At 35.3% G+C, this 266,657-nt stretch overlaps 14 protein-coding genes and 1 non-coding gene across 17 annotated transcripts; 7 read left to right on the top strand and 8 right to left on the bottom strand.

The window, feature by feature from the left end:
• The first annotated feature begins 6,980 nt into the window (after positions 1–6,980).
• LOC106715658 (nose resistant to fluoxetine protein 6) lies at positions 6,981–35,681 on the top strand. The gene is made up of 12 exons (XM_045677856.1): positions 6,981–7,350; positions 11,225–11,436; positions 23,832–24,025; positions 25,647–25,911; positions 27,072–27,232; positions 29,190–29,358; positions 30,611–30,804; positions 31,790–31,919; positions 32,283–32,472; positions 33,956–34,098; positions 35,092–35,188; positions 35,550–35,681. The coding sequence occupies exons 1-12, from the start codon at positions 7,056–7,058 to the stop codon at positions 35,579–35,581; spliced, it is 2,082 nt and encodes a 693-aa protein (XP_045533812.1). The 5' UTR covers positions 6,981–7,055; the 3' UTR covers positions 35,582–35,681.
• An 11,045-nt stretch (positions 35,682–46,726) lies between these two features.
• On the bottom strand, positions 46,727–56,998 carry LOC106715657. The gene is made up of 8 exons (XM_045677978.1): positions 56,841–56,998; positions 53,256–53,641; positions 49,633–49,826; positions 48,884–49,040; positions 48,435–48,600; positions 47,955–48,142; positions 47,498–47,680; positions 46,727–46,946 (listed from the first exon to the last, which is right to left on the bottom strand). Exons 2-8 carry the CDS (start codon positions 53,415–53,417, stop codon positions 46,773–46,775), a joined length of 1,224 nt encoding a protein of 407 aa, XP_045533934.1. The 5' UTR covers positions 53,418–53,641; positions 56,841–56,998; the 3' UTR covers positions 46,727–46,772.
• A 5,476-nt stretch (positions 56,999–62,474) lies between these two features.
• Positions 62,475–68,171, top strand: LOC106715656 (TNF receptor-associated factor 6). Its single transcript, XM_045677977.1, has 7 exons — positions 62,475–62,623; positions 62,981–63,132; positions 64,009–64,130; positions 64,660–64,850; positions 65,142–65,299; positions 67,050–67,304; positions 67,756–68,171. Exons 1-7 carry the CDS (start codon positions 62,582–62,584, stop codon positions 68,081–68,083), a joined length of 1,248 nt encoding a protein of 415 aa, XP_045533933.1. The 5' UTR covers positions 62,475–62,581; the 3' UTR covers positions 68,084–68,171.
• A 6,981-nt stretch (positions 68,172–75,152) lies between these two features.
• Positions 75,153–88,145, bottom strand: LOC106715655. The gene is made up of 14 exons (XM_045677862.1): positions 87,852–88,145; positions 86,754–86,933; positions 86,365–86,668; positions 84,938–85,196; positions 83,489–83,670; positions 83,026–83,274; positions 82,497–82,694; positions 81,857–82,016; positions 80,973–81,182; positions 80,378–80,529; positions 79,746–79,876; positions 79,265–79,398; positions 78,752–78,874; positions 75,153–77,957 (listed from the first exon to the last, which is right to left on the bottom strand). Exons 2-14 carry the CDS (start codon positions 86,918–86,920, stop codon positions 75,391–75,393), a joined length of 4,836 nt encoding a protein of 1,611 aa, XP_045533818.1. The 5' UTR covers positions 86,921–86,933; positions 87,852–88,145; the 3' UTR covers positions 75,153–75,390.
• On the bottom strand, positions 84,059–84,251 carry LOC123721045. The gene has a single exon (XR_006756134.1). It is a non-coding gene; the product is annotated as a U2 spliceosomal RNA (small nuclear RNA).
• A 380-nt stretch (positions 88,146–88,525) lies between the features above and the next one.
• Positions 88,526–90,446, top strand: LOC106715653 (iduronate 2-sulfatase). Its single transcript, XM_014508985.2, has 4 exons — positions 88,526–88,778; positions 88,921–89,395; positions 89,472–89,747; positions 89,881–90,446. The coding sequence occupies exons 1-4, from the start codon at positions 88,569–88,571 to the stop codon at positions 90,444–90,446; spliced, it is 1,527 nt and encodes a 508-aa protein (XP_014364471.2). The 5' UTR covers positions 88,526–88,568.
• A 599-nt stretch (positions 90,447–91,045) lies between these two features.
• Positions 91,046–96,401, bottom strand: LOC106715674 (GDP-fucose transporter 1). Its single transcript, XM_014509006.2, has 5 exons — positions 96,126–96,401; positions 95,504–95,705; positions 94,472–94,697; positions 92,792–93,084; positions 91,046–91,562 (listed from the first exon to the last, which is right to left on the bottom strand). The coding sequence occupies exons 1-5, from the start codon at positions 96,191–96,193 to the stop codon at positions 91,344–91,346; spliced, it is 1,008 nt and encodes a 335-aa protein (XP_014364492.2). The 5' UTR covers positions 96,194–96,401; the 3' UTR covers positions 91,046–91,343.
• Positions 96,402–97,655: 1,254 nt separating this feature from the next.
• On the top strand, positions 97,656–102,306 carry LOC106715675 (membrane-associated progesterone receptor component 1). Its single transcript, XM_014509007.2, has 3 exons — positions 97,656–98,128; positions 98,671–98,820; positions 101,942–102,306. Exons 1-3 carry the CDS (start codon positions 97,819–97,821, stop codon positions 102,046–102,048), a joined length of 567 nt encoding a protein of 188 aa, XP_014364493.1. The 5' UTR covers positions 97,656–97,818; the 3' UTR covers positions 102,049–102,306.
• Positions 102,307–104,289: 1,983 nt separating this feature from the next.
• LOC106715652 (CREB-binding protein) lies at positions 104,290–114,077 on the bottom strand. The gene is made up of 16 exons (XM_045678117.1): positions 113,916–114,077; positions 113,649–113,767; positions 113,263–113,428; positions 112,688–113,056; positions 111,631–112,575; positions 111,365–111,522; positions 109,595–109,705; positions 109,031–109,349; positions 108,801–108,944; positions 108,249–108,722; positions 107,810–108,043; positions 106,812–107,618; positions 106,387–106,608; positions 106,001–106,180; positions 105,643–105,846; positions 104,290–105,105 (listed from the first exon to the last, which is right to left on the bottom strand). Exons 1-16 carry the CDS (start codon positions 114,060–114,062, stop codon positions 104,683–104,685), a joined length of 5,022 nt encoding a protein of 1,673 aa, XP_045534073.1. The 5' UTR covers positions 114,063–114,077; the 3' UTR covers positions 104,290–104,682.
• Positions 114,078–114,140: 63 nt separating this feature from the next.
• On the bottom strand, positions 114,141–120,163 carry LOC123721011 (histone acetyltransferase p300-like; the record flags this gene model as incomplete). Its single annotated transcript, XM_045678001.1, has 8 exons — positions 119,610–120,163; positions 117,630–117,847; positions 117,121–117,316; positions 116,417–116,580; positions 115,765–116,067; positions 115,484–115,678; positions 115,105–115,240; positions 114,141–114,271 (listed from the first exon to the last, which is right to left on the bottom strand). Coding segments are annotated over exons 1-8 (1,428 nt in total), but the record flags the coding sequence as incomplete, so codon positions are not given.
• An 844-nt stretch (positions 120,164–121,007) lies between these two features.
• Positions 121,008–123,092, top strand: LOC106715673 (probable arginine--tRNA ligase, mitochondrial). Of its 2 annotated transcripts, none has more exons than XM_014509004.2 (3): positions 121,008–121,159; positions 121,236–122,340; positions 122,550–123,092. In XM_014509004.2, exons 1-3 carry the CDS (start codon positions 121,130–121,132, stop codon positions 123,047–123,049), a joined length of 1,635 nt encoding a protein of 544 aa, XP_014364490.2. In that variant the 5' UTR covers positions 121,008–121,129; the 3' UTR covers positions 123,050–123,092. The 2 variants fall into 2 exon arrangements, with proteins under 2 accessions (XP_014364490.2, XP_014364491.2); XM_014509005.2 differs by lacking the exon at positions 121,008–121,159 and having other exon boundaries at positions 121,347–121,415; positions 121,630–122,340.
• Positions 123,093–123,899: 807 nt separating this feature from the next.
• On the top strand, positions 123,900–133,004 carry LOC106715672 (WD repeat-containing protein 19). Its single transcript, XM_014509003.2, has 21 exons — positions 123,900–124,097; positions 124,273–124,430; positions 124,752–124,976; positions 125,316–125,526; positions 125,998–126,278; positions 126,720–126,976; positions 127,374–127,594; positions 127,677–127,799; positions 127,904–128,103; positions 128,526–128,726; positions 128,960–129,171; positions 129,293–129,380; positions 129,464–129,685; positions 129,801–130,682; positions 130,834–130,942; positions 131,115–131,264; positions 131,670–131,763; positions 131,843–131,952; positions 132,279–132,446; positions 132,705–132,781; positions 132,887–133,004. Exons 1-21 carry the CDS (start codon positions 124,083–124,085, stop codon positions 132,990–132,992), a joined length of 4,110 nt encoding a protein of 1,369 aa, XP_014364489.2. The 5' UTR covers positions 123,900–124,082; the 3' UTR covers positions 132,993–133,004.
• A 1,355-nt stretch (positions 133,005–134,359) lies between these two features.
• On the bottom strand, positions 134,360–136,973 carry LOC106715651. Its single transcript, XM_014508983.2, has 6 exons — positions 136,807–136,973; positions 136,424–136,585; positions 135,721–136,083; positions 135,459–135,647; positions 135,231–135,369; positions 134,360–135,032 (listed from the first exon to the last, which is right to left on the bottom strand). Exons 2-6 carry the CDS (start codon positions 136,580–136,582, stop codon positions 135,019–135,021), a joined length of 864 nt encoding a protein of 287 aa, XP_014364469.1. The 5' UTR covers positions 136,583–136,585; positions 136,807–136,973; the 3' UTR covers positions 134,360–135,018.
• A 3,279-nt stretch (positions 136,974–140,252) lies between these two features.
• On the bottom strand, positions 140,253–265,249 carry LOC106715650 (SH3 and multiple ankyrin repeat domains protein 3). The gene is made up of 24 exons (XM_045677975.1): positions 265,071–265,249; positions 198,733–198,892; positions 194,388–194,405; positions 151,653–151,778; positions 151,203–151,383; positions 150,083–150,402; positions 149,712–149,906; positions 149,409–149,475; positions 148,487–148,738; positions 147,636–147,815; positions 146,926–147,050; positions 146,512–146,612; positions 145,626–145,830; positions 145,212–145,328; positions 145,002–145,098; positions 144,822–144,914; positions 144,320–144,415; positions 144,036–144,225; positions 143,812–143,938; positions 143,600–143,708; positions 143,118–143,272; positions 142,892–142,999; positions 142,587–142,714; positions 140,253–142,139 (listed from the first exon to the last, which is right to left on the bottom strand). The coding sequence occupies exons 2-24, from the start codon at positions 198,877–198,879 to the stop codon at positions 141,557–141,559; spliced, it is 3,720 nt and encodes a 1,239-aa protein (XP_045533931.1). The 5' UTR covers positions 198,880–198,892; positions 265,071–265,249; the 3' UTR covers positions 140,253–141,556.
• Positions 187,227–191,258, top strand: LOC123721001. 2 transcript variants are annotated; one of them, XM_045677974.1, is made up of 2 exons: positions 187,227–190,207; positions 190,845–191,258. In XM_045677974.1, the coding sequence occupies exons 1-2, from the start codon at positions 189,461–189,463 to the stop codon at positions 191,019–191,021; spliced, it is 924 nt and encodes a 307-aa protein (XP_045533930.1). In that variant the 5' UTR covers positions 187,227–189,460; the 3' UTR covers positions 191,022–191,258. Both variants share the same exon structure in this region; 1 of them encodes a protein (XP_045533930.1).
• Positions 265,250–266,657: the final 1,408 nt, after the last annotated feature.

Below are 266,657 nucleotides of genomic sequence, written 5' to 3'. Positions count from 1 at the left end.
ACTTCAAATAAGGTCAAACACTGTGCTATGATATAGTTCACGGCAATAGTCGAATGCCGGTATTCGAACCCATGACCCATGACACATGTACATTTTGTTGAATTTAAAATGAGGTATTTTTTAATTGAATGCCTAACGTATTCGTACCATCAGGCCAACAAAGGTGAACAGTCAGATGTGTTGCGTGCTTGTTTGACGCCCTTGTCCACTGTTGCAATCTCACTACTGAATGTTAATTTACTATTTGAACAAAACTGCAATACCTACTTGACTTCGGGGGTGTAGAGTAAATGTCTATCAATTATTTTATTTGCTTATTAAATCATTGGAGTATGGAACATTTGTATCCAAGAATATATGCTTTATATAGCATACCTCAGCTTTCAAGGGTATTTGTGTTTATTGTTCAACATTGATTTATTTATATATTTATGTATTTACATACGTTGTTGTTGTTTATACATATAAAGTTAGGATCATATAATATATCTTTGTTTAAATACATTTAAACAAACTTATTCCCGCGCATTCCGGCCTGACAACCACGAGTGGAAGCTTGAACTCCGCCGTGGCAGAAAATCTGTCAGCCAAATCCCAAGGCTGTCCCTTGCCGGCCTGCAAATCGACGATCCTTTCCATCAACAAACTAATATGTACAGATATAATAATTTCAATGTTTATCACACACAGGTATTACATACTTAAGATAAAAAATACATATATATTTTTTTATTTATCAAATTTAAAATGTCAAAATGTTATTTTCTCTTTCTTATATAGCCTAAATATATAAAAAAAGTATTCATGAGCGCTTTACCCTAAGGGCGTGGACCTATTTCCGAACACTGGACACGACATGGCGGAAAATAAGCGGAAAATTCTTCTTTACTTTATATCTTACGTATTCTCAAATATATTATGAAAGCTAGTTTAGAAAATAGAGATTTTTTTATTACAAAAATAACCTCCAATAAATATTGCACTAACCACCTGTTTTTATTAAATTAGATAAAAGAAAAACCTTTCAGATCCGTAATTGTTACCCTGGGGTAAGTTTGCTTTACTTTTTAATTACTTTGAATTATCACGTTCGCTCGTTACACGTTAACAGACATAAACAAGCGCCTATATATTTTCTTACAAAACTGAGGTTCCCGGCTATCCTAATTACTTCATACTTTATACCGAGTTATGTGCTTTCTGTAGAAAAGCGGGTTGTTAATATTTTATGTTTGTCGACTTAGCGAGGCTAAGTAAACCAGCTCGCCGCGCCGCGCCGCTCCTAAAATATTAAAACTTTACTACCGAGCCATTTTCAAACTGGGCTTAGGTTATCATTATTATTTAAAAAAGCTTATTTTGTTACAACACAGGATGAAAAAAGCAATATCCTACCTATCACTATAGGAGTGTCAACCTTAATATAACTATACAATTCCACTGCCTTGACACTTGTATAACGTCATCCCTTCCGTTCCCTTTGCCAAAAAAGTGTATGGTACAGCAAAACTGTTGTAACTCCACTTTTTCTCAACATGTTTACTGGAACTACGCGCACAGACACTGTTTCCACAGTGCATCGTTCGTGTCGGTCAGATGCCAGTCACATAATCAGAAACCGTGGAAACGCGACTTAAGTTAATACAATACATTCAACTGTGTTCTACTTTCACGCCGATCCCAACCTTGACTTGCTCGGAGGCTTGTCTCAACCTAAGTATGTATAAACTTGTTTAACATTTTAAGAACATGAGAAAATACAAGTGACCATAACATTTTATATAATAGTTACAGGTTTGAAAATAAATGTAATATATGACCATAACCCCCTTATAACCTTTATCACGATTTTATAATATTTTTTTTATATTTCACGGACAGCTATTCGTAATATCAAAAAGTTGTTTTTTATGATATGTGTTTCAAATTGAAGATATTGCTTGATCACGTCTTTTATTATTTTTAAATAATTAATTAAACATTGATTTTAACTTGTACTCATGTACCTTAAATATATTTAAAAATGTTTATGTTTAGTTTTTGTATAAAAATAACAAATGTTAAACCCTGCCAAATTTGTATTACATCACGAATCTGCGACAATCATCATCATCATCAGCTCACTATACGTCCCCACCGAGGGGCTCGGAGCCTACCCCAAGTTAGGGGTGACTAGGCCATAGTCAACCACGCTGGCCCAGTGCGGGTTGGTTGACTTCACACATATCATTGAATTTCTTCTCAGATATGTGCAGGTTGCATCACGATGCTTTCCTTCACCGTAAGAACGTCGGATAAATGTACATATGTAAATCGAAAATCGAAAAACTCATTGGTACATGGCGGGATTCGAACCCAGGACCTGCAGATTGCAAGTCAAGTGCTTAACCCCTGAGCCACCGACGCTCTTCGACATCGACGAATCTGCGACAATAATTTCCTTCAATTATCAGCTTTGATTTGTATGTTTCTTTTTTCACAAATTTATCTTATATATAAAATTCTCGTGTCACGGGGTTCGAACTTGAACTCCTCCGAAACGGCTTGACCGATTCTCATGAAATTTTGTGAGCATATTCAGTAGGTCTGAGAATCGGCCAACATCTATTTTTCATAACCCCCCCCCCCGCAATTTAGTTTATTTTTTTTTAAATGCGCGCGGACGGAGTCGCGGGCGACAGCTAGTTATTCGATAAAATGGCTTTTCATTGATAGCCACTCATATTTTCTACGTAACACCAGAAAAACGTTACAGCATATGTTGTCTTTCAACATACAAAAACATGGTATCACTCTAATTTGCTTAGTAAATACACAGATTTTAATAAAAGTGTTTCGGCAGTGGAAACGGTACGGTTTGTATAAAATGAATGATAACAAAGATGAATTCTTAAGCTGCGTAGAGAACACCCTATGCCACTTGATTGGTGTCGCATTACAATTTTTATTGCGAATTTAAATCTAAGATTTAATTAAAAAAATATTTAAATCAAATTTGCCAATACGAGTATAGGTCACTGCTTTTCACGCAGATTTTTCGGCGTTGAAGTGCAAACGACCTTAGTAATATTATTAATGCGAATGTTTAGATGTATGGATGGATGTTTGTTAGAAGGTATCTGCAGAAGGGCTCAACGGATCTTGATTAAATTTGGCATAGATGTAGAATAAAGTCTGAAAGAAAACATAGGTTACTTATTAAGTTATTTTTAATTTCACGCGGACGGAGTCGCGGGCGACATCTAGTAATTAATAAAATTAAGCAAATCTCATAACGAACGCACCGCGAACAGTCAAATGCCTACTTTACTTTCTACGAATCAATTATTTCGTCAGACGTGTTGGAGGTCAATGTACCGAAGGTCCTTTTTATTAATTGCGTATCGGATTTTAGTTTAAAAGAGCGAGGGCGTTGACCTATATTGATACTTCAGTGTTTTTTCACTAAAGAACAAGTGCCTGGAAAAAAGATGATTCCGAATTACAATATTAAATTATTCAATTGCTATAAGATATTCCGAAAATCAATGCTTGCTGCATTTAATTTGCAAAAATAAATATTTTTCACCATATTAATAGAAGGGATATGCATACAACCATAACTATTTTTATGAACAAAATTAAATATGTATTACTTTGTAAAAATAGATTAAATATAAATAAAATTTTAAAAAAATGTTTAAGGTACTTAACGCTCCAATGGTTCTAATAACAAAACCAGCTAGGAACCAAGGACTCATGTAGACCAAGGTTTATTGAACCTTTCGTGGCATGTCTACACGTACTAGTTCCAGTATTATGTATTTATTAGTACGTATATAAGTTATATTTTATTATATAAATTCAATCCAACAGTAGCTAATATTTTCTTTTATATAAATCCGTATATTCTTTCTGTTTTAAATTAAGAGAATTGATTTACATATTATATGCTGCAACTACACATCATCTTTGATGACTGCAATCCAACTGAAGACCATAAATGTCAGCTCAAAAATGTCAAGCGCATCATTTGCTTTTGACATTTGTGGACTTGATCTCGTGTAAATCATGGCTTACAAAAACAAATACAACGTTTGTCGTATGTCCAAAGGAACCTCGATATTTTAACCAAACTTTACAAAGGGGTTGGCAAAGATTACGAATTTTATGTGTATATTTGTCCCAATTCTGACACATCTTTGTATAATAATAAGAGGGAATAATCAAACTTTCCTAAGACGTCCCTGATAATATTAGTGTTAAGATTCATTTAGACATAAGCCGGAATCGTACATACAGTTCGAACTGTCCGGCGATGACGTCAGTAGCGGTATAGCGCTCTCTAGTATTGCTATACGTTTATCTCTCTCCGATGCGACTGCCGAACGTCGTTCGTACGATTCCAGCTTATGTGTAGATGAACCTTTATTCTGTTTCATATCTCAGTTTTACAACATATATTTCTTGCCTAGCCAACTTCATACACCCTTTCAACATGTACGAACCGCTGAAGCGTATCTATCTCAATCAATTTTTATCTTAGGTGTATATTCAGGATTACACGAACAACATTTGTAGATACATCTATGTAGCTCAGCACGTCTATTCCATTAGATAATGACTGCAGCTAGTTACTATCTACATTTGATAATGGATACTGACTAGCAGTAAAACGGATCAGCATTCTATTAAATTTTACTCAAACTCGTTACTATACAAGCCTTAGAATGGGAATTAATCACATTAAGTGACTCGCAATACAAAAATTAATGCAAAAAACAAATATGGTGAAATCATTAAAATGCACGTATTTCATTATTTAACATTCTCAATAGATTGCATATGCATTTCTCAAGGATTGCTTTTTAATTCGTTTTTTTACATGATGACCCAAACTATATAGATAGATACATATAACATATAAGCAATTAACACTATTATGGTTAATGTTCGTTTAATCATCCACATTATTTCCGGAATAGTTTGTGAGCGGTTTCCAATCTGCACGTTAACGACGCATTCGACTTATGTTAACGCACCCTAATGTGAGCGCATTTATTGCCCTTTTTCAAACAGCACCTACGATATTATTCGACTACTGGAATTATCAAAATTACCAAAGATATGATTAATGATTGAAATATAATTAAATCGGCCATCAATCGGTAAACGTCAGTGCGCTGTCATTATCATTAAAGACAATACATTACCGCTCGAAAGAAACATGATTTTATGCAGATATTATAACGTTACGATTAACCCTCCGCGGAAAAATACAAATTGAGAAAACTCACAGTTCAAAATCCGTTATTCCGCACTGTCACAATCAAACGGACATATATACAAACCTACAAACGTAACTACATCCCCGCAAAATCATTAACATCCTCCTGTAAGCCAGGTTATACAATGAAAGACGCAGATATTACGGATATCCGTTAGACATGGTCCTGACATACCTCAATGCTACACCATCTGTTACGAATAAAAAAATAATACACCATTACTAATATAAAGTCACCATAAAACATATAGAATTGACAGCTATTAGTACACATTTATTCGTACAAGTAAACACACTTTATTTTATCACAAGACACCAAGTATTATGTTCAATTTACTTCATTCATTGATTTATCAGCAGTTTTTTTAGATCCAAGACAAATGACTGTGTTTTTACGATATCCTCCATTAGGATATATCCGAGCTATTTATCATCAGACATTTACGAAAATTAAAGTTTATTTCCTTATTTATTATAGCCTTGGTTGTATTGTCTTGTTATTTTCTTCGCAGAAAAACATATTCGTCAATTTATTGGAAAAAAAAAATTCGTTATTAAAGAAACAATCATACGTTGTTACTTTTAGACACTATTACTTAAAATCATTTGGAGCGAATGGCGCACTTTTATTACTAAACCAAGTGTCAGACAGACGTAGTGAGGGGACGTAAGCATTGAGATTTTTGTAGGTCTAGTGTTGCGCCGATACACCGACACAGTATCGGTTTTCTTCCTAACATCACTTTTTTCTTTAAAAAGTTATTCATTCAGTGAACTCAGAATGATGGAAGAGAAATACGCCAAAACCTTATAGTAAGTAGTTGTTACCATTGTGTTCCAGAACAAATCAGACCAGATGAAACAAAAGTGATTGTTAGAAAACTGTAAAAGATAAAGATATGCCATTGCTGACTTTTTTGTAGAACCTTTTGAGATCTACAATTATCTCAGACATCATTTTATATAACTCTAACTGTTTAGCCTACGTTAGCCAAAAATTGGCAAATTTTAAGGAGTTCAAAAATATGCTGTTTATTCAAGTATACTAAACTTTACTTATTTTATAATAAATATAGGTTATGTTATTCAGTAATAATGTAGCTGTCTAATGGCAAAAGGATTTTTTAAATCGACGCAGTAGTTTTTGAGTTTATTCCTTATATACAAAAATATAAACTCTTCCTCGATTATGTGCGTTTCAACTTCTTAATCTTCGAGAAGTCTATAAATTTTTCGATAGCTTATAAATTAACTATTATTGACATAGTCAAGTAATTATCTGGATATTAAGAACATGAGTCAGATGAAAAATATTGAGCAATTAATATCAAATCATTAAACGGTTGGATTTTACCAAATGTTATTGAATCATAATTGTTAACTGTTTTACTATTTTAAGTCATTGTATTATTGTGTTTTACAAAAGTTCTCCTTATGCTGTGTCCACAAAATAAAGTAGAAAAATTATTCAATGAAATTTTTACAATACGAAATATTTCATCATAGTAAAACATCATCCAAATTATATACGAACACGAACATATACACATAATATTCGTAATTCTATATTAAACGATTAAAAAAAATCAAGATTTAAAATAAATAAGTATCGATATTGTAATTAATTGAGATTATGCACATAAATTGAGAAAACAATTAGAAGCGAAGGATACGCGTTACAAAATTCAATTGTACGCGCATACGTAGGGTTATTGTTCAAGTGCGGACAGAGTCGCGAGATAGGTTTATACCCCAGGCTTGAGATCGCGGAGTCATTACGTGAGTTATCATGGCGGCGCGCGCTTGCCTCCTGCTCCTCTTTGCCGGCGCCTGCGCAGCCCGCGAGTGTATCGAACTCACCCTATCCGAAAGGAGTTTAACTGATAGCCTTTTGAATGGGACCATATTAAAATTCGCCGCGAAAAACGAAAGCAATGTTGACAGTGCAAGAACGAATGTCCTGGAACTATGGGATAGGTTTCCACGGATCATGGTGCCGATGAACGGGACCACAGAGCAGTGCCGAAGAGAAAGCAGATTGTTCAGAGACAGCCTGGACAGGTTGGAGCTGTGGGCATTGAAAAGTAATTATATTTGATTTTTTAAATTAATTTCTGGATGAAGGACAATCTAGACTATCATAATTACATAATATTATTATTCCGTTATTTTTTCCGTAACAAACCCTTTCTTAACAGACGAAAAGTAAATAAAAATAGACAAAACAATTCGATTAAATTATAGTTAGCGGGTAGACGCAATATTAAAGAATCATTCAATAAACAATGAATCTAACATTATAGACCATATAAGATTATCATAATTTTTTTCTAAGCATTTTTAGTAGCCAGTATAACAAGCCCGGTAAAAAAATAAAACCATATTTCTGCTCACTGTATAATGTAGTAATTATTATTAATTCGGTTACGATCCGATAAAACTTAATAAATCTTATATTTATAAAACATTAAGATAACAAAAGTTTTCTTTTTACCGATTGCATATGCATGACTACATTGCAACACATAATATATCGCAATATAGTGTATTTATGAGCCAAATAACATGATTATATTAAGTGATTTTAAAACAAAATATTATAATATAAAGACTAGTTGTGTACTCGGTGCAAGACATTCACATTTGGGACATAATAATTTTCACATTGACCCCGTTTGTAGATACGCTTAAATATAAATATTTTATAAATAATTTATGACTATTTGCAAAGATTATTTGTACAATTTAAAATAATTAACACTGAGTTATTAGAGTTGTTATCTGATAGTTTGGTAATTCTCAAGTTCAAAAGAACTCAAAAATTTATTTTTTTAAATACAAATAGACAAGTATGAAACTATAGAATTCTAATAATAAAAAGTTTAGTGCATAATAACGTTGTCGAAATTATAACATACTTACCGTGGATTTCTGAGACTGAAATATCTGTTTAAAACATATTGCTATCATTGTTTTGTCAAAAATGACTGGGATAACGATATGTTTCATACAGAGATTTTGGTGTCGGAAACCAACGGTTAAACAAACAATCGTAATCATCGAAATAAATTATTATGTAGAGGAAAAGTTCTAACCAACTACCACTACATTATTAAAGATCTTTTTCAAAGTTTAGTTGTACTGTGCCACACTTAAGCCTATAAACATTGCAAGTTCACAACCCTAGCCTGAACCTTTTCCTTTCATAAGAAGGATCATCGATTGAATAAAAAATAAGAAGTCATTTTTTATTCAATCGATACTATGCCATTGAAAATGACTCAAGAAAATAATGTATTGAAGATTTATCCAACCGTAGTAGACTAACCGATCTTAATCAAATTCTAATAAAGATCCCCTTCAACAATCTCTGAGGACCTTCGATAGCAATTACTACAGAATACGAGACCCACTTAACCTTGTAGAAAATGTTATTCTTCGCTAAAGAAATGGCTTTTCCTTCACGAAATATTGATATTTATCGAGTAACTTCATTTCATCTTTTATAAAATTATATGTCTATACAATGAAATGAATAGACGAAGAAAATATTCACGAGCATTAGTACATAATATGTCTTGTTAGTTACTAAAGTCACCCCTAACTTGGGGTAGGCTCCGAGCCCCTCGGTGGGGACGTATAGTGAGCTGATGATGATGAGTTACTAAAGCAATATTATGTAATATTTCCACTACAGCGACTGTTCAATTGACTACAACGAAGCCTTTGCTTCTATAAAAAAAATTGTTGGTTTAATGAACACCTGCATAAAACAACGCGCTTGTGTCCTTTATACAAGTTGGCTAGTCCATTGAACCTTAAAATGCACTCCAATTATATGTATTTAACCTACATTTCTTGTCAGGTACTATCAATAAGTAACTAAATCTAAAATGTAACTAAACCTAGACTATAATTTAGTTAAAACAAAACCGAAACTTAGCCGAATAATATCTTCTCTTGAAAATTAAAAACAAATTAACATTCATTGTAATCTAGTATTAGATTTGCCTTGATGATCTAAAAACGCATTTAGTGTGTCCTTTCTCAATATCGACCTTAAAGAGGAATCCTTCGGATGTCAGTCAGTACTGAACCTTGTGAGATGGTGAAATGATTGTGAGTGAAGAATGCAAAATGCGGGCGAGGTGCTACAGCGAGTGGCGCGTGGCATTTTCGTGACTAGAATGTACGCATTTATCAAATCCGGTGCTCCGGTGCTAGGCGATAGACAGGCTACGTATGAAAGGCTTTTTTATGACGCATTTTCCTCCTGTAGTTTTGTAACAAGGTCCTTACTTGTTCTGTGTATAGAATAACTTTGTCACTCTAATGTACAGTTTAAATAAATATAGATAAATGCATTTTTAAAAATGATTGAATGTTCATATACTTTTCATATTCCTTTACGCAAAGAAATACTTAAATCAAAGAGAGTGAACCAAACATTTCATGTGAAAATATTAGCCCGTTCTCTGGATATTTAATCGCTACTTGTTACTAAAATTTTCAATTATATTTTAAAACACCGCAACAAAACCGCAACGTAAAATATTTTAACAATGGCAGCACTACCAATTCGCAGCATCAGATGCCTTGCATTTTCAGAGCACTTTCCCTGCCTCCTTTTTAATCCGCATAGTTGAGGGCTGGATTTCTCCGTCGAGCCTTTGTTTCCCGACCCATATAACTATGGTGTCTTTAAGGCATGAATAAGAGAGTTTTTTTCTAGGTTAGTGTGCTTAAGATTCTAGACCTTACAGACGTTTGCTTTGCTAAAAGATAAAGGGGAAATAAAATTTTAAAAACGACGTAAATAAAGTCTTTTGTAATTAACCTTAAAGGGTTATTAATTATATTCTGTAGCAGATATATCTTTTAGACATCTCTCTGGGAGAGAGATATCCTAAAAGCTTGCAACTCTTTACATTTAACTCTTTGAATATCGTTAACATTGAAGCAGAGTTGCAATTTGGTTTTAAAATAATTTGATTTATTCCAGCGCGTCTAGTCTCCTCCCGATCATTGCTTATCATTCAAAATACAACCCTAACTAATGGGAATAAAGTTGAAAAAAGTTTGAAAATCTGTGTCATTGAGTTAATACAATTAGACGGGATTTAGGGGATCTGTCGGTGTTTTACAGGTTGCGTTTCGGAAAACGTGCTGCGGAATTCCGTAATTAAATTACCTCATGCTCGTTGCTATCGGAAGTCTAGACAGGGAGGGAGGTTTCCTATTCATTGTGTGTTACTATGATCAATTTGCACTTTGCATAAAATAGTCTAAGTGAGCACTTGCTTAAAAAAAACATATTTTATTTTCAAATCATGAAATAACAATATAATGCTCAATTATATTTTTCAATGTTGTTAATTTTTTTTTCTTATGAAACTTTGAGTACCATAGACACTCGATTTGATAAAGATACTTAAGTTTTTATTTCATTACCATACTTTTATTTATACTTTATTTCTTCGTCCTTTTCATCTTTAACAGAAAGTGTAACCTTGTATAAATGTAATTTGTGAGATCAAAGATGTCTCTTCCACGACATCTTTCGGAACTTAAACTTGGAAATAATTTGTCTCGGATGCGGCAGGTACAGACGAGTACGTACGTATTTCATACAGCCTCCTTCCGGCGCTGATCAAAGCCGTTCCGGTGTACAATAACATTTGTACGAATCTCGCAAGTTTGATCTCAATCACTTAAATATGAACCACTTCATTTTATCTACGCACGTTTTATGTACTGTAAATAAATATAACCTTATGTCACATAAACCAATTATTTCTACTATATATTGAATAGTTTGGACAAAAATTATGAAATTAGGACTTTTTTTAATCTTAGAACAAACGTTCGATTTATAATTTTTTTGATATATCAACTAAAACTTAAAGTACTATGAGCACTTTATGTTTGTAAACTTATTGGTTCCAACATTTGTTCCAGTGTTTGACGCCACAGCAAAACCACCATCGGGCATATTGAGCGGCAACGGCAACCAATACGGCGACTTTGACGAATGTTTGGACATCGATGGGGCAGTGCGGGGCAAATACTGCCTTGCTTCCCTGCAGGTCACTATCAAGGGGGACGAGAAACTGGAACATTTAGACACTTTGATACACAGTGGACACTATTTGAGAAGCAATATTACTGACGTGAGTAAAATTAACAATTATTAAGATATATTAATGTCAATTATAATACTTCAATATTTTATTGAATTTATTCATCTTGAAAATTATTGTTACGTTAAATAGAAAAAAAATAAACGCGTAGGAAATTCTTAGCTTTAATAACGTTTAAAATCAAAATAAACTAATATTATTATACAAAAGTTGTAAAAGTAATGCAATTTTGAAATTTCATAGCAGTTTATATTGCACACAGACAACTTAGTCAACTCTTTATCGTACCTACTAACAATCTAAGTATCTTTTAAGTCTGTAGTTTTCAAGTAGACTTAAAGCGCCGGGAGCAATAGTAATTAGTTGAAAACTAAAGTCGTCAGTTCTAATCTGCTATTCGATGAATTTTCAAGCACTAATGTTTAGTTAAAATGGTAATTGTAAGCACAGTGCTGCATTACAACAACCTGCTTAAAATTAACAGTAATAATGTTTAAAAATAACCTATAATTATAAATACGCGTTTACGTAAAGATACGTTTGTGAGTGGACTAACTTTACGGCACATCTCTTGCAGAGCGATGACGGGGCACGGACCCATTACAAAATGATTTTTGGAGAATCATAACTCGAAAGATGTTTTTAAGCTATCGAATTATTTGAGGTTAACTAACGATAACTAGAAGTATTAAACCATTTGTTTAAACTAAATATAAAATGATAATAGTGTAAGAGTGTTCAAAAAGTATGTTTTATTGGAAATCATATAAAAAAATATTTAAAACTTATCCTTCAACCGTAGACTTTACTTTCGAGTGCACCTTTTATTTTATTTACCGACGAAGTGCATTCAGTTACCAAGCGTGCATAATATACGTTGGGTTGGGGATGTTACGAAATACGCGAAAACCGGCATCGATGTGGCCTCGGAAACGCGACCGTGACCTCTGAATGACGCGTTCTCATGAAATTAAGACACCTTTACATCTGACCCTGAGACTTGTTTACTAAATCCGACTCTGATAATTATATGAAAATTTAATGATTTAACTGACCGTATTACCATAATAAAAGTAGTCCGAGGTAAGACAAGTAAAAGGCATATGTTTGTACTTTTCATCAAAGCATAGATGAGACATCTGAGATTCATTGACATTTTAGTAAATCAGTAGTTGTTTGAAATTCTAAACTAAACTAGTTTAAATTAGTAAACTTTATAATCTATCTATATCTATATATATAAAAGAAAGTTGTGTTAGTTACACTATTTATAACTCAAGAACAGCCGAATCGATTTGACTGAAAATTGGTGGGCAAGTAGCTTAGAACCAGGAAACGGACATAGGATAATTTTTACCCTGTTTTCTATTTTTTATTCCGCGCGGACGGAGTCGCGGGTAAAAGCTAGTTTATATTAAAAACGAAAAGAAAAACACATTTTTCTCTAATGTTAATATTAAATAAATAGCTAAAGTTTATGTATATTCTTTGAGGTATAAATAACCCACGTATATTTACAAAACCTCGGGTATATAATTGGAATCAATAGACCTTTAACATAGGACTTTTTGCTTAGAATTTTGTGTGTAACATTAATATTAGTCTGTAAACTTAACTACGTATAGAATTTCGTTGAGAGCGAATAACGATACGTAAGTTTTTAACGTAAAATAAATCTTACCTCCTAGAGAATTAAGATTTAATTGACAAAATTTATTGAAAGCCATCTAGAGATGCAATATCGGTTTATTAAGGCATTTCATCACAGCTCACTAAACGTCCCGACTGAGGGTCTCGGAGCCTACCCTAAGTTAGGGGTGACTAGGTCATAGTAAACCACGCTGGCCCCGTGCGGGTTGGTTGACTTCACACATATCATTGAATTTCTTCACAGGTTGCATCACGATGTTTTCCTTCACCGTAAAAATGTCGAAGAAATGTAAATCGAAAAACACATTGGTATGGTACAAGGCGGGATTCGAACCCAGGACCTGCGGATTGCAAGTCAAGTGCTTAAGCCCCTTTTTTTTTTTGACCAGAGGGGAATGCTTGATGCATACTCCGTGCCTCGGGGCAGACACGCGAGTTATGTAAGATTCTCTCCCCGAATGGGAGCATACCCACTAAACCCCTCTGTTCCCTCAAGGCGATGATGTGGGGCGCCACGGGATCGCGTGAGCTTGCCACCGCGACGCCCCACTGACCGCCCCGGGAAGGGACCCTCTCTGCACCCCCAAAAGGGTGCGGCGCCCTTAGGCGCTCCTCTACGACGACACCGTGCAATGCAGGTTCGGAATCCCCGCCGCCCCCGCTGGTGCCGCCAGGGTTTATAGAGACCCACCTCATGGCCCCCGTCTTGATCAAGACTGGGGCCCGCGGTCCCGGTGATGGTGTTGAGCCACCGGGATTACGCGATGGGACGCAGGATCACACGCCATCGTATAACAGAGTGTTACCGAGGTCGTGCTCCCACGTCCCGGCCAACGGTCACGGCCCTAGTGGGCCGCGCCACCCTCCACCCTAGGCTTACCCTCACCTTTCGCTGCCCTGAAAAGGGCAGTTACTCAGCTCGGGTTCGCCGCCCTCTCTTATGCGGACCCACAAGTGGGCCCGCACCCTAACCTAACTTAGCTAACTTAAACCTAGGCTACTCTAAACTAACCTAAGTCCGGCGGCCGCGACCCTCGACCAAAGAGGTCGGGTCCTAGTGGTCGCGCCGTCCCGGACAAAAAGGCGCTCGCCTTGCGGCGAGACGCCGCCCTCTCTTCTGCGGGCTCACAAGGGGCCCGCAGCCTAACCTAATGTGCGGGCTTGCATGGGGCCCGCCTAACCTAGACCTTATTTTTTTTTATGAGGGGAAATGCAGTTACGCACCCCTACGCCGGGCTTATGTGCAATGGCGCAGGGAGTGTGGGACTCGCCAAAAGACTTTCGGCCATACCCACTAAAACCCCTCGGGCCCTCCACGTCGCCTTGCGGCTGGGACACGGGAACACTCGCGCAATCTTCCGCGACCCAGCCGGCGACCGTCCGCTACCGCAGACTCACATCCTCACGGGGGCAGGGAGTTCCCCCCACAACGCGCGTCATAAGGCGCACCCATAACGCCGGGAGCGCCTAGCACCTAAAAAGGTATGCGGCGGACGATGGGGCAATGGGCCGTCCATCGCCCGGAGCTCTCCACTAAGGAGGTAGACGGCGGGTGTGCGCCTGCCGCCTGCGTCCATCGCGACGTCGGCGAAGAGGGTCTGCGGCTGCGTCCTCCTCTCGCCGTCGTTCTGCCGCCTCCTTCAGCGCCATCACCTCCTCGCAAAAGGAGGCGACAGCGTTCCAGGAACTCTCGCTACCCACCATCGCGTTGACAACAGCGGGCAGCGAGAGATCCCTCCCTATTTCTGCCGCGAGTGCGGCGCGCTGGTCCGACCAGTGCTCACAGAACTCTAGCGTGTGCTGGGCCGTGTCCTCAGCATGGCCACATTCGTGGCACCTCGCACTGGGCTCTCGCCGCGCAATCCGGCATAGATACGCCCCGAAACAACCGTGCCCCGAGAGTACCTGCACCAGACGGAACGTGAGAGCCCCGTGCTTCCGACCCATCTAGAGCTCGAGGACGGGCCGGATCGCCTCAATCGTGCGTTGGCCTGCGGACGCCGTGAGCTGCGCCTCCGCCGCCCGCCGCCACGCACCCTCCTCGACCGCGGGAGGAGGCTCCCACCGGGATCGGGCTTCCGCCCTCCGCCAGTAGGCGCCGGAGAACACCTCCGCGACGAGGTCCCATGGCGACGTCCCCGCCAGCACACAGGCCGCGTCGCACGACACTGTGGAATATCCACGGGTCACTCTAACCGCCATGACCCTTTGCGGCTTGCGCAGCAGGGCCCGAGTCCGGGCGGTCAGAGTGTCTGCCCAGATGGGCGCACCGTACAGCGCCATGGATCGCACGACGCCTGTGTACAGGCGACGACACCGCGAGCCCGGGCCGCCAAGGTTCGGCAGGAGCCGGCTAATGCCCCCGGCCGCCCCCAGGAGCTTCGGTACCAGACGCCGGAAGTGCTCTTCAAATTTCCATCGGCTGTCAAGGACGAGTCCAAGGTACTTCATCGTACCTCCGACGCCGATGAAAGTCCCGCCCACCATAATCGCGGACTGGGTCGGAGGTGCTCGTCGAGGTCCGTAAAAATACATGGCCTCAGACTTGTGCAATGCAAACTCCAAACCCAGACGGCGGATTCTGGCCAACATAATGGCCAAGCCAACCGTAGCCCAGCAACGTAACCTAGCCTTAACTAACTAATCCTAACTAACCTAACTAATCTACCTAACCTAGCTTACCCTAACTAACCTACCAGTGTTTGGTTCGCGGGGCCGAAGCCCTACCCCGGCAGAAGGCCGGGGCGTTCCCCTATCCACCACCCGGGGACGCGCCACGTCGGAGTTCACCTCTCCGCCCACTCGGACAACCGAGCAGGTCCGTGGAAGTGCTTAAGCCCTGAGCCATCGACGGTCAAGGCATTTATTACCACAAAAATCATGAACAAAGTAATCAAGAAAAAGTATTTTTAGATCTTTTTCTTTTTTATATTTATGAAATGTATGCCGACTTTTTGCATTTAAGAATTCGCTTTTGTCTCAAACCAGTCGTAGGTCAGGGACATTACCGCTTTATTTTATTCGTAACGACATACCATATTGAGCTATTTTAGGGTAAGGTTGTAACCATTTAGCAAGTTATTTTACGTTGCACATCAAACCTATAAAGAAAAAAGTATTTTAAATATTATTTCCACTTTGAATCCAAAGTTTCTACTGCCTAAACACGTTTACAAAAACAGATAGTAATCACTTTAACTATATTTAAAAAAAAAAAACAGAGATAGTAACAGGTTTATATTAGGTGTTTCGGTAGTGGAAATTTATAATAATAGAGCAAATGAGCATCAAAGAAATTTTATTAAGTGATCCGCCGCCCATGAAGTTAAGAGGAAGAAAAGTTCGTTCTTCTCTTGACGTTTATGATAATTCGTTACGAGAAAACGGTTAAAATAAATCACTATTTTAGGTTGTATATGACATCTAAAGAGAATTAATATTTTCTGTCTAATGTATTTACTTTAGTACTAGCTGTCGGCGCGGAATTACAAAAACATAATAAGTAGCCTATGTGTTCTTCTAGACTATGATCTACATCTGTGTCAAATTTCATCAAGATCCGTTGAGCCGTTCCGGAGATATCTAAACATTCGCATTTATAATATTAGTAAGATTTAACTTTAAAGTTAATTAATCATTGACTAAGGATAACAATAGATCCGTTACAATGACGCATCACTGGCTTTTAGCCAGACATCGAGGTCCTTTTAAGATAACCGCAGAAGAGTTTTGGCAAAGAATGACAATTTGGTCTGTAACTAAACAGGCTTACCATGTAATAAATGTTAGACCATCCTATCGGCAGCCATTTTAATTCTTATCTATGACGTCAATAGCTTAATATTATACCTTGCAAGGGGATCTCTTAGTTATTTAGGCTGTAAAATGACGTCACATGCCTTATGTAATACATATAAATTATAAGTGATGCCATTGATTATAATGCTCAAGGATAAACTATGAGTACCAAAAACTATTTAGAGATTCCGCTCATGGTCTCCAACGGCCGAACAGTAAAACAAATGCTTGGTATTTCCGAGTTCATCACGAAGATCCGTGACTAATAGAAACACAGTTAGATGCCCGGTTTTATACCAATCGAGTTTGGTTTTATGTATTTCAACATTCGAACACATTTAAAAAACATATCTTTATCTGTGTTTGTAATAAAGGTAATGAGAAGGATGTTAATATATTTTTCTTTAGTAAATACACAAACATCGATATTCAACACAACCATTTAAACCACACTTCACCCTTCATGTGAGTGAACATGTTAACACTGCAAACTAAATCACTGATATATCTATTTGGAAAGGATAAAAGAGACGTAGGTTTATATATGTTTTTTTTGCAAACCAATAACACATTTGAGTACGGAGCTTCGTGGAATAGAGCCGGAGGGCGATGTTTGCGAAGGGGAATGTAAAACAGAATTTATATGAAGCAGTAGGAATAGTTTGTGATTTAGTACGACGCGGTGGTGGCGGCGGCGGACTCCCCTGTATTCCACTAACGTACGCTCCAACTCATATTACTTTTTAAAAGCGCAATTTTCATGTTCCATATCTAGCGAATATGTTTAACATTCTCGCATAACATCAGTAATCACTTATTATCTTACTAATATTATAAATACGAATGTTTAGATAGGTGTATGGATGGATGTTTGTTTGAAGGTATCTCCGGAACGGCTCAATGGATCTTGATGAAATTTGGCATAGATTTAGAACATAGTCTGGAAGAACACACAGGGTACTTAATATGGTTTTTTTTAACTCCGCGCGGAAGAAGTCGCGGGCGACAGCTAGTTTCACTTTAATAAGTGCCACAATAGTACGCACTAGAGTCATATTTTAGTTTCTAACAATTAGTAAGTCTACACTAAGGATGTTACTTAATGATCACTTAACCAAATTGAAATTGGTAATTCTGTTACGATATTTATTTACATAATTTCTGTTAACTTAGTATCTTAAAATTGTCTTCTGCATTCCTTAACTTAATTTGCTGCATTGCAAAGACTTTTTAGCTGGAAGTATTTTTACATAATAGTTACAACACTTAATTATCTAATTCTAACTCATTATAGAAATATAGTTCCGTGATAGAATATTTCTCCCACAGCTACAATGGTAATATACTTTTTGCGCATTAATGCTTGTTAAGTCGATCATGCAATACAGATGTCACCGTATATGAAATGCCTTTGATGTGAGACGAAATGAAGACGTCTTGTTATAGGAGTATGTTATATCGAATTACGAAACACTTAATTTTTGAAAAATATATAAGTAGTAATTAACACATGACACTTCGAGCAAAAAGAATGCAATAACACCTTACTAGCGCAAAAATGTTTTAAAAGCTTTAAGCCTTTTTGTGTGTTATGTTATTTTATTTCTTATCTGTAATATGGCTGTTCAGTACCTTAATAAAATAAAATAAAATAAAAGCTATGGGGAAATGCATAAGTACATTTTTGATCGTTTTTTCTAAGTCATAGATTCTTATATCAGATAAATACAAATTGGTTAAAAATGACAAATAAAAATACCTTAAATAATCTAAATAATAACTATATCGTATGTAAATCAAAGTCTTAAAACAATGTATCAGCATTTTTTGCAGTTGACTAAGTACTTAGACGTACATAAAGTCATCAGTGATTCGAAGGTGTACCGTAGTTATCAAGATAGGTGGCGACGCACAGTAAAAGCCTACCAACCACTGCGACGCGGCGACGTGAGCACGATTTTATCTACATACGGTTAGGGGATGACGAGGAATAGTTTTAAATATATAATAACTTAAGGTTCCGCATATACAAGTATTAGCAAAAATAAAAGATTTCAACGTACTACGCCTTTATAGCACTCCGAGGCAAAATATGAATCGTTTTAGGTCTTAAAAAAATCCACCTTGTTAGTCGTACTCAAAAACAATACAAAATAAACTGATTCTGATTACTCAATTAATTTTAGATTAAAATTATAATTTTTAGTACATAATTTGTTAACGTATTAAGTTTACTATTATTATTGTTCCCTTCATACTTACTTTGTTATCAATGGTTGAGTTTATCAATTACGATAAAAAATGCGTTTTCATCCAACTACTACGGTACCCTGTAGGGATAAAAAGGCGTAGCGCTCAAAAAAGATTCGCTACAGACCGCTGACGGGCTCGGAATAAGGGTGGGTGACCTCACGGAGTTCCAGCCTGCGTACCTCTAGACATGTAATCCAATAGATACGTGAGACGGTTCCCGAAAGAAATGGATAAATTGGAAGGCCACTAACACTTGATAAAATGTCGGGAGTTTTGTTCACTTACATAAGTCGGCAACACAAAGTTCTTATGAAATGGAAGTTAACATAGAGTTCAATAACTCTAACCTCTATCTATCACCTTCGTCAATAACTAAATTGTTAAGATAAATTTCAATTCTTGAATAAATCTTACTTATAAATGCGAAAATTAAGATTTTAGTTTGTATGAATCTATCTCAGGAACGACTGAACGTATCTTGATGAAATTTGGCACAGATGTAGAACATAGTCTGAAAGAACACATAGGCTACTTATTAACTTTTTTTTGTTTTTAATTCCGGACAAAGTGACGGGCAATAGCTAGTAATATATAAGGAGTGACTACAACCCCATATGTTGAGTAATAAATTGTAGGCAAAAATTCAAATTTATTCTTTTAATATTTTCCTTAATGTAAAGAGACGTTCCTATTATTATTCGTCTTATATTTGTTTTTTTTTTACAATAAAAATACTTAAGTTTTAGATAAGACATTTTTAAGACATTACAGATTATATTCAAAGTGTCTTTTTGTTCTTAAAAAATACATTTGTCGTTGACAATGGCTATTAATAAAGCCGAATACTGTAATAAATCTGTTGCAGAAAAAAAACAGTAACATTATGATAAGGAATATAAAATTAATAATGTTCGTGAATTAAACAAGAAGACATCACTTCAATATGAGTTAACGTTATTTTAAGAGCTTAATTACTTGAGTACAATTTGCATGCTTGCGTGCTGGCATTTTTAGAATATTATAAGAATACGGGAAAGATGGGATGGTTAGGGTCATAGCATCAGACATAAAGACAACTTTACGCGCTTAGTATGTCAGGTCAGGGTTCTACATGCTATAGAGCCTTTGCCTTTTATTAAAACGTTGATATACTATAAAAAAAAATTAAATGTTTGCACTTTAACTTTTCAAAACAAGGGGAGAAGCAGGAAAAAAAACTAAAAAAAAAACACAAATCGCGCCGCTCGTTAGAAAGGACTCGAAGTTTCAGCCGCGTTACTTGTCGGCTGCTCCTTTGAAAATTAAAGCGTGTTCATGCAACGTTTTCCTTTTAATTAAAATTTACATTTTCAACGATAAATCCGAAGCCGGTATATATTCGCACCAGTTGAAACTAGACGCGTTTTACCACGAAACAGACGCGCTTCACAAACTCGAATTTATATTATTTTTAAAATAAACTTTCAGTTCGTAACTCGAGTTAGAATTTCCGAGTTGCGCCGGACTACAAACTCAATTGTTTATTACATTTTTATTATTTATCTAAAATTCTGAATAATATTATTTATCAAAAACACAAAATAATTCTATACCCACTACAAAACTTTATAACGTCAAATTAAGACAAGACACCGATTAAATTATAGTTCCAACATATGTCTGACAAAGGTTAATAATTTTGACAAGTTAATACGAAGTCTCGCCTTCAGCTATTTACCCGAAGTCTGTTACGTTGCCGGAGTTACGTGACTTAATCCTGCCCGGCCACTTATCTCTGTTCATTAAGTCCATCAGGCTTATACATCTGATTCGGGTGCCCTTCGTTCGGGATAGCATTCCGTAAGCTCTCGTTGAATCAAGCCCGATCTATTGAGTTAATAGAAACTTTCCCTTAACTATCATGTACCTACACATTGATATTACGATTAAGCAATTTCAGTAGCATTGCTTCAAATATCTAATATGTCGGTTATGGTACCTGTAGATGTATATATTGCAATTAAGGTATCTAAAATACTTGAGGTGGTGGTGGAGGTGAAACTACGTGAGGTTATTTTCTTAGTTACAAAAAAAATATATATTACATCTTTCTTCACTGTAGTGTAACAAAATGTGTCGCAATACAACAGAAAGTCAGTAACGTCCCTTTGAAAAAGTATGGAAACTTCCTAAGCTTTTACCCTGGTGCATCACAACCTATCCTTTAGCCATCTAGAATAATTTAAAAATAAAAATAATTTATTAATATTAAAACTGTGGACGTCGTTGATTTATAATGAGCAAAACAACTATGTAATGACTAAATGACTTGGTATCATTCGGATCGAGATCACGCAAAAGACATCCAAGGTTCGCTTCCTTAGTTAATATTCTGCGGACCAACACCGGCCGTCCACATTGTCAGCTTATTTGGCCGCCATATTTGTTTTGAATGACAATTGTTATTTTGTAATACAATGGCACTTGACCAAGACGGTGTAAACAAATACAAAGAATTTGACTAAAGCGTTCCTTAGAAAACACAATGCTACAAAGAAACCAATTTCGGTTTTGTTGCAAATAAGTGTATTCAAGAGAAACGACGCAGGTACAAAAGCAACACACGAATAATGAGTCTAGATTCGGTTGCGATAGTAAAGTTTTCGGGCTCAACACAAAGTTGCCAGGAGCAATTTTATTTTACTTGCCGTTAATTTAAGAGCAAACGTAGTGATTTTATTTACCACTAGTAATACCCGGAGATTTTATAACAGTAGCAAGAAAGATATAAAGTTGTACTGGAACGTGTGGGTTCGAAATTTGACGGCGGTTACTTTGTGTTTTTATTGGCTACAGTCGTTAACAGATTAAGGTATAAGAACAAAACGTTTGTCATCGTAAGCTCAAATTTTAAATACCTGAAAATTTAGTTGATTGGTTAGAAGTCCTCTGCCAGGTCCTTTTATAATCAATGGTTTTTATTCTTTATTAATTCATAAGAAAAACCTTTTTTTGACTTAAATAAAATTCAATGTATTTTTAATATAACTTTTTCTATATAAGTAGCATCGTTTTAAAATTCTAATTTTGCTAAATTGCATTCCCATTATACTTCGTGAGCACGCGAAGCAATGAACGTCGATCTGATTAAGAAGCATTATTTGAAAGAAATTGCTTAAGACAAGTAATTCTTATACGTTGGGTGTGCAAGCAGCGTCCTCGGCGCATTCTGATCGCTGAAAATGAATCGCATCAATCTAACACTGCTCGGAGCTCGGCAACTAGTCCAAGGTTAACGCTAGATGAGAACATCGCTTAATGTTAAAAAAAAAGTTTAGGTTAAAGCTAAATTTTAAGTTAGGTAATGGTCAAAATAAAGTAGGATTTCTGCATGTTACTTTAATATGTAAGATGAGGAAAATATTTTTATACAACGTAGATTATTTTGGTCGTAAAAATACGTATATTTCATTTGCTAAAAGTGTCGAGTGCACGAGCTCATTTTGCATATTTTTCTTTCTATTCTATATTAAAATGCGAATATTTCGCTAAACTATGACTGTTATAAAAGTATCTTATTTGAGAACAAACGCTTGCATACATTTTGGCAATATTTACATTTTAAGCAATCTATCCCACAAAGCGGATGCTCAACAAGCTTCGCGAAACCCGATGCAGGTACTAGGCGCGCATAAAACTATGGAAGTAAGATCGTTTTACGTGGCCGTAGTAAAACTAAAGTAATACACCGCGAGGGAGTGAGAGAAGAGATATTAATCCGGGACTTAAGCGGCGTCGTGTGCAGCAAAGATTACGAGCACAATTTATCAGGCTAATTTCACCGCATCCCGGGACTAAATTATGACTAGGTCTAGTTGTAAGATAAATTGCAACTTTGCTCTGCTCCTCCACTCTCAGCGACGTTTTCGTGCTGTTTTAATACGCTTTAATTTTATGTTTTCAAAGTTTTAGCTTCTTAGTTTCCGAGGTATAGATAAATCTTGATTGGAAATTAGCTGTCTGATGGAAGTTTCTACCCATGTATAATATTTCGATAACATTCTCTACACCAAAAATCCAGAAAGGAAACCAGAGACTATGGATTTATATTACGCGTAATTCTAACACGCCTATTTCGCTGTTTAAACATTGATCTTTGGTAGACATAATTGTAAAGTACAAGATTAAAATTTAAATCTTTTCTTTACAAACAAAATGGTGCATTTGAATGATTTGATATTACAATATCAAGAACAAATTTGAAGGGCATCAAATGTTAATATATTTTCGATGTACGGCTCTGTCAATGCAAGTCTGGCTCTGCTCGGTAGTAATGGAATTGGTTGCCGCTCGATTTCTATCTTTGAATGCATCCCCCGCATCAAATCTAAATTCAAATCTTTGAAAGTAAAATACAACTCAGTCTCGGTGCAAACTACGGATTTCAATAAAATAAAACTATTCTATTTCGTATTGATGCTTGTAGCTACGATACGTATTAAGTCAAAATGGAATAGCCCAAACGCCTTTAGATTGAAGCTCCTGAATAAATTCCTCACAAATTACGGTCTCGTCATAACATAAGATAGTCATCAACGATTATGAATATAGCTTAAGATAGATCGCTAAGTTCTCCGAAAACTGAAAAGAATATTAAATTTGAAGAAAAGAACAAAAGTTCAATGATTTTTCTAGCTTTAAAATTGATGCAGTTCGTTCAATTCTGATAGTAAAATTACTTTCAGATGGGGCACCGTGTCCCGCGATACTCCAGCATCTTGTGGGGCGTCTGCATGCCGAGCTCCTGCAGCAGCTATGACTTGGAAGAGGAACTGTCTCAGAAATTGTCTGGACTGAACATCTCAGTGCGAGTATACAATACAATGTGTACGGTCAAGAATGTCAACAGACCTTATTCATTCGGAAAAACCTTATCCATGTAAGTAAAGACGAAGCACGTAAAGTTAATTTAGATAAAATATGGACATTAACAATGTATTAAAAATTAACAATAATAGAAAAATCGCTTGTCTCCAAGCCTCTAGAACTTTTTAAGCAATGACATAAATTACGGTAATAAGGATGTTGATAAGGTATTAAAAATGATCGTAACAAAAAATACATATAAAAACAGTTAGCTATAAAAATAGTTTTTTTTTATATTCAGATATCAAATTAAGTTTTTAGCAAAAATTGCGAATAATATCAATCACTTTAGAATATCCTCGATAAATGTGAATGTCTCATCTGATAACGTTTTTTTTTTGTTTTTTTGTTTACAATAATAAATGTTTTTTTTAATTGTAGTAAGTTTTCGGTCTTAGTGTCACACTTACAGTCCCTTATCCCCAAATCCCTTAATAAAAGTACAATAAGGGTGGAATATTCAAGACAGGCTAACATTCTGTTTTTAGAATTGCATAAAACTTCATTATCCAAGTATTACCTCTGTATCTATGCTCAAATTTATCTAAATCTTCAGCAGATCTATTTTGAATAAGAAACGAGATTAAAGTAATCTGTACCCTCAATAAGAATCGTGTTATCCCTTTCGTTAGGGTGTAGCAATCGATCGTGGGATTACAAGGCCTTAAAGGTTGCGGCAAAAAAAAACACCTTTCATCTGATGTTGGAATAAAAATCACGCTGTAAACATTGGTATTATATTGAAGAATCGGTAAAAGGGTCTTTCCGTTCTACGAATATTTATAAAGAAAAATAATTGCTTGCTAAACAGATGACCGGCCGAAAAATCCTTGAATCGCGGCCAGGTACAAGCCAATGAAGCGATGGTTCTTATGGGTGATTGGTAGGGTTGTCTTACATTCGGCGGTAGGCTCGATTCACTGCCAAAGCTGAAACGATATATCGTTATACCAAATTAATATAAAAAAGTGTCGCCAGGTAACGTTATTGTAATTTATGTACATACATAAACTATATATACGTGAGATGAGACGCGTGTTTGTGAGGAGCCGCATCTTGTGCAAAGACCATTGAGAAGCGTCTTGCATCTGTCAATACTACAGATTCCCCAGATGGGATACTGAACACTCCAGCTGGAACACTGGGACATTTAGTACATCTGCTCTGCGCTATTCAAATCAAATGCCCACGTCCTACCACTGTTCTAACTAGAATTACAATTCAAATCTTGAATAATATCGTATTCCGTACTATTACTACTATATACATCTTATGTACTAAGGATTAGTTGTTCTACTCAAATGTTGCCGTAAAGTTGGCAACATCGTTAGTTCACTACCGACACCATACCAATGTGAATACTATAAAACTGATATGTAACCGTAAATTCCTTAAGTGCTAACTTAAGTAAGTCAGTAGGAAACTAAATTAACATGAAGAATTTCTATTACTTTCTTATTTATTACTATCAGGTGTTTGAATATAAATATGTCGACATTTTGTTACATCTTGAGCATTTCTTGAAAGTATCATTACGTAAATTTAATAACAACAACCCCGCCTTAACGACACTGAAACACCTCAAGTGATATTATTTATGAAGGGAATTTAAACTTTATGCTTATGTTTTACAGAACATTTTTCCTTGCGATAATCCTGTTATTGAGCATGGGTACGATATTAGACGACGGCAAGGAAGGCGCAACTAACTTCGAGAAGCTTCTCAACGCGTTTTCCCTAAAACGTAATTTGAGGAAAGTGTTTGACTTGTCTGAGGCGGGCAGCCGGGTGAAAGGGGTGGATGCCTTCCGAGGAATGAATGCATTCGCGCTACTCATAGCCCACAAGTCTATGGCGATGGCACACAGCCCTTTTGTAAACAAGACTCACTTTTCAGCGGTGAGTATTAAAACTTTACTATTCGATCGCTTTTCAAAGTGAAACAAAATTGATTTTCCAATTTCGAACATAGAACTTTCATGTCTATAGATCGACAAGGAACGATATCTGAACCGATGGACATAAGTCAAACTAAATTATGACAGCTCACTACCGCCCCCCTGTCAACAACAAAATGTCTAGTTTGTCAGATTCTTTTTCTTTTATGGAATTTTCTATACTATGCTAGATTTAACGTATTTTCTGACTGAATTAACCAACATCAGCGTCTCTTTTACCGGCTCAGATATCCATGTTTGACGACACACGTTCATATTTACTAAAATTAGTATATACTGATAATGCGTTCTTAGTGAGGTAAGTTGCTCATAGAAAGATTGTATGATATTTACGAAATCTGATATATTATATTAATATGAGTTTTATCTTAATACTTCGTCTTGATAGAATGTAAACTTTTTTTTTTCTCAATTAACTTTATAGACGCTTAAGCGCTACATAATTCACTTCTTCGCAACTTTCAAGTTCCGTTAAGCGTCTAAAAGCCGTTAGTAAAAAGTAAAAACCTACTACTTTTATTACTTTAATGCATTTATCCACTCTCCTATATCGAAGTTATTAAAAGTTGTATAGACTGGCGAAGTTCGGCAATCAACAAGCGGATTACGGCATAACTTCGATCAAAGTTTATGTGATGCCAAAACTTTACGACGTCTCGACAAATATTTATATTGTACGCGTATTTTGACGTGTCCGTTTGTCGTTAATGTTTTATGTTTAAGTCATTCCTATATTGGATTTAATATTTAAATATTTGGAGCGTGTTAACATTATTTGCGATGATGCTCTTGAAAGTCAATTTTAAAGTGGATATTTAACACAGCTTCTGTTTCTAATTAGACAAACTCATTTTAATAACTTTAACAGCAAGTCTTTTATGCATACTTCTGACAGATCCTTTGGATCAAGGGCAGGAGTTGTAAAAAAAGCTACTTTCAGATTATAATTACCTAACTCAACTTATTTCTTTCTGACAAGTTCAAAATACCTGATGTTCATTGAGACTGTGTCAAATAAGACCAGGTTAAGCATTATGAATGTAGAAAAATGTATCAAGAATTCTTGTACTTCGTTATGCTATTAATCTTATTATTTTGCAGGTCTTTGGGATGCCATGGGCGGTGATTGGTCGGTCTGCCATTGTATACACTGACAGCTTTCTTTACTTGAGCGGCTTTTTGAACGCACACAATCTATTTCAAGAGCTGGAGAGGAAAGGGACTATCGATATGAAGGGCAGACTGCTCGCGAGGTGGTTCAGGTGAGCTAAACTTATTTTAATTCTTCCGTGTTTTTTTTAGTAACGAGATACCTTCATAGTGTCGCACAGCCCTTAAAACAAATTGTACCAGTGGCTTTCGACGTATTGTAGAGACGTATGAAACTTTGGGGTAACACGAATGGATAAGATAGATAATGATATTACAGGAAGACTGGAAATAGGACTAGTGGTAGAGATATTAAGAAGCAAGAGGTCAGCATCATGTGGGCTTTTTTATGTAGAAGTAAGAATCGCAAGAACTATACGAGTGTGGAGTATGGAAAGGCTTAGGAAGAAATGAATGTATTGCGTGAAAGGTGACATGACTAAGAAGGGAGTGACGACTGAGATGAAAGAAGAAAGATCTAGAGGACAAAAACCTGGTATGACCACCTTACATGAGTGGAATAAGGACAGGGAGATGATGTATTCCTTCTTTTGCCAAAGACAATGAAAGGGATGGCAGTATTTATCAATACAAATGTCAGAGCAGTCGAAATTCACTGTAAAAGGAATAATGTTTCAATTCTTAGTGAGCTATCACAATAATTGCAATAAAAGCTTCCACTTTTTTTTGTTATTAAATACAAATAAAACAAATTAATGAAATCGTCACCAATTCAAACCCGCCGCCGGAGTACTGTATACATACGAGTAGAATACACTTTCATTGCAGTTCGAATTTATTCGTTTTATTTGTATCCACTTTTATTATTTGCTTAATTGGAAACACAGATTCGTATTTTGTATATCGATGATATTGAATTTGATTGGATATTTATTTAATTTATATCTCTTGCTCTATTTAAAAATCGTTAGTCCTAAATTATCTATTTATCAAAGGTGCATATGGCACGTGTGTGTAATTCTTTATGACTTAAGAAATTATTATTAATGCTGTTATCACTTCTAAGCTCACATAAAAATTGTAATTTGTGTATACTCGTAAATTGAAAACATCAGCACGATAGACAAAAACGCTTTTATTTCGTTGTTAACACTTTCCGCTCGATTCTCTTTTTTCTCGTCTGTATTTTATTCTTTTTCGAAAAAGGCAAAGATCTTAGAGGGCAATATGCCACCTCTTTGGCAGAATGTTTATTCTGTACTCAACAATTGGTTCTTCTGCTTTTTCTTTTTGTAGTGATTTGTCGCTATAATACAAAACTATCGTATCCAAGTCAAATATAAGTCCAATTATTTATATAAATTTTTGGGTTTTGCATTGACCTTATAATATGTCATTCATCAAAATAAATTACGTATTCTATATACAATGTTTTACATACTAATATTTGAATGTGTATGTGTGTTCTAAACATTAATTTTGGCCCAACTTAACAACTATGAATAAAAAATATAAATGCAAGTAAAATAAAATGCAATATTAAATAAAGCAATACCGAAAAAGAAATAAAACGTCTAACACTTATGTGTTAATACATAATGAGGTAATTTTTAAATTATCTATTGACATTAGTCTCTTAATTATTAAATACTAGCGGTTGTCCGCGACTCCGTCCGCGCTGAATTAAATTAAAACTTAATAAATAGCCTATGTGTTCGTCCAGACTATGTTTTACATCTGTACCAAATTTCATCAAGGTCTGTTGAGCTATTCCGGAGATACCTTCAAACAAACATCCATCCATCCATCAAAACATTCGCATTTATTATATTAGTAAGATGAAATATTAAAATATACTTATTCAAGCATATATTAGTTGGTTATGCCCAGCATCGCCTGACTGATGATCAATACTTCACGTTACGGCGAGTCTCCAATGTTTTAAGACCTGTATTACAACAATTATCTTTGAAGAAACAAAGTTATATACATCTGTGTAACTATACTATAAGAAATTCATAGTTAGCCAAAAGTTAATACTAGCCAAAAGATAACATAACCTAAAATCCGTTTATTCCGTTTAATTTTAATTGAAACGACTCTTTCCAGATTATTTCCATTGTTCCTGAGCTTAATGTTATTCTGTACGTACATTCTGCCTGATGTTAACAACGGGCCCCAATGGAACCTCGTCGTGGAAGAGCACAGCAGGGTCTGTGAAAAAAATATGTGGAAGAGCTTCCTCTTCATACATAATTACTTCGGCTTTGAGGAAATGGTATGTAGGCACTTGGGTATGTCATATTTATTTTATAACTAACTTTTGCTCACGACTCCGTCCGCGCGGATTTAAAAAAACTTAAAAAGTAGCATATGTGTTCTCCCAGACTATGTTCTACATCTGTGTCAAATTACATCAAGATCCGTTCAGCCGTTCCAGAGATACCTTCAAGCAAACATCCATATTTCTAAACTTTCGCATTTATAATATAAGTAAGATTAGTAAGATAACTTTAGACATTCTGAGCTGAATGTATTTGGAGACATATTTGATTTTGAGTACAACGTTTTACTCGTATAATTGATTTTTGACATGTTTTTACTATATTGTTCTTTGCTAAAGAAACTGCAAAAAAATATCATGATTACAATTACTTCAAAAAATTAAAGCTACATTTGATGTTGAGTATCTACAGAAGTTTAAAATCGGACTATCTACCAATTAGAAAATAGCACTGGGTTTGTTATTGGGAAAAGTATATTATAGTAAAATTATCGTGACCTAAAACTCCAATGATAGCGATGATGAATTGCGACCCAAATATCCTCGGGAAAATTTTCAAGCGAAAATCGCGGAACGATTACGAAATTAAAGTCTTTGTTTTCGCTTCCCATCTATCTTCCTTTAATAATTCAAACGAAAATAAGGCGAGAATTCCCCGACACGTAAGACGTTTCAATATCGGGTTAGTTGTAACAATGGATACTGTGGCAGGGCCCCCGGAGGCTGCGACAATGGTGCTCGAGATACGTTGCCTTGTTCTCAGGTGCTTACGTAACTCATTTCCTGTGTCACCTACATATTAAAGGCGATGTTTTGCGTATCTTTGTAATGTGATAAACCGCTTTTACGTCGTTAATGAAAGCACAAAGTGTTAGCGAGTTACTTAAAATGTTTAACTTTCTAAAACATTATTCTTTGTACCTGGAATGTCTTGTTATATTTGGAAATATTTTTGCAATTTTTTGATATGAATTGCAATTGGATATGACAAGTTGAAAATGGTAAAAAATCACCAGAAACCAACTAATCTCAACACGGATCTTAGAAACCTTCAACACCAACAACAATAATAAACCAGACATCTTTAGAATTTATACGTTTCAAAGTAAGCTACAATAAAAAATCTCCCAAATTATAAATTGTCTCGTGGAATTAGTCGCAAAGCATTACCAATCTTCCTTCGACATATACGCCACTGTCTATTTAATCAATCCTATATTTATTAAACATTGAACATTATTTCTAGTGCCTAACCCACACACACCAGATCGGCATGGACATGCAACTGTACGTAGCCACGTTACCACTGATGCTGGTCCTGTGGAGGTTCAGAAGGCTGGGCTGGGTGCTGCTCGTCGGCATAGCTGCGGCCTCCACCGTGCTCCGGTACCTCGCCATACACTGGTACGACATCAGCATGTTCGTCTACTACGGAATATCGTAAGTTTTATATTGTTGTGCTCTTTTAAAAACTTTGCAGATAAAATTTACTACGGTACTAAAAGTCTTAAGGTGGATGTGAGGACGCGATACGAAGTCACCAAATAACGAGATGACACTGAGCACATTTCGCTACAGATTATCTATTAGTTTCCTATCGAATATTCGCTCCGCTTTTCTACGAGAATCTGGCTTAGCTTTTGCCGCCTTTTTGAAAACTATTACTACATTTATGGAATTAGGTAAACCACTCCTTTAAAATATTCTTTTTCAATATGCCATCATCCCTTTGCCTGTGGAAGCATAAGTATAGTTTGCTAAGGTTAACACTGGCACGTATAAAGCAAATACATTAAGTAGTAAATGTGAATCTAATCTATTTAACAATTAGCCGATAAATTAGCGCCAGTTCAAACGACATCAAGGTAATCGATCGATGCGTCCACTTCTAACTAATTAAGCTAATTTTCGACGGGATTCACGTCGTATTAACGCCGCCGTGTCGATAAATTGCACTAACCTAATTACTTGTGAGATGCCCCAAACATTTACTGACTCACGATATTTATTGTTAGTCTCAAATCGGTTCAATGTAGGTAGCTTTAAACTTATTTTGTCAAGAGCGCCTAACATATAGTTTTAGCAAATAAACATTGTCAAATCGGACGGAGTTTAAGTACTATTTTATATTAGGGGAGTGCTATTTTAGACTTAAAGCTTTTTGTTAAGCAATTTTTTGCACGTCTCTTTCATTATATTTTACCTGCTATTTTGTTTTCTCGGTATATCTAAGTTAATTGGCAGAGAACACACATGAAAGGTTTTAAATCCTACTTAAAATAAATAAGCTTTCTTCGACATCGTACAGGAATAACATAATAAAATTAAAGGACAGGATATTTGAATAAAACAAAGGATTTTTATTGATATGTTTTAACATAAAAGATATCGGCAATCCATATTATTTTATTCGATTTACTTTCAGAGTGCAAAAACTGCTGGACGCTGCGAGATACTCGTATATATTGCCGACCCACCGCGCCACCATATATCTTATTGGAGTTGTGATGGCATACGTTATGAGATCGAAAAAGTTCCACTTCAACCTTACCGATGTAAGTACTCTGAACTTTGGTTATATGTAAAATAAATCACGCCGAACGCAAGAATCTTTCAAGATATCTTTTATATTATTATCATCATTTATTTGCAAGAAGACCTTGTTCTTACGATGGGTTTTGAAACTGTTTGAAGTTAAGATGCCACGAGCTCACAGTATCGCTTTTTCGTCAATCAGTGTTCGAAAATTTAAGCAGAAGAAATTAAGTTCTTAGTTTTCGGCAGAGTAAACCTAAGTTCCCATCTATCTCTCCTCCGTTTTTAATTAATGTACTATTTCATCTAATTACGAAAGTCGATGACAGTTAACATTAGTATCTATTATTCGCCTATTCGTTAAAAAAATAATATTCCTTTAGACTCAAGTGCGTCTTCTATGGGCGGCAACATTCGGCGTGGCGGCATTCACGATAGTAAGCCCATACCGCATGGGGCTGGAGGGCTACCAGTACGAGCACTTCCCTGCTGCTATGTTCGCAGCGCTCTCGCCTATACTTTGGGGACTATTCATGTGCTTGTCTCACTGGGCGATATGCAACGATTACACAGGTTCGTATACTTCATAGGGAGAATGGCACATGTAGAGTTGAACTATCACTGTCCGATCTATGGTAGGTCGTGAGATGAATCTGCACCTACATACGTCTTGAATGGTAATAGGTCTATGGTATTGTATAGCCATTCTTTACCATCTAAAATGAGGTAGCTCAAATGATAGCAGACTTGCTCCTTAAAGTTTCCGAAATAAAAATATAAGTTATTAATAGTCTCACACTTTCTAAACAGAGTATGTTTTAGTATGAATGTTTTGTTAGTGAAAACACACGGGTATAAATTGAAATTAAATTTGTGTATGTCTACGATATAAGAGCCTGTCTCTTTTGGGACTGGTCTCAACTAGGGTTGCCAATTCCATTGCAATTTTCACGTATGATTTCCTGATCACAGCATCCTTATTAATGTATTACAATTTAACGTATGCATACGAAGATAATTTCTCTTACAAAATTAACCCTACCTTGACAATTAGAAGACGCTGCTTTTCATTTTCAGCAACCACTAAAATTACTTTACTTATATTTGTTTGTGCCTAATTTCATTATAATGCTCCTTAGTCTGTAGTAACCACTTCAAAGACACGGACTTTAACTCCATCTTTCTATGTTGGAAATAAAGATTCCGTCTAATCATTTATTCATGCACTAGTAGTGGCAACCCAGCCTATAACTATTTAGTATTGGTGTCGAATGTTGTAGAGTTTATTCTGGAACGTTCCATTTTTCCGAGGCTTTATGGCGCGTCCATGCGATGCTCGGCACTGTATCGTCGTATCGGCTGCCTGGATATTCCACTTTTGTTTTCGATCAAATGAACCGTTTTTTTTTTAATATCTTCCGCTATGATTTTCTTTAAAGAAATCAAATCTCAGTTTTTTACGATACCATCATCATTATTTTCGTTCGTGACTTTCAATAAATTCAATGCTGAATTCGTTTCGGCGACTTTTGTAAAATATAAAGAATAAAATGTTAATAGAAATATTTCAGTTCTTTTTAGCCGACTTCAAAAAGGAGGTTATCAATTCGACTGTATTTTTTTATGTGTTACCGCGAAGCTCCGCCCCTGTTGCTTCGATTTTGATAAAAATTATTTTAATCGAAAGGTAGTGCTTGCAGATGGGTCCTATTTTTTTGATTATTTATTTCTGAATATACTTTACAAGTAAACACCTATATTCGATTCAATTCTACTACATGGGATATACAAAATTTGAACTTTAAATTGCAATACATTAAAAGCCTCTATGTAGGTATATACAAATGTTAAATGTCTTTGATTATGTGTTAAGAAATAAAACGTGTTTTTATGAGATTATAATTATAGCATTGTTAAGAAGCATTGTAGTTGAATTGTGTAACTGTAGTTAAATATTGTTATCTCTGCTTTTTTTTAAAAAAAAAGAGGGAGTTGCCGATATGTTTTTATACAAATGTTTAAACAATGAAAACTCAAAGTATTGAATATCCCGCAGGCGTGGGCACGGCGTTTGTGGAGTCTCGCACTTTCAAATTTTTCAATAAGATCGCGTATGCGGTTTACCTTACGCAGTTTCCGATATTCTTCTACAACGTTGGCGTACAGAGGCATGCTGAGTTCTACACGCCATTGTTACTTGTAAGTATAATATTTTTAAATATAAAGCGATTATACATTCTAGTACTTTAACAACGAAAACACGGGTAACCTGGTACTACCAAGAAACTCAAAAACATTTGTTTGCAGGAAGTGTTTAAGGATGTTACAATATGGAATGTAAGGTACAAGACTTAGTACCTTTCCCAGGCGTTGCAAAGTACTTATTATCTATTTTCTAAGTAATATTACAAAGTAGTAGTAATGTTTATTTTATATCATGGGTATTATAAATATATAAATGTAATAACTGATATATCCTTTTTATAATTTTTGGATAGAAGATTAGCATTTGTTACTCTTAAACGCATTTGTAACATAACCATCAATATTTATTAAATGCTAAATATCGTCTAAAAATACAGACTTGTCTGTGTCTGTCGCTTTTCTTTTATAACAATATATTCAAAAAATTCTTCAAAGGATCTTGAGAAACTTCATTATTCTGAACCATTTGTATGTTGGATTACATCTATAAGAATATGTATTAACTTAATACGTGCTAGACAGTACATTGAACTTTTAAAACTTCAAGCAAATTTATTCCCAACTCATTGAACTCTCCCCACTTTATCAACGAAACGATAACAAGGGATATTGCCTTAATTTCTTTGAAAACATTCTTCACCTCTCTTCAATACACGTGGTATTAAAAAATGCTATATAGACAATTGCCAATCAATGTTTATACAGAACTAGCTTTTACCTGCGACTCCGTCCGCGCGGAATAAAAAATAGAAAACGTGGTAAAAATTATCCTATGTCCGTTTCCTGGTTCTAAGCTACCTGCCCACCAATTTTCAGTCAAATCGATTCAGCCGTTCTTGAGTTATAAATAGTGTAACTAACACGACTTTCTTTTATATACATAGATTTAAAAAGCATGCATAACTTGATTAAGTTTATTCCAATGCATATTTACAATCAAAAGATTAAATCTCTTCAATATTAAGATTTAATAAAATCATGTTCCAGATGCACGTACCAGAGATGCTGGTCATCTTATTGATGTCGATACTCGCGACTGTCACAATCGAAATGCCCTTCAATCAGGTTTATAGGATATATTTTGGTAAGTATAACATCGTTATTTAACCCTACTATCAACCATTGCCACGCAAGTTTAGATAAAAAGTGAACTGTTCAAGACAGAATCGAGAGAACTGTAAGAAATATCTTTGATTTCTTTAAATTTTACTATTACATTTTAACCTCTTTATCCAACATTCAATGACCAATGTTACCTATTACAAAATTGACTAAGGTTATGATTTTTAGAGTTGGGTGGTAAAGGCCAAGTTGATAGTTGATTTTTTACGTAATAGTCATATTGATGTCATAAGTTTTTCTGATGTCAAAATAGGGGAGATAATAACAATAATTATAAGTCATGTTTTAGTTTTCTTCTAATACGACAACGGTATTATTTTCAGGTAAATCACAGACGAAGTTAAAGGACAAGTGAGAAAAATATCAAAGACTAGACATGTATTATTAGAATAAGTTAATCATATAAGTAATTAGTTTTATTAGTATATTTTGACATTTTTATACCATATCAGAATAAGAAGGAAATAATTAAGTTTCTAAAATAAAACATAAATAACAAGTCGTTTTCTTTTATTTAAAATGTAATTGATTACACTAGTTAGATCTTACTAAGTCATAAGTTCTAGATTCTAGTCTAGGTCAGGAGTTATTCCTCTGGAGATCGCGAGACTCTTACCAGTTGCGCTTGAGGATGGCCACCGAGGTGGTTTTAGTGAGTTAAATCTCGCATAACCTTTCCCCCTTTTCCCGCCTTTCCCCCAGAAGGCAGGGCATCTTTTGCAGATTTCCCCCCGAAAAAAAAAGGTCAAGAGTTAAAGAAGCGAAAAAAAGCGTTTCAAAATACATACGATAGTCCAGGATATTTATCGTAACAATATAATGTTGTTTAGGTGAAAGGCAAGATAAAAAGGCTAAGCTATGAACTCCTTACAATGTATTTTTCCGGCTGCTCGCGTTAGCCTGTCTAATTTTAAGAAAGAAATGACGTCATAAACGATCTCGCTGACAAAAAAATGAAAAGGTTTGTGTCGACGCTACCTATAAAGCCACTGAAAAATGTATTTCCATATATGATGTTACAACTTGTCGTATTAATGTAAAGTAATTAACGTATTATGTAATTAGACTACGACACTATACAATGTACAATCAGTGGTATATCACGGATTGTCTCTTTTTTTATATTATGAGGTGGCAAACGAGAAAGCGACCACATGAACCCGCCTAAAAAGTGAAGCGACCGCTGCCCATAGACGGAGAAGGAGACGCACAGAAAGTGAATATTTCCCCTTATTTCATCCAGTCCTCTCTCACATGTCTATTTTTTCTTTCATAAGAAAAAGGTGAGAAGGGGAAGAGGAATAAAATTAGAATTCCGTCACCATACAGTCCGACGCAACGCCAAAATTGCTTCCACTGCACGGCTGTCTTCTGTCTTGGTCGTGGTATTGCACCGAGAAGCCGACCCATTCGTGCAACAGATGTTGTTGCTGACCTCTTCCAATGTTAACTGCTGGCAACTGTCTCTGTATGTACACGAGTGTCTCTCATTGCAAAATTTATTGTGATACGATAATTAGTGTAGCGTTATTATCGTTGTAAGAACCGGTACATGTGTAAATAATTACTATTTATTCAAGGACAGAAATTTATCCTTACATTAGGTTAACGTCCCTTTGGTAATATTTAATCTTACATTTGTTTTTTTTATCTTAATATTTGTGCCTATTGTTATGACCATGCTTTAAGCAAATGGCACTTAACCACTCAGACACACTTCAATTCAGAAACCTTTTATCTCTTTCGTTTTTTTTTCGGGAGGCCATTGCGCATTTCAAGAATCTGAATTGTGAATTAAAATGTTTGAACATTACTTTGATTGTTTGTCTATTTATTTAAATAACAGCTTTGTTCTTTTTATGTTATTTTTGTCTTCTGATTTTTCACAAGATACAATCGGGAGCGGAGTAGTATTTAAGTGAACATCGCATCGCCCTCTGTTAGCTAAATTCGTGCCCGCAGCCTTAATCGTATCACTAATAACGCATTTCCTCACCAATAATTCTATCCATAATAATTCTTAAGTGTATTTACTCAGTTGTTAAGTATAGATACAAAGTCACAAAGAAAACCTTATTGTAGACTAGCTTTTACCCGCGACTCCGTCCGCGCGGAATAAAAAATAGAAAACGGGGTAAAAATTGTCCTATGTCCTTTTCCTGGTTCTAAGCTACCCGCCCACCAATTTTCAGTCAAATCGATTCAGCCGTTCTTGAGTTATAAATAGTGTAACTAACACGACTTTCTTTTATATATATAGATTATTATATATATATTATATATATTTATATATATATATTATATATATAGTCTATAATGAACGCTTGGTGCCTTAATGACTCTGGGTGCTGGTGTCTTGTCATACTTGTTTTACAATTAATTCTTCTCTACTCATGCCACTTCAATTGTGGTTTTGCTTTAAAATAATCATAATTTAAATTACAAAGGTAAGAGAGCTTTTATATTTAGTTTTATTAATGTAAATTGAACAAGCTATATTTATGCAGGCCCGGTAACACGTGCCACCGGTTCGTTTGCATACAATCAGCATATCTCCGCTGGCTGCTAGGACATGCACAAAGCGTGCTACTAAAATACAGTCCTCCAAGGAGACTCGCCTGCACAATACTGTGTCATGTCCCACAGCACCACTATGTTGCATAAGTAACACCCTGTATAATGTCTAGTATTAGTATACCATGTTTGAAAGGCAAATTTGAAAATATTGTACAAACTATTGCATGTTAAATCGTTTTTAACTTTTCTATTAGGTCATTGATCTAAATAATCATAAATTTTGATGTGAAACATCTATAGGATCACTTGTAAACCGAATTGTTGGCGTGGCGACGCTTGCCGTGGCGACAGGTCGCCAAGCTATACGCCAAGGTATATATTTTATTTTAATAATATTTAATATTATTTATTATTAATATTCATTCATTCATTCATTCATTCATTCATTCCTTCATTCATTCATTCCTTCATTCATTCATTCCTTCCTTCCTTCCTTCCTTCCTTCCTTCCTTCATTCATTCATTCATTCCTTCATTCATTCATTCCTTCCTTCCTTCCTGCCTTCCTTCATTCATTCATTCACTCATTCATTCATTCACCCATTCATTCATTCACTCATTCATTCATTTATTTATTTAATATTTTATGCATATTACTTGTACACACACGATGTTTCACATCTGCCAGGCGTCCCATGACGGCTCACAACTTTTTTTTGTACTATCAAGTAAAATATATTAGTAAGTGATACCTCAAACCGTTCACAAAATAATGCTTATCTATTCTGTGATTCTTGAACTTTACAAAGAATAAGACATCAAATTCTAGCGCGAGATTTGGCATAAATTGACTTTTTTATTCGTTAAATTAGTCAAATTATCGCTGACATCGAAAAGCTGAATCTGTCGATAATAGCTGACTGGAAACTTTTTTATTGAAATAAGGTCAAAGAACAAACGTCTGATATCTTATATAATAGTTATTCGATATTCTTTTTTTTTCTTTTACGAGAAAAGAAAAAATACAATACGGATTGTTGGAAAATGCTGCAGAATTAACTTATTGTAAAATTTAACTGTACTTAAAATGTTTTACCTTTAAATTAACTTTTACTGTCACGAGTGTCACCACTTAGCATTTGTAGTTTATTCGCAGTCTACATTTGTGAATATATTATTAATATCTAATTCCCTAATTTGTAATATTCTTATCTTACAAGACTAAGCTGCATAGAATAAAATTAAAAATAATATTTTTGTCTAAGATATTTTTTTCAAGTCGTAATACAATAATCTGACAATGTTTAATCTGCTATAGTTTTTTAATCTATGTTTCAACAAACTCCTTTAATATATACTAAACTAAATGTCGCCTGTGACTGCGTCCGCGCCGAATGAAAAAAAAACATAGTAAGTAACCTATGAGCTGTTCCTGAGATACATCCATCCATCTAAACTTTCGCATTTATAATATTAGTAACATTCTTTCAATACAATAGACTGTTGAGAATAATACTGTACAGAAGAAAAAAAAAACAATTTCTATACAAAAGTGTAGCCATAAAATACGAGCCCGGTCCATTAGCAAACGCCTTACGTTAAACATTTTCTCTCTCGAGTGTTTGTGCGCTCGAGTACTTAATACTTCGAACTATTTACTATATTAGAGTCCGATACATTTTGCAGACGCTACTCTTGCACTTGACATCGATATAAAACGTATATTTTACGTCTTTTTATCAATAAAATGGCAAAATGATAAAATATTTGTGACATTAAACTAACTGCAGAGATTATCAACTTATTCCTTTTCATAGTTTACATTAAGTGTGCACAATTTACAGTTAAACTTTTTTTTGTTCTAAGGATTTCACTCCTATTTTACAAGATAAATTATGGTGTAAATAATGTTTTCTGTGTCCACCCCAAAAAGGTGAATAACCAGTTACATCTTACTAATATTATAAATACGAAAGTTTAGTTTGATGGATGGATGTTTGTTAAACAGTATCTCCGGAATGGCTCAACGGATTTTGAAAAAAATTGGCACAGATGTAGAACATAGTCTGGCATAACATATAGCCTACTTGTTAAGTTATTTATTATTCCGCGCAAACGGATTCGTGGATGACAGTTAGTTTATACATAATTTATCGAAAACAATCACTTGGAATACAACTATAATGTTTCACTGGTTTATTGCTTTTATTTATAAAAAATAAAACTTCGAATATACTAGTTGTAAGTTAAAACCCCGCTATCGTATTAAAAGCACGCGCAATAAATCCTCTGAAAAATTAAAGCACGGATATTGCGCCACCTGGCGACATTAATATCAGTTACACCGCTAATCTTGGAAGTGGCGGGAAAATGCACCCGATAGTGCGCGCACTCCACTTCTTTGAGCTTAAACAAAGTAAAGAATATTATAAATGTTCAAACAAAAACTTTGATAAAGATTTAATTGAAAACAATTTTAACCTTTCTAAATCGACTTTTCTCCACCGCTCGTTAGTTTAATTTGGCAGAAAGTGGCAATTGTCGTTGATAACATAATGTAACATATAATCAAATATGAACACCTCAAGCGATCCTTGTAATCATTTATATGTTACAATTAACTCGTTAGTGTAAATCCTTTAAAAAATGTAGATCTATGTCCATCAGCAAATCTCGTTAACTTTTTCAGTCACTATTCCAGTAGTTACCTTGTTTTTTTGCTATAGATTGACTTTTTATTTTGATTTTTAAACAACCAAAGGATAACTAGGTACTATTTTTACCATCACAATTTAAATAATATAAATGGTGCAATATTTCACTTTTAAATTTAGTTTTGGCAGTTTATTACTTACAGAAACGCAACCCATTTACTTGGCACGACCAGTTACGTTGAAATAAAAATGTAAAACGTAACCTTGACGCTAAATTCTGAAAACTCGCAAAAGAAATTCTATAAAAGTGTTATTCTATGTTAAGAACATCAAAATTGAAATTGAATCAAAACAATTGAATTGAATTAAAAAGTAAATAAACAAAATAAAATAAAAATTATTTATTGCAACAAAACAATTATTTAGAAATTCAGAAGGGCTCTGTCTTGAACTAGTGTTGTAGCTGTATTTTAAGAGAGGAGTCTTTTCTCTAAATTAAAACTTGTTTTAAACTGTGCTATAAAACAATATAAAAATTATCCTCACATACATTGTGGTAGATTTATTACTCAAGTAAGAACACACATTGACCGTAATTACAGTATTCAATATTAAACTTGCTACTTTATTGGTCCGAATTGTTTACCCGATTTGGGGTAAAAGTGAACGTGATCTGGTAAAAGACGTAGATCAAAACAGTTCTTCAATATTAATGAGTCGAGTTTTAACACATTTACCGCTCAGCTCACAAGTTAGTTTCAAACAATCAACAAACATAAGTTTCCTTTGTTCTTTTGCTGTAGATGTCGAAAACATCCAATCTTGTTACATAACACTATTATTGTTACTTATTAGTGTATTAATACGAAAAGCTAATGAAAGGATGAAAAGAATTCTTCTGCTGCCATTTCTTTTCAAGATGTCTTTTCAATTTTTACTTGCGAAGGTTTTTTTACATCATAAGATGGCAAACGAGCAAGTTGCCACCTGAATACGCCTAATTGACGAATCGACGCCTGCCAATCGACATCCGCAATTAAAAGAACTTACTGCATCGTAGAATCGAAATTATATTGAAACTGTTCCATTTTTTATGTGCAAACACGAATTACTAAATGGTTTGAGCATGACTACGCTGATGTCTTTTATGAAGTATATAAATTGGGAATAGAATCCATGCTACGTCAGGTATATATACAGCACGCGGGCACCGGGGTCGTGACATTAGTAACCTTATTAATGCTCCTAAAAGTATTGAAGTTATTGATATGATACATTTTAAAATCCTAATAATTATTTCGGTTACGTTTTTACAAAGCACAAAAAAAATAATTAGAATAGGCTCTTTACTTCAATCTTTAATAGATTTAAATGTATTTAAATTCATTGTGAATACTAGTCGCTTCGGAGGGAATAAGAACAATTTGCCGTGCCGTTGTTGTATTAAGGTCACGCGCCTTAAATCCCCTGACAGATGATTGCAGGAAAATTGCTGCACTCGCCGACATTAATATCAGTTGCAAAGCGGCCTTGGAAAGAGGAACAGTTGAAGGGATCCTGAGAAATTATCACTACGATAAAAGATAATACCTTTAACATCGTACTTTTAGATATTCTATGAATAAAATGGATAACGACTGTTTTGTTTAAATAGCGTTAGTTGACTTGATGTTAATTGGTTTAGACAAAATAGATTAAAATCGTTGAAGCTAATTTGACGTATTATAGATTGGTAGATTTTTTAAATTCGTAATAAAAATTTCTTAAAGCAAAACGGACAGTTTGAATGGACTCTGACTTGTTAAGAAACTTTTTAATAAGTTCAAAGCGAAATTCTTTCAGCCAGTTATATTTTTCACGGTATTAAGGAGTACCATTATATTAATTTACTCAGGAAATAAAGTTTATTTTTTTAAAGTTTGCTTTCCTCATGAACAACAACAAACTTTACTTAGAAGTCAAAATGTCGAAAATTTTATGCGAACATTTTGCAGGTTTTATTTTGGAATGGTTTAAAAATATCTCACATTTCCTAACCAAACAAATGTAAGCCGTGATAGTAATAAAAATATTCGATTCCATTTGCATCGAGCAAATTTAGCTAGATATTTTTTTTTTTGTTTAAAATCGTTGTATAAAAGGTACATATTCATTACCAGCTAAAATACATCCATTGATGGACGAAGAAGGTACTCTAATGGTGGAAAGCAAGGTAAATTTCAATTTCTTAAGAAACCTCCAAAGAATAAACCTCCTTCTATTATACGTAAACGTCTTTCTATTATGTTCTTAAATCATCATCTACTACCTATTTATTTATCATCTATCTGTCTATCTTAGTATATTTATTAATATTATAGATACGAAAGTTTGTATGTATGACTGGATGGATGTTTGTTAGAAGGTATGTCCAGAACGATTCAACGGATCTCAACAAAATTTGGCACAGATGTAGAACATAGTCAGGAAGAATATATACACAGATAACACATAGGCTACTTACTAATTTATTTACAGTGCGTTTTAGTCGCAGGTGAAAACTAGTTCACTCATATTATAGTTACTTAATTTAACGATTCTTTATTTTAAAAACTATTGTTTTATTATATTCATTTGGCAACTGTAAAATGCAATTTGTCAGAACATGTGAACAATTTTGCGTTTATATTTAAAAAACAGATATAGTGTAAAAACTTTACCTGAAAACAAAAACAAAAACAGAAAATCCCACCGGTCGTTATTGCATGAACGGACATGTTCCCGATGACTTTATTCACGTTTATTGAATTGTGAACGTGAAAGTTGTGTCGGAATTCGACTGAGTGTTATGAGACTTTCTATAGTGAAAATATATCCTAGACTTAATATAAAATATTATATTTAAATTATGCAATATTAGAGAACCTTTCATAATATTTCTAAAGTTGCCAATCAGTCATTACGGAGGGGCAATATTGGGACAGGGCAAATTGTTTAAAATATTACCGAGTAAGTAAATCATGACAACCTAACCCAGTGGTCGGCAAACTTATTAGCCAAAGAGCCAAATACGCAGCTACAGAGCAAAATTTGTTCCAGAGCCACACTCAAGAATTCAAAGTTCCGCATGCGGCTCCGGAGCCGCACTTTGCCGACCTCTGACATAACCTAACCCAAACAAATGGAATAGAAAGAAAAATAAATCGCTTGTACTTGGATTGTACTTAATAAATCACCTAAAAGTTTAGAACTTCGCCACAAATTAAATTAACATCGCTGTGACAAATAACTTTAAACAAATTAATTTTGTTTTAAGTATTCTCGAGCAGACCTGATATTAAATTCTAGACTTGTAATAACAACAAACAAACGATAGATTTTTTTTTATAAATGGCAAGGTCATTTTTTACTTAACATTTGTTGCACACAGTTACAGTTTTAGTAAAATAATACAGACATCGGAAGTACAATTTTCATTCGCCATCATTGTTCTGAAAAGAAAGAATTGAAAGCTGACAATACACTGTCCAATGGAAATTCATTCACAATCAAATTGTCAAAGAGTTTTGTATTTTTTCTAACGATAGAACCTAAATAATTCAACTAACATTTGAATTATTTTGATAAATTACTCTATAATACGCCTATACTTGGCAATTATGGCTAATTTTGTATCCGGTATGTGTATCCAAACTTATTTTAATCCATTTCAATGTTAGCTCAAAAAATTGTTATCCGACTCGAAGGACCAAAAATGACTATGAATTTACCTTATATGCCTAGCTTTATTCAACTCACGCAAGGTCGTCGCACAAGTTTTTATAAACCCTAATGGTTTGGTAAGTATATAACGGCTAATTAATCGTAAATTATTTACTCTTTTCACTTGTAGTATCTCGTCTGGCAATCTAAAGTCTCTAGCGTACCTCCCCCCAGTACAGTTACAATAAATGTTGCAGCTACAATTTCACACAGATTAGTCCCAGAGGTGTGCTAAGTTGTTGTATGCAATACGTTCCCTCTCTCTCTCTTGTGTCTTGGACATTTCAACAATATAATAGTAAGTTTAAAGTACTTCCTAACACGAGAGTATGTATCAATCAATGTTTTATTTAAGATATTCCTGTCTCTTAATTCGAATACCCAGTGATCGTGACTTACGTTAAAGATCATAGTTTGGTTTTAAAAATTTACAGGTGACATTTTACTTGTAGCGAATCAAATAAACCTTATATTAAAAAAACGTGCTGTTTTTACTATTCATAATATTTCTAAAAGCTATATTAAATTTAAACAGTAATACTTTTAAGTTTTTGCACACCATTTAATTTCGTACAATATATTTTCTATTAGGTTGCATAAAATGAGCGAAAAGTTAAATGTGAAGCTCATATCGCGCGGTCGGCTGCCGCAGCGATAAAATACATTTCAGGCCGGCACTTATTCGGACACTGTACAGCGTTTACATTCAAAAAAAAAGTAAAATAACTCTCTAAAAGCTTTGGCCGACATCGAAAAAAACGAAATTTCCAGCTCGACGTTATTGTATTGACGTCGCAGTAAAAAGCCTTGAAAAATGGTCCGCTTCGGGAAAATTGATACACTCCATGTATCTTTATTTAACTGTCGTTTCCCAAATTGCATTTCGATTTCTTAAATTAAAATGGATCCAACTATAAATAATAATTTATACATTTACGAAACGTATTGTCATATTTCAAAGTCAACATTTTAAAATTTATATTAAGTTACGAGCATATTACAGTGAGCAAAATCGTTCAAAATAGAGGTCCGTGTGAAGTATAAGGGCCTAAGTATAAAAAAGCACCAAGTGTGAGTTGGACTCGCGCACCGAGGGTTCCGTAGCGTACAAACCTGTAGGTATATATGGAGTTGGCTTAAAAGTTTGTTTTTTTTTTACAGCTCCAAGGGACATAAGATCTGAGTATTTGATATAAATTCCAGCTTGATACATCAACGCGTTCCCGAGAAAGAGGATCTTGACAGACAGACAGACGGATGGACAACAAACTGATCCTATAAGGGTGCCGTTTTTTTCCTTTCGAGGTACGGAACCCTAAAAAACTAAGACAGTGTTTCAATGAGGAGAAAAACTGAAAGCTCTAAGTAGGTGGCGTTAGCGCCAAGACTCTGCTGTCATCTGTCAAATTAAAAATGTATTCCTTATCGACTGTGCTGAAATTAAAAGAGAGCTCCTCAGACAAAATGCATCCACAGCTGAAAAGAACCCATATTTTGTTGTAAATGTTTTATGAAATTTCTACGAAACTTATCTTTGAATCTTTTGAGTGAAATTTGTTGGAAGTCGTTGCTATGACTACAGTTCAGGGAATAATGTGTACTGTGTATATATAAAGTTTTTTTGTATATCTATGGTATATTTACCGTTGGTTTCTGAGACCCATATCTAATATATAAAATTCTCGTGTCATAGTTTTCGTCACCGTACTCCTCCGAAACGGCTTGACCGATTCTCATGAAATTTTGTGAGCATATTCAGTAGGTCTGAGAATCGGCCAACATCTATTTTTCATTTTTTTTTTAACTGCGCGGACGGAGTCGCGGGCGACAGCTAGTCTCTGTATAAAAAAATCTTTGACAAAACAGAGATAACAAGCGGGGATATTGGTGTCAGAAACAAACGGTTAGTGCTATGTACAGTCACTCAGTTCAGAAATCCTTATTTGCCTATCTTACTAATATTATAAATGGAACTAATGGATGAATAGATGGATGTTTGTTAGAAGGTATCTCCGGAACGGCTCGACGGATCCTAATGAAATTCGGCAAAAATGTAAGAAGTCATGGGCTCCTTAAGCTAGTTCCTTAAGTCCTTAAGAAAGTGTAAAATTGTCAAGCTCTTTTTTAATTTATAAAACCCCGCAACTTGTACATTTTTCATTGTCCACGTACACGCAAATATGATTATAATTGGCAAGAAAACATACAAGGACACATAAGTAGAATATTGACAAGAAAATTTTCTATCTTTGATTTACACAAAAGTTTTTCCTTATTCTTGTTATTAAATCAATTTCGGTCCATCCATAGATTTCTTGAAATGAAAGAAAATTTAGAAAACTGAATCAGTTTTATTTACTCTTTATTTTACATTACAATAACATAAATATAAAAAGATAATTCACAAAAATACTGTATTTTGATGTAACAATTACTAAAAGTTATATCTAGACCTCAATTTAAAGTAAGTTTAACAAGACTGTAACTAATTACTTACATATATAATTAGACCTAACAATCAAGAAGTCTTATTCCAAAAAAAAGATATCAAGGAATTTAAAGACATTCTTCTATAAATAATTATTCCTCAAGTAACTTAACGACGAGATCATTTATAAATGTAAAAAGTCCTATGTCAACTTTCTTTCTGTTGTATACTGTCACATGTTTGGTTGGGTCTACATTCACACTTGGCCTGGTCGTCTCGCCACACCAGCCAGGAGTCAACTGCACATGGACCCTGCGTGTGCAGCAAGTGACAAGCATTGTTGTATGTTACTGCACCTTTACGCGATGAACAAGATGCAACCTGGAATAGATAAGCCACATGTCAGGACAAGCGGCCTCCAGAATTCGCCGAAATAGCGAAGAGACCGCTGCCCATAGACATCCGCAATTTAAGATACGTTGCCTACATTTAATTGACGGAGGAGGGGACGCGCAGAAACTTTTCCCCCTCCTTATGCATCCCTTCCTCCGTCAAATCCAATTCCTCTTCCCATCATTTCATAATACGTGAACGGTGGGAAGGGAAAGAGGCATAAAATAAGACCTCCTTCACCATACTCATCAGACTGTACGCGGAATTGCTACCAGTTTATACCTGTCTTCTGTGATCGTGGTATTTCACCAGGCGACCCGTTGTTTCCTGCAAGAATTTTTTTTGTTGCTGGCGTCTACCACTATATTAATGAACCTTCAATCAAATCCATTCAGCAGAAAATTACACCAATTAAGTAGCATTCATAACTTCATTTTTCGTTAAATATGTACAACTTTTACTGTTTCGATAATCTGTTACTTGTAAGGCATGAGTTTCAGATATTAAGTTGTTTTATATTTAATAGAATATTGTATTACCTCTCGACTGGCACATATACCAGCGCCGCAGACACAGACACCGTTGTGACTGAGGCCGTCGAGAGCAGGACGCGCCTCGAAGTCGAAGGCGAGAACCTCCCCCGGCGCGCACGGCTCGCCCGCACCCGGCCGGTAGCAGCGCCGCCGCTCGGGTACATACAGACGACCGCGACCACATGGCACCTACACATTTGGAAATACATTTAAGGATATGTTAAATTAGAACCAATATTAGTCATCCGCAACTACGAAATGTATTTGTTAGTAGACTGGAAGACTTGAGAAATAGCACTATGTCATATAGGACTGTATGAGTATGAAATGAGCGAAATCCCTTTCACTTCTAAACTCCTGGTGTTTCTTCTGTTTATACACTTTGACGTTCTTTCTCTGTTTTTTTTTTAGACTTTCGGTAGAAATAATCTACTCTTATCAGTTTTGTTTAAAAACTGATTACCTTAGTACACCGTCCTCCTCTAGCGATCATCTCATCATTCTTGCAAGGCCCTCGCGTGTACAGTCTATAACAGGAGCCATCGAAGGCGCGCGCGTGGAACGACTTGCAGCGGCACTCCGCCCGCGAGCCCCGCTCAGTTACTTCAGCTATCGTGAACACGTGCCCCTTCGTGCACGGACCCAGCGTATCTGCAATTATTTTGACAAAATTTAGTAGACAAACGTGTAAACTATAATAAATACCTAACTCTGTCCGCTTATAAGATAGCTGCCATAATCAGAGTCGTTAACAATTACTTTAGCAGTTATTCTGTCGTCGTCAGTTCATTATGCGTCCCTACTTTCAGGGCTCAAAACCTACCCAATTAGAGTAGTTAAAGCTAATAACAGATATAAACTACGTATATAAGCGGATTCAAAGAAAATCACTTATTTAGGCAGTAAATATGTTGACTAACTAGTTGAGATTCTAGTAGCTTACCTAGCTCGTAGCAAGCACCAGTGTCGTTGTGATAGTGCGGCAGGTAGGCGTCGCAACCGCACCGACCGCCGGGCAGGAACAGCTGGCCGCGTTCGCACGGGCCTCGCGTGTAGTGCGCGTAGCAGCCACCGTCCTCCGACCAGAAATTTGGACCACCGGACTCGCACTGGAAGTTATAAATTTATAGTTAAATATTAATTATACCTCATTTATATTTTTAGATTACTATCTATTCTCTTATTAACACAATTTAAAAATCTATAATATCCTATCAAGCCTACACTTAAAACTATATAATCTTCACGACATTATCAGTTAGACTAACGTCATCATAATTATACACTACTCTGTCCTTCCCTTTGAAGTGTCGCCACAGTTTGTACTACTTTTCCATAGGTTTTTTTCTTGATTAATTTACTCCAATGATGTTTCAAAATAAGAGGACTTACGGTGCAGTTAGCTAACCCATCAGTACCGAGGTCAAGAATAGTACCAGGGTAGCATGGGCCCTGAGTGAGTCGGTGATAGCAGCGGCCGTCCGCCGGCCAGTACAGTAGCGTCGAGTCCGCGCACTGCTGCGGCCGAACGCACATGCCCTGCCGCACCCTGCAAAGACATAGGAAAAGCGGATTAGTGAAGACACGTCACGATACGTTACGCCATGCAACGTAAAGTGGATATTGAAACGTTTATGTGTGTCTACATTATGCTAACATAATTTCGGCGCAATATTGTAAGAACATGTCTTTTAACATTTTCTGATGCCAACACCATTACTAAGCAAAGTAACAAATGTTGCAGGAGTATTAAACTGTACTCTCTACGAGATCAAAGTCACGCAAATCAATTGAAGTAATACGGTGATTCATGAGGAGACCTGCAATGAAAGTCTGATGGCACAACTATACTATACGTTACTCTACATCACGTTAACCATGACACACCGCTTGCTCAATATGGGGATTTCATACAAGGTATCTATAACGCCATACAGTTCGCACGACCGCTGTTGCCAATCGGATTACACAAGTCACGGTTAAGTTTTTTACAAACTCTTCGACTGTCACGTATACAAACAGTTTGCCTGTCCATCGTATCTCACGTTTTATTCTGCGCTACATTCGTGTTTCCCTTATTTCTCTATTTTGTTTAAATTTGCAAAATTGCTATAACACAGCTCATTCTGATGCTTACCTACCCGCGCTTGTTGAATGTCTCTTCCACTGGTGCGAAGTACTCCCCGGGTCGACAGGGGCCGCGCTCGAACAGCTTGTGGCAGACGTTGGAGTGTGGCAGCTGCGCAGTGCCCGGCGGACACTTGCATTCCGCCACCGTGCGCCCGCCCCAGCGCCCCGGGCTCAACTCCTGCGTCTCCGAACATGGGTAGCCTTTCTGGAATGATTGATGTAAGACCGTCAAACTCTCTTGTTATTAAAATAAGCAATAAGCTCTAGACTCCAGAGAAACTAAGACCCAAAGAGGTAAGAAAAAAGCAGATCAAACAATGGGATGGGAAGTATACTGGGACTAGGATTAGACTTTGTGATCTTCTCACCTTTAGAAGACAAAAAAAATATTATACGTAGCATAGTTCTATTCCTATGATGTGTTGTTTTTATAGGATGCTATTATTATAGTAAATACATTGTTGCTTGTCATTAAAAATGTATGCTCAAGTTATAAACTTCGACTTAACCGTTGCAGTTTATTTAAATTTAAAAATACGAACATTTAAAACAGTTAATACGTAATAGTGCATTCTCATTGTGCTCGCGGCCGGCCAACATACTTTAATTCAACGTGTTTGTGGCGTATAAATCAGTTGATTTAATAAAATGTGCATGTAAACTAGCAAACATATTTTGTACTTTTTTACTACATAATAAAGTTTATTTTTCCTTGAGCTAAATTATTTTCGTATATAAGGCTCCCCTGAACGTGATTTCCGTGTGCTACAAAATTTATATACAGAAATCTACGAGGATTAAATTCTAATGAGCTTGAGCACATTATACTTGTAAGTTGTTAACATTCAAACCTTGTTTTTAAAGTCCTAGTGTGGGAGATAAACACGTGGATATATCTCCTAAGGTTAAAATTTAATTACGATTGAACTACAATGCATCGTTGTTAAATAATATTTGGGATGCTAGAACGATTTGTAACGTAAACTCCCGTAGAGTTAAATAACAACTTTTGTCTTTCAGATACATGTCTAGATTGTCGTTTGCACTGCCAATTATGTATTGCAAATGAAGCAATTTATTATATTTCTAACAGTATCTGGTTTGACAATTTATGAGACAGCCGTCCCTTGTATGCAAAGTCGTATTTTGACCTAAATCTGAGACAAATTTCGTTTCCTGTTCCGTATTCGATCTCTCTGGCAAATTTGAGATTGCACAATCACCTTTCATACTTGGATTTTGTACTTTGTTACTAGCTGTGAAGACGTACTTGTGTATTATTTTCAAATGTCGAAACATAACATAACTACCACTCAAAGAACCGTTAGTTCAATGATTACTTAAATGAGTGTAAATATCTCATATTCTATACTAAGACACTTAGTGACCAAGTCTCTGAGTGCGGCAGAAAGATGTATAAAAGCAAGTGGTAACCAACAAAATTTCATTGTGGTTTTGTAGTTATACTAGCTGTTGCCCGCGATTGTGTCCCCTCAGAATTATAAAACGTAAAAAGCAGCCCATGTGTTCTTCCAGACTATGTTCTTCATCTGTGCCAAATTTCATTAAGATCCGTTGGGCTGTTCCGGAGATACCTTCAAAGAAACATCCATCTAACTAAACATTCTCACTTAAAATATGAGTAAGATAGGAATAAAATGATGGAAGCTAGATCTATCTGAAGGTGGATAACTGGTGCGCCTAACCAATATGAGGGCGATGTGGACTGGGAGATGATAATGTGGATTTCAGATCTTATATATAATCTTACTAATATTATAAATGCGAAAGTTTGGATGAATGGATGGATGAATAGATGTTTGTTAGAAGGTATCTCCGGAACAGTCCAACCGATCGCGGGCGACAGCTTTTAATAAAAAGAGAAATTTTATTTATGATAGCTGATATAGGAAGTGCAATTGTAATTGCAGTTGTAAACTAAATAATGTTATGACATGAACAATACCTGTATATAATTATAATTTTCATTGTATTTATTAACAATTAACACTTTACTAAAACTTTTATAAAAGAATGATAGTCATTTGTTACTTTTATATTTTCTTCATAAATACGTTTTCATAAACAACGTTATACGTAAACATCTCCTAAAGAATGCTTTAAAAACATGTCCTTATTGACCGAATAGATCTGAACAACGTTGACCTGATACCAAAAGATACTTTTTCTTAGTTCTTAAATCATGTAATTGCTAGAAAATTGCAAAATACTTACTAATATTATAAATGCGAATCTTTGCATGGATGGATAGATGTTTGTTTGAAGGTATCTCTAGAACGGCTCAACGGATGTCGATGAAATTTGTCATAGACGTAGATCATAGTCTGGAACAACATTTAGGCTTATTATGTTTTTTTTAATTCCGCGCGGACGGCGTCGCGAGCGACAGGTAGTATTTTAATAAAAATTAAAATTTAAATATAATAAAACACCAACAGTATTATATAACTTAACCCATGAACCCGACAGGAGCACGTAATGTAATTTAATAGTAGCAAGCTATTATCGCCTCTATTGCATTTAGATACAGGTCATATCTCCGGTCAATACATAAGAAAGCCTAGTAACAAAAGTTTCACGTTTATAATAACAGTCAGGATTACACATGTGAAGACGCATTGGTATTTAATTGGAAAGTATTGTTCCACTGACCCGTATGTACCAGCAGCTAACAGTAATTTTGGTTTCATTTCGTTATTGCAAGTGATTGCTAACCTAAAAACATAACATGCAATACATCGGCAATTATCTTGCCGTAATTACTTGATATTAAAAACTGTGGAAATTAAATAAAAACATGCGCCCTGTATGTATGTATGTATGTTCATAAACTACATTTATTATGCAAAACAACATATTTCTAGAATTACTGCAATTGCATATACATCATCGCTGGATCTTGAAGTCCCCTAAAAATCCCGAACTAAATCTTCCTTAACGTACATTTTCGATCCTTTAAGTCCGCTGAACAGTGCACATTGTCACAGAGGACCTTTATTCACCAAGTTCGAATTCGCCAGCCATCTCCAGTCACACTATCAGAGTGTAGTAAGTGCGTTTCTCTTTAGATGCGTCACTGGTTTGATATTTATGACAATTTTGATCGTTAAATAATACAAGTAAATCCAGTTTGACGACGTTCCGAATGCGGACTTGTGAAAGACCCTGACCCGAGTTATGACACACCTTTATGACCCACTGCGGTTATCTTATTAAAACATTTTTCGCAACATCAATAATGCCTACTGTGCGAACGTTACAATACAATTCAAACTAAACGTTTAATATGTTAATTTGAAATGAAAGCGCATTAGTTGACAATATGCTAAATAAAATGCTAATCAAATTTCAAAATTATTAAGCAAGGATTTTGTGGAAAATTTTTATCTATCATCTTTTCATGGCCAAGAAGTAATAATGCCGCAATTTAAGGATAGGTAAGCGATGAGATTGTGGATAGAGATTAGTTTTAGGTTTGGTTTGTGAGTATGAATGATGTTTATCCTTTGCATGCCTTTTCGTTGACAAAAGGAGATAAAACGTAAAATGGGAAAAGCTTACGATCTCCTTTGATTTTATAACGTTTGCTAAAGGGTAAATAAATAAAACATACCTTATAAATTGTATAGCATTTTCCATCGGCAGGCCAGTACAGCATTAACCAGCCTCGGGGATGCGTAGCGCAGGGGTTGCGCTTGGCGTCCGCCCATGGAGGGGGCAGCACCGCTGCCTGCGAGCCACAGACTAGTGCGGCGAACCACAGCCACGCTGTCATTTTGTTTTGTCTATTCGGTCTGTTTCGCTAATAACTGTCACAACTTAGCAATGAGCCATATTCTGATTTTAAATTCAGTAATTTCCACTTATGACTTTTTATCTGTCTTTTAGATCAATAAAATACTACACACTGACCACTATATTTATTAACTGCGTTGTTTATTTACACTGTGCAACACAACATCGTCTTTATTAAGTTTTTGTCACTGACGCCAAATCACGCTATAAATTCGCCAATTTAGGAACTATATTATTGGCACACTTATAAGGTTTTAAAGTGTAATAAGGAAGACTAAAATAATTGAATTATAAAATTGATTTTTTAATTTGAAGCAACGGTATAATACCGAGATAAAATATGAGCATAACGTCACGAGCATGAGTTACGGCTCATTAACTCTTATTTTTTTCTCCGACGTTTATCTAATACCAGTATAATAGTTAACTGTGCAGATTACCGCAGCTCTAACGGTGAACACAAGTTACCGTTCTATCTTACCGCCACAATGTCGAAACTATTAGTAATTACTAACCCACATACTGAGATAAGCAAATACCATATTTCAAACTTATTGATAAAAATAATAAGCATATTGATTGAATTTGCCTCCAACTCCACTCATTTCTTATGAAATATTTGATTTGTTTAAATGATTAAAGTTTTATTTATTTAGTTTAGAGTAAAAACTATGAAATTGAAACACTAATCCTGACACATACAGTTTTACTTATTGGTAACTTATCTAAAGTTTTCTTGTGAATCCGTAACTCGGTTTTCAAATGAAGACAAAGGTATATTAATTAGATGACCCACTAAAAAAAACATCTCTTTATAACTGTGTAAAGAAAACTATAAAAAAAAACATAATTCACTAATTTTAAATTCAAACGAACGAGAAAACGAGTATTTTGCATTTTAAATCAAATTAAAAGTTTTTTTATGTGAAAACAAAGAATACTTTATGCTACGTTAATGTTACGTAATTATAAAATTAGGCGCAAGTTCATTGCGAGCCTGCTGTACGGAAGTAACATGTTTCGTCATCGTTCGCTCTGTGAGCGTGCACGCCACACTGAGCAATATTACGCCAAACATATATCGTGAGATAGATCACACAATCTTTTAAAATGCCCTACTGTTTCACTTCCCACGATCCTTACTTTTATAACTTTACATTGTGTGGCTTTGTCCTAAAAGAACCAATACAAGCAACTGTATAAATTAAGACCAGCACCTCACTCGACTACAGCGTCTGGGATGGTATGAGAGACAGAACAAGATGGTATATCCCAGAAAGAAACTTATGGATCAAGGTACCGACGTCTTAGACATGAGATGTACAATTAGAAGAGGAAGTAGTACGATTGGGGACCTTCACAAAATAAGGATGAAATAAAAGTACCAGTTTGATGTTACGGCGATCCGTGTTACAATTAAAATCTTACTAATATTATAAATGCGAATGTTTAGATGGATGTATGGACGGATGTTTGTCATTAGGTATCTCCAGAACAGCTAAACGGATCTCGCTAAAATTTGGGTATAGATGTAAAACATATTCTGAAAAAACGCGTAGATTACTAATTAAGATTCTTTTTTAATTCAGAGCGGACGGAGTCGCGGGTGACGGCCAGTATTGCAATATATAAAATAGTCCTTTACAGGTTCAGTTTGCTTGTATTCTTTAATTTCAGCAAAATCTGCTTTACCGAATGGAAAATGTAAAACAAATTCTTTAAGTAATTTAAAGCAACTGAATCGGAAAGACTGAGCTCAAATAAAATTTAATCCGCAGTGAGAGGACGCGAGGCTGCAAAAGCCAATTCTTTCCCTCATTTTAAATTCCAACTAAAACTGTGTTAACATTTTTTTACGAGTGGCAACTGTTAAATAATGGTTCTGCTCTTACAAAAGAACAGTTGGATAATACCTTTTGTTATTCAAGTCTTGATGTTAATGACTTTGAGTCTGTCACTTTTACGATGTGGCCTAATTTTTGTTTAGCATATTATGCTTAATATAGTATATATTTAGTTAAACTAATTTACATCCCTACGTCAAGCAAAAGATGTTTTGTGTCTAATAATGATAAAATAGAAGCAGTTACATATGTATATTGAACTGAATGTAGTAGTAGAAGTAGATATTGGCAACATTTAATAGTTATAAGATTTATAAATTGCATTTATCATAGTTTATTGCACAATTCAAAGAAATTTTGTTCGACTCGTTTAACAATGATAAACCACCACAGAAGTTACTAAATAAAATTACAGTCTGAAAGTGTAAAATTACGTACAAGAGTCGTGTTACTTAATCAAAAAATGAAAGAAATAAAATTGAACACTATCATTGAGTAACATCAGTCAGTAAAGTGCAAAATCGAAAACTAAAGAATACCTTCCACATTTTTTTTTTATTTTTCTAATGGTATTGCATTAAATTCGGCTTGTAATTCACTACGTTTAGATTATTATTATAAGTCAGATGCCCAGACAAACATTTCACTGGTTTTTTGTACAAAACAATAATTCCAAAATACATTTTAAGAATACTGGGCTAAGCGATAGTAGAAGGACTTTTTATTACTTTATTTACTCGTAAGGGGCTGCAAAACCAGGCAAACTATCGGGCTAAGCGTATGAAAGATTCAATCTAACGATTATGAGGTCTCAATTCTATAAAGATATAGTTCAGATGTACACTGGAATATTTGATTTTATGTACATATTTTTTATCTATACTATTATTATGAAACGTGAAAGATTTTATCGTCTGTTTGCATTGAATAGGCTCCAGAACTACTGAACCGATTTGAAAAATTATTTCACTGTTGGGAAGCTACCCTATCCACGGGGTGACATAGGCTATATATATTACAAGATTTTATTTTAATTTTGCGTGGACGTAGTCGCGGGAAACGGCCAGTGTTGAAATACAAAGAAAAATATGCAATTAATTATGTTATGTTCCTGTTTATTGTAGAACAAATCAACAACATTGTTTTACAATGTTTTTCTTCTTGTTTATAAGATTTTAATAGGAAAATATAAAATATATTCCTAACTTTGACGACACATGATATATAAAATTCAGATCTGTATGCATCTGTGTACAAAAACATGTCCCCGATTAAAAAAAAATGGTTTTCTACCTGGAGTTCTTATCAGAAAGATCACACCTCACACTTTTTACGTGACACTAAATGTATTAACTTAACAAACCATTCTATATATTATTTAAATAAGATTTATAACACAGCATACACACGGCTTAGTGCTGTATTAAAAAAATTAAGTGTAAATAAATCGTACTACTCTAATATCATAAATTACATCAATAAAAATATTATTGATCTCTTTCAAAGAGTTAAAAAGCTAAACTGTTTGTAATCTGTGTTGTTATTGTAAATATTTGTACCCGAGAAAGGAATGAAAATTACGCGCGTAAATATCGTAATGGCACGGGCCCCGCCGCCAACCCGCGTGCCGTCTCAAACAACACTGGCGCGCTTTGAGTTGAGCTTTGACTCTAGTTGTAGAGCATTGAACATTACGTGTCGTGATAGACATTACTTTACTTTTTATTTTTAATCTGTTGTAATATCCTAAATATCAACTTAACCAGCATTCCCTCTCTGTACATTAACTGTGTTAAATTAATTGTAAAAGATTACCTTTAGGTTAAAATTTAAAATCCAGTCGCTTTTACGGTGGCTTGATCGTTACAGAAGATAACGTTGTTGTAAAATAAAGAATTTGTTCATTAATTCGTCTGGAATTTTAATTAAGTGTTTATTCCATTTATTTGCTATAAATAATTGTAAATTTTACTTACCTGATACATTAATTATATTTAACAATAGATGGGAAATATTAAGCTTTGAACAAATTCGTGAGAAAACCATTTTTTTCAAATCAACTTCTTATATCTGAGATAGGTTTATAAATAATTCAAATATCGTGAGATAATTAAATTAGTAAAGGTAGTTTCAATTTAAAACTCCGCATACAACTATTTTTTTCTCATTTAATATATTTTTAAATTCCGAATCATTTAAAATCGTAGAAGACAACTACTCCATTTTTAAGAATGTTTAATAGAGATGGACATTATATAGTATACGTAATAATTCATTTACTCTTCACAAATCAAATATCAAACATACAGCCAGAAAGATTATGTTGATTTTGTTCATCAACATGTTAAGAATGTTTTTAAGTCCCATTGTATGTTCTTTTTATGTGTTAAAAGGAATGACATTTATTTTTTTATCGGAATGTAAACTTCATAACGAAAAAAAACAAAAAAATGCGACCCATGTGCAAGCACTTCCTTTCGATTAAAATATTTTATATCAAAATCAGAGCATCAGGGGCGGAGCATCGCGGTAACACACATAAAAAAATACAGTCGAATTGATAACCTCCTTCTTATTGAAGTCGGCTAAAAAGACAATACAATAATGAGCGAAACAAAAAAACCTAACTTACTTTAGTATATTTTGGAATTAGATTAATTACGATAATGAGTTGGGATAATATAGATAATAAAGTCTACGAAAATTCCCGTGAATTCTCTTCCGTCAACAAAAGACTAGGAAATCATACAAGTGAAGCGAAAACTGATAGGCAGTGCATTGTACCGTTTATTCAAATCAGACGATAAGATCTAGAGACGATCGGCCGATGGTGAACAGTCCGCCATGCAACCATCCAACTACGAGCTAACAAGCGCGGACGTCTACGCCAATTACACAGACATGTTTTATGAAGCAATCCTAGAAACAGGAAACTATACGGGGTTTTTATTTCTAATAAATGTTGATTCAAACAAGCTGATCGTAGCTTCACTTTGTTGCAAGACAATATTTTATTATAAAGTAAAATTATACGAAAATTCTCATATTCTTTCATATTTATTGAACTTTTCTTAAATTATAATTTAAATAGTAATAAACAGAAATAGAGCTTTCGGCTTTTTATGTTTAAAATTTGACCAAAATTGTAGACGCTATCGTGAATTCTGAATTGTGAGAAAATCTTCATAAATAGCTCGCAATGGATTTGAAATAATATCTCCAGCCAGTACTTATCAAGTTGAGCTTCCATAATTCTCAAATTAAATATAAACATAAGCAACACCGTTAGAAAAAAAATTGTATTGGCGGCACACTCAGGCAGCCTGACGACTGACGCTTTACGCAGTGTCGTAAGCGGCGCGACTGTACCGTTAAACGAGGTTGATCGACCCTGATCGGCCTAGCGCATAAAAACCCACGCCTACAGAATGCCGTGACTTTGTCTATTGTCCTTACACCAATAAAAAATAAGTGACCCATATTACGTTATATTTACAAATGTTACACTTCAAAAATAAAGAAAAGGTTCTATACTGCTGAAAAAAAAAATAACCGCCAAGAGTCCATTACCATTGAACTTCACTCAGATCGTCGATTTAATTCCTAAAAATTAACACACAGAAAACACACGTTGTAAAGTAACATTACATCTTGATACTTACATTAGCATGAAAATGTGTTAACATTTGAATTGAACCCGACAAGGTATAGTGAAATGTCTTCCGTCATGCAATTGTTAATTTAATAACAAAATATCACAGATCAAACATGGCGATGTTACGTGATGTCTAAAAAATTTAAATTATAGACTCCCCGCAGTTATTATTATCATAGACGTGAACATACAGCCTTATAAGAATTACAATTACAGGATAATATATGGGTTTAATATTAATATGATTAGATAACTTGCTCGCGACTTCGTCCACTCGGAATTTAAAAAAAGATGTAGAAAAGTCTATGTTACTCAGTGAAAATTTAGCTTTCTAATAGTAAAGCATTTTTCAAATCAATCCAGTAATTTTGGAGTTTATTCATTACATATAAAAATAAAAAAATACAAAAATTTCCTCTTTATAATATTAGTATAGAATCGCAACTCGAATTTAACTCTTTTGATCGTTGCGAATGTCTATTCAAGTCACATAACACCTGTGAAAAATCTATGATCACCAACGATTAAGGTTCAGAGAACTTTTCCCGAATAAATTACCATGCATGTTTCACATATCAGATGTGAATTTAAATAACAACATCTACTTTTCTAAGGATAAAAACGAACCTGCAATTTTAAAAGAATAATCACAGAGACCTGTCACTGATAACGTTTAGATTATAGAATCGTCTTCAGAATAACAAATTAATTGCGTAGTAGCATTTTATTCTTTTTGTGGTCTGCTCTGTTCCAATAACACAGTAACCATTACGTGTATATTAATATTCAATTAACGCGAACCGCGATAATGTATTCTATTATGTCATTTTCTTTTATAGGCGCCACGTTTACAATTTCAACGTAAAATTGTTGGCACACACTGTTAAACTAGTATAGTTAAACAGTAAAACAAATCACGCCAATGGCAATCCTTAGATTTAGGCTTAAAGGAAACAATACCGCATTTTATTTGACCAGTAAAGAAAAAATTACATTCTAATTAATCAGTCACCAAATGGAAAAACGTAAGAATAGGAACAAGAATTTTCTATTGTACTTCAACATCAGCTCACTTATACGTCTCCACCGAGGGGCTCGGAGCCTACCCCAAGTTAGGGGTAACTAGGCCATAGTCAACCATGCTGGCCAAGTGCGGGTTGGTTGACTTCACACATATCATTGAATTTATTCTCAGATATGTGCAGGTTGCATCACGATGTTATCCTTCACCGTAAAAACGTCGGATAAATGTACATATGTAAATTGAAAATCGAAAAACACAGTGGTACATGGCGGGATTCGAACCCAGGACCTGCAGATTGCAAGTCAAGGGCTTAACCCCTGAGCCACCGACGCTCTATTGTACTTGATGTAGGTATATGTTTCAAATGTATGATATTTTTTAAGCATTGTAGCTAAATAAATTAATTCAGTGAAAATTAAACAGTTTTTGCCTACATTAATCATAACATTGTCATATCATCATCATCAGCTCACTATATGTCCTCACCGAGGGGCTCGGAGCCTAACCAATTTAGGGGTGACTAGGCCATAGTCAACCACGCTGGCCAAGTGCGGGTTGGTTGACTTCACACATCATTGAATTTCTTCTCAGAAATGTGCAGGTTGCATCACGATGTTTTCCTTCACCGTAAGAACGTCGGATAAATGTACATATGTAAATCGAAAATCGAAAAATACATTGGTACATGGCGGGATTCGAACCCATTGTCATATACAAGAATTTTTTTTGTCATTGACGCAAATTCGCAGCAGGTATTTATGGAGCAATCCTATGAAGATCAGGGAAGCGTCTTACGTAAGCCAATAACACTTTATAATTCCGGGCGCCGTCTTCGGGCTTACAAGCCGTGCCAACTCGCGTAAGCAGCGTTGATTCATAAGCGAAATCCTTTAGTAACGTGGCTTTATACAAAGCCAGCCTTTGCCTACTTCATGCTTTGAATAACGATCACTTTCTTGAGAAAATTGTTTCATATGATGTTTTTTTTTAATAATAAATTTATATAAGCTGTACAGTTTAACTATACCTATATCCGCGTCTTTATTTTATCGATCGATAATTACTATTCTATGATCTTTGTTTAATTTTAGTTAATTGTAAAAAAAAAAACAATAAAAATGCAAAAGTATTGAAAAACATTCCTGAAAAATAGGTTACGTCGAACATGGCAACAATTGGATTACTTGCACCTTTGTCATTTAAATTGCAATATCGCTAGTGGTATCGACACGATAGTGGTCCGGCAATGTCGGATACAAGATACATCAAAGCCAAGCTTGCATTAGCATACAATACAATGCGGACAGAACGTGTGGTGTCCATTTCGCAATTCACTTGTTACATGCTTTGTTGACTTATTACTGTTAATTACCTAACTTGATTACTTCGCAAAAGTGTAGTATGCCATATTAAAATATCAATAACGATAAAAATACAAACAGTCATAATAATAGCATTATATTAAGAATATTGGCAAAACATTAAATAAGAATAATGATTAAAGGATAACAATTAATCACAGAAATTTTTTAACAAGTTTAGGGGCAGTAAACTCTTCGTGCAGTAGCTGTGCCTTGGCAGGTACAAACTTATGCTGTAAGGAACTTATATGTAAAAGGAATTCATTATATTTTACAGCAGATTTACTAAAGAGGTGCTATGTTATAATGGTTATTTAACCGAGGCTTTCCACAGATTTCCAGCTTCGAATCATTTTTTAAAACATTTCATTATCACAATTTTTTCAGAGAAAAGGAAGATTAGATTTTGTTTTGCAGTGTAAACTGGAAACTTGTTTAAAATAATTAATGTTGCCCGTTTAACACAACGACTATTATTATTTACGAAAGTGTCATTAACATACATAAATAGATTTTTAATATTTTTTTATAAGTGACTAGCTTTTACCCGCGACTCCGTCCGCGCGGAATAAAAAAAAATAGAAAACGGGGTAAAAATTATCCTATGTCCTTTTCCTGGTTCTAAGCTACCTGCCCATCAATTTTTAGTCAAATCGATTCAGCCGTTCTTGAGTTATAAATGGTGTAACTACCACAACTTTCTTTTATATATATAGATGAAGGAGCCAAACGAGCTGCGCAAACACCGAGATAAACATTGACGTTCATGGACATCCGCAACACCAGTAGAAATGCAGATGCATTGCCGGCCTTTAAGTTGGAGATGCAAGTATATTCCTGTATTTCTGCTCTCTTACTCGGTTATATGTACGAAGTCCCCTGTAATATGTGGAATACTAAACTTAGCGCCGATAACCTAATTAATAATTGGATTTAATGAGGTTTAAAAGATTTAAGCAATTATTATAAAATATATTCTGACTTTTATGCGAAGAATGTTGTTTTTTTTTATTTTTTTGAATTGAACAACTTTACTTGATGTCGCACATTGCCTGTCTTTTAGGGTAAATCAATTTTCCAGGGTAACCCCAGAACCGTCACGTCAATGTGACATTTACATACTGTTATGGTGGTTTTGGCAGTTGACATTTTTGACATCATTATTTCGTATTTTAATCAAGTTTAGTACAGGTTTATTGTAACTTATTTTATTACCTCGATGTATTAATATAATAAAATCAAACTAGTCTCTTTATTGTAATGGATCCGAATAAAACAAAAAGTGCATCTGAAGGTATAGCAGTAAGTATATTCCTTTCAGTGTTTAAACTAATCGTAATATAACAAATAGGCATATTATTTAACGTTATTTTGCTTATTTGACTCTTTATACTATTTTATTATATATAAGTTAACATTGACTAGGAAGCATATTGAATAAAATGAATGAATAATATTTCCTTATAAATCCAAAGTGGGCGGACAGTTTACGAAAGTTAATCCTAAAGCTCTTATCTTCTCATCAAACAGCAATGTGGTCTTATCCTGTTACTTTGCCCCAAATAAGTATCACAGTTCAAAAAAATACAGCGTTTTATTTTTTCGGGCAGTTGTAATTACTAACACAACAAATATAACCTTTTTTAAAATATTTCCCAGCCAATGGGAATCACATCACTAAATGAGACGGTGCTCAGCAACCAGCCGGAGTCAAGATATGAATGTCCTGTCTGTCTCAACTGGCTCAGAGATCCCGTAATCACCACCTGCGGGCATAAATTCTGCAAGAGCTGCATTACATCATGGCTACAGTAAGAACAGTTGCAACTTACTTGATTTTCCTATTAAGTTAACATTTTAAACATAGATTACAGTAACAAATAAATCTGGCTTTTTTGTTTAAGTATTAAACTACTCAATTGATATTAAAAATCACCTGATTTTTTATTAATGTTGAGTTTGTGTGATCTTCTACAGGAAATCTTTTATACAGATATTTGCTTATTTATTAAATAGTTTATGATAATATAAGAATCCAGAGACAGTCATTGTCTAATTTAGACAATAGATAACATATGCTTAAGATACCTTGGGTTATTTAGTAAATTATAGGAATAAAGGTATTTATTATTTACATTTGAAACCAAAAATATTTGTTTAAAATTTCATTTGTTATTATTTGTTCTTTACCTAAGTGAATTTATCAAATAAATTCACATTCACATCTTAAAACTCAAGATGGACTAAAACTAAATGGAAAATTTTTAGTTTTCAAATATATTAGTGTCACATTTTATTGATAATTTCAAATTGAACTTTATGATATAGTGTTAGGTTTGCTTGTTATTTGTTGAACATGGAAAAGATATTTTCACATGTGAGCTCTTTAATGGCAGTGTTACAAAGCCGTCAACCGATGTTGTCTGATGCTCTAGATGTAGTAGAAGTTCCTACAGATGAAGATACAGGGTGTGTTTTTGTATACATAACTTTGCATTGACATTTTAAGATATAACTCCACTCTAAACCGCCACCAATGTGTCTCCAAATCTGGTAGTCTATGACACCTATATCACAGACACCTATAAAAAATACATGGTTTTTGGACTTAATAGCCTTAATTTTGTGTAAATTAAATAAAAGAGAACAGTGACAATTGTTTTAATAATTATTTTTTTGTGTTACAGGAACAGTGGCCATTGCCCCATTGACAACATCAACTTGAGCATGAAAGTGGATATCTTCCCTGATAACTACACTAAGCGGGAAATACAGGAGCAAAGGATGTCATGTCCATTTGCTGCTAAAGGTACTTAAGATATAGGGGTTGGATAGTTACAATAATATCGACGCTGGAAAGCATAAATGCTGTAACCCTTGAAATCGCGAATATGTTTTTCACACGTTAATAATTTCAACCATGATTTTATTATAGGTTAGCACAAACTACACAACATTGCTAAATACCGCATGCTTGTAGGCGTATCAGCTCACGAGTTATCATTTTTTGGCTCTCCTGTAAAGTTTATACTTTCGGGGTTACAGCGTTTACGCATTCCGGCGTCGATATAGACTTGTAAATAAATCTATAACTAATATGGTTTTAAAATAAGCTATGAGTAACAGCGGACATCTTATATCTGGCAAACTGCTTCCTAAGTTAAAGGAAATATATTTTTCATCTCCTATTATAGCTTAAATTTATAACAGCATGTTAATGTTTTCCGATTGTAGTGATTTTTCTCCACTATATAACAAATCTAAGGTTTTAATAAAGTACATTCTCTGGAGTGTTTCAGTGGGGTTTATTTCTTTTTAAGTTATTATTACTTGTGTAGGCTGTAACGTGAAGGTAACCCCGCTGGACCTGGATGCGCACATTGCGTCCTGTGAGCACAACCAACCTGACACTTCTGCGGTGCAAGCGCGTCTGCCCTGCGCCTTCCATGCTGTCGGCTGTAAGGATTCTTTTGACAGCCAAGATGATATGAACAATCATCTGCAGAATGATGTACAGAAACATATGAGTGTAAGTTATTCACATCTATTGATTTAAAACTAGTGGATTGATTATAAAAATTATTTTACTATTATCCATTAGTAACATCTTATCTATATATATATAAAAGAAAGTCGTGTTAGTTACACTATTTATAACTCAAGATCGGTCGAACTGATTTAGCTGAAAATTGATGGGGAGGTAGCTTAGAACTAGGAGACGAACTTTTTTATCTTGTGTGCATTTTTTTTAATTCCGCGCGGACGTTGTCGCGGGTAAAAGCTAGTAAGTTATAAATGTATATACTATTATTTATTGCAGTTTCTGATGAATGCATATTCAGAGATAAAAATCAACAATGACATATCAAATGCTAGCATTGATACGAAGGAGCAGGAGGCCATGAATCTGTGGGAGGCACCTGATAAGGAGGGCGCTCAAGCCGCTGCACCCCTTACAAATACCAGCACCCTTATAAGGTACAGTCTTATTTATACACTTACTAGCTTTTACCCGTGACTCCGTCCGCGCGGAATAAAAAATAGAAAACGGGGTAAAAATTATCCTATGTCCATTTCCTGATTCTAAGCCACCTGCCCACCAATTTTCAGTCAAATCGATTCAGCCGTTCTTGAGTTATAAGTAGTGTAACTAACACGACTTTCTTTTATATGTATAGATTTAATTGCAAGAGAAAAATAAATGATTCACTTGATGTTAAATGACTGCTGCACCTCATTATTAACAGTTAAAATCAAATATAGCAGTAAAATGTCGTGATATTTCTTCCTTTATAACCTTTTTCTGATTTAAAATCCTTGTTGTAAATGTTTGGTGGCGGTTTATATTCATTCTTAATTCAAACACATTGTATTTCAACTAACTATTGCTTTTAATAATTTATTCAGCATATTCACTTATTTGTCTTAATTATTAGGTCCTTACATATGAAATTGGCGTTTTTCGTACTGGCCACTTTAATCACGAATTTCTCCTCTTTGGTAAGGAATTCCAAATTCAAATTTGTACAGCTATAGACTCATGTATTTGTGGTTCGATGACCGTCATTCATTTGTTTTTTTTCTTCTGTTTTTTTCTGTTTGCGTCACTCATTTTACAAAATGGAAAACTTAAAATATCGCATTATTTACGAGTACGAGTTCCGCCGTGGCACTAGTGCTGCGGAAACGACTCGAAGGGTGAATGATGTGTATGGCGGTCGTGTTGCAAAAGAAAACACAGTTCGTTTTTGGTTCCAACGTTTTCGTTCTGGAAATTTCGATCTGCAGAACAAGCCCCGTGGACGGCCTGAGACTCAAGTTGATAATGAAGAGTTGAAGGCTATTGTGGAAGCGGATCCATCGCAAACCACGTCCGAGTTAGCTGCAGGCTGCGATGTTAGTGATAAAACTGTTTTAATTCACTTGAAGCAAATTGGGAAGATTAAAAAGCTTGAAAGGTGGGTACCTCACGAATTGACTGAAGCAAACCGGCAAACGCGCGTCGACTGTTGCGTTACATTACTAAACCGGCACAATAATGAAGGTATTTTAAACCGAATCATTACCTGTGATGAAAAATGGGTTCTTTACGATAATCGGAAGCGTTCAGCGCAATGGTTGGATCCTGGCCAGCCAGCCAAATCCTGCCCCAAGCGAAAATTAACCCCAAAAAAGTTACTTGTAAGCGTTTGGTGGACTAGTGCCGGTATTGTTCATTACAGTTTTCTCAAATCTGGCCAGACTATTACGGCTGATGTCTATTGTCAGCAATTGCAAACCATGATGGAAAAGCTAGCGGCTAAACAACCTAGGCTGGTCAATCGCTCCACGCCACTGCTGCTTCACGACAACGCTAGACCACACACTGCGCAACAGACGGCTACTAAATTAGAAGAGCTTCAATTGGAAAGTCTAAGACATCCTCCGTACTCCCCGGACCTTGCTCCAACAGATTACCATTTTTTTCGAAATTTGGATAACTTCTTGCAAGGGAAAAAATTCAACTCCGATGGGGCAGTCCAAATCGCCTTCAAAGATTTTATTGATTCCCGTCCGACTGGTTTTTTTAGTAAAGGGATCAATGAACTACCTATGAGATGGCAAAAGTGCATAGAAAATAATGGTTCATACTTTGATTAATTAAATATATTATATTAAAAAATATTCGACTTTTTGTTCCTCCCATACAAAACGCCAATTTCATATGTAAGGACCTAATATTTTGCAGAGCTCTATACGAACGTGTGGTTGTCTTAGAACAACGTAACCGTGAGCAGGATATTGTGTTAGCGAACTTGACAAAGCAGTTGTCAGCGCTGGCGGTGGCCAAGATGAAGCAGAACAGTGACATGCTGCTTCGATACTGTGCCGGCAACTACATCTGGAGAGTTGACAACTTCCAGCAAAGGCTGGACGCTATGCTTAAAGATAATTACAAGATGCTCTACAGCCCGGGATTTTATACCTCACCTAATGGATACAGGTGATTATTTTATCACTGAAAAGTTTAATCTCTTAGTAGCATGGAATATATTAATTAACTAGCTGTCGCCCGCGACTCCGTCCGCGCGCAGGAAAAAAAACTTAATAGCGGTATGAATTTTTTCTCGCCTTTTAAACCTTCCCTAGACCTCCACGAACATTTCAAGACCGACCGATAAATCCGTTCAGCCGTTCTCAAGTTTTAGTGAGACTAACGAACAGCAATTCATTTTTATATATATATATAGATGGGGCTACACAAAATAAAAAGAAGTTACAAAATATTAATATTTTTTGGACATCCTGTTGTTTACAACTTATTGTTATTTTTTTATAAATTGATGCATTGTTCAATAATATGGCTTATAAATGAATTTATTAAAAATACTTAGGTAAGGAATAATTTTATATTGTAATTTTGGACACTCTATACATTTAGTTAATACTTTCAGATTCTGTGTTCGTTTAAACATATCACCGCAGAACTCTCTGTTCTTCGCTCTTCATGTCCATCTCATGAAGACTGAGAACGACGACTGCTTGGAATGGCCATTCAATGGACGCATCTCCTTTGCAATGATTAACCAGTTGGACGCTGAACGGACGCAGCGAGACACAATGATGTCCAACTCCAATCTGGTAGCGTTCCAGAAGCCAAGCGCTGAAATATGTCTCAGAGGTTTTGGGTATACAGAGTATGCCTTAATCAGTGATGTTGTTAGGAATGGATTTGTGAAGAATGATGTGCTTGTTATTAAAGTTACTATTAAATGTGTTTAATGTTGTGAGTTTAAAGTGTTTAATAAAGGGTGTTTCTTATTAAATGGCCAAACATATTGATCAATCCAAGGATAATTTTTACTTAGTAATTTGTATGCGTGTTTTTTTATAGTGGTCCTTAGATTAAATCCTTAGAATAAAATTACTGGCCACAAATATTATGGAAAAAAATAAGCTTAAATTGTTTAATATTGATTATTGTGTTTGGCTCAAATGTAAGTGACTGTACCTTTTTCTAATCAATTTAAGTACAGTCACAGTCAGAAATATGAAGTTTTAAATATGGAGGTGAAGTCAAAAATGTATTAATAAATATAAAGCAGCTATACTTTACCTTTGTTACATCTTAAACAGTTATTGTCTTAAATGTTATGAGAATTTATAAAATGTATTATTTTTTTAATGACATTGTTTAATTTGAAACTTTTTTACTGGTTTCTAAGTATGATATAATTTTACACATTTACGTAATTTAATACACACTTGTATTTATTTCTTGTACTTAATTAATACTGTTTTTTTTAATAATTTTTTTAAGCAAAAATGTATGTTGACATAGATTATATAAAATGAGATTATATTGACAGTTGTACTAAATTAGTTAAACTTAAAAATATATTTCTAAGTTGGTACATCCACTCTATTACTTTATTGTTCTAGTTTTTGACTCCGTCCGTTCAGAATTTTATTTTTAATATACACTAAATAAAATATTTAATATTAAAAACGAGATCTGACTGAGATTAACATAATATTTATGCAATATTATGTTAACTTGTGGAACTATTACCTTATTTATTTATAACTTAGCACATGGTTAGTGATTTTTATAAAATTGTTACAAGTAAATATATATATTTAAAGGTATTATATCAGTTTTCTTTATATACATAGGTTTTTATTAATGTGAAAGTTTTTTATTGACAACTACTATTTTAAGGTTTTCTTAAAATTTACATGTCTTCTTTGTAAAGTGTTAACGCAAATAAATATTTTTTTTAAACTATAACTCAAATACATTCCATTGAAACGAAATTCATTCCGCTTATGCGTTTTTAAAAACACTTGATTTTTTTTTATTATTTTAACTGCATTATGGAAAAGTGCTCATAATTTTAAGTAATCTCATGTTATAAATATTTTCATTAACTTCATAAACATATCTTTGTAAAGTGCAGTATTATGTACGTTGTTATTTATTATGTTGGTGTTATATTTTAATAAATGTACTTAATATTATTATTTTTTGTTTATTTACTTCTTAATAAGGTAGTTAAATTTATAGAAGGCGACCGAAGGTTTGTTTACAGACTAACTTGAAGACTGGTGCTTTATTACAGACTAACTTAATTCTATTACAAGGGTCCTAAAGTTATGGTCCTTATCGCTACAACAGATGCACAGCGTCCAGTTCTAGCCTAAACAACTAATAGCTGCATCAGCGTCGCCCGCCCTTGAGTTTCGGTGCCTAACATGATGTCAACGTTATAAAGTCTGGGTACCATAACTAGGTAGACAATATCAGTTTAATGCTAAAAAAAATACTTATTTCCTGTCACATTTATTGATGTGTAGTAAAATAAAACATTTATATGTGAATCCATATTTTTATTTATCATCAGTTACAAAATACGGTAATTAATCTTACGAGATATACTTAATAAATATAGGAATATATCTTAGCATATATATAAAAAAATAATACATACCCAAAGACACACAAATTCGTATCACATTCAATCATCACAATTTCGTCCGCTACATCTAAATTATTACAGTTATATATAAAAATTTGACACAAATTATGGCGCCAAATCACACATACAGATTAAAAAAAACTTATTGTTTAAAAAATGAACAGACTCAATGACTGTTTAAACTTTCGTGAGACATCATTAATTAATTAAGAAACGGCTTAACTCACGTTTGATCGTCCGGTGGCGGCACCGACTAGTTTCGGACCCATCGGGGGTCCATCTTCAGGGCGAGTGTTTAATCCGAAGACTCAATGACTTTAGATCATTCGAAGTAATGAGAGACCAAAAGTATTTTTTATTTATTCATTTTATCCGTACCTTTAAAAGGTAGAAATGGTTAGTGCATAATATTTATAAATAATGAACTCTGCCGAATTATTTGATTTGGTTTATAATTTAAGATAAATTGCTTTGGCCTTGATTAAAATGTTTATATTGTGCGCTTTTTTAAAGTAATTTTGTCGCAGTCTTGATATTATTAAATCATTTTATTCGTACACTTACTTCGTAAACCTAAAACAGAATCATAAAAATGTATTGTCTATTAGATTCTGCAAGTAGCAATACATCTAGAAAAAGAAACTAAGAAAAATTAATCCATTACATTAATTTTTATTAACCACCATTCTAATATAAAGACTTATAATGAATGAGACCTAAATGATGACTAAATAAAACCTACGACGTAATTAAAAACAAAAATTTATATTTAACCAGACATACCATATTTTTATTTGTTACAAAATAATATTGAAGTATTATTTTTTAAACATATATTCGATCTACTTACATAAGTTATTAGGTCATAAGTCATTAAATGATCCCTTTAATGCAAACAAGTAGTTACACCGCAAGCTGAAATAAGTAACAGCTTAGAAAATAAACTTAAATAAAGACAGAAAAACGGACACAAATGGATAAATAATTGGAATGTTCCAGTACTGAAACATTTGAAAACACACAAGTTATAAAGCACTGACCTCTAAATTTTAATGCACAGGTTATAAGCTGCGGTATTTTGTGCTTATTTGATCTTCGCCATTTTGGCGCTGACGGTAGCGGTTGACGGTGTTGGAAACTCGAACTAATAATAGATATAGAATTGGCCGACAATAACTTCATCTGATGCTTTTAAATTGGAAACTAAGAGAAACCTGTCATTTCTAAACAACGGACCTAGCACGAATAATAGTGACAATCGCCTTCGTATCGTTACCGTCAATAATATTAAAATTAGTATGAGATTTTCGGTGTACTTCACGTATAATAGGGGCACAGATTTCAATAAAAATGTTGAATGACAAATATCACAAATATTCGTGCTAGGCCCACTATCCTACGGATGTATATAGAGGTCTGTGGTATAAAGTAACTTCACATGACGTCACGACCTAACCTACAAAATAAACTTTACATATTTATCACAGTAACGGTAAAATGCATGAATTAATGTCGAATGTTAAAATAAAACTAAAGTTAAACAAATTATTATAATATATACTGGAAACGGGGTGCAATAGACAGATTTTTTTTGTTATATGGCAAAAAATTACCTTTTTGAACAATTTTTGTATGGTAAATGAAGAAATGAAAATTGAGTCCAAACTAAAAATGATATTGCAACATTTATCATGAGTACTTATAATTTAAAAAAGAGACATGTTACTTCAACTTACCATGGGTTTCTGAGACCAAAATCTCTATTTTTATCTCAGTTTTGACAAAGATATCGACAATGATGACGATATGTTTTATAAATAGACCTTAAGCCTTCTTTAGCATGATCTATTTAAGTTCTTGCTTTGAAATATATCGTATCAAGTTTCGTTCATAAATTGTAGTTTACATGTACAATTGGGTAATCTGGCGGTGTTCCACCTAAAAAGCTAGTCATTTGAACGTTTTGTACACATCGGGAAGACGACGCGGAACAATAACAAATAGATCGCAGCTATTAAATAAGTCTGTACGAAAAAAGTTTTCTCAGTAGTACACATTAGCGCAACTAACTGCTACGTAATTGATTATTTTGTAAGAGGCGGTTGTCTCGGTACAAGAAAAAAGTGCAATTTTTCTGTAAGTGGAACACCGCGAATTTCCGCGACTGTACGTACTATATTTTATTGAAATAATTAGCTGATCTCAGTCACACTCAAGATATCTCAAATATTTTCGAGTTTTAAATAGATGTGTTTATTAATTTCATTTAAAATGTTTTAGTAAAATTTACGTGTAAAAAATAATTACATATATTATATAAATATAATTTATCATAAAAAATTTCTTCATTTCGTCAAATTTTATAAATAATTTCTTTCCTTCAATCATATGATTATGATGGAAAGTATATAAAAATCTAATCTTATTTTTAATACAAAAAGCATAGATAAGCATATCGTGACACATTATGACATTACAGAAATTGTTAAAAGAATAAATTTAACCCTACTTGAGATAATTACTTAAAACTAAGACAGAAATTAAAAAACCTTACAAATACATAGTAAAAAAATTACAATGCAATATTATGTGTTCCATTTTTTATAACACATTCTCATTCAGAATGTACAATACAATTGTTAAAGAATTAGGCAATACTTCATATTGTATCAATTTCCGTATTAATATTGTAGGTGAAGTCTAAGTTAATTTACAAAAGCAACTTTAAATTTGAGACCTTTAGAAAAAATGATAACCATCATTGAATGCCATCAAAAATTAAATCCAGAATAATCTATTTAAGTAAAGTAAAATTCATAATACCCCCAATTTCATACAGAACTACACCAAATCCCTTGATACTTACAGAAAAAAAAACATAAAATCGTTAAAAACACTAGGTTTTGCAAGTAAAGGTCACAATTTTTTTTAAATAATTTTTTGTTACGGGTTACAATATTTTATTGTAGGTATGTTAGTTAAAGTTTATATACGTTATAACCTTCATATGTTGTGGTTATAACGTATTTCAAGGTTAGAATAGAGTCAAAGATGACAAGTTGTGCAAAGCAGACAATGTTTGTGAGTTAGTGAAATGTTCATACGGAGCTGCTGGAGTCTCCGGGGAAGTGCATGAGGTTGTCACCGCTGCAGCTGGGCGTGGGAGAGGAAGGCGGGTCGAGAGAGGCGCGCGACGCAGAACTGAAACTGCTCGAGCTCAGTTCCTCCGCCTCCGCCTCGAAACGACCCCCGCCCGTGTTGCCTACAAACGTGTGACATAGTTACCATAACTTATATAAAATAGCCAATTAAAGAAATAAAAGAGCTTGATAATATACTTGTATATGTAGTGTTAATGTATTCCATTAATGAGTGTTTCGGTTTAAACCGTTAAAACCAATTTTATTAAAACCTTTCTCCTTGGAAATATGATAATTGACATTTATATAGTTTCAAAAATAATACATTCAATAGTGTATTGTTTTTTTGTGTAATAAATATGTATAAATGTATTTATTATGTAATTTTTAACAGGTAGAAATAAAACACATTGAATAGTTTTTGAATTTCCAAAATGCTCATTTTATTAATTTAGTAATATTTCAAACATTCCATGACTACAACAAATGTGTCTGATACAAGGCAGTTAGCAAAGAGTTAAAAGTTAATACTTGAACATTACAGAGGGTGAAAATTTTCTAAAAAAACTTTATTCTACAGTTTAAAAATTCTAATTTGTCCAAAAATATTATGTCACTAAAATCAACATATGAATATTTTTGTACAGATTAAACCAAAAATAAAATTTACTTGAAAAATCTCGACCGAAATAACTATCATCAAGTGCCAGGAAAATTATCAAATTTTTTGTAAAATTTTGTGATTTTAGCAAATTATTTTATAAGACGTATGCGACTTGCTTTGACAAAAAATTTGTTTTACAGCGGGCGAAAAAAGTTATACGAATAGAATGTTTTTTTCGTTACAAAAAACAAGAAAATAGAAACAAAAAGTGCTTCTGTTAATTTTTTGGTAGTAATTTTTTTAATCAAAACGCCATGTCTTTATCACATTTCATTATTAACCAAAATAATAACCTAAATACGAACAAGTAAAATTTCGACAATATTTAAAAAAAATATTATGCACAAAACAAATTTTCCTATTATAACTAAATAAAAATAATCAAATAAATATTTCGTGTAAATTTTTATAAAAAAAAAATATATTTCGTTATATTAACATGGTAAATAAAAAAAAGAAAAAAATCTTTGTGTATAATACTTAATTGTACTATATCTGTGCATTGTAAAGTCTTAATATAAATAGATATTGACAAATTAAATAATTTAATTATTTCATATTAATCACAATTTACATAACAGTAGAACTATTGATTTTTTTTACAATGGAGGTATTATATACCAAAATCAGGTAATTACTTGCAGGATAATAATACACGATAAGAAATATATAATACTGAGTACACATACACGTCTTTGAAGTTAACAATCAACTGCTATGTCAATAATGACGGTTTATCGTAGGTTTCCAAGACCAAAATCTCTGTGTAAAACACTAGCTGTCGCCCGCGACACCGTTCGCGCGGAATTGACTTGCATACTGTATTTGCTAAGCTGCAGCTAACTTCAGAGACGGAAAGACCAAGTATGATAAATAGTTTGTATACAATATTAAAAAAAACATATATGTAATTTTTTAAACTAATAAATAAATATATGTACAAAAGACGACGCGACGTGAAATAAAAAAGGATAAACATGTAATAAATAATTTTGAAATTATACAATACGAGATTCTGCTTTGTACAGCAAAGATAAATTGAGTAAAATACGTCTTACTGACCTCAATAATTATAAACAATGGTCATTAATGGGTAATACAGCGCGTATTATTCTGATATGAAGTAAAAGCGGTTAAGTCTAAATAATCTATAAACTAAATAAATTAGAGAAATAAGTACCATTAGAAGCACGGCAACATAACTATTTCGTTCCTGTGATACACATAATTGGTGTAGATCCTATACTCATCAACAACAAACATGTGCAACGACAAATCTCAGAAAAAAAGTCTAAAATTTTCAAGTCAAAAAATAAAAGTCACGGTTTTCCATGACAATTGCAAGTTGCCTAATTAATATTTTAAAAATAGTGCTTAAATAATTAAAAAATATTAATTTATTTTACGTAAATTTGATAAATTTTTACCTAATAAAATCTAAGAATTGAGTATATATTTTAAAGAAGTAAATTCATCATCTTCAGAAGTTACTTTTTTTGTTATTTTCCATTCACCTTTTTTGTTATTTTGATATATTTTTTAATTTTTATAAGATTTTTTAATGATAAAACTGTGATAAGTTACCGCTAATTCTCACAACAGGCGATATATTAATTGTCCTACATAATAATTATTATTACACAATAAACACAGTTTAATGTTTTTGTTTTTTTTTTATTTTACATGTGCATGTTTTATTATTGCCACACTTAACTAATTATAACTTGCCTAATAGCAGCAGTTTCGAATATCCGTTATCATAGCCAAGGTTACAATAGAAGCTCAAACATCTGAACACGTTTTCTGTTATTTTTTCTTTCTGCGTGATTTTTTAGATTTAGATTGCTTTGACGAAGACTGAACTGAACTTGAAGTACCTTTCTTTTCCTCCTTATCGCTGTCAGTGGATAAAACTGGTGACGTCACATCGTCGTCAGATGATTTTTCCATTACTTCATTGTCTTTTTCTGACTTCCCTTCTTCATCTATTTTTACTTCTTGAGAAGTTATTTTATCTGTTTCAATTACACTACAGCCTTTACCTTTCTTTATGGGTGTTTTTTCAATATCAATCAAATTGAATGTATTAGATTCAATCACTTTATCTGTAGTGTCTTTCATAGATGTCAGTATGTCGTCGAGGCTGATTTTACAAATGGGACTTTCAACTTTAACATCTGCTACTTCAAGTAAGCTGTCTTTCATGACCTCTAGTTTGAATTCATCCAAGCCGAAACCCAGACCGTCAAGTGGTGGAAGTTCCTGAATTACTGAATGATGTTCTTCAACAAAATTTAAACCTGACGGCTCACCACATTCTGCAACTATAATATCTGTCCGTTTACAAAGTTCGGCTAATTTTTCTTGCAACGATGTTTCAATAGGAATGGAAGATGTTAGTACTTCTCGTTTGAACATAATTTCATCTTCTACATTATTCTTTTTAACAGTCGTCTCTGTCGGAACTACATTTTTATCTGTTTCTGGTTTTTTAACATTTTTAGATGCGGCTATGGTACTCCAAGACTTGATCGGTGCTTTAGCGGTTGCTTTGCTATCATTGTTTGCATCAACTGTAGGCTGAGGTGATTTTTTTCGAGGTTTGTTAGCTCTTGTAATTTGTATATCAGGGAAATCGTCCTCTGTTGTATTTATAACATAAACTTCTTTAGATTCGGATGCAGATATTTCTTCTAATTGAGTGGCATTACTTGGTAGTTGTGATTTTGTTTTTGTTGTCTTTTCTTTGCTTATTGAGCAACTAATTTCATCTACAAACTTACCTTCGCTACTTTCGAAATTCACTATTTCTATTGTTGAAAATTTTCTTGTGTTTTCTTTTTTAATGGATCTAAAATCAGAAAGTAAATCAAATTCAGATTTGTTTATATCAGAATGGTTTGATTGTTTGGATTTAGTTATTTGCTCAGTTTCGCGTATAGCTTCTTCCAAATTTTGTTCGTGGCCATTTCCTTCGTTTATTTTCGGAGACCTTGACTTCTTATTTTTAGATAAGAAAGAGGTCGATGGTTCATATTCTTCGAATGGTGAAGAAATTGAAACTAATTCACCCGTATCTGCTGACTGCGTATCTTCTTCTATATTGTGTATTTCTACGAAACTATCCTCGTCATCTTTTGCATTGGTATCTTCTTGAGTCTTTCTCGTTTTTCGACTTTTCTTTGTTTTAATTTTAATATCTTCATTTTCTTTAGAAAGCAAAGTAGGTTCTTCAATTTTCGTGTTCTTTGTTTCAATTGTAGCTGTATCCCAAGGTTTCTTCTCATTTTTATTAATGGTTTCTAAAATACGATTTTCCTTGATAGCATTTGATGGTCCAATATCAAAGTCTGGTTTAGAAGGCTTGTTTGTTTTGGTTTCAATCGCTCCGCTTGATATTGGCTTTGCTTCTATGTGACAATGTTTTTCAGCATCGCGATTAATTGGTTTCGCTTCTTTATCACATTGTTTTTCAACATCAAGCATACATTTATGTGGTACTTGTAATGTTTCTTTAACTTCTTTCAACTCTTTTTTATCACCGAATTCTTTCGATCTTTTTGCCGCTGACTCACCTTTCTTTATAAGATTATCGTCCGTACTTTTGATACCTACATTTGATTTTTTTTCTTCTCTGTTTTTCTCACAATCCTTTGTTGATTTATTATCAACATCTGATTTCTTATTATTCTTAAAACTAATGTCACTAGCAGCTTTCTCACTAACTGGCAATTTGGTGGGAGATTTCTTACATCTAATTCGGGTCGTCGGTTGAATATCATCCGACGACCTATTCGATTTTGGCAGTGATTTAGTTTTAACCTCGCACTCCAACTCGACATTCGCCGAGGAACTCTCACGTACATCGCGCTTACACTCCATCTCCTCGCTACCGAGATCGTTACTTAAATTAACTTCTACATTGTTTCTATCTACTTTCTGTGGGACCTGCCCACCGACATTTTTTGATCTACGTATATCCGTAGCAACGTCATTAGAAGCAAAATTGTCCGACAGCCAGTTTTCGACGTTGAGGGCGGCGGGGATGATGACGTCCGTGTTGAGGGGGTGTATTTCGTCGGGAGAGAGATGGGGAAGAGGGGAAACGTTTTCGACGGGGATGGTGGTGGTCCGGGGAAGAGGTCTGAGGGGCAGGTCGGGCTGCAGCGGTAGCGAGGCGGGCGCGCGCACCACCGGGCGGAAGGTGGCCTCGTCTGCGTTGGACGTGGTGTAGGAGTCGGGGTCGAGCGGCGCGGGCGCGGCCTCCGCCAGCGGCACGGCCACGGTCCCGCGCGGGTTGACGGCGCGCACCACTCCCGGGCTGCGCCCCGCGCGCTCGCTAGTCTCCTCCCGCTCCCGCTCCCGTTCCCACCCTACACGAAACCGAAGGCAACCACGTTAATATCTCGCCACGGAGGAGATTTGGAAGGAAGCATTACGTTAAAGCCGACACAAGGTTATGGATGCCTTTGGCTTCGGTATGAGGGCGGCGTGTGAGCTAACCCATTGCAAACGGATTCCGACGGAACTTCGACTTGATATCACGTCGATTCCAACGTTAAAGTTAATGCTTTCTTCGTCTCCTCCGATCAAGGCTTCGTTCTTGTGCGTTCAACATGCTTCATGATTTGTGTATGTTAATTATTTTGTTAGAAATTGTCGCATCAATCACCATATTTCTTTACAAAAGCCAACAGCAATTGTTTACGATATTATGATGAAGCACAGAATGTCACTTTGTATTTACACAATGATAAAACGCGTTTTTTTTTTCATTTCCAAAACGCATTCAAAGCAATCAAAAAATCTAATCGAAAATCAATTACGCAGTATTTGTATGTTTGTATATATGTTACAATTTACACATTGTTATGTAAAAAGGATTTCTTTTATGTGTAGCAGTGAAATGCTACAGATATTAAAATTACGCGAAATGAACAATAAAAGATGACGCAAACATGAAAAATGTTTAGAAAACTAACAGGTATGTGACTAGTTCGGCAAAAATATATATACATTTTGTGTATGAATTTACAAAAAAAAAGTTACATCATACTACCAATAATTTAAATTTAAGCAGTTTAAAATGCGTGCAAATATGTACCCAGTTGAATTGACATAGTGTGTATTTGTACAATGCGATGGCAGAGTATGAGATGTAACATACCGTGGTCCTCTTTCATGGCCTCAGCGAGGTCCTCACGGAGCTGCACATCACAGGAGGCGCGTCCACTCTCCGCCAGCAGAGACTTGCGACGGAAACTATCCGACGGTGAATGCTCTAAGGAACCTGGAAAGTTCACAAGTGAAATACTAAATCATCTATAGCTTAAAAAAGATAAACTCTCAACTTTTGAATATTCAAACTTTTCATCAGACTATTTGAAGATGGCGGAGCTCTCTAGTGTCAGAAGTTAAATCGTTAATTGCAACTCTAATGTAGAAAGTATCGTTAAAAATGATGATGCTTGTTATTAATCGTACTAAAATGGGAGTGTTTAGATGGATGGATGGATGGATGGATGCTTGTTTGTTTGATGGTATCTCTGGAATGGCTTATCAGATCTTGATGAAATTTAGCACAGATGTAGAACATAGTCTGGAGGAACACATAGGCTACTTATTAAGTTTTTAAATTCCTTGCGGACGGAGTAGTGGGTAAAAGCTAGTGTATACTAACTGGCGGAGCCGGAGTCAATGAGTACGGGTACTACGGGGCGCGCGCCGGGCATGTTGACGGGCGTGGAGCGCGCTGCGCCGCGCGCTCCCGCCTCCACCTCCACAGTCTCCGCCTCCGACAGTGACGAGTTTGACCTAAAAAAAAAACAAATATTAATAAGAAATTCATTACCTTGCCTTGCCTACTTACCTACCTCGTTTTGTATATAACAGCTGCTCATAATCATGTGCAATTATAGATGCTTTGTCTACCATTAATTGACGGAGGAGGGGACGCATAGACAGATTTCCCCCCTTTCTATGTATCTCTTCCTCCGTCAAATAAAATTCTCCTACCCAATCCATCTTTATAAGAAAAAGGTGGAAAGGAAAAAAAAGACTTTGCTTAGGAATTGCTTCTACTTCACGTCTGTCTTCTGTGTGGTCGTGAAACAGATGTTGCTGGAGTCTACTACACTCTGAACATATTGAATGCTTGTTACCCGGTGCAGTTGTATGTCTTGAAGACGAACTGCGGACCCATCCAGAGTCTGCGATGAGGTCCAGCGTGAGTCACTATCTCCACCTGTGACAGCCACCTCTCCTCCTCACTCATGCACACCTCCACACATCTCTGTAACACAACAATAAATAATAACTTATCGGTCAAAGTGTCCCTTCAATGTTTTAAACTATAGATCTTAAGAGGGGTTAAGCACTTTTGCAATCTGCAGGTCCTGGGTTCGAATCCCGCCATGCACCAATGTATTTTTCGATTTTCGATTTACATATGTACATTTATCTGACGTTCTTACGATGAAGGAAAACATCGTGATGCTGCACATATCTGAGAAGAAAATCAATGATATGTGTGAAGTCAACCCGCACTTGGCCAGCGTGGTTGAGTATGGTCTAGTCACCCCTAACTTGGGATAGGCTCCAAGCCCCTCAATGGGGACGTATAATGAGCTGATGATGATAAAACTTTAACTTCAATTAACTTCAAAATAAAACAGTTAATGGCCGCCATGTTTGATCCAATCCGCACCGAAGTCAAGATTAAGAAATTGAACAGAATTATATATTTTAAGGTATTCGCTTAGTATGACATGTATGTTATGTATAGTGCACTGACCCTGCAGGAGAGGGTCTGCAGCAGTGGGCTGGAAGGTGGGAGTGGGGCGAGCAGGTCTGCTGCTGCAGGAGTGCGCTGCAGTGGCCATTGCGCTGCTGGCTCCACCTCCAACTCCACAGGAGACTCGTCACACAACTTCTCCTTTGGTACACCTGTACAACACACATCATAAATATACAAGTATTAACATACAGTAGATGTTTATCAACTGTGATAATTTAATAAAATATAATACATTTTTATATATTAATGAAATTGTAGTGTTTGTATGTATCTATCTGTCTACCCGCAAGCTGTTTGTTACGGATAATCTCCATTTTGACGGCATTTTGGCCACTAGTTACTATATCATCAACCAGCAGTTTTTTTTAATCACTGAATCACTTAAACTTATCCGAAATATTAAAAAACAATATGTCCTAAGTATCACAAAATTTTCTTCCGCAACTATTGTTACGTACTAATGATTACAATCAAACAAACCCTTAAAATCCTTGTCACTTTCTTCCAAAACGCTGACTAAACTTGAAATATTCAGTTTCCTTGTACACTTATCACAAGAAAATATACAATAATATACATTAGGGGTACATACTACGTGCAGGTCGCGGGTGCAATATGAGATGAAGCAGAGAACCGCTGGCCGCCATGAGATACAGCGAGACAGCTGCACCCCTCCCCGCACCCCCAGCACCCCCCACACCACCAGACACAGTAGCTCCCGTCCCTCCAGAGCCGAAGCACGCACGAGCCAGTAACGGCACGCTGTTGCTCTCCTCCGATAGAGATGAAAGACGCTGACGACCTGTAACGTACATACGTCATCACACATCTTTAAATATTACATCCCTTTATAACACACACTCGATCCTTTAAACACACTTTAGTATGTCAAAACATATAACACAAAAACAAAGACAATTATATATTTCTTATACATATATACTTAATTTTGATAATTCTCACTTAATTTACTGTCACATATAATTAACTAGCTTTTACCCGCGACTCCGTCCGCGCGGAATAAAAAAAAATGAACACAAGATAAAAAAAAAGTTCCTATGTCCGTCTCCTAGTTCTAAGCTACCTCCCCATCAATTTTCAGCTAAATCAGTTCGACCGATCTTGAGTTATAAATAGTGTAACTAACACGTCTTTCTTTTATATATATACTAACTTTTACCCGCGACTCCGTCCGCGCGGAATAAAAAATAGAAAACGGGGTAAAAATTATCCTATGTCCGTTTCCTGGTTCTAAGCTACCTGCCCACCAATTTTCAGTCAAATCGATTCATCTGTTCTTGAGTTATAAATGGTGTAACTAACACGACTTTCTTTTAAATATATAGATAATTAAATGGTCTATCTTACTATCAATTTTGTATGAGAATAACACTTAAATGCTCTTTTTGTGAACAATTAACGACTTTGAATGTGATAGTTATAACAATAATAAATGTAAAGTGATTTGAGATTTACCGGAGCTGTTTCTGGTGATGGTGTGCGTTGGCAGGTTGGAAGTGGGACGCAGCTGTGCCAGTGGTTGTGTGATGGTGGGCGCGGGGAAGGGTGGAAGCCGCGGGTTGGGGTACCACGGCCCCTGCCCGCTAGCTGAACCCGTCCATCCACTCTCACATACCTGCAATATTCAATTTAAATAATTAAAATATCAAGTAATGTACATTTACATAATAAATTAGAGTTAAATGAAAATATGTAGTTTGTTAGAAGAGAGGCAAAATCTTACTAATATTATAAATGCGTATGTTTAGATGGATGTTTGTTTGAAGGTATCTCCGAAATGGCTAAACGGATCTTGATGAAATTTGGCACAGATGTAGAACATAGTCTGGAAGAACACATAGGCTAATTATTACGTTTGTTTTTAATTCCGTGCGGATGGAGTCGCGGGCGACAGCTAGTAGAAAAAAAATATTAAGTAACGGATTTATAACGCACATAAAACAGTGTGTTTTAAGATAAATATAATTCAGTTACACTTTACAAGTATAATCACAAAGTTACAATAATAATTTTGCACACATTTATTGTAATCATTCCAAATAAGGTTGAAGCATGTGCTAGGAACATGGTTTACTACATTGTATTGTGTACATACCGGGCTGTGCGCGTGCGCAGCAGAGTGTATGGGTAGTCCGGCGGAGCGGTGGAAGCGGGAGAGGCGATTGACGACGCGCGGCTGCGTGTGCGTGCGCACGCCGCACGCGCCCCCGTACGGGCTGATGGCGAACACGTGCGTTGTGCCACGTAACGTAGATATCGCCGTCCAACGAGAATCAGCTGACAGCGCTATATCCTACAGAAACATACACCATAATCAATTACCCTAAAACTCACATCCCTTTCCTTCGTTTTGAGAAAAAGTAACAGCAATATGTTTTAGTAGACATGCAACGGCAGTGGAGATTACCGATTAAGAACAAAATTATCAATCCCACATTTATTATGGGAGCTTCTTACTGTATATTTAAGATAAAAAACCATCACTGAGAGACTGATTAAATAACAATTCTGAGTACAGTAGATTGATGAGTAAACAGCAATAACCTTACATAAAGAAAAAAATGCTTTTAATAAGTTTTCAATTGGGTGATTTCAAACAAGAAGAGAATAGGAGAGGAAAGTACCTGAACTTTGGCGGTGGTATCACCTCGGTGCAGTATATACAGATGGTGTACAGAGGCAAGCGTGGGACCGAAGGGGTGGGGGTTGATGCGGAACACGTGGAAGTCGTGCCCGCGGCGGTCTGCAGTCACCAGCAGCATGCCGCTCGCATCAAACTTCAGCGCGATGATCGCCTCCGAGTGTGCCACGAAGTGTGCCACTATCGGATCGCACGGCTCCTCGTTCTCCTGACCGTCTTCGTCTTCGTTACCCTGATATTGAAAATTTAAATAACTACTTTTAAAACGAAGTTCAAAAATGGTCTTACTTTTAAAATATCGTGAAGCGAAAAATGATGATGCATTATTTTCAGTATTTTTGCTAACCTTAAACTGTTGTCTTTGTTTTTTCAATGGAAAACGAGAGGGAGCAATGTAGGTAATGTAACTGGTAGTTAACGCGTCATACTATCCGTAGTGTTCATACCTCAATGTCGAGTATAGTAACGACTCCCGGCTGCTGCGTGTCGGCGTGCGGAGGCGAGGGGGACTGCGAGGCGCTCCGCCCCGCCAGGCTGTGCGCCACGCTCTCGCCCAGCCCCCGCAGACCCTTGCTCAGCGACTTCGCCGCGTGGAGCACTGTCGCCGTGTAACTTGTCACTCCTTCGCCTATAAATTAAAAAAATTATAAATACATTACTAATTAATGTTGATGAAATAGTCTCCGACTTATTAAATGAGTATGTTTTTTATATAAGCAGGAATTTATATAAGGCTTTTTGTACTAGTATTTGTTTAACTAAATAGCCGTAAAGTTACGAGGTTACGACCTTGGCAGGTAAAACAAAACACCTGTCTAAAAAGCACCTGGTGTTCGTAAATTATTATGAAAATAACCGTTAGTGGGGTCACTACGAAATTTTGGGATACTTCATCAAGAAATGTGATAAGCGGCTTTGCAGTTTGCATTTGCAGTCACACACGAGCCCGCGACAACCACAAAGAAATTATGCACAATGCACATGCGCATTTTAAAAATTATGCATTTTTTAGAGTATTATTGTGGGCCGATCCCGGCGGCACTGCAATGCCGGGCCGACCCGTGACGGGAGTGGAGCGAGCCCCGAACATCCCGTCGCTTTACAAAAATCAGTTTAATATACTGGTCCCGCAGTGCGGGAACTTTCAGATATTAAGCTGAAAAGAACAGATACTACACTTTGATCTTAGCCAAAAGGCCGAGAAGCGATACCGAAGTGTCAACACTGCCCGAAAGTCATTCGTGATGAAAGATTTTCTATACCGCGATATAGTTCTGACATAGAAATATAACGCCATCTGTCGGTGGTAGTGCAAAAACTTTTATTCGAAATTAAAGCGCCATCTGCTATCAAGATATAATTATTTTTAATTAAACTTAATTTTTATTATCGTAAAATGGTCCTTCTAACTTTCTCAATTCATGAAACGAGAGCAATTTGGGATTCGAAATTATTAGGATTCTAAATACAAAAGCACTGAATTTTATATTTATCTTTTTCATTACGAACATAACAAAAATGGAAACAATGCAGTGATTAAAAAATATCACGCGTGCTACTGAATGCTAACGCGATGTAAATACTGCAGTAATTCCCACAGCTGCACGTACAGTGTGGCAATAAGACATTGATAGACCGAGCGATACTATGACCACGCCGTCGTAAGGTCAACGTATTACGGATACAAATATTATACACATTGCATTATAAATTAATGTTTCTATTGTAAACATACACAAATATTTTAATGTATAAAAAGGAAGGTCTAATTTTTTAAACGCAGCATTTTTTTTATTTACTTTTATTTAGCTTGTTTATTTTCCTAAAGTATAATCAGTAAACATCTTAAAGATTAAGGTTTCTTTTATTACAGTCATAATAAGTGTTTTGTATACCTTCACATCCTCCACTGCTCCTTTTCGAGGGATTTAATTTCTTGTCAGCGTAAGCAAGCCAGCGATCTCCCAGAGCCAGCGGATTGACAGGCGAGCTGCCGCCGAGTGGACATGGGCAGGGGTAGCACGTGGTCACCGCCAGCCGGTCCTCCAGCGACGCTGCATCGAACACCGCGAACCTCTCCGAGAATGACACCACCACGGAACGTTTGTTGGCCAGCACGTCCAGAATAGGGTTCTTGAACTTTATACTTTTTACCTATTGGAATAAAGTTCAAATTTTAATAACATATTTGTACATTAAAATACTAAAAAGCGCCATCTATCGCAACTTCACGATTAGGGTTCCCAATCTTAATTTTAACTATAAACCTTTTTGTTAGCTAAATATCAGGAAAATTCAATGTGAAGTTTACCAAATTTAACTGTTGCGTAAATCTAATAGAGAATATTTATTGGTTAACTTCCTGCTGTAAGTTGTTTGATGATAGGTAAGACAATCTCTATTTAAAATCCAGCTAGTTAAAACAAATATAAGGTTGACAGATATTATTTACTAGCAGTCGCCCGCGATTTCGTGCGCGCGGTAATAAAAAACTTAGTGAGCCAAATTTCATCAAGATCCATTCAGAGTTCTGGAGATACCTTCAAACATCCATCCATCTAAACATTCACATCTATATATATAAAAGAAAGTCGTGTTAGTTACACTATTTATAACTCAAGAACGGCTGAATCGATTTGACTGAAAATTGGTGGGCAGGTAGCTTAGAACCAGGAAACGGACATAGGATAATTTTTACCCCGTTTTTTATTTTTTATTCCGTGCGGACGGAGTCGTGGGTAAAAGCTAGTTTATAATATTAGTAAGATTTATTTATTTAACTCATATATACATATTTACTTATAACATGTATACAAAAAAAAACTTTATATACAACATAGCTGTATAATCAGATTATGCGGCTGTTGAAAGTGATTGTAGTATAATAATAGCTTATCGTCAGCTGAAGGCTATAAACTAACTAAAGACGTAATATCTGATAAGACAGTAGACTAAACAAAATAACAACAAACGATTTAACTTGCTTTTACTGATAAATGTGTATGTTCCTTATATTATATACCTACATACATTTTTCTTTTTAATTATTTTTTTTTACAAATCATGTGTGCATGTGTTAACATCTGTAGAACACGTATACAATAACACATTTTGCGTATTTAGAAATAGACATGTTGATTATTGCGCGCAATTTTTTTTTTATTTGATAATAGTATGGTGTGATTTACTAATCTCACTGCTTTAAAATTGTAATGCATAACAAATGATAACCATTAATTTTTTTAAGTATATGATCCTTATATCTATTGTTTCAATTCATTTTTATTGGAAAAGATTATTAATTTTAATAATTACATCTTACCTGTTCTCCTCCCCTTATCGAAATGAAACTGAGCGAGCAAAATGTAGGTCCAGGGCTTGCTGAATCACACAAGGCGATGAGGGGCCTCTTCGACGCGAAGCAGTCGCCGTGCTGCGGGGTGGGCAGTATACGGAGCACCCTCACTGTGCCTTGTCGCCATGAAAGCACCTCTTGGGCCTCCCCGGAATTTGGTATCAACCATACCTGAACTCCGGAGCCATAGCCCAAGATGAGCAGTAATGGTGACACATCTTTATCACTGTCACCTTCAGGTGTGGGCTCGTTTATATCCGCTGTCTCGAATCTAATAGAATTACAATTTAAATAATATCTATTCATACCAGATTCATAGATTGACTACAAAAACTAGCTTATTAAAACTAACTTACCTTGCCCATTGAATTACATCTTTAGGGTCTACATTTGAGGATGAGGAGAGTGTGACATCATTAATAAACCCTGACACTGCATCTATGAGGCCCCTATCACTCGGGGGCTGTGATGGCACAATCAGGGGCCCCCCAGAGCGCACGTGCCGCGGCGAATCCGCTGACATATTGGACCAGGACCTTTGAAAAAATATTATATGACAAATGCAGCTTCATGCAAAATCATGTGTTTTTTTTATTTTTTTTTTTCATGTATTTAGAACATTTACTATTGAAAGTTAAAAGTTTCTAATTTTCATTGATAATGATTTTAACTGAACAAAAACAACTACTAACAATCTAAATTATACAAAAATTATTATAGATTTTTTGTTTTCAAAAAAATGTATTCACATAAAACAATTCTATATTGGCAATGAAATCTGGACTGGGAATATTCCTATAAACTCAAATTTATTAGCCTTTACAATAAATGTGTATTTAAATTAAAAAGAAGTGATGTCTAAGAGCTAAGCTAGCTTAATTAAAAGTAAATAATTTACAAGTAAAGCCCACTGTGAATGTGAACATTAGTTTACATGGGACAAATATTAAAAATTTAAATTAGGAATATAACAATGACCAAATTTATAAAGCACTTGCAAAAAACCTCTCAATCTTTTAAATATGCATTTGTTAATTAACCATGAACATTTGAAAATAAACAAATGAACATCATTCAAAATTACATTTAGAACAACATGTTTATCAATCAATAAAACCAATTAAAAGCGTAACATTTGATAACAAAATCATACAATATTAAATAACAAAATTACATAATTTAAAAAAAATATTATTTTACATCGAAAACTTTTAGGAATGTATTTAAAACATTCTTAATACATATTCATACACATAAAAGACAACAAATGCATTGTTGAAAAAACAGCTAAATATATTATATATTACAATTTAGGTCCTATACCTTTAGGGCATTATAGGACAAAGGAAATCGATGAATTTGTTGAAGCACAATTTTCAGCCATTAAATATTTTTCGAAATACATCTCATCATATTGTAACATAGACTTTAGAAGAATTTTGACCTTCACTCACCTTTTTAACTAAACTATTTCTCATTTTAAATCCATTTCTGCAAAACAATGTAATTGCGTAGTATCACTGGCAATTGAAAACAATGACGTCACGAAAAACAAAAACACTGGTACACTATCTTTTGCACTACACAGAGGATTTTATTTTGTACTTCTTTAAAAACTAAATGTAAATTATTACTGTATTATGTGTAAAAAAAAAACACAATACAGTAGCGTTTTTGACAATCCCTACGCCCACATTGAACAGATGATTGATATGTATATGTATACTTTGTATGTAAGGTAGTGGTGAGTGAATGTAAAGCAGAATTGTATATAACCATATATAATTATATACCTAAGTACAAACATACTACACAATAATAAATACAAGGGTACCAACATTACGTGAAAATTACAAATTAATCCAATACCAGTTACTTCACAAGGTCATTTATTTAAAAACTATTTTTAAACTTCATCGTAAACTAACATGATCCTTTATTAAAATATATATCTACCTTTAATAAATCTTTTAAAATATTTTTATAAGTGTTCATAATTTTTTTTTTAATATTGACAGTGAGTTGCATGATGGCAGCACTGGTATGAAATACGCGGGAATTTTAATGCAATCTGTGCACCTGTGCACTGTCGGCACTGTCACACTGTGTCACAACACAAATACAAAAGCAATTTGTTTATACTTAATAGAGCTCGATTGCATAAGGAGAAAATGAATTACCTAAGTTATTCAAACTTTCTTTTGACATACTTAATTATTGTAATAATGACAAATCACTTAAATACAGAAGATTTGGGGACGAAGAACATAATATTTTTATACGTAGACGATTTACGCCATCTACACGACAAAAATGTAAACTTACCAAATATTAAAAAAATTATGGAAAATGGAATTACATTTAAAAATGCATTTTGTCAGGTAGGTCTCACCAATAACAAAATATTTGAAATAAATAGGTATTCATATTCATTGAAGGTTGTTTTGCTTGAGAATCGAATGCAGATGTGCAGGTTAAGAACAAATCCTCAACAAATTGATGATTTTTTTTTTATTTCACTAGCAAGCTTTATGCGCTCCGAGCAGAAACTCTCTCCTAACTGGTCGTCGGCCGGACGCCTTACGTCTCTATGATTTTTATAGTTATTGGCGTCATGAAGTAAGCAATTTTACAACACTACCACAACTATTAAAAGCAAATGGCTATCACACATATTCCATTGGTAAAATTTTTCATCCGGGCGCAAGTTCGAACTACACCGATGATTACCCATACAGTTGGTCAGAATTTCCTTATCATCCACCATCTGAAAAATACAAAGACGCGGCGGTATGCAGAGATAGAATAACAAAACAGTTACATAGTAATCTCGTTTGCCCCGTTAAGGTGAATGAACAACCCGATAACACTTTACCCGATTTACAATCTTTGAAATTTGCTATAAATATACTAAAGGAAAATAAATATAACCCATTTTTTCTTGCCATTGGATTTCACAAGCCGCATATACCTTTAAAATTTCCATCACATTATTTAGGTGAGATAAAAACAAGATGTCTAATTATCTCAATACATAACACCATGATGTTCTAAGGCTTGTCATGTTTTTGCAGAAAAAATACCGAAGCGTAATGTAAAACCGCCAAAGTATCCCAAAAAGCCAGATAATATGCCATTAGTTGCTTGGCATCCGTGGCGTGATGTTCGTAAAAGAGATGACATACGGCAACTTAACATATCTTACCCTATGGGTATTATGCCACCAAAATGGACGATTAGAATACGACAAAGCTATTATGCTGCCGCTTTGTATATCGACAATTTAATTGGTAAATTAATGAGATATGTCAATAATAGTAATACGATTGTAGTACTAACTAGCGACCATGGTACGTATGGCTTTTGATTTAAGAAATAGCTGCTTTTACTCATTCATTATTTTTTATCTGTCAGCGTATTTGTTTAAAATTTCATAAAATTGTAATAAAAATAATAAAACTTTATAATAATAAGTGTTTACAGGTTGGTCGTTGGGCGAGAATGGTCTATGGGCAAAATACAGTAACTTTGATGTAGCATTAAGGGTTCCACTGATTTTTAATATCCCAGAAATTTCACCAAATATTATTGACACCCCAGTTGAACAAATTGACGTGTTTCCAACTATAGCTGATCTAACTGGAATTAAAGGAATACCAAAATGTAAGAATACCAGAGACAAATCAAGACTATGTTTCGAGGGTAGAAGTCTTCTTCCGATAATGGCGGGAAAAATTCAAAATGGCGGCTTCGCTATAAGTCAATATCCAAGACCGTCTGTAAAACCACGTAAAAATTCTGATTCGCCTCGTTTAAAAGAAATAAAAATAATGGGATATAGTATAAGAACGCAACGATATCGTTATACGGAATGGATATCTTTTAATAGTACCACTTTCACAAGGAATTGGAACAAAGTGTACGGAAGTGAATTATATGACAATTTGTTTGATCCTGATGAATCAAATAATGTGTGTAAAGAAGATAGATATAGATATATTAGAAAGAAATTATTAAAAATACTAAGAGATCAAGTGGAAAATAAATAATATTTATATTGCTTTAAATACATGCTAAGAAGCATCGGACGGGAAGCAACTCAGTAATTAATTTAAGATGTTCATAGTGTTGAGGTTACAAAGTTCATAGATTGTGTTTATATTACTTATTCTGAGTGTTATCATGAACTGTCATGAAAATAAAAATACTGCAAGTACTTCATAATGTTTAATATTATATTTGTAATATTGTAGATCAGTATTTAGATTACTTACTGGAAGTTTAAATAAGTCATGCGCACTGTTTATTTTATGTAAATATTACAACAAAATAAAAAACCGATGAAGACAACATTTTAAAATTATTCATATGTATTGTAAAATAAATTTAGGAATAAACATTCATAAGGTAAAAAAACAGTAAATAAATGTATATGTAATATATGACTTGATATTTTTATACAACATACAGAATATATTCACTTAATTATTTAATATTTTACACCTCTATATGTATATCTATATATATAAAAGAAAGTCGTGTTAGTTACACTATTTATAACTCAAGAACGACTGAATCGATTTGACTGAAAATTGGTGGGCAGGTAGCTTAGAACCAGGAAACGGACATAGGATAATTTTTACCCCGTTTTCTATTTTTTATTCCGCGCGGACGGAGTCGCGGGTAAAAGCTAGTAAAGATATAGAGCTGGATAGAGATAAGTCGAAAAGGAACATAAAACAAAAATTAAAGTCAAAAATTTGACCTACTTTCGTAATAAAGCCAATCTATTTGAAACAAAACAATGATAGTCACTCTATCCAAATATTTATTATACTGGGTCAAAACATTTACGACTTAACACTAAAAAATTATAAATTAACAACATACTTTTATAAAAAAAACTTATATTCAAAACAAAATGCAATAAAAAATTTCATCTAATGTCATACAAGACTTTTTTTCTCTTCGGGCAATGGTTTTCTAGAATTCACTTCCATTTCAATCTGTTTGAACCTGGCGTACATCGCACTGCTACATAACACAATAAGGTTTGACGACCACCAAAGGTAGTTCTTAGTCTCGTTGTACCATTGAGTTGCCAACACTGTTTGTGCGCAGGCTTTAGCAGTGCCCGATATATTGTGTGTTAGAGGAGATGTCACCTGGAATAAAGCAAATTTAGTTCAAAACATATTTTATTTATTCTGTGCTAAGTAATAAATCTACATCTGAGATCTCATAAGAGTCGAAATGCGTTAAAATATCAGAGACTTTTGCGTATTTGTTTTCAGTGTTGATTCATACAATAATTGTTCTATCTCTCATCAAAGTGATAAACAATTAATTAAAGCTTCGAGAAGTATATAGAGACGGATGATTAAGAGATAACTTTATCCGCTATGACGTCATTTAATTATTTTGACGATTCTCTCGCCAAAGGAAAACGCGAATGTGTGATAAGAAAATAATTTTTCGTTGTTTAAATATACCTTATTTAGAAGAATGTTATTTAAAAAATCTATGAATGTTGCATTATTACTGAAGTAATAATAAAACAACTACGTAACCTTTGACCTTTACCCTTTGGTTAATTGTTAAAAGATATCGAACCATTAAATTCAGATAAGGAATTAAAATATTAAAAAGACATCGGATGACTTTCTTATCATATTGCAATCGTTTTGTACAACTTATCATTGTTATTATTCAAAATATACCTAAGTTCGTAAGTGTAAGTAAACTCAAGATGTCGAAATATCGAAAGAAAATTATATTTCAAACATATCTAAATATACACTAATAATGTCAACAAGAATTATGTGTATTTTATAACGAATAAATTCAAAAACTACTCGTTAAAGTACCCATTAAAAAAAATTACATAAAATGTCCACTCGTGCGAAGCCGGGACAGACCGCTAGTCATATTAACTTTAAATCTCATCATCTAAACAGTAAGTCAAACATAAATTGTCTATCTAAAACCTGTTTTTCTTCGCCATTAGCAATATTATAGAGATATAAAGTTATTATTACTATAAAACAAAAAAATACAGTCGAATTGATAACCTCCTTCTTTTTGAAGTCGGCTAAAAAGAGCAAGTGCTCGCATGAAAATTGAATTTGCTTTATCAGCACGCATAAAGACAAAAAGGGTATATCGAAATATCTGTAGTACCTAAATATGTATATGTAATAGAAATATCGACCGGATTTCACTTTGGTTGGTATTTTCCTGGTCGACCAAGCGTGTTCTTTAATATGTACAACTGTTATTAGTTCCACAATAAACTGTATTGGATAACTAAAAGGAACCCTGTCTAAATAACTAATATTGTGTTGGATAATATCGTCAAGCAGCCAGCAAAGAGCCGGTCCGTTTATTTGCTTACCTTTATTTGCAATGACGTCACATATCCAATAGCGAAGCCGCAAACTCCACCAATAACCATTTGCACCCAGAAAAACGTGCTGTCGAAGTTTGTATACTTCAATAGGACTCCCACCTCTCCATTAATCAGGATCAGCGGCAGGAACAATATAATCGAGTACGCATTATTGTAGTAAGACAATAGCCAGATCTCTTGGTTGACGCTCGGCAACACTTTCTTAGTAAATATCGAGTAGAGTGATAGCATTAAAGACCCGATAACTCCATATATGGTACCGAGTAGGGAAAACGATCCTGTAAATGAGAGCGAGCGCTGAGACTTCGTACACCATTACAATTAGCAACCACTTCATATTCGAACCGCTATCCGCACCAATACTGACTCAATTTATCAATACGCATTCATCTTTATATGATTCTTGAATCACGTACATGATTAGTTGATAAAAAAAAAACGTTCAACTGTCATAATCAGCATTATAAACAATAAAACAAGGTCAACTAACCGCCTATGTTTATACACTTTAATATTGTAATAAAATATATCGTCGGACGACTCGAATGCACAAAGTTGTTTAGGAGTTCAACATTTATTAGTAAAAGATCCTGACATGCAATATAATAATGTTTAATTTTTTTACGAGAACAAATAAAGACGCCACATATAACATCGATCAATAATTTTATTAGTTTATATGATGGCGCAATAGTACGTAAATATTGCGTCATATGTTTTTTTAAATATCCTGAACGTCAATGGTACGTTTAGTAGTTTTCTTTCTGTCAATTCGTTCCACGTCGTTCTTTATGACCTTAACTTAAGCAATTTCGAATACTAACCAAACACACGTTATACATGTTTAGTTCTTTGCCAGGGTATTATAAGTATACAGTCTGGATTAGTGTTTTTTTTTTTTAATTATATGCTATAAGGCTTTCGGGGAAGGTGAAAAGATGACATTTTTTTTATAGGAGAAGAGGGTGAACGAGCAGCGGATCGCCTAAAATTATTTGATCCGATACCCATGGACATCCACAACGCCAAAGGAACCGCAGATGCTTTGCTGACCATTAAACCGCCATATCTCTCTCTCTCTTTCCCACACCTGTTATCAATCTTAAGCAGTTCAATACCTGATGTTCGTCACAATACAAAAGTCAAAAACATTTTAATGGACGTATCTTTATACTTATTATCATCAATATTATCTTATCTGCCGCTTAGACACGTAAGATTATTATTTGGGTTACGAATGTTGCTTACGGTTTTAAGAACAATTAGTTCGTTAAATTATTTAATTTAATTTAAAAATCGACTACACTAATAATTTATTTAAAAAATCAACGATGTTATATTTGTTACCTATGCGTTTCTAGCCATTGGGCAAATTTTAATGAAACTGTGGCAGAATATCCCGAGGACACCAGAGAAAGTAGAGCTCAAAAAAAACACAAATTGACGTTTTTTACCGTTTTCATCAAATGTATTTTTTAAAATTCAATGGCTGGTCCCACCTTACTTGAGGTAGGCTCCAAGTTCCGCAGCAGGGACATATAGTGAGCTGATGATGATTGCTTGCATTATCACAATATTTTGATTACCCAAACTATTAAAGTTGAAATGCATGTTGAGTTCAGGTAGTACTTATTAAAAAGCTTAAATAAAATATATTCTCATTACCTAATAGATTTTCCTGGTCTACACCTAAGTAGAATCCGAATATGATGAAGGCACAGCACAACACACATCTTAGAGATGTGGTCTGCCGCAGCAGGAGCCAGCTTAGCAGTACATTAAAAACAGTGGTCAAAGACCGTCCAATGTAGTAAAAAGCAACTCCAACATACTTCAAGCACATATTGTTTGTTGCTATCATTAATGTGAACATTATTGATAATGGTATCACCTGAAATATATAAAGATTTGCTATGCAGACACAATAACATGAGACACTTGCACTAACTACACAATCATTTTTATTTCAATACTAGCTTTTACCCGCGACTCCGTCCGCGCAGAATAAATAATAGAAAACGGGGTAAAAATTATCCTATGTCCGTTTCCTAGTTCTAAGCTACCTGCCCACCAATTTTCAGTCAAATCGATTCAGCCGTTCTTGAGTTATAAATAGTGTAACTAACACGACTTTCTTTTATATATATAGATGTATAATCTTGTTTTTAGTCTACATAAGCTAATCAACTAGTTTCCTGACCTTATTCTAACCTGGTAATTCTATATTAAGATCGTTAATTAATTACGCAAGTTGAAAAGAGGGGGGTTAAAAAAATCATGCGAAGGGAGATCACCTTAAATAAGATATCACATGTAAATATTCTAAATGATGATTAATTTAATGAATAAATTAATATATTTAAAAAATTACAATATAACTTTGTACTATAAAAAACACACACTTTTAAGGGCAGAGAGGACACAAGGGTCAAAAAGTTGTTAAAAAAACATGACATGATTAATGGAGGAACCCTTGTGTCTGGTTAGAAACCAGTTACTACAATAACCAATAATCTGCAGTCTATAAATATGTATGTTGTAATATTTTATTTTGTACTAAAACAAACTTAATAAATAGCCTATGTGTTCTACATCTGTGCCAAATTTCATCAAGATCCGTTCCAGAGGTACCTTCTAACAAACATCCATCCATTCATTTAAGCTTTGACATCTATAATATTAGTATGTTTTGTGTACCTTTTTCACCACATCTAGATTCCATGGTGAACCTTTTGGGAAATTAAATACACCAGGTATTCCTCCAGTTCTACTTAATATGAAACATATAGTGAAGGATACAACACATTGAAACCATGTTATAAATAGAGGGGCATCCAGTGATACTGAGTCACTACTCAACAGTGTCTTGTTAACAAATACTGTGGCAATGGATACAACCCTGTAACAATGAGTTTGTTAAAGTTAAATTGTACTCAACAATTACAAGAAATAACATTAAAATTTATATTAAATATTAATTCATTCTTAGAAATTTGTACACAAATGAGATAATTTTGGCTATAAAATAAATGTATATATCACAACCTCGTTATAATCGGACATTAATTAGAGGCAAACACCTCCTGGCACTTCCTTCTTGAGGCAGTGAGGCACTCCCTTCTTTTCTGTACTATGCTACAATATTGTTTTGCAAGTATTCGTAGTTCGAAGATAAGTAAAACATTGTTTAGCTGGTTGGTATTTTTTTTTTTTTTGTAATACAAAAGCCGCAAGTTCGTGTATACAAAGTGTATACGTCATATAAAAAAATACCTAAGTAAGCTTTTTGACAATGAACAAAAAAGAGGTATTTACTCACCAATAACAAGACACAACAATGAATATTTTTATATATCTAGAACATAAATCACCCTGGTGTTCCTTCATGTTTTAATTTTTACAGTAGAAAATAATTACAATAACTTTTAAATACTATTAGGTATGAAGAACATATTAAAGAAGACACGCCTACCATGCCTGTATTATCTTATCTATATGTAAATTGTAATGGGTACCTTTCAAGTACAATTAGAATTCATTTTGTATTAAAACTAAACTTTACCAAAAATTAACTTTGTATTTTTTGTTAACTCTAAACGCGCGTTACATGTCAATGTCAATGTATCAAGCGTCAACTGTCAAATAGAGATGCTGAAAATGAGTGAGTGACAAAAAAATCTTTTAAACAGCCAATATATATTGGTTTCACCTTATTGGAAAGTTTATCTTTATAGCTTTAGGAAAAAAGTTCTTTTTCTTCAGAAATAAAGTCTTAACACAATATGAAGCGGTATATGAGCGACTCTGACTTGTCGCTGTGCTCACTCGCTTAGAGAGGATTATTTTTTTTGCTAAATTTATCGAAAAAAACAATTTTAAAAATTCATAAAATGTACAAACACGATGCTTATATTGTGTTTTCTCAGACTTTTAAATTTCAAGCGATAAACTAACGATTATAAAGAGTTATATATATCACCAAGATGAAAAGATACATATCACTCTTTTCTCCAAAGTGACATATTTTGCCGATCTCTACGTCAAATAAACTAGACGTATGTAGATCAGCTCTGAACAGGGTATGCTCAGCTCACATAAGCTTGAACCGTTGAGCAACAGCTCAAAAACTAAATTAGCAGCTCACGGCTCAATGCGATGTACTATAACGATACAAGTCAACGAGCCGCGGTCGCCGCGGTCAATCGTCGAGTAGCAGAGCGACCAATCATAGCTCTATGCAGAAATTGAGCTGAGCTGCGAACCGGTTTACTGATCTACTCCACATATGCGAATTGTGGCTGATCCTTAGGTCATTATTTATTTAGTTTTCATGACTAAAAAAAACCAACTTGTCCATTTGGTCTATGGTCAAAAACAAAATGTATGCGCTATGCGCAAAGTTGTTTAGATGATACTCGTTAATAGATCGATTTAATTTGGTAACATGTTTTGTTTCATTCATTTTCGCGTTCGTGTTGGAAAATTTAAATTAAGGCCTTCCGCATCTTATTTTACAACCATATAAATTTAGAAGAAAAATTTCCGCTAAATTGTGATTATAGATGAATGATAGTCACTACCAAAGAAAACAAGAAATGAAAGCGAGAAGATTAATCAAATGAAGAAATAACAAGAAAACTAATACCAATATGGTATTAGTTTTCTAGTTATTTCTAAAACTAATTATAGTATATAAGCGTTTAACCAAATGCTTTATTATGGCATTTTTTCTTCACAAATACAATTAAATTAATAAATGTTTTTGGTTTCATTCGTTTTTAATGCTTTTAGAAAATCGAATTGTGTTTGATCTGTATGTGTGCACATCACTATTCGACATTTTGAATTGGATTGGAAATGTGACGTCAATCACCAGTCAGTGATTTGAATGATTTTATTTATTTTAATTAGATAGACGAACAGTCGTCGTACAGTTCACAGTTCTTCTACAGACGATTTAGCGTAAAACTACTTAAGCTTTATCTGTTAAATAAAACTTTTAGTTCTTTAATATGGAGTCTTCGCCGGAGATTAAAACCCCCGAACCTGAGAGTTCTACAGCTAGCAATATCTTTTTTGAACTTATATACAGCCCTGTGAACATACTTCTTACTGTTATTATTGTAGTGTTAGTGTATAAAATATATAAAAGCAAGTCTACCAAAGTTGCTGCGGAGTTGCCGGAACTTCCAAAACTCCGTAAAGATATGACTGTTGCTGAATTACGGCAATACGATGGTTCTCAGCCCGATGGTCGAGTGCTTGTAGCGGTAAATGGCTGGATTTTCGATGTTACCCGAGGCCGTCGTTTCTATGGTCCCGGTGAGTACATTTTGTCGGTATGAGTGTTGTAATATAGATTTCATTATGAAAATATGTTAATTAGATTGATGAAGGAGCTATGCAAGTGTTTATAAATAGAATTGACATAGTGAGTCAGTGTTTTATCACCGCCCAGTTTTGTTATGCATTACATGCTTGCAATTCGGTTGTAGGTGTATTTATGTTATGTTAATAATTCACATATTCACATTTCAAGTATATACCTCTTATATATATAATTAAACTACCCATTTTAGAAGTTTTACATATGTATTGTAGAAAGTATTTATGCATAGTATAATTTCAGCTGTATTTTCTACTTATATACATATATAAAGTTTAAAATATTTTTAAAATATAGTAGTAAGTATAAATTAGGTATCCACATAACAAACATCTTCTTGTTAAAATATTTGTAGAGCTACCTGCTTTTGTAACAATATACAGAAACTTAAAATATAATCATTTTTTTGGATTACATATTAAATATCACCATTAACTATAACTTCTTGCTTCATTGAATCAATTTTAATATTTTAAAGGTGGTCCATATGCAGCTTTTGGTGGTAAAGATGCATCCAGAGGACTAGCAACATTTTCCGTGACATCATCAGACAAGGAGTATGATGATCTCAGTGATCTCAATTCAATGGAAATGGACTCCGTGAAGGAATGGGAAGCACAATTCAGAGGTAAAGTTTACTTCTATTCTTAATTCAACATATTTAACAGGATATACATCAAATGCAAATTGGTTATTTCTGTAAAGTTCTCATGATTATTAGAGCAATATAAACATGTGTTTTGTTGGTTTTGACTTATGTTTAATATGTACCAGTGTTAGTATGGTTGGTTGCATAGCTTCAGATATGGATCCCGCTTTGGGTAGAGGTCTCCTCCTCCCTTTTCCAAGTTTTCGGTCCTTCCAACTAACAGCTGAGCTGACTTCCTTTTGCCACACTTATATCAAGATTGGGACTTATATGAGTTTTATGTGTGTTAAAAAATTCTTTCTAGTTGAAAAGTTCTACATTCCAAACTGTGATCAATTAAAAATTCACAAAATAACTATCTGAGTCTTCAATGTATACAAATAACACTGAAATGCTTGTGGCAATATTCTTTAAAGCAAAATAAAAAACATACAAAGTGTTTGTCTGTATGTACTGCACTACTTCAAGATGTTATCATTACTTAGTTTTACAAAATTGAACTCAATGTCTAAAGGCATTAGTGATAAAATTGATTAACACTCAGTTCATGTACTTTGAGTACATGAAAGTATCATATGATAACATTGAATAAGATGTAAAACTTGCAAATTTTTACACAATGTATTTTAAAATGATTCTTAACCTAAAGTAATAAGGTTCAAAGTACAACAAATGAACAACAACATTGCATAAATGTGAGAAGTTTGAACCATACTTATACAAGCCTCATTTATACAGAATCATTTGCATGTCCTTATGTTTCAATATTTTTTTACAGTCAAAATGTCGAAAGTAGGTCATATGTTGAAACAAGTTTAATTTTTAAGATCGGTTTACTTTCTGTTTTACGTTTTTTAATCCAAAATAACTACTCCAATGGTTATTACATAATATTATTAACTTAATTTTATTAACTACCATACTGATCTTGAAGTGGTCTTCCTTAGTGAAAATTAAGTAATCTACACTGAGGGTTACCTATAGTGACCAATTAATGTCTATGTGTAGCAGTAAGACTTGTTACTAAAGCGTAGAATATATATTTTGATCAAGTTTCCATTTAGGTCTGTATTGACATATCCCACTAGATGAAATTTTATTATCATTTTATTTTCGCATAATTGTAATTAACAAAAATTGGCGCAAATTTGTAATCCTAAATAATTACGTATTATTTTTCGATAATTGTTATTACGCGATCTAGTAAAAACTGAGTTAACAGGCAACTATAAACCTTAGTTTTATAGCACAAAATTCAAATCCAGTCATAGTTTACTAAAACATTCAAAGCTTTCCAAAGTTAAAAATAGCTTGGGAAATATATATTATATCCAAATCTGTTGTGTAATATGTCTGTTAATACTTACAGAAAGTGTGTTATATATTTTTAGAGAAATGTCTCAAGATGTGACAAATATAGACAGAATATTTTTTTATTTTATAAACAAATATACACAAGCTAAATGCAATGATTTTCTTATCAATGTATGTTTATTTAGAGATATCTTGTTGGGCAACAAATATGACCATGCCTTATCTACTATCTATCTTTTATCTACAGGACATGCATAAATATTGGTGCTGTAGTATACCTAAACTAGACTGCAAATTCGTCCGGACGGAATTAAAAAAAAACTTTATTAGTAAACATCAATCTATTTTATTCATCAAATTTCAGCCAGATGCTTGGTTGAGTTATACGAAATACTTTCTTACAAACATCCATCCACCCAAACCATCTATATATATAAAAGAAAGTTGTGTTAGTTACACTATTTATAACTCAAGAACGGCTGAATCGATTTGACTGAAAATTGGTGGGCAGGTAGCTTAGAACCAGGAAACGGACATAGGATAATTTTTACCCCGTTTTCTATTTTTTATTCCGCGCGGACGGAGGCGGGGGTAAAAGCTAGTTTATAATATTAGTAAGATGAGACATCTTTAAAGCTCAGATTTTTTCGAGCGAGACATTTAATAATTTGTTATAAGGATAAAGTTAATTTCATGCATCTCGTTATTTCTACACAGTTTATTGATAAAATATATTATTTATTTTATAGTAAAGTAGTGTTTGTTTAATGATATTTGACCTCATATTTTGCTATACTTTTTGCTTTATCGCTGTATAACTTCCTTGATACATAATTGATTTCAAAGTTTACTTGCAATAAAATCATTGATTACTTTTGAGGCTAAAGCTAAGCTAAAAGTAACTAAAATTTATGATCTGCAGATCAGTTACCTCACATGTGTGAAACACATCAGTGAAATGGCTAGCAACTCAGCTCAATTTGTACCTTCATATAGTAATGATTTGCGTTTCGAGCTGCAAAGTGTTAGTAACCAGGCAGCTCGTGGCTCGTCGACATATCGCGATGAGCTTCCAATTAAGTTGGTGAACTGCAGTTAAACAGTTTAAGTTTATGTGAGTTGAACTTATGAACCGGTTCAAGCTGATTTACACGTGGCTATAATCAGCGGTTGGATATAATAAAGTAAATCTTTATAAAAAAGGTCTACAAATCAAAGTCACAACATGATTATATGTAATTATAATTTACTGAATTGATATGAAATTTATAATGAGCTATGCAGCAGATTTTTACAGCGCCAACGGCCATGAGACATAATAAAACTAAATTTATTTTGCTGGAGTAATGTTGAGGCTCGTTGTTTAACGTAATGTTCAAGGTCATGTATGTAAATGTTGATTAATGTTTATCTGCATTATTATACCTGTTTATACACAATCATATTTTTTACGACTTGCTTGTGTTAATATGTTGAAAAAAAAAGATAATTTTCTTTAATAAGAATATACTTTACTTTTTATATTTTTTTCAAATTTTTAGTCAAAAACACGTAATAATAGTTGAAATGGGTGTTGCCAAGGTGGAAGACAGGGTGCAATGGCGACACTTAGCAAAGCGAAAAATGTAAAAAAGAAATATGTTCTCTTTGGAATAAAAAGGATTACAACTTTATCCTCCACTGACGTCGCCTTTGAGAGTAAAAATATTAGAAAGTTGTCAGTAAAAATTTAAGAGATTTCTAATCTGTGTTTAAAATTAAGTAAGATGTAACTTTTGTATTTCAGAAAAATATGAACTGGTTGGCAAACTTCTCAAGCCAGGGGAAGAACCTACAAGTTACTCCGATGAGGAAGTAGAGGAGTCTGATATTGAGAAGAAAAAAGAGAAGTAAAGAGAGAGCCCCGAACTCTTTCTGTCTTCTCCGCGGCAGGCAAGAGTCTATACTCGAAATACGATCCTTTGAAAATGTATTTATTATTGTTTTTTTAATATTTTGATAAAGCTTTGCTAAGCAAAAACTATCTAGTAGACTGATAACTATTCTAACTGTATGTATCGCCTAAATGTTATGCATGAATTATTCTAAAAAAACTTTTCAGAAATAGTTAAAAACGCCTAACATCACTAGGCTTAAGTCATGATATTTATAATTGGATCAATCAGCAAATGGTTTTCCGTGAAGTGGCTTGAATAGTTTCCTACACTGGCACATTTACAATTGTTATCATGTTCTTCTAGTTATTATGTTATTTTATTAATTATTCTTGTTCAAGTTTCATGAAATTAAATGGTGTACGTTTTTACAATTATTTCATATTTAATTTTTACAAAGGTTCAGATATATTGCAGAAATTAAGAAACATATATGTTAGTGTGTGATAACAGTTGTAATTTTTACGTACGTAAAACTTTCTTACCTATATAAGAAAAGTGTTTAGGCCCTATCTATCTTTCATTGAATGTTGTTAATTAATGCTTTTTGCAGTTTTTTTATGTATTATATAAATGTGTAAATGAATTGAAAGACTGAATGATGGTGTAAATGTGCACTAAATTAAAACTAAGAAAATGCTACAGCACATTCCTAACGTTTGAACGTAAAAAAAATATGGCCGCTTATTTGAAAAGTTATGGTCTACGTGTGGCAGAATGCAATATAATATTTTTTTGTCTCAAAATTGGAAGTGTAAATTCTATAACTATATTTGTCTCACTTCTTGTCAATGTCCTTTCTCTTTTTTAGATGTCAATAAAAATGGGCGTCGAATGACATTTTTAATTAATTTCTAGCAACAAAGTTTGTTTTTTGTTCTATTTTTTAAAAATATAGAACTCCATTGAGCCAACTTTTATGACCAAATTATTTTTTGTGATCTAATTTTTGTTCTTATATGTTTGCTGTCTTTTAGTAGAAATTTGTTTTTGTCTATTTTTGGTACTTAATGATTGGATATATAGTGTATTTTATATTGGTTTAGATCAGTGAACAAAAAATTGCATAATATAAAACATGTAGAGTTTGAGATATTGTGAATCTTTTATTAAATTAAATGTGTGGGTTGTGTGAATTGTTTATCCTTTTGTTTTTTTATGTTAAATATAGTTAATTTATCGGCGTATGCAAAGTGAAAAGGTTCTAAAATGTAATGTCTTATATTATAAAATGATTTCTTTTACTGAAAACTTTGGTTATAAATTAACCGAGTAATTAGATTCGGTGTTGGAAAATTAGAAAGTTAATTTAAGTAGTACTGGTTTTATTTTTGCTATTGATTTCGACGGTTCCGTGGTCGAATGATTCGCTTTATATTTAATATTTCAGTGATAAATGGTTATTAATTTTACGATTACCCTCATGGTTTGCAAACGTCGATGTATTGTATAGGTAAGTGCTACATATATGTAAATATTAAAGGCATTTATGTAACTTACGTAGATTTTATAAAATTAAAACTTTAACTTTCTGTTGCTGAAATATGTTTTATGCAATGTTGTTTGTAAAAAGTGTATTCTTTGTTTTTTTTAAATTAAATTAATGTTTTTATTGGAATGGTGTTGTTTTAATATGAAGCAGTTTGGTCCTTATACTAAGTTGCATATTCCTAACATGTAAGAAAGATAAAGATTTCTATTAGTTGAGATAATTTTATAGTACAGGATTGCGAAGCGGTGATGCTGGGATTTTTCGAGAGTGGCAGTTAAACAAAACACTTTGCGCACAGACGAGTACTCTCACCAAATATAGTTCTCCGTATTAAGTATTGGGGGGATACTAAGTAAAAAAACGACTCTTAAAATATGCTCTAACATTACCGTTTGTCCTCAAACCCTATATACCCGCTTCGTCTTTCCTAACATCATTATAATTGGGATTCAATAAATGGTTTCCACACTTTTTTTTTGTTGAGTCATTTCAACCTGTTAATATAAAAATGCACCCAGTCTACTTGTTTCCTGTCACATGTGGTCTCAGTCTTGACAAAGAGTATGTGATGGATGACAAGGTGTCACAAGTTAGCGTCAGTACAACAGAAACCCGGTACCGGTACGGTGTTGCAGTTTTATTTATTTATATTGACGATAGGAATGGGGTTTTGGAGTAATAATACTCAAATATTAATACAAATTTTAATAATTCTTATTTTCTTTATTAACCTATATTTTTTATACAATAGTAAACGTTCTGGGGTACAGTTGGAACAAAAACAACGGTCTATAATGATCACATAATTATATTATAAAATGATTTAATTACATTAAAACAGAATAAGTATAATAATATACCTACGCTACGAACAACTTACAATCATAAACGCAGAAGCGGACAAGGATGTACTCTTCTCTTGTATTTACAATTTGTACATTGAGCGCTATCTCGTAATACTCATACGTCCATCATCGCTCTACACCGATAATAAATAGTGCGCGTGTGTGTCTGTCGTGTGGGCGCGGCGCCGCGCTACGCTATATGGTACAGGTGCGGCGCACGCGCGCGGCGCAGAGGGGGGGGGGGCTATGTACAACACTACAACTGCTCCACGAACTTGGTGAGTTGGTCCTGCGGCGTCATGGGCGGCGGCTGGTCGTCGGGCGCGTGGTGAGGCGCGGCCGGCGCGGGCGACTGCCGCAGCAGCAGCAGCTCCGAGGGCGTGGGCGGCCGCGGCGAGGGCGTCGCGGGCGGCGAGCGCTGCAACACGCCGCCCACGCCCACGCCCACGCCGCCGGGGAAGTAGCGCGCGCTCAGCCGCGGTGCGCCGCCGCTCGCGTACGGCGCCCGCATGCCCAGCATCCCGCCCGCCACGCCACCTACCCCGCCCACGCCCGCGACGCCACCGCCCTGCTTGAACCAACCGCCGCTCGCCATGCCCACGTTGCCCACGCCGCCGACACCGCCTCCTGTTACTCCACCCATGTTAACTCCGCCCACGCCGCCGACGGCTCCTCCCACCTGACACGATAATGCCTTATGTTACATTTTATCTTGTGAGTTACCGCGGAAATAAATATTTTACGAAGCAATAAAATTATTTTAGATAGTGTAATATTTCATTTAAATGTTTATAAAAAACTAGCTGTCACCCGCAACTCTGCCCGCACGGAATTTATAAAAAAAAAATTAATAAATAGCTTATGTGTTCTTCCAGACTATGTACTACATCTGTGCCAAATTTCATCAACATCCTTTAAGCCGTTACGGAGATACCTTCATACAAATGTCTATCCATCCATAAAAACTTTCACATTTATAATATTAAGTAAGATATATGTTAAAACGTCTTGCAAACACAGGATTTGAGCAATTTGGAAAAAGAGTCCATGTCTAACTGTAAGCTCATATATGTTAAATTATTCAAACTTTCGTAAGACATTATCACTAACTTAAAACACTCACGTCTATATATCCGGATATATAGACGTGAGTGTTTTAGCCGTTTCTATATAAGTTACTCATATATGTTGATAAGGACGCGGTTAAACAACTCACTTGTGTCTGTTGCGGCAGCATCTGGTGCATTTGCACCCTCTGCTGCTGCGGTTGCATCATGTGCTGCAGTTGCTGCTGCTGCTGCTGCACACCGCCCACGCCCAGCCCCACGCCGCCGATGCCTACGCCGCCCGCGTTGCCCACATTACCCACGGGTCCGACGCCTCCCACTCCGCTGGCGACCTGTTGCTGGCTCTGGGCGTTCTGTTTCACAAAAATTTACTGTTGAATAATGTGTTGCCACCACTAACCTATTAAGTTTTTTTTACTAAAAAAAAGTTTTTTTATGTAAAACATTTTTTCTGAATCACATAAATAAGAGAAAGTATCTCATTAACACCTATATATGTGTACTGACCACTAATTGCCTCTGTTTGATAAAGGCCGCCATGAGGGGCGGGTTGGACTTGAGGATTTGCAGGATTTCCTGCTGCTGGTTGTGGCTGGTAGGCGAGCGCAACGTCGCCATCAGCTGCTGCAGCGCCTTCTGGTGCACCTGTGGCGGCGTCTGCTGCGGCCCCGGCGGCGGCGGCGCTCGCTAAAACATCGTAAATAGTGTTATTTCATGACTTTCTCAATAATTTTTGCCTGTCGTTTAGAAAAAGTTAAAACCTGTAAGTAGGAACAATAACCGTTTAAAAAGACATGTAATTCTTCTTGTGAAGACTATAATAAAGAAAATTGCCAGTGTGTTCCAACCAGACTTAATGTATTGTAAGGGCGGGCGTGTGCGTGTATGTGTACCTGCTGCAGCTGTTGCTGTGCGGCGTGCGGCGGCTGCTGAGGCGCGTGGTGCTGAAGGCGAGGGTGGTGCGGCGCGTGGTGAGGTGCGTGGTGTAGCGGGGGCGGCGCTGCGCGGTACCGCGGCGCCCACTCGCCCCGCACGCCGCCCGCGCACCCCGGCGGGCCCATCGCCGCCTGTTTGCCGTACGAGGGCGCCTGCTGACGCGCCGCTTCCTCTTGCACCTAGCGCAAACGTATCACATGATATACAAATTTAACAATAATAGTAGTGTGGATTTATTATTGAAGGGTTACAGGGGTATGTGAAAGCGGGATCTCCCCCATGACGTTAGGGGAAATGCTAAATGAGAGATATACTACGATTCTATTATCTCACAGTTTCTGTCATAGCTGGCAAGGGTTGTGTTGCGTGTGTGAATGCGTACCTGTTGCAACACCTTCTGAACGTTGTGCGGCAGCGCGTGCGCGGCGGGCTTGGCTGGCGCGGAGGTGTGCGGAGGCGAGGCGAGCGGCACGCTGGCGTGCGGAGGTGATGACGGCGCACAGGCACCGCGCGTGTTCATGGCGGCGACGCGCCGGCGCAGCAGCTGTTGCTGTTGCACGCGCTGCTGCACCTTCTGCTGCTTCAGCTTCTGTTTGATGCTGCTGCAGAAAGGCACCGAACACTTGGATTCGGTGCAGTGCTTGGCGTGGTAGCAGCAGAGCGCGATGAGCTGCTTGCAGATGGGGCAGTCGCCCTTCGTCTTGCGCTTGCAGATCTTGGTGTGGGCGACGACGCGCTTCATCTTCTGGCACGAGGGCAGGCGGCAGTTGGCGTCGCGGCACTGGCATGCGTGCACCAGGGACTGGATGCAGCGCTGGATGGAGAGCTTGCGCGCCTCCTGCGGGTTGGCCTGCTTCATGTCGCCCGGCGAGGAGTCCACGTCGATGTCGAGGCCGAGCTTCTCCATCTTGTGGGGGTGGCCCTCCTTCTCGTGGCAGGGCACGCAGAGGTCGAAGTCGTCGCAGACGGTGCAGTGGAAGCGCGTCTCTACGTGCGACTTGCAGCTGTTGCACGTGTACACGAACTTGTCCTGGCCCTGGTTGTGCAGCTCGTACAACATGCACAAGGTGGAGAAGCGCGCGCGCCGCGTCGACGAGAACTCGTAGTGGCGGTCGCGCGCCATCGTCAGGAACGCGTCGCGCCCGTCCATCAGGTCGCAGTTCACTAACGGGTCGGGGTCTTGAATCGGCTGCAGTTTTTAAAAACAAACTGTATCAATACTTAGCTCTATTCAGTTTATCTAGCTAAATTGTTTTTTTAATACTATGTAGAGGTCAATAATTTAAGAATTCATGAAATCCATACCTATATTTATGATTTGGTTAGTAAAAAAATAATTACAATTGTCTACTTCGGATGAATTTACGACTGCCCACTTACCGCTAAGCTGGCGGCAGACTGCGCGGAATGTAGCCTGATGACAAAGAACACCTCCTTGTGTTTCTCCATGGTGGCAAATATCTTTGCACTGAGATCGCTGCCCTGCTGCTGGTCGCTCTGCTTCTTGCTGTTCTTTCTTTGCGCCGCCTTAGATTTGTTCGACTTCTTTGCCTTCTTCTGGCCTTTCTTCTTACCATCAGGACCTTGCTCATTTTCTTCAGAAGACTGGAATATCTAAAATAATGTTAGACATATTCTCTCTAACCTCGGAATAATAAATATGAAAATGTATGAATGATGTAGTTTTAATAGCATATTTGACAATTTTATGAGACGGTAATACATAATATTGTTGAAATTCTCCTCATTTTATTTTAAAAATTAAATATATCTTATAAATTATACAAGTGTTAATGGAACATGATCGATGAATACTGACCACTGCCTCGGCGGCCTCTGCCTGCTTCCTCTTCTCCTCCTCTTCCTGGTCCAGCTCCTTGATAGACTCCTCCAGGACGTTCGGCCAGAAGTCGCCTTCAAAGTAGGGGAGCTCCGCCGCCGAAGAGATATTGTCCTCCATCGCTTGCTTAAGTATATCTTTGTAATCTAATATTATTCTCTCTATGATACCTTTATCTAACATCTTTTTATACCACTCTTGCAACCTTTTAGGTTTGGGTATCTTTTGTTCGGGCGGATGGCAGTGGAAAATGTAGTCGTCCCCCTCCGACGGAGGACATGCCCAAATATGGGCCATCGTGTACCCCAATTGCTTGGCGTAGTCCAAATAACCTAATAAAATCTCATGATATACCGCAGTCCTATACTGTCTAGGTTGGAAGAAATGTACAGAGTCTAGATATGCTATATAAACACGCCTCGTGTTTGGCGACGGACTTTCACTACCATATTCCTGAAAAAATAAAACAACAATTAGTACACAATAAGGCATTATATATTTAACAATTCAATGTATATTGCATCAACTTACCTGCACATGCATTCCAAAGAAACATATATCAGTTCCATCTACTTCTTCAAATGCAAATAACGCTTTCGCCCGATACGGGAATTCTGGAGATAATTCACTTGATTCTACAAATCTAGATTTCATACCCGGCTTAACTTCTACAATCTGAAAAAATTTAAATCATTTAAATAAAAATCAATAGTTTAAATGTTCAAAATAAAGCTTGCATTGTATAGGTTGATAGTTCATACCTTATCAGAAGATGCGACCACCCTGATATGCACCTCGCCCGCACCAGCCTCTTTCTTCTTAAGAAAGTTATTGACTCTAGTCTCAATATAAATGCCGAGCTTTGAAGTGGGCAACTTCTTAGCACAAAACTTGTTCTCTTTCCGCTTGGCCCCTTTCTTCTTGAAACAATTATCACAGCAGTAGCCCTGGGGCCAGATCTGGTCGTGGTGGAGCACGCATATCTGATGCTGCTTCCGTCCACAGTCCATACACACCACAAACGGTTCTTGCTCCAAATGATCATTTTTCATTTCTTTAAATTGATCCTTCTTGATAGCCCTAAAAATTTTAACAGATTTTAATCATTTACTAACGAAATTCAATGGACAGGTTATATTTCAAATTTGTATAAATATTTTGACTAATAATTCAACTTATACTCGAATTTACTTAGTTACGTTAAATAATTAACTTTTACAATAATTTTGAAATTGTTGAAATATAAATTGCAATCAATCATTTCAAAGCAAATTGCATGTAAAATTTTGAGAATAGAAAATAATAATGAGAGAAGTACAACTTACGTCTGTGGCTGTAGCGGGTCGTCCCCGAGTGTGACTGTGTCGCCCTGGATGTCATTGAAGCACTTCTGGCAGAAGGTGTATCTATCGGACACAACCCCATACGCTTTTAGACTTTATTCACAAGGCCGATCCGTAGCGATGGTAGTGGTGTGAAGCGTGACAGGAACGTTTTGAGTGCAGACAAGGAGGTGCGTGGAGAGGGCGAAAAAAAATTAGTAAGCAATAACAACATATAAGGGATTAGTTGTTAGACAGTTCACAAATATATATATCGAGGCGACAGTATGGCTGACTGGCTATGGTCGGCAGCGAAGTCTACTCGAGCACGACACCACAGAACACTGTTTGACACAGGTCTAGTATAGATAGTACACAAGCAGAGGAAGGCTAGCTAGTTACTGCTTCTACCTGCATGTTTTTATGTACTACATGTTATAGCACTATGTATATGATGCAGTAGGGGAAACAATTTCCATACAATTATGACTATGTTGAAGTAGAATGGCTCGGAGTTACTTATAACTAGTAACGGTTCTCACATATAATTTTAGAAACAAAGTTAAAAAGAACATTATGCAATGTTTTGATGATGACTAATATTAAGCCCTCGCGCCTTTTTCCAATCGGAGTAGACAGACATAACAATCGTAATCCATCCATTTCGCTGAGCCTATTAAACTTCAATCTATGTAGTTTCTTTATACTTTTGCCTTTAGCAATTGCTCAGTTATTATTTTTTCAAAATCCAACATACTGAAATTTAAAATCCAAAATCAGTTTCATTTCTACAGAATGAAATTTTAAAATATAAATTACGTTTTGATTTTATTTTGAAATTGAAACATTTAAAATTGAGTACAGAATAAATAAAATAGTTGAGAAAATTCAATATTTTTAAAGCATGAGAGCTGATTTTAAAGACATACTTTATAAGTGAATTTAATTTATTTATTGTTTCCATATTTACTTTGTTTCTAAAACTAATTTGTTTAAGTTATTAATTAACACGACCTTGTCATATATGTGACAATATCTTAATCAGCGATAGCTTATTTCAAGACCTTAATTCAAGGCTCATTGATAACATTAGTATTAACATACATTCAACATTTTAAACATTAGTATAATGTTAAAAAAAATATTTCGGCCTTGAATTAAAATATCTTTATTCCTCTATGCCCAAAAGATAATAAAAATAATTAAATCTGTCTTTATAGCCAATCAAATATAATCTAAAACTGTCTAACCTTATCCCAAATTTAGTACAATTTTGACTTAATTAATATACTTTTGTTCATAGATTATCAATAAAAAACAGAAAAAGACAATCATACATTTCAATTGCCCAATGAATTTTAATTTAAGGATAATAATAAAAGAAAATCAATATACTCATTAAAAGGGAAAATCATAAATTAGTTAATTATTGTATTAAAGTGCACTTGTGCTTACTTGATGAATCTTAACTTTCAAAATACTTTCACAAAATTTTACTCTTTCTATGATAGTCTTTTTCACAATATGGCAACCATGAACAATTAAAAATTTCTTTTACTTTAAATTTACCTACTTCCTTATGCAAAATAAATGCTGGACTAGATTAATTAATATTAAATTATTGAAAAATTAATTTAATTAATTAAGATATTTTAGTCGCATTGTTCATGGTCAAGATTTTTATTTATAAATATACAATTTAGCTCTCAAATATTAGCAATATTGGAGATCTAAGCTGTATACAAATTCTTTTTTAAAATTTTGATTACCAACCTGTTCTGATAGCTGAAGTACTTGGCGTCTCGTGGTATTGTGCACAGCTGCTTGCCGTAGCAGCACAACACTTGAGGGTTAAACGTGTACTTCCTCCCGCAACAGTAGCCCAGGTTTTGCATCACCGGGTCAATCTCTTGCTCAAACACCTCTGACAGCTAAAACAAACATTTCAAATTATAAATCTTACAATCAAACTAATATCTAACTAAAGAATTCAAAAATAAAATGGTTTTTAAATCAAAAATGAACAAAAACTATCTCACCTTTGTACAATACCTGTAGACCCTAGAGTTCTTTCTGTTGTATAGCCACGCGTTATCGAACATCAGCCAGACGTCGTCTACATACTCCCACGGGTCTTTGTATTCACCTCTGTCCAGCTTCATCTTGATAGTGGACAGATCTATTGGCTTCGTCACTATATCAAAGTAGTCAGGAATGCCCAGGGCTTGTGCGTCGACCGGCTGTCGAAACGGCAATGACTCCGGGTCCAGGCAGAACAGTTTCTCCAACGTGGGCATCAACGCCTGCCGCAAATCTTCAGGTTTGAATATGAACATTTTCTTCGGTCCCCGGTCGGGCTCGACGCTGGAGACGCTCGCCGGTCCTTCGCTCGGTTCCTCTTTAATTTCTTGTTTTATCTCTTGTTTAACAACAAAGTCTGGATACCTGTCGGTCCTGTCCATGGAATCTTTGTCGCCGGGCGTCTCGGCCCTCATACCTTTCCCTCCGCTGTCCTCGTCGGGCTCCTCCTTTATTCTCATGTCGTCCTGCTCCTGCTTGATCCGCACGTCCTCGGGACTGTCTTCTGCAGAAGCGGCGGCGTTGAGCGCCGCTTTCTGCGCGGAGACGGAGGCAGGTCGCGAGATGGGGCGCGGGTCAGGGGCGGGGCTGGGGTGCGGGTGCGTGTGCGGGGTAGCGGGCGTGCCGGGGGGCGGCGGCCCCGCAGAGTTGACGGGGTTGGGGGACGCCGTCGACTGGTCGCTTCGGAACGAGGAGTGGTTCATGAAAGGACTCGCGACGGGGCCCCCCGACAGGCGGACTTTAGTCTCCTGCTGGTGGTTCGGCGACGCCAGTGGTGCGGGGCCGTTGGTTTGCATAGATTGGTACTGCGGTGCCGGGGACGTCATCGGCTGTCCGAAGGGAGACATGCCGGGATTGCCTACGCTGCCTACACCCACGGAACCTCCGTTAGGCGTTTGAGGCATCTGCAAAAATAGTATGAAATTACTTGATAAAACAAAGTTTTTAGGAATTATAACCAACAAATAATTAGAATTAACAATATAATCTTTGATGAATTAGAAATTATATTCATACCTGATTAGGACTAGGTCCCGGTGGTCCCACTAAATTATTCTGGAAGGCCATGCGACTCGCAGGCATTGGCAAAGTCATTCCGGGAGAAGGTATTCTAAGACCAAGGCCGGGCGGCGCAGATCTCGCCAGTCCTACACCAGATACCACACCCGGGACTACATTGGGCCCGACACCAGAGCCAGGTCCAGGTCCAATAACACCTCCGGGCGCTCTTACTCCCAGAACGCTGGCGGACATGACACCAGATTGTTGCATCTGTTGTTGCTGCTGCTGTTGTTGTTGCTGTTGTTGCTGCTGCTGTTGCTGCTGCTGCTGTTGTTGTTGTAATTGTTGTTGCTCTTTTCGCTTTTGTCTCTTTTCTTCCAATTCCTGTTTTCAAATTGCAATTAATTTAAATAAATATAGAGTGTGAAACAAATTGAACTTGGATCTTTACAAAGCATAGTATTAGAGGGATATGTTTAACTTAGGACTACTAATGTAAACAGAAAATCTTAACTTCGAATTAAATGGCAGCTACGCGTTTCGCTTAATTAAATGCTTAGTGTTATGTAGTTATTATTTGCAACACTTACCTTTTGTATTTTGTATATTTTTTCAGCGAGCAGATGATAGTATTCAGACCTAGTGCTCGCCATTTCATACATGTCGCCTTCGACCTTTCTCGCATACGCGACCAAATTGTGCATTCTCTTGTCCAGCATTGCTGTGGGGTCCGGCGTCGGAAATATGGCTTGCACCCTGTAGGTTAATGGCTTATTGTCAAGAAGATGCTAAGAAAACTTACTAATTACACATGACTCAAATTCCAAGACATGGACCAATCTAAAATAAAAGATAATTGATAAAATAATGTCGCTTAGTTTATCAAGTAAACTTTTTAAGTCATAAAATATAGTATTAAATTTTTTTCTTATTTGTCATTATATTTCTAACAGTAATAAATAAAAAAAACACTTACAGTTTATGAACTAGATGGTTTCTGAGATCAGCAGTTATAGACTGGTGCCATTCCTTGGTCCCCGACACGGGGTTGGCGGTGACGGGCCCACCGGGCAGCTGCAACGTGCCCGTCGTCATCTGAACAAACGAATGCTTCATTGCATTTATAACATATACAACTCTTTTCTATTTCAACTTATATATAAACTTAATTTATAATTTTAAATTGGATATCAGCATCTACAATATTATATGAAATATTTTAAATAGTATGTTAGAGACTCACAAGTTGCGTCTGCTGCTGCTGTTGCTGCTGCAGGTCGGGCATAGTCTGCTGCGCATAGAGCGGCTGTAGCGTGGGCTGCGGGGCGTCGGGCAGTGCGGGCCTCGGCGCCGCCATGCGCGCCACGCCGCCGCGGAACCCGCCCGCCATCGACGTGGGGCACGTGATGCCGAGCGCTTCGTACGCGCGCTTCATGTCGCCCGGCGCAGGCGCGCCCGCGCCCCCCGTGCCCGCCACACCCCCCACGCCGCCCGACAGTGGCGCGCTCAGCGGACCCGCTCCCCCCGTGCCCGCGACCGCCGCTGCGCCACCCGTCGGCCCGCCCCCAACGGCACCAGTCGTCGCGTGCGAAACTATTGCTATATACAAATTGTATATACTTTAATAAAAGATCTATTACATATATTGTTAGTAATTTTTTGATATACAGTCTAACGAGATTCAAGTGAAGGTCTAAACATTGTATTTGTTTTATATTCGACAGTAAAATACCAATATTTTAATCTCATTACAATGTAAGATTAACAATTTACACTAAAAATAACGTAAAACGTGATTCGTAATAAAATATATAAATATTACCTTCTCCCTTCAAATTCCTTTTACGCATAATTAACATTCAATTATGCGTAAAAGGAATTTGAAGGGAGAAGGTAATATAATATTTATATATTTTATTACGAATCACAATTTTTAACATGTGCTAGATTTTTCGTAAGGTAGGTTAAATTATTTGTTAAAGGTCACCAAATCACGAAGATTAAAAAATAACTTTTGCTTGTAGAACAAAATAGAATTAATTAAAGTATTTCAAATAAATCTACGGCGGCCGGCTACAAGAAATTAAGCCTAAACTTTACGCTTCTTTCGACATATCCAATGTGACAATTTTATAAAGAGTAATTTTTCAAATACCCTGCATTAATTAAACAAAAAAAAAAAGCTAGCCTACTTTAATTTTTTTTCCAAATGCAACAATTTAATTATGTAAATTACCTTTTTAAGTACAATTTTGCTGTCGAATATTTTAAATTAATAAAGTTAAATTAAGAATTTGTTTTTTAATTTCTATAAATTGTATCACATTTTCTAAACAAATTATTGACTATTGGCTACTATGCCATATTATTACAGGTCCTTTAGATTTCACCAGAACCTGTTTTGACTGCAATTTAAGACATTAATAACTTACGGTTCATTGTACTGCTTCTTCTATCTGCTTGTTTCAGAGGCAGACAGACTGGACAGTCGTTCTTGTTACAGTGCTTCCAATGATTTATTATTTGTCTTGATGATGAGCAGTGAGGTATCGCACAGTTCTTGCCCGCCTGCAAACAAGTAATTATATTAAACATTTAACAATTACTTTTACTTACAAATACTACATTTATTAAAATTTATTTACTTAACGTTTATACTAAGCATTTGATTTGATCAGTTTTATAGCTTTACTTATTTTTTTTTTCTATTTTTGATTACAACCTTATTATTCTGTACTAAAAGTCAAAACAAAAATTTGACTAAAGCAGTTTGTTAGAAAGCTTGTGTAATGCGGCACAATGGATACACACCTGACAGGACATCATGTGGTTGAGGACTCCCTTCATGGTCTTGCAGTGCGGCAATGTGCACTGCCACGTCTCGCCGTTCTGTGACTGCGACTCGCGCCGCTGGCACTTGTGCGCATGCAGCAGCAGCACCAACTGTTGCTGTATCAGCTTGCGCTTCTCGGGATCTGCGATCGAACCGCTAGGTGGCGCCGCAGACTAATGGTGAAAAACATATCACATAATTTTAGTTTAGTATATAGAGATTGAAGTTTTTAACACTGTATAAATTTTGATTTATATACCTGTGTAGCAGCTTGCGGTTGCGACTGGCCACCGGCGGGCGCACCCGGCGTCTGCGGGGAGGGCGCGGGGGGCACAGCGGGCGCGGCGCCGCCCGCCGGCGCGCCCGCGTCCGGGGGCCCGAAGCGCACGCCCGGCGGACAACGCGCGGGCGGCGACTGGGCGTACGTGGGGTGGTAGGGCGCCAACGGGTGACCGCCGCCCCCTGGCGCCGTCATGCGCCCGACGTGCTGTAGCCCGCCACGCATGCCCACGCCCACACCTACCCGCCCACCAAGGGGTCCGTTCTGCATCACCTGTGACAACTTTTGTCAGATAAGAGATTTTAGTCATGTCGAATAGTGAACATTTTAGCATTGAGGTGGATATTTATGGTGGATAAAAGGACAGAAACACAATATATCAGAATCGTAAAATTAAACTAACATAGATTTTACAGATTTAAAAAAAATGATTGTTGCAAGGTTGAAACTAATTAGATTATTATTCAAAATATACTGATAACTTCATCTTCCTAAAAAGTTGTCAAGATATCACTTAAATATAAATTGTAATTGTTTAATTTTACTTATGCTAATTTAAACAATTATAATTCGTACAATTTTTTATGTTTTTAAATTTAAGTGAAAATTTGTAAAATAATAGTATACTTACTTGCGTGTGCGGGTGGTGGGGCGCCGATGGGTGGTGGTTGTTAGTTACAAGTGTTGAGAGCTTATTTACATTGTTAATTATCCCACCGCCAAGCATCCCAGCACCTGACATGTTACTATTTGTCACTATCATATTGCCTCCAACATTGGTTACATTCATTCCACCTGAAACAAATATGTTAATGTTAAATACAACAAATATACACTATCAAACCCTATTACATTGATTGCAGTAATTGTGCTGATATAATTTTCAACATTAATCTAATTTTGTTTCATTGTGCTTAGGAGAAATATTTAAGACTCAAATTTTCATATGAAAATAACTAAAAACTGCACCACTTTTACAATATCTTGTATACAGCTTTTTCAAATTTATCCAACTTAATTTTTCAACATTGAAATAAATATATACTACTGAAAATTATAAATTAAATGGAAAAATGGCAAATTCTAAAAGTTTAAATGTCATAATTGGTCTCTGACCAAAATCCCCACTTAAAACATGTTAATGATGAAATGTTTAATACAAGGATTTTGGTCTCAGAAATCAACAATTAGGCAGTCAGTTGATACTGTCAACACAGTCTGTTTTCCATAGAGTGAGACTGAGCTAACAATTTTTATACAACTAATAGTGTAAAATAACAGTTACACTTTTCTTACTACAGAAATCAAGAACAAAAAAAAAAAAGGGAATCTTACCTTGGATGGAACTCATGGGCATGTTAGAATGCAGTTGATTTGGATGGCTTGTATTTGGCATTAACTGTGGGTGCAAATTACCCATTAAGTCTTTGGACACATTGACATTGGGAGGTGACTGCAGGTTAGGACTTTTACTCCCTAGTGTGCCCAATCCTAATGGATTGTTGTGGCCAACTAAACCACTCTTATTGCCCTGTGAAAAGACCGGAAAACAACATAATATTTTATTAGTATGATTTTGTATAAAAATCTATTAAACAATTTAAAAACATGTAGGAATTTGACATATATCATGTTGTTTCAACAACAAACTTCTTAATAATTATGGCACAAAGTATAGCCAAATTAATAGAAAGTACATATATTAACACATGCATGGTCTAAAACCTTGACAGAATAAATGACTAGGAGACAATAAGGTCACTTTAAAATAAAAATATATCTATAATAAAATTAATTAGACTGGGTTCAAATTTTAAATGAATCCTTCAGTCCCAGATACTCACTTGTTGTATTAGATGACTATTAATATGTCTATGCATAGCTGCAGTTGGGTCATCACCATTGAGTTGCTGCTGTGGGGCCATTTGCGGCCCAGGGCCTGGCCCCTGAGCCGGAGGCTTGGGCCCCGTTACACCAGGTTGCTCGCCCCAGGACCCCGCCATCAACTCATCTGGGAGGTCCTTTTCCAGGTCGAACATGTCAAGGTTCGAAAACCCATCTACTGAAACAAGCATTTCATTTTTTGTTAAATCTGTTTCCTAAGCAAACCCTAATTCATCATGGGACAGTATAATAAATACAATCCTAAATTGTTCATGACTTAATAATAAATATAATTAAATAATACACAAAAATATTAATGAAAATTTAAATTCGAAACTTTTATTTCCTTCTAACAAAATATCAATACCAGAACACAAGGTCATTGCAAAAATATAATTTTCTTATATCTTATTTATTATTTAAAAAAATCATGTAGCCTAGCAATTTAGGTACATTTTTGTTAAAAGACTCAATTACTAGTTATTGAAGAATATTTAATATTTAGTTCTAGAATAGAATAGTTCCATTTTTATATATACTATGGGAACTATTATGTCTAATATTTACTTATTATGAATTAAAGCATTCATTACAAAGGTAAATTAATAATTTAAATGTATTAGTCCAAAAAAATACAGTTAGACAATGTTTAGTTTTACCCCTGCCAGTAATTGACATGTATGGATGTATGTTTTACCCTTCAAATATAAATAACCAAAACTACTTTTGGTACAAATTCATTGTTATTTATTTGTCAAGATTGTATTTTGGAAGCCTACACAATTTTTTTCATGTTGTCTCTAAAGTTTTATAATTAGAGAGTATATAAAAAAAATCCACTTCCATCAACAATTTATTTTAAACAATCATTATTTAAGGAGAAATGTAGTTTGGATTATATTAAAAATTGATATTACATTTATGAGTTCATTACTTTGAAAAGGTAAAATTTATTTAAAGTAATAATTTATGTTTAAACAATATATATATAGGGTTATAAATAAATTTCTCATGTCATAAATGTTAAATTAAAATGATAAGTTGCAACTGAACCAATTTTTATATAAATATATATATAAATATATAAGAATATCAACAAAAATATGTTAGTAATTACATTTAAAAAATTGCCATAAAAATTATTTTTAAGTTTGAAAACTAAAATTAAGTTCATTGTTACATTTTACTTTAGAACCATTAGTTTTGAAAGTAAATTAAAATAAAAAAAATAATCTGTTAAAAGGTTATTAGAATATAAACTTGGCAAATTCATTACAAATTCAGCTGTTTTATTAGCAACAATTTTTAGAGCATAGTTATTTTTGGTCCATAACTTGTATTGTTTCACCAATAACTCAATTATTAAAAAAATTTTAGCAAAACAAAAATATAGTCTTAGAAATTTGCGTATTAAAATGTATTAATTAAACATATGACAAATTTAATTACGAGAGACTATTTGCCTTTAAATAGCAGTGTTTTATTAAATTTTAATTCATAACACATAATATTTTGGTCTCTAGCAATGACATCAGGAATAAACATTAAAATCATATTTTCAACAAAATTCACCTAAAAAACGATGTCAATATGTGAGAAACTGTATTTAAAATCTAGTTTAAAATTTGTATGGCGATAAAGCATTGAAAATATAACTCAAAGTATTCGTAAAACAATATCACGTCTCATTTTTATAGTAAGTTTTGACTTGAACTGATGCTTTAATTTACAATTATTCAAATTATTGAAAGATTGTTATCCTTATTAATATCTTATTATAATTTTTTCCATGTTTTACGCTCAAAGAACAATAATACGACGCAAAACTTACAAGGCGCTAACAAGAACGAATGCAAAATGTCAAAAATCTTAGCTAGATAATATGACAGAAGTGTTTGTGAAAACCTCAAAAGTTCTATAAAATACACAAAAATACTCACCCGCGGTGTCTGAGGGACCCTGAAAAGGGTCCCGGATCATCTTAGCTCGCTTGTTAGGCGGCTCATCAACATGATGATCGGCCATGGCTCTGTTTACTAAACGTAAGCCGTCGTGAATATTTCGGCCCGCCGATTCAAATAACACTTTTATGTCTTATATCTTCAATAAATAACATTTTAAAGCGATTTATGATCCACTAAAATTAAATTCACCCACATCCCGATCGTTCGATGTCCTTCAGACCATTGAAGGCACATATTAAAATTTCTCACTCAAGTATTCGCCATTACAAAGCTCGGAATCGAAGAGCTACACAGACCCTCTCACCATCTTCCGTCGGAACTAGCACAATAAATGAAAACAAATCACTAGATTTTTGCTGCTTTTTAGAACTTATTTTACCGAAATAATAACACGATTTCACTTAACTCTTTAAAATATACGGAATGGTAGAGTTTATGAAAAAATGATGTAAGAAAAAACAGCAAATTTACACGACAAATTCCGAAATACTTCTTGGTCTCTCCAGCGCAAAATGGCGGCTGTTGATGAAAACTTTTTCTACGCTTGTCAGAAAATGTCGGCCTATAAAGAGACCGCGGCCGTTGATTGGGCGATGTTGACCACGTGACTGCCGGAAATGCCGTTTTGACGCAGGATAGGACAACTCTTATGACGTCACTACGTTCAAACTCGAAACTTGCCGAAGTTACCCGAAGACCTTAAAAGCGAAATATAAATTTTCTGTTCACTCGAATCATAGTATATCTTAGAAGACATAGCTGATTTACTAGAAGAAAATTGTTTCAAAATTAATTTCACGCTGTTATTTCTATGAAATTCAAAATGATTTCAATTACAAACATTATTTTTAAATTCTCCCTCCAATTCGGGAGTGGCAATCATCAATACGACGTGTCTGGATCTATGGTCTCTAGGTCACCAGAGACAAAATATTGTTGTAAATGCAAACTTAGGAATAGGAAGAAAAAACAGGACAAAGTCGATATCGTCTTTATTTTAATACGTGTAAATTATGAAATAGGCTAAGAAAATATTAACAGGTAAATAAAACTTTTTCATAAGTTATTGAAACGTACATAATCTAATTTTAAATACTTTTTAGCAGACCACATACATGTCGTCGTCGTAAAGTTGATTTTGTGGTTGCCTTTCTTGGACTAATGCTTAAATTAAATAGATAAAAGAGTATTGTAATTAAAAAGTTTTAATAAATTTCAAACAAAATTCTTAAGTCAGGCCGCGAGATATATATTCTTTGACAAAACCTCTATTAGCTGTTTGATGCCTATTTGCCTATCTGTTTTGATCAGCTAGTCAACCACTTGTCACTAATCTTTTCTATTATGAAATTTTGTTTAAAACAATCATAATTTTAGGAATTAAAAAAATGATTTAGTACATTTAAGATTTAATATTTAATTTGGTTCTCTGTTTATTACTGTTCTGTGTACACTTCTGGTGAACCACTCCTATGTAAACGCTATTTTTCTATACGATGAACACTAAATTTATTGTATTTGAAAAGGTTTGTTTATGTACTCGTAACCTCATTTTTTACTTATATATTAATATAACATAATATTAACATTTTCCTTTTTCAGATATTAAGTAGTAATGTTTGCAAACACACCATACAGAACTCTAAATATATAAAATTTAAACATGACCACAATGAGAAATGTTTTCTTGTTAATGTAAACAATAATAATAAAGACAAAAGTATTTTTAGTTCGGAATCAAGCGCGAAATATGCGAGACCTTCAGAATCACATACTTTTAAGGTAGACAGGGATATATTTATAAAAGAGATTTTAAATAGTTTCAATGTAAATCAACCATCACAGCAAAGCCCAAAAAAAGTTGTCTTAGATTTCAGCTCCCCAAATATAGCAAAACCATTCCATGCTGGCCATTTAAGATCAACAATAATTGGTAATTTCATAGCAAATATTAATACTTTTTTCCAAAATAAGGTTGTGAAAATTAATTATTTAGGTGATTGGGGAACCCAGTTTGGAATTTTACAGTATGGTTTGAGATCAAAACAAGTTGATTTAAGTAAATTTGAAACAGATCCCATTCGAAAATTGTACGAAATATATGTAGAAGCTAATAAAATGGCCTCTACTGATGAAAATGTACAAAAAGAAGCGAGAAAATATTTTGCAAACATAGAGCAAGGGAAAACAAGCTTAGAAAATTGGAGAAAAATTAGAGACATAACAGTTCAAGAGCTGGAAAGGGTTTATAATAGATTAGGAATTCACTTTGATACCTACCACTGGGAATCAGATTACAACGGAAATGCTATTAAGGAAGTAATAAGATTACTGGAAGAAAATAAAATAATCACCAAAACAGAAGAAGGCAAGAAAGTTGCACAGTTCAGAGGAAAAGATATTACAGTTTTAAAGAGTGATAATTCAACATTGTATCTTTCTAGAGATATTGCTGCTTTATTAGACAGATATGAAAAATACAAGTTCGATAAAATGTTATATGTTGTGGATAATGCACAGAGTGATCATTTTGCTGCAGTTTTTAATATTGTCAATCAAATTAACAGTAATTGTAGTAATGCCTGTGAACATATAAAGTTTGGTAGAATCAAAGGCATGAGCACTAGAACAGGAAATGTTGTTTTTCTTAATGATATATTAGATGAAGCAAAACGTAAAATGCAGGAGCAACAAAAATCATCAAAAAGTAATTTTTTTTTATACATGAGTATACTTAACACATTCTTTTGTATTAATATGAAATGGCCATTGCCATTTGATTACTAAACAAGTCAATTCAAATTAATAAGAGGAAAAGAATTAGTAGGAAAAAGGATTACATGCGACCAAAGACAAATAATTGATGTATTTAATAACATGAAATTTGAAATATTGTTAATAATATATTACTTTCAGATACTAGAAGTTCTGCAATGACTGAGGAGACATGTGATATTCTCGGCATCACTGCTGTTGTGATAAATGATTTAAAGCAGAAGAGACAAAGAGATTATGATTTTGACTGGAATAAAGTTCTCCAGAGTGAAGGAGATAGTGGCATAAAGTTACAGTATCTTCACTGCAGACTATTCAGCCTAGAACAAAATAGCGGTGTGAAGATTCCCAATGTTTGTGCGCCTGAATATCTTAAGGAGGAAGTTGTTGGTGATGTTGTAGCAGAGTTGGCTAGATATGAGGATGTCTTGCATAGAGCCATGATAGAAAGAGAAGCGAGTATCATAGTTAATTATCTATTCCGTCTGGCCAGACATGTTAATAGAATGTTTAATGAATTAAATGTAAAAAATGAGTCTAATGATGTTGCAGCTCAAAGATTATTAGTGTTCCACACTGCCCGGAAAGTTGTCAAAACTAGTCTTGAAATTTTAGGAGTAAGGCCTTTAAACCAAATGTAATATATTTATAAGAGTAAATAATATAGATTTATTTAATAAATGTTTCACAACATTTTATAATCGTAGTTTATTAAATAGCCCCTCTTCCTTTATATAAGAAAACCCCTTTTTAATATAGCAAACTTAACAATTGATAAAATAAAATATATATTGGATTGGCGATAGTGTGATGATCAAATTAAAATGTAATGTTTTCTCTACAGCTTTTTTTTAAAATGCTTCTTCCAATAAAAGATTTAAGTTTATTTTATAGTTTACAAGCTGTCGCCCGGGTCACCGTCCACGCAGAATTTAAAAAAAAACTTAATAAGTACCCTTTGTGCTCTTCTAGACTATGTTCTACATCTATGCTAAATTTCATCCACATCCGTTGAGCCGTTCTGGAGATAACTTCAAGCAAACATTTATCCGTCTTTATACACTCGCATTTATAGTATTAATATGTATGATTAAAGTCAATATTTATATTGAATATCATAGATTGGTTTATTAGTAATGTCTAAAATCTGTGATCCACGCCATCTATTAAAACAGAAATTCTTTTATGAAGCAAGCTTTCGGTTTTTGCTTTACGCAAAAACTGAAAGCGCTAAATCGAATGAAAGTTTAAAAAAGAGAATATCTTGCACTGCAAACAACAACAATGCAGTAAGATAAAACTGAGAGATGATGATTCTCACGATGCATTGACAAAAAGTGTAAAAACGTATGTATATTAGAAAATCGTAAATTAAATAACTTTAAGGTATTTGAAATTGGTACTAAATATTACCAATAAAATGTTCTTATAACTCACAAAGTAACAAATCATATTCTGGTAACACTGCCCCAACCGTTTACTTTGATGTTGCTTAGCAACAATTGTAATCAAGTTGTTTCAAACATAAACTTTGTCAGTAACTTGTTTTGTAAAAATGTTTGCTGTAAATAGATAAACTCGAGATAAATTTACTACAAAACACAATCTTATTTAATTACATGTCAAAGAAACAAGCAAATCTGCCTTAATTTATCAAAAACTGGAGCCATCACAATGACTACACCAAAGGTAATTTTCACTCTTTATTTTTAAATTCTACATTGATTTTAAATTAAAATATACTGTTAGATACATTTCATCGTGCAATAAAGTTTTTCTTATATTTTAAGTTATTAAAATGTTAATCCAGAGAGGCAAGTGATTGAGTTTACTTTTGCTTCATGAATTTATAACTTTATTGTAGTTGTTGTATAGCCTCGAACAGCCTCATGGTATGGGAGAATTGTATTTCTTATGGCAAAAGGGTGAATCGCGCTCTCTATTAGCAACAACTGGAACTGATGCAACTGTTGCTATACATGATCGCTCGGGACAATTAATAGAAAGACTTAAGTTGCAAGGGTGAGTTGTTTATAATAATTATAGTAAACTGCTAAAGGTGTACAAATATGGAGACAGTTTGATTTTTTTTAAATCAACCAAGTAGTGTTGTAAGTTATATTTGGTATGATATGTTCAAATTTAATATTATCCAACAACTTATTAAATTTTTTGTCACAAAATAGTTATTTTATTGTATGTTTCTTGCAAATGATCTTATCACCTTAAGAAACAGAATCATATTTGAAATAAAACATTGAAGTATTGTCTAGAATTTTGTTATAAAATATGTCAAAAGTAAAATGTTAAGAAATAAAAAAAAAATAACAAAAACAATTCCAGTTTATGTGCAGGCATGCAATGGGACAATGATGGTGACTATTTAGCGGTGATAACACCCAACAGTGCCGCAGTGCTACTATGGGAGTGTCATACAAACAAGCAAGTTAACATTGAAACAGGCCTGCGTGAGCCACCATCTTGCCTTGCTTGGGCATTTGGAGAGCCTCTCTTAGCTGTTGGTACGCAAAAAGGAAATTTAGCATTGTATAACCATCATACCACTAAGTAAGTTATAATTACTATTTTCATTCTATGTATTACTTGCTGTTGCACGGGAATCTGTCCGCGCGGCAATAAAAAAACTTAATAAGTAGCCTATGTGTCCTTCCAGACTATGTTCTACATCTGTGCCAAATTTCATCAAGATCCAAATTGCTCTAGAAGATTTGCGCCTTTCCGGAGATACCTTCAAAAAACATCCATCCATTCATCTAAACATTCGCATTTATAATATTAGTAAGGTAACTATTCTTACTACTCTTCCACCAAATTTCTAAAAAAAAATCGGTTGAAGAAGAAGTAGAAATATGGTTTATGATTTAATATTTAAATTTGATTTTTAAGGCGAATACCAATAATAGGTAAACATACAAAGAAAATAACCAGCGCTGCTTGGAATAGAGACAGTATATTGATACTTGCATCAGAAGACAAAAGTCTGTCTATTAATAATTCAGATGGGGATACACTTAGAATAATCACCCTAAGGGATGTACCAAATGATTTACAGTTCTCAGAGATGAAGACTGATGAAAGGGTAGCGGGGGAAAATACAGTAAGTGCTATCAAAATATTATTTAACACATTAATTTATATTAATACTAGCTGTCGCCCGCGACTCCGTCCGCGCGCAGTTAAAAATCTTAATAGGGGTATGAAAAATAGATGTTGGCCGATTCTCAGACCTACTGAATATGCTCACAAAATTTCATGAGAATCGGTCAAGCCGTTTCGGAGGAGTACGGTGACGAAAACTGTGACACGAGAATTTTATATATTAAGATTTCTGAGACCTAAATCTCTATATAAAACATATTCTCATCCTTGAAATTATCTTTGACAAAACAAACATAACAATATGTTTTAAATGGAGATTTTGGTCTCAAAAACCCACAATCAGCGCCCCCTACTTACAGAATTTACTTTAATACATATTAATTGTAGTAGCACTTAAAGTGTTGTTCAATGTTTCATTCTTTTCATTTAAATGACATGAATAATATTATAAAATGTTTTTAATTTTTAGATCAGTCTTGTAGTGGGTAAGCGAACACTGTATTTATACAATTTACTAAACCCAGAGAACCCGATAGAGCTGGCATTTCAGCAACGTTATGGTTCTATTGTTTCCTACAAATGGTATGGAGATGGGTATATACTTATCGGGTTCAGTGCTGGGTATATTATATCTATATCCACGCACATAAAGGAGGTAGGCGAGGAACTCTTCCAAGTCAAGAATCATAAAGACAATCTTACTGATATTGCTGTATTTGGAAATCAAGCCGCTTCTTGTGGGGATGGACAGTAAGTGTTTACATTTTATATTAAGTTTTTAAAATAGTGATGTAATAATTCGTGTCACATTTGTGTCGGAAGCTTAGTAGTGGTAGGGACAGTAGAAGTGGTTATGATTTAGGGATTTTATGATTTAAGGGCTCTACTTTTGGGAACCACGAACTTACAGATAGGTCACATTATGTGTGATAAGGTGTTCATTTTCGTTTATTAATTTTTCTCAGCTACTGACCTTTTCTTTTGTACACTCTACATTTGAAACATACTCTCTACATTTTTTAGATAGTGATGCTTTTCTGTTTACCCAACTCAGAGTTCTAAAGTGGTCACTTAGTGTAATTTCAGTGCGAGAAACAGAGACTGATTTTGGTGAGATTTTAATTTCCCTTTAAAGGAATATGTCACTGACTCTAAATGTCATGATAAATTTTTTTTATCAAATTTTTGTAGATTAAAGCTGATATCATTATGGAACAATGGGGAGGTGTCGTGCACGCTGGGCGTGGCCGGGGGGGCGGAGCGCTGCGCGTACAGTGCGGACGGGCGGCTGCTGGCGGCGGCGGGGCGCGCGCTCAGCGTGCACGTGGCCGCGCTGCCGCCGCTACACGCCGCGTACGGCACCAGAGCACTCGCCCTCACCAATCTCACTGAAGTCACCGTCTACCAGTGTATCGCTGTCGCTGATGACCCAGATGCTGGTAATAAATGTAAGTTTAAATTTTCATTTATTGCTACTTATTTAATTTCTCGTAAAGTAGCTGAGGTTTAATAGTTATTACGTTTTATCAATTATATTTCGTTATACATTTTCATATTTATTCATAGTTCAGAAATAAGAAAGATTCAATTTGGCATATGTTTTTCAAGGAGATCTAAATATGAATGTGATAATGTAAAGGTGACATGATTTAGAAGGGAGTCATGACAAATATTACGGAAGATACACCTGGAGGATGGAATCTTGATGCGCCGATCCTACTTGCGAGTGGGATAAGGTCAGAGAGATGGTGTTTTTACTAGAATAAAAACTTATGTTTAATGTGTATAATTAATGAAAAAAATTGGCATGTTAATGTTTTTTAGTAATTTGAAATTGTGTTGTAGCGGAGCCTACAGCGCTGGCGACGTACGCGTTGCCGTGCGAGCCGACGGCGATAGCTCTGGGCGGGGCGCACGTGTGCTGCGCGCGCGGCCCGCACGCCTGGTACTACCCGCTGCGGGGCGGGCCTGCCGCGCGCCGTCAGTACCCCGCGGACGTTGAGGCAGTGCGCATGTCCGGCGAGTACGCCGCCGCCATGTTCCAGGGACGAGCTATTTTACATTCCGTAAGTATTTAACTAAAGGTTCTAATACTTATCTCATGTAACCGTAGCTGCAAAATTTTCTTAATATTTTATTTTGTCCCAGATAGAACCACCGGATCCCTCGCAGCCGGAACGCGACGCGATATACTTCCCGGAGCCGCACATGCAGGGCGCTAAGATTGTCGATATACATTTGACGAGTGATTTCTTTATTTTTGTTACTGAGGTAATTTTATTGCATACTACGGTCCCAGTGAAATATTGATATGCTTGCAGGATATTTCTTTGCTATAATATTCTTGACTCGCATAATCTATATTTGGTGTATAGCAAGGTGATATAGAGTACTTCGGTGTGGAGGAGTGGCGGAGTGCGGCGCGGTACAAGCACTCGTGCGGCGTGCGGCGCGTGCACTGCGACATCAGCGGCGCGCGCGCGTGTCTGCTGGACGAGCGCGGGCGAGCGCACGTGTACGCGCCCGCAGCCGCAGAGCTGTGCGCAGTGCAGCGAGACAATGCCGCCACAATCAAGTCAGACAAAATACATTCACTTGTTATAAAGTTAAAGTACATTTGAACACACCGAGATTACGATAACTTACAAAGTAAACTTTTTAGGATAGGAAAATGCTTTTTTAAAGGGTAGAGACATTGGGTAATAGTAAACCTGATTGCCCCCTTGACAAAATTCGCAATATGTATGGAAGTTAATAGTCGAAAGTTACTTAACATCCGATAGTTAATCAGTGGCAATTGGAATCTTACTTCTTACTAAGATTATAAATGCCAATGTTGCGATGTATGGATGCTTGTTAGAAGGTATCTCCAAAACAGCTCAATGAATCTCGATGAAATTTGGTATAGATGTAGAACATAGAATGGAAAAACACATAAGTTACTAGTTTTTTTTAAACTAGTATAGACGGGTAGTATTATAAAAGCGTGTCAAACAGAGGGGTGGTGTGGGACATCTGCCTGTCGGAGCGCAACGTGTTCGCGATGGTGACGGAGGAGGTGGTGGAGACGTACTACTACGCGGCGAGCTGCAGTGACGGGCCGCACGTGGACCACGTGGCCAGCACCACTCTGCTGCCGCAACACGACCCCCTCATACTGTTCGCCGGCGACCTCTACTGCTACGTCAGCGGCGGCACGTCAGTATACTCTTCTCTTATTTTTCTATCTTTTAGTAGACCAAATTGTCTGAATATGATTTTGTACGATTATTACTAAAAAAGTTTAGATGGATGAATGGATTTTTTGTTTTTATTGTCTTAGTCTTGGAGTAAAATATTTTGATTTTAAGCGAAAAAATACAGATATGAGTGATTTATTTATTTGTTTTTGATAATTGTGAAGGAAATGATAAAGACAAAACCAATTGCAGTATATCAAAGATGTGCCTGGAGTCGCACAACACTGCGGGTCTGGCGGACGCGGACACGGAGCGGCGCGCGGCCAACCAGCGCCGGCACGTGGACAAGCTGCTGGCGCTGCGCCGGCTGGCCGACGCCTGGCTCTTCTGTGACGCCCTCGACGAGCCCGCGCTCTGGACCAAGCTGGGCGAGGCCGCCATCGCTGATCTCAATGTCGAATTCGGTGAGTCAATCTGACACCAATGAGCATACTCAAATAGGATTTTCTCATTAATTCCGAAAATAAAACGTAATTTTAAAATTTGGATACCAAAAATTTATTAGATTTTTATTGAATCACCTAGCAATACGTGTTTACACAAGATTGAACGACGTCGCCATGGTCTGGGCTCTAGAAGATGCATCACAAATCGAGGAACTTCCAATCCTTTGGTATGTATTTTAATTTTTAACAAATTGCTATCGACAGTTTGCTTTCTCTTTGTGTTCAATGAATAAGATTAGATGTATGTCAGTGGTACATTGTGCGCGTACCTGGGTCGTGCGGAGGCGGGCTTGCGGTGGCTGGAGGGTGCGGGGGGTGTGGGGGGTGCGGCGGGCGGGCGGGGCGCGGCGCGCGCTCTCGAGCTGCACGCGGCGCGCGGGGACTGGGCACGCGCGGCGCAGCTCGCGCAGTCCGCGTGCCCGGCTCGCGCGCCCGCTCTCTACGCCAACCGCGCACAACATCTAGAACTCACGTGCGTACACATAACACATTCATTATTATCAAAATGATTCATTAAAATACAACTAAACTCATTTAAACATCTCTATTTCTATTTAGTAATTGGTTATATTCAATTTGAATCACAGAGCCGATTATCACGAAGCACTCGCGAACTACGAAAAGAGTATCATAACGGAGAACACGGATGATATAAAAGTAAAGGAACACAATGGGAGATGCGAAGCGGGCATTGCGCGCATGTCGATCCGGTGCGGCGACGTGATGCGCGGCGTGACGCTGGCGCTGCAGTCTCAGCATCCCGCACTGCTCCGCGACTGCGCGCAGCTGCTGGAGGAGGAGCGCCACTACGGACACGCCGCCGCACTCTACGACCGCGCCGGGAACACCGAGAGGGCGGCCTCGCTCTACATCAAACTCAAGTCCTGGCTCAAAGTGGAAGCGCTCATACCCAAAATAAACTCACCCAGCATTCACCTTCAGTACGCCAAAGCTAAGGAAGCGGAAGGCAGATACGGTGACGCGTTAAAATCTTACCTTAAAGCTCAAGACTACGAAGCCGCGATCAGAATCAACTTGGAGAAGCTAGACGATATAGACGAGGCGGTGAACCTCGTGCAGGAGACGAAGTCGATACAGGGCGCCAAGATGGTCGCCAACTACTTCCAGAACAACGACGATCCCACGTCCGCGATAAAGTTCCTTGTGATGTCGCTCTGCTACGACGAGGCTTTTCAGCTCGCGAGGAAGAACGGGAAGCTGCAGTTGTATGGAGAGATATTGATACAGACTTCGCAGGCGAGGCCGGAGGACTTTAGGAGTCTAGCGCTGCACTTTGAGGGGGAGAAGAATCACTTGTTAGCGGGCAAATTCTACTTCCACGCGGGCGAGTACAGCAAGGCGATGGCGCACCTGCTGAAGACCGGCGGGACTGAACAGGAGGAAAGCGAAGGCATCAGTATCGCTATAGACGCGGCCGCAGCCAGCGACGATGAAAGATTGACCAGAAGGTAACTTATTTAGGACTAGATTTTATATTATTAAATAAGTACAAAACTATAAAATGTTTACTTTTCAGTACTTAAATTTTTTATTATTTTCTTTAACAAATGTCTATTGCGCTCAAGTTTGTAAGTATATTTTACTCTGTTTTCCTAATAGATTGATAGAGTTCCTACTGGGAGAGACGGATGGCACGCCGCGAGATCCGCGCCATCTGTTCCGACTGTACATGGCCAAACGACAGTTTACTGAAGCCGCTAAAACTGCAGTAAGATTTTATTTTTACTCCACCTCCATTTACTTAGTCATCCTTTCATTAATTTCTAAAATTATCATTCAGTCATTAATTACGTCAGTTGTTTATTAATCAAGTAATTATTGTTTAGTTCAGTAAGTTATTCATTATTGAATGAATGAATGAATGAATGTGTATGTGTCAGGTTATAATAGCGGGTGCGGAGTGCCGCGCGGGGCGGTACCGTGAGGCGCGCGACGTGGCGCGTGGCGTGTGCGGCGCGTTGCGGGCGCGCGGGGCCGCCGTGCCGCGCGACCTGCGTACTGCACTCGCCATACTGCACTCATACATACTGGTATTGGATAAGGGTATAGTGACCTCCGACACATTTTACACACACACACATACACAAGGTTTGAAACAATTAATTTGAAACTATAAAACAATAAATAAATTTTTCAGACTTTTTCAATTGTTTTAACTATTTTTCTTGTACAGCGAGTGGCGTCGCGTTACCGGCCAGTTCCATCTCCTTGGTAGCGTACAATCTCTCCCATGCTACCAAGGAGGTTCAATGGCTATCAACACGCGTTATATAAACGGCAGTACGTAATGGCAGTATGTAACTGTCACTACGCACTGCCGCTTTGCTCTGACTATCGTGTCACTGATTTTGAAAATTTACAACTGAATACGTGTTGATATTTCTATATCTAGCCATTCGTTACTAATTTCTCTTTAAACATTAACTTAAAAACAGGTCCGTACGCACGTGAAGCGCGGCCGGCACGAGCTAGCGGCGCGGCTGTTGCTGCGCACTGCCAACGACGTCGCATTCTTCCCCACACACCAACGTTAGTACTTAGTTTACTGTTGGTTATATTTAACCAATCACATGTGTTAATTTAACCGTGAATTTTGACCACTTTTCAGATCAAGTGTCGATTCTAACATCGACTGTGATCGAGTGCAGTCGCGCTGGACTCAAGCACCAGGCGCACCACTGGGCGCGCGTACTCATGCAGCCTGAATATCGTTCGCAGGTTATAATCTGCTTACACATATATAACATGAGAGCATCAGTGGCTCAGGGGTTAAGCACTTGACTTGCAATCTGCAGGTCCTGAGTTTGAACCCCGCCATGTACAAATTTGTTTTTCGATTTTTGATTTCAATATGTACATTTATCTGACGTTCTTACGATGAAGGAAAACATCGTGATGCTGCACATATCTGAGAAGAAAATCAATGATATGTGTGAAGTCAACCCGCACTTAGCCAGCATGGTTGACTATGACCTAGTAACACCTAACTCTGATAGGTTCCGAACCTCTCGATGGGGACGTAGTTAAAGTTTTTTTTTATACAGATAGATCCGAAGTACGTAAAGAAGATCGAGTCAGCGGTGCGCCACGCGCCGCGCGAGGCCCCGCCCCCCGAGCCGGCGGGCGCGTGTGCGCAGTGCGGCGCCGCGCTCTCCGCCGCGCTCCTGCACTGTGCGCGCTGCGAGGCCGAGCTGCCTTTCTGCATCGCCACGGTACTCATATAAACCTTTTATATCCTCACCAAACCACATAATTTAAATTTGAATAATTTTTGCTCCATTTTTATATCCATTTGCTTCAATTTTAACTAATCTTAATTATCTTTTGTCGATATTAAACATGGTGGAAACTAACAAATCGGTGGTCTGTTGTCATTGTTGATAAACGATGTATTCTCGTATATTGTTTTTGCGTAGTAATTTTCGTAAGTTAATGAAATTATGTGATTACAGAGTGCTATTTTATTTCAGGGCATGCATATTGTGAAAGAAGACCTGACCGCGTGTCCTGAGTGCGATTTCCCAGCTATACATTCTGAATTTGTCGAGTAAGTTGATCATTTCAAATTATTAACTTTCTCCAAAAAGATAAAAAATAATGTTGAAAAGGTTCTTTTAAGATAGTTAAATCTGGTTTTATATAAAATTTCTAGATTGCTCCGAGAAGAGGGGAAATGTCCGATGTGCGGTGAAAGTGTTGACTACAGACGACTTGTTAAAATTGATGACGTGTCCTTGTATCTAGATATAAAGGAATAACGGGGAAATATCATCTGCTTGAATTCCATTCATTTATGTTACACAGAAAAACTTTGATTGTTTATATTGCGTAAAACATTCAATTGTAAATGTCAAAATTCAAATGACAACGAAAGCCTTCGCCATTGGCTGGCTTACCGTTACCATGGCAACTATATCTATGCTGCTATTGGCTTGCGATTTTTGTTAATTTCTCGCATAACATTTCAATTTACTCACCCCTTAAATTTACGGCGTGAAAATATATAGTCTAAAGCATGTCTTACGTATAAGACTAAAATAATCTATATAAAATGTAATATGTATAAAATAATCTATAATATGTATAAAATAATCTATATATATAAAAGAAAGTCGTGTTAGTTACACTATTTATAACTCAAGATCGGTCGAACTGATTTAGCTGAAAATTGATGGGGAGGTAGCTTAGAACTAGGAGACGGGCATAGGAACTTTTCTATCTTCTGAGCATTTTTTTTACTCCGCGCGGACGGAGTCGCGGGTAAAAGCTAGTATTTTATAAAGAAGTGTGTGTTTAAGCTTTATTATATTAGTATGTATTGTTGTCTCTGTTTTGTCAAAGAGAATGTAAGGGATGACTATATGAAGTTCTTCTACAAATAAGCCTGCAGTTGCTGTCAACTCAACGTAATAACCGTCCATTATTTATTAAGAATGTTGCAGTTTAATTGTTCAAGTTGCAGTTTGTGAAATTAGCTATAATTTATATTTGAAAATAAAAGTATTTGTTGATCATGTTGTTTTATTTTTGACAGATGTTGCTATTTCGACAATCAGGCGCTTTAGTTTTTTTTTTATATTATAAATTATAAAGTGGCAAACGAGCAAACGGCCACCTGGATTCGCCACAATAGCGAGGCGACCGTTGCCCATAGACATCCGCAAATGCAGATGCGCTGCCTACCTTTAATTAACGGAGAAGGGGACGCACAGAAAGATGATGTTTCTCCTGCGTCTGATACGTCCCCTCTTCCTCCAATTCCCTTCCCATCCTTTCCTATAAAGAAAAGGATGGGAAGGGAAAGAGTACAAAAATTAGGCCTATTAGTTTATCACCTTTTAGTTGTTATCTGTAACGTTAAAGCATTTTATAGAATAATTTCTATGAATCTTGAAGGAGAAATATAAACAACACTGATTTTTATTCTTTATTACGACATAAATATTATAATTACGTATATGTTAGAACACATTTATTCACTACTTTTTTTTGTATTTTTTTTGCAATTTTATTATTAAACTACACATTTAGAATACATTTATAAAGATTAAATGTTTGTATATCATAATGTATACATCGAATTACTACAAAGTAGATTCATAGTTGAGAAAAATAGGTATATTTTTAATAAGTTTCATTCACAGGCTTAGAAAACACTGACAAGATAATACACAGATATTATATAATTCAGACATTTAAAAGCCAAATTCCCCACTGACGACGCATGTTTCTTACTCATATGACATAAAATGGCTGCCATAGATCCTTTACAGAGGTTGTAAAGGATCTGTGGTGGCGATTTTATGCTGCCTTAGGCTCGGTATATACTAGCGAAGAGTCGAAGCGCACTGAAGCATCAATCCATAATTTCACTTCTTCAAAAGTCCACACGTAACGCACATATACTTCTGAGATGTGAAAAAGACGCGCACACTTTTCGATATTCGTTCGGAATATGTATTTCACGCATTTGTATAATTTCGCTTTAGTTATGAAGAATTTGACGCTTCGATGCGCCTAGTATAAACCGAGCCTTACGCCGTAGTGGTATTAATCTGCTGAAGTGAACACTGACAAAACATCGAGAATATTTTAATTACACACTTTACCCTATAGATCACTGTTAATGGACTAAATTGAGTGTGTAGGTACAGATTATGTTTTGTAGGACACGCATCTGTTTGACATCCGTATATAAATGTGAGCTTTCATCTCCATCCAATTATATCCAGATTGTTAACTGTCGAAAAAGAATACTGTCCGTCGAAAAAAAATCAAGTTGATTTATATGGTTCCCCCTGCAAGAACAAAAATATTATAATATAATTATTTAATATTTTTAAAAAAACTATGCACGGACACACGGAGCTATTCTATAAAAGGGGCGTGACGTCAAAGTGATCAATTCTTACACAAATCGTTTTCGCGGCATAAGTTCGAAGTAAATAAAAATTACCCCTTGATAGAGCTACTGTCTAAAGTATGTGTATACTGACTGTTGCGGCGCACTTTGCGCACGAGGCCGGGTGTGGGCAGCGGCAGGCAGATGGGGCAATGCTGGTTCTCGCAGTTCTTCCAGTGCCCGATGATCTGGCGCGACGATACGCAGTACATCTTCTTGCAGCTGGTACGGTTCTAAAACAATACAACCAGATGTAAACAATGTATCCTTACCGACTATGGTTGAAACCGTTAACCGAAATGATATTCAAATAATATCGCACCTGGCAGACCGTGAGATGTTTGAGGATGTACTTGATCTCTTGGCAGCTGGGCACGTTGCAGTACCAGATGGCGTGTCGCAGGCGCGTCTCGTCGGCGCGGCACTCGTGCGCGTGCAGCAGCGTCGCCAACTGCGCGCGGATCAGCCGCCGCCGCTCCTCCTCCTCCGCGCGCGTGCGCACCACCGCGTTCTGCAACAACACATATCATGCGGCGAGGTGCACAATAACACATTAATTACATAACATGCATGTATCATCTTACAATGGGCGCGGGCTGCAGACGGCGCGGGCCGGGCGCGCCGGGCGGCGGAGACTCCTGCAGGTCGCGGGGCGGTTCGCCCTCGCCCGCGAACAGAAACTCGTATTCCACCATATCGATGTCCTCGTAGTCGGCCGCCTCGGGCACGGAGCGATGCGCCGCCATCGCCGCAGCCCGCGCCGCCTCGCGCGCCACGTCGCGTGCGCGCATCGTGGGCCGCAAGGTCCTGCGCGCCCGCCCCGGGTACCGCGGCACGGCGCCGGCCCGCGACGGCAGCGCCGCGAAGCGAATTGATGCCGCCACATCCTCGTCCGAGCGGCTGTCGTCGCTCTCCTCCACTACGCCGCCCTTCGCCATGCGCATCCGCTGCGACCATATTATGTTACGTTGTCATAAGTTTTAAATCATTTAACTGAAAAGTAACTGTGGATTCAAAAGCAAGTATATACGACATACGCGTAGCCAGCGGCACGACGCTACATTCGAAAACATTTCAAACATTCGCTCTGCTTTGAAAAAATAAAAATGTCAAATAAATATTGCAACGTAGCATTGCTATTAAAAATTCAAAGGTTTTACAAACACGAATAGCGCGCACAGATTATTGAAAGGTGAAAACGCATTATTACCATCGTAATTTTAAACTTAAATTAACCTTAACCGGTGACAACTCGGTATCTACATAATTTACAACACAAATGTTTGCCTTCGCAACGGATTGCAGCGCCATGCCGGGGCGCGGGCGGGAACGCGTGTTGGGGCGCGAAGGCCCGGCCAGCACGGCCTCCAGCGCCTCGTCGATCTCCATCTTCTCCCGGCGCCCATTGCGCCACATACCGCCAGCTCTAGCTACGTAGTTCTGCATCACCTTTGAAAAAAATATTCCCACTATAATAATTGTGATCCATATATAATTATTTATATCTTTCCAAGAAAAAGAATTTTCTCTTTTATCATAAAAAAACTACAATTTCTAGAAATCTTGTTTGGAAATACAGTAATTAAAAATAAATTCCCGATCACCGTACTGGTCTCAAGCACCAACAGGTAATTTATTTGACATTTTCAAGTATTTCATTGAAAATTTACCAAGTACTTCCAGAAGCTCCTCTGCGCAGGATTTTAGAGGTGCCCTCCGCGGCTGGGGTCCGGGGAGGGGGCGGGTAACGGATCGATACAAAACTTAAGCAAATCACATAAAATAAACAAACCAATAATATGTAAACAAAAATACCACTTCAACTTTTAACATTAAAGAAACAAAATACTGTCGCCATTATTGTAATTTACTTTAATAGTGCATATCAATTTTCTATTAAAATGCAAACTGCACCTCTGCTCTATCAAAACATCTAGAATGCAATACGAAGGTAAAGCAAAGGTATTGAATTTTAGTGTTTACGGTGACTTTATTGAAATATCGATGTTATTGTAAAATTGCACTTAACATCGATATATGATGACCATAACGTTCAATCGTTTTATGATCGCTTATATAACTTTTTTACGATGAACCACTTCTGTTTTTGTTATTGAAAATATAAATATTTTCAAAAATCAATTAACAACCCAATTAATCACTTTCAACATTCAAGTGTTGTCATGTTATGTTTTGGTTCATGTATTCCCTAGAACTCTTGTGTATTGTAATTTAAAAAATAGAATTAATTATCTTTTTTCCTATATTATTTATTCCAATGGTCACTGGTGTTGAACGATTAAATCTTTAAAAAAATCTTAATAGAATTATTAAGACATTTTTAGTTCTAAACAAATGTGATTATACGGCAAATAGTTTGCCGGACAACGCAATATTTTATTTCTAGTCAAGATTATACTATTCTATTAATTTAATAAATTTAGAAATTTACATAAGCTCGAAAAAATCGGAAGTCGGTACATTAAATATGTCTAATTTTTATTTACTATTTTTACTTGCAACACAATACGTCGTCACTCAATTCCCAAGCACATCATACAATTTGTATTACCTAATTACAATTTGATCAATTGCAATAGTTATGGTAGAGCGACGCACATCGCTAATCGCTAGTGATGAACTTTTCATCGACATGTCGAGACGAGACGTAAATCGATATTTCTAACAGAAAACTCGTGTATTTTTTCTGTTAAAAAAATGATGCGTATTGATTTGAAAAGATTGTTGTCTCACTTTCCCACGCGTGGTAACATGTTTTGTAGACGTTTTTTTTATGTTTAAAGAAATTGTTAAAAATGGACGGCTTAAAAATAATGTCCTCCAGTGATTGTATTCCAAATTAAGAAATTATATGAGAACTTGAACGATTATTAAATGTTATACAAATTCTACTAACTGAGTAGGTTAACTGAACCTAGATTTTTAGTACCTAATGAATTTCTGAGGGGAGCATAACATTACGTATGTTTACGGATCACAGTAATACGTACCTTGACGCCTTTCCTCTACGATCTGTTTCTAACTTTTACTGAAAAAATCCATTAATAATTTCTGAATTAATTCGTGGAGGTCGCAAGTGTAGCGTAGGGGAAGGGCGGCGTCTACATGAATACGTCAAGTAATTTGAATACTTTTTATTTTAACATATGACACATATTCTTTCAAACATTATCTAGGAGCTATGGGCAGCATTTGTAATGTGACTATTAGTTCAATGTAAGGATTTGGGTAAAACAGGCAGTTTGAAAATAAAACATTATAGTGATGAAACATTTATTTTTTTTTCATTTGAAAGTATACCAAGTTGTAGTTACGCGCGGATACTGAGATTCAAATGAAATACGAAACACAATAATTGTTTGCACAACACAAAAGAGCAGTAGCTCGCGTGTCGCTTGATTGCTTAATTTACATATCAAAATCAACGTTTTATGAACATATTAACAAAAATACATGCCATATTAGTTTTTATTTTTATAATTTACACAGACAATAAAACAAATAAAAACAATATAAATGCGAAGATAACAGTTATACATATTGAACAAGCTAAATACAAAGCTAGAAATCGTTTTGTAACATATATTAAATAGCGATAAAATGAAAATTCAGCAATCAACACAACACTATAACGGCTCCAGTGTTGCCAGTAACCCTAGAATCGTCGAATATTGCGCTAATATATTTACCGCTACCTATCTATGCCTTAATTAGACAATACATTTATACAACTTAATTTAATGACAAGAAGATAACGTAATCGTAAATAATAGTAAATACATCAAACATTAATAATAATAAAATAATAAATTGTGCTAAGGAAACAGTGCGGGCGAGTGGCGAGTGGCGAGGGGCGAGGAATGCGGGGTGAGGTGCGGGCCGGGAGGATGAACATCCATCCTTGAAAACATCGGAGGGACTCGGGTCAGAGATACACTTTCTAACAGCATATAATACTTGTTAAATTGTTTTTGGGGTGTGCATGGGAACATCATTATACGAGTCATAGTCAATTTTTAATTTAATTTACTTATATCAGTAAATAATGTCCAAAGAAATATAGGAAAGAGGCCATTAAAAATTGCATTAATACCAAACGGTTCCAAAGATCTATCAAACTTCCTGTCATAAAAATAATAACATTCGCTCCAATACTTATGCATTCCTTCTGTTTATGTATTTCTCAAAACATTAACTGCTCCCTCAGTCGACAAAATACGACCGGGTACAAACAACTTATTTAAGCCTAATAAAATAATACAAATTGTGACACGCTTAATTACTTTCAAATAGATAATTCTAACTTAATTTTAATTGCTATATCCCGATTTTGTAGGCAGCTTTATTTCATACTACGCGAGCATACAGACTAAAAAGAATGACTTCAAAAAGTTTTCCTATTAGAATCTAATTTTAATTGATCGAATACCATCCTATTTATTATCCTCGAATTTACATCACAAATGAAGAAATCGTTATTTCTAGAATTGTAATAAAAATTGTAATTTCAAAATGTTAAAAATTTCTATTAAAAAATCTTCGAGCTTTTTTTAGCAAAAAGCAATGAGATTTATTCTACGCTAGAAGTTTATTTAAATATTGCTTTGCTATAAAAATTGTTATAAATTAAGGTTTTAATAGAAAAACTTTTTAATTGAATAAAACTGAAAATTCACGATAACAATTAAATAGAACATCAATTATTTTGATAGCATTAAAATGATGAGAAAAAAATCGATAATTCAATTCATTGTTGCACAACCCTATCACATTTATAAAAAAAAATTATGTATGACTTGCCAGTTGCAAAAATAAAGCATTTTTCATCACCAGTTGATTAAGAATCATTTGATTTAAAGAAATTTTATTTTGACACCGGTCTGTGGAACAATAAATTGATATGATAAATATTACAATGTAATGGAACGGATGAAATACTTAAGCAATGCAACGTGAAGCGAGTTTGCCTTTTCAAGGTTCCAACGAAGTGCGCTGGTCAAAAGAGTGGACCGACCACACATCGTATTGGACGTATAAAATAAACTAACTTATTTAATTTCAACACATTTTAAAGATATATTTCATAAATATTGTGTTTATATCTTCAATAATAATATTTTTATAATATCCTTTCAGCTGGCCGGATGTATTTTTGTTTGCTCGCCTCTGGCCCACTCTTTTAACCTCTTCTCAAATAGCTCTCAAATATTTACAAATAGTATATTATATATAAAAATACTTTAAATTAATAGACACGATGGCACTCGGTTGCGTCGTAAAGTAATAGAAAATCTAAAAATTTATTTCACAATGAAATCGACAATATTATATAAAATTCACGTTTGACACATCGGAGATGATTCTATACACGAAACATAAAAAAAAAAACAATAGATTACATAAAAGAGGGCGAGGGGTTATCATGCATTGAAAAAAAGTATTACAACTAGTCAGTAAGGGAATGTATAAAAATTACTTTCAGCTATATCAAAATGTTAAATCCTCAACAATAAATACTATAAATCTTTGGTTTCATTTAGTCGATTGATTACAAAAAGTTCTCGATACAATTATTCGTTTTGCAAGAGAACGCGCGCTCGTGTGACGTCACGTGACACTACGGCTCATAAGAATAACACCAATCGGATCGCTCACGAGACGTCGGAAAAGTGCGATATATTTTCATAAGTGACGATAAATTTCGAAATGTTTTGGCACAACACTCGACGTGAGCTCGACCACATACCTAGGCTTCTTATATCCAACGTGAACATCTGCGACGACTACAGTCTACTCGAGACAAGCTGTATGGGAAAGTAAGGAAAAGAAAAGCTGATCTATTGTCGTACGCGTAGAAAAAGATTTGCCAGGAATTACTATAGTTTGTGTTCGGCATCAACATGTTATACTTTAGTTAAAAAAAGGTTTGTTGTTAATTTTTATAGTTGCAAAATAACGGACCCATTTTAACAGCTGTGTCTATGAATGTATATTCTTTAAAAATTTTCCATGCGGTTAAAATGGGTCTATCGAGTTGCGGTTAAGGCGCGACTTTCGTGAACTTTCGTGTTTTTACAGGGATGAAGGAGGTGAGGCTTCTAGGATGTGGGAATTAAAGCTTCACACACGGGGTTCCCCAGCAGAGAGTTCTGATTCAAATAACATATCTATATATTAAAAGAAATAATTAGAGATGCAAGTTAGACAGTTTTCGCAAAGAGGTAAGGGAAAAAGTGAAAAATAACTCTGGCTACGGCGATTTACGATCAATGTACCGAAGCACTATCAAAAGAAACACAGCTCGTCAGCGTTATGTGGTCGAGGCCGGGCGGGCGTCGAGCTCACCTCGCGTTACCTCATGCACAGAGTAGTTTATACAGAGAGAAACGACGTGATGAGTTAATGTAAATGTGCAAGCTTCGGCAGCGCGGCCACGACGCGCACGCGGTCGCTGAACTGCGGCGGCGGCGCGATGAGCGGCGCGGCGTCCGGTGCGCCCGCCGGCTCCTCGGGCGGCGGCGGCAGCTCCGCCAGCGACACCGCCGCCCGCGTGCGTCGCCCCGGCGCCTTGCCCACGTCCACGCCAAGACGCTCGGCGGCAGACCGGCCCCGCCCCGCACCGCCCGCCCCGCCCGCGCCCACGCCCACACCGCCTCGGAGCAGCGCCGTGGCGCGCTTCCTCGTCAGCGAGTTGTGGCGCTGCATCGGCGCGAGGCTCTCGGAGGAGCTGTGCACGGGCTCGGTGCTGATGACGTCGTTGGAGGACTTGACGGTGACGGAGGTGCAGAATGAGACCTTGTCGCGGCGCGGGCGCGCCTGCGCCTCCTGGTCGGAGGACACGCCGGAGGAGGAGTTGTCGCCGTCGTCGCGCTCGCCCACCTCGTCGCCGCACGACCTCGACGACTTCAACCGTGTCCGAATCTTCTGAATCTCGTCCACGGAGAACGAATGCTGCATCGAGCCCGAACCGGAGCTGCTGCCACTGAAACGGAGGATACGGCAATAAGACCTCGTCTCCGACGCACAGGAAGACTTAGATCGGTGATCAGTTTACGAACACAAAGCTGCACGACAAAGAGACATGGACGATTTGAAAATGTGGGTGATATTGCTATATCGAGGTACAAACGACACAAGTTTATAATGAATGATTTGGTCCCCGAAGCGGATGCTCCCACACGCAACAAGACGGACACGTTATCGCTCGTAGCCGACTGTACCTTGCGACTGTCACCCCCTACTACTAACAGTACACCTCTCCCTCTGCCTCAAAGATAGTCACGTATTCTGATAGCCTGAAAGGGAAATTAGAAGAATTGAAAAGCCTATTGTAATTTTACTGAAGTAAAATTAATGGTGATGTTCAACGGGAGTGCCGCCGCAACATTTGACCGACTGGAGCACCAAGAATGCTGCAGGTGAGGCGCACCTGGCGTTGCTGTTGGCGCTGGTCTCTGCGCCGGTCTCCGCCGGCTTGTCCGCGCCCTCCTCCTCCTCCTCCTCCGACTCCGACATGCTGTAGTCCGGCTCGGGAATGGGCGGCGCGGGCGTTGAATTCTACGGACAAATATTTTTTTACTAGATCATCCAGTTTTTTTTTTTTAATACCGATAGTGTGAAACAAAACTGTTCTAGTTGAAAATCAGAATATACTAATGCAGTCATTGATATAATATGCTATGAAAACTTATTTAATGAGAACAACAAATAAGAATATAAGACGTAAGGCAATACCTGTCGCACGAAGGGCTTGTGCAGGTTGAAGGGCTGCGCGTACTGGTGGGAGGCGTCGTCCGCGGACTGCGCGCGCCCCGCCCACGACCGCAGCGTGCCCTTGCGCGACTACACCGTACATACCATGTTAGTAACGCGTAGCTTATTTCTAAATTATGTGAGTCAATCTGCATCGAGAACGGTGAAATGTATTATTTTATGTAAGGATCGTGATATATGTAGTGACCTGTGTGTCGGTGGGGACGGCGGGGCGGTAGGCGACGCGCGCCAGCTCCTGCGGCGAGGCGTACAACTTGGCGGCGGCGCTGGGCCTGAAGGAGGAGGGCGGCGCACCCGGCGGCGGGGGCGGCGCCTCCGCGGGGGGCGGCGCGCGACCCACTGCTGTGGACAAGGTTCCTACTTGTCACTAAGTTAACTGAGTTTTGGGGACAAAGTGGGGCCCCGTGCAAAGGTGCTTAGGGGTCTTCCAGTAATCACGTGACATTTTTAGCAACTTTTTGACGCCCACCCCGCGCCTGTAATATGTATATGGTGAGGGTTTAATGCGATAAAATTAATTTGTTCATTCAGAAAATAAATACACGTTATTTTAGACTACCCCTCTTCGTGACGTTTCGTGATTTTTTTCGGAAGCCCTCTTCTCCACTTTCGGGCCTCGCTTGATTAATTGAGGATCCCTTAGATACGAGTATGGGGTGTTGCGGTTACCGTGCACGTCATCAATGGAGCGAGTGCGCGCCGGCCGCGCCGCCAGCTCGGCCGCTAGATCCGGCGTCGAGTGAAAATCTCGTCGTAGCGATCCAGACTTGCTCCATAGCTGTGGATGGAATAAATACATTTTCTTATCACTCGAATATCATCTGAGAATTATATGAATAATCGCACGCCGTTTGGAGTGTCACGTGTATTGTGAGGTGTACCTTAGCACGACTTCTCTTCATGTCTGCGACGGAGGTGTAGACGCGCTGCGGTCGCGCGGGCGAGCCCTGCGGGGAGGCGGCGCCGCCCTGGAACGCCGACCGCGTCATCATGCCGCAACCCGCGTCGCTACAAATTTTAATCTCTTATTCATGCCACTTCTGTATAATACTGAATAGAAAAGGGATTAGAATGTTATCATTAGATGTCAACGGTGTATACTAACGTGGCGTCGAGGTCTACTTCGGCGTCCGCCTGCCGCTGGAACAGCTCCTCGAGCTCGGCGGCGGTGATGCGGCCGGAGGCGGGGCGCGCGCGGATGGAGGCGGTGCGCGCCCCGCCCCCGGCCCCGCCCCCAGCCCCGCCCCCAGCCCCGCCCCCCACGCTGCTCGACATGCCCAGCACTGGAGTACCGTCTGCACAAACATTTACAATTAAAAACATTCTTATGATTAATATTCGTTTATAGTTGATATATCCAATTGTTATGCATTGGTTGAGGGTATTTACTATTACTGTTGGAATGCAGCTGCACGGATTCCGCAGAGGAAGACTTGGCGGCGGCGCTGAGCGGCTCACACGTCTCTTCTTTCTCTCCGCCATTTTCTACAAAAAGTGAGAAATCTGATACAAAATGTGATGTGCGATACTTTGAATTGTTCATTTGATTCTTCTGTCTTTTTCGAATTGACAAACAGGGTAATGTTGATCGTGCGAATTTGAGTTTGTGTTTATGTACATTTGTAGTGGGCGTAGAAATATTTCTAAAGTAGAAGAAATTCTAAATAAGTGAAAAACGAGTTAATTTTACAATTTTTTTAAGTATCCTACAAAATAATAAACAATTTTTAGTAAGATTTTATTCAGTTAAAGAAAAATTGCTAGCTAGATGGCTCTTCATTGGAGCCACAGTCGGTCGGGTTTTTTAGTTTTATAGTTTAATGTTAGGTTATGAATTATCTACTTCATAAATATGTATCTATGTGGGTTTTATTAATAATATGTATGTTACCTAAACCCGCCACCATAGACTTGGCGCGCGCGCGGCCCACACTGAGCGTGGTGCGCGGGTCGCGGCGCGGCGGGGCGGGGGCGGGGCTGCGGCCTGCGCACACAACACACGTTACCAGTTAACTATATGAAAATTTAAACTCTGTATTGGCATTAACACCAGTTATTACATAACACGTACCCCCGGCGGCCTTGCGCGGCAGCGTGGCGGCGTAGGGCCGTGCGGCGGCGCTGAGCTGCGACTGCGAGCGGCTGGCCGGCACTGCGCACGCCCCGCCCTCCGCCCCCGCACCCCCTGCCCCGGCCCCGGCTCCTGACGACAACTCTATGTATACACAGATATCGTTACTGCTACTACTTTCACAAAAACATTCAAGTTTAAACTTGTTACGAGCTTGTTACCGTTGGTGGTGAGCGAGACGACGGTCATGGAGACGAGCGCGCCGGAGCTGCGGATGAGCTCCACCACGTGCTCGTGCGACGCCGCCGACACGTCCTCGCCGTTGATCTGCGGACACAACCGCGCTGTCCTCAATGTGTGCTCACAATTTATCATTTGGGAGTTAACAGTTCGTTTGTTTATGTATGGAAAAGAAAACAAGCGTAGGTACCTCGCTGTTAACAATCTGGTTCACGCAATTAACTACAAAAATTGTTAGTTAAAGCGCAATCTTTCGAAAGTCGGATGCGTTTCAGTGTTTGGGTTTTTGTAAAAACAGTTAATATTAAAGTTGATCGCGCCAACTTCACATAGAATGTAATAAGGACATGGAGATGATATGAGTTAGTTGTAATGTATGAGTACCGCGATAAGGAAGTCGCCCTTGCGCAGTCCGGCGCGGTCAGCCACACCGCCGGCGTCGACGTCGTCGAGGTACTGCAGCGCGGGGCAGCGCGCGGAGGGGCGCAGCTCCATTAGGGGCGAGCTGGCCTTGGCGCCGCGCAGCACGAACCCGAAGCCGCGCCGCGCGCGGTGCAGCACCACCGTGCGCGTCTCCATGTTGCCGTAACTAGCCAGCGAACAACCATTACATATGTTTAAATGTTACGTCTTTTGTGACTATCAATAAAACTTGTATAGGTGTCAGGCAACAATCTTTTTGATTAGGTTAATTGCGATAAAAGAATTCTTACTTTTTGCACAATTCGAATTTATTGTGACTGTTTATCAATCTCTTAAGAGCCAATATTATTGTGAAACAATAAAGCTAACCGCTTTCGATATGCAGGTCGCGTGCAGACCCATGTGGTGGTGCCGAGGGCGCAGTGCTGCGCGCAGTTGTATAGAAAGCCACGGAACGAGTTCGTCGCCACGCACATTGGTAGCGAATGTACGCGCGGGCGACTACTACGCGCGACTCGTGTTTGTAAACTACGTTATGTTTATAACATCACATAATAATATTAACGTGAATCATTCACGAAATGTGTAACATTGTATCAAAATACGGCTGTCGCAAGAGGCTAAGATTGTTGTTTGACTAAGAATAACAAACTCTCACAGTAATGTATTCTGGTTCGACTGAATCGCCAAGTTGTGTTTAAGTGAAGTTCCGAAATAAGATATCATTCGATTTTGTGCAATTCTAAATGAGTAAAGTTCAAAATTGTTATTTAATCCGCGGGCCACAAACAGATATGAAAGCAAATTAATAGTTATTATAATTATAATAATATAATTTCAATAATACTTTTTCTTTATCCGTGGTGCGGTGGCGCTGTAAGTCTTGCTGAGCGCCATATCCCGGCGGCCCGATACGCGCGAGTGGTGTATGGGACCCGACGACAGCACCTGTCAATTTAATGTAACTCTTTAATGTAACTTTTTTAAAACTTAACTGAGTGCGAAAAGTTTCGTTACACCTGCTAAAGAATTTAAATATACTTATTATAAAAAAATCAAAACAATTTAAGTACATTTCACTTTACGCAAAAAATTAAGATGTACAAAACGGCAAAACACTATGTTTAATGCGCCTAAAATGATTCTACAATAAAATCACATATACGACCAAGTTTAGAAAGACGTCAGTGGACGCTTGTTGATCGATTATCAAAGACAATTTATAAAACTTGTAAAGAAGTGACGTAAAAGAAAGTGTTACCTGATGTAAATGTGCCGTGTTCTGGCGCAAGCGCACCTCCTGGACGCACTGCGCTGGAAACAGGCCGCTCGCGCCCGACCCCCGCACAGTGCCCTCTAGCATGCCGTCCTCTGTAGACCCCGTCACTAAGCAGGTTATTTTGACCGTCAATTATGCACTAGGCACAAAATGCACTTGTACAAAATAATATAAAAAAGCAAACAATTTACAAAGAATAAAACAGAATAAACTACGCTGGGATTATTTTTGATCTAATTGCAGTTATGTTTGGCGCCTTTGCACGTTGAAAGTTAGTGACATTATATTATCACAAAATGATAACATATGCAGTTAACATTAATATTATGTGCAGAAGATAAGTCAAAAACGTTTGGAGGAATATTAATTTAATAGTATAAATAAAATATATACAAAGTTTTTAATATTCCACCTAATTTTTGACATAGACAGTGTGGTGTATGATAATGTCTGTTAAGCGTTATACATTTTTAAATATCGAACGTGTTAAACTATCTTTTACAGCTTTCTTTCACAAATGTTTTGTATCAATATGCGTGCTATTACACCGTATAGATTACTTAGGTCTATCGAAGTCCTTGTTATTACACGTTGTCATACGTTGCGTAGATCTATGTCAATGCGGTACGGGCAGGTGAGGCTGTGGGCGGCTGGTTTTGGCCTGTCTGTGTGAGACGTTGGTAGCGCGTTACCTTCGACGATGTCGCCCTGTGCGAGGCGAAGGTGACCGGGCCCGGCGGGGTCGTGCGGGCGCAGACAGACGGCGGTGGCGCCGGGTGGCGGCGGCGGCGGCGCGCTGCCCGTATCGGAGGCGCTGGTGCCCACGCCGCTCGACTCAGATACCACGTCGCTGACCTCTCCTCCGCTCTTATCTGCCGACAGTGCTACCCATCCTTCACCATCCTTCACCGCCCATCGGATCAACACAAACGACGATGATACGTCATTACAGGGCTGATTTGTACCCCATTATTTTGCGATTTGAAAATAGTAGGATTATTTATTCGAATCCTTAATAATTTTACAAGTTGAAGATACCCTCTTACTTAACTAAAAAAACCGATTTCATTGAAAATTACTATATATCTTCGTAGTATTAGATCAAAATGTCCTTGAACACATTTAAACTTGTATTTTGAAGGGTCTAACAAATCATTATAAATGTTTTTACGGAGCCCAAAGGTACTTGTGGTTTTGAAGGAGAACACGACAATGGTAGTGGACTGGGTCCTAACGTGTCACGTGAGCGTCCGCAGTTGGAACTGGAGGGTACTCATACAATTCACATTTGCAGTACACTTATCATGACAACGTAATTTTACAATTCATTCCGGTTGGCGGGAAACTTAACAGTTTATTATCGAAACGCATCCGAAAGGTATGGAAGCGATGAAGCGGATCGTGATAAACATGAAAACATCTAATCGAAACAAAACATAGAACATGCAACGGTATGACCTTGGGATGTATGAGAGTGCATGGTGATGGTTGTCACAGTGTCACCACGAGGTCGCGCGGGGCCGGTCGTGTCCCGGGGGGTTACCTGTGAGGATACTGGCATCGTCCTCGTGACTGGGGTGGCTGGCGTCGCTGATGCTGGAAGAGGCGGAGGAAAAGGGTCTGTCGAGGCTGCATGGCGAGCTGGTCGAGATAGGCGGCCGCCGCAGCAGCGCGTCTAGCTCTGCAGGGATCCTGGTGGAGGAGGCCAGCGAGGTCCTGTCCCCCGCGCTCCACCAGCCGCCCCACGCCGCAGACCGCCGCTTCGGGTTGTAGCGAGGTGGACCGCGGAACGGCACTGAAAGAGTTTCGTTAGCCACCGAAAAACTAATAAAGTGCGATAACCAATCGTAATCTTACGTAAATTAAAATCGAGGGTAAATTATTCGAAATAAAATTGATAATAAGTTGAATTAATTGTTAAATGAACAACCAAGGGAAATAAGATAACCGTGCGACGAACAAAAACTCAAAACTAACTGTTTCGTCACAACATTAAAAAATATTTAAATTAATTAATTTGTAATAAAATAATTTAATAATACAACGTAGTATATATGTGCGAGTTTGGTATTCGATTATTTTTATAATTTTTAATTGTGTTATTTATATTAGAAACTTTAAACATTATTAAAAATATTTTTATAAATATACAACCATCACCATTGTAGAAAACGATGGAACAAAGAGAGGCGGCTAAAATTCAAGTATATAGATAATGAATGAAGACATGCGATGTATGTATGAATGTATGCTTTTAAAACATATAAAAGATCTAATTAACATAAATATATTGATAAATAACGTTAATTCACTTCAAAAATACTATAATGCAAAAGCAGCTGCTTATACAGATAGAAATCTAGGATTTTAATAGAATCTGTTAAAGATACAATGAAATATGTACATATTTATTTTTATAAAGCGACAGCGAAGCCATGCACACTAATATGATAAGTAAAACTCACCGATTTCTTCGGTTTTGTAGTTCTTTATCACTTCTGCCAAATCTAAATTTCCAGCTATTACCGCTACCTGAAATTTAACAAAAAATATCGTTATTTTTACTTAGATATATACTTGTTGGATCATAGTATGAAAAAGTTCTAAGCAAATTTAAGTATATATACATGCTGTGTACAAAATTTTGCTATTTAAAACGATAAACTCCCTAAACTTACGAAAGTTTTGGTAGTTTTGTCTCGCTTCACAATTAAAATTTGTACAAAAAAAGTGATTATAACTATAAAGAGCTTGAATTGGAGATGGACCTGATAGGGAGTTTGGTTGGCAAAGTTGAGGGACTCTTTATCGCAGCCGCGGAATAGCAGCTGCCTTGCGCAGGAGTCCTGTGCGTTGACAGCGCACACGTGCAGCGGCGTGTTACCAGACGCGTTTCGGCCGTTCATATCCGCGCCGTAGAACAGCAGATGGTCGAGATGCTGTACCAGACCGTTGCGACACGCCTGCAAATATATCGTTGCTGTTTTATAAGATCTAAGCTGCTTGGTGGTTTGTAGTAAGTTGTATATGAGGTAAATATGGAAATGGACTGTTTAACTAGTCAATTTTCTGAATTTAAATGGCCAGCATTACCCCGCTAATAGGGCTAGTGACAAAGAGATCTTAGAGTTTAACTTACCTGATGTACTTCTTGCCATCCTTGTAAATCGGTTGCCCCAATAGTTGCGTGATCGTGCAGCAATGTTTCGCACAGTAAAGGATCTGTTTTATTCGTGACAGACAAATATAGTGGCGTTAGTCCTTTGCTATCCTTGTAATTAGGCGAAGCTCCGAGTTCGAGCAGGGTTTTGACTGCTTCTAGAGAGTTCTTCTCGACTGCCCGGTGCATAGCGGTGCTGCCATCTTTTGTCCGGTAGTCCAAAAGAGCTCCGCCATTGACGAGTGCTATAAGAACTTTGGCAGGGGACTTGATACCCGCTGCTACAGTTAGAGGCGTTTCTGTAATAAATGTACATTATATGATTTTATAGGTCCTTGATTCTTTAGTATAATGGAATTAAAAGTTAAGTTTTAATAGAACAAAAAGAGTACTATCTCTTATTATCCTATTCATTCAGAGCAATCTCTATCTTTATGAATGTTATCGTAAGTAAGTTGTTTATTATTTCGCTTAATTTCAAGGTCCGCTCTACATTTATCGACAATTATCCACGGTCTTCTTACAATAGCGAGACGTTATAATACCGTACTTTGTGTATAATTTCAATTTTTTTTACTGATTTTAGACTGTTTGCGTTTAATAATACGAACCATATTGGCTTGCAGAATAGCTTTGTTCAATGCGTAGCAGGTTGGTAATATCAAAACACGTAGAACAATAGGAGATAAGCTATTGGTACATATATAATGGTACTTTATTAAAGCTACTGCACCATAACGGGGACTGACAATACTATTAGTGTAATATCACGACCTCCTAAATAATAAAGGTAACATCACACTAGTTGATCTGAACTTATTTTACTTGTAACAAGTGACTAGGAAAACTAGTTAGCGACTCAAACTTCCGTACTGAGGCGTAAATTAGTCGCCAAGAAAGGGAGGGAAGGAAGGTCCTTAATGTAAATTTAGTAATAAACCTTTACTACGGGGAAAGGGGCACCACTTAATGAGTCTGTGTCGGTTAATCCTAAGTGACATAAACTGCACCAGTCAGTGTTCTAAAAGTGTTGTCGGATTTAAAAGTGTAGTAGGATTTCTTGTTCTTTTTATTATGTAAGTATTACAGTACGACATACCTCCGGTGTCCTGACAGTGGAAGTTGGGGTCGAGTCCCTTGGCGCAGGCCTTGGTGATTTTGTCGAGCTGCGCGTGCGCCACATGCTCGAGGAAGCGGCGAAGGTTGGCGCGCGAGTGCACCGTCTTCAAGGTCTTCTCGTCCAACTTCAACATCTTGTAAACGCGACGTTTATACTTTAACTGGAATTTAAAAAATCGTAATTTTTTTTTTTTTAATATGATTGTGTTTTAACAACTTATTTTTTGCCTGAAAGTGATCTTTAACCAAATGAGATATCAAGAAATGTGTTTTTGTAATGAATAAACTCAAAAACTACTTGATCGATAACAAAAATTATTTTAATTCCGCGCGCACGAAGTCACGGGCATCTGTAAGTTATTATGAAACTAGAGTACTATATGGAATTATGTCGGGTTTATAGTTTTTTTAACTACAAGTCAGAAGTTACCTCAAGATAACCAACTGGGCCGTTGAAGGGGTAGTCGCCGAGACGACGCTCCTCGTCCAGGAACTTGCCAGCCTTGCCGTTGACCGGCGGGCAGAATAGACCATAGTTGAAGCTCTCTTTCAGCTCCTGTAACATAAACATTCCAAAAAACGTTCAACTAAACAGACAATTTTTAGGAAATGCATTGTATTCGTGTAACTATAATATACAAGATTGTAAAACTTCTGAATTATATATCCTAGAAAGTTTATTATATTGGTACAATTTAATAAAAGACCGGTAACCCTTTATTTTATAGACGACATGTGACATGAAGCACGCATACACAATACACGATCATAAACAATCGATTGCAACTGAAAGAGCAAAGCAACTCGTAGTGACCTCGCCTGCATCCCGCCGCCTCGTCTCGAGTCATCAATCCCGCTGTAAATCTATTTGCTGTCTACCCTTATTAAAATCACCGCCGATTCATCTACCTGCCTAGTAACTGATGGCTTTTGCCCGAATGACAGGAGTTCAATGTTTTTCACAGGTATGTGTACAGGTATGTACGAGTATGTTCGTTTGTAATCTTCTAAAGGCTTGACCAATTTATAAAATTGACATGACATTCGATAGGTATTCTTTTCCGGAATTTAATTTACATCAGTTTATCGGTCTGATAGTTATCTGAAAAGCACTTATGTCTAATTTTATGTACAGCAATTTCTATATTGATGGTCCTATGTATAAGGGCCAAAATAACAAATTGATCATTTTTACTTTTTTATGTTAAAAGCTACGTCTTATTCTAGTTGATATTAACAACATGCACTAAACACAAATACACATTTACAGGTGTCAACGTGTTTTTTTACTAAAGTAAAAGGGCCTATGCGGCATCTTTTCCTACATGGTTGAAACTTTAAAAGCCTCTCCTGTAAAGTTGTCAATTTGTACATTGGCCCTTATTCATAGGAGCCATCGATATCTTCATATTGTATTCTAATTAATCAAGGAATCTTAACTTTGTGTAACGACTGTGTTATAATTGTAACAAATAATCAATACCGAACATGAATAAATGTAAAAACTACATTGTTGCTAAATGACATAAAGTATCAATCATATAGCTATTGTTTGACTTTTGATGCGTGCCCCGTTTGAATTACTATACAGTAAGTGAAAGTTAGTTAATCATTTATTTGTTTTGATTGAATTGTGTGTGATGATTTATAAGTAACAAGGTTTTTACTAAGGAATACAGAAACCTGCGATTAAGTTTACTTAATAATAAGCGAATGATAACGTGTAAATCTGATGTATCAACGAAAATGCGTGTGAATTATGTATTATCATCAAACCAATTATAAGGCGAAATTCAATTAACAATGTCTATAAGAAATGATGACATTATACCGTCCATTGCCATTTTCAAATAAAAATAGCATACACATCTGCACAGCAAGTAAACTTGCCCGATCGAAGGCGGCATCATAAGTGCAGTCATCGGGTCTTCAAGAAGCGTACTTCAATTACACTTGGGAGCTCTATCAAACGAATTCTTCCCAGCAGTTTGAAATGCTCTCGTTTCTTTTAAAACTCGTTCCAACCGCATTCTTGTTCTGTTGCCGTATTTCATTTAACGGTACTTTGCGTAAAATTAATTTGTATTATAAACGTATTGACTCGAATTGGGGTCAGTTTCCTTTTACGTAATTATAATAGTTTTCACATATATTAGGCTAAACAAACAGTTATTTTATAGCTAAAGACTAATTTGGAAACATTTCTAAAAATAACTGTCCTATAAAAACAAATGCATACAAACGCGATACACACAGAATTAGTGAATGTATCAAACAATCTGATTCCTCTTATTTGGACTGATTCTGTCATGTTGGAAATGTCACATAGGAACATTATCTGTGACGGTAATTATAATAAGAAGCGATACGTACCAGTGACCCAATAATGCGTCAGTCGAGTCGACGACTCCATTGTATGCTAACACGTCGCCACTATCCGTATTATGTCCTCCAGTGGAAACAAGAATGCCCACGTATGGCAACACTCTTGCATTATAATTAAATTCCGAATGAATGCATCATATTATTGAACAGTTAATAGTACGTTGCCCCTTTGTGTCGTTTAATTTGAAGAAGGAAATCGAAAGTAATCGGACTGGCAACTTTCGTAGCGGTTCATTGATAGATGTGTAATTTTATAGTCTTTATAATGTTTGTTTTATTTTAATAACTAGCTCGAAACTGCGGTCGTGGTGACTTTTTACTAATTGTGAGTTTGAACATTTTAATCGAATGAAATACATCAAAATAGAACGTCAATTTAAAGAGCTTTTTACAATTTTTATTTCTTACTTTGTGTTCATAATATACCAACAATAAAGTAAACAAAATTGACTATACTTTTGATTAAGAGGACGAGAAGGAATAAAAATCAATGAAACCTCATTCTTCAAAATTAGTTAAACAGTTTAAGGTGTATTCGATGATAATGGACCCCATGAAATACAACACTTCCCTTTAAGTCAGCAACAAAGGTCGTAAGTGTGACAAACATGTCAGTAATTTGATTTGCAGCAATAGGTAACTGTTAACAGATACGTTAGAGGCCGGTCACCCATCCATCATGGCGGAGAAAGCGCGAGGCGTGTATTGAAAAATCTGTTTGTCACGCCGTACTGCTCTGGGCGACGGCGACGGCGTCCTACAATAATGTGAGCCGTGAAATACGATAGGAATCAATCGAACTTAACAATCGTATGTACGGTACTTTTGTTTTGTTTTGTATGAACTTAAAAGACTAGTCATTATCATCATGTATGAAGTTTAAAATATTCGGTTACTTTACCTATGCAGATGTCAGAAATTAAAAAAAATATTAATCTAATCAGAATACTTTTAAAATTAGTTCAAAGATAATATAAGATAGTAATTTATTAGTGATCGTATCCTTTGCGGATTCGCAGAAAGCATGATTCAAGTCCGTTCTCTTTACTCTTTAATAAACAGCAACTGGAATTCCAAACACTATCACAGTATTTTGTTAAAATAAAGTAACGTGTTAGGCAATTGTATGGTATGGACTTTGACCTCTAAGATGAAGTTGTTGAATTGTTCAGTCGTTTACAATGAAAAGCAAGTATATACTAATCTAGCCGCTAGCCTAATGATAAACTATATTAAGGAGTATGTCTGCGGGATTTTCTAATAAATTCCTTAATCTGTGTCAGTGTAAGGCAAGGTGAAGGATGAGCGTGATCGGTAAGTATTGATAGATGTTAGATCGGATCGCTTCGACATTGACAAACGGCCCCGGCTACGAGAGATTCGACTCAATTTGGTTGTTGCAAACACTCCAGAGAATAAACTGACAAATTGTTGAATATAAAAAGTTTTTGTTAGTTTAGTGTATATATACAAAGAATAATTTATAAATAATGTTATTACTGGCGAAAGAGGTAAACACAATATTATAAGTTAACTCTATTAAGAAGTCTATTCAAGCTCATTAAATTGTCTAAACATGTACCATCTAAATACTGTTATTATTGTTCGAAATCGGGTGTCAAAAAGTCTGCTAGCTTTGTTAAGAAAGTGAGGATATTGTTTTAGGTTGTTAGGACCAAGATATCGTGTAATTTTCGTAATTTGCGAACGACCGATAATAAAGATAGCTGTCGGAAAATCAGCATAGTATTGTAGTTGTGGAATGTGCCCTACACTCGGTTTCAACTCACAAATAATAACAGTAACGGTACAACGGGCAAGTTTTGCACGCGACGGAATATTATCCTTCAAATCTTATATCTTATTAACACGTTATAAATTTAATAAACGGACGCGTTTATAGCCTCTTTGACTATTTAGATAACTTATATCGTAATATCTACATTAATTTTCTAGACCGCATTCAAAGTGTTGTCTAGCCAGTAATTTATAATAGTTTGAAAATAGATTGGTTGTATATATGTTCAAATATAATTGAATAATATTTTATGCATGTAGGCATTTGGAAAATTTTCTGCCAAAGACTAAGAAAAACATGCAATAATTCTTTGTATTTCTTACCCTATTTTGTTAGTGACACTTAAACGAAATCTACAGTATGATTTATTTAAATTAGATATTGTTTTACTAACCGCTAGCATAATGATTGACTAAGACTTCAATTATTTATCTAGTTTAATTTGATGAATATTTAAAGCCCATTTATGTTTTACATCCTTGAAACTAACAACAGTAACACAGGAATTTCCTTGAATGTAAGTGGATTTATTTCTTTTGTATTAGAACCGTTTTTGCCGATTTAAATTTTATTGTTTTTGTAATTAATGAATCTCAATTTAATTTAATAATATAATTGCCGATTGTATTTTTTAATATTACTTTTTAAAAATTAACATGATGTCATAATCAGCATCAGCTATGTGCATTTATGAAGTTAATAAAAAATAACACACTACTCATGTTCCATGCCACATTTACCATTTATGTGACAAATTATTAATACATAGTATGTTGTCGGCAGTAACGCGCACATCCTTATTTACTAAGTTACCGGGAGACGGCTGATATTCAGCTGTAGGTTGTGGTACAAGTTAAAGGAGGCAGGTTGAAAAAAATATACATATATCAAAACTAACACAACTGAGACAGAGGTCAAACAGGGTGGAAGGGGGTGATAAAAAAATGTTCTTACTTGTTAGAAATTACTAATTTATTCGAAAAATGATTTTTATAAAATTAATACTGGATAATATTTTTTGTGTATTTGATGAAAGAGGCTAACATCTAACATTATGTTCCACTCGACCTCGGAGGCTGGCTAATTAACTTTGAACGTCCCGCTCTCCCGGCGCGCCGCGACAGGAAACTTTTAACTAAGCTATGTACTATGTTATCATATTTATATACAGCGGAGTCGGTCCCTGTGAGCCTCTGAGGAGAAAGTTACACTATCTATTTACGGGACTTGATTGATTAGACGAAAAGTTAGGTTATGTTTGGTTATTGAAGCTTTAAATAAGCGAGGGCCTAATTGGCTGGAGAGATAACTAGAAAAGTCATATTGGACAAGATTTTATGTAGTTTTTAAATTTGAGAGTAAGTAAGTAATTATCATTATAATATTTGGTTACCTGTAATTGATATAACATTTTTAACGCACGTCCAAAACTATAGGAAAATTAATCAAATGAAAGATATTAAGGTTCGTCGTTACAAATCCAAAGCAGACATTAAATATGAAATTTCTATGTGTTATAATGGATAGACATCATTACTATGAAATACGAGTGTACAGGGTGGTCAAGAATGATTAAAAGCAAGTCGACATCTCCACAGGATTTTGCTGAGTGATTGATGTGTCGATGTTGGTCAGTGCTGGCACGGTGCGGTGCGGTATCGCAACTTTGTGCTTTGATTTGTGAGAGTTGGGACATGGCCGTGGGTGGGCGATTACTTAATACACAGGTGTGGTCTTATGAAGACATTAAATCTGCTTACATTGCTTTCTAACTAAAGATGGAAATGCAATCTTATTACTTTTGTATTTCGCGACCTTTGTAGATACGAACGGAGAAGCGAAACGAACAACGAATTTCAATTTGTTTTTTCTATTTTGTTTGATTATGCTACTGTTTGAATACTTTCAAATTACTTCTTTTTCTCAATCAAACATAACATTGCATAGTCTGTTAAGAAATTAAGAAATTTTTTAAGGTAATCTCATATCTAGGTTACACGATTGACAATATTAAGAATGCATGCGACTTTCTTAGGTAACTATTAGCTAAATTTTGCTGTCTGCGTGTTTGGTGCTGCAGTTAAATTGGAAGTTAGCATAGTCGGAATTCATTAGTCGGTTATAGCATTTTCATATTTAAAAGCAATATCTTTAGGCATTCTCAGTATGATCTGTTAATGACAATTTTTTTTATCACCTTTATATTTTTAATGTGGTAAGTAGTATTGGTTTCGGAATTTCGGAATCTAGTTCAGAGATTTGTAGAAATAACCGTCTTAACCGGGATTCGTTTTTATAAGCTTTGTGAAATATTAGATATCTGGTGAGTAGATCCGGTTGATCTGAACTGACTAAGGCAGATGAAATGTGAGACTGAGTGAGCCGTGGGAGTTGGGCAAAGGTAATACAAGTTGACACCGGCCCCTCACCTCGCCGTCTATCGTCACGCTCTCGCTATATATTTGAGCCTACAATCAAACTCACGAACATCGATATTAAATAACGAAATCACACCTAAAAAGTTCCCGTTAACAAGATAAATATCTGTAATACATATCTCTCTTAACAGATCCACCTAGAATAGATCATTGTAGCGATTATTGGGGAAGCTCTATGCCCTGCATTGGGTGACATGTGTCTGAGATGATGATGATTATGAATTATGATGACGATGCCGATGACGATGATGATGATGATGATGGTGATATGAATATTGTCTTATTGCAAGAAAAAGGGGCGCAACATTATTTGAATTTGTTTTAATGAGAATCAATTACAATGTATTAAACACGTTTTACATTTTAAAATAAAGATGCGCATTGTAAGTACGGCTTACGAGTGGCGATACAGTACTCTGGCGATTACTGGGGCTTAAATCGTGGCTTATCGCCAACTGCCTTATACGACCCGGGTAAGATACATGAACGGAGCTAAATAATTAATCGTCTAATTTCAAATTCACTATTCTAAACTAAGAAGTGGTTAGACTCCTTGATTTTATTAGGGATTTATCTTTTAACTCTACAGCGTTTCAAGTATTAAGAATGCTTATAAAACATACATTTTCAGAAGAAGATTAACAATATTAGGAGCAAAAGAAACAAGTTATTATTTTCATAATATAACATCGTTCCTATTATAATAACAACATATATGCTAACTTTAGTATAATCTTCGAACATTTCTATAACAAGCGCAATAAGAGAAACAAAACAAGGTTAGAAATATGCAGACATAGAAGTAGGAAGTGTTCGTGCGACAAAAGGACAATCTAGCAAGACGCCGGCGCCGGACGCGCCCGGATATACCAGTATATCTTGCACTTACTATCGACAACACGACATATCCCCAGTCACAAATAATTTCAACCAATTAAAAACCAATTGCATAAATTATTAATTTATGCAATATTATTTATTGCAAAATAAAATAAAGTAAAAATTGTATTGGTAAGTAAAATTTCTATTTATGTTTTGTAGCATAACAACAAAATATATAAAAGTAATAAATTTTAAATAATTTATGTAACTTCGCAAAACTGAATGCATCTTTGAAAAGGCGAGACGCTTTCGAGTTCACTCAGTAGGGGCGCTGATATCGCTCGAGATTAGCTTGATTTGTGTTCAGTTGCTCCCGCCGATGCTCCGCGTGCGGACTAAAAAGTAGGGCCCTGGTAAACTACGATATTGCGAGCCGTCCAATAAAGTTCCAATCTTGATCGCTCGAACATCGTACTCGCGATCGTCTCTATATTCTAATCTTGGATTTAACTCTGCGGTTTATTTAATAGCATTCTATTGTAACGGACCATGTCCTGCATTGTTCTGTAATACATTTACTGTCTCATTGGTATGCTAATGTGCATTCTTTATTGATTTTTATTTTTTAAACCAATAAATTTGTCTATCGATATATTTGAACTTTATAAGAAACAAACTTAGAAATTTTTAATTTTGGAAAATTGCAGGCGTAAAAAAACCAAACCATTAAGGTTTATAAAACCTTGTGCACCGACCCCACGTGAATGGGATAAGGCCAGGGAGATGATGATACTTGGAAAATTTTAGCATTTCTACTTTATATGATCAGTTTGATGTTAAAGTTACTGTTACCTTTTTCATGCTGAATCACTTTAACACAGAAGATAAAAAAGTGTGTTTTAACACAGACAACAATGAAACATTTAATCGATTAAGAGCACTCGATAATGGACATGAGAATAAAAATCGATGTTTCCCAATACAGTTGCAACACAATCGACATATTAGAACAGACGTGTTGAGATCAGGGGGACATCAATTATTTCATCAAGACCCATTAGCGGGAACGAATTTTATAACCATCGATGAATGGTATAAATAAAAGACTCGTTTCAATTAAAGCAATAATGTTTTTGTTAACCAACTGCTACTAAAAGCTTGTCGCTGACGTATTTGCTTAGAGTAGCTATAAGCTTACCATTGAAGAAAATGGTTTTGCAAATAACTCCACATAGAATAGACAATTAAAATACAAATGAACTGTTACAAAAAGAATTTGAATAATTCAATACCCTATGTTTTTTGTATTTACAAATAATTCAAATGCTCTTGTATACAAACACACTTTAATATCTTATAACCCTTGTCTAATAAGCAATCGACCCCATCAAATGACAAATGCCACAGTAATAAAAAAAATTCCGCGTCCAATAACTGGCCACTTTCTTTTTCATTTATTGTTTCTGAGAAGTAATAAAGCCATTCCACTGCCGAATACGTCGGGATTAAGAATTACGATAAGTTGGCGCTATTGATTTAATCAGAAAACTTCAGTGTATCGAGAAAGTCGAAATCTTTTGATATCCTATCTTTTATGTAGGTGTATTGTAATAGGAAAAAAGATAATTAAAAATAATTACTATCGTCAGTATACTCGACCTCATTCTCAAATCTCGTTAATTTTATAATATTAATATTATAAAAAAAAATTGGAAACTGCTAGATTGAATAAAAAAAATATAACTAATCAAGTATGATGCGACCAGTATCAAAAATAAACATTTAAGATTACTTTGGGACTTTTACATGTAAACTTTTTAGTTAATAAACTAACAACGTTATTATCAGCGTTGTTAAAAATCTCATCAAAATTTATTTGCGGTTATGCCTACATTAATGGATAAGATGTTACTTTAATACAATTATAATTATTACGAAAAAATTCCTAATTAGGAAGTTTTTACTAAGCAATAAAATGGATAGGAACCAAATAGATGCTGTTGTATGGAAGACAAACTGCTTGTGCGATGTGTTGGAGTGTCGCCAAATGATACTTGACAACGAGAGACGAGGCTACGGTCTAGTATTGTAGCTTATTTATTGCGCATATCCCAAATTCCGTCTTTGCTGTGTATATAATAAATGATGGTATAAAAAGAAATAAATAGATAAAATGTGACTGATTTGAAAAGCTATTGATTTACAAATAAATTTAATGTACATAATTGCTAATGCTATGTGCACATATTACGAACGTAATACAATGCATTGTACGGTCCTAATAATTACAGTGTACACGAAAAGAAAAATGTATGGATTGTATGGATGTCTATGTTTTTACAGTTGTCTTACTAAATCAATATGAGATTTAAAAAATCTATTAGATTCCAAATTCAAATCTATTTACTTCTTTTCTAACATAAAACTATTTAAACTATATACTATTTAAAATAATAAATTATACATATATATACTGTAGAAAAGTTATTTACCATTATTATATAGCTATTAAAGGTTTAATCCTAGTTAATTTGTCACAATGTTGTTCAATGCATTTCTAACTTTAATACAAACTGCGTTTAAGACATTATGCATATCGGCAAATTCAAGGATAATTTGGTTACTTCATATTCGCACTAGTAATGGAGTTGTCGATGTTTAGATTTATGTGTTTACCGTCCCTGTGTAATAAATATCTGGTGCTAAAACGAAATATCTTTATTCGTCCTCGCGTTGTATATCAAAAATAATTGCTTTTCGTTGCGAAATAGATGAGTCTTTGAACTAAGCTGTTATTACTTGTTTTCTTTTTTTTTCTTATTGCTTCACCACTGTGGAATGTTGGATATTATTTTTGTATGAATATGAATGAATTGTTCAGTTCGGAAGCTAAATTTCAATATGTATGGTATAAAATCTGAACCTTAGCTTTTGTTTTTAGTAATTTTTATAGCAAAGTATTTTGCCTCCAAACTTATTCGTAGATTTTGCTACTTACAAAATGGTAAAATGATTACAAAATGAAAATATTATTTTATTAAATCATTCACACTTATCATAAAGATCCATCTTGTTCTAAATGTGATAATGGATGTAGACCTACGTACCCTAGGGATCGGATGGGAACGCGCGGGGCCGAATTCATCGCGTCTTCCTTCCGCTAGGGGGCGGCACAGCGGACCGATGTGGGGGCCATTTGTCACGCGAATATTTGTCGACGTCGTTTAAACTGGCAGCATTTTACCCTTGAAATGTTCTTGTTTATTTACTAATTTTGACTTTGATAACTTTTCTTTTATAGTGCTGTATGAAATTCTATTAGAGTTACGACTTTGTTTTGTTGATAATGTAGACGATTGGCGCCGACCTTCTTTCTAAAAAGTTCAAAATGAAGATCTGACATTTAAACTAAAGAAAATAGAAGAACGGGTTGCGGTTGGTGTTAGTGAGAGGGGGAGTTATCGGCAAACGTTCTAAGCGCGACTAGGATTAGTTATTTTAACTTTTAGAGGTTTCACATCACGGTACATAGAATTACATTTATGTGGCTGGATATACAACCAGCCAGCCAGCCAGGATAGTCATCAATTTGCAGTTGTAATGTTTGCACAATCACGTATACATGATTCTTAATTTGCAATGTTTTTATATTTGCGCAGTCGAACTGTCAACGCGCCGCACCACGCTGGCCGTGCTGACCGACCGAGTTGGGATATCATTAATTAGATCCTATCATCGTTATTTCAACAATTGGCTAGATAAAATCAATCATTCCGATACCTCAAGATGATTAATAACAAAAATTCTAGATAATTTTTAACTGCAATTCGACCGAAAATTATAGCATAATGGCTGGCTGACCCAAAGATCTTAGCCTCCGACACAAGAAAAGAAAAAAAATACTAAATTGAGATTTATTAACGCAGAATCACATACGTTTAATAAAATAAAAAAAAAATGATATCTGTGTTAGATTTAAACCTTTTTTTATTTTAGTGCATTTTTAAGTTGCTATAACTTTTTTAATTAGAACCGCGGAATTAAACATTCATTTTCACGGCAGAGCTCTTGTTAACTTTAAGTTGTGTGAAAATTAAAAATGTAAGCCGCAGGATAAGCCAGGATACGAGAGCTGTATCACATCCCGACCCCAATGGTTAATATGTGTAACAGTTTAATTACGTTTAATATGAGAAAAAGATTCCCAGTTTTATTATAAATTCTACCAGTGTATAATATATACATATGGGGAACGATACGGTATTTGTGGTATTAACTCGTTTGTTCACCTATTGTTGCTGATCTCGATATGGGCAATTGCTCTTCTTCTTCTTCTTCTTGAAGTGCCTCTTCGACTAGCAAAGGTTGGCGATCAGTTCTCCATATTTTCTTTTGTCTCTTGCGAGGCGAAATAGTTGGGCGGCACTCGTAACCCCGTTCCCCTCACGGATGTTGCGCAACCAGGATTTTTTTCTGCGACCAACACTCCTTTTACCGGGGACTTTAGAATGGCTCTTAACAAAACTTTTTCCTTCCTATTAATTATTAATGATCTAAACGAAAAACTTCAAGCACAAACTGTCAGCAAAAAATTTATGGTCGACATTGATATAAGTAAACTGTAAATTTAATTTTGTTCGCATTAGAATTAAGGTGTTTTTAGATCTCATTAGTGCCATGAAACTTAGGCCTAGATATTTGTAATGTGCGCCTCGATCGCAAATTAATTGTTTGTCCGCTTTACACTGCGGCCTAGATATGGTATCGGTATGCGAGGTGATGAATTAACACGGCAGTGTATCGCGCGACTATCTTATCTGTCAATGTTTTGTAGCTCAACGATAATTTATCGATTCAAAGTTCGATGTTAGTCGTTGCCATGGTGAAATAATAACAAACATATCCATTTCATACAAGTGTGAAAGTGCATGACAGTACATATTTACCTACATATTTGATAAAATTAATTACGTTAAGATTTATTGTTGACAGAATTCTTTTGCCTTATGCCTCCTTGCTTACAGTGCAGACCGACCTTTATAATTCTGTGTTGAGCGCGATAAGGTTGCCCCAGCTTCAATACACCGTGTTTGTTCTATCAGAAGTATTAATAAGAGCGAGTGGACGGAGATAAATTGGTTGAGCATTGTGCCAGCCCTGACTTTCGTTCTAGCAACCGTTAACAATGGCTTATGTAAATTCATCATTACCATACGCGGCTTATCGCCCGCCGATACCATCTCATAGTGTACCCGGTATTTATGTATTTGACACTTCAGGTGTAAAGTAAACCACATTCAGAAGCGAAGTTTATACCCCGAGCTTTTCTTGAATTTAAAATAAACTTCTGTGCTCTTTGATTCCGTTTGAAAGACTAAGCAAGCTAGTAAAGAATCAACTTGTGTTGTCGTATTAATTTTTACGTAGAATAAAAAACTTGATATAAATATTCTTCGCAATTGTTCATAGTATAAAGGAGTTATTATCAGTATAATGTCGTTGTATACAGCGTTTAATTCCATACAGAGCGCACAATAAAATTATGCAAGCTCTCGCGATTATGAATGCTCAGGAAAATCTAGCTCCCATCTGAAATCTAGGGCTAAATCTCGACGACCTATTACGCCAGTTGTATCATCGGCCTGTAACCACTTTCACCTTTCTGCTTGTAAGTAGGTTTTAATGCTGCGCGCTCGATTCTAGCGTTGCTAATAACTGGATATACTGGCCGGTAAGAGTTGTATTTCGAGAATTTAAAAGTAAAACGATTTATACGTTGTTTAAATATAGAATGAGAATTGAAGTTATACTTTTTTATTAGCTATTTTACCACAATTAAGCTGTGTAATTTAGGTCTAACTAATGAGACCAAATCATCTAGAAAAAAAACTTACAAAGCTGTTTGTGTGTTTCTTTATTCTTTCTACAGTTGACTTAATCTTGAGCTTTTATAAACAAGCTAAGATTATTTCTTAAACATGTGTACTGAAAGTTTAATGTACTTTATGAAAATATTATTTGAGACAAAGAAAGTTCGAAGTCAAATTCCTATTTGCAAAGCGCGGCAAGCGTCAATCTGGCGACATTCGGTTTTATTGCGTCAAAATAACGACTTAAAAGCGGTACTAAATTCCAAAGCTTAAAACAATGTTTCGCAGCTGAGTTACGAGGCCGGTCATTAGGCAGTAATAAGGCAATAATAATAAAGCATTACACAGCCGTTGTAGGATTGTCCGGCTATACGTTTGTCCCCGAATGCCGCTCAAAATTTCCGAGTTGGATTACATGGCGATACAATGAAACTGCAGATATTTATTGGAACGAAGTTCCTTATCGCGCGTTGTGAAAGGGGGCTAGACGGAAAAAATTCTTACGAAAAGTTGTCACGACACTTTTTGCTGTAGTAACCATGGCAACGACGTGACAATATATAACGAAAATTCATAGGAACTTCGTTCCATCCGGGTGTCCCTTGACACCTCTCAAGTTTTTTGTGTTAATTATACAATTAGTTTTTTGTGGTTCAATTTTCGTAGTAACGAGCTTTTATGCTTTTTAAGAAGTGTAAGTTGATAGTTTCGATAGTTGCTAAAATTAAATGCGTCGTTCTAATTGAAAAATAAACCATTATCATGTAATTAAAGAACAATTTGTTGCAGTAAATTAAGTGAACAAACAATTTTTTACGAACGAATTCGTCAACGTTACTCTCCAGTGAATTCGGAAGCTGATTAATTATACAACCATGTTGTACTGTAATCAGATAAAATCATAGTTTTCGCTTTAATTCGTTTATGGAAATTTATATTTGGTAAGCATAATTTTATATATTTAAAATTGACAAATAAATGGAGATTGACTTCTACTTTAGATATTTATATACAGCTACAATTTGTAAAATAACCATTAAATACTTCAATTATTTACCACAGGTCATTTCAGGCAACTGGTCCATCGGATTATGGTAACATAATATGAGAGAGTGGGTTTTCACGGGCGCATTTGCTACAATCCGATCACGCGCAGGAGAACCTTGGCTATAAGTCTTGATCATCACTTCTACTATAGGTACGGACAAAAAAGTCTATTAATAGAAGCAATCTATTGACCCTAAGCGTTCGAATAATTCCTGCAATGCAACTTGCAATACGTGATTCCATCAAAATAACTGATGCAACGCCAAATCAGGTATGATTTGTAACGTATAAAAAATCTAATTTTTTGTAAGAATTAAGCGACTATTTAAAAGAAATATGTCTATCTACTTTGTTTGTGGAAGCAAGAAATGAATCGGTTGACTGAGTTCGGTAACGATGTAGCTGTTTTATTAAACTTCAATTTTCCGCCCCGGGGCTTGGATTTTCTTTGGTATTGACTTTATGACAATCGATGGCAGATTATTGATTGAAACGGAAAATATCTTTAGTTAATATATCTACCTAAAATCTGGCACAATATTAGTTTATACTACCGATGGAAGGCATATAGTATGGGGATATACTTCGTCAACATTTCTAGACAAAATGTATCCTCCATTTGAGTCTTTTGGTCCGTCTAGACAGACCAGGGCAGAAATCAAAGCAGACTTTAACCGCGATAGGTTAAGAAAAGCGTGAAAGTAAAATTAAATATTGTTTCAATGACTTAGGGCTCAATTTTATTTGCGATAAGAATCTGCTCTGCTTTCCGCCCCGATCTGTGAGAATTGTGATGTTTTGTGAAATACAATATTTGATAGTTAAGTAGGTCCTTTTTAAGATTGTTAAATTAGTATCTTTGCTACTGTTGACATCATTGATAATAATTAATTTAATGATAATCCGAGCATCAAGTTTTTATCATTGCCAATATCGACTGTAGATAATCAATTTGAATATCTTCAAGCCTTGACTTTATTTATATCTAGCATTAATCAGATACCAATTAAAATAATGATATCATAAAATTTTTGCAAAACCTTTGTAACCTTACATTTTATTAACTTCAAGATCATGTCCTTCAAAACTTTTTCAATACTTTTAACAACTTTGAGATATTACATAATGAATAAATAAAACGTATGTGTACTCTAATGGAAGCTAGCAGAGCGGACATTGATTAAAAAATCAATGTTCACACTAAGAATAATCTAATTAAGATATCAGAATAGTCGACAGCTGGAGATTGTGAGTGTGGTCGCTAGAGGGCGTTCAGAAAACCACAGACTAATGAAGTATCATCGGAATGATAATGCCATCGGGAAGGCACGATGTCGTGACACTCGCCCGCCGCTTACGTATGTACACCATTAGACTTTTTATCTAGGATTTTTAGCCCAGATAAATGTTTGTAATTTAATGAAATAACGACGTCGACTCTATGTACTATTGTTTATAAATATTAAATGTTACTTTAATACAAGTAAAAGCTTATAAAAAGTGCTGTAAAATTAGAAAGAAATTAAATACGCGACTAAGTTTATATCACTTTATGAAATAATGTCAAAGAGTTCGGCTTAATTTAATATGAATTGAGTTGAATCTTATGAAATAAGATTTAATTTTATTTAATCTCGCAAGATATACGACATAGTAACAATAGTAGGTAATGAAAGAGGGTAGTATAAAAGTTTTTACAAGGGCGCGGGGCGGGGGGCGGGGGGAGCTGGGCTGGAGAATGGCGGCATTAGGCCGCAGAATTCGGGCGCTATTCAAGTGGGTCCTTTTTAGACATACACGTGAGTCATGGAAATTTTCAATTTGCGAGTCTTATTCTCGAGCGAGCTTTCTTAGTTTCTGGAATATGGAAAAGACTGTCTTCTAATGAGGAACATGGACGAGACAATATGTACCTCGGCTTTTAAAGTCTGTTTTAACTAAATATTAGATTGTTTGCCACATTTAGAGTTGTTTAATAACTAATTAAACAGTTAATGTAGATTTCTCATATTTTGTTAAACTATACTATGGGCTGTAGTAACCCTAAACGTCTGAGGCAACGAGTGGGGCAGTAAATTACACTTTTATGGTGATGATTATTTCTTAATTGTAAAAGTATTTGGATTTATGACATTAAACCGATCAAGGCTGACTGGGTTGAATGAACGTATTAAACATTAATGAAATATCGCAACTAAAAATGATTGACAGTAGTAATAATTAAAAGTATGGTAGTTTGTAAAATGACTTGTGTTTTTTTTTCAAACAAGCGAATGGGAAAAAATATAATATCAGATACTGTTACAATAAAAAACATTTAAAAAACTTTTGTTCTTAGAAGAACAAAAGTTTTTTTTTTGGTTTACATACATACATTACTGTAAGTTGAATGGTTCGATAATAGCAAGTTCTTAGTATATAGTGGAGTACAGTGAACTTTATTTGTGTCCGGTTTTTTTTTGTAGGAAGATTGTACCTACTACACCAGCTTTCATAGTGTTAAGTCAATAGTTAACTAACAAGTTTTCGTTGAGATGATATACAAAAAGAAAAGAAGAACACGTAGAAAGCCAAACCTTTGATTTCTACATTTTTATTCTATTTCAGTGAACAATCAAACAGCTTTATATGAAGCTCACTATGTAAAATAGTATATAGGTACTTTTATACTAAAAATCCTTGAAATATAATAATGAAGTAGGCATAATAAAAAAAAAAAATGAAGTTCCAAAAATGATTTCAAATTACTTTAGGATACTGCGAACCACTTATTAACAACATAAAAAACTGACGTGACCATAAAAAAAGTTATTTTAATATGGTACATCGTAATACGCACAAAATTGATACGTGGGAAGTGGCTGTTAATTTGTAATATATTTTGACATACCACTGCATATAGATGAAAAAGTAACTGGCAATAATAGCACTAAATGTAATTAAATTTAGTAACTTCAGATTTTTATGGCCTCATAAGAAATTGTGACCTTGAATGAGCCTTGTTGATTTTAATAACATTATGAATTTAGTTTAGATGGATGAATGTTTATTAGAAGGCATCCCGAACGGCTCAACGGATCTCTCGAAAGGCACAGATGTAGAACATAGTCCGGAAGAACACATAGGCTACTTATGGAGGTTTTTTAATGTCGCGTGGATGACGTCGCGGGCGACAGTTAGTACACCAATATAATAATTAAAACTCGATTAATTAACTCGATTAAAAATTGAATCACACTTTATATAACTTTATTGATAAATTTTACTATCTAAAGGATTTAATATTCGTAAAACCTTATGTGATAAAATTCGTACGGAGTAAAAGATAATTCTTGCCAAAATAACCTTTGTCCATTTAACACAAAGTTCCGCTCCGAGGAAGATTTTAATCATACAAATTTAATAAATCCGCACTCAATTTACCTACGTCAGAATTTACTGAGCAATAACTCGTTAAAACTAATCCTTAAAATGTATGTAGTCTTTATTTCCATTGCTGAAGGCTGAAAACAGGATGACGCTATGCTAGAAGGCGGTAACTAGATAATAGAGGTGTATGTTGCGAAGGTCAGTTGGACCGCAGAAGTTCCAAACTTGGATAGACGTCCAATTAACAAGCAGTCGCATTGTGGGCCCGCTTTGATTTATTCCGCATCGCAATTCCGTTGGATTTGCAAAACAAGACTAACTGAGTGATCAATAGCCAATTTATGATTAAAAAACTTATATAGTAAGCAAATATTTTAATAACTATTCTTACTAACTTAACTACACACAACGTAATGCACTATTCATCATGAGGGTGTTCATGTGTTGAAACGTGTTGTCAGTTATGTGACCAAATAAGTTGAAAATAGTTAGCTATGCCTAGTTCTGTTTCATTCTAGTTATGTTTAAGGTGTCTATGTGTGCGTTACATATGAAGTTCTTATGTATCAGTATTGTTTATAGCATATTGCTTATTTTACGTTTGGGATTACGGATTTCCATTCGAAGCAAAATTGTATTGTGTTTCGGAATATGTACATAAATTATCTGTGAATATTTGATGGCTGAACTCGAAACATTGGGTATATTCGAGTATTCAAATATTTTCATAAAGAAATAGAGCACAACTTTTTCGTTTTATTTTATTTCTGTTTTTCTTATTGTATGTTCACGGTCACACGGAACTTTACGGAGGAAACTTCGGAAAGATATAATAATTGCGTATTTTCCGATTACGAAATACATTAACGACGCGTACCATCTATTGATCACGTCACCTTATCATTAGATGAGATAGTTGTCAGGCCCTAATTTAATATTCATTATAAAAAAGACATTTGATACAAAAAATGATTAACATTGAGATTAATATATTTATTATGTGAACGATTATGCTAAGAAGATCCTTTTGTGAGAAAATATAGTTCAGTTTAAGATCCGGTTTGCAAATAATATTTACAGTTACATTGCAGTTTGTCTACAGTTCACGATTCAATAATCGATTCAGCTAGGAGTGCATGACAAATCTTTGATTCCCGATCAATTTGCTAAAACGCGGAAGTGGACAATTAGAGTACTTATTCTTACTGGTTAACAACAATTCAATGTACGATCTTTAAAGACTTTTCTACAATATGTGTGCTTACACCAGTTTTTTTAACGTAAGATTCTAGAAAAATATTCACGCTATAATCTAAATATAAAGTGTGTAATAGAGAACAAATAATCGATATTAGATGCAATATATTGGTATTCCACAGTTATGAATTAATTAAAAGATGTATAACGATATACAAATTATAAAGGCGCGTACACACATACGCTCGCCACTCGAAATGCACCGAGTGGTGTTTAAGACAAGAAGTCGTGACAAAATGAAAAGCAAGCGAGGGTTGTTACAGCCCCACTGAGCCCTACACGCTGAGGACCACTCGACAACCTCGTCGAGATACTTGCGGCGAATCCTGCATATTGTGCGAGCTTTTTGGGCGTACCAGCAACTTGTCAGATGAATCTGACGTCTGAGAATGACAGGAGTCCGACAATATACTGTCACAGATAAACCACGTTTGTGATAAATAATTTTTGTTCCTTGAACATAAAAGTTAAAAAGTATTTTTGTGTATTAAATTCAAAAGATATGAGAAATTATAACACACCTATCTGAACAATTTTACTTTCTGTAAGTCTGTATACTTATTACGAACAGACATGTTATCATTTATCATCAATTTAATCAATAGAAAAATATGGAACATTGACATTTAAATCCATCACAAAAAAACTTGATTCTTTACCTTGATTTCCAAAATATTCTTTTGTTATATCTGAGGTAAAACACAACTCGAACAAAACTGACTATGCGCACTGGAGTTAACTCTAGTAATATACAAAAAATCTAGATGAATGGTCTAGGTCCCCACTAGCTGCATTGCACATATTTTCATGCAGTTAATTTGTCTGTTGCAAAACCGTTGCGAGTACGATTAAAGCACGTTACTATAAAATGTAAATTATCGGAGCGGCTCTTTTCCTGTTCTCAATTGATTCGAATCGATTCGCCGAAACAGGCCACCATCGTTTTACTAACCATGTTGTAACTAGCCTACGTTAATAAGATAATCCATACTAAGTTTAATCATTAAAGTTGTAATTAATTGTCGTTTAATGATTGCTTAAGCATTCACTTAATATCGATATCTCATCGTTTTTAAAAGAGAACTCACAGTTTTTCGACGAAACAGCATAAAATGTCACAAACAGTGCCAAGGTCTACGTGAAATTTATTAAAGTAGCGCGCTCTTAATTTATAATCGAATTATATTGAAGGATAATTTTATAAAAGTAAAGTAAATTTAGGTTTGTTTACAAGTCGTAAATTATAGGTGTTTATGGTGTTAAAATGTAACAAGTCGTCACATGTTTTAAGGGCTAATTATCAAATTCTGCAACAACCAGGAGTTACTATGGATTGGATAGGTTATATATGGTAAAATGGAGAAAATGAATTGATAAATGTGAATTGGGTACTCTACATTTAATTAGTTAGATGATACGCAATAGTGTATCTTTGCTACATTATATAAGGAATGGTTTTTGCAGGGATATCTGATACTTCTTTTAAATTGAAAATTCCCTTGTACATGCGCTTTTTTATTCAAATAAAAAGGTGATAAATAAGTGTTGTAAGCTATATATAGCTGTAATGACATAATAAAGATGTGTTTACATTGTTACGAGCAAGGTCACAGCTTACCTGAATAACAATGGAGGTGATGTCTTCCGCTCATTATCATACCAAGGTGAAGATCGTCGTATAATCTCCAATTTGTATATTATTATTTATATACGAGTTGTTTAAGACACGGCATTTGTAAGATAATTTACATAAATTTATAAATATTTAAATATGCAATTTATGCTAATGATTAAAAAAAGAGAACAAAAACAGCATTTTGTGATTCGTATTGCATTTTTTCTCCTTTTATAAAAATAATGGTGATAATTATTAAATTTATTATTTGAATAACATTATTTTTCTGGTTTTAATAAACATATTAAGTTTTTGCTACCAATATGCAAACATGAAGGAAGACTGTTTAATTATTATTAACTTTGTAAGTAGAACTTTATCTTCTGCATCACTGATTAGTTCTGCATTAAGAAAAAAATCATTTAATAAAAAATACTTTCGTAACCTGATTAAATCAAAAGGGCCAACGGCAAAAAGTAGTGCGCAATGAAATTAAACTTTTTAAATTTCGTAATTTCGTCGTTGCGTAAAGCTTAAAACCTGAGATAGATATCCGTAGATAGGTTATATAAAGTGTCGAGAGCAATGCGCATATGACTTCGTGCTGTGAGACTCGACCGTGTGACTGCCAACTTGCGTTTACTAATATCTAGGTTAGAACACGGTTTTCTTGTCGGTCTGTCCACACGGTAGCCACACGCGGGTGGTCTGATATCAAAAGGCCTTGCTTGAATCGGATTTCGTGAAGGAATTGTCCTTTTGTTCAATATTTTCTTGTCTCTTTCCTTTCTTTTCCTGTGGACATTTGCTAGTGGACAAAGACCAAAAGAGCTATTATTTTCGCCATATTTATATCTTTATCGAAAGAGTCCATGAAAAATTACAATGGCGTAGTAGAATCCGTATATGAACTTGTTTAAAACTGTTTTGACATATTTAGTTTCATTCATAAAAGGCGTAAAAGTAAAAGGGCCAGGTGGCATTGTGAATGAGTCGTGCGTTGTGCAACGCGCACGTGTGACTGTGGCGCGAGCTGACGTGTGCGGTAATCTCACATTGATATTCAGACTGCACGTTTAAATAACTCACAATTTGAACGCAATCCTGATCGCCTTAAGGTACTGCAAAGTGCTTGCAGAATCCGCATTCTTGATAACGTGTATTTATGGCGCTGATTAGTGGTTGGGTAGTTCAGAGATGTACGACTGAGACGGTGATGCGCAGGCGAATGTCTATTGATGGATCAAAGATTTAAGAACAATTTTCCAGGTCTTAACCAATATTTATTGCAGCGAAAATCTTATATTTTATGAATATAACATAACTACTTGTATTTACTTTTAAATTATTTTTCGTATTGTAACGACCGTCTTCTATAGTTGGAGATGTTTGTTTATTAATAGTTTAAGTCATTATTTGGAACAGCGTATAAACAAGTATTCCATCCTATTTGCTATACAATTGAATCTATCCAAGTTTGTGTGCAGCTGTTATTGATGTTCACTTTAAGATAGTTTATTTTATGATTCCGTCAGCTTTGAAAGCTATCGCAATGTGAATGTCAATAACATAAATTATTCAGCTTGTTACGAAGCTGTTTAAATATTATTTAAAGCTATGATTAACAGAAATACAAAACTTATATTTCTGTGTTTATTTTATAATAAGCCGTCCCAGCTTTGCTAGCGAAGAAAGATAAATAAAAATCAAATGTAGCTCAAATTACTGACTGATAAAAAAAATATTGAGTAGTTTCTTAGTTTATCAACTATTACTATGATAAACTAAGAAACTACTAAACTATTTTATTAACTAATATTAACTATATAATAATATAAAGTAAATTATAATTAGGTATTTTTACATGCAGCTTATGTAAAATGTTACGTAGTTGAAAAAAGTGTTGTTAACTGAGCTATTTAAACTCTTGAATGTAAGTAAATTGTAAATTAATTTTTTTTAACAATTTTCTGCTGATGACAAAAGTTCCTCCTCGAAAGTCATTAATTAGTTCGAAACAAAGTAAAGTGCGATTCTGACGATTTTGCGCCTCAAATTTTTAATAAAGCAAAACTAATTAATATCTGGAGTTGTTGAGCGGACCGTGAATTTTCCAAACAAATAATATCAAAGCGGAGAGTTTAATTTAAAATTTTAGCTTTTATAAAGAAATCTAGTTTGTTACAATTTTATCTTCGCTTGAGGTAAAAGAAAAATATCGCTGAGTTTGGCTTTCTTTTTGCTATATGTGAAAAATCAAAGTTTATATTGGCCTTAGAGGTTTGTGATTCCCACCATAAGATTGTGATGATATGCTGGGGTTCCTGAGAACGCCAGAGAAGTTTTTAGTCCAAAAATAAAAGTTGTATTCCTTGAACTAAATAGAAAGAATAATACAATGTTACTGTGTTTTAAATGTAACAATTGTTAAATGAACTTTGACCCTAGGTCATTTGTCGTTTATTATTCCCAATAAGGACGATCTGTTTGTACGTTACAGTATTACCTTTTGTTCAGAAATAGTAAACACAGTTCGAAGCCTCGGACGACCTGATTCGCCTTGTTCAGTATGCATTAAATGCAAATTGAATTTCGCTGAGCTCAACGTAAATATTTGAGCGTTCAGTTAAAATATGGAAAACTTGTTATCAAACTGCGGTTAGCGTTCGAATGTTCAATTTAAAGTTTAGTGAAAAACTCTAACTATCAATTTAATATTTGAGAAGTACAGATAGGTAACGTGCCTAGTTATAAGTATTTTGTTATTATATCAAAAGGTGACAAACGAGCAAACGGCCACCTGGATTCGCCGAAATAGCGAGGCGACACTTGCCCATAGACATCAGCAAATGCAGATGCGTTGCCTACCTTTAATCAACGGAGAAGGGGACGCACAGAAAGAGGATATTTCACCTTCCTATGCGTCCCCTCTTCCCTTTCCCATCCTTTTCTAATAAGAAAAGGGTGGGGAAGGGAAAGAGGACTAAAAAAAATTACTGCTTAGGATCCTGTAGGAACTACTTGTTCCATTAATAAAAATAAAATTGTCTTACACAATCATTTATCAATTACCTACAAGATATTACATGGTTATAGACACGATAATATTTTTATTCTATATTAAAGTTATATGTAAATTATTTTCACTTAGAGCTTGCTAGTGTTGGAGGCTGCGGCGCTGAGATAATGAACTTAGACGTAGAGCCTGACTTCGAAGCTGTCAGTACCGTCATCAACGGCACAATGTTCATGAATTACTTATTGCGATAGCTTTACATAACTAATTTAAAGCTTTTTGAGAAAACTATAAACAGTCATTTTAGAAATAAATTAAATTGGTGAAATACTAAAGAAACAATGGTTTTAGAGTAAGGTCTATACTAAGGTATTTAAAAGTAAACAAAAACAAAAGAAAGGAGGAAATGAGAAAAAGAAGAAAAATATTATGAGATAAATAGCTGTCGCCCGCGAATCCGTCCGCGCGCAGTTAAAAAAAATGGGGGGGGGGTAATGAAAAATAGATGTTGGCCGATTCTCAGACCTACTGAATATGCTCACAAAATTTCATGAGAGTCGGAATGAGGTCAAGCCGTTTCGGAGGAGTACGGGAACGAACATTGTGACACGAGAATTATATAAGATTTCTCTTGCTATAGAAACGCCAATATCTTATTAAAGCACAAAAATCGAGCATATTTGGAAAGGTTACAATATTATTACATAAAATACTTTTAATACTGAATAATACATTAAAATTCTTGAATATAAACATTGTTTGGACACAATCCTTCATGGAAACCTAGTTTTGTGAAGAGTTCTTAAACACAATAGCATTGTTACTTATGCAACCGTCTTAAATGTATCACGTGTATAGTACGGACATTTGCTACCTCATTAGTATGAATAACAACCTTGAATGAATTCTTTGTACGATACCAAGTATTGTTACTTAAACGAAAAACTTGAAGCGTGTTAAATCTACTGAATAAGACATTTGTTAATAAATATGTAACGCTTATTTGTAAAGTAATTTATTAAAGGTGTTGTAATTCATTTAAAATGAATGGTAAAGAAATGAAATTTAATTTGTAACATAGCTTATGACATCAGTAATTTTAGTATTTTTGGATTCTGCAAGAAATCCTATTAAATACAAATTATGACATGACATTCTGAATTGGCGGGAACTTGAACGTGGAATAAAAAAACTAAAGACTTCATGTAAGCAAATGTAACTTTTTAATTTAAAGGTACGTATGAATAACACAAGTACACTTTTTTATTATTTTTATATACACAATGAATCTTGCGCAAACTGTATTCAAACTTCCCAAGAGACTGATGCAATCTAATAAATTAAAATCTCATTGTTTGTAGTACGCACTACCTCTGTCTCAAGTTACGATTTTTATAAGTAAAGCGTGCACATAGTTATTATAGACGCATTTGATAATCTTATTTTAATCTAAGGTAACCTTCATACGTGTGACGTACGTCTCGAACGATTACAATAGGAAGTTATTCGAGTGTATGAATTTAACGCGCTTTCATTGGCTTCATTTAATTGCTGTATTTTCTTTATTCAAGTTGTCTATTATTGATAGAAACTCTTTATGTACTATTTAAATTTTATAACTGTGATGGTTAACATCGTGATGCACTTGCATATATCTGCGAAGAAATTCAAAGATATGTGTGAAGTTAAACAATTCGCACTGGACCAGCGTGGTTGACTGGTCTAGTCAACCCTTACTTAAGGATCCAAGCCCCTCAGTGAAGATGACTAGTGAGCTGATAATGACTATTTAAAAAGTTACTTAACGGTGTCATAATGACAGACTTCATATGACAACTAGGGATAATAAAATTTCTATTTACAAATTGTAAAAAAAGAAAAGCATGTCATCAAATAAGATGCGTGAGCTTTTACCGATGTGTGAGTTACTTAAAGCTCTTGTGGGAATTTGAGCCGCGTTTCATTATCATTGCGGTCGTGTGGACTCGGCCTTATGTATGTGGGTCATGTCGCATTAAGCCTCATATGAAATTACCCTTATTTGGGACATGCTATTTAACGATTAACAAGCTTGTTCATTTAGTATATTTCATATATGTGTTAATTAATATAATAATATTGTAGATAAATCACAAATGATGGACTTAAAAAAATAAAGCTATTTAGTAACTGCACTCATACAAAATGACGATCTGTAAGAAAATAACAAAACATTACAAAATTCTTGATCAATTTACAGTTAAAAATAAACAATGAAAATAAACCTACAAAAACTACTAACGGTTTACGCTTATTAAATTCCTTTGGTAATTATTTTCGCTTAGAACATTAGGTACGGGCACTGCCGGTGTTTTCCGCCCTTTGTTGGCCGACACGAAGGCAATAAGTAGCTATTGTAGCAATCCCAGTAACACAAACGCGACAGCGGGTGAGTCTCACAAATTGACGTAATCGCGTATATCTCTCGGATAAGGACTATGGTTTGTTCCCGATTGTTTACTCCATGGTTACGGTTGCTCGGACATGCGTAACAATGGTATACGCAACTGCATACAGACTACACTAATAACTTTTTTAATTGCGGACAATATTGTTTCGTTAATTTTTAATGTACACATGTAATATATTCAATAAAGCTGCCAGTGTTATGTGTATTTTTTATTTTGTTTTTAATTTTCTTATGTATATAAATCCCACTAAACAAAAGATTAAAAAACGCTAGGTGCTAGATTACGTTCTTTGAAGGAATTTTTATTTTTTTATGTCTAAAAATAATTTACATTTTGAAAACATACGTGTATTCACGACCTTCTTAAAACAGGTTGTATATAGGTAAACGATAAGTAATTGCTCTCCAACTATGTACATATGTATATCAGTAGACGTCAACGTTTATTTTATACGCTTAAGAAATGAACAAGTGTTTCAAGTTAATCCACTTAAGTGATTGAATTTTATCAATATTTATAAGTAATTGCTTAATAATTTATGGTAGAATTTAATTCATCCTAATTTCAATTTCCGATATTTCGTCAAAGTTTCTTTTAGTAAGTTTATAAGAGTACATACAAAATTTAAACTTCACAAGTCAAAAGATCGGATGAGATAATATCGAACCTTTGTCTTACTGAGTCATCATCTCCTTAACCTTGTCCCACCTACGTAGGGTCGGTGCGCTAGGTTTCCGTCCTCCAAATGAATCTGTCTGCCGTCATCTCCATTGTCACCCCTTTCTTGATCATGTCATCTTTCACGCAATCCATCCATCTCTTCCTAGTCCTACCTCTACCGGTGTACCCCTCCACACTCATACTTAACGTTCTCTTTGATACATGCGATTCTTCCCTCCCCATAACATGCCCATACCACGCTAACCTTTTACTTCTTAACTTTTCTGCATTCTCTTACTGAGTATCAATTTAATATATCAACACGAGAACTTAAACTAAAATTAAAAAAAAACACATTGATTTTAAAACTATTTACTTAAGTCAGACAGCTTATTTTACTTACCTGTAATTTTCACACTAAATGTTGTATTACAGAATCACATGTTTAGATATTATACTTCTATTTGTTTTATAGATTAATGTAAGATATAGAAATAATGAACTTGTTTTTGTACTAAAAAATTTGCTATCATAAAAATTGTGCTTAGTGACCTTCTACATCTCTATATCCTGTTTGAATTATATATTCAATTCCAATTAATTTGATTTAAAGCAAACAGTTAATATTAAACGCTTCAACAATTGTAGCGCATTATCCGGAAACTCATTAAAAAGTGTCGTAACAAAATGGCGGCTTGTAATAAAGCATAAAGTTTGTTCGGCCAGTTAGCGCATTGCTTATTCCTTCGATGATTGCTCGATCAATTAAAAGTTGCTTATTTGGACCCTTAGTAGCACCAGTTCTTTAACGAGATCCAGTTATTTAAGCGCCCAAAGGTTTCATAACATTGTTGTTCTCAATAAAGATCTAAAGATATGTTTGAATGTTACAATTCGAACATTTAGTGAGTAAGCGAAGGAAAATGTATTATTCATTAAACAACTTTGATTCAGGTTTTATCTGTTGTATAAAGTAATAAATGAGATTGGCTTAGACTGCGGAGCTTTATTAAATTTACATGTTAATAATATATTTGATATTAATATTTCGCTTTGTGTCCAAATAAGACATTTTATGTTGATAAGCATGTCATATATTCAACGTACTAAGGAATCATATACATATAACTATATCTTTCTTTGTTTATAGATTGCTAATTTATTTAATTTAATTGTTAAAAAATATTTTTCAATGAAAATCCTTCAACTCTTTTTAAAAAGACAGAAGCAATTTATATGGAACGTAGAACAATATCCGTTGCGATACCAGCAGGCGAATGGGATCCCCGGGGAATAATAGAAAATATTTTTAAAGGACGCAACAAGTGGAGATATTCAATCGAGCGATATGAAGTATGGCTTCAAATGCGACAGAATTACAGACGAAAATATAAAATTGTATAAACAGTGAGTTATATTTATGACTTTTAAACATATCTGTATCTTTGGAGTGTTTTATATTGGCTTAAAAACTTGAAATCAAATATATTTACTGCATCGTATTATATTGCTGTGAATTGTTTAAATTGTGATGCTCAGCGACTTGGATATCTTTACTTTATTTTACACAATAGCTTGTGTGTAAATAAATGACGTTTATAACCTCGCAACCAGAATACAGCCTTTATCTAAGATGTGTAAAGCTTTTAAACCTTTTAAAGAAACGTGTTAGCAATGTTTGAAGAGATTAAGCTTCATCGATAATACTGTTTAATAAAGATTAAAAGTAAAGACGCAACGCTCTTACTGACCTTAAGAAAATATTTGACCAAAAAAAAGGTATTACACTTCCATCATATTCCTTCAACATAGACAAATATGCTCATAAACCCTTTAATTAATCGGGTATAAACCAGTAATACATATGTAGAAATAAACTTTAAAGCTGAGTGAAAACATGTTAATTGATTATAATGAAATATTTCTTGGTAATGTCATAAGTGATCTACATTACTTTCAGGCATAATGTTAGCAGTTGTCCTTGCGTACCTGATTTAAGCGATTGTACGATTTATATCTTTCTGTTAAATAATATGTTAACAATCGGACTTCGATATACATAGAATATACTTACGTCATAGTATGGACAAAATACAGACTATTGATGTTTTCAAAGTTAAACTAGGACTTAATTGTTGATATTTGAGATGGGCCTTTTAAAACACGTATTTTATACGTTTAAATTGCTAGTGGAAAAAAGCCTGCAAGATTAACCGTTTACCGCATACCGTTTGTTTACAAGTTCGTTAATAAAACAAAATAATATTAGATTAAAACGATAATTCTAATATAGTCTGTGTCGATATCAAGACAGTACTGTTAAATTTGACAAATTATCGCTTTAAGAGGGTTATGACCGAGAAATACAAGTCACAGTAGATCAGCCCGACGGCGGCCGGTAGCGTGAGCTTTCGTCATAAATATTTCAGGTTCTATGTCGTAATTAAGGCATGTGTCTCATTTCACAGACCATTTTACTATATATGTTAATATGTAACAAAAAAGTAAAATTTAATTATATTTCAAATGTAATTAGAATTATTGAGTACAGGGTAAATCATTATCAAATTAAGTCAGGGTTTCTCATTTATTTAGATAAGTTGTGACCTTTAATGTTGTAAATGATTGCAATTAATAAAAGATAATGTAACAGTTCATTAGAATTTATTTAAAACTTTCACAAAGTCATTGTTTTTGCTACTTACTGTTTCCGACTATTGTACTTTTGAAGTTAATTTATTCAAGACACAATAAATTAAGCTCGCTATGTTTTATCATTTGATCTACTATATTCAAAGTTTAAATTTCAATTCAAATGCGTTGGTAGGTAATGTTTAAAGTAATAAATCCTACCAAATATGTACGAAGAGTGGGCGGCAATGATAATGTTTGGTGAAGTTTGTTCTAATATTTACTTAGCATGTATAATCCGCGCTGACCTAAACGTTGGACTACTTATCTAAGTACAGTGAATCTTTAATCTAATAAAGTGTTGGTGAAGTCATGTCAGGTAAATATTGACTGTCCACCTAACAAGGTCACCACGCCCAACTTAAATGGCACAGATAAAAATAATCACATCGACTGCTTGTAATTTCGAGGTAACGTTTTTATTTTTGTCAAGTATGTCTGCGTATTTTTCGAGGGTTTGTACAAATATACAAATTTAGAAATGTGATATAAGTACAGTTAAAAGGTATATTTTTTACAGTTATATCACAGATTTAAAATATGTATTTTTAAGTCATAAGTACATATAACATGTTTCACATTAGAGTTTAAAAACAAGCAAAGCATTGTTTCCACGTATGTATTATTGCGGACACTTTTGGGTGATACAATTCCCTTTAAATAACACCGCCACCATTCCGGGTCGGCGTCCAAACTAATTGTAATACCGGATCATGTAATTACACAACAGCCGGTGTAATTACACTCAATTTCGTCACTTTACATTAACACAATGCTCAACATTCCGACTAACTTTAGTCTCACATTAAAATAAACATTTGTTAAAGTTTTGTTTAAATTACTAAATTAAGTTAATATTGCTCTGTTTTACATTAAATAAAACGTAATTAGCTAATAATAATAGCTCAGTAATTTTTTTTAGTACCTTGTATTTCCCACTTATTTTTTCATACAACGCCTATAATTACATCTATACTATTCATACACAACATTTTTTTTAATTTTTCTCTGATTGTCTGTTTGTCCGCAAGTCCTCTATCAAAGTAGTAGGTCAATTAGCTGATATATGCGGGAATCTTAAGCAATTTTTTTAATATTCTGCACTGACGAAGTCGCGGGCGACCGTTAGTTTTAAAATAAGCCGTGTGGTCCGGACTTTGTATTTCAAATTAAGAATGAACATACTTAATACAACCTTCAATGGAAGTTGTGGCAAGAGATAGCAATGAACCGATTATTAAGATTTAAAAAAAATATTTCTAATTATAATAAGTTTAGAAACAAAATGCTTTCGGATAGAACAATCAAAATTGAACACAGTTATCTCTGAATAGAGATTCATCTTCAATGACTATTATAAATTTTTGTTAAATCCGTTATGTTTGTTGTAACGGAACGCTTCATTGCGCTGCTATGATTTGAGCAAACACTTTTTGTTATGGAATCAATCAAATTTCAATCTTAGTCCAGAAATAATAAAGGTTAATTTTGAAAGCAATAGTTTCTAAGCACATGCTATAGAATCGTTTTGGAAGAAGCTTAGTAATGGTTTGCCAGTTACCAATATATTCAATAGTTACTTTTGGTACCTTAACAGCTAGTTATTGCCTTACGGGTTTAGTTTTTGTTAGTTTTTTTATAAATACACGTAAGTTTTTTATTAAGAGTTTCTATTGGTTTTCAGTTCTATGCTCAATCACATATCATTTTTCTTTAAGAGTTTAGTTTAAGTTTAAGATAGATTCAGTAAAGGAGAATCTCTCGTAATAATGCAGCCTCCGATATAATTGTTCAGAGTTGAGTTGAGCTCAGAGAAATTCATTAAATTCGATCCAGCACACAGTTTCCTTAAATTCTCATAATTGGTTGACTAAAATAATAATATAAAAACATCAAAATATTGTAAGAAAAAAACTTTAGAATCTTGTAAAAAACGTAGTTAAAATAACTAAGTATTCTAAGATAATTTATTGTTAACCTAACCAACCTAAAAACTCCAAAGAATCGCCTAAATTAATGTAATGCTCTTAATCCATGTAAGTATACCTTGACTTCAATAGATTAGAGAGTAATTCGTATTAATTAAATGACTCATCCAATATTTACAGAAAAAAACGTAGCACTAGAACGCAATGTAAAAAGCTATGGAGAATCAAGAATCTAAGAAATTTATTTGAAGATGTTAACTCATTCAACTGTGAATAATTGCAATTCGGAAGCGATGTTCTGTTACACGCATACACAAACACGCGATCTGATAATTGTGAAGTTTCAATTAATAAGAGATAAGGATAAAATACCGGACATAGAACTGGTTCCACTACAACGCGATACTGACCACCTGAGAATAATCCGCAGCTACCCTCAGGATTGAAATGCACGCTGTACATCGACTTTTAGATATGAATATTCATGATCGTGGCTATTCCGAGCATGACATGTACATTAAAATTGTGACAGACGATCTAAGTTAACGAACGGTTGTAATAAGGTCGCTCCCGGGCTTTAACTGGCGAGATTATGGGCGTGCTATCACAGCTCTAGTTTATAACGGTGGCAATATGTTTTGAAGTAATAACCATTGAAGTAAGGTCCATACACCTTCGCATAGCTTTCTTTTGATTGACATAAAACAATGTACACGGAGATATTTAATAAACAGCAGGCGTACTCGTAGTTATAAATACCCGCAGGAGTCTGTCGAGATGTTCTCTTTGTACTTTTGTTTGAATCCTTCATGTACTTTGTTTTGTTTATTTACTTTTATACAATATTATTTATTACTTCGTTTATTTTAGCTTACATTTATCAAATTGATATACTTGTATGTTGGAAGAATCTCTTATCATCTCTTATAATCTCTAACTTATCATCTATAAGTTAGAGATTGTCAATACGAAAAACATATACCTGTACTGTATAGGTACAAAAAGTCGGCGTGTCTTTTGCGAGGGAAAATATGTACTGTTTCTAATATAATTTTTCACGTCGCTCATATCAGGTATGATTATTTGATATATTGTGTCAGAACAAGTAACATTACGTGTTCCGCAACGCTGGTTACTATCACACGAATCGGATTAAAAATCTATATGACAGGTTGCGTTAGTTCTGAATTAAATGAAATTAATGTGAGAAACCGAGCGTCTAACGCGGCTTCGTCGAAAGCAGACATGCAAGCTTTAACTCGATTATGACCATTAGTTTGTAATTTTTGATTAATTTGTAATCTTACTAATATTAGAAACGCGAATGTTTAGATGGATGGATGTTTGTGTTAAGGTATCTCCAGAACGGCACAACGGATCTCGATGAAATTCGGCATAGATGTCGATCATAGTCTGGAAGAACGCATAGGCTACTTATTATGTTTGATTTAATCCGCGCGGAAGGAGTCGCGGGCGATTGCTAGTTTTTTATATTTGTAAGTGCATTTTATGACAGTAGCGTGTTCTATAAATACCAATAGAATTTAATTTTCTAGAAGAGAGAGTGGTGTATTGTGAGAAATAAATTATAGCTTAAGGAGCCTTAATTTTGGATAGATGGAAGACATGAAAACAAGATAAGGGAGAAAAGACGATTGTTAAACCATTGCATAAAGAGGACCAAAATATAAATGCCTTGTTGTGAATTTATCGTGGATATCAAAGACTTTAATATTTTTTATTAGGATGTAATATAATTTTACAAAGATCGTTAAAAAGCCAACATTGTGTACAAATTTCATATCCGATATTTACTGCCTGTTTTGAGGAAATTTAGGGTTATTGCAAATGTTTATTTAACGGGCGATAAAGAAATCAAAATCAATTTTAATAACTTCCTTGTTAAAGTTATTTTTAACATATTGATTTGAGGAACTACCGTAACTAGATATTAGCATTACTGAGTTAATCATGTAAGATTTTTAATAGTGTTAAACTCATGATTGCGATGTCCTACAATAATCTGTAAAATATTGATAAAACTAAAATACGCGCGACAACAGTGTTTACAATGTAGTTGGCTGTTTGTATACGAGTATTGCTAGTTGAAAACGTTTTTTTTTTAAATTTTATCAAGTTCAAGTTCTATGCCAGTGATGGCTAATCTTTATATATCAACGTGTTGTTATAGTAAAGAAATGTTCAATGAAGTAAAAAACGTGCCATCAAATAATGTTGACTTTATGATTATTATTTGTTTAAGGTGTGTGTATCACTTGTGTTTTCATTCCATAATAACAAATACGAACTTCAGATTTTTTTCGTAATTCATAATAATTTTGTGGTCAGTAACGTGTTTAAAATATTGTGTCTGTGCCAATGGTTCGCCATCCCTGTCCGAAACGATAAAAAAAGAATTATGGGTATTACATATACATTGTTACGTACCCATTGAACAGTAAAAACCATGGTTTAATTCCAAGCAAGTTTGTAAACATGCAAAAAATTCCGCTTGCATCATAATTTGCATAGTCCCAGACACCTCAGAGATGAAGTCATCTCCTGTTTACCACTTGTGTCTTTAAGTTGTATTTTTATTGTTATATTATCTGTTGTGTGTAAAAGATTACTCGTCTTCGTGTTCTTAGAAATTTGATGAATTCTGTGTTTGAATGATTCATGTTACATGGCGACAAAATACGGCAATCAATTATCAAAGAATTTCATTTGTTTGTTATAAATTAAATATATAAGCCATACCATTTTATAACAAAAATTACTTAACAGAATTTTATCCTTATACTTGAAACCAATTAATTATACGGCGAAAATAAATCAAGGCTCGTAAAGATTTCGCTTTCGGAGCTTTTCCTTCAACAGATTAATTTCATTCGAAAGCAGGGCAACTAGAAAAATTCTCATTTCAACGTTTACCTTAAGCATTGCCACGTGAAATCTTTGATTCCGTCTAAATTAGTTTCAAGACCCCGTGTCGGCTACTTCATTTTTCTCCGAGCGGCGGGCGCTCATAATGTAGGCAAGAAAATTTAAATTTAACTTGCAGTATACGTCTAACGAATCGCTATTAGCACTAGAAATAACAGGTTCTATAAAAGATGAAATAAATTTACAAAGATTATTAACAAAACTCAAATGCTATACTTAAGTTAAAATTTAATATTTTTTATTATTTTATAGTCATGTTATAAAAAGATAAAAAATATATATCCGTGCAAACTAGGAGGAACCGCTAGTACATAAGCCTGTATGAATCTTATCTAATAAATGCGAATGCTTAGATGGAAGGTTGTTTGTTTGAATGTATCTCCGGAACGGCTCAACGGAACTCAATAAAATTTGGCACAGATGTAGAACATATCTGGAAGAAAATATAGTTTACTTATTGGGTCTTTTTTTACACCGCGAAGACAGAGTCGCGAGCGACTGCTAGTAAATAAAATAACCAATATACATTATCGTATATGAATTATACATTGCAAAGTGTCAATGCATGGGTTCTATAACCGCAATCGTTTTACATTTATTAGATTACTATTCTAACTATTCCTCCCACGTATGAGGCTGCTGCGTTTGCCTACTAATTAACGAATATTTAATGTATGAGACGTATCATAAATTAAATTATTAGAAATATAAATTGATAGAGATTTATTGAAGCATAGTTCATAAGCAAGATAGCCATGTTGATGATGAGAAATATATAATCTATGCTTCAACAATTGAAAATTAATTATCCGAACTGGAAATTGGAACCGTTAGTTTCCTCTTCCGAACAAAAACATTGTAATATTATATATGTTTTTTTTAAGATAATGAGATGGCGTCTGTGTGAATTCATCGATGGAAACCCACGTGATTACTGGACAGATTTGTGTAACATAGGGGTTAAAAAGAGAAACAGCAGTTTTTTTATTCGATGACTAGCTTTTACCCGCGACTCCGTCCGCGCGGAATAAAAAATAGAAAACGGGGTAAAAATTACCCTATGTCCGTTTTCTGGTTCTAAGCTACCTGCCCACAAATTTTCAGTCAAATCGATTCAGCTGTTCTTGAGTTATAAATAGTGTAACTAACACGACTTCTTTACAGATTACTGCGTTAATTTAATGTCACCTCAATCAATTGGAAGTGTATTTAAATTATACTAGGAATAAAAAAATAATGTCAATGAGTGAATTCGCCGAGGCAGTTTTTCCGGTAATGTACGAGTAGGCATTAAGGTGGGTCTGAGCAATAGCATCTTCGCATAATGTCAACTGGTCCGGTCTGTTCTGCGCACCTTTCCGTAGAACTGGTCTTAGTTAATGAAGAAATCCTGAGACTTTTGGAAATGCATATATATATTATTAGATAATCTTACAGCAGGTGGCGTCGATCCCCACCATCACTGACAAAAATGTCTTTCCCCCACCAACGTCTATATAAGCGAATGCAGAGCCGACCAAGCGCTCTTTCGGCTGCTAGGATCGCGGTTGATACGGTGGTTGGTCTCGACGGTACTTGCTGTAGGTCATTTAGGTCATTTTCGCGGAGTGTAAATTAGCGTTTGTTTACTTTATAATTGTTTAAGTTATTTTAAGATCTTTGTAAAGTATTTGACGTGTAAATTAAATTATTTTGTGTTTAGAATAGACCGCTTGTATATTTTTTTATATTTTTACCCTTCTGATTCCTAAAATCAGAAGTGGGATAGGATTTCGCTCACAATTAGCCTTGTCTGCAGTAAACAACCGCTAGTTTAATAAAATGCGTCGTTCGTCACGTGCACAGTCAGCTGAGACACCACCTCGCGTAGTTAGGAATAGTCGTTGCTGTGAACGTTCGCGGCGCGGTAGATATCGTGATGACGAATCGCGATCAAATAGCAACGGGTCGTGTCATGATAGGATGCGGTCACGTACGCGTTCCCGTGCGGCTAGGAGCCGTTCACGTTCTCGTCACGGTAGGAACCGTTCGCGTTCTTGTGACACTCGAAGCCGTTCGCGTTCTCGAGACGCTAGGAACCATTCGCAATCACGTTTCAATATCTCGCACTCACGTCGCAAAATTACTCGCTCACGACAAAATCGCCTGCGTACTTATTCACGCGGAAGGTCTAGGTCACGATCGATTACCTCGCATCGTCTTCAGAATGATCACCTACCTTTTTATCGAGATACCTCCGTAAAGGATGCGTTAGGCGCAATAATGTCTCGTTTGACCGCGATAGAGGAGGGTACGTCTAGTGGTTCTCATAATCCAATAACAACTTGCGACAACACACCTCTGTCAGATGCTAACAACGCCAACGCTAAAACGCTAGTTGATGCATTAACTATGTTGACAAGAGACAAGCCCAGTAATTATTACGTTTCGAACTTCGACCCCGCTATACAAAATTTTGAGGTGTGGTGTAACGAAGTTGAGAGGGCTAAATTAGCGAACCGCTGGGAAGATCTCGAATGTTTTTCGCGAGTAGCTCATTGCTTGAAAGGTGATGCAAAGATTTGGTTAAGTGAGTGGACTACCAATGACCGATCGTGGTCTAACTTTGTTAGGGAGTTTAGATCTTTATGTCCTCAAAGAGTAGACTACGCACATATTCTTCATAGCGTTATAAACACAACATCTGACAAGTTTTTAACATACGCTGAATACGCACGTCGGTCTTTACTGCGTTTACGCATCGTTAAAGGACTAAGTGAAGAACTTATGGTCCAAATAGTTATCCACGGCATAAGTGACGTGCAGGTACGAGCAGCAGCCACAAACGCTAACTTAACTACGGATAATCTTATCTCGTTTTTGGCAACTTATGTGAAGCCTACCCGCAAATTCGAAAGTCGAAACTTTAATAAACCCGTATTGTCCAATTGTGTTCCGGCTGAAAAGCGTAATTTTAACGGCTCAGATAAAAGAGATTGCGAAGGCAAATGCTTTATTTGCAATCAAGAAGGTCATTTCAAAGACAGGTGTCCAAAAAATCGATATGTTGTCGACAGGCCGGAGGTTACTAATACTAAGCTTGTTTGTTCTTACTGCAAAAAGTTAGGGCACAAAGATAGTGAATGCTTTTCCAAAGCTCGATCTGAGGCTCAGGGCGGCACTAGCAACCCGCGTAAAAATTAACTTTTGTACAGAGCTCTTGAATAATGAACAACGTTATTGATTTAGGGTATACCGGTTGATATTATTTTCGATAGTAGCGCTCTCAACGTCTCTTCAATATCTTCGGCGATAATCGGTCAATTTTAGGGCCCACGAAAGCATACTAATTGTTACTTGAAAGGAATACGCGATAAAGAATTTGTTGCTCATGAATATGTCACTCTGACAGTAGAATTGCGTAACATCACGCTTGAAGTCTACTTTGTCATCGTACCCGCACAGTACATGAATATTCCTACCATAATAGGGACGGACGTACACCTACCGAAGTAGAATACTTAGGGCGCGTTATAAGTCATGGTCAGGTAAGGCCGAGCCCGAACAAAATTGAAGCCTTAGTCAAGGGTCCTACTCCACCTAACGTTAAACAAGTTCGCCAGTTTCTGGATCTTGCAGGATTCTTTTGGCGCTATATTAAAGTGTATGCGACGAAAACCGCATGTATCTCGCGACTCACTAAAAAGGATGTAAAATTTGAATAGGGACCTGAACAAGATAAAGTCCCCCAAGATTTAATATGACAACTAATAAGTGAGCCTATACTTGCGATTTTCGATCCTACCCTCCCCACCGAGCTCCTTACCAGCCTATTACTTCATGGCAAAAATCTGATACCCCATTTAACACAATCCATGTCGACGTATTAGTCCCCTTACCAGAGTCGAATGGGTATAAGTTCGTACTCGTAGTAGATTCCTTTACCAAATTTTGCCTACTTTACCCGATGTACCTACAGGACACGAACGAACTGAAACGAGTTTTTGGTAGTGCAGTGTCTTTATTTGGAACACCTAAACTGGTAATTTGTGACCGTGGGCGCATGTTTGAGGCGTCTGCTTTCACTAACTGGGTTTCCGAAATGGGTTGTGCTATCCACTACATAACGCCCGAAATGCACCACTCCAATGGGCAAGCCGAGCGTTATGTGGGGACAGTATTGAACCTTATCCGTGTAGAGAGTAACAATAAAAAGTCTACTTGGTCTGATGCTTTGTGTAAAATAGAAATAATGTTAAATATAACGAAACAAAAGACTACGCAATATTCCGCTCTTTATTTACTAATCGGTACTAATGCGACCACTCCTATTATTCATGCGCTCGTCCGAGATGTTGCCATGGAGAACTCCAGCCCCAATCATGAAGCCACAAGAGAAATTAGCAGGAGCAACGCTAAAGCGGCGCTGGACAAAAACAGAATTGGTCAAGACACACGGGTCAATCGTCAAAGGCACACCCCAGAGAAATTCCAGGTCAACGACCAGGTATTTGTGATAAAATACTCTCAATCCGGAGGTAAGCTCGATTCTGGTATGAGAGGTCCATATCGTGTCACTAGAATACTACCAAATGACCGTTATGAGATGAAGCTGCTTAGTGGATCTAAAGGCAAGACCATTCAGGCGGCAGCACAGTATATGGTACTGTGGAATGGCGAATGGTGTCCAGAGAGTTGCTCTGCATTTTTGACGGTAAGGTTTCAACTGAACGTTTTAATGTTGTTTTGCTTACAGTACATTTGTTGTATGTGCGAGTAAGCGCCGGAATGAAAGGCGAGTGTTTCCCTTGCTGGTCGGAACGAGCTGGCGGTGCGGTCCATGCATCTTCCGAGGCAGTCGTTCTGCAGTATCCAGCATCGGCGGGCGTGGCCCCAACATGTTCAGTGGGCTCAGCCCTTGGAAGTCGCATTCCCTGAATGTGCATCAGGCGCTGGCCTGGAAGGGTGAATCCCTTGGAAGTCGCATTCGTTGAATGTGCATCAGGCGCTGTCCTGGAAGGGTGAATCCCTTGGAAGTCGCATTCGTTGAATGTGCATCAGGCGCTGTCCTGGAAGGGTGAATCCCTTGGAAGTCGCATTCGCTGAATGTGCATCAGGCGCTGACCTGGCAGGCAAAGTCCTGGTTCACGCTTATCGTGGGAACTTGCAAGTTCAAGTATGAGTATGACAGAAGTATTACGCATGAAGATGTGTGCATACTTTTGAAAGAGGTGTTCTTGTTTATATCAGAGTGTTTGTGTTTGTATGAGGGCCTTGTATGTGCGATGGACGACAGCGTAGGCAACCACACATGTTGTCATGATTAACTAACGACACTCTTTCTCATGCAGATAACCCTGACGATGACAATGTTGTTGAAACTTCAGATAGACCAGCAGACCCCGCTAGTGCAGACACATCTCCACAAACGGGCAACGAGCAAGAACTCGCTGCAGTCACCAACACCACCTAAGAGCATAACTTCAGTGTGTCCGAGGACGGCACACGGTCAGGAGAGGCCGTATTAGATAATCTTACAGCAGGTGGCGTCGATCCCCACCATCACTGACAAAAATGTCTTTCCCCCACCAACGTCTATATAAGCGAATGCAGAGCCGACCAAGCGCTCTTTCGGCTGCTAGGATCGCGGTTGATACGGTGGTTGGTCTCGACGGTACTTGCTGTAGGTCATTTAGGTCATTTTCGCGGAGTGTAAATTAGCGTTTGTTTACTTTATAATTGTTTAAGTTATTTTAAGATCTTTGTAAAGTATTTGACGTGTAAATTAAATTATTTTGTGTTTAGAATAGACCGCTTGTATATTTTTTTATATTTTTACCCTTCTGATTCCTAAAAATATATATATATATATATATATATATATATATATATATATATATTTATAGGGTTGAATAAATTTCAATTCAATGTCATAAATATGACAACAATTTGTTTCTTTTTACTTATTTTTTTTGCTTCTAGACGATGTTAATACAGAGGTATGAAAGGAATTCTTACCGAGAATTGTAGGTATACAACATAAAGTAACTGTGTACGGAACTTTGAACCCGGGACAGTTATGTATCATAGTGCTATTAGACCAACGGGGCTGGTAATAAAAGCAAGGTCAGCTATGGCGCCAATTACTCATGATGCAAACGCTCATTACGTGCAGATTGTTGGCAAGTTATAGCTAATAAATTATATCTTTAATATATATTAATACTTTATTAATTTACACCTTTTAGTTATAGTCTGAACTGTGATGATAATTAAAATACCCTTTGAACGTTATTAAACAAGATCAAAATATAACAAGTTCGTTCTATAGCTGAAACTGTATAATATACGAAAGCATTTCTCATATACCTATACAATATCGTTTTATAATTAACCGTAACCATGGAGATTTGCAAATCAGAAAGCAAAACAAAAGAAATAGAAAATTGTAACCACATAAAGACAATCTTAATCTTTAGGACATAATCAAAGTTAAAATGGCCAAATATTAAGATAGACAAATAAACCTACACATTGACCTTTAATAAAAATTAAGTACATTTACCAATAGCGTGTATAACGTCTGAATAAACTAAATATATTTAATATTCTGATCAATTTCGTGTAACGTTCGTTAAGGCAATCGGCCTTCGAATTAAATAAATCGGGTCGTGAGAAGAAATTTCGATTCTAAGAATCAATCAGTAGGAATAAAGAGAAAGGTTGACGCAGTGGATTTATAAAATTGTAAGGCATTTTTACTTGACTGAAAATGTGAACGTATTAAATCGGTATTCGAAGCTTATTAAATAAATCGAAATAAAACCAAAGACTAGTTTTGAAATTCAACTATTCTTTGGAATGCTACAAAATTAAATTATGACAACGAACCATAGAGTACATAGACTCAAATTAGTCTGTGTTCGAAACAAGAATTTATAATGAGTCTGTGCTTCCTAGCGAACTAGTCGAGATTCCTTGACAGCTGCATAAAATCTTAGTCTCCAAGTTAATGTAAATATATGTTAATTGTAAAACTACTGTTTTACAGGTACTGCTATGCAATATTATATACTCTGTGCATTCAACTTGTCTATTTTTTAATAATATTTAACTTGTGCTCTCGTTCGACATTTCGATTCACGGAGCATCGGCAATAAAGACGTGGAAAAATGGCGCACAGCTTTCTTATGTAAATAATTAGAATAATTTATCTCACTGATTTTGACTTTTAATTTGGTATTCTGGATTTGTAGCTTTTAAAATATATCAATGTTAACACTAGAATTTATTTGTAACGGGATATTTTCAATTTCACAGTTCTTTTGTTTAAATACCGGTATATACGAATTACGACAAATTACGCAAGAAAAAAAAGTGTTATTCCTTAATAAAGTAATAAAATTATCATAGAAAATCTAAACCTCATAGAAACGTCAAATTGTTTTGATTTCCATTATCTAAGACGTATATTTTAATAACAATGAAAGAAACCAAAAATAATATTCATAACTATGTAATATTAAAAGATAAAAATGGTTTTTAGTCTGTGCAATACAGTTCCATTTTCAATTCCATTTGCGCAGCTCAGAGAAGTATTCGCTTTGAAAATATGAAAACTAGGGAAATAGTAAAGAGCACAAAAGAATAGTTCCACGTTAGGGAAGCGGGGAAAGAGTATAGAGTAAGGCTTCCCATATCTAGGCCATCACTGAGCCGCGCTCGGATGGCTTGATGTTTTCGTCATGCCAGACTTATCTATAATGAGTAATTTCTACGTTATATTTCCGGATTTTCCACATTGTGATTAAATCAAAGGGAAGAAAATAATTATAAAATCATTAAAGTATTATAGACACAGAGGGAGAGTGTTGATTTCAAAGTTTCTGTGTGTGTCTGCTTGTGTGTGTTCCTATATTCGAATTCAATATTACCAACTCTCTCATTTTACTAAAAAAAACTGACACATTTAATGTTTATTAATGTAGTGCGTATGGAAATTAACGTTCAGATAAAACCTTGTGTTAATAATTATGAGTTGGTTTGAGTCACCGTGTCATTACTGCGATGAACTTTAGATAACGTAATGGAAAACCGTACTCAGTGTAACAATATTTAGCCTATTTGTTGTACAAGTTAAACAATATGACAACTTTAAAAATAGTTACTAATTCAATTTATAGAACTTCCTTTACTTTTTGCTGAAAGCTGAAGTGTTTTATAGAAAAAATCGTGTTTCGCACGCACGATGTATTTGTGTTGATGATAAGTAAAAACCATTTTGACTGTTTGTCCGACTGTCCGCAAGGCCGGCTGGACCGATTTTGATGGGAAGCTAGATGCACGCGGGAATGTTTTAGGCTTTTTGTAATAACGCGCGGGCTACAGCTTGTATTATATAAAGTAAAAAATACACAATCGTTACAAGGGGTACAATTGGAAAAGTAACATTAACATCGAACATATAAAACTAACAGAGCGTTTCAACTGCCGAAACAAATGTACAAAAACATATCTCTCATTTTCATTGGAAAAATAGAGATGATAAGATGTTTCGAGAGTTGGAAACCCACAGTGAAGCTAATACGACACCGCATTTGCAAAGGAACATTTTTATTCGAATGTTTTGTGATACGTCAATGCCACAGATTATATATTCATGCCATGGCCCAGCTTTAAGTAGGTTTACTTTACCGATGAGGTGATTATTACAGCCAACCGGTCGTATAAAGTTGGTTCCAAATTGACTAATAGACCATGCAGTGATTAACATAATCATGCTTTACATATGAGAGGTACCAGCATTTTATATTGAATCATGACTGATTCATGCAGGTATATAAAAAGGTAATGCGCAAGCGTATACACAATATTGCAGTAAAAATGACACGTACCCTGTACCAAGTGGCCACCTGAGGTTGGCGCCGCACCACCGAAAACAATATACATATATATTATATTAGGTACTACATAACATATAACTTACACTATTAAATACAATTTTAAATAAATAAATATTTTTAATAAATAAATTAGTTCCTTATGTACAAATGTCGATTTTACATTAAATTTCATTACATATGTACTTTTTATTCCTGTTTTTCGTTCTTTATCTATATATATATATATATCAAATGACAATTGATAACAATAGAATATATGTAGGTAATATTACTAGGAAGCATTGCTGATAGTGTTAAGATACCTATTAACTGTTAGTTATGTACTGTATGTGTACTACAACTAAAATAAGCACATGTAACTCAGTAGTGGTAATTTTTTTTATAAGAAAAGGAGGAAAACTAGCGGCGGGAATACTCATACTCAGGTGATTAACGACGCCCATAGAGATTCGCAACATAGATACGAAGGAACTACAGATGAGTTGCAATATGTCACAGGATTGAAAATTAGTGGACCGTCCGCCTTACGGAAAAGGTAAAAACGACGTTGTTAGGTTAAGCTATGATTTGAAGTCGCTTTACAATGCATTCAATGAAAATGAGAGTTACTTCCTGGTAAATAGTCCTTACCTTGAGAACTTTTTAAATCCGCAGGATTATAAGTTCACAAAATGCTTAAGGGAAGCAGAATATATTTTCATGATTGGAGTACGAACTTCACCGAGCATTTTAATTAAAACTTTTCTTACAATTTTATCACAATTTTATATCTAAAAATTACTCTATTCATATTTAATTATTTATAGAAATGTAATCGCTTCTATGCTTACTCTTAACCTTAGTAATGGTATATCAACCGAATGCAGTAGCATAAGACTAGTTAGTGTTTCGAGTACCTACGTCCAGCATATGTGAGGCATTTAAGAAACTTCCAGCTAACGGTATGTGAGAACTGGTTTTTATCGTACTGGCCGACGGACCATTTTTCCGAGATCTACGGGGATAGATCGACGCCGACGTGTACACTTTTGACATTTAAATATGGAACCTTGACAGCTGATATTCAACTTGGTTAACGTTGAGTAAAGATATTTGATATTATAATTGAGGCATAAAATTAATTATATACATATGCAATATTAATTAAATCTGTGGTGTGAGTCTCCCTATTTTCGGTTTTAACATCATGTGTATTACTTAATTTCATTTATTGATTCTTTTACTTGTTTAGGTTTACATTACAATCCTACACATCATTTATTAAAATAATATTGCTACATACTTAAAAAAACACGTTAAACACGACGATGGAAGTAAATATAATATTTTTATTACCTTATAATAAATATATTAGTGGATTATTCTTTTTTACAACGCACGATTAAAACATAAAAAAACTCACGGCTGTCATGTGAACTGCGTATAACCGAAGTCTATTAAAGTCAGGTAGAAAAATGCACACTAAATATTCATTCTAGAAAGGATTTTACTGTTTATTTTATACAGTTTTATGAAGTAATATGTAAAACAATATATTTTGAATTTCGATTGTTCCATGATTATGTCATCACCCAAAATATGATACCAACATAAAAAACCTACACAGATGTTAATCGCATTGCTTAATAAGGTAGTAAGTACAAAATGACTTTGGAATAAAATTAGACTGTAATATTTTTAAAGTGACTCGTTTTAAAATAATATCTTATTTTTACATGAAACGATCATTTAACGCCTAGTATGAGTACAGTAATGATAAATTTAAAAATAAAAATCAGACATACTTATTGAGAATCTTCGCCTTTTTGAAGTTAATTAAAAACATTTATTTATAAATTTAATTATATATGTGAGTAACCTTTATTTTTATTAAAAATAACAAAAAAAAAATAGATTTACTTAGATTATTTGTTTAATATTATCTTTCGTAACTTTTCAATTTCCATTCAATGCCAGTAGCAGAAAGCAGAAGTCATAATTGTTGACAGCTAAAAATAACTAAAGCATTCGTATGCTTTATCGCCTACTGCTGTTCTGCAGACAGGTGATGGTTTAATGCAGCCTTTATTGCGATTTACGTGTCCCAGCGTGTCGCCCACGCCCACGCAGCGTGGGCGAGCTCTAACAACGGAAGCACGTCATAATGAAATGCTGGTTCTCTTATGAAATCACAGCTTTATTATTTAAATTATGTTTTTGGTTTATTACAAAGGTACAGACAACTGCATAAGAATTTGCACTTTCTATTCTTATTACGTTTTAATATCACGTAAAGTATAAAATGCAATGTTTTAGTTTAATGCATGCATATGCGTACTAAAGTACTCCGAGAAATTATAATAGTCATTTTGTAGTGCTTGAAAAATCCAATATGTATTCAAAAATCTTAATTACAATCGTTTTAAATTTAATTATTTGCAAGCATCATTTCTACGTGGAATTAAACTGGTGACAAATAATGGAGAGCCGTCACCGCATACGTTTTCAATATTTGCATTACGATGTCGAGATCCATCGAGATTGGAAATCAACTCGGTGTATAATGGAATTGATTTTGTAGGAGCTTTAGCTATATATATCAATTTAAGCAATTCTTTATGTTGCAAATCAAATGGAATTTTAACGTAGTTAAATATAAATGATATAGTTTTAATGATAAGAGATTTAAAGTCATATGAAAGACATTGTAGTCAACTATAATATAGTATTGAAATTGAAATTACTTAAGTTTTTGTAAAATAAAACTTACATACCAGAAATGAAAGGTTTGCAGGCGACATTTCGTAGCTCATAAAAATTCTGCACGGACGAGAAAAGTGGTCGAGGAAGCGAGAACAGATTAATAATTCTTAAAATTCTTTCAAGTTTATAAACAACTGCCCTTATACCAGCTGCATTCGCCTATAAATCGAAAGTAAACTTACGAGATAAGTTTCACCACTACAAATTTGTTCAATACATCTTCAAGTTTGATTAATAATATGAGCTGTATTTTTGAGAAGTATCTTATCCATATCTTATAAAATTAATCAAGTCATCTCAATCTTGTTTCTTACAAATTCGTACGACTTGTAATAATTTTATTATTTATCACGGAATATGTTTATTTCATTAGCAAATATGTATAAATCGCCAGGCCTACATAGATACTTAAATCTAAAGACGTGGCAGTCGGATGTGACGCGAATTTGCGACCATTGCTTACATTTTTCTTATTTTAATATTATTATTTACCAAAAAGGGTTGTTTTGACATATTTAATCACCACTTCTACGGGACAGTTTTTTTACCTTACTCTTTAACATATTGAAGTAGTAATCAATTTATTTAGCCACGTAAGTTTTAACTCTCGATTTCCATAATGCATTTTTCACAAGACATCGAAGACAATAAATATATAAGTTTTATAGTGAGTTTATGGAGACGGTGCAAATTTACAGGTTTTAAAGTATGCGGGTATCCACGTAAACCTTTTTTTATACAGCCGTAAATTGCGGTATAAGGTAAAGTCAGACGTTTGTAACTCATGAATCTGGCCGATCTCTTCACCAGCAGCATACACATTACGATCACCTGATTACTTGCCTCATATAATTTGTTTAAGTGATTCATTCATTCATTCAATTAATATCAGTCTGCAGACCGATTTCTCGACCTACATAGAATGAATGCAGAATTTCCAATAATTTATTCTACAATTTTTTATATCTATAGCAGGTTCCATCACACAATTTCATCAAAAAAATATGCGTAACAACCTAGTTCGTTAGAGATAAAACAAAGTGTCTGAATCATATCTTAATGTATTCAAAAGTTATATTGTATCATATTTAATTTCGATTCTCAGATTTGGAAATGGTAAACTAATAACTTTGTTCTTCTAAGACCATCTTATTAAATTAACAACTTATAAATAACCTTGTTTTATTAATAATTTACAAGTAAATAACCTTTTCTTGTTGTTAAGCAGTGCGTAGGCTTTGTTAGTCTTCGTCTATAAATAGACTAAGCGCCTGCGCCATAGCCATTGCCTAGATTATGTCTAGAAATAGTGCTCGGCTGCCGGTCGCCCGCGGGAACTCGCTATGAGCGAGATTTATTGCTTACACAGAGCCAGGACTTTAATTCCTTATGACGGAAGTGTTATGACCTACGTCTGTTGCCAAGGTAAATATTTGTAAAATCTCATACTATTGTGGTCTTCTTTTGATTTTTAATTGTATTAGATTTTTTTATTCGTATGTATTTTCCTAACTACTCATCTAATGATCAGCATGCATTGCGATATAACATCATAAGATTACACTAGTGGGATAAGGTAGGGTAGACTACAGACCTTGGGCAAAGCGGCGAGGCACTGCTGCTTGACGTCCCAGACGAGCTGGTCCCTTGGGAACTGCAGGCTCTTCTGTACGTTGAGCTCAGGCACGTGCACGCGCACCAGCAGCCACCCCTCCCCGCCCTCCGAGCACTCCCCCTCCATTACGCTACGCCATCTGGTGACAAAAAAAAAACAATAAGCACATTTTCTTTTAAACTTTTTCTTTTGCCTTGCAATTATTATCGATAATTAAATAGTAAAATCGAATACCATTAGATGAAATCGGACTTTAATAAATTGTACACCATTAAATCAAGTAAAAGATGAACGATCAGGTGGAATTTCTTTCATAAATTCATGAAGTCATTCATTTATAGCATTGACAGTTGTCTATGGATAAAAAAGTTATATATTCTGTTGATACAGCTCGGAGTCATGTCGCCATCCGGCTACATTTCTCTGAAGTTTGAATTACGAATTCAGCAGCGAATGGCGCTAAACGTTTATCAAATCGCGCCTTCGGGAAACAGGCGCGTGAGTTCGCAAATAAAAGATGGCTGCCATTACCTTATCGGGAATGGAATAGAAAATATTCTGAACGAAATACCAAATATGGCATTGTTTGTGTGGCGCTAATCAACTCTAATTCGACGGAAAAAAAGAGGTTATTGACTTAACACAATGGAACTGTTGATTTACATAAGTATCGTTGGAATTTAAACGATGTGAAATTACAAATTTTAACATACCTACTTTAAAACAATACTTAATCCTCACGAGCATTTTCAAAGGAGGTAGTAAACCGTATTACGAAGTTCCAAAACATGATTAATACACAAAATATGAAAAAGGCACAAAAATAATAGACATAAGAAAAATGATCTTCAAAGTTTCTTATCAGTTTGAACTCTAGCATTCCAAGCTGTTATCTGGGAAACAGGTAACGTAATCTTTGAGAGATAACTTATCATCATAACACGAGGAACACCTGAGCTTGTGCCTATCATAACGGTGTGAGTGTCTAAAGCTTTTTAACTACGCTCATAATTAGTGTACAACATAAACTTATGCTTATGTTTTCGTGTCACTTACATGTTTTTATATATAGACGACAGATGGCGTTTTAAGTAAGTAAAAAAAATATTTATCAGAAGACTTTAGTCTGGAAAAACAATTGCAATGCAAATGTTTTTAACTATAGATATTGCACAATTATGTAGCATAGTTTGATAAAATCAACTAAGAAGTCAGTTTGGTAGTAAAGATAAAACAATTTAAATTATTAATTAAATAGGTTATCGTTTAGATAGTGATACAAATTGACAAACATAGCAATAAACAAGCGTACCGCAAAACAATTAGGGTCAAATAATGTTTGCGCTTAATTACAACTGTCATAAAGATGTACGAATTGATAGCAGTTGCTTTGTTGCGGTAGCAACTTGTTTACTGTAGTTCGTTGTGATTGATGCTGTTGCAGAAGTTTTCTGCATTGGAACATTTAATCTATCAAATAACAAAATACAGGAAAATCAGATGCAGAAGATAGATGGATTGTGTGATTACATCATAATTGAATTGTACGTTACTATAAAATACACAGTCTAACCATAGACGGTAAGAATAACAAAACAAAGATTACGTCAAAAATATCTTAGTAAGCAGTATCAATTCGATAGGAGATGAAAGCGCAGGGTTTAAAAGGCGCACAAATGTTTTAACACTTAATGTAAACCAAAATTGGTATAAACTGTAAAAGATCAAGCCTATTTATTACTATGGAATCTGGTTCTCAAATAAGACATGATGCAAGTTTATAACAGAACGCAATGCACTCCACGTCTATTGAACACTAGTTCAAATATTTACCCGGTCCGGTGTGCAGGTACGTCGCCAGATGGCGTCCAATGTTGACTTATGTTGCGCTTAAATCGTTCAAGATTAAGTTAACATTTGAACTGGTGTTACGGGCTAACACTAAATGCATTTTAAGTTAAAATAGCTGTGATTTTTAAATGCAATTAATGAACTAAGGTACAAATAAGCACATTAAGATGCATATTTAATTATAGGATTCCAATTATTCGTACTTTTTGGATTAACACAAAAGGTATTAATCGCGGAATGAGCATTGACTTACTGTTACTGTTGTTATTTATTTTTAAATCAACAGCTGCCAACAAGCTCTTATCAGAAGTAATCAAACACATAAGACTAGTATTAAATAGAAAAAACATTTACCATATTATATAAGTAAGTTAAAAGTTACGTAACTCCTTAAAAAATCCAGATCTACAAATGCGATTTAATATTGTGTAATTAGCAAGCGGTTCATCTGAAGCAGCTCAACGTTCAGCTATAATTTGAAACCTATTAGGTTTTTTACTGTCACGATGTAGTCACAGACTTAAAATGGGCAATTAACCCGATTCAAGCTATCTAGAAAAATGTATTCTGCGACCTTGCAAACCTGTTTTTATTTTCTACTGACGTCGAATTGTCTACGTCGTAAAATATCTTGCTTGTGTTATGTTAACTTTAATTTGAATCAATACTATTGTAACTACAAATTCATAACATTATATTATAGTTTTCAGATATCTAAGCAACTTTTAACATCACGCAAGTCGCTGCGTAGAACACAAATTTAGGTGTAGTTGGTAGGACCTTGGTCCGCAAAGATATTTGAAAAAGACTATACCATAGGTAGTACATACATTAATCGCAAGTAAAATAGATATAGATAATAAAATTTTATAGCTAAAATACGTGTTTTACATTTATTTTCCTGTTTCAATCTTATCCTTATTATTCATGCTTATTTTTCTTCGTATTGCATGAAAACGCCAGTCGTATGACTTATGTCGGAATTGAATACTTGCACGCAATTAAAAAGTTAATTTAAAAATAGAATGATTTCCGCGATTAAATATATGTTTTGCTTCCTTAAATTGTTGATTGCAAGCCTTCCTAATATGTTTTGATTATTTCCATTCCGTGTTATAGTTCCATAAGAGCGTCGGTGACTCAGGGGTTAAGCACTTGACTTGCAATCTGCAGGTCCTAGGTTCGAATCCCGCCATGTACCAATGTGTTTTGCGATTTTCGATTTACATGTGTACATTTACCAGGCGTTCTTATGGTGAAGGAAAACATCGTGATGCTGCACATATCTGAGAAGAAATTCAATGATATGTGTGAAGTCAACCAACCCGCACTTGGCCAGCGTGGTTGACTATGGCCTAGTCACCCCTAACTTGGGGTAGACTCCGAGCCTCTTAGTGGGGACGTATAGTGAGCTGATGATGATTTCCATTCCATGTTATTCATATAACAATTGTTAGCTTAATGATTCATGTGTTTCTGCAATTGAAATGCACTTTATGGCAATAAAATCACTTCAAAGTAATTCAATTATTCTTGACATTGGTATCAGTCTAGTATTTCCATTTTTCTAAATCAAATTTGTCCTAGGTACGACCAAATACCCTCTAGGTCCGACCTCGTCTGAAAAGTTCAAGTACAAACAGAATTGAATTATATTAACCTGGTATTGAAATATTAATGAGCATTTTGATATAAATTAGAAAATGATATGATACTGTTCTATTTGTTATTATTAACCTGCCATGTGATGCCAAAAGCAAAATAATGAGAAAGTTAAAATTTTAATTAAAACAAAGAAAATATTTTCCGTTTTAATATCAGCAACAGATAAAGTAAAATTACAGATGTGAACTGAGAATAGGCCATTTAGGTCACTTGTATAAAATATATTATCAATACTGCCACAGAACCAAATGGGACAATTCGTTATCAAAAAGTTTTTTAGAGCAGTGTGAGACGCGCACTGTTCATTTTTTAGGGAACCGGCAACGTACTCGTACAGATGTAGTTTTGTTGGCATATACAGATAGTTTTAGCGCTTTTGTACCATTTATATTCTTATTTACTCAATTGAATATGTTAATGCATGGCCGCTTTAACTTGGAAGTGCAAAGGGTGCAGGGCACCCGAGCGCCGGGCCCAGGGAGCGCTAACAAATGAACCTAATATTATTTAGGGGCGCCAGACTGATTTTCCCTGCGAGTTACGAAGGTCCTGTATTTATGTGTGATAGTTAAGGTTACATTGTGTTATCTTTTCTAGGGCGTATTCTTATATTTATTTGCCAATTGTTTTCGTTAATTTTCCAGCACACTTTGCACTGTTGTTCAGCTTATCGCTTGCCTGTAAACCAGTTACAATTATAAGTGTTTTGAACCCGCGTTTAAGATAACAGAAGTCGTTTACTTTGTATTTGGGTTAATTAATTGCTATCTAAAGGTCGCTTGCAATTAAATATTGAGTATGCAATTTCCACTGAGATGCTTCATTGAATCTCTGTTAAATTGCCCCATTTTAATGACTATAATTAATTAATTGGGAATTAGATAGATGCAATTTTTTCCATAAAAGAATCGCTGGTAGTTTATAAAGTTTATTACATTTTTCAGCCATTGTTTATAGATATAAAAATTGCAAAAAAGCACTTATTATAAATAAACCTTGTTACTTATCTTCCCCTAACTTAGTTACCGAGTTAAATAATAATAAAATCTATATATATAAAAGAAAGTCGTGTTAGTTACACTATTTATAACTCAAGAACGGCTGAATCGATTTGACTGAAAATTGGTGGGCAGGTAGCTTAGAACCAGGAGACGGACATAGGAACTTTTTTATCTGTGTGCATTTTTTTATTCCGCGCGGACGGAGTCGCGGGTAAACGCTAGTATATTCTACTTTGTAAAACGTCATTGACATCTCTAAAAACCTATCTTGAATCCAATTTCCTTAACGATTCGCGAAATGGCTCACCATTTGAGCCTCTCGACAAGAGCGAAAATAATTAAATTGTTAATTGCGTTGAAGAATAACAAAGAACCTGTTCGCAATACAATTTATTTCCATTGTTGCACGAACGAGTGTCTAATGGTCAGGGCGCAAGGTCCTAACCTTTCTCAGTTCTCACGTTTCTGTATCGAATATTATTTTATTCGAATACTTAACAAAACTCGCTTCTACTTGTATTAAGTTAAATTATCATTATTGGATTATCTTGAGAAACGCAGTTTCATTATTTTTCCAAGATCTTCTTGGAAAAATAATACCGGCGGTGTAGTGAAATAATACGTAGAAGTAATAATAATAAAAAGTATTCCTTTAAGTAATATTACGTTAGAGTCATTTATTCTTTTTTAAATAATATCAGCATAAATACTACTTTTTAACTTAATTTCTGCTTAATTTATTACTAATAGCAAGAATTATTAAACTAAGGAAAATATTGCGAACACCTTTTTTTATTCATTAGCAGTATAAAAAATAATTGAAAGAAAAACTTTTTAAAAAACCAGTTTTTATTATTTTCATGTTAATTAAAGGAATCAACAATTACAAAAATAAAGGCAAACACCTCGTGAAACGAGCCCGAGCCCAAACTTAATAAGAAAACAATGTAACAAAACAATAAACTAAATTAAAGCTTCTAAAATCAGATTCGAGTATAAATATTCCTTTTTCTTAAACAAAAGGAATAAGCAGCAATTTATGTACTGCACAGGATAAAAATTCCTAGAATCTCCGCGCTTGTTGAACGTCGTTTCATTTATAATAAATAAAACTTAATGTGAATCCCTGAACAGAAACAAAAAAATATCGACATCGGCTCTTTTGATTGCCACACGAGAGTTGATTTATGACAATGTACTCGTATAAAATAGTTTACCTTATATGCTTTAGTTGTACTACTAGTGTATTTGTGAAATATTTTTTGATATTGCTGTATAAAAGTTATAAAAATATCCATCTATTTCAACATAATGTATAGGAATTTTTATTTATAAATATGTACATAATTTGAAAAGTACTATTATGGATTGTTATGAATTATTAAACGGACAAAACCTTTGCGAATGTCACCCGCGCATCGGCAACGTTTTTGTTAAAGCTTACCTTTTAATTTTATTAAAACTCGATGGGTCAATGTGTGAATTGTTGAATAAATGGACGTAACCACATTAAATAAAATAAATATAAAAATAAACCTCAGGTTGGCTGAAGACGTTAAAAAAAACAATAGTGAACCATATCATTAAATGAGTTTAAAAGGAAAAAAACTACTATTTTATTTACAAAGTAACGTTATGTTGTTAATCAAGCATGTAAAATTGTCATGCCTTAACTTTAATAAGAAAACATATCAAGTCGTAGCTACTACAAAAACAAATAAGGCAGATAAGAGCTAGAATTATACTTTTTTACGCCGCAGAGCGTTAAAATTGTTACGTCAACAAACGGCCCAGTGCGGTACAGTCGCGGTGAAAACATTCTTTGAAACAGTCTTTCAAAAGGCGTCCGAGTGGCGAGTAATTATTTTGAGTCGTTATGTTGTAAAGTGACAAATATGTTTGAAAAATATTGTTGTTTTTGTTTCTCTTTGTTAGAATATTCAGGACAAAACCATAATGAAACGTTGAAGTCCATGAGTTTCGCAAAAAACTGAGGAAAAAACTGAAAAGGAAAATGTGTTAACGTTAATTTATCCACAAAAAAATTTCGAGTTTACCGACCTTTGGAATAATGGGAAAAGACAACAAAACGAATTCTCATGATCGGTATAAGCTTGAAAATATAGACATAAGCTTCGTTAAAAAATATATTCACTAACATTTTCCTTCATACTTTATATCAATTGCGGCGAATCGAATGATGAGGCAATAAAAAATATAAGAAGTTAAGTAAGTTCGATTAAAATAAATTGGTTTAGTTCAACACTAGTTTAGACGCTCTTTACGGGTCACAAAAAGTATTGTACTTTAAAGCAGAAATCTAAGGAAATTCCAAAAATAGACATGTCAATTGTTTTTTCAACCAAATCGAAGCATTAGAAATTTTCAGATCAGCCACTTATTGCCGTCAGTATCTTTGAATAAAAACCGTGTCCGTTGTCCGAAGAATTTGTACATATGGATCGGTTTGTAAGTGGTACCTGACCGCCTTAATAAATATTATCGAGTCAACAAAAAAATCAAAATTAATTTTTCAATAGTGTAGATGATATGAAAGAAAATATGAAATGCAATATAAATTCGATAATTCTGTTGGAATCCAAATCGACTTTTTATTATTGTAAAACTTTAATTTTATTACATATTTCACGTTAATAGAAAGATATTACGGATTTCCATTCACCACGACCTTGTCATAATGTATTTTACGTAAAAAGAAATCACGTGAAAATTTAAAAAACTGAACACATTTTAAATTAAAAAAAAGGGATAAAATTTTGTACCGAAAATTAACATAAAATTCCGAACAAGATATTATGCAAAATGTCAAGATGTTGTTATTAATAAAACTGGTAATAACTTATTCTTTAAACAACTTAAGTACAGAGACAAAATTGATGAAAATTTTTATCGTTTTCCGCCGCTCGTTACGACTAGACTTGCAAAATGTGTTACTGTTAATAATACTATGTCAAAAAATGATTTATGTTAAGCCTTTCAATATTAAAACGATACAAATGTAGCTAGCTACATACTACATGCTATCGAAATTTCCACAATGTTGACAACAATTTAAAAGTAAGACTAATTTTTAAATTGTATATAGATATCTTAATTGTAGTATTTTAGTGGTTTTATTTTATATTATTAGTAAATTAAGTTTTTAAAATGTAAATAGATATTATCATTATTATTGGAACTTTTTAAATTTTACAGTAGTTAAGTAGCATTAAGGAAACGAATGTGATATTAGTTTAAGTTTTATGTAATTGGTCTTAAATTATAAATAAAGAAATAAAGAATATCCCGCACCCCAGGTCCCTGACTTCGACCATGTTAGGGGAACGAGAGGGCGGCACAGCGCCGCCCACTAAAAAAAAAAAAAAAAAAGAAAAACTAATACATTGCAATGATTTATTACGTAATGATTACGAAGATATATGTACCGCATTACGAAGTCTCAACATTTAAAAGACGTTACTGTTTCATAAGAACACGCTAATTCAGTGGCCCAGCATTCCCGCCCGTACGGTGTGGGTGGGACAGGGCCTGATCGTACTACAGGAAGTACAACCTACAAGTTAATTTGGAAACTGACGAAAACATACACATTATACTAGTTTTGTTTCTACTTATGTAAGTATCAAATTGCATATATTAAATGTTACTTGATTTCAAACGCTTACTAAGTGTTTAAATAACTTTAAATTTGCGTAATAATAATATGCAAGTTACGCAGATTTAATCTCATTTGCATCATACAAAGCCTAGTGCTAAAGCGTAAAGTCTGATGTTAAGTAGCGACGTGGTATGGTATGGTATAAGGTGTAAAACAAACTTGAACTTATGACAATAATTTCGTATCAAAATCATTACTACATACTCATATTCGACTGGCTGAAAATGCATGTCTTATGGGTTGACAACGAGCGGAGAAAAACAGGCGGAAGGGTGTGCCTCACCCCCGAATCATCTTGTGTGTGGCGTTATCTAAATTTTGGCGCAGGGTCTCGTGCGAAATTACGAGCTGCTATAAAGTTTGTATGTGATTGTTGTATTTTAATATAACATAGAACGAATCGATTAAAATGCGTATAATTTAAGTTATAACATTAAATGATTTTTACCCTACTTTTATGACCTACAAAAACCATAATTAAGTAAGAAGAAATAAAATTATTACGATTGACCAATTATAGTTATTTGCCGTTACAAGAGAAATCATTATTAACTTTACCGTAAACTAACCCATTGAGCTTGTAACATAAAACTGTGTGACAAAATAAAAGCATTATATTAATTTATTCAATATGCATTATAATGTATAAAACTGCATAAGCTGTAATTATTTAAGTTATAGTTAATTATAACGACACACAGTTACTATAGCTGATTACTTAGAAAGAAGACTATTTTTTACTTTCTGCTCTATTCTGATCTAGTACGTAATTGACCCACTTTTTAGTGCCGATAATTGAAGCTCCAAATTTAATCGTGGAAATCACATGTGTCTAGAGTGGATAGTCACTCTTAACAAAGCAAAATCACAACAGCTTTAATGAGATTCCTTAAATGATTGTTGCGTAAATACTGGCACCTCATTGCAATCTGAATCTACAGTGTATTTATCTTAATTTTCATCTGAGTGTTGCATTGAATCGAACAATAGAGTTAGTTCAGCGGAAGATTAACTATGTTTTACTTGTGATATTTATCTTTATGATGAATGTTTTTGTACATCGATTTATGATAGAAATAAAATAAATAGATCAAATATTTAATCACTGAGTCTTTAATCACTTTTACAATTCGGTCACCACTTTTGTACTTTCGTAGGGTTTTTAACAAAATGGTTGCAAAAGAGTTATACACCCTAATTATCTGTTTCACTAGTAGTAATCTTTTTGCATTGAGCTGTGTAATTTTGGCCCCATTTAAATTGTAATAAATTGTAAAGAACTTTTAGTTCATCAAGCGTATGCCCTTCGATTTCGCATTTTTTATATATATTATATTCCGAAACATATTCTAAATTCAGTCGTAGCATTGAAATAGAGACCTTATTGTCATAACATATAGTATAAAATATGTTTCAAAATGGACATCGGTCATATTGTGTGGATCAAAATATATTCCGGTTTTTACAAGGTTGTCCCGTTTTTTGTAGTGATTTGTTGTATGATTTCTTGTATGTTATTAGTTCTTTGCCTCCTTCGTTTTTTTTCTATATCAGTCATGCTATTATTAAAGAGCATCATTATCATATTTTTAACGTCATCTCCAGCTTTATTAACACTGTTTTTTGGATTGATTTTGAATAACATATTGCTTTTAATTTTAACTTCCTATTGAAAGTACAATAAAATATTATTATTTGAATAGGTTGTATATTAGTGTTTTTAATATGTTTACAGTCCTAATATTTCTGGTAAATATAATAACAAAAGGGTTACCAGAACAATTAAAGACATCTATGTGTCATCTTCAGGTGTAAAATTAGGTTAACTATTATTATCAAACTATGTTTATTCAACATTTTTCAATGTCGATTGAACAATATTAAATAAACAAGGTTCGTGAATGCACCACTATGAGCACGTCACGATGCTCGCGTGCGCGGTACAGTCGCCGACAAAACTGTAATCCAATCTGTTTGCACGCTAATGCGATGCTAATAAACGGTTCTGGGAGTTGAATTACATGTCGGTCTGTCCAGTCCGAGGGGACAGTCGCGAAGAAAGTGGAACACGTCTATAAAGGGAGGTGGGGTTTAATGTTAACCCGGACCGCATTTTGCGGTTTGACAGGTAAAATGGCGTACGGTTTCGGATCATTAACTGGATGTTGTTACGAGAGCTTTCATTTTGAGATGCAAAATTTAAATGTAACTGTCGTTTTAAATACGTGATTTAGAGAATGTACTATAGTGTGCAAATGTTTTGTCTTTTTATGCTTTTTACATTATAAAGACAGTCATAGAAGATAGTAAGTAAAGTACTTTTTCCATTTTCACAGGCCATAGATAAAATTTAAGTTATTGTATCTAACATGAACTTGCGTAAAACGAAAATAATTCCAAAAACAAAGAAATTAATATTACAAAATACTAACTTTTTGTCATCATACAACGCATTTCATTTGTTAAAATTTATACTAAAGCAAATTCTTCTGAACACTATTGTCGGCGACTGTACCTTACACCTTGGATGTATGTACAACGGTTTCCGAGTATCGATTGGCAAACACTTCCGCTAAAGGGTTTGTTTAATGGAGTTAGTGTTCTGTTTTATTGGTTTCAATCATTTTAATGTAACGCTAAATTAAACGTGTCACTTTATCAAAAATTCTGAAACTAGGTTCGATTTATTTTTCTCAACAAGTTAAAGTTAAATTAATTTAAAGCTTATTTACGCTAGAAAATAACCTACGATTTTAATACATGAACGTAAACCGTACGCAACCCCTAAATAATCGTTAGAAATCCCCAAGACTGATTTGAACGTAGGGGAAGCATCAACACCCTCTTGCAATACCACAGGAGAAGTTAAGGGTTGCCTACATCAGATGGAACATTACGAGGGTGACATCGCATTTATAAGTTTCATTGCACATTTTAGTTAGCAATAAAAAACGAACTATTTCAATGCACATGAAAGCGTTGAAATAAATAAAATGTTTTAAATTGTCATTTGTTTTCTTGTAAAAGAATATTACTGTAAAATCGTATACGCATTCTTAACACAAGAATAGAAAAATATGCATATGAGGCCAGGTTTCACGCGAAATGATCATTTCATTGGACACTTGCGTAAATTGAGTGTGCAAAGTAAGAAACGTGATTTCTCTGAATAAACTTTCAATTGAATACTCTATGAAAGTCTCGAAGTTAATTTAAAAATCCAATAAACCCTATATTCCATGCCGATATTCCTTCATACTAAATACGACAAAACAAGAATGTAAAAATGTACAGCATAATAATTTAAATACCGGACAATATTTTCATTTAATACCGGTTTAATTTCACACGAATTGTAAAAGCATTTTGCATACAACCTGTAATTTATTGCAGATAAGATCGAATGTATAATTTCGCAAAGTAATGTCGAAATATCGGCTGCTTGTATGGCGTAATCCTTACAAAAACTACGGCACCGAAGCCAAAGGTAACTCGTAAGCCAAGTGAGGTCGTAAGGTTTGACAGCTTGCCGTATTGAATTATGATTGACATTCAAAGATAAATTAGTGCTTACAAAAGTAAAGCATATTTACACTTTAAAAACACAGGAGAAACTGCTCAATATCGCCAAGATACTTACGGTACAGTGTTATTGTGATTTAACGATGAAATTTTGTATAATACATTATGATTAATTTAATTGTTTTATGTCGTTCCAATTCGAAATTGACTTTCTAAACTTCGTTTTAAGTACTTATATCCAGATATCTATATTATTATTATACGTGAAAACAAAAGGAATTTATTTATAACTAGCTTTTACCCGCGACTCCGTCCGCGCGGAATAAAAAAATGCACACAAGATAAAAAAGTTCCTATGTCCGTCTCCTAGTTCTAAGCTACCTCCCCATCAATTTTCAGCTAAATGTTCGACCGATCTTGAGTTATAAATAGTGTAACTAACACGACTTTCTTTTATATATATAAGATGCTTATGTCGAAAATGTATCAAAACATGTAAATATGTAAATCAATCTAATAATCAATAAAGTATATTTAATACGCGGATACGCAAATAGATTACACGGCTTAGCTACTAATCTATAACGATAACAAAAGCTTATCGCGACAAAGATAAATAATTCCTACATTCCTACTAGAGAAGTTAATGATAAATGTTTTAATTTAATCAGAAATAGATAAAAATTAGTATCGGCAGCTACAAAGTGGTGGCGAAAATGCTTTTACAATATAATTGTCTAGTTATAAATATTTTAAAGTGTATTGTAACCTATATCATGAAATAACAATTATTTTTTTATTATTAATACTATATAATATACTTTTCTACGTCAAAAGGCTCTTTGACTAACTCAATTCCGTCGATATATAAGTATCTATATATATTAATAACCTCATATGTCATAGCTGGTTTGTAAAAATGCGAATCAAGAGATACAATAAATGACAATGAATTAATGATATAATAATTATTACATTCAGTGTAAAATTGTAAGGAATAAATTCGATCAAAAATGACCTTTAGTGTACAATGCTACGACCAAGTATTAACAACAATCAGCTTTGCATATATCTAGGTACATGCACAAATAATTTTTGGTTTTTTATCCGAGATATATCGTGCCATCTTATAAAGAAAAGAAAACACTTTATATGACATATCTCGATTACTATAACAAAAATGAATTAAAAGCTGTAATGACTTATTCCTAAAAAGGTAGATAATGTTCCTAGCAAACAATACCGGGAAAAATTACGGTACTATCGTACTCTAGTTTGCCAGAGAAGCCATCCCGCAGCAGCGCAGACAGCTGTATGTAGGTTGGCACAAACCAGGTCAACATGCACTTGGTACGGCTTACAGATTTTTTTATAAGCATATCATTAAATTTTTTAATTTTTTCCACTAATAAAATAGAGTGCAACCGAGTGTTGAAGAAATTTTGCACATCTTTATAAACGCTCGTAATTTTTAGTGAGGTATAATGTTTTTGTTAAGATTCATCAATCACATAAACAATTGAAATGTGACCTATCATTTTGGTATTTCAATTTAAGTGTATTGTACATGCCATTATTTTGTTATTTTCTTTTGTAATATTTACTTATCGTTCAGACTTTTTTTATTATTTAAACAATATTTTTTATAGTAGTTGTATTTCCAAACAGTTACGACTTAAGGGCTTTCAATTTAAGAGCCTAGTCCCTCCCTTAAAGGCCGACAACGTAGCTGCGGTTTCTTTGGTGTTGCGTATTTCTATGGGCGTCAAATGTACTGCTCGTTTGCCCTCTTCTCCTAAGAAAAAAATATCCGTCACTTAATAACACTTCTTTTGTTATCGTGTAGTTAGCACTCTTAACTCATATGTACATATTTTGCAATCAAGACAAGCATTCTAATACATACGTATATTGCTCGTGATAAGATACTCTACCTTTATCAAGACTAATTACAATTATAGAGCGTTGGTGGCTCAGGGGTTAAACACTTGACTTGTAATCTGCAGGTCTTGGGTTCGAATCCCGCCATGCACCAATGTGATTTTCGATTTACATATGTACATTCATCCGACGTTCTTACGATGAAGGAAAACATCGTGATGCAACCTGTACATATCTGCCAAGAAATTCAATGATATGTGTGAAGTCAACCAACCCGCACTGGGCCAGCGTGGTTGACCAATTCAAACCTAATTTAAAGTAAGCCCCGAGCCCCTCATTGGGGATGTATACTGAGCTGATGATGTAACCAATTGAGACTTTTTTTATTTAAATTAGCACAATACTAATAAAATTTATTGGTGCTGATAAGAATTCGGTTAGTGATAACACGACAACAGTGCAATGATAAGAAACACGACAATCAATTGTATAAATAATAATAATTATTAGTTCATATACATGCATTATTAAAAGTAAGGCGTACGTGCTTATAAAAATACTTTAAAAAAAGTAATAAGTAGCCTATGTATTCTTCCAGACTATGTTCTATAACTGTGCCAAATTTCATAAAGATCCGTAAGGCCGTTCCGGAGATACCTTCAAACAAACATTCATCCATCCATCTAAACATTCGCATTTATAATATTAGTATGACTAGTATGGTTTAAGATGTTGCATGCGGCTGTATTATATTCAAAACAAAATTTGCACATTATGATTTTCTTCTCTTTTTTTTCTTGTCAACAACAATAATAAAAACACCACCATTGTATTCAAGAATTTAATTTATTTAACACTTGCTTCCCTCGTTGCGTATTGTAAGTTTGTAAGTAGATTCACAAATGAAATAAGGGCACAGACACACCGGCACGAACAATGTCGCTTGTGTGACACGACCTAGATTTAAGCCGCGTGTGCAGATCAAAGGTATCCTATTACCGAGATAATCTACAACTTCATTATGTAACTTCACGTAGTTTCTATAAAGCGTTAGAACTTAAATGAGTGTCAGCGGTTGATATTCTAATGAATAGCGTTGAACTATGTTAAAAGCGATTGTTTAACTCATTAATACCTACGTTATTAGCCGTCTTTATGTATGTAACATAATACAAGATATTTCACTAAAACATTAGCCTCAAAATACAACCAGTTTGGGGTAAAATTTTACATAGAACAAATTAATCACACGTTTAAAATCACTTTTCGTAAAAGTTAAGTTTATTATATTATGTTTTGATTGAAAAAATTAACACAAAGCTTGAATATAATGTCTAAAGAATAGTCTTTCGTTTGCACCGTCTATACCAGCCTGAGATTAATAATAATTCAGACAGCCATCTTCGTCATGGTATATAATGGTTATATAATGATATTAAATAAAAAAACTTTTGCAAAACAACTTTACAAACAATACAATAACGTAATAGCATTGTCTAACCGACATTACTGTCAAGGGGTCATCGCGATCGCACATCGAACGGAACACGCGATCAAGTTACCTTTTAGCCTTAGTATGTTATGTGGACATGTGATATTGTTTGTCTCTGTATAGTTCCAAGGTACAATCAAGGTGAATGGTGTTATTTCCATCGGCATTTTATATATTTATTATAGGTAAAGCGACAAATTAGAAGGGGGTCGCTTAATTTTAAGTAACTTGACTCTCCTAGACTTCTGCAACACCAAATTAACTGCAGATTGCCTGTCGATTGTAGTAATATTAAAAACCACAATTTTAATCTTACTAATATTATAAATGCGAATGTTTAGATGGTTGGATGTTTGTTTGAAGGTATCTCCGGAATGACTCAACGGATCTTGATCAAATTTGGCACAGACGAAGAACATAGTCTTTTTTTTATTTAATGCCGCGCGGGCGGTTTCGCGGGCTACAGCTAGTTGTTCATAATGGTGATAAGGATAAGGTTTTATTGCCTAGTTTTTTAATCACACTGATATTTTTCATTGGTTTTATATCGTGTGATTTAAACGAATATTTTTTCTATTTGCATTTATTTAAAGTATATTTATTAAATGTATTCTAATATGTAGTTTCAATTTTCATGTCAAACAAGACGTTATAGCTAAACCGAATCAAATTAAAGGAATGATAAATTAATCGATTATTACATTATTAACCGTTGGTTTCTGAGACCAAAATCTCCGTTTAAAGTAAGATAACGATCTTTGGTCAAAGGTAATAATTGTTGTATAAATAAAAAATTGTGTTAGAAACCCACGCTAAGTTAGATACACTATTAACTACTAAACAGTATAATTAGACCAACCTGTAAGTATCGCAAATTAATTTAAGAAAATTTTCCTCTTTAAAATACAAGTAAACATTCCTACAAGTGGTCCGATAATTCTGTATTCGTGATTTCAATAACGCCCTTGAATGAACGCAACTAGGGGACAGGTAACTAACTGTAAGTGCGCGGACACACTTGTCGGTATCTCGATATGGCCGTTCACGTGGGGCCGTGCTGCACCCAATCGCAATAAACTCCTTTTTTAGCCAGACCACTCTGGTCGGGTTTAGAACATTCACAAAAATAACACTGTTAACTAAATTAATGATCCCCAAAGAAAACCTAACTAGCATAATACATAACATAATAAAATGTATACTACCTACCCCTCTGGATTATCAACTTATTTCAAACACCTTAATGTCGGATATAACAATACCGGATTACAGAATTCGATCTAAGTGTAAGAACACACTTAACTTTTATCTTTCTGTTATATGAAACGTAACTAAATGAATAACTTAATAAATCGAATTAATCATTTTAATTTAAAGAAAACGACGTACTATAAAATATAATAAATAGCGTCAACAACTTGAATTTGATAGACATATAATGGGATCTCCAAAGGGCACTTCCTACTTAGCAATAATTCCTCGCTGTCCCTTCAGAATGAATTGCTGTTGTTCTGTATCATGTACTCTGTACTTTCGTAATAGCTACACATATTCAATAGGAAAATATGTATCTAAGTATATTGGTACCTATTAAAAAAAAAACTACTTTTATATCGCTTTCCTGGTAGTGTTTAGGACGCCGCGTTGTTAATACTTTTATGTATGCACTCGTAACATCTTTTTCTAAAGAACCTCCACATGATTCATTGATACTGTCTTAAAATATATTAAAACGTATCTTTAACTTTTGATTGACATTGATATCAGTTACATTATCAGAATGAATCTTAATGACATTTGCTCTGAAAAATAAACTTGACCGCATTTTAAAAACATTTAAGTATTCAGGCAAATACTAGTTTTAAAAATATTAGCGTAAAGTTTCTACAAATCTGAACGAATCGCGAATCTAATCAGAATTTAATCAACTACAGCTATAAATCTCCAACACGACTGAGACTAACATTTTTAAGTAGATCTTAATAACTGTGATAAGACCAGTAGGCACAACAAGATCGATTATTTTATGAGATCATTTAAGCCAATAATTTCTAATAAAAACGGTACTTTAAATAAAATATGAAATGTTTACTACTCACCACAAATTGACCGACGAAAGAAAATATCCAAATTTATCTAGCGCACAAAACAACTTGTTTTCACACACACATACGTTATACACACAAAAAATCCACTTAATTTGTACACTAAATAATTATCGAATGGTTTTTAATCACACGAAATCCAATGAAACATCAAAATTGTATTGACGCGGGAGAGAGCGAGACATGAACGCACAACCACCTCACCGCGCTTATCAACTGGGACTGGCGACTGAGCGAGTGAATGAACGGAACGCACACACGACGAATGACACCGAACAAATACGATTGAACTTAATTACAATAAATAGGATTAAAATGATGCGTTAAAAAACCTTAACGAGGACTTTTTTTACGTGTAAAGTAAAATACCTAAATCAAGGTTATGCGAGAATTCGAAAAGCAAGTCACCCACTTTCTTTACACCTACTTTATGATAATAGAAGTAGTTGGCAATACCGCGAGAAAAGTAAACATTGCGTTCTATATTTCAGTTTTGGAATAATTGTTCTTGTTGCTTGTAACATTAAGATTTATTTTTATATGTGGAATGTAGATTTTCTGATTAGTTAACTGTTGGCTCGTGAATAAGTGCATTTATGTGAATTACTTGATAATCATTGAAGCAATTCAAGGTATGAATAACTTTGTTAGTGTGCATACAACATGAGAAAGCTTGTACTAATTAAAGATTCAAGCGATCGATTGGCCGTGGGTTTCAGAGACCAACATTTCTGTAAAGATATCGTCATCCCCGTCATTGTCTTAAAAAAAACAGAAATAACGATATATCTTAAACGGGGATGTTGATCTCACTCACGGTGACTTCAGTAGCCATAAGTTAATATTAATGTTATTTATGCTCATAATTTTTCTACTTATAAGGTAAATGTATTTAAGAACAACATTAAAATCTAATTATTCGAAATCTGAAAAAAAAAAATAATGTATCCGTGACTTCGTCCGAATTAAAACCAAAATATTGTCCACGTTACCCAGGTATAGTGGTGCTTCCCAACATATAATTATAATTTCCACTTTATAATTGTGTTATAAAATATATTTTAAATATTTAGAACTTTCATTCTTAGAACAGACATTCTAATACAACTTGATCCTTTGCAAGAATACTCCCATGAAATTGAATATTAAATTCCTTTTGTATCATATAATTTCTGTCAGCTGTCAATCTGTTCGCACACGGCTCCGTCATGGATGTCAGACAACACGCACAGGTAATTGAATAAGCCTACAGCGACCATGGCGGCTACTTCTATATCCAATGGAAAGGAACGCTAGTAATATAAACATATATAATACGTGGTGGCTTAAGGCTTGGATTACAAGGATTTTATTTCACATTATCTCGTTTAATCCAATGAAAAAGTGTGTGTAAAATTTAAAAAAGTTAAGTTATTTTTGGTAATTGATTAGTGATGTAAGAAAAATATAATTTTTAAGCTAGATTTAGGCAGTACGTACAGCATTAATTCATTTCAACGGGTGACAAAGGCTTGGAAAAAGCCGCCACTTTCAACGTTTTAGAGCGCTAAATAATTAAGCATTCGATCACGCAAGGCGAAAACATAATATTTATTAGCTGTAATATGCTCGTTGACACCGATGCGGATGTCAATTCGAGTGCCGCTGTTCGCTTTTTCGCATGCGGAAATGTCGCATCGTAGAAGAGTTTTTCATAACTACTACAATTATTATTTATAAATGGTTGAATCAAAATTGAAAATGTCTATTTAACCTATTAAAATAGTCTGTTACTCCTACAATAACTTTACTTTAACCTTTCTTCTTTTTCAGACATGTGACGCCTACTGGGCATAGCCACCGCCATAGATCACCACGAGGATTGCTCCTGTATTTTCCGCCTCTAAGATACTCGTGCCACCTTGACTAGATCATCGGTCTATCTTGCGGGAGACCTGCCCACAGTGCGTCAACTTTAACTTATTTCCTGAAAATCCATACGGAATTCTGACAAAATGTTTAATTTTTTATCGTAGCTACTGCACGTAACAAATCCAAGCACAAATTATTCACATACTCGGCTTACAACTACTTTATTTTAAAACTTATGGGAATCCTAGTTGAATAATTCCAGTATAATAAGGACGAATGTTTGATTTTTTTATTTGTAATCCAAGTTTTTGTGACAACCCTAGGCGCACGCATAGCGCATGTATGTACGCATAATGCACGAGCTACTTGGAATCCAGCCGTAATAAAAAATTCCGCCCACGGTCCGCAATGGTACATACTTGCGTCAGCCTAGGCACGATATAGTGCATCACATACCATCACTTTATTGCTTTGGATTGTTTAAAAAAATAACGTCTGCCATAAAACCGCAATTCTTAGACGAATTATAGGTAAAATACGCCTTGGCAATTCTTTCACGTTTTCAAAGAATTCTGTGATGTGTGTTTTTGTCATATTTGGACGTCTTACTTCTAAATAAATTTTATGGTTGCTAAATAGATTTTGTCAATTTAAATTTACTTTCATTGATAATTAAATCATTAAATAACTTGTCAATCCATTCAATACAAACAAGATAAAGTCTTGTTGGATAATATTCTGTACAGAGGCCATTAGTAGATTTCCGTGAAACCCATATGCTTTGATATTGATCCATTAATCCTATACCAATGTCTTGCTTAAATAAGCTTTTATCATAATATTGTACACGATACAGATTGACTGGATTAAGTAAAGATTTAAGGGTTGACAGTAAATCTCATTTATTTATGTTTCCGCATGAAGCGTGACCGCGTGTATTAGCGAGCTGATTCTAGTTTATCGCAGTTGTAAATTATATGAGTAATGGCATTTATTTTATTTGAAGTATCTAATTACTCAAATTCTTTCAACATTTCTCTCCCACTTATTAAGTTTTTTAATCAGACAAGACAGCTTGTATATAATAATGGAAGAAATTACTCCACTAATCTAATACAAACAAATCCTTTTGACCACATCTTGTACCATGTGTAAAATCAATGTATCAATCGGATGCCGAAATCACTTTCTTTTATGCGTGAAAAGCGCCTGTAACTTGATTAATATTTGCTAAACCTTTATGTGGATTAGTAATTGCAAATTAATGTAGACTTCAGAATATTCATCTAACTGTTCCGATGCTATGTCCGCGTTGTTGGGCCCTGAGTGTACAAGGATAGGTCTCGTCCACTCAGTACTCGATAGTTATTCGACTTGTCTGTCTGAGGACACGAGCCTTGCGTGCTTACAACTTGCTGCAATGTTTGTAATCGTTTTGTATACTTTAATGCTCAGCGAACATAGCTTAGACAAAGTTTATTTCTTATACAAAAATTTACAATTTTAATATTTATTTAAATTTATAGATATTTATATTTTATAGCATCTTTCTGATTTGTCGTCAATGAGACTGTAAAGAAGCATTATAATCGACTTGAAAAGTAATCGATAAAAATCCAATCTTAATTTTTTTATTTCTTACTTGTTAGTTGATATAAATCGACTAAGGCATTTCATGTTAACCGATTGGGTCACATCTGATTTCGTTTACCTGTAGGTACCGTTAGGTCTGATCACTCAACCGCAACATTGGTATTGGAAGATGCAAGATTATCGAATCGACCGATAGAACCGAAGGTTGTGTGAGGTAACAGCCCGCGAGTACTGCATTCATTGCTTAGACTGCGGTTACGAGACGCATCGCTTTTTAACGAACTAAACCAATGTAACGGAGCTTTGACTTCTCAATCGTGACTATCAAAGCTCATTGTAGAGTTTGGATTGATACAAATTATAAAAGTACTTGCCTTATTAAAAAAAGCTAACATAAAAAATTACTAATTTGGGTAGAGATCCCAGTCGAAGTAATTTATATTAAACATTTTTTATACAACGATAAGATCTATTAAAATGAGCAAAAGCATTTACGTGTAGCCAATGTGTTTTTTCACATTGTATAAAGCTTAACATAAATCTAGATTTTTACTTTACTTGTATATGCAAACAAGGTTATTAATTTATAGTCATAGGGTAGACAAAGGAGTAACGTCCGCTGGAGAGCGTCGGAAGGTCATTGTGAGGACACGCGCGTCGGCACCCTCTCCACAAGCACTAGCCTCTTTGCGATGTGTCAGCTAAGCATATTGCTTAATATCCTTACATTTTGAGGACCTTCACTGAGGTAGATTTTTTAATTTTCCTTCTGTTTCTCACGAATTGTTTAGTTATTTAAAGTTTAATTATTTATGAAATTTTTAGTTAACAAATATGTTTAAGCTTGCAATTTCTCAAAATATTTACAGAAGCAGTACTGTACTTATTATGAACTAGCATTGCAAGATTAATAAGAGATTTACCTAAAAATGTACGGTTACGATATTTACTGATTACCTTGAAAGTTTTTTGTAGAATTGAAAAATAAAAATATTACATAACAATTTATTTAATGGAGTCACTGAGTTATCGGTGTCAAAATGTCAACGAAGTTATTTTATATAAAAATAAATATAGTATAATATTGGTCGTTGTTGAAAAACAGAGGACCCTTGAGCAACACTCAAAACTGAGTTAGGACTTCGACGAATGCGTCGCCGCTGAATGTGGGGGACGGGGGTATGAGGGCAAAGGGGAAGGGGAGCACTCGTAATCAACAAGTGCCCTCTAGACCACAGTTAATTACGATATTTTATAACAGATCAAAAGGACTCTTTCATTTTACTTTTGACACCTAAACCAAAAGTGTAGAGCATAATTCAATATTTAGGAAGTATTTTTCTAAGGTCAAATGTCTAATAAAATATTTTTAGAATACCATGACTTTTCTCTAATTTATTTTTGTGGATATATGTGGCCGTGTGTTTAATTCATCTTTTTAACAAAAAGGTTTTATATAAAAACGCTTACCTATATATTCTGATACAATTATAAACTACAATGTAACTGGCCGGCAGGAAAAGCGTCCACTGAAAATGTAAACATTGAAAACGGAAGTGGGGTCGGAGCGGGCAATCAACGTTACGGAAGTGACAATTTGATGTCGTCTCTGGTGAATTAGTTCGCAGCGAGTGAGCTGCGAGCGGACTCAATATGAACACGTCGTGCTCAATGCTTGCCATATTGCTGCTTCCGGGTCCAGACTTTAGTAGATTATTTTTAATCGAAAACTGAATGTATTTGAGTGTACATAAATTTATGTTGTTGTTGGAAACGATAAATTGAGATTTAATTTAAATTTTAAAGTAAAGTGATTAAAAATCACGTAATACTCACACGATAATATTCATGAAGACTTTTCGCAACAGTTGCTGTTTATCATGTATTTACCTTTATTTAAAAAAATGATTTGTTGACCTGTTTATCCAAAGGTAATGAGAGGTTTAGCTAAAGGTATTTATTAGGAATATCTATCTATCTAAGCCGGTACAAGAGGCGCTGCTATCGTAGTTAGTTCTAACAGAAAATATTTAAAACTTACTTAGACATAAAAATCATGACAAGACAATACGACAATGATTTTTTTTGGACACGTTTTTGACTAATGACTTCTGCCCACCGGGTCATATAACTTTTTTGATCTATCGCTTTTCAAATTAGCACTTAGTATTAGGATTAGATTTATCCATGAAAATAATCTTAATCTTTAGATATGCATGTTTTTGAATGAATTTTATCGCTTTGGAATTTATAAGACGGATTAGGACAGGAATTTCTATTCTAATATTTTATACCAGATATTTTTATTTAAGCAAATTCCAATCAGATAACTAAAATATTTTAAATACTATATCTAAAATTGAAATTAGATTTTAGATAAAAAATTCGAATATTTCTTAACATTTATTTGACGAGTTTCCCGAAATCGTAAAAGTCTATACAAAATTCCGAGACCTACAGATAAATACAAAAACCTATAAATGCGACATCGTTCCATTTGTTGGCAAGTATGTACATATTATGTAACTACTAATGTCTTACCAAGTAAAAGGATACCGAAACTGGACTGTGGTTAAGAAATCCTTTTTCATATTGTTATGTGTCATTTTAATTATATTAGATACTGACCTGTTTGTCTTTGTGAAGAAAAACAAATGACTGTGTAGCCACTAGACTAGTGGTGTAAAGTTACGGATCACCGTACATGAGGTCATGAATTCGAATCTATCAATTTTTCATTATTTACCTCAGAGTTTTACGCTTAGTTAATAAATTATTGTTTCACTAAACCAGCAATTAAGTATGCGACATACTAACACCAACTATTCAATGGCTTGTTTACTATATAGAAAGCAAATATCTCTTTTGTTCTGATTAGAATAGCTGCGTGAATTTACAAAGTACATGAAACAATTTTATTCCATACAAGTGGTAAGATCGCGTGCGAATGAACATTACTTTAGCGTGCTCGTGTCCAATATCGCATAAGTGCAATTTAATAAATATGATATTACGTTCACCATTAGCCTTGTTGGTCGTTGATAATGTCTTTGTACATGATAAAGTTGTTAAGTATAACTATTGTAGGAAAATAACCTGTTTTTGAATAAGAAACACGTTCGCACATCGTTGTACTAAATCTTAATCTTCGAAGAAAGAGTTGCAATATTTTTTGGAAAATATTACCAATGAGAGAGGCGCTGCTATCGCAGTTCGTTCTGTCAGAAAATAAAAACCTACATGGGCATAGATAAAGATAAAAAAAAGAAGAAAAGTATTTTGTGACACTTTTTAATATTGCCAGGAGGGCGCTACTGAGCTAACATAATTTAGTTTCACTTATAACCGCCGGGTTAAATATCCTTGGTCTATAATTTAGTAATTACTGTAGCAGTCTTTTTGATTGACATATCGTTTAATTATTTTTTGTTTATTATCCTCAAGTTAATCAGGAACAATACATTTATTTCAATTTCTTACAGTAAGATCATCTAGAAGACAAGAATTACAAGCGAAGTAATAGCATCACTTACCTTCAGGTGAGTGTTCTATGACTTCGCTTATAAAAATAAAAATACACGAACATTTCTAAGCACTCGTTAAAACAGGACATCGTTAAGCTATAAAGGTAGCGCTTAAGATCTAACAAGTTAAAAATATTATGTTCATTAGAACTGGATATCGAAATGGGATGTCGGTATTAATAGTCCATACTAGGACATAATTGCGTTTGCATAAGTCGCCTAATGATCACTAACTCGTCGGACCGGCGAGATGAGATTGGATAAATTATAAATAATTCTGATTGGAGCTTCTCTGGCATTTCCAAGTTACAACTCTTATCAAGACCGTATCTACCTATTAATAAAAGATTAGTTAACAAACTTGAGATTTTCATAACTGCGCAAAATTTTAATCACAGTCTGACACTGATGAAAAGCGATAGAAATATGTATGTTCAGTTGAATGGAAATTTAAAGAATTTGAATTATATCATCATATTATCCTTTAAAAGTTGGTTCAATTTCCAGAAATTATTGTTCAAAACAAAATTAATTTTTCAACAATGTGAAATTACTCTTATAATAAGACTAGCTTTTACCCGCGACTCCGTCCGCGCGGAATAAAAAAAATGCACACAAGATAAAAAAGTTCCTATGTCCGTCTCCTAGTTCTAAGCTACCTCCCCATCAATTTTCAGCTAAATCAGTTCGATCTTGCGTTATAAATAGTGTAACTAACACGACTTTCTTTTATATATATATAGATAGATACAATAGTTCTGAATGATATTGATATTTTACGGTAGTGGTAGTGACCTTTCTCTTGTATGTAAATAAGTCGAATATATTATTCTCATTCGAGGCATCGATATAAAGTAGTATTGACCATTAATTTCTTCCGCGGGCATGTCTCATTAAATATATTTATTACATTGAATACGGAACAAAAACAATCGTTTAGCGACGCTTCTTTCTTCGAAATCTTCTATTGTTTAACATTACTAAATGTTTGTTTTTATGTACCATTTTGTTGTGAAGAAAATAGTTATATTTTAGACAACTCTCATGACAACGTTCGAGTAAAAATCTTGAACGCATAAAATTACTTACTTTTTAAAAATGAATGATAATAATAATGGCTTTGACAATAATCTTAAATGTTGCACTTAATCTAGAAGAGAGCTATTTAAAGTGGGAAAAAGTAGGTTTTTAGTTTTTTCATAACGTGACTAGGCACTAGTTCGCCGTACAAAGTACAGAAACATGATTTTGATCTAAAGTATTTGTACTTTTGTTACCACAGTTTTAATGTATAGCTGATAATGACATAGATTTTTAGATCACTATCAAGCGTGTGACATGAAAATTATAACCAATTTATTTAAAAGCATAAACAGAATTATTTTTATTGCAAATATGTTACGTACGCCGTAAGTTTTCATTATGTTGTTTCGAAGAAAAATAGAGCGCGAAGTGATGGGCCAATTCGTCTCTTTATACGTAGACCTTGGAATATCAAATAAGGTGTACTAATTAATTAATTAAGAAACGGCTTAACTCACGTTTGATCGTCCGGTGACGGCACCGACTAGTTTCGGACCCATCGGGGGTCCATCTTCAGGGCGAGTATTCGAGACACGTCGCGGACAGTGCGAGACGCGACGCGACCGCGAAGTCCTCGGAATAAACACTCTTAATTAATTAATTATGATGTCTCACGAAAGTTTAACCAATTTAAAAGTGTACTAATCACCTTAGGAAGATTAATTATAAAGTATAGTTAAATGAAACGGTGATGGTTCGTGTATTAAATTAAGTATTATCTAATTAAAGATCTCCTTAAAAGGAAAATAGATTTTAGTTAAACACTATTTTGAATAGTGTTGCCTATTTGCGTATATTACCGCAACATCTACTTACTAGGTACATTCGAACATGGATAAGATGAAACCTGGGTAAGAGAGAAACCTCTATAAGTGAGAAAGATATCGCGGTCCTTTCTAGAGTAGAATCCAGGTTCGACTGTATATCGTTTTAGTGACGTTGTTGTAAGGTTGAAGAAGCTGAGAAAGATTTTCCGTAGATGATTTGAACCGTTAATAATTTTAAATTAACGCACGAGGATAAACTATAGTAATATATTCCACAATCTAATAAATCTATTACATCAAAATCTTACATAAAATTTCCATGTCACAATGTTAGTTACCATACTCCTCCGAAACGGCTTGACGGATTTCTATGAAATTTTATATTCATATTCAGTAGGTCTGAGAATCGGTTACTATCTATTTTTCATACGGCTATTAAGTTTTTTTAAATGCGCGCGGACGGAGTCGCGGGTGACAGCTAGTATGTATATAAAACTGGAAAGTCCGTGATCAAGTGTATGCCTCACCAGTTAGAGTGCTGCTAACACTTTTGGATGTGCGTAGGTGGTCCCTATCGTTGGTGGTCTCCATTGTTTTGTGTTCATGTAAACTTAAAACACACTGCGTGTCTATTACTTTAAACTTTCAATTATTGTCCGTTTTATTAACAATTTAATTTTAGTACGGAAATATTTTTCCTTTTGATATATTAAATAGTGTTAACGTAAGTTTATGCACCGTTTTAGATGTTGTTATTTGACTGTAAGGATACATGGAGTCTCAATCAATATCTTGTAACACTTCTTCATGCCCGTAATCTAGTTTGGTAGTCAGAGATTATACGGATTTCCATTTGGCGCAATCCTGGCATAATTTCGTGTATAGAAAAAGAACGTAAGCTCATTGAAATCAGTTACCAAGGATCATGACCAAAAGATTACGTAATCTTATACATAGTAAATGATATTAATACCAGCAATGCTAATATAAGATAGTGAGCCCTTGAAGAGACGTAATAGGAACGGATGTGTATCCATATACGTCTATCAGGGCCAGACTACGGTCCGCCATTTTTTTTTACAAAGTACTACCACCGGCCGGTTATGTGAAGCGTCTAGATTTGATTTGGAATACTTAGAATTTACATATATATTTCAGAACTTTTTAATTACATGCTAGATATTTTCGTCTTTTAATCAATCTAACAAATCTTAAATACGACCAGGAAGGTAATTTTCAAATTTTCGTAAATTTATGGATGAAGAAATTATCTTGAAAAGACAAAAATGTGTGTCAAAAAAGTAGTATAACATTATTTATTTATCTGAAACTAGCTTTTACCCGCGACTCCGTCCGCGCGGAATAAAAAAATGCATACAAGATAAAAGAGTTCCTATATCCGTCTCCTAGTTCTAAGCTACCTCCCTATCAATTTTCAGTTAAATCAGTTCGACCGATCTTGAGTTATAAATAGTGTAACTAACACGACTTTCTTTTATATATATAGATGATAGAAAAAAAAAATACTTTCTTTCCGCGAACACGTGTTTGATTATGGAAACAAGTGTACTTTGATTGACCGTTACATCATGCATCAGTTGGTCCGTCGATCTCCATCAGTGCGGAGCGAGGTAACGGTGTAATACGCAGCCCACGGTCCGGCTTGCATTAAGTGATTAGTTATTTTCACACGAGGATAGAACAGTAAAGTAGCTGTTCTACTCTACTATCCTACGGTACAGTTCAGTACTACTATTGTTTGTACCCACACTGCCAACAACCTCCCTAGACAAAGTACCTTTCGATATCATAATAAAATCGACAAAATATATCAAAATCTATATATATCTATATATACAAAAGAAAGTCGTGTTAGTTACACTATTTATAACTCAAGAACGGCTGAATCGATTTGACTGAAAATTGCTGGGCAGGTAGCTTAGAACCAGGAAACGGACATAGGATAATTTTTACCCCGTTTTTTATTTTTTATTCCGCGCGGACGGAGTCGCGGGTAAAAGCTAGTATAGTAATAAATGCGTACAAGTATGTGACATATCGAAAGTTATTGTCACTTCCATACATTTTTAACCAGTAGTTCTTTTTGTCTATATGTTCTCATTGTACGACCCTCGTGTGAAAATCACATTAGCAATAATTATACAGATATCGCGGAATTAGAAGCCGGATGCACTAAGTAGCATTTAGTTCACGTTATGCGCTAAGTTTTATAACGAGCTTACACATTACTGATCAATTTGTTGAAAGTAATCCTACTTAATTTCTACTACTGACTAATGTTATGCTAATAACATGAGCTGTCAATAACCGCAAACAATGATTACGGGTTTTTCCCGTTGGACCGATGGATCGAAAAAAAGAGTCGAGAATGGAATGAGAAAAGGGAAAAAATATTTAAGTGTACAAATGTGGATTATCACTCAGGTATCACTTACACAAAACATATTGGAAATTCCTCTCATCCTTATTGAAAAAAATATACAACAATATTCTCTTGTTCGAGTGTACCAGCAGTAAAAACTCCTAGCAATTGAATATAACACTATGTGTTGTCGCGGTGATTCGCCAGTTCGTTCGTGCAATGTTGCTGCTAACTAACGTAACACTATTTTTATTATATTTTAACACATATATACATCTAGAAAGTAAAAAATATCCCATTAAAACGGTTCGGTACGCATCAAGTTTTAAATGTATTGTACTGAGTCACGTTGAATTTAACTTTTATTATATTTTGTAAAGCTCTTATAAAAGTTTGGTGTTAGAAAAAACTTGATAACGGTGGGGCTACTCCTGGTAATGTGGTAAAAGAGCAGCTTTGCGCTCGCCGCTTGTAACTGTCCCTTGGCCTCTTGACCGACACTCGCCAACGCTCGCCTTACATATTTTCTTTCTGTGGTACAATTTATAAGAGACCTTTATTTTAAGAGCTTGTGCTGTAGATGAAATTATAAAGACTACGTAAGTAAAACAAATGAAAACATGAATATAACATTAATATCACGTACATGTTTTTTGATATGTTACCTACTACTTTATATTGTTATATTCAAGAGATTCCCACTGCTAAAGACAGTACAAAAACTTGTTACGATCCTCACAAGTGTCTTCTTATGTTGCAACAGGTAATTTTATAAATGGTCAAACTACAACTGGATGTTAAAAGCAATAATATACATCATACCACAAAAATAATTATAGAAACTTAATGGATTCGCTATAAGCTTATGAACTGCAGCAAACTCATTACAGCAGAGTTTTTGCTTGGGTACGAGGTACTCGAGTGTCGTTGCGGGCTGGAGTTCATTGATTGATGCTGCAGCGGTCACTTAGTTACGTGCTGTATCAGACATTAAGGTCTAATACTACGTGTAGTTACTATAATAGATGTTGTATTTTGATTGTGAGAATTTCTTTATATGGGACAAAGTCGATAGAACGCTTCAAAAAATTATTTACTGAAAAATATAAAGAAGACCTTTGAAATATTTGTTTTAAAATAACCTCAGAGTTACATACGTATACTTTAAAATTTGTTGTTTGTTGGGAATGAAAACAAATCTCTTTTTATTATAGTTGTAAATACAAAAGACGCAACTATAAAAATACTGTTGAAAATAATTGCCATCGTACCAAAACACTAGAGCGGAGGCTGTGGAGTGAATCCTTGTAAAAAACCAGGACATGTGTGTTGCTTAGAGTCGCGCCTTGCTGAGGACCTTTGACAAAGTAATGACGCCGCGGAGACAAAGCCACCCCCGGCCACCCTCTTTTTCCCTCCCCCGAGGTGGTCCACCCCACTGGAGGGAGGAACATCCTCTTTAGCGAGGGTATCTATGCCTTGAGAGGCCATTGTTTAGGCGATTCCTTCGAATATTTATTTTTAGTACAAACGACTATTTGCTGGAGCGTCATAAGCGAAACGCGAAACGCTTTGAACCCTTCGGTTTAGGCCTACGAGGGAATAAGAGGCGAATATATCCCCCTACCTCTCACAGTTGTTTGTTTTTGACGCAGTTGAAAGTACTCTTTGTCTGTATTTATCAAGCGTTGTGTTAATAGTTGCTAATTAGGGAAGCAATTTTCCCGGGAAAATAGAAAGTTACGAGTATTTCGCATCGAGTTTTCAATTTGTAGTTTTGCATAATATTTGTACTAGTTAACAATAATATCTTTATTATTGCGTTAGAAATGTTTATTTTTTACCATCGTTAAATTTATTATTATATAGTAAATTAGACCAAAACGAATAATATCTCTTATATTCACTATTAAAATTTAACAAAATAATAATAATAATAATATTTCGCTTTTACTTCTCTATTACAAATAAATTCGTAGCTCTGTGGTTCTCTTTGACGCCAGCCTCCGGCGTCGCACAGGCTGGCGATGCGCCCCTGTCGCCAGTCGCCTGTAGCCGCCTTATGAATAGAGGATCTCATATTGTATGTGGCATTTTAAGAGCCTTCCAGTGTTAATGTGTGTAACAAAGCTTATCCCTTCTCCATGACGATGGATAAACTATTTTTAGACACCCTTTATACGAGCTTTTACAAAGTGTTGCTTATTGTAAGTTAGGATGTGTATACAAAAGGATTTTAGCAATATCTTGATTCATTAGTTATTTGAATACTTTAAGTGGTTTTGTTAATGCCTCTGTCTGTCTTTGATTAGTTTTTGTTCACGTTAAATTAACGCTAACGCTTTACCAGTGCTTACTTACAAATTTGCCTTGCGGATAGGAATGTTTTAAATAATAATTTTTTACCTAGTTTAAAACAAAGAAAAATAATTTGTACTAAATAGAAAGTATATTGCGGTTTAAATAAAAACGAGGACACCGAAATTTCCCTTTGAGATAGAACAAAAATCTAGAAGTAAGTATGCAAAATGTTAAAAGATAAAAAATACAAGTAAAGACAATCCCCAGTACCAAGGGGAATTAAACAATGCTCTAGTTTCAAATGAGGTAGGCAGCGAGTACAAAACACGTGTCACACTTCCCCGTGATCATTAACCCTTTGTATCTTGATTAGTATATGTTGAACAGACAGACCGACTGCGCTCTCAATGTAAGACCGGTTTTTTCAGATGTTATCATTGCATTATTTTAAACTGTGCCTTCGTTACTATAACGGTACTGAACCGGTTACGTAAGCGAATACCTTTAGTATTTTTGGCAGTAATTATTAATGTAGGTTAACTTTTTTTGAGTGTACAACGTCGTTTTCGATTCTTTTTGCCACCATAATCATAAAAATCTGTTTATAAATTCTTTATTATTTATACATTCGAGAATTCATATTACTATTATAAATGCAAATGTTTGGATGGATGTTTGTGTGAAGGTATCTCCGGAACGCTCAAAGGATCTTGACGAAACTTGGCATAGATGTAGAGCATAGTCTGGAAGAACACATAGGCTACTAATAAAGTTTTTTTTTAATTCCGCTCAGATGGAGTCGTGGGCGATAGCTAGTTAATAATATATTAGAATCATTAATCTCGACCAGCAATTAAGTGAGCCATTCACTAAATAGCAGGAGAATTTAATTCATATTAACTAAATGAACATGTTAACAACAGTAGCTATCTAATTGTTTGAATTGGATTTCAGACGAGTAACTCAATTAAGTCTTATATTAACATCTTAACTTATTTTTAATTGAGTATGTCACCACACTGATGTTAACAGTTATTTATCGGTACGTTTACGAACCAATGACTTATTACAAACGAGCATTCAACAATGAGGCACTCACAACTGATAGTACATGTTAAAAAAGTTGTCATCCCGCTCATTCTTCTTTGAAAAAAAAAACAAAGAAAACAATATGTTTCTGTACATTATGTGCTATATTTGATCATGAAATTGGCTTCGCATTGTTTTATAAATTGTTACATGTGGCAAAATTGTTAAGAAAGGTACGCAAGCGACTAGGCGGCAGTATCCAACAGAAACTAACAAATTCAGATTAGAATTTTTATAACATCTTTCTTTGATGGTTTAATAAAAATAACAAATAACTGATTTAGGAATTACTTTATAAAAGCACTCAGTTAGTATCCCTTTGAAAAAGAAATGGAATAATTTTAACTTACTCTGACAATTAACTTTTGAATCAGCTTAGCAATTTATTAAAGCTGTTTATAAGTTAATTTTGAGCATAACGTACTGTTGGCACATATTATTGTAACAATTTGTAGCGACATAATGGCTTTATAATATCTTTGGTTGCGTGTCGCAGGCGCAGTGTGTTCTGATCGTGTTGGCCAACACCAAAACTGCTGATATTATCTGATGTTACTTGTTCTCGATTAGATAGGGCTGCCACTAATATATTAGCAGTGTTACGAGTAAAACGTAGATACATTATAGGTTTTTTGACACTAATTTCACTTATTGTTCTTACTAGAGTTGTCCATCTTTCTTCGTTTTATACGAAATCGATATATCGGCTGTGTGATGTAATATAAAACTACCTTGCTTGTATTGCTTTTTTCTAATCCCCGAATTTAATAGTTATTATACATTTATTGTACGGCAAGAACAAAGTTTTGCTAAAAAATTATCGCGTTTTGTTTCATACGTTGTTAAATTGTTACGATGTCTTTCTTTGAAATAAGGAATAATTTAATTTTAATTCTATATAGTGACAACCCTAGGCTTTTGTAAATGATAGACAGCAATAAGTGTTGAGCTGGACATGTAACGAATTAGCAATGTTCTCAGCACAGACGTAGACGGCACCGCGGGAGCATATTTTAGTCTTGCGATGACCGCATTTGAAACCAATTTTGATTAATAGTTGAGTAAGAAACGTTGTTACATTCTATTGTTTTAAACTAATATAACTTTTGAAATTCTCTTCTCTCGGATCTTTTTACTGCGTAAAGTAACACCTTCCTTAAGGATTATTAAATAGACACTTACGTGCACCAATGTACAAGCTTGTTGCCAACCAAATGCAGTTGAATGATTACAAGCTCGTTAGAAGGTATCGCTTTGACAAGACTTTGTCCTCAGAGTAGATATTGCTTGACAGTCACTTCGCTTCACTGAATTATTTTAGTAGGTACCTACATATTATATAGATATTAGGATTTCACAAGTTTATACATTGATCTATAGACTTCATTTATTAAAAACTAGCTTTTACCCGCGACTCCGTCCGCGCGGAATAAAAAAATGCACACAAGATAAAAAAGTTCCCACGTATGTCCGTCTCCTAGTTCTAAGCTACCTCCCCATCAATTTTCAGCTAAATCAGTTCGACCGATCTTGAGTTATAAATAGTGTAACTAACACGACTTTCTTTTATATATATAAGACTAGCTTTTATTTTCAGTCAAATCACTGAAAATTGGTGGGCAGGTAGCTTAGAACCAGGAAACGGACATAGGATAATTTTTACCCCGTTTTCTGTTTTTTATAACGCGCGGACGGAGTCGCGGGTTAAAGCTAGTTAAAATTAAAACAATATTAAAAATAAAACTACTCTTAGTATTTTTTCTTATGACATATTCAAAACATACTAAATCTTACAAAACGTCTATAACATCTATCTACAAGAATTTTATCTTAGTAATGCGGAAGGGGAAGATATTTCGCAATGAAGAGTAGAGAATGTAGCTCATTACTGATTCATTTTCATTCAACATTCTTAGAAACAAAAACAGTTTTGTGTTTTATTGCAGTCTTCTGTCATCTGAGTGAGAGACACGTAATGTGTTTGTAACGTCTTAAGATATAAAACTAAATAAAACCTTGAAAATACAGGCTTTGATGGACAAGGGGAGACGCAACAATGAAGTTGTTCTAAGCTTAATTGTACAAGTAATTTATACAAAAACTCATAAATTAAACTATATACTACAAGATATATAAGATAATAAGAATAACTAATATTTGACGTTTAAAATGAAGAAATGATTGATTTAAAGTGTATAGTTTAATGTTTTTCTGTGCCTCAATATTTTTCTGATTTTTGATTGTTCTGTAACAACTGGGGATCTGATCTAAGATCTAATAGTTACTGATTAAAAATGTTGGCGCCGCTCAACAAACTGCATCGTTAACCGGCGTAAATGCAATAACTCCACACCGCTCCTTCATTATTAATTCTACCTTACTCCACATCCCGGATCATTAATCATTCTGATTATTTGTTACAAAAACTTTACATTCCACGTCAATATTTTTAACAGTCACATTATTTAGAATATTTATGCAGTCAGACAAACGATCCATTTCTATGTATGTGAACACCGATTTTAATCTAACGGTGGCAAACACAATTTTCTTACAATTCCTAAGTCTTTGTTAAATGTGTAATTTTGTTTGTTTATTGTGTTATGGGTTGAAAAGATTTACTATAAGATGACGTATACAGGTTTTTTTCATGTTAGCAGATTGTCTATTTCGACGAAGCTTAAAGCTTGTGCTTTATAACAATAGTCAAAACTTGATCTTTATTAATTTTTTCCAATTATTGTTGTGTTCTATTTATAAAAGTGAATACGAAAGTATCCGTCAATTCTGAACTTCGAAAACAATTGTGTACGTGGTATAAAACAAAGCCTTCCATTCCCTGTCACAGTTCATTAGTCCAGGACATGTTGGAACCTGTTTCATAAAGTAGGTTACGTATTGACGAGGGAGAGCGTCAATAAAATGGTAATGCTGAGACAATATTGCTGTTGCCCTAATACACTACGCGCAGGTTGAAATAACCAACAATGTTGCTTCGAATAATGTATCGACGAAACGAGCAATGTATATCTTACAATGTGTATGAAACATGACATGTATGTGAATATTCATGCTTTTATTTTCTATACCGTCCGTGATAACTATGTCAGTTTGTTAACAAGACTAGCATAGAACAATATTATTACAGAATTTTACTTATAATGGTTCTATATCTTTATACACACCTACCTACTTATCACTAACAACTAAAAATTATTCACGAAGACACTTCAGAAATTAGCCTATCAATTTACTATAAGTTTTTTTTACACTTCTATAGGTTTTGGAATAAGTTCTATTTTATTTGAAATGTCTTTTATTGTATCGAAGCTGGATCCTTCTTTTGTCAGAATTATTTCATTGAGAGAGCAATTCCGGACCTTGTAAGGGACCGCAGAGGATGTCGTTTTGCGATTGAGATCAACACGGCTCAGTGTAAAGGACCGTCAGAGTGATTCGAATAATTTTGTTTAACAATTACTAAATTATTGGTAACTAGTTAAAGATGTATAGAATTTAACATAGGTATTTAAAATGGTGCAATTATGAGCCTATATTAGTTTAATTTTTTTAATTTCATTTGGAAAAAGTTAATTTTTTTTTCCAAAGAAAAAGTCCACGTCCTTGATTGAACAAAAAAATAATATCAAACAAAAACAAATTTCTTATCAAAATGCCGTATTGCTTATTAGAGATTGCAGTATAAGTTATAGAGGGCGTTGTTTTACATTGGAAATTGGAATGTGTATAGCGACAACAATGAAATTGTGGACAGTGGTCAGGCGAATAGTCGCACGCAAGCCGGCGCAAGCGCACGCAATCTCTTTTACGTACTGGTAAAAGCTAGAAAACAATTAATCTATATCACTTTTATAGCCAATATATGTTAATTATCTCAAGAAGTCGGTAATGAATTACATTTAGTCATAATACGACTAAATTGATGGGTAAATTAATAGAGCAAGGCTTTTCAAAGAAAATTTCGAAAACCGCGTTATAAATTATTTAAAGACACTAAAAAAACTACAAAATGTAGGACATTTCATATCACAAAAGTCAATCTATTATTAATTTTGGTGAGTATCTGACAAAATATAAGCAACATGCAATGCATTATAAAATGATAAAGCTGCGTTCACACTATCAATGACAAAGGTCCGGACATATGGAAAGGCTTCTCGGAACGCCGCCGCGCGCCGGCCGGGAACATGCCGCGAACATCCTGTGATCATTGTTGTTTCTGCCGTTCCCACGGGCTCACTGCTAACAACTTATTGTTAGACCAATCGCTGGGACAATACATTGATAATAGATGAGGAGATTCTTTATAATAGAAGTGACAGTGAAAGTAATATTAGTTACAAAATTATTCATCATCAGCTCACTATACTTCCCCACCGAGGGGCTCGGAGCCTATCGTAAGTTAGGGGTGACTAGGCCATAACTGACCACGCTGGCCCAGTGCGGGTTGGTTGACTTCACACATATCTTTGAATGTCTTCTCAGATATGTGCAGGTTGCATCACAATGTTTCACCATAAGAACGTCGAAAAACACTGGTACATGGCGGGATTCGAACCCTGGACCGGCGGATTGAAAGTCAAGTGCTTAATCTCTGAGCCACCGACGCCCGCCTTCTACGAAGTCACATTGCATGCAAGCACATTGATGTTAATGTATATGCCCTACACTTTTTTATTAATTGTATATGATTATAACTACAGAGTGAATGCGTGTCCTGATAGATAAGACAGGAGTCGACAGTTCCGCTCCTGGAATAAATACGTATAATTTTGTACCATTGAGCGGTTAGTTTATTTTATGAGATTAGTTATTCAAGTGATTTAAAATTGCGTAAATAAATATAAATTTTATAATTAAAGTACCTAAGCGAATTGAACCGGCACTAAAAGCGTTGTTGTTGTGATCTTTGACTTGCTAAAGTAATGGCGTAGATACCTCTTATTACAGAAGCATAATGCCGTTAATCATCGCATCAATTAACACGTTAATAAAAAGAGGCACATGATCTTTTTACACTTAGGTAGAGTTAACAACTAGAGTTAAAAGTCGTTATTTTAATAAATAAGTGAACCAGTAGCCTTACGTTTCTTCATAACAATAAATTCTTTATAGTCTTTACAGCTTTCCTAGCAAGAGTAATGTATTTACAAATCGTAAACGTGTATTTAGATATAAAGGTACAAGTTAACCAGTTAACACATATCATGTTAAGTGATGGTAGGCTTGAAACCTATCTTCTGTTGTGCTATTATGTTCCTCGCATGCCTGATACACTGCGCCTGAACGCCCACCCAGCTCTTAACAACTGTGAATTATCACCAACGAGTAACCATTAATACCATTATGATTTTACAAGGATTGTAGGTACCTTTTCAATATCTAAACGATATAGGAATAAGAGTATTGTAAATTATATATTAACAATTATTTACTTTAGAAATGTTACATACATTTTAAACCAGACTTTACAAAAAATCTTGACTTTAAAACCATGATTAATCCTATTTTGATACAAGTACTTGGTATGAGTAAAATTAGCGTAAATGAATTACTTATAATTTTGTATTGAAATAGTAAAACCTCTATTCAAATGTCATGTAGCAATTTAACACGAATTAAAAATAATTTCCAGCATTAATTTGAGAAAGCATCGCCAAGTAACTGTTCCTAACAGCCTTGACAGATCGTAAGCCATGCAGCGGCCGCTGAAATTGCTTTCCTTATGGCATTCTCAAGAAGGATTAAATTAAATCTTGTCATATAAATTACACACTCACATCGCAGAAGCAATTAAAGTATATAGAAAATAGTAAACTAGAACGTGCATATATATCTCAAGCATTGACTTCCACAAATGTTTCCATGTTTTATTTGTTTTGTAGTACATTTAGAACTGAAAATATAACATTATTCTTTCATAGTTTAAAATTCCATCATATATCTGAAGGTAGCTTAAAACCTATACTGTAAGCGAAGAGGTAAAACCCATCGCTCCAACCCACTCCGGAACCTACAGAGTGCAGTCAAAGTACACTCCTTAGCCACCATTGTAACTGGCCCTCCGTAAGCCTGGTGTACCCCATTAGGCACGCATGAGACATGCTTCATTCAAGTGCCGTCTGGTTAAGGTTATTGCGTATTGTTCTGTTCTAAGTGGTGGCTTAGCACTATCTGAATAGAAGTTTTGTTAAGCAGATTTCGGTACAAACAAGGGACTACTTCAATGTTAGACATGTTTTTTGTAGGAAAGCGTTTGTACATGTAAATTGAATTATATTCATCCGTTGTCTTTTAGTATTGTATATCAATGTCCGGATGTTATTAATCATAGACCCTCCCCACCAATTCTTTGATCGCGAAATACCGTACCTGTTAAATCAGGACAATTTACGTGGTCCGTAATCGTTGCGTGTCAGACGCACCCGAGGCACCTAATGACCCTGAATTATCACCATCGACAAATAATTCAAGTTTATTTATGGTCTATGATACTAATAAAACGCCTCCTTGATAGTTTAGTATAAACGTTTAACCGTTAAAATCGTAGGTTCAGTTTTATGTTCTACTCATATCAGACATAGATAACGACAAAAGAATAACAGTAAGCTATTTTTTGTCTTACTCGATTTTTTTTTCTAACGATTCAATAAAAATTGTGAGACCTTAATAGAGCAGAAGACTTCAATTGTAAAATTCATTTCTTTTCTTTCATTTGCTATATAATATGTAAGTGGGCCTAGCATGAATATTTGTCACAATTACTATTGTATCGACATCGACAAATTTTGTATTAATAAAAAAGTAAAGTACATCAAAATTCTTATTTTAATTTTGACATAATTAAATTGTTTAAACTTTCGTGAGACATCATAATTAATTAATTAAGAAATGGCTTAACTCACGTTTGATCGTCCGGTGACGGCACCGACTAGTTTCGGACCCATCGGGGGTCCATCTTCAGGGCGAGTGTTTAATCCGAAGACTTCGCGGTCGCGTCGCGTCTCGCACTCAGTGCGAGAAGATGGACCCCCGATGGGTCCGAAACTAGTCGGTGCCGTCACCGGACGAACAAACGTGAGTTAAGCCGTTTCTTAATTAATTAATTTTGACATAATTGACTATTGTGATAGGAAGGCGATTGTCACAAATAATCGTGCTAGGCCCACAAAACAAATATGAACGTGAAAACAAAGAAAAATAGCAAAGACAGTGTTAATTATTTTGTTAACAATTCGTTCAGGGGTCACATGTTTTGCGGTATGATTAAGCAGTTTGCTTACTCGTTCGCTTATTCTGCTCAATGATTGATGACATACTGCCGTTTTACAATTCTGTTGTATCATCTCAACTAATTGTTTCAGGCGAAAGTAATTTAATATTAACAAATAAGGATGAGTATTTTAAGGAAATATATTGTAATTAAAAACCAAGGTAAGGCTTCTACTATGAAATTTACTAAGCGGAAATGTGCGAAATTACGCCTGTAACCCTGTGATGGAAAGGTAGAAGAGATTAGTAATTTCTATTTTGTGCTGTCCTGGTATGCACTTCGAGAGTTTGCTATTGTGCACTTCCGCCTATAATAATTAGTTACATAACACTGCGACATTCGCAACCACTACAATAGTAAATCTCACGGAAATACAGACAACACTAACAATCCCTACTTAAGTAGTAAGGCTTCATATGAGGTCATTTTATGCAGCCCTTGCCCTTATACAGTTGTTACCTGCGAATCACTAACCGCTTTGTAAACAGAATCCATCATGTTGTGTCAACCTCGACAGGGTAATGGTTTCTTTGTACTCTCAACTTATTAAACTATATTTTGTTATCGACGTAAGAGTTTTGATCTTATTAATAGATCAATAACAAGGTTATTTGTTTAGAAACTTTCAGCAACATGGAATAATTATTGCTTTACTTTATCCTGATGTAATATGCCAAATCATAGTATAGCTATTAGCTTAAATACCATTCGCAGATCTAATACGGATATAAATTGCGTACTGAACCCAAGATTAGGAACGAATTGAGTCGTAAATTATTCTATTGATTTCATTTACATTCCTAATGAATTAACTTGTTCGTCAACAATAAGTAAGAAACAATAGCATGCTTACAATTTCTTATGTCTTGACTTAATAATACGAAGACGCCTAAGGTTTACCATAAAAGCCTGGGGCTATTAGGTTCTTTGATGTGGTCGCATCGATTCCTAAAATAGCTTCATCGTATCGTAATAAACATGGCCTGTAATAAAGATATTTTATGCTATCCGTTCACGTGAAAAACCTTTTTTAATTTGATACCGAATATTGAACTCTATTGAACAGGTTGATAGTACGAAATCGAATGAAACGTCACAACAATCAATACATAATACGTTGCCTCAATGCTTGTAAGGACGCCGTATGCCATTTTTTTCTTACATTTTTGTTTTCGTGGTGTACTGCTCCAAGCAAAATGTCTGGTACGTTATGCTGCTCTATGTTTTGCGAATATAATCCATATAATAAATGCCATCTCCAATTTATATTTTTTCTTTCAACTTTCGACTTAAATCTTATCATAATGAGGATCATCATTAAAAAAAATCAAATGATTATTTACAGCCATTCCTAGCCTACGATACTATATAAAGTTTAAGTTGTAAAAAAACATTCGTTTTCGAACCGTTAAGTCGAAAATAATGAGCATCGCAAATAAGATATTAAAGATATTTATCTCCTAGGAAACAGTTCAGGTGGCTTCCATCTTTACCCAGATTAACCGGGGCCGTTTAAATATGACCCGGTCCAAAACGGAAACATCAAAAAACCCAACAGAGCGATCCAGCGAACCGCGAGGTAAATACAGGGGCGCATTATTGAATTTTTATGGCTTCGGTTACATTAAGGTTGCCAACCGTTTGACTGGACAATCATTACACTTTTTTATAAATTATAAATTTAAAATGTTTTAGTATTATAAGATGATAAATAACTACAAATTGAATGAGCTTCGAATTTCGCTTATAGCAAACGGACAGTAAAGGGTTAAGAATTATAAATACTAAAGGTCCTATAATCGTAATATTTGAGACCTCTAGAGTTTTAAATCTCACATTCGTTTATTTGTAAGTTAAATTAGTATTTAAAATTTTCTATTAAATATGGTTGCCCTAATGAAAATATATCGGAAACACGTTTTCGCTCCACTTCCCCGATCAAGCTTACAATTGATTTGAAGCTTACAATTGCCTATATTTTTTAGCAAGAGAGTATGCCGCCCAAGAAAAATATAAGTTCTGTTGGACGACCCACGGAAAAATATACTTAAGAAAGGAAGAAGGAGCACCACCTAAGAGAATTAATTCAGAGGAAGACTTCACTATACTTAAATTACAGAAGTGACTAGTGCACTACATTGTAATATTGAGAAGAAAACCTAGTTTATATGTTTTTGATAAAGACTTGTATTATGTTAATTTTATTTGTGGAATGCCTTGTAGTTTATTTTTGTATTTAGATTTTCTTATCCGTCTATATAAAGTTAATTATTGTAATACACTAACAAAACCTATACAATCATGCAGCACACTTCACTTGGCTAACATACAGACCGAATACCATTCTTACTGTACCGCACATACCAATCACAGTACAAAACGTTCACATCCTTTTTCACAAACAAACCACGGAAGCCTACACTTTTACATTACTAGGAATCAACAGCAGCAAAACCGCAAATTAATAAATTCTTCATACCTGTATTGCAGTGATGAACTTTTTGTTAAAATTAAAACAAAACTATTTGAACAAAGGAATAAGATATATCTAAACTTAATTAATAAAATTCGATATAATGGATAATTCTATAACAAGTGAGCTTGATAGCTTAACATATTCTGAATGTTATAAAATATCGGACCCTTCGCTTTGCTCTGTCATCCTAGGTTGTGAACAAAAGGAACATAATTCACTTTCAATATTAACAGTAAACATAAGAAGCATCAACCGAAATTTTGATGAATTTTTAATATTTATTTCTCAACTTAAGATCAAAATAGATGTAATTGTACTAACGGAATGCTGGTTAGAAGAATATAGTGTACCTCCCACTATTGCTAATTATACAGGATTTAGAACAAAAAAAGTGATCAACCAAAACGACGGCGTAATTGTTTATGTGAGTAACAATATAAACTGCGATTCCGCTTACGAGCCTAACATAACAACCGAAGGCAACTTTTTAATACTTAAAATAGGTAAAGACACTTCCATAGTCTGCACATACAGACCACCAAGCTTCTACAACCCGATGACCTATATTGATTCCCTACATAAAATACTAAAAGAAGTAGCTACCAAGACTATAATATTAACTGGCGATATTAATCTAGATATTATGCCAAATAATGTGAAGGGACCTACTTCCGAATATTTAAATATGCTTTCCTGTTTGGGCTTCAAGCAGTGTATTGATAAACCAACAAGAAAAGATGCATGCTTAGATCATTTTATGGTAAAAGGCCTAAATCATGAAATAAAGACAGGAATATTCGATGAATTCACCGATCATTCCCCAATTTTGCTGTACATTAAAAAGATAAAGCTAAATGAAATAAAATCTAATTACGAAAGAATAACAATGAATCATGAAGGGATTTCTAAAGATCTAAGTCAAATATGTTGGGACCAGTACTATTCTATATCCGATGTAAATGATGCAGCAACCATGTTGGTCAACTTTCTCCATAAGGTAATTAATTCTAATTCTAAAATTAAAATAATATCGAATAGAAATAAAGCACTTAAGCCCTGGATAACACCTGGCCTGATAAAATCAATAAGGAAACGAGACAGGATGCACAAGCAGTTAAAGAAAACACTTAATGATGAAGAATCAATTAAAAGCTATAAGGTCTATAGAAATATTTGCAACAATTTAATAAAACAACTTAAAAATAAATACTATGCAAGGGAACTAGAATTAAATGCTAATAACACCAAGGAAATATGGAAAATAGTAAAAGAGGTATGTGACTTACAACACACTAAAAATACATCGTTAGACTTACTTACTATTGACAAAACACCAAAAGAATCATTAGATAAAGTGAATCACTTCTTTGCTAACGTTGGTAAGACTTTAGCAACTAAAACTTTAAATATACTACAAAAAACTGAAAGAGCGCTAGCCACCGAAGCGAAAAGAGAAGGCCCACTAAATTCTATGTCACTTAATCTAACAGATCCTGATGAAATACGTATAATAATTAAAAAACTAAAATCTCATACCTCTCCGGGGTGGGACAAAATAACATCTAATTTTCTTAAAAAATATGATCAATACTTATCTAAACCTATTTCATATCTTATTAATCTTAGTTTTGAGACAGGCTATTTCCCAGATATTTTCAAGGAAACAATAATTGTTCCTATACACAAATCCGGAGATAAACTAAGCCCAACAAATTACCGCCCTATATCTTTGCTTTCGACATTGTCAAAAATAATTGAGAAGGTGGTTAATAATAGACTTATAGCATATTTAGAAAAGAAAAACCTACTAGCTAATACCCAATATGGATTCCGACAGAACCGATCAACAAATGATGCTGTACTGTTATTAACTGAAAAAGTAACGGAATACATAGAAAAGGGAGATAAATGCATAGGTGTTTTCCTAGATATGCAAAAGGCGTTTGACACTGTCTCGGTAGAAGTGCTGTTGACAAAACTAGAGAACTGTGGGATAAGAGGTACAGCTTTGTCGTGGTTTAGAGATTACTTAAAAAATAGGACACAAAGAGTCCGAGTGGGATCGGTAGTCAGTGCACCTGCTAGCTCTGACTATGGGGTGCCTCAGGGCAGCACGCTTGGTCCGACCCTATTCCTTATTTACATAAACGAACTATGTGAAATTACCCTTCATAATGCAGATGTACTAATGTTTGCGGATGATACAGCTATACTTTTCCACAATAGTACATGGAAGTCTGTGAAGGAAGAAGCAGAACAGGGACTAACTACTGTGACGAGGTGGTTAGAAAACAACCTGCTAACTCTTAATACCTCCAAAACAAAATTTGTACCCTTCTACAAAACTGCAAGATCCAAGCCTCCTAATGACTTAACAATCATCATACATGAAGCCCCCTGCAACAGAAATCTTAATTACAACACTAACTGCTCATGCACTGATATAAAACGAGCAAATATTTTTAAATACCTTGGAGTAATACTCGACGAGCACCTAAACTGGAAAGAACATATCAGATGTGTTGCTAACCGCATAAGAAGACTAATAATCATCTTCAGGAAACTCAGAGCGGTTGCTAATCAGGAACTCCTGCATAAAACCTATAATGCTCTGTGTCACTGTCTTATAACTTACTGTGTCTGCTCTTGGGGAGGGGCTTCTAAAACCTGGCTTCTTGAAGCAGAACGGGCCCAGAGAGCTGTACTAAAAGTTATGCTAAAACTTCCATACAAACATCCAACTAATGACCTATATAAAATAGCAAAGATCTTAAGTATTCGTAAAACATATATTTTTGAATGTATAAAACGACTACATAAAAACACAATGAATATGACAACACTGCAAAGTACAAGAATTAAAATGTTCCATCTTCCAACTGTAAAAAGTGCCCTCGCTGTAAGACAGTTTAAGTTCCAGGCTCCACATTTATATAATGCTGTTAATAAGAAGCATAATATTAGAGGTCTGAAATCATTTCATATGAGGAAAGTAACTAAGAAATGGTTAGAAGATATGGATTATAACGATTGCGAAACATTGATATGTAATGATTAACAATGCTACTTATTCACACACTCCTCACATCCATATTCACATAAAAACCCATTCACGCATACATACACGCGAACACAAATCAACATCAGTACAGACACACATGCGCACACACACACACACACGCACACACACACATATATTACTTTGGTTTACTTTTTCTCTTTTGTTTTTAAAATGTTCATTAAATTCAAAAATTGTACATACAATTGAACATATAAGGGAAGTTGTAGCGGCGTGTGTGTAGCTACATATGGTTTGGAAAAAAACTAAAAGTTTTGAGGCGTTTGAGGATTTGGAACTTTGAAATCAAACCAACGTATAGTCTTCCGTATTTCAAATGTATTCTCGTTTTTGATACAATGATCTAGGATAGCGGGGTGGGGATAATTAGCCAATAGGCGACACGTACGTATATTGGTTTCGCACTTTGATTGGATAGGCACGATGTCACGGGAAACTAGCACTTAAGTCCTAAACATGCCCGCGGCCTTGAAAGCACCAGCTTTTAACACTATTCGTCCCTCACAAGTGGACAGATCTTTGTGTAAGACCGTCTGATGACGCCTGATGCTGTCTTGATGTCCGCCACTCTGGAGATGCCATCTTCACCAGGAATTGTCTTCAGGACGCGACCAAGTGGCCATTTCAACGGCGGAAGAGCCACGTCCTTGACAAGGACAAGCGTATCAGGCTTCAATTCTGCCGTATTTTCCCTCCACTTAGCTCTGATTTGTAGCTCCGAGATATACTCTCTAGCCCAGCGCATCCAAAACTGCTGCCGCAGCTGTTCCACTCTCTGGTAGCGGCTCAACCGGTGTAAAGGTGAGTGTTGCAGATCATTTTCACACACCGGTGCCGTGAGAGGTCGGCCAATCAAGAAATGGCCAGGGCTGAGGGGATAGCCATCAGAGGGATCCGAAGACAGAGGTACCAGCGGACGTGAGTTTAGCACTGCTTCTATCTGTGTGAGTACGGTAGCGAATTCTTCGAACGTCAGATGAGCATTGCCGAGCACTCGCCGCAGGTGGTACTTACATGATTTGATCCCCGCTTCCCACAAGCCACCAAAATGCGGGGAATAAGGAGGGATAAACGAAAATTTAATATTTTGACTCTTTGCGTAATCTACAACGTCTTTACTACAAGATGATAAAAACTGAGCAAACTCATTGTTTAAACCTACAAAATTTCGTCCATTGTCTGAGAAAATTTGACATGGTTTTCCACGTCGAGAAATGAATCTTTTGGGAGCGAGGAGGTATGCGTCAGTGGAAAGGTCGCTGACAAGCTCTAAGTGAATAGCGCGAGTAGTAAAACAAATAAAAAGACAGATATAGGATTTTACTAATTTAGCACCCCTACCTTTACGATTTAAAACGGACACTGGTCCAGCGTAGTCTACACCTGTGCGAATAAAAGGAAAATCTGCCGTCAAGCGCTCCTTAGGCAGGTTGCCCATAAGTGGGCTTAGCGTTTTTCCCCTAGCCCGTGTGCAAGCGACGCACTGATGAGTCACCTTCCGCGCGAGATTCCTACCGGACAGCGGCCACCACTGCTCGCGTAAGCGGTACAGCAGCGCCTGCGGCCCGCAATGTAAAGCTTGATTGTGTTCATGAGTAAATAACAAGCGAGTAAAATAGTGCTTAGAACAAAGAAGTATAGGGTGTTTCTTATTATAATTAAAATCTAAAGAATTTTTTATTCTGCCACCTACGCGAATTAGGTCCTTTTCATCTAAAAATAAATTTAGACTTGAAAGTCTGTTGCTAGACTTAACATTCCTTCCACTCTTTAGCAAATTGTACTCCAAAGAAAATGACTCCCTTTGTGATAACTTAGCTAGCATAATCACTGCGCGTCTCAACTCATCGACACTGATCGCACCCGTCAGCTGATCGGTTCTGTGGCGCGGCCGGCTGTTGTGCGTGAAGCGCAGTACATAAGCAGTCGCGTGAATCATACGATTGAAGTTAGAGAATCTGTTGAATGGAAAGAATGTTTCGTCTATATTAATATCTTGATTTAAAAATGTATGATTTGTAGTGTTAGATTTTAGTTCAGAAAAATCAGTAGGTAATAACTCAGCATTTAAATTTGTATGTGTAGTTAAATTGAAATTAAAATTTAATACGTGTAAAAATGTAGGACCTTCCCACCACAACTTAGATGAAACTAAATCCTCGAGACTTACTCCCCGTGAAATCAGGTCGGCAGGGTTTTGCTTGCCACTTACATGCCTCCACGTGAATACACTTGTTAGTTCGTGTATTTCGGCGACTCGATTCTGTACAAACGTTTTAAGTAAATTAGGTGTCATACGTAACCAGCCTAGCACAATAGTCGAGTCGGTCCAAAATACTACTTCGTCAAACTCGCGAGTAAGCGAACTGCGAATTTTATCGTAAAGCTTAGCGCCTAGCAACGCGCCGCACAGTTCCAGGCGAGGTATACTAACAGGCTTCAATGGGGCTACCTTACCTTTCGATATTAATAATTTTACGACAACACGATCATCGCATACGGTTCTCACATAAGAACAAGCGCCGTAAGCTGTCTGCGAGGCGTCAGTGAAAATGTGCAGCTCGACTCGTGTGACGTCACACTGAAATGCGTGTCGCGGAATCTTTATTGAAGAAAGATAAGATAGATTGTCAACAAACCGGTTCCACGTGCGTAAAATATCGGCGGGAAGAGGGTTGTCCCACTGTAATTTAAGTAACCAAAGACGTTGTAATAATACTTTGCCTATCATAATCGACGGACTTAATAAACCTAACGGGTCAAATATTTGAGAAACTATAGATAGTATGGTGCGTTTCGTTACATTAGAAGTGGGCTGCTGTAACTGTGTATTGAAATTGAAATCGTCAGCAACGTTGCACCAACCTAAGCCTAAGGTTCTACATTGGCTATGTTCCCCAAAGTTTAAGTTGCGAAATGTATCTATAATATCGTTATCATTTGTGGACGTTGGGTACGCTTCCTCGCCGACTTCAAAATTGAAAACCCACTTGCGTAAATTAAAGCAACCGGACTTTAGCACGTCTACGGTGCCCTTGCAAATTCTTAATAATTTGTCCTTGCCGTCGCTGGAGGTCAGAAGGTCATCAACATAGATATCGTTATTTATGACTCTTTTGACTTCAAGGTCGGAACACTCAGCAGCTAGTTGCTTCAAACAGCGTACACTCAAGAACGGTGCCGAAGCTGTGCCATATGTAACCGTGTTTAACTTGTATACTGCAAGCGGTTTAGACGGTTCGTCGCGCCACACGTTTAGCTGTAAGTCACGTTGGGTCGGATTAACGAGTACCGAACGATACATTTTTTCGCAGTCGGCTAACGCGGTGTATCGGAATTGTCTAAAGCGCAACAGTATACCTAGCAAGTCACCCTGAATAGGAGGTCCGACGAGTTGTATGTCGTTAAGCGAAATTCCGTTGTTAGTGGCTGCACTGGCGTCGAACACGACACGGAGTTTCGTGGTAGTGCTGTGTTCACGAAATACGCCGTGGTGCGGTAGAAAGTAGTTGGGGTTCGAATAACTATCGACTTTAGTCATGTGACCTAAGTTGATGTACTCTCGCATGAAATCTACGTATAATTGCTTATAACTAGTGGGTAAGCGTAGCAACCGTTTTTCCAACGCGAAAAAACGGCGCTCAGCTTGGGAGTACGATTCGCCCAACACCTCGGCCGATTTTTTGAGCGGAATGTCAACAATAAATCTACCATGTTTGTCGCGTGTAGTGGTTGTAACGAAACTTTGTTCACAAGCCGTCTCTTCATCAGATTGCGTATTCCGAGGCTGAGTTAACTCTTCGAGCTCCCAAAATTGACGTAATTGATTTTCTATGGATGTATTAAAGTTACATTGGACGTGTCCATATTTTTGCGTAATATGATTGATAGGACCCGAAACTATCCAACCTAACTTAGTATTTTGTAGGAATGGGCCGTTAGGTAGACGTATCTTGCCGTCGATAAGCAAGTCCCAAAACCGGTCCGCTCCTATTAAAATATCTATATTTTGTTGCCCTAGAAATTGCGTATTTGCCAGCTGAACGATATCAGGTACCTCAAAATGCGCATGGTGTACCTGAACAGCGGGTAATGTGGGCGTTATTTCGTTTAGTACAAAACATTGAAGTCGCATCGAGTAGGAATTAACGCGCGATTTTACTTGTATGTTACACAAATGTGTCGAATGTGAAACAATGTTACCTACTCCGCATATCGTTTTAGTGGACTGTATTAAAGGAAGATTTAATTTTTTGCAAAACGAATGTGTAATGAAGCAACTCTGACTACCACTGTCACTGTGTAAAGCGCATGCGATATGATAATTGTTATTTTTATCGAGTATTTCAACTAGCGCAGTGGATAGCAAAACCGGTTGCACATTTGTGCAATTTACATCTGTGTGCGTGTACGCGTGAACATCGCAAACCTGTCCCTTGTCGCTTCGGCTGCAACTGATCGAGGGAGGGGGCGCGTGCGCGGCGACTCCGCTACTTTCAGTCGCTTCAGTTGACGGTTTAGAGACTAGGCTCGTGGTATGATTAGAACCGCTAGAACTATGAATTAGTGAATTATGTTTTAAGTTACATTTTTTGCAAGGTCCAAACAAACAGCTGTTTACAGTGTGCCCGGATCGTAAACAATTTTCACATAAGTTGTGTTCCTTAACGATTTTAAGTTTAGATTTTAAATCCATATTAAGAAATTGTGAACAAGTGTAAATTGGATGTGGAGCCTTACATACGACACACAACTTACGTGAATTGCGCCCGGCCGGCTTATAAGATATAACGTTACACTGTGCCACGTTGCTGCGAAAAGCATTACATGATTTTTTGTTAATTTCAGTTATAGTGCTGTCTTTACTGTGCGATAAAGTTAAAGTTTCTAATAGATCGGCCCTAGATTTCAAAAAATTGAGTAAATGATCAAGCTTTAGCGTAATTTTAGAGTTAGATAATAAAAAACCTTTATGTTCCTCCCATTGCCGCTCAGTCGTTTTATCTAATTTAGAAATGACTATATAGATAATTAAAGTGTCCCAGTACTCTGTGGGTTCACCGAGTGTTTTTAAAGCGCGTAAATTATTAATTATAATATCTATAAGTTTTCTAATAAGCGAGGACGACTCTTTCGGTAACGGCTGTATCGCAAATAATGCTTTGACGTGACTCTGCACTAATAATCTATTGTTATCATACCGATTTAGCAAAAGTTCCCACGCAACAGAATAATTTTCGGATGATATTTCTAGCGCGTTTACTACCATTTCAGCACTTCCCTTTAGTGACGATTTTAGGTAATGAAATTTTTGTATGTCGCTAATATCTGTCGAATTATGCACCAGTGATAAATATGTGTCCCTATATTCTAGCCAGTGTTCGTATAAACCGTCGAAGGTAGGTAAAGTGATGACAGGTAATTTAATTGACGACTGATTTTGAGAACACATTTTAGAGCATTCAGCGACCTCCCCACCGACACCAAGAAGGGATTCAGCTTTTGAAAGTGTGCTGTAGTAACAGTCTTCGAATTGCTGACGCTGATTTAACTGCTCGTCGATATCGCACTCCGAGACAGTCTCCTCGAGCTTTGATTGTATGGAATTGAATTCCGAAAATAGAATGCCTGCCCCGTCCATGCGCAATTTTAAATCTATCCTGGACTCCTGACCTAGCGGTTTTACTAAACTATGTAGATGATTCACAAATTTCGTTAACCTGCCCTTGAGAATACCTCTTTTCCTGATGAGGTCGCGAATTACCTGCTCAGCTTTCTCATCTGTAGTATTTTTATATGGAGACTTGTCCCTATCCATTAAAGGCATAATGGTGACTTGTGAAAATGGGAACAACCACAAAAGTACTCACCGGGCGGTGACGGGAATGTGCTCCTGGATCAACCCAAATCCTCGTAAAATGGCAAATCCACGATCCAAATATGGCTCGAAGGTCCAGTTTATGTAGCGGCGTGTGTGTAGCTACATATGGTTTGGAAAAAAACTAAAAGTGTTGAGGCGTTTGAGGATTTGGAACTTTGAAATCAAACCAACGTATAGTCTTCCGTATTTCAAATGTATTCTCGTTTTTGATACAATGATCTAGGATAGCGGGGTGGGGATAATTAGCCAATAGGCGACACGTACGTATATTGGTTTCGCACTTTGATTGGATAGGCACGATGTCACGGGAAACTAGCACTTAAGTCCTAAACAGAAGTCATTGGCTCCTTTAATACAGGGAAACCTAGTAAAGGAGTCAAGGTTATAATGAAATAGATATGTAAAATGTACAATAAAAAAAAAAAAAAAAAAAAAAAAAAAAAAAAAATTGAACCAAAAAATATGTTGCAAGGCAATAAAAACTTCTTCAGGTATTAAAACAAACTGTAATTTTAACACATAATCAACGTGTGCATTGACTTATTTATATTAATCACGTACTTGCCACTGATCTATATACATTTTGTTCGTAAGAAACGGGTCAACCCGTGAACATGGCGCATGCAACTGTGCCGAAATATCGGGAGCTCAAACTGCCTAATCGTGGTAAGAATCCCGTTTCTTACGAACATTGTATTAGTAAAAACCACGAAAGTTTGAAGTTCTATATACATTTTCTTGAGTTGACGATATTCCATAAAAGATTTATATCCCTTTACCTTTACTTACAAGACAATTTTGTTAGCTGAAAGTAAGGAACATAATGGGCAATTATTGGAACAACTGTAACGGAACTAAACGATCCACCTGAGCCGTGTGTTAACATTTACTCGCATTGCGCTGCGCAATACGTGTGCATAGAGTTTGTGTACACAATTTGCGTCTATACGCAAAGCTTCTGCACAGCTTTCCACATTCCAATGTTGTACTTATATCAGTGTATGTTATTACATCAGTTTTCTAAACTCAAAGACAAAACTAAGTTGTAAACATGCTTTTAAAAAATCCAATTTCTTCTAAAGTATTGTAAAATGGTTGTGAAAGTGAACTACGTTGATTACATTCAGTTTTATAACGGGGTATTTATAGAAGAAAAATCCTTAACGACCTTATAATTTCAAGGGTATTTGGAATTATACAAATATTGTTAACTATCAAAAGAAAAAAATATATATAAATAAAAAACATACGCTCATTTTTCTGACACACCCCGAATAGTATATCATAATTTACACACTCCATTTACTTGTAGCACTGGGTTCCAATATTTCTGTTGTGATTTTACGAATCTAGAAATTCGTTGGATTTACATTCTTATTCTGTATAAAATAGGTATGAATTTCCAATGTAGTACTTGCTATAATATAAAGGATTGGGATATATATAATTTTCCATTGATATCGTATTTCTATATCAGAATTGAGACATGGCGGAGAAAACAAGGCATCGATATTGTGGCAATCCTGTATCAGCTCAATGTATACATTCGATAATATCTTATGACTTTATCTTTACCCTGACTCTGGCTCTAGATTATTTTTAACCTTAGGATTAGTATCTGAATTATTTCTTATCACAAATCGATTTTTCTGTCATCATCAACCTGCCCTTATCCCTATGGAGGGTCGGCACAGTATGTACTACTCCTCCATACATCTCTATCAGCCGTCATATCTGAATTTACCCCCTTCTTACGCATATCCTCTTTCACACAATCCATCCATACTTTCTTTGGTCTTCCTCTACCTTTATAGCCATCCACATTCAATCTCATTACTTTTTTGTTTATATGATTATCATCCCTCCGCATAACATGTCCAAACCACGCTAACCTTCTGCTCCTCAATTTCTCGATAACTGGCGCTACTTTCAAACTTCCTCTGATATGCACATTCTTAACTTTATCTTTTCTTGTCACACCACACATCCATCTTAGCATACGCATCTCAGCTACATGCAATCTTCTTTCATCCGAAACCTTGGTGGCCCAACATTCAGATCCGTACAATAAGACAGGTCTTACGATTGACTTGTAGATCTGTCCCTTAAGCTTGGGTGGCATTCTTGGATCACAAGTCACACCGGTGACCTGTCGCCATTTCATCCAACCTGCATTTATTCGGCTTTTCACATCCCGGTCAACACCACCATCGTATTGGACGAGTGAACCGAGGTACTTAAAATCGGAGCAGGTTGGTAGGTCAACACCATTTAAAGCGATTGGAGAAAAGCTGGTCGGACCACCAAAATCGCAGAACAAATGTTCAGTTTTGGTTCTGCTGATTTTAAGACCAACTTTCTCCAATTTATCTCGCCATTTTTCCAACCTGCTCTGCACCTCGCATTCATCCTCCCCAACAAGCACGATGTCATCAGCATAAAGCATACACCAGGGTGCTTCCTCCTGTATGTCTGATGTTAGCGCATCCATTACCAGGAGGAAGAGATACGGACTTAAAGCCGAACCCTGGTGTAGGCCTACCGACACACCAAACCTGTCACTATCGCCAACAGCGGACTGGATGTGTGTATTGGCTCGACAATACATAGCACGAATAAGCTGCAGGTATTTCCCAGGCACTCCTTTCACTTTCAAAGCCCACCACAAAACCTTCCTCGGAACCCTATCGTATGCTTTTTCGAGGTCTACAAACACCATGTGCAGGTTTTTATGCACACGCCTATATTTCTCGCAAAGTTGGCGAATAGCAAAAATGGCATCCGTAGTCCCCCGTCCTGGTATAAACCCAAATTGGTTCCGAGTTACCTCACTCTCCTCTCTTATTCTTCCGTCCACCACTCTCTCCCAAGCTTTCATACTGTGTGACATGAGCTTTATTCCTCTATAGTTGTTACAGATTTGTACATCACCCTTGTTTTTAAAAATTGGCACCAGCGAACTCCTACACCACTCATCTGGAATCACCTCTTCCTGTAACAACTTGTTGAAGAATAGAGTCAGCCACACCAATCCGTCCGCCTTTAGGAGCTTCCATACTTCCACTGGTATTCCATCCGGCCCAACTGCTTTTCCGTTCTTCATACCTTGCACAGCTTTCTTTACTTCATCCACGCTAATCTCTTTCACCATACCAATATTAACCGGCACTTTTTCCAACACTCCACTCCAAATATTCTCTTCGTTCATCAATTTTTCAAAATAATCCTTCCAACGCTGTTTAATATCATTATCATCCGTCAATACATTTCCTACATCGTCTTTAATACACTTGATGTGGTTTACATCTCTTGCATTCCTTTCTCTCTCTCTTGCTATACGGAACAGGCGTTTTTGTCCCGGCGGGCTGTTCAGGGATTCATATAATTTATCTTGTGCCTGTGCCTTAGCAGTTGCGATGGCTTTCTTAGTAAATCGCTTACACTCCTTATATAACTGCCTTTTATTCTCTTTCAAATCCTTATCATTATCATCCACACCCTGCCACTCTTTAAATGCTCTCTTCTTTTCACTCAAAGCCTCACGCACATTTGCACTCCACCACCAAGTTTCTCTATCAATTTTCCCTTTACCTTTTGTCTCTCCCAGTATACTTTTTGCCACATTCCTAACACAACTGGCCATTTCATTCCAACTATCATTTACTGTCATCCCACTCATATCATTCATTTCTATCATTTTATCCACTACTTGCTTACAAAAATCTTTTGCACATTCATGCCTTTCTAGCATACTCCATTTTATTTTACTGGGGGTTTTAGGTTTGTGCTTGGTTGATTTTATTTTAATTTTGAATTCCGCTATTAAAAGTCGGTGCTGACTTGTTAAATTTTCTCCCGGTATAATTTTGCAGTTTTTGACACTGTTCAATTTGTCCCTTCTGGTAAGGATATAATCTAATTGGGTTGCTTTACCGCCACTTTTATAGGTTATCAAATGTTGATCTTTCTTTTGAAAAAATGTATTTGTAATTGCCAAATCATATGCAATAGCTGCATCTAGTAAATACTCTCCCTCATTGTTTCTTATCCCAAACCCCCAGCCTCCGTGCACTCTCTCATACCCTGTATTCGTTCTCCCAACATGTCCATTAAAATCACCTCCTACATACAATTCTTCATCTCCTGGAATATCCATTAAAATGGAATCAAAATCTTCCCAGAATTTTTCCTTAATACATTCATCGCATCCAGACTGAGGCGCGTAAACACTATTATTATTATTATAATTATTTATTAGTTATTCTATAATCGATTTTTCTGTATGGTTACATTTAAACAGCAACCTATCTGCTTTTAGAACATGGTTTTTAAATTTTGATATGTTAGTATTTAAGTACAGTCAGAGTCCTACGCGGTGTTCCACTTTCAAAAACTTTTAAACTCCGCCCTTTTTACAAAATAAACAATGAGGTACCTATATATGACCAATTTTTTTTTTTGTACACAGGCATTTAAACATTAAGACACAGAGCAGGAAAATGAGTCTTAATCATACTATTGACTATGTCGAATCACACGATCTAACTTATATCTATTATTATTTATTTCCTGGGCTATTGTTTATTTTATTTATTTATTAAATGACTGTTAAATGTAATTAGTTTTAGTACAGAATCGTTTATCTCGCCGCGGTTGGCGCGCCGCACTGCGCTGAGCATGGACCATTAATTCATTGCAATGCGTTGCAGTCATTTCAAACTAAAATATTTGTATGTCTCTAATGATACACATGTTTGTACAATAAACTAATAACTTATAATTGATTTAAAATTTTCATAGTGTATTATTTATTCTATAATTGAAATAAAATATTTATTCATTAAAACTAAAAAATTAAATCTTTTTTACACTCGGTGAAAAATAAAACTTTCAACCGTTTAATTTCTGCGGTATTTTTTTTTCAAGATCGATAATTCGCTATAAAAAAGCATAAGGAAGTTCGAAAGCTTAATACAATAAAAAGCTTTACAAACAATAAAACCTTCGCAATATTCACATGAGCAACAATGGCCGTACTGTTATAGAGTAGTTGCATGTATACAATACGTACGCTATGAGACTAGCGGAAGAGTTCCCGTGGGACGAATACCATCCCAAGCCAATGGGAAGTGGAAATTAACTCACAATGTTGATGCCCAGCAATCACTTCCAATAACTATTACCTTAAAAGATCACGTTGAATGATATTAATAATATCAACAAAACAGAAAAACTATTCTACAGTAAGCTTTAAGTATTAAAAGATATAAAAGGAAACCGAACAACGGAAACACGTAGACTCGCCGAAACTTTAAAATTAAGTTTGTTTTTAACTGCACCAGAATGGATAAAGGTAAAGTTAGTATGAGGCATAATAACTTTAAGCTCAAACTAAACACTAAGTTAGCTTAAGTTATAGTTTATTAATAGTAATTCAGAGAATTTTATTTACCAACTACGTTTGAGGGTTTCTGATATTTAAAAAACATTTTTTTCTATATAAAATTATATAAAGTGACAAAAAGAATTATCTCTTGTTTTGTTTGTTTTATCTCTCTCTCTCTCTCTCCCTCTCTATTGTTTTAACTTTGTAGTCCAAAGCTTTAAGGAATCCTGCACATTGCATACATTCTTAAAGATGTATAAACCATAAACATTTGAAGAGCTTAAATACGAATGACAATAGAAAACAGTTGACTAAACAAAGTCCCATTCCATTCGGGTTTATGAACTTTACCTAAACACTAAGCTGTGAGTTGCGCGTCATGCGGGGTCACGTGCCGCGCGACGCCGTACATAATTACGATTGGTTAAAAAGATTCACGGACAAGTAACACTTGACCTTCCTATTTAACAAGGGTTGCTTAGCAAGTGAGAGGTTAACTTCGCACCCTAGTTTTTGAAATTATATGCACATGTGGTTATAAGGCTTACTAAATTTCGAAAATTAAATGTAGTAGGCTTAGATTTCTAGCCCTTTTGCTTATTACTGAAAAGATAGTAAATATTTTTATAAAGTTGACATGTGATCTATTGAAGTTCAAGTGGCATCCTGGTTTCCGTTCCAGGCCACGTCACATTCGTAGGCGAATAGAAAAAAAAAAACTCGAATATTCCGTAGAAATGAAAAAAGCATGTTCATTTTTAATTCCAGTTGCGCTAGATAAACAATGATGCCAAGCAATTTCTTCGCTTTACATTTCCACGTATAGGAATTAAAAACGAAAGTTAACATTTTAGAAACATTTTACATATGAAAAAAGAGCGTATATAAGATATTGGAAAACTCTATGACAGTTTTAACATTTTTGTAAATATGTATTTAAATTCATGTTTGAAAATTGGTAGCTTTGAACGCCTGACACTGGTTTGTATTATTCTTCTAGCAAGATTCTGCAAGTTCATTTGAAAATTAATTGTCTATTTTTGCCTCAAAATAACTCTATTATAGATTCTATGTAGATTATATTGTTTATTCAGTTGCGACCTCGTTGTCATACCCGGGTCGAGCGCATCAGGCCGTGTGTGCCCGGGAAAAGGTTCGGAAATTTATTCATGAATATTTTATACCCGGGCATCTTTTTTAACAATATTATTCCGTATTGTAACAACAAAAAGTATAATGTTATTTTCTTGGTGAAAATTGATTTTCAAAAATAATCTACATAAGGTTAAAAATCACATAAAGCAACATTAGATGTGACAATCCGTAGAAACGTTTTAAGTTCGAGTTAGCACATTAAAATGAAATGATATATGGTATCAAGCTCTGTTTTCAGAATTCCATAATTCTCGGACACGAAGCCATTGTCAGCTCATATTACAGACAGCAGTTTGAGCAATTGATGAACGTTTCTACGTAAATGTCACAAGAGAGTGTCGTTAGGTTTTTGTTTCTCTAAACACTCACTCACCTATCAACACACATTGTATGCCTCTGCATACAATGTGTGTTGATACAACTCGAACAATTAAATATACAAGCAGAGACGGATCAAAAGTTCAGAAATTAACCAAATATATGAATTTGTGTGGCATCATGCAAATTTAGTAGGAATAAATGTATTCTAAAATAATGTGTTAACAATAAATAACCGCATTAATTGACTTGAAAGGAGTTTCTAGTGTATATTCATAAACCTTTTCTTCAAGTAAACTTTGATGGCTTCTCAGATTATTATTCTATCTACGATTATAATATCCGAATCACGTATCCCATGAGCTCCCTGGAACATGTCTACACGGACCCTGTATCAGCCGTGTGTGCCGTGCCGCCTTATCAGCATGCAGCGTGCGCTATCGCCCTTACCACTGCGTTTATCATCAGCGTATAACATGCATAATTATCTATGCACCTTTTATACTCAACAGATTTAAGTACGCGTTGGAATTTATCATAATAACTTCCATAGAAAAAACTAAGCTGAAAAAAGTTTGTAAAAATTTTAGGTTGGTAATTTTTCAATAACGATAATTGATTTTTTAAACCACGAAAGCTCTCTTCTAAAGTATAATGTAAACTTATAACGAGCTCCTTACCCCCTTAATAAATATTTTTTAATTACGGTGTGTGTAAATTGTTTTATAAATACGAAGGGTCAGTAGACCTTTCCCTTGACTTATTAAAATTTCAAACTCGAGATTAATTTACGACCCCTACCATTGCTACATTCATAACATACAAGAGTCTTGTATTCACTCTTGCACTGTGTACTCTGTTAATCCAAGTTTATATAATTAATTGCAACTTGAAGTAAGTTAAAAGGAACGAATTAAGTGTTTACTTATTTCAAAAATTTGTGTTTTTAATTGAAATATTTTAATACCGTTTCCTGGGCGACAACATATCATAACTTTAGTATTGATGTTAATATGCCTAAAAGTAGTTCATCAACTCCAGCTATAATATTCAAAACAAATTCCTTTGTTACTGTAGTGAAGAATACATAAATACACAAACATTTGTAAAGTGTGTCCTGTAGGAAAATTACAGGCGTTTTACGGCCTCACACGAATTTACATAGTTTTAATATGTAAGAGGTCGGGTGATCAGGATGCGCGGCGGCGCGTCTTCAGCCAATCAGCGGCCATTCGTCCCCGGAGGGCTATTGTCCGACGCGTGAGCGCAGCATGCTAAATTGCAGGTGAGTCCACTCTTAGATTTTTATCTCCACGAATATCATGCGCTCCTGGTACCATGAGACAATACATATTCTAATTTTCCTTATAAAGTCAGTGTATCTAGGATATTTCTCTCAAGTTTAGTTTTCTGTCTAGTCTGCCGTCATTTCCATTATCACCCACTTTATTTACTATTTATAAAAAAATAATTTACTATTCTTCGAGTAGATAGACACCTTACATTTCGCTCTAGACCAATCAAAGCTTTCATTTCCGTATGTCAAGATTGAGAGGCGAGGGTCGCCTTTGAAAATTGGTTCTGATAGTGTCGAGGACATAGGAAATTGCTTGTAAAATCTAAATTACGATCGAGATTTATAAGAAAAGCAATCTAAACTTACACACTACCGTTTAAAATTGAAACGTACCAATGTCGGCTGAGGCACAAATCTTCTCTACAACTTATTCTGGCTTCATATTATGACAGAGGGAGATTTCATAACTCAGCATTTACTTGAAATTTTAATTTAATTGTAAAAATGGAATGAAAGTGTAGAAGGATATAGAAATTTTAATTTATAATCGTCGTATTTCTCTGATTGATGGGAAAAGTTTGTTGTATTATTGAACATGAAAGGTTTGTTATACATTACGTAGTTTCGCCTAAGGACTCGAGCTTTAATTATAGAGGCCAGCTAAAGCAAATATTCTCACGTGGAATAATTTTCTTAACGAGTTTATAATGAGTTGTAAAATCGTTATTTAATTGTAACTGATTAACAAGTCAAAGATAACAATTACGAACAAGCGTAATACGTAATAACTAAGAGCACATATTAAAATATGCTAAAGATTAATTTATGTATATTTTGAAAAAACAACTGTAATTTTTCATTCGAATTTTACAAGAAATTGTTTAAATTAACTTTGTGCTCTTGAATTTCACTTATATCTAATGATTTATTATATATAGTAATCCATAAAAACACTCTGTGAGAAATAATCGTTAATTCGAAGTTATATCCAAGGTGCTCCACGCACGAAGTCATCGAAGTCCTGATAAATTATGAGATAAGTGGGTACAGGCCCCGGCGTGGTAAATGGTAATGCACTGAACAACTATTAAACTGCAGGGCGTCTGCAAACCATGCGCCACGAAAACATGATAAAAACAAATTAATGTTTCCGAGTTATGCATAAAATCGACAACGTAGAGTTAGAAGGCTTTCAACAGAAGCGAAAATAGACTAAGGAAGTATTATTATTAACCAAATAAAGTTCAATTCTGTTTCAACAGTCTAGTCAATTCTGCTCAGATCTAATCAAATCTGATCAGATATGCCAAAATGAAATAATCATTCTAAAATTCATTCCTTAGAATTGTGTCCACTTTTTTTGTTCTTTTCTTCCATAAAATGTGAGTATTCAATTATGGTGGCGTCCAAAGTGAATGCCTTGAACATGTTAGGTTCTCGAAAGTACTGGATAGGTCTTAAAAGAGTGAGTATCCTTTTCCAAGAACTCTAGGTAGATAGGGAGGGTACCTGTTTCTCGGAAATTTGCTTTGCATTCTTTGTTATGTTTGCTTTTTTTCGTGTCATGCTTTTTCCTCATTTTTTCTGTCGTTGTTGTTTTTCTATAAAATTTAATTTGAATTCGAATAAATACAAGTCTAAAATACAAATTCTGATTGGATTATTTTTTTTTAAATATCAAAACGTGGCAAACGAGCAAACTGCCAGCTGCATTCGCCGAAATAGCAAAGCGACCGTTGCCAATAGACACCAAAATGCAGATACGTTGCCTACCTTTAATCAAGGGAGCAGGGGACGGAAAAGAGGATATTTCCCCTTCCTATGCGTCCAACAAGTATTCTTGTTGCGGAATCTACCACAGTTAAGTTTAACGGACAAATCACATTACTAATTATATTAAAATTCCTTTTCGGATTTTTACATATTTACATAGTGACTTATCAGCGCCAATTCAATTTACCTGTTATTATATATCAAAAGTAAAAAGATTATAGGAGTTACTATCAAAGTATAAAATTCTTGGAATTTCGAAATTGAGGAGAAATATTAATTATCTAAACGAGCTCCTAAAAATACCCTCTGGTATTCATTATAATATATTAACTCGCCACTATTGAGGGGTTTAGCGAGAAACATTGACGGACCATTTATAACTAAGTCCTCAACGCCCTCTCTCGGATAATTCCCCAAGATTTAATGCCTCCACGAAATCGAGAGAGATTTTGCTAAACAAAAAATTACTACCGAGAATTGATTTCGAACATTTCAAAGGTACGATACGAGTTTAAACATTTATTTTGAAGTGAGCTTTTTGTTAGAAAAAATTCGTTCTTAGTAAATAACATACAGGAACAGAAATGTTTACTTGTAGACAATACCTTATCCATTGGATCTCATATTAGGTGAATAGACCACTAGGTACCTTATCCATCCATCCTTATCCGTATGGAGAATGAAAAGATGTTGCTATTATATAAAAAAACACGGTTAGATTTTATGTAACATATTTAAAAAACCTAAACTTACTTTAATTTTTGCAAAAAGTCATGACCCCCAAAAAAAACGGATCACTGCTCAAAATAGCAAATTAATTAAAATTACTAAGGAGGCATCCAAATGGATTAAAAAGATAATATTATTTCTCATATGTTTATAATATTCGAATAAGTATATTTAGTTTATATTATACATGTTAGGGATACAAAGAAAACAAAAGGAGGATCTAAACCGAACCCTTTTTGGAATTATCTAATGACAGCCTTATTAGCTTCTCGGCCACACGCAAAGGATGGAATACAAATAATTTGACTGCGTTAACATCCCATTTTAATATTGTGATATAACATAGAAACTTACAGCCATACACAGAGAGGATAAGTGTTAATTAAGATGACCACTTAATGTGAACTTAGTATAAAAAAGAAACCTTCTATAGTTATGCGTACATAGTAACGTTGTGTCATTTTGTATAAGTCATCCCCCGAATCGTATCATAATTGAGTCGTGTCGTCGTCGTTTCCAAGTCGTGTCATCGTCGTCCCGCGCCGTCCATTAACTGTAATGACATGGTGCTGTCAACTCAATAACAGCCTATTTCTGACGCATTTTCCGCTATTATTTTAATGACAAGAAAATGATTTTATTAAATAATTACGCAGTTTTCATAAAGCGTTGAATGTTTGGTAATTTAAAACGAATTATATTTCATACGCTTATATACATATTTATGAGTTTAATTGAAGAAAGTGATAAGGAGTAAAAGTACTAGTTTTATTTATTTTATGTTTCCGAATAGCCAAAAAATTTTCGATTTATTCGTAATACATTTTTGATCTATATTACATAACGTCTTTAACAATGGTAGGAAAAAGTTATATAACATTACACATTCAATACGTATAGTTGATATTACAGAGAAACTGTTGCCAAAAACTGCGCACATTCGGTTCTCGCATTTGAATAGAGACGTATCAAAACAGCGAACACGCATGCGCCTCGCCACCCCTGTCTGACTGGACGTTAACCCCGTCCCTATGGTTGTCGACTCACAAAATAAAATGAAGCAAGATTTCTAATTAAATAAGGAGTATTTAATTTTTTTCCTTTTTCCCAAACCTCCTTTCAGTTCTATTATTCTTCAGGAAAATAGATTAAATAACTTGCTTACACAAGGGTTGATACTCAATTATTCATTCTACATGACTTTTACAAATCTTTCTTAAATTGACATTTTTATTAATATTGCGGAGGTCATTGATCTATGTACTATACTTTGAAGAAGCCACAGAAGGAAAACTGCCTAGTTTTTTTAAGTATTTCTTTATTGGGAGCTGAGTTAATAACAACTACGTCAATCAGACCAACTACAGAAGAGAGCGACATCTACTCTCGTAATCATCATAGAGGTTGATATGAAGCATCAAACTCTACAATATCTAGTTCTATCTAGATCTACTACCTATCTTGTATTTATCTCTTTGTAGTGGAAAAATATATCTTACAAATATTATAAACGTGAATGTTTAGACTTTAGATGGATGGATGGATGTTTGTTTGAAGGTATCTCCGGAACGGCTCAACGGATCTTGATTAAATTTGACACAGATAAGAGATGACCTATGTGTTCTTCCAGACTATGTTCTACAGTCTGGAAGAACACATAGGTTACTTATAAAGTTTTTTTTATTCCGCGCATACAGAGTCACGGGTGACAGCTAGTTATATATTTAATAAAGCTCTTGTTAGAAAAACAAATCTTATAACAATTCTAGGTGATATAATAAAAACTTAAAACACTATAAAATTGATTCTAATTTGAATTTCTCCGAGGCCATATAATATGAATTTTATATTTTACTAGCTTTTACCCGCGACTCCGTCCGCGCGGAATAAAAAAAATAGAAAACGGGGTAAAAATTATCCTATGTCCGTTTCCTGGTTCTAAGCTACCTGCCCACCAATTTTCAGCCAAATCGATTCAGCCGTTCTTGAGTTGTAAATATGTAGTGTAACTAACACGATTTTCTTTTATATATATAGATTAAAATGAAATTAATACAATTAAAAAAAAACTAAAATAACATAGGGTATTACAAAATATTTAACAATATCCTTAAATCAGCAATTAAGTGTATTTAAAGTACCAGAAGAATATAATTATGATAGAGATAATATTTCGTATTGCCAACCCTGCAGACACTGCGACTCTATAGAGCTATCCGGGGAAGGTATTTATCCCTTGCCCCACAAGGTCACTCTCCAATACGATCGCAAAACGAATTTAACCAAGAATACAATCTGTAGCCATATTGTACTCGGTTCTTTTTTATATTTCAGTTGAAGAAATTTTATACGATACATTCACGATTAAAATAAACATTATTCTTGTCGTACAATTACCAGAAAAAAAAAAGAAAAAACTGAAATGTAATAGAAAACATTTTAATTTTTAAAATAATAATTTTCCTTTTTTGTATCGCCAGTAATATTAATATTGTGCATTAAACATTTAAAAAAGTATCTATATTATAAAATAGACGAAAAATTGCAAATCCATGCAATTTTTTGCATGCATTTTGAAATAGTAAATCAATAAGATTATCATAGCAAACTATTAGGTGCACGTAATGTGTATGTTTAACCAGTTCATTATTCAAAGCGATATAAAATTAATGGTACACACCACTCTAACATGTTTGCACCAGTATCTTGGTTTATCATATCCTTAGTAGCGCCACAGAAGTACTTAGCAAATCTTCTACGTTGTAGGCTTTATTTATTATGACCATCTATTGAACCCGTTCTAAGCGACAAAGTAAGGCTTTCAAGCGATAAGACACATTCACCACCAAATAGGAATAGACAGTCAAAGATTTAAATTTCCTTCCCTCTACGCATCGAATATCGTAAAGAAAACTGTCACCATAAGTGCTTTTTATTTAAAACGTAGATCACTACGACAATATTTTGACTACTGAATGAGCTTCAAATAATATTCATCGTAATGGGTAGGAAATAATTTTCCTCGACTGTATACCAGTAAAATAGCCTGAGACGAAACATGCGGGGGTCAAAGTCTCCCACAGTTGGCAAAAGCGCCAGGAGCGTTTCAGCAAATTGCGAGGACACCTAGGGTTGACACAAGATATATCGTTCTTCTCCCAATTCTGTTGGAAAAATGGCACATTGTTGAACATTGCGATATTACCAAACAAAAAACTGACAACCGTGTAGTAATGTTAATGAATTCTAGAATCTACAATTTTGGCTTAATAAAGTCAAAACATTAAAGTCTTTATCATTTCTTGTAAATTAATTAGAAGCTAACGACGCTCTCAATACTTTAAAATAATAAAAATTTAAAGGAAATAAAATTGAAATGTTAAAATATCGGCCACTGGAACGTCGATGAAATTAAAAACTAAAAATAATAAAAAAAAATCCAGCAATGTTCAACAAAATTGAGTGGTCAATATCGGCCCAGTTCCAACTAACGAACTACCAATTAATCCTTCATAAAATTCGTTTTAAAAATAATCATTTTATATTTCTTATAAGTAATAATTTCGCGACAAAAACCTGACTACGAAATATACTTGGTATTAATAAATAAATTTAAATAATTCCAAAGAATTAATTATAAATATCCATGACTAAAAATAACAAAGTTTTGGCATTTCCTTTGGATTATTGCATAATATTTTTGTTTTTAAAATCGTGAACAATTGGTTACCAAATTAGAAAAATCTCCATCTACTGAATAAATAGCGCTTTCCCGTAGTCCAAGTATGGTTAGTATCTACAATTTTAATATTGCAAAAATTCAACATTAATCAAAATGTAAAAAAAAGATTACCGTTTATTCTATTTTAAAAATGTTACGTAACAGTATTTGACATTTCAAGGGAATCTTTAGTGACAAAGGCTCGGCGCATTGTTAATATTACATCCCCGCTCAGCTGGCTTGACAATTAATTTGTACATAAAGGGTCGAAGAATCAATTTGATGATAAAGGGAAGCTTTTCGCGGCCATCTTTGATCAGCGTCTCAAGGAAGATTGGTATTAATGAAGCCATGGAAAGTCTGAAACATATTTACCTTAGACTAATTACCCATCGTAGATTTTTTTAATTCAGCGTTCTATCTAATACGTTAGGTTCTAAGTGATAGTGACGCTTCCTTTATATTCTTTCTCTATCGTTTGTATATTTAATTTGGCTTGTATATAATAATATATAATATTTGTGTATGTCTGTGTGTTTATACTATTGTGACCTTCCGTATTTTAGAATGCTTATTGATTTTTTTTATAAGAGAAGGGGACAAGCGACCAGAGAGTACACCGAAGTGATTATATCCGACCAGTGTCATCTATCATTGGAAATGCAGGTGCATTGCTGGCCTTTGAGAAATTGATACGCTCGCTTTTTTAAAAACCTTAAGTCGTTCCTCGGAGAAATATATAAAATTACTGTCGATCTTGTTTGTCCTTTAAAGTAACTTGATAAAAAAACTAACCATCATTATTAAAGCAGTTTAAGCTTATCAATACAATTTACATACTTCGTCGCACTTCCAATCGAGCGTGAAATCTAGCTCAGACATCTCACGATAAAGTGTGGAAAAATATGCAGTGACTAACTCAGTCGGGTGAAGATATTAAAAATTACAGTAGCGTAGAATGAGGAATCAATTAACTTTTTTTTTACAGTATGTTTTCAACGAAAATTATTTTTAATAAAACGTACTTAATGAAAATGTTCGGGATAAAAAAGTTCAAACATTTTTAAGCTTTAAACTTGAAAAGCAATTCTTGAATTTGAAAACATATGACGGCAGGAAAAGATACATGTGTCTGAATAGCAGTAAATTATGAAAGAAAAAGAAAAGACCTACGATTTTATAAATCATTTATAGACGACAAAATTTTAGTTAGATGAAAATTCCAATGAAAATTTAGCGTTTGTTTTGAATTTTCTTTACATTTACTTACCTTAATTTTAATAGTAAAAGAGGAAATTGAATAAAAATGAATTTATTTTATTGTAAATTGTAAAGAAAGGACAAATCACTATTTAGGTCTGTAATTTTCCAAATGAACATATTTTAAACAGTTAATTAAGTAAAAAGAACTCACTACTCACCTTCTCCAAGAGAACCACCTCCCGTGCAAGTCCCACAAATAATCCAAAAACACTAGATAAAGATACAGAAAAGCACAAAAACACAGATGTTGGACACTCGAGTACAACACTAAACATCGATAGTTCGTTCAATAGGCGATTGGGATCCGGCACGTCACTAGGCCGGCGAACGCTCGGGGGTCAGAGTCGCTACTAGCCGTATCGAGCGAGAGCCGCTGCTCCCCCGCGCCGCTCTAAACCAATTTATAATACATACTGAGACGCAGCATCCCCGATACGAACACGACAAAGCAATTTTACCTTTACCCCATTGTTTTAAAGTTTAAATTTGTAACACTTAAGAATTGCCGCAGAGGCAAAAACGGCGTTAGTTTTTGCAATACGGCGAAGGGTGCGAAACGCGCACATATTCGGTTATCGTCGCTTATAATTGAAATCAGCGAATGCAAAGTCGGGGGCGTCTTGAATGATGCAAACAACCTGGATATGATTAGTTTTGGGATGACGTGAATTTTAATTGAACTGTAGGGGTGGAAATAGCGACATCTAACGGAGAGGAAATTATTTATTTTGATTCATGAACCTCAGATAAAATATTCGTATTTTTCAATATTTTTTCACACGCTTTCGTAACGCATCTTAAAATATTTTTACCCATATCGTTAGAATATTAATTGTGACTAAAACTTTGACACTAATCATTAAATCTTAAATAATCGACAACAAGAAAGAATTATGAAAATAATGAAATGATTCTGTACCTTCTGAATTCCTTCACAATTCTACTTAATAAGAATTGTAAAAGTGTTGAAGTTATTTTAAAATTTATTAAGCTAGCAAATCGCCTGAACATAAAGCCGTGGAAATAAATTACGTTTGCGAAAGCTCCTCTCTGTCAAAAGGGAAGCCAGGACATAATACACCAATCTCAAGGTAAAACTCATTTAACCCCCCCTTTCCTTTTTTTTTCTTCTACGCAGACTTTACACGTAATACTAGCGGTCGCCGTCCACTTGTTAGTGCATAATTTAAGAATTAATCTATAATATGCCCGAGTGCATCAGCCAACTATCTACCTCCAAGTTAAAATCGATCCAATCGTTCAGAAGATTAACTCGAGATAAATAAACGCGGCCTTGCGGACAAACAGACCAAATTTTTAAAAATTGACCTCATGTTTTTACAGACACGCCATTTTTTTTATATGTATACATAAAGGTCTTCGTAACCGTGATGGTTAAAATAAACTATTTTCTACGATCATAAATATTTACAATCATATATTTAACAATGGTAATATAAAGAGAAATCAGGATGATAAAGATTCAACTCAGCTCCTAAGATCTTAATCTGATGCAAGCAACCTGTATCATATTACGAGCAACAACTATTTCAATAGGGTTGTCCAGAGAACGATTTTATCATCAAGTATAATAAAAAAAAAATGCCTAAATCTGGATACAAACGAAGCTTAAGATCATCTAAGGAGCTTTATTTTAACTTATTTTCTTTAAGAAAACAGGCATACTTTCATATATTTTTAATTAGTACTAGAATAAACCTATCTAGTGTGAGTATACTGAGAGA

This window comes from Papilio machaon, chromosome 5, assembly GCF_912999745.1.
Source record: "Papilio machaon chromosome 5, ilPapMach1.1, whole genome shotgun sequence".
Taxonomy (NCBI): Eukaryota; Metazoa; Arthropoda; class Insecta; order Lepidoptera; family Papilionidae; genus Papilio; species Papilio machaon.
The sequence above is the reverse complement of the archived record's forward strand: the minus strand, read 5'-3'. Positions and strand labels throughout refer to the sequence as shown.

Bases quoted from the DNA above. Each gene is read 5' to 3' on its own strand.
- LOC106715656 (XM_045677977.1), top strand. From the start codon at position 62,582: ATGGATCCGAATAAAACAAAAAGTGCATCTGAAGGTATAGCA. The intron at 63,133-64,008 runs GTAAGAACAGTT...TTTGTGTTACAG, and splicing joins TGCATTACATCATGGCTACA to GAACAGTGGCCATTGCCCCA. The intron at 64,851-65,141 runs GTAAGTTATTCA...TATTTATTGCAG, and splicing joins ATGTACAGAAACATATGAGT to TTTCTGATGAATGCATATTC.
- LOC106715674 (XM_014509006.2), bottom strand. From the start codon at position 96,193: ATGAAGGAACACCAGGGTGATTTATGTTCTAGATATATAAAAATATTC. The intron at 93,085-94,471 runs GTAATGAGAATA...TCTCATTTACAG, and splicing joins AGACCAGGAAAATCTATTAG to GATCGTTTTCCCTACTCGGT. The intron at 91,563-92,791 runs GTAAGCAAATAA...GCTTTATTCCAG, and splicing joins TGACGTCATTGCAAATAAAG to GTGACATCTCCTCTAACACA.
- LOC106715657 (XM_045677978.1), bottom strand. From the start codon at position 53,417: ATGACAGCGTGGCTGTGGTTCGCCGCACTAGTCTGTGGCTCGCAGGCA. The intron at 49,041-49,632 runs GTAGGTAAGCAT...ATGTCTTTGCAG, and splicing joins GAGACATTCAACAAGCGCGG to GGTGCGGCAGGGCATGTGCG. The intron at 48,601-48,883 runs GTAAGTCCTCTT...TATAACTTCCAG, and splicing joins ATGGGTTAGCTAACTGCACC to TGCGAGTCCGGTGGTCCAAA.
- LOC106715651 (XM_014508983.2), bottom strand. From the start codon at position 136,582: ATGCAGAACTACGTAGCTAGAGCTGGCGGTATGTGGCGCAATGGGCGC. The intron at 136,084-136,423 runs GCAAACATTTGT...ATATGGTCGCAG, and splicing joins CGCTGCAATCCGTTGCGAAG to CGGATGCGCATGGCGAAGGG. The intron at 135,648-135,720 runs GTAAGATGATAC...GTGTTGTTGCAG, and splicing joins GTCTGCAGCCCGCGCCCATT to AACGCGGTGGTGCGCACGCG.
- LOC106715675 (XM_014509007.2), top strand. From the start codon at position 97,819: ATGGAGTCTTCGCCGGAGATTAAAACCCCCGAACCTGAGAGTTCTACA. The intron at 98,129-98,670 runs GTGAGTACATTT...AATATTTTAAAG, and splicing joins CCGTCGTTTCTATGGTCCCG to GTGGTCCATATGCAGCTTTT. The intron at 98,821-101,941 runs GTAAAGTTTACT...TTTGTATTTCAG, and splicing joins ATGGGAAGCACAATTCAGAG to AAAAATATGAACTGGTTGGC.
- LOC106715653 (XM_014508985.2), top strand. From the start codon at position 88,569: ATGAATTACCTAAGTTATTCAAACTTTCTTTTGACATACTTAATTATT. The intron at 88,779-88,920 runs GTAGGTCTCACC...TTATTTCACTAG, and splicing joins TTAAAAATGCATTTTGTCAG to CAAGCTTTATGCGCTCCGAG. The intron at 89,396-89,471 runs GTGAGATAAAAA...ATGTTTTTGCAG, and splicing joins ATTTCCATCACATTATTTAG to AAAAAATACCGAAGCGTAAT.
- LOC106715672 (XM_014509003.2), top strand. The intron at 126,279-126,719 runs GTAAGTGTTTAC...AAATTTTTGTAG, and splicing joins GCTTCTTGTGGGGATGGACA to ATTAAAGCTGATATCATTAT. The intron at 129,686-129,800 runs GTGCGTACACAT...TTTGAATCACAG, and splicing joins GCACAACATCTAGAACTCAC to AGCCGATTATCACGAAGCAC.
- LOC123721001 (XM_045677974.1), top strand. From the start codon at position 189,461: ATGTACCTACAGGACACGAACGAACTGAAACGAGTTTTTGGTAGTGCA. The intron at 190,208-190,844 runs GTAAGGTTTCAA...TTTCTCATGCAG, and splicing joins GTTGCTCTGCATTTTTGACG to ATAACCCTGACGATGACAAT.
- LOC106715655 (XM_045677862.1), bottom strand. From the start codon at position 86,920: ATGTCAGCGGATTCGCCGCGGCACGTGCGCTCTGGGGGGCCCCTGATT. The intron at 83,275-83,488 runs GTATGAACACTA...TTTCAATATCAG, and splicing joins TTACTATACTCGACATTGAG to GGTAACGAAGACGAAGACGG. The intron at 77,958-78,751 runs GTATGTTACATC...GGTTTCGTGTAG, and splicing joins GGCCATGAAAGAGGACCACG to GGTGGGAACGGGAGCGGGAG.
- LOC106715658 (XM_045677856.1), top strand. From the start codon at position 7,056: ATGGCGGCGCGCGCTTGCCTCCTGCTCCTCTTTGCCGGCGCCTGCGCA. The intron at 25,912-27,071 runs GTGAGTATTAAA...ATTATTTTGCAG, and splicing joins ACAAGACTCACTTTTCAGCG to GTCTTTGGGATGCCATGGGC. The intron at 35,189-35,549 runs GTAAGTATAACA...TATTATTTTCAG, and splicing joins GGTTTATAGGATATATTTTG to GTAAATCACAGACGAAGTTA.
- LOC106715673 (XM_014509004.2), top strand. From the start codon at position 121,130: ATGAACACTAAATTTATTGTATTTGAAAAG. The intron at 121,160-121,235 runs GTTTGTTTATGT...TTCCTTTTTCAG, and splicing joins AATTTATTGTATTTGAAAAG to ATATTAAGTAGTAATGTTTG. The intron at 122,341-122,549 runs GTAATTTTTTTT...TATTACTTTCAG, and splicing joins GCAACAAAAATCATCAAAAA to ATACTAGAAGTTCTGCAATG.
- LOC106715652 (XM_045678117.1), bottom strand. From the start codon at position 114,062: ATGGCGGGCGGGTTCCGCGGCGGCGTGGCGCGCATGGCGGCGCCGAGG. The intron at 109,706-111,364 runs GTTGGTAATCAA...TTGTGAATAAAG, and splicing joins TACTTCAGCTATCAGAACAG to TCTAAAAGCGTATGGGGTTG. The intron at 105,847-106,000 runs GTCAGTACACAT...TTTGTGAAACAG, and splicing joins TCAAACAGAGGCAATTAGTG to AACGCCCAGAGCCAGCAACA.
- LOC106715650 (XM_045677975.1), bottom strand. From the start codon at position 198,879: ATGGAGGGGGAGTGCTCGGAGGGCGGGGAGGGGTGGCTGCTGGTGCGC. The intron at 145,831-146,511 runs GTATTATTGAAA...TTCGCTGGCTAG, and splicing joins GCACCACGGATAAAGAAAAA to TTACGGCAACATGGAGACGC. The intron at 143,939-144,035 runs GTTAGTATACAC...TAAAATTTGTAG, and splicing joins GAAGTAGACCTCGACGCCAC to CGACGCGGGTTGCGGCATGA.